Source organism: Dasypus novemcinctus, chromosome 5, assembly GCF_030445035.2.
Source record: "Dasypus novemcinctus isolate mDasNov1 chromosome 5, mDasNov1.1.hap2, whole genome shotgun sequence".
Classification (NCBI taxonomy): domain Eukaryota; kingdom Metazoa; phylum Chordata; class Mammalia; order Cingulata; family Dasypodidae; genus Dasypus; species Dasypus novemcinctus.
Window position 1 is genome coordinate 108,150,096 of NC_080677.1, and position 288,358 is coordinate 108,438,453.

The 288,358-nt window shown below is 42.5% G+C and overlaps 2 protein-coding genes and 2 pseudogenes across 8 annotated transcripts in view; 1 reads left to right on the forward strand and 3 right to left on the reverse strand.

Annotated features, from left to right (window-relative positions):
* The first annotated feature begins 11,189 nt into the window (after positions 1-11,189).
* NRF1 (nuclear respiratory factor 1) lies at positions 11,190-152,131 on the forward strand. Of its 4 annotated transcripts, none has more exons than XM_004463236.5 (13): positions 54,188-54,729; positions 55,786-55,915; positions 57,935-58,011; positions 69,465-69,696; positions 78,455-78,569; positions 79,478-79,604; positions 88,072-88,212; positions 106,565-106,723; positions 107,221-107,418; positions 108,456-108,557; positions 117,044-117,201; positions 124,543-124,667; positions 150,114-152,131. In XM_004463236.5, the coding sequence occupies exons 4-13, from the start codon at positions 69,474-69,476 to the stop codon at positions 150,275-150,277; spliced, it is 1,512 nt and encodes a 503-aa protein (XP_004463293.1). In that variant the 5' UTR covers positions 54,188-54,729; positions 55,786-55,915; positions 57,935-58,011; positions 69,465-69,473; the 3' UTR covers positions 150,278-152,131. The 4 variants fall into 4 exon arrangements, with proteins under 4 accessions (XP_004463291.1, XP_071071376.1, XP_004463293.1 ...); XM_058297348.2 differs by lacking the exon at positions 54,188-54,729 and adding an exon at positions 66,752-66,864 and having other exon boundaries at positions 55,359-55,915; XM_071215275.1 differs by lacking the exons at positions 54,188-54,729; positions 55,786-55,915; positions 57,935-58,011 and adding exons at positions 11,204-11,312; positions 75,308-75,432.
* Positions 44,773-45,236, reverse strand: LOC101440887 (small ribosomal subunit protein uS13-like; annotated as a pseudogene).
* Positions 108,677-109,717, reverse strand: LOC101438605 (protein N-terminal asparagine amidohydrolase pseudogene; annotated as a pseudogene).
* An 80,767-nt stretch (positions 152,132-232,898) lies between the features above and the next one.
* UBE2H (ubiquitin conjugating enzyme E2 H) overlaps positions 232,899-288,358 on the reverse strand; it is a 114,106-nt gene continuing 58,646 nt past the window's right edge. For 2 of the 4 annotated variants that reach the window (XM_004463241.4, XM_004463240.4), the window contains 6 exons: positions 281,681-281,757; positions 281,032-281,106; positions 260,604-260,643; positions 259,321-259,373; positions 242,164-242,292; positions 232,899-237,251 (listed from right to left, as the gene is read on the reverse strand). In XM_004463241.4, coding sequence (XP_004463298.1) covers positions 237,127-237,251; positions 242,164-242,292; positions 259,321-259,373; positions 260,604-260,643; positions 281,032-281,106; positions 281,681-281,757 — 499 coding nt within the window. In that variant the 3' untranslated portion in view covers positions 232,899-237,126. The remainder of the gene's footprint in view (positions 237,252-242,163; positions 242,293-259,320; positions 259,374-260,603; positions 260,644-281,031; positions 281,107-281,680; positions 281,758-288,358) is intronic. The other 2 variants (XM_023590159.3, XM_023590158.3) reach the window with 1 other exon arrangement.

Genomic DNA, 288,358 nt, shown 5'->3' on the forward strand with positions numbered 1-288,358 from the left:
TCTCTTCTCCACAGTGCTCTAAATGACTTGAGTGCAGAACCGTGCTTGATCCATATCCCTATTGGATCCCTCCTCACCTAACCTCGTGCATACACAGCAGATGTGTATTCATTAGAACTCTTTAGGTTCGTTAGTGGGTACCTATCAGAAACCCTATCCAAAAGTGTTTTAAGTTAAAAGGCAATTTATTAGAAAGGTACTCAGGAACTTACGAAATCTAAGGACAGGCAGCCTGTGGGTTTCAGGAAGAGAACCAAGGACTAGTGCCCTGTGGGCACCACAGGAAATCCTCTCTCTCGTAACTGCTTCTCTCCGTGGGTCTGCCTCACTCTTCTCCCCTACTGATACTTTCTGTTCCTAGTTCCTTTGGTGGAAAACAGCCCCTGCCTGCAGTTCCCAAGGTTACATAAGTTGTAGACCAAGTAAAGAGAATGAGAGAGAGTCAGATCTTCATTTCAATTCCATAATCTGTGTGAATGGGTCTGATTGGTCCCACTTGAGTCAGGTGCTGCCCTTGGACCAACTCTATGTAGCCACAAGGCCTTGTAGGAATATGGGGACCTCAGTGGTGCTCACGGACATTTTCTCTATGACTCCATCATGAATGTGACTCAGTTCCAGGATGATTCCAGCTTCCATGTCTCTTGACCAAACATTCTTAATTCCTGGGACAGAGAATACTCCTGGCACAGCATGGGGTGGGTGACCACTGAGGATTACTCAGCAGTGGGGTGGGAACAGGTAATGAAGTATAGACATGGCCTCTGGGGGCCATCCCTGTCGATGGGGGCAATTTCCCAGAGGAGGAGAAAATCTGTTGAGCTGGGAACACCCAGAGATGACCATCACAAGGTATTTGTTGAATAAATAAATTAAATGAGTGAATGATCTCATTAAAAACATACTGAAAGTTAACTCAAAATGGATCAAAGACATAAATGTAAGACAGAAAACTACAAATTCTTAGAAGAGAGCATAAGAATAAACTCTTATGACCTTCAATTTCACAACGACTTCTAAGATATGACACCAAAAGCAAAAGTAATTAAAGAAAATATTGATAAATTGGACTTTATCAAAATAAAAAGTTTTTTGCATCAAAGGACTCTATTTAAAAAGTGAAAAGACAACCCAAAGAATGAGAGACAATATTTGCAAATCTTATTTCTGATAGGGGTCTAGTATTCAGAATATATAAGGAACTCTTATCATTAACAAAAAGACTAATGACCCAATTTTTTAAAAATGGGCAAGGACTTGAATAGAAATTTCTTCAAAGAAGATATACTAATGGTCAAAAAGCAAATGAAAAGGAAGTGGATGTGGCTCAAGTGATTGAACTCCCACCTCCCTGGTTTGATTCCCGGTGCTTCCTAAAGAAGACAGAGAGCTGGTGCAATGGGCAGTTGTGGCAAGCTGACGCAACAAGAGACACAAGAAGAAAAATACAATGAGAGATACAACAAAGCAGGGAGCGGAGGTTCCTGGGGCCTCCTAAAGAAGATGAGCAAGACAGCAAGGTGATGCGATGGGCAGGTGTGGCAAGCTGATGCAACAAGGTGATGCAACAAGAGACAAAAGAAGAAAAACACAATGAAAGACACAACAAAGCAGGAAATGGAGATGGCTCAAGCGATTAGGTACCTCCCTCCCACACTGGAGGTCTCACATTCGGTTCCTGGTGCCTCCTAAAGAAACAAGGAAGATGAATAGACACAGCAAGTGCAAACAATGAGGGGGTAAGGAGAAATAAATAAATCTTTTTTTAAAAAGCATATGAAAAGATGCTCAACATCATTAGTTATTAGGGAACTGCAAATCAAAACCACAATTTGATACCACATCATACCTACTAGGATAGTTAGAATTAGAAAGACAGACAATAACAAGTGTTGGTGATGATGTGGCAAAAGTGGAACCCTCACACATCGATAGTAGGAATGTAAAATGAAGCAGCCACTGTGAAAAACAGTTTGGAGTTTCCTTAATAGGTTAAACCTAGAATTTTCGTGTGATCCAACAATTCCACTCCTAGCTATATATATTCAAAAGAATTGAAAACACATGTTAAACAAAAACTTGTACAAGGATGCTCATATCAGAGCTATTTACAATAGCCAAAGGGTGAAAACAACCAAAATATCCATCATCATGATGAATGAATAAACAGAATGTGGTTTATTCATATGACGAAATATTATTTGGCAAAAAAAAAAAGGGATGAAATACTGATACATGGATGAACTTTGACAACAGTAAGATAAGTGAATGAAGCCAGACTCAGAGAACCACATACTGTGTGATTCCATTCATATGAAATATCCAGAATAGGTAAATCCACAGAGACAGAAAGCAAATCAGAAAGTAGGCCAGGAATGGGGATTGACAGTTTAATGGGTATGGGGTTTCCTTTTTAAGTCATGAAAATGTTCTGGAACAGTGGACTTCACCCCTTGCATCTGGCAAGGCAGGCTCAGTCAGGCCCGTGGAGTTGCAGCCACCCTTGACATCCTTTCACCCTCACTGCCGACATACCACTCCAGCTCCCACTTGGGTTTACTTTTGGCAACATGGTTGGAATGTGTCTGGTTCAAAACTATGACACACCGGACCAAAAAAACTAGAAGATATTAAAAAGGACTTGGGTGTCAAGAAGAAACCCCGTAGTTGCTGAGGCCAACTCCAGTTGCCTCCACCATCCTGGAGGGTTTCTTTATCATCTGAAAGAGGCTTTTGTTTGAATCACCAGCCTCTGTGATTATCTTCTTCGCTTGACCCTGAGGTTTTACAACAAAAATGGGACCATAAAGTGAAGAACTACCCTTCCTTTTTCACTGTCTTCAACTCTGCCCATCCTTCTTCCAGCTGCTTTGCAGATTCTAAGAAGGGAAATATGGTGCTAGATGAGTAAACATCACTTTTAAAAAAATGCTCTGGAACTAGATAGTGGCGATGGCTGCCCAACATTGTGAATGTATTAAATACCCCTGAATTGTTCACTTTAAAATGGCTAAAATAGTGAATGTTATGTTATATTAATTCCATAATAAAAAAATCAATTTACCATAAAAGGAAACAAAACAAAACACAAGAGCAACTGTTTTGGACAACTCACTCACTAGGTCACTCAACCTAAGTAGTCTCCAAGCCCTGATTAAACTTTCTTCCCACAGGCTCTCAAAGCTTCCTGCTTCAGCCTTCCCTGCCTCCAATCCATGGTGCTGACTGTGCCCAGCCTTATCTTCCCCAAACACTTGGGTTCCCTGTTGCCAAACTACTGCATGGGAGATCCTGGGTTCCGTTCCCAGTGCCTCCCAAACATATCCTCTTTTTATCTAAACCACTGTCAGTGACACTACCACCTCTGGGGCATTTAGTTCTTAAAACCTTGAAATTAACTTTGACCTCCTCCCTCAGTATTTTATCACTTACTAAGCGGTGTTAAATTTTCCTTTGTTAATCCCGTTCACTGGTCTTTTTCTTGCCTTTCTTTTAGCCTAATGTGGGTCGGTTAGAGAGTTCAAGGTAGACTGATTTTAAATAGAGTAAGCTGACATTAAGATGGTATTTGTTTGGGGACCTGGGAATGCCTGAATTCTGCCATGGCCAGCCATCTCCTCCCTATGAGGACTTCTGGGGAAAATATGTGTACAGGGGAGAATGACACCACCAGGCAAAGGAGCACTTTATTAGTTGAGTATTTGGTTCCAACCCTCAATGCAGAAATCAGGAGAGGTAGACAGGATTCTGGTGATTTCTGTCTATTCACTCTTACTCTACCCCCAAGTCAATGTCCAAGCTAGAGTCTTAGAACTTTACTTCCTAGTGGGATAAAGAGCCACACCCTCTAGAGAAACTGAAGAGAAAGACAAACCCATATTCTGTTTGCCCCAAGACTGGGCTGCCCTAGGTCTTCATAGGTGGGTTGTAGCCCCAGACCTGGCTACCTGTGGTGGAGGGGAACAGGATGCTGCCTGGGGCTTCTCTGAGTATGGCAAGACAGCCAGGATATGTGGAAAGATGGGAGGGAGACTGCACTCACTTATGCTGGGATCGTCTACCTTTTAAACACTCTATCTTGGGAAGTGGATGTGGCTCAAGCAGTTGGGCACAGGCCTACCACATGGGAGGTCCCGGGTTCAGTTCCCAGTGCCTCCTAAAGAAGACAAATAAGACAGCGAGTGAGCTTATGGGACAGGTTGGCACGGTGAGCTGATGCAACAAGCTGATGCGATGAAGCGACACAATGAGGAAACATGATGAGAGATACAACAAAGGGGAGCAGAGGTGGCTCAAGTGATTAGGCACCTCCCTCCACGTGGGAGATCCAGGGTTCAGTCCTTGGTGCCTCCTAAAAAGAAGAGCACACAGTGAACGGACACAGAGAGCAGACAGCGAGCACAAAAAACGAGGGGAGAGGGAGAAATAAATTAAAATAAAGGCTCTAGCCTAGTAAATGTGACTTAATCCGTATTCTCCAATTTTTAACAAGATTTTTCTTCCCTTGCGCTGATATGTGCATAAATAGTGAACTTTCTTCCTCACCATCCCGTCTCCACCTTGGAAGGATTAAAGGGGATTGGAGGAGGGAGGGAACGTGAGTGCCCTCTAGGGGCCAGTGGGTCAACTTTCATCTGGACTCGTAGGTGAATCCACACTATCTTGTTAGGGGCTTGCTTAGAATTGTCAAAAGCTATCTGTTGCCTGCTGCATTAAGAACAATTCCTAAGGAGGTCATTAAGACCCTCTACAGGCTCAACCTACCTTTTTTGTCTTTAGAATGACCTTAAGATTGTGGCAGGAAAGATAAGTATAGGAAAAGAATGCCTGATTTAATCACCCAGTAAAGAGATCAGTCAGGTCTAATCAATCCGGGAAGGAACCTGGGTGGAGATGACCAGAATTTCATCAACCTCATAACCTCATCAGTGAGTCCAGCAAGAACTAGTTAAGGTGTCACTGGAATCTAATCTATAGGGTAGGGTCTGGGAGATCTGTATTAAAGGAGCCATGTGTGTTCACACGGATAGGAGCAGAATCCCTCTGGACACATTGTGGCCAAAAAGCTCTGTCCAAAAGGCAACCTCAGACTTCTGAGGTGGGAAACTCCATTCTCTCAGAAAGGTAAACCCAATCTGCTTCAGATAGTAAACTCAATTTGCTTGAGACATTGACTCCTTACTCGTAGTGGGTAAATGTCTTTTGATACTGAGAAGACTTGGAATTAAATATGAGAAAGATGAAATACATCGAAATCATAGTACTCATGCTCTTGTATTAAGCTTAGTAATTTTCTGTGTAATTTGGCATATAAAATGTTTGTAAGACAAAGAATTTATCATATTACAGAACCTGATGTTACCCTTGGATTTCCGATGTAAAATACATAATTGAGTAATCGAGTTTAGACTTGTGTCAGAGAATTTTACTAGTTTGCAAACAGTATTGAAAGAGAGCCTGACCTTCACTATATTTATATGTTTTGTGTATTCGATTAATAAGAACTATTAGATTAATAGCTATTTGCAGGGAAGCGGATTTGGCCCAATGGATAGGGTGTCCACCTACCACATGGGAGGTCCAAGATTCAAACTCCGGGCCTCCTGACCCGTTTGGCACTGGCCCACGCGCAGCGCTGATGCGCACAGGGAGTGCCGTGCCATGTGGGGGTGTCCCCTGTGTAGGGGAGCCCCATGTGCAAGGAGTGTGCCCTGTAAGGAGAGCCACCGAGCACGAAAGAAAGTGCAGTTTGCCCAGGAATGGCACGACACACACAGAGAGCTGACACAACAAGATGACGCAACAAAATGAGACACAGATTCTGGGTGCCGCTGACAAGAATACAAGCAGACACAGAAGAACACACAGCGAATGGACACAGAGAGCAGGCAACTAGGGGGTAGGGTGGGGAAAGGGAGAGAAATCAATCAATAAATATATAAATCTTTTTTAAAAAAATAAATAAACCAATGTATTAAAAAAATAGCTATTTGCTAGATGTATGACAAAAAGCAAGTAACAAACATCTTGTGCCTTGGTTTTCTCACCTGTAAAATGGGAAGAATAATAGTAACTATCTTACATGGTTGTTGTGAGGAATTAATGAGTTCTTATGAGAGCTTGCAATAGTGCCTGGCTTTTAGTGAGTGCTTGATAAGTTATTAGTTATTATTGTTATTACTAGTTAAATGAAGAGGTTATGTTTGTTAGATCAGAAATTTAAGTACAGGACTTAAAAAGTAAGATGAATAAATGAAATTTCTAAATACTATTTAAAATTTATCAACAAAGTTGTCAGTGAAGCCGTTTGATTAAGGGAGTTCAGGGTGCTCCAACTGAGTTGAAGGAGCATTAATCAGCCTCCTTTCCAAAAGAACAGGGCCCATGTTTCCCACTATATCTTCAGCAGCTAAGTTTTTAGTACGCAGCAGGTGCTCAATAAATATCTGTATTTGTTGAATTAAACTAAGAAGTCATATGCAAAAGATTCTGAGAATTTATAATCAATAACCACTGTTAATTGAAATAGGGACAACAGGAGGCATAGCAGCTTTAAGGGAAGATGATGAGGTCAGGTTTTAATCTAAAGAACTTGCAGGGTCTGTGGGACATGAGCTCCGGTTTATAGTGTGCAGTCTCACATTCAGGACAGACACTCAGAAACCGTTTGGAGCGGGAGCTATGTAAGAGACGATCAGCAGAGCCTGGACTTAAGGAGAGGTGGGTCTCTTGAAAAACTATTGTCAAAATTTCCCAGATTTATAAATAGATAAATTGAGTGGATTAAGCTTAAAGAAAATAAGTTTTAAAAGTTGTTGCTCTAATAAATCAAAAATATCTGTATTATTTTTAAGTGACAATAGTCTTTTCCATTCCTTCCAACACCCTTGGGCAAAAAAACCTCACCTTGACATTTCTGACCTTGCTACACACTGTTCCCTTACACAAATACCTTATCTTGGCAGCCCCTGTATGTTCTCCCCAACCTTTGGGATGAGTCTCCAGGGGGTGTTTATATGTGCTCAGGAACGTCATCATGATCACAGCAGTCACCGTCCATCAGACTTACATTTTGTACCACGCAATTCACATGATTAATGGTCATTATAAATAGCTATAATATCTAGCACTTACTGTGTCCTTCCTGGGTGCCAGTCATGGTTTGGAGCCCTTAAGGAGTATTATCTCTTTGTGGTGAAGAAACAGAGGGTTAAGCAACTTGCTGAGACACACAGTAGGAAGTGGCACAGTCAGACTCTGAAGAGGCAGTCTGACTTTAGAGGCTGTGTCACAGTGCACCACATCTCCTCAGGGGAGGCCTGTGGCCTCTGAAAGCAAGAGAGGGGTGGAGGGCAGCTGCGGCCAGTAGTCTTTGTGAACCCTGCCCCCGGCCAGTCCTTGATGTTCCCAAAGGTGTAAAACTCCCTTGAAATTGCCAAAATAGTGCCATGTTCCCATTAATCCTTAGTGGCTTGGGGCTGTGCGTATTCTAAGTAGAGATGGGGAGGCTGCTGCTCTGTGGGGCTCAACACGGTTTATCCTGGGTCCCAAAGAGTCCCTGGTGGAAAGAGTTTCCTTCCACCCTCAGCCCGTTTCTTTCATTCCTGTCTTCTTGAGGCAACTCAAGTAGGGATCATTACCTTCTACAGCTAAAACCCTCCTGCAAGTCAGTTCTCGCCAGTTGTCTCTGAGAGGGTCTGTCCCACTAGTGAGCAAACCACCTCAGACAGGCTTCAAAACTGGATGCACTGCTTTACTCACTAAATACACCTGGTGGCCTCCCATCTCTACCTTTTGCTTCCCAAACAGTCCACCTAGTTAGTGTCTTCACCTTTCTGTCCTGTACCCAAAAGAATCTTGCCCAACTTCCAAGGCCAAATCAAAGTACTTCTCTGTGAAACGTCCACATTACTTCAATTCTGATTACCTGGGGTTTTTGCTGTGTTACTACTTATTTGGTTCTTAGCACATATTGTATGTTTTTATATGTAGTCAGTCAGTTAAGCGACCATCAGCTTATTGAAAAGAAAGCCAAATTGAGGCGCTCCTTCATTGCCTGGGCTGTTCAGCCCCAGCCATTATTCCAGGGTCTAGGCTTCCTTTTCCCCTTGCTCTGGCACCAGGATGAAGTCATCCTTTTTTTTTTTTTTCTTATGGGAGTTTTCTTCCCACATTATACTGTCTACAGTTTCTAACTTCCTTGTGATGAAGATGATAGCTGCAACTTTGTCAGACTCCTAGTTCTTTTTTAATCTGTCCCTGTGGATTTTTCCAGTTTTTTGTTTTGTTTTGTTTTTCTTTGAGTAGGATTCTGGAATCTTAGCTCCTCCAGACTAAAGAGCCTATTGGACAGAACAACTGGGGTTCACAGGCTCATTGGTTATGAGAGTAATTTGCATGTCTGAGGAGGGTAGATGCAGGGGTCTTACTTCCATTACTTGTTTATTGAGTGTCCATTATGAGTCTGGCATTGCATTAGATGCCGAATTAAACAACCATGAACAAGACATAATCCCTGCCTTCCTGGAGCTTCACTGAGAAGTACTGTGGAGAAAGAGTGATGCAGCACTTTCAACCTTTTTGTGACTGTAATCCAATAGAAAACATATTTTACGTCAAGATGCAGTACAAACACACACACCTATGTATATACATTTATATACCTGAAATAAAAGTTTCATGAAACAATAGCCTTCTTAATTTTGATGCATTGATCTTTTCTATTTTTTTCTATGAAATGTGAGTCATGGCCCACAAAGATAATTTTGTGCTTCATCTGTGGTTATCAACCTGTAGTCTGAAAAACCCCGGTAATGGTTAAGAGCATGGCTCTGAGGTCAGGTTCATGGCTTTCAAGTCTGGCTCCATCTCTTACTATTTGGGTTTGGGTAAGTAACCTCAACATGTCCTCCTTTCTCCATCTGTGAAATGGAAAGAATAACAATAAAAGTAGTAGCAACTGGGAAGCAGATTTGGCCCAGCGGATAGGGTATCCGCCTACTACATGGGAGGTTCAGGGTTCAAACCCAGGGCCTCCTGACCTGTGTGGGGAGCTGGCCCACGCGCAGCGCTGATGCGTGCAGGGAGTGCCATGCCACGCTGGGGTGTCCCCTGCGTAGGGGAGCCCCACGCACAAGGAGTGCGCCCCATAAGGAGAGCCATCCAGCACAAAAAAAGTGCAGCCTGCCCAGGAGTGGCGCCGCACACACAGAGAACTGACGCAGCAAGACGACGCAACAAAAAGAGACAGTTTCCCGGTGCTGCTGACACAAGCGGACACAGAAGAACACACAGTGAATGGACACAGAGAGCAGACAACTGGGCAACTGCGGCGGGGGTGGGGGGGGAGGGGAGAGAAATAACTAAAAAATAAATCTTAAAAAAAGAAAGTAGTAGTAACTACTTCATGGACTCTGCTTGAGGATTAAATAAGAAAGGAGATAATGTGTGTAAAGGGTTTAGAACAGGGCCTGCCACATTGTGAAGTTTCCGTAAGTGTTAGCATTGAGTAATAGCTGGGATGACGGAAGGGTCAAAGCATTCAGTCTTGGAGTACCAGGGAAAGCTTCCCCGAGGAAGTGGGGTTAATGTTGAGACCTGAAGGAGGAGTAAGAATTATTCAGGTGAAGGCTTAAGCAGGTGAAGAGAGGAAGGAGAGAGGCAAAGAAAGTTCCAGACAAAGGGAGCAGCCTGCACAAAAGTTGTTAGGTGGGAGACCTTCCTAGATGATCAGTTTGGTTGTAGCCCCAGGGTTAGAGCCTTCATTGTAGTCTGTGACAGATGAGGTCAGAGAGGTAAGGTCACAAAAGGGCCCACAGCTTCCTTAAAGAATTTAGACTTTAACTTAAGTGTAATTGGGTTTTAATAAGCGTCTTAAGCAGGGGATATCACATGACTTCACTTTTCTGAAAGAGCATTCCAGCTGTAGTGTGGAAAATGAATTGGAGTGGGCAATTCCAGAGGCAGGGAGACCAGGAAGAGTTGATTGCAGTATCTTCATTAGAAATGAGAGTGTGGCCTGAATCAAGGTAAGAACTGACAGGGAACAACCATTTTCAAGAACTAATAGGACCTGGGAACTTACAGGGGAGAGGATGAGCTAATGAATCATTTCCAGGTTTCTGGCTTATTCACCTGGGTGGTTGGTGACACTTTCTTAGAAAACAGTGGAGAAAGAGAGATTCAGTTTGGATATGTAGAGTTTTGAGATAAATGGCATCTATCCTTGAGAATTAGTTTCCTGAATTTGTTAAACTGTGTTTTGACACCTTTTGGATATTTAGGAACTCCCTAATGCAATGGTTTTTGAATTATGGTGTAGATAAGAACCACCAGTGGGGGGAGGGAGTGGGAGGGAAGGCTTGTTAAAAATGCATGTTCCTAGGCTAACAGGCCAGGATTCTGGAAGAACCAACTGGGACCCAGGCTTTTAATCAGCCCAGGTGATTATGATGTAGGCGGTCCCCTGATCACACTTAAAAAACAAAAACATGTTTCTAACATTAGATTTTTTTTTTCCTTTCTGGCATCCGCTTCTCCCCACTTCTTAGGTACCTGCTTGGAGGTCCCTATTGCTTCAGACTCTCTCCACCAGTGTTTAAGCTCCAGGACTTTGTCTTGCTAAACAGCTCCATCTCCAGCGCGCCAGAACAATAATCGGCACAGAACATGCCTTCTATAAATGTACGTTGAACAAATAAATGAGTAAATACACTAATGTAGTGCTTTGTACAAAAACTTTTGCTTTTAAAGTTTTGGGCAGGGTTTGAAACTGGGAAGCAAAGGTCATCCCAAAAAGAGGTTGATTAGCAAGGTGGCCGCTGTGGCAAGTGCAGGAAAGCCCCTTTCCGATTGTCAAGGCACACTGTGGCGGTCCTAATTCTCCCGGCCGGGGGGCGAGAAATGTTATATTTTCCAGATTAGCAACCATTTTGGGCTGCCTGCACCACTTCTCCGGGGCGTCCACATCCTACTAATCCAGCTGCTTTTGTGGTTCTGGTCCCATCCAAACCTTTGAAGCGAAATGGGAAAAAGAGAAGGCCGCGCGAAGCGGCAAATACCGGGGTCCTAAACCTTCGCAGCCCGCCCGCCCAGGAGCAGGGCTGACCCCCGCATCATGGCGGCTGCCGGGCGGGGAAGCCGAGCCCGTGCGTCGCGTGCGTGCCTCCTCTCCCTCCCCTCCCCCCCTCGGCGGCGGCGGCGGCGGCAGAGGCGGCAGCGCTCGCCATTGCCGCTGGTGGCAGGAGGCTGCGAGGAGCCGGCGCGGTCGCAGTCTCCACGGCGCAGGCCCACGGTAGCGCAGCCGCTCTGAGGTGAGTGCCCTACCGCGCAATCTCCAGCTATTTCAGCCCCGGCGCAGCCGCAACACGCCGCCCGCCTGCCGGCCGGCCGGCCCGCCCCGCAGCCGGCACTCTGCCGCCCCCGGCTCCGGGCGTGGGCCCCCACCGGATTCGGCCCGCCTCGGGCGGGGGGCCCTGGCCCGGCCCCGTCAAACCGCCACCCCGAGGATGCGCAGGCCGCACTAGGCCCCAGGCGTCCTGGCGGGCTCTGGAGGGAGGCTCTGCCCTCCCGAGAGCCCCAAGGCTCCTGCCTCCCCCGCCGTCTGAGGCTCCCAGGGCCGCGGCCTCCTCCCTGCCGTGGAACCCGGGGCCCGGGCCCGGGCCGTGGCCGGCCTTCCCGCGGGCTCTGGAGCGGGAGGCCCGGGAGAGCGCGCCCGGCCCGGGAGCGGGAGGTGGGCGAGCTACGCGGGACCCGAGCGGCGGCTTCCCGCTCGCCCCTTCGGCCTTTCCTGGATCTTGTCCGCAGGCGGCGCGGCGGGGCTGGGGCGCAGATCCGCTGTCTCCTGCGGGAGAGGAGGCTGGCTCTTTGGGCGACCTCCGAAGCTTCCCTCCCGCCGGGGTGGCGTGGGCTTGTTACCCAGGTAGACTGGGGGACGATGGAATATGGCGCGATGCCCACCTTCTTGCAAGTTAGGAGGCGGCCCGGGCAGCAGCGGCGGCAGTTCGAGGAGGAGGGCGCAAAGTCCTTTTGTACGCAGAAATAAGGAGCGACATTGTGTTTTCTTCCCCAGCAGAGATGCTGCCCATGGAGAGCCCTTGGTTCTTCCTGTGCCTGGGGTGATAGTCCCCTGGGTGAGGAAGAGGGGGAGTGGCGCGTCCCTCCGAAGGAACCGAACCATTGCCACTGCAAAGAAGGGGGCTCTGGGATGGTCTTGTGCATGGTATTCTGTATCCCACAACTCAGCCTTTCAGGGAACTCAAGAGTTTGCCATTGCATGCTATCCGCTTCACTATGTGATGATGTCGACCGCCCCTCTCACCTGTTGTGTCGTTGCTGCTGGTCCCAAAGTTTCCACGGTGCCTTTGGCTGTGTCCACCAGAGCTTGAACTTTAAAATCTTAATATTTTTAGGGCTTGAAATGATGAATCTGCTCCACCCAGTTGAAGGTGCTGTTGTTTGTTCTCCAACCCTTCTCAAGCATTAGCTTAGAATATATTAGTTGCTTACATTAGAGCTGGTTTCAGTTGTCCTTAATTTTTTCCCCTATGGTCAGAGCAAAATTCACATTTTCTTAAGTGTTTTAGAGACAGTATTTTGGGAAACGCTTAAAGTGAAAGATAGAGTGTGTGAGCCTGCTGACTTTGACAGCGCTGGGCATGAGAATGGGTATGTATGAATCTCTCACAGCTTTTGACCCAGGACATCATCTTGTATTCATAGAGATCCTCTCCTCATTTCCTCCCTTGAAAAAATTCCTTTTTGTTTGGCCTTGAATATTGTGTTTTTGAGTTTTGGAAGAACTATGAATTGTCAGGGGAAGGGTAGGATCTTAGGATGGATTTTTTTTTTTTTGATTGGAGTAGTATCATGACCCTCTAGAATTATGTTTGAAAGTTCTTGATGGTTATCCCGTAAGGCAATGAAAATATGAACACCAAACAAAGGCCTTGACTAGTTCTATGTATGCATCTGAGTGTCATTTCCTTATTTTATGGTAGTGTGAAAGCAGGCATTTATCACAAGTAATGTAGTATTCTTATCCTTAACTTGGGTCCTAAATTGTGTGAAGAAATTTTTGAGTTTCAAGGTTGTTTTTTTCCCCCCTGCTAAGAGTTAGAGCTGGTTTTCAGTAGAGTCCATGATCAAAAAGCAAACAAAACCCCAAATTACTACTTTACTGTTTTTTGGCTCATCCTTATTTTGAAGTTCTTTGAATTCATCACATGTGCCCCCTCCCATTTCAGACTCATCATATCTTGCACATTACTTGAAGATAATGGAATAATGATTTTTTGTTTGTTTAGTAGTAAGTAGTCATATTTTCATTTAGCAAAACATTTTCTTATTCCTAACCCAGGAATTTCATGGGAATAATTTTCTTATCAGGTTTTAATGAAGTTTAGCTCCTGGATTTTGGGAAGGAACCATAGAAGTAGGAAAGGACGCTCCTGCCCAGATATAGAAGAGCTTAAAGGAGATAGGATTTCAGGTATTTCCTCCCAATTCACGTCTGTTCCAGTGGAATCCAAAATTGAAGTTCTTTTTTTCAAATCACAACTGTGCTTCCATCTCTAATATTGTTAGGGAGTTGAAGTCCAACTTCCCATGATTTAAATACCTGAATTTGCATTGCCTATGTACTGTGGGTTGTCTTCTAGAGCATTTCATGTAAAATAACCACAAATGGGTGGCTTTTAAGGAAAAATTTAAGCTCTTCGTGGGCTGGGATTAAATTTTGTACCTCTTTCCTTTTATGTAGTAAGGCATTCAGCAAGTGTTTGTTGAGGAATAACTATGTACAATAATTAGTGAAATTTAAATTTTTTTCACAAATATTGGAGAAGGCATGCTGATTTTTTTTGATTTGGGAAGCACTATGAGCTGTCAGCCTTTAGAAGTGTATTCACCAGTCCTACCTTTGGAGAACAAGAAGTTAATGCATAATTCTGTCTTTAGGCTAGCCCAGTGCTTCAAGCTGAATTGGATTTGTTCATCCTGTCAGAGCCACTGTGAAAAGCTGGAGGGGGCTGGGGAGAACTCCTTGGGTTTTTGTGTTTCACAAGTGTCTACTCTAATCTCTCAAGAATTTGAATACTCCATCTCTGGAACTGTAATTATAATTAGTCCAGGAAATGAGATACTTGAATTTAGATATTTGCTTATGGCTACATGTGGTGCAGTAAATATACATGTGAAAATAGTATTTGGAAAATCAGTCTTTCAAATAAATACAAAGCTTTGGCTTTGTAAAGAAAAAATTTCAGAAAATCTTCTATATTAAAGGACATTCTTTCTCTGTTCCTTTTGTTTTCCTTGAGAGCTAAAAGTGCTTTGAACCTGAGTTTACTTAAATATTATTTTTCATGAAAGCCTAGTAAAATAACAATTAAAAAGAAACCCACTTGTTAAGTTGATTTTAGAAACATTTTATTTAGATCAAGTCCAGTGTTTTTCAGGCTTCAGATACATGTTAATTTTTGTGCATTATGTATCATATAGTTCCTTCTTTAACTGGAAGGTAGATTACCTACTTTCTTGGCTTTTCGGTTAATGCTTTTATCTATTAGTTTTCTACTAAGTGAACAGGCTAGAAGAGAAATAGTAAAAGGAGGTGAAACAAATCAATTTCAGGTGTTCCCAGATTACAACCACATTGAGCTATTGGAAACTTTTAATCCTGGAGCAACAAGAATGCTTTGTCTGAAGTTATTTTAATGTAACATGAACAAAACTTGGAAAATGAAAAAGAATATTTGACTGCTCAAGGAAAATAAGTAGATTATCTATATGTTGGAATATATATTTTTTTCTAAAGTGCAGTTCAAAATTAGGCTAATGTGTTCTCAGCCCCACTCAATGGAATTCAGTTACTGAAGCATCAAAGACTTCATGTGGTCTTTCAAGTAAATGGTATATGAACTGAAGAAAAGTCAGAATTTTATAGAGATGTTCTACTATATTAAAAACAAAAAACAAGCTAGGGGGAGTTAGGGCAGGAGGCCTACCACATGTGTGCTTCCTTGAGGCAAATCTGTATTGTGTCACCAATACCAGTCACTTAGAAGGTAATCTGGCAATAAGGAATCATCTGACTTTAAAATTCCAACTATTAGAGAACCATCGGGTAATTTTCTGAGGAAGCCAGGTCTAGTAAGGGAGGAATATGTGTGTGTTTGGAGGGGAGAAGAGAGGATGAAAGAGAATATGATACTGGTAAAAAATCTAGTTTGATAGTTTGGGACGACCTCTGGAATTTTGTGAGGCGGATATTTTTAAAAGAAGCTACAAAAATTTTGTATGGGTCATCAGTTTTAGTAATTGTATTCTAGTATATATAATATTTAGGTTAATTCATGCATGCTGATTTCTGTTGCAAATGTGGAAAGTTTGGCTGGTAGTTGACATTTTCGTAAGAACTCAGTTTATGGTGCCTGTTGAATAAACTATGCTAAGCCTTTTTCATAATCATCATGCATATAAATTAAGACCATTTTTAAAAAGAACTTGTATTTTAGTGTCGGAAGTTTTATAGTCTTGTCTTTTCAGAACTTTGAGAGTGTGTTTTGTTGCTGCTACTGAATGCTAATGTGGTTACGCTGGCAGCTAGACCTACAATGAACAAGAGGAAGTGAGGAAATGTCCCTTGAAACATTGCTTAAAGCTATTTAAGCAGTGGAATAAAAATGGGGAGTCAGAGTTAGGAGACCTAATTTTTGTCTTAGGTCCAAAAGGGGGTTAGGCATACCTTCGGTTGAGAAATAACCTCCTGAAGTGCTCTTTACTTTGGATTTTTGCCACTTATTCACCAGACATTAATTAAAGACATACTATATTCCAGGCATGTGCTGGATACTGGAGTAACAAACCACGGCCCTTCTCTAGTAAAGGAGAAAGATATGGGCTCACTTAACTATGATACAAATTGTTGAGAACCAAAATAGAGGGAAGAAATAGTGGTGCAGGATTATAGAGAGAGGGAGAAATTCCTTTGGGAGGGAGGAGGGACTGGAGGGCTAATAAGTGAGGTTAGGGAAGATTTTCTGTAAGGGATGCTTGAGTAGGACTTTAAAGGATGAGTAAGAAGAGAAGAATAAAAGGAAGGGCATGGATAACCTGGTTTGAGAAATAGCAAGTAGATCTTCTTGGGAAGTAGTAGGAAGAAAATGAAGCTGATGAGATCTTTACTTGATTAGGAAGTGCTTAGAATCCCATGCTCGGAAGCGTTGACTTTATTCTGTGGACGTTTGGGGGCTGTGAGAGGTTATGAGTAGGTAGTTGATTCTGTTTTTTTGTTTTGTTTTGTTTTGTTTAAAGCCATGTGAAAATTGGATTGGAGGCCTGTGAGACTACTGAATTGGGATGTAAGAGGAGGTGAATTCTGGGGATTATTCTTACTTTTTACAATTGTGTGATTTAGTTGACAATTGCATATGGGGGGACTAATGACTAAGGATTATAGTTTGGTAATGGATGATGACGCCTTTGACTAGGATAGGGGATGTATAGGAAGAACAGAATTTGAGGAGAAAGGTAATAGGGTATGATTCACGTGGGTTGAGATGTTGTGGGAATCAAGATATGTCAAGTAGGTGCCTGAGATATTTTAACTGGAGCTTAAGGGGAAACAGGAATCACCTAAGAGATTTGTATTCAGCATAATATGATGAAACTATATGAAGGAGAATAGTATTAGGAGTGAGGAAAAGACTAAGGGCAACCTATAGAACCATCTACATTTGAGGGTCAAGTGGAAGAAGAGAGACTATGAAGGAGGTTGAAAAAGAATGGCTGGGAAGATAAGATAAATGGTGTAGGGGTAAATTGCTGAGAAGGAGAGGGTTTAAGGGACCCTTAAAAGGGAAGTTAGCAATGTGAAATGCTATGGAGAATTCATTGGGATAAAAATTGGATTGGGCAGTTAAGAGAAGAAGAATTTTTTGAAAGATGATAGATAAAATAGATTTCTAGAACATTGCTGAATACCGAGCTTGGGGCTGATAAAACCCAATTTAATGAATGACCCGTGCTTAGAAAGATTCTGTACCTGTTCTAATAGGAATTGCAGCATAAAAACTTGGAGAGATGAGAGACTCCTTCCCCCCTCAAAAGACAGGTCTGCCTAAAAATCTCTCCATACATAGGGTATTTTTCTTTTTTTGCATTTTTTACGCTGTCTTAAAGTCTTAAAATTCTAGCAGTTTGAGATTAATTTGGGTTGTCAGTCTCCTAAAATCAAATTCCTCTTTAAATTGTGATGTTTATGTGGAGCACAGGGGTTCTTAACCTGGGGTTTATATTTCTGGGGGTTTTGGATGTATTTTGGCTGTGTGACCCAGAATCTCTTGAATTGTATGAAAAATTTTGTGTGGGTACTTATGTGATTTTTCTGGAGCGAGGGCCCATGATTTTTTGAGTTTCTTAAAAGATCTTGATGTTCAGAAAAGTTGTCTTTTCAGTAAGATGCTGATTAAATCAAGTGTTATGTTAGTGGGCTTACATCATTATATCCTGATAGGGATAATCAATGGAGAGAGGTTTTGAATGAGTGTCTTAGGTAAAGAACTTACAGAAGTTAAGAGATACCCAATAGGAGATCGGGGATATGGGCACCAAAGTGTGGGAATGCCAAGGCAAAATTTAAGCAGTTTCGACTTTTGCCAAGTTTTTGGATTCCTTGACTTTTCATACTCCAGGACTCACACTAGTATGTGACTCTTCATGCACAATAGGTACTGTAGGCTTTTGGGAGGTGGGGAAATTTAATTGCTGTTGTTTAAAAGTGAAAGTGTATTTTTTTAAAAAGAGTGGTTATATCATAGTCAAATTATGTTCAAAAATTCATTTTTAAGTTGGGGAAATTGTACTGTGGAAAATTTTGAAATTATATAAATGTTTCAGTGTACTAATATGGGGCAAGTCATCTGTTCATTCCTTGCTTAATTGTTCTGATCAGGAAATGAAAATGCTACTAACCTATTTTAAAGGGTTATTCTGAAAAATGACAGTTATGGGATACTTTGAGATATGTAATGATTTAATGCTAACTAATTGCTAATGTTCACATTTGTAGAGTCATGAATACAACTGAGAAATTGAAACAAATTATTTTAAAGTGTTCCTTACTAGAACCTACTTGATTCCCAAAATATATTGCATTCGGAAATTGATATTTTTTATTTCTTCTAATCTTGGGGTCTTTGAAATTAGATTGTGAGATAGTTTTGTCAGCTAGGCCCTAAGTTCTGGGGCAATGACTCAAATTTTTTATTGTTACCCTAACAGTAAAATTTTGAGCGTATACTTTGAATATATGTACATTTATTAATAAATAATATTCTTGTGCTACTGTACTAATACCTATATGTGCATTGTAAATAAAACATAGAAGGAAGAAGTATTAAAAGAATGAGATAAAGATGAAGTAAACTATTTTTTGATGTTTTGGCAATTGAGTTAATGATAATTATAGTAACTTATTTTACACATTTGGTTAGCTTTTTTTAGAAATGTATATTTGCTCATAACTCATGATGTTTTTAATATAATTAGTGCCACTTGGCACTTCTTTATAGGCTATCTTGTAAAAGTATTGGTTAATTCTAGAATGAGAAGAATAAATATCTTGGGTAATCTTAAACATAGAAAACTTGTGTTATGTAACTTGTAATTAGCTTTGTGTTTGTGGATTATTTTTACATTTCATAAGTCTACACAGAGGGTCCCTAAGAATGAGGAATTCTCAGTTGAAAGAATTGTCTTTCCCTTTTGACCACTTTATTTTTTTGGCCTTTGACTTTTATTAAACAATTACGAAATAAAATTTTTAGTTATAGGTCTTTCATATGCAAATGTAACCCCCGAATCAAAGAACCAACTAAGGCTGGTTTTCCTAAATATTTGAGCATTGCTAATGTAATAAAAACACCTAGCATAGAACTTGTCTCTTGATCTAAACCTGGCTTTATGTACTAAGTATAAAGAAGAAATAATTCTGATACTAACAATTATGTAATGTGTTAAAATTTTTTGTCTTTCTTCCTTGATATTTGGCTTTATATTTTAAAAAGTTTTTCTACATTGAAAATGTTTTAACTTTTTTAGTGAAAACTTTTAGAAAGAAAAATATAAGAAAAAATTCAGTTATCTTTGGTTTATAAGGTTTTTCATTTTTTTTGAACCTTTCATTATTTTTCAGATTACCCTTAATAAAAACACATTAGCTTTTATAATCAAAAAATAAATGTAAATAAATATAGGTAATATAATTATGGCACTAATGACTCATTATCAAATTTTGGCAAGCTACTTATCTCACAGGGACTTTTTCCCTATTTGAAAAATTAGGACAGAAATGGATTTCTTCTAAATAAAAACTTTTTGAAATTATTGTGAGCTTATGTTATGACATGTTAAACAATAAATATGATGTTTTTTCTTAACCTAGAAAGGCATGTAATATGTGTTCATTGTAGAAAAGCAAAAAGAAAATGATAATCACAATTCTACCATATATAGTATTGTTTTATTTACAGTTTCCTATATTTTTCTAAGTATTCATGTATATACTTAAATATACACTTACACAAAATGGAGCATATGTACTGTTTTGAACCGAAAAATGTTAAGGAGATTTGGTGTTAACAATTTTATTTTCACTCTGAAACATTCTTATTGGGGCAGTTAAAAATCTATTTGTTTTAATGAAATTTTTAAGAGAGTAAAAATTTTCTTTCCTAATACATATTTGTCCAGAAAATGCTTACTGTCTGCTTCATGCTCTGTGTGTTTTGCTGAGGTAAGGGTAACTTGGAGTAAGGGCATAGGGGCTTGCCTGTGAAAGCTTACTTAGTGAAGAGTGAAGGCTAAATCCTGGGTTAACCTCAACTTCATTCACATATTAACTTACTTTCTCTCCACTCTGCCCTCTTACTTCCTGAGCTAAGATTCCTATATGTAAGAAAGTTTCTGGGGTGAATAATTTTTTCTCAATAAATAGTTGGTCTTTTATTTTATTGTAGCTTATTCTGAGTTGTGAAATTCCTATTGACAGCAAATTAGGCATTAATAGTAGTAATATAAAATAGTGTTAAGACTATCAGCTTTTTGGCATCATCTGTAGGGAGTTCAAATACATATAAAGACAAAATATAAATATATTTGCAAATACAAAATGTTAGGTAATCTAATTCATACTGTTACTCAGTGAAGTATGTGATCTATGTAATTCCAGTTTTACAGAAAGAATAACTGGGTCTTTTTCAGTGTTAACTTCCTTAAAGATTTTATACAGTGGAATCCTCTATAGAGTTTTTCTTGCCTACTCATTTAGTTCTGTCTTTATCCCCTCTTTTACAGGTAGATTTTTTTTTCTTACAAAATATAAAGCAAATCTAGGGTGAATAGTTCCGTAGTAACTGCAATTAGTATTTAAAATAATATAGTTATTCTATATCTGAGTATAGTATAACTTTTGAAGGTGTGTATGAAGGAAGAAAAAAGTTTGACTTTGAAGATTAAGATTTTTTCAAGGAGAAAAACTTTATCCTTTTTGCTTGACAATTAAAATACTTAAATCACCATCTTACAGACATAGCAGGAACTAGAGAAAACTAGGTCTAAACAGTACAAGCTTTTTGTCCCGAACTTTTGTTTTCAATTTTTATATCTGAAAGGTTGAGAGCAGTAGCTAATTCTAATTTATAAATCCACCTACATAGATTATCTTCATTCTGAAGAAATCCTTTTTGTAGCTAAATGAGTGGTATATAGCCAGTATCCTTTAAATGGGTAATCTTTGTTTAGTTTTAATCTAGGGCTTTTGGTATACTAATGGTTCTTGTCTTTTAGGCAAGCACTATTTTGAAATTTTCTTTCATGACAAACTATTTTCTCTTAAAGATAAAAGATTGTGCAGCTGTTCTATGTAATTATTCCTGCTCAGATCTGGCTTATCAACAGTTTCAGACTCTACATCCAACTGCCGGATCTACATTTTTTGGGATGCCTCAGATGCACTCAACACCCCAAAATGAATTTCCCCTCTCAAACCTGGTCCTATTCCACTCCTGCTTACCTCAGTGAATGAAACCACTGTTCCGTCCAATTGTTCAGACTGGAAACCGTGGTCTTTCCATACCGTCACATCCTCTTCTTTAACCTTCTAAATAAAGTCAAGCTATACTCTTCATTTCCACAACTACCACTTTTGTCCAAGTTGATATTGTTTCTTTCCTGGACTATGGTGGTAACCTCTAACAGATCCACCTGCTTCCATTCTCTTCAGCCAGTATAAATGGATCTTTTCTGAATACACGGGTATGAGCATGTTCTCCATTGAATTTCGGGTGAAGACACAGCTCCTTAATGTGGCCTTACCTACCTCTTGAACTCGTTTTGTACTGACCATCCGTCCCCCAATCATAAGGCCCTTGTTACTGCTGTTCCTTCTGCCAGGAGAGCTTTTTTCTCCCTTCTCTGTCTAGTAAAATATTATAAATTCTCCAGATACCTGCTCAAGTATCATTTCCTTGGGGAAGTTTTGCTTGTTCTCCCTCATTTTTTCATCTTTGCTTCACAATACATGTCCTAGCTATAATTTTACATTCATTTGTTTCCATATTACTTGGTTTATGTCTATAAGCTTCAGATTATGAATTTTATAAGTGTTGTGAGGGTAAATACCATGTCTCTTCATCCCTAAGCTCAGTCCCTGATGCAGAGGCAGTATTTATTTGAGTGAGTGAGTGTGGAAGCCTCACAAAACTCTTTTGTAATACTTTACCTTATGTTGCCCCCTAACATTTTATAATTTTAGATACTCAGGGTGGGAAGAGAGTCCTGAGTCATCTAGGCTAGCTCTCCTCCTTCCCCAAAGTTAAATGGTCATCAGTCTTTTCCTTGAATACATCCAATGATAGGGAACTTATTACCTAATCAAAGCCTGTTTAATCTTTAAGGTGCTCAGATTGTTAAAATTTTAATTTGAACTGAAATTTCCCCTGTAACTTTTATATACTGGTCTTCTGTTCTCGTGGGCTTCCAGAAACAAATATAATTTCTATTTTTTGTATAGTTCTTTATAAAGTCCTTTAAGTCATCTCTGTTTTAGTTTAAATATCCCTAAATCTTTCAGCCTTCTTGAGAAGGTAATTGTGTATGGAGGTAAGATCAGAGTTAAGGGATCATAATAGTTTCCTAGGGCTGCTGTAGCAAACCATCACAAACTTGGTGGTTAAAAACAATTGAAATTTATTCTTTTACAGTTCTGTTGACTGGAAGTCCGAAATCAAGGGGGCAGGGGTTGTCCTCCCCCTGGAGGCTGTAGGGGGATAATCTATTCTTTTCCTCTTCAGCTTCTGTTGGTTACCAGCATTCCTTGGCTCCTGGCTGCATCACTTCAGTCTCTGCCTCCCTGGTCATGTTGCTTCCTTGTCTTCTATGTAATCTCTCTGCAAGGTTAATTACATCATAGGTTCCTGAGGTTATAATATGAACATATCTTTTTGAGGGCCACTATTCAACCCACCAAAGGAGCTCAGAGTTTAAATCTGAATAATGTTACCTATTAAATGCTTTGTAACTTTGGGCAAGTTACCTGCTTAACTTTTGTGAATCTGAATGTCCTTACTTTTAAAGTGGGTAATAATGCCTTTATCATTGATTTGTGAAGATTTAAGGAAAATGTTTGTGAAGTACTTGACACATGGTAGTTAACTCATTAAATGTTGCCTTTCGCATACCAGACGACCCTGAACCTACTGTACTTTGTCAGGATCCCTGGATACCATGTGTGGCCTGCAGCCCAGCAGGAATTGTAGAATTGATTTGACCGGTGCAAACTAGAGTGGCTCTGATTTTTCCATATTCTGGACACTGTGTAGCCACTATGATTAATATAATCTAAGTTTGAACTAGGTTGATTTGTAGCTATATCATAGAGTTTACTCATTCAACTTAGAATTGCTTAAAACCTCCAAATATTTTTTCATGGATATAGTTATTAAGCTTGTATTGTGTAAGGTTTGTTGAGATCCAAATGCACACTGTCACTTGTTACATTGTGTTACAAGTATTACATTGTCAAGTCATAATGCCTAATCCATGGTAGGAGCTAAATAAATACTGAATTTAATGTTGCTGCATAGTTTAAAGGAATCCATATTTTAGTATTTTTCAGAGAATATTTCTTAAATACTGTGGTGAATAAGAAAGGCAAAGAAAGGAGCTGAGGTAGCTCAGTGGTTGAGTGCCTGCTTCCCATGAATGAGGTCCTGGGTTCAATCCCTGGTGCCTCCTTAGAAAGAAAAAAGAAAGGCAAAGAGTTAACACTGACAGAACAACTAAATCGGTTGTTTTGGGTAAATGAGTGGCATCACTGGATACTTTTGTAATCAGATACTCCTTCAGGTAATCAGTGGCTGATCTCTTCCAGTTGCAGCTCTGCTTTTGATGCTTCTGTCGGGTGTATGAGATGTGTCTGTTTCACAAATATGCATTTAATAATTTTTGCATCTGCTAGCATTACTTGGAATGTGCGTTTGAGATAAAAAATCAGAGAAAGAGATGATACAGAAATGAAGATGTTTTCAAAAACTTTATTTTTGAAAAAGTGTTACATATACATGATTGAAAGATCAAACAATATAAATAAAAGAATATAATGAAGTGAGTTTCTTTCCCACAGTTCTTTCCAGAAACAACCACCACTGCTTGTTTTTTGTTTATCCTTCCAGGTAGACTAAGCAAAAATGTGTGTGTGTGCCTCACCCTTTTTCAAAACACAAGTGATAGCATATATGCATATAGATTCATAGAAAGTGTATGAGTTGTAGTTTTTTGCTCTGTTGTTGAGAGGCAGGGAACCAAATTCCATAGCTTTTCATTATTAGATTGTGTGAGATTGATTTCCAAGAGAGTTGTATATTATATAGTCCTTTGTGAAAGAATTCTCTTTATCAGCTGACTCAGTTTATACCAGGGAAATCACGCTACTCTTAATTCACTAATTTATTTAGAAAACAAGTAAGGAAAATCCCATCAATTTAAAGTGGCTTAACACATTATCTTGGTATTGCTTGGGTTTTTTTCAAGCTTGCTAAATAAATTTCTTATTTTGATTATATTGGCAGCAGGGCTCAATAAATTATTTCAGGAGTGTGCTGGGTAGCATAGGTCTAGATTAGGAAGAGTTGGAATGTCCAGGAAGAGAAGGCCTATGGCAGTCTTGTATTCTATCTTGTATTATTTGTATTTTTCTCTCATTATGCTGTAAGGCAGCAGTTCTTAATCTTTGGTCTCAGACCCCCTTTACATTTACACTCTTAAAACCTGAGGACTCCAAAGAGTTTTTATGTGAGTTATAACTTTTTATATTAATCATATTAAGACATTAAAACTGAGAAATTTCAAAACTATTTAATTTTAAAATAGCAATAATAAACCCACTACCTGTTAAAATGTGATATGTCTTTATGAAAAGTAACAAAAAAAAAGTGGTTTTATTTTATATTTTTTTCAAATCCTTTTACTGTCTTGCTTAATAGAAGACAGCTGGATTTTCGTATCTGCTTTTGCAGAATGTTGCTTTGGTTAAAGTGTAAGAAGATCTGGTCTCATAACACATATATAGTTGGAAAGGGAAGATTATTTTAATGGCCTTTTCAAATAATTGTGGATATCCTTCTTTGAAAAGACATCAAAACTTGACTGTGGGTCCCGGGGATGAGCCTCCCTGGCACCGAGGGATCACTATCAAGTACCAACTGATGATGCAACTGGAAAATGACCTTGAATTGAAGGTTCAATGCAGATCTAGCAGAATATCCCTGTCTACATATAATAACATGACTTTAAAATGCTGTTTGACCTAATGTAAGGGGGAAATGGAAAGGAGAAATGCGTTTATATGGCTACGAGTCTCTAAAAAAGAGTCTGGAGGCTGTCAGAAGGATTGCCCTTATGCACAACTGAGCAGAATCTAAGAGACAGATAAAGTAGATACAACCCCAGGTATTGGTTCCTTTGAGGGCTAAAGAGACCCACGGGCTCTATGGTCATGGCAGATGGGGTTCACTGCCATGGCAGATGGCCCTTTGGAGCTGGTGTTTCTGCGTGATGAAACTGGATGGAATCTCTTTTCATAAGACTTTCACGCTACTTTACTGGAATTGTAGTTGGTGTTGGGGTTTAAGATATATTTAGGGGATTTGAATCTCTGGACTGACAATATGATAGCCAGGCCCTGAGCCTCAACAGACTTCAGCTCCTACAATCTGATTTATTGGACTCACCTCGCTCAGCTAAGATGGAGTTGAAGAAGGACAGCCACCACACCATGGAGCCTAGAGTGCCTACAACTGAAAGCAGGAGGATTGCATCCGGTATCCATGTGGAATCTGAGCCTCCTCTTGACATAGAGATGCCATGGACATAACCAATCCAAGGTCCACAGAGAAAAGGTGGCATTGGAGTGGAGTGGGAAAAGTGGACATGGTGGCTGATATGGGTATGGGGAATGGCAGAAAGAGAGGAGATGTGGAGGCGCCTTTGGGACTTAGAGTTGCCCTGGATGGTGCTTCAGGGGCAATCACCGGACATTGTAAATCCTCCCAGGGCCCACTGGATGGAATGTGGGAGAGTATGGGCCATGATGTGGACCATTGACCATGAGGTGCAGAGATGCCCAGAAATGTACTTACCAAATGCAATAGATGTATCATGATGATGGGAGTGAGTGTTGTGGGGGGTGGGGGTGGGGGGTGAATGGGACCTCATATTGTTTTTTTAATGTAATATTTTTACAAAATCAATAAAAAACAAACAAAAAAATTGACTGTGGTAGTTTCTTAAATGTCAGATGCAATGTGGAATCTGAAACCATAGTGTACTCTGTTATGTTAAAATCTGTTGGTTTATCTTGTACTTTGAATGGATCTTTTGACCCATGCATGATTTTGTAACATCATGCATTGGTCATTGGAAAATATTGGTTCATCAAATTATCAGATCTTTCAAATGTTAATTCAGAAATCACATTGATTAACATCACGACTTAGAAAGTGCTTTTAAATGGAAAACTATCAAGCTATCCTATTTTAATTATTTCTTGAAAGATCAGATTTTTATCACTGGCAACAAGTATTGTCTGTTGTTTTCTGTGAAGTAACAGGCTCACTTTGTTCATTTTTGAGAAAATGTCTGTCAAATGCCCAAGTCTGAATAACCATTGTTTGTCTATCAGTCACTTTTTCAAGTAAAAATCATGTTCCTTGTGGGAGAAAGCAGCTAATTCAGCTTGCAATTCAAATCCCGGTACAAGGGCTTTTCGAGACAGCCATTATGCATTCCCTATGCAACAGGAGTGTTTTATGCATGCTTTCTACTTGGTTACACAGAATAGTGAAAAAACATGCACTTGAGTGTAGATTTAATAAAATTTATAATTTTTACTCTTACCAAGCACGTTCTTAAATGGACATTTTTTTTTCTTACTATGAGCACTTAAAAGGTGAAGTACATTCCCAGACATTGACTTCTTTTTTTTTAGGAGGTACTGGGGATTGAACCCAAGAACTTGTACATAGGAAGCAGGCTCTCAACCACTAAGCTACATCCACTTCCCTGTGTGTATCTCAGTGGTTTGAGCACCTGCTTCCTATATATGAGATCTGTTCAATCTCCAGTACCTCCTAAAATAAACAAATAATATTTTAGAAATTAAAAAAAAAAAAAGGCAAAGTGTCATTTGTTATTTGATACCTTGAATTTTATTAGGGTGCCAGCAGTTTCACCCACTACTGCTTTTATATCCTAGTGCAAATATAAACACAGTGAAAAGGCTAATAACATCTTAGTTATTATGAAATTAGTTTGGGCCTCATTGTTCCCTTGGATGGTGTGAGAAAGATCCCCCTAGGGTTTCATGGTTCACTTTGAAAACCACTGCTGTAAGCTTTTGGAGGGTTGAACTTTTCATCATGATTTCCTCTTTTGGTGCCTGGTCCAGAATTTTACACAGAAAAGGTGCTCAAAGAGTATTTGTTCAATGAATGTCAGATGATGAAATTTAAACAGGACAGAATTTGGTCGTAAAATTATGTAGATAGTCTCATATCTCTCCTGATTAGATATTTGTGAGAGTAGGGTGAACAAATGAAATAAAGATGATATACATTTGGTAAATTCAGATTATGAAAGGAAGAATTAAATGAAAGGTGATGTTGATGTAAGAATTAACTGATTTCCGAAATGCACAGGAAAAGGATAAATAAAAGTACCGATAGAGCTAACAATTTGAGCCTTGTTGGGCTTTTATTAACCAGTCCTCTATTTTTTGTGTCCTTAAATTTGTACTGGTCTGAGATCCTCAATAAAGATGGATCTGATTTGACCTGTTTGAAAGGAAGGTGGCTGTTGGCCTAACCAATGATCTGGAAATCATGGTCTGGGGGGAAAAAAATCCAATTTAAATTTCAATAGGTGTTTGCTTGTGCTTGTGAAAAGTTTTTTCAAAAGAGGTTACAGAAGGCGAATGCTAAAAACAAATAATTTTAATTTTCCATAAATGTAACATATTTTTTTCCTCCTGATTTCTAAGCAACAGTATATTGTACTTTTCTCGTTTTTTTTCATTATATGTTTGTGGTGGTGAAGAGAGTTTGTCCAAGGAAACTTTTTATTTTCTATAAATCTTGATACTTTGCACTAAGTTCATGAAGAAGCTGTTTCCTGAATGAGGAAGAATCTGACTGCACATAGTAGACTGTCATATTATTGCTTCACAGAGATTAAAGTATAAAATTGGGTGATGACATCAATTTAAAATAGGGAGGATTTTTAAATAAATTCTTTGAAAGGAAGTAAATGAAGAAATTGATCATTTCAAATACTTGGAATACATTTAAGTCAGTTTTATGCTGATTTACAAAATAATTTAGTGGGAATTTTGAACTTTTACCTCATTTTTTTCCTAAATTGATTTTAAATCATTGTCAAAGACTAATGACCACAAATTAAACATTGAACACCCATATTTTGTTTTGAACAAATTTTTTTTATTATTGTAACTTGGTAGTTGGTACTTTTTAGTATTTGAACTTAAATTTCTGCCTTTATATTAAGCATTTTCATTATTACTAGATAAGGATAAACTAAAACTATACTGATAACCAGGAAAAGAATACTGGCATTAAATAAAATGAGCTCCTCTGAAACATCCCTGGTGTTGGTCATTTGTGTGGTCACTTTTGATGAAGAACAGTAAATAAAAGTCCTGTGGCCATATAAGCTGCAGATCCAGGTAGATAGTTCTGAGTAATTTTCTCCTTCCAGGAAGCCTGTCCTGTACACTAGTGTGGTTATGGGCTATTCTTTTTTAAATTTTAGATAAGGAATATGGTAATAAGATGGCATACTGTATTTTTTCTTCCCTTCTCCTTCCCCTCCAACTCCCCCTTTTAAAAATATTAATATTATTATTTTTAAGATTTCTCTCCACCGGCCCCTGTTGTGTGCTGTCTGTGTCCATTCACTGTGTGTTGTTCTGTGTGGGCTTACATTCTCAGCAGCACTAGGAATCAGTGTTTTTTTTGTTGTTGCGTCATCTTGCTGCGTCAGCGCCACTCCTTGGCGGGGTGTGGTTCTTTCGTGCTGGGCGGCTCTCCTTGCGGGGCGCATTCCTTGAGTGTGGGGCTCCCCTATGTGGGGGATACCCCTGCATGGCATGGCACTCCTTGCGTGTGGCAGCACTGCTTGTGGGCCAGCTCACCATACAGGTCAGGAGGCCCTGGGTTCGAACCCTGAACCTCCTATATGGCAGGCGAATGCTCTTATCAGTTGAGCCACATCCGCTCCCCCCCCCCCCTTTTTTTTTTTTTAAATCATGGGAGCCTTATTTCACCTACTTAGAATGTGATGTTCTCAAAGTTTGCTAAATAGTACCCCTTCTTCCTTCTGTTTTCAGGTCATTTGTGACAGTCTATTTCTGGTTTAGGGATAGGATGCAGAGATAGGCAGTAAAGTTGAAGTTGGAAATGGGAAAGAACAGCAGTAGTTCTAAAACCTCTAGGTCTTCATCCCATCACAGCCCCTACTGTTTTTTTGGTGTTTGTTTTGTTTTTTATGTTGTACTCCTATTTTAAGTAAAGGCTTAAGAGAGAAGACATTTGTGACAACTGAAACAGCAAACTTTTTTGTTTCATGTTGAAAGTCATTGGGTCTCCTTAAAGGAATTTCATCAAATGTCTTGTCAATTTACATTTAATCCTTGAATCTCTCAAATTTCAATGATTTTGGTATGATCAGGGGTAGGATAGGCTAAACTTACTTAAACTCGGGTCATTATCATATTTTGTAACTTAATCCATGAGAAGATGCCGGTGGTCAGAAATACAATATAGGGGATGTGCTTAGTATGTGAGCTACTTCTGTGTGCTCATTGTCATAGATTTCATGTCCTGGTTAGAAATCTTTTTAATTACCTACCTAGAAAATACCAGTCAGAAATTTTTTTTTTTGGGGGGGGGGGGGCTTCTTTAAATACTAAATCCTGTCTTAAAACTGACCAAAATAAAAAGTCTACCTTCAAACAGAGTGTTAAGTGGAAATGGAAAATAAAGCCATATTCAAAGGAATTTTTGTATTCAATTTACCGGACAGATTTAATATGTTTTTTTGTGCTGAAAGATGGGAATGAAGCAAGAGATTTAATTTGAGTTCACTATGCAAGGCACAGATTGGAATGTTTGCTGCAGATGTTTTGTGGAATACAGATTTCAGATTGCTATTTGCTTATATACACATGTAAAACCTAACTGTACTTTAAATTTTCTCATCATGAAAGATACATTTATTTAATTCTATTATCCCATCTGTACTATTTCCCATTTAAGTAATTTGAGATTGATTAGGGTTAAACCCTAATTTTAGTGTATGTCCTGAAGCTGCTGCTTTTTAAAATGTTGGAAATATTTCAGGTATTAAAAGTTATAGAAGAATATAATGAATACTATGTACCTAAAATCTAGCTAAAAAAAATAAAATAATAATCCCAGATATTATTGGAGCCTACTAGGCATCCCTTCATTTTTCCTAGTGCCCTCCCTTCTTAGCACTGAGCATTATTCTGAATTTGTTGTTTATCATTCCCCTGCATTTAAAAATACTTTCCTGTATGTGTATGTATCCATAAAAGATGTAATATTGTTTTGTATGTTTTTAAACTTTGTGTAAGATTAATCTTTATTGATATATGTGTACTCATTTTAGATGCTGTATAATATTTGATTCAATGGGGGTATGAAAGTAATATACGCTCTTTGAGGGAAAATTTGAAAATACAGAAAAGCACGATTATGATAAAAATTTGTAACGCTATATGTATTTTTTTTGGTACCTTTTCACCTAAAATAGATCCAGTTTTATGGATAACATAAAACTGCACAACAGCCACATAAAGGTCATTATTCCATTTTAGTTGATTGATTACTTAGTTGAAAAAAGAAGAAAAATAATCACCATTACGTATCAGATAGATATCAAATTCATTTATTGGTACCTAATAAATATTGATGACATATTTCCACACATCAAGTGTATGGAAACACTATAAATGGCATCTGGGAAGAGTAAGGTAATATTTAATGTGTTTTTAAACTTATATAAGGTTTTTGTAGTAAACACATTTATCAGATAGCTGATGCTTATTTAAATATAAGTACTATGTTTGGTTTTAACAATTTTTGATGGGAAAAAAGGAAGCCTAAAATGAATATTTCTGTTCAGTTTAAACCAGATTACTAAATAGTGTTTATAATTTCATCTTTTCTTGGCAACTCTGTGTCACGGTGGAGAGCATTGATTACTGACTGTATTAGAACTTCTTTGGACTACCTGTGTACTTTTTAAGTTAGCCCTTTCATTAACATACTGTGCTACCGGGGGTGGGGGAAGGATCAGGAAGATCTGCTCTACAGTTTGAGACAAGTGCCACCATAGGCCATTGGTGACAAATATGAGGTCTGTCAGACCATGGTGCAAAGTGAAAAGGAAAAGTCTAAAGCATTTTGCTTTAAGGCAGCAGCCTTGGGGAAGCTTTCCACCAGCAAGCAACGTTGTTTCTTCATTGGATGAAGCCAACTTACCCCCTGATTTCTTCAGTCCTTTTCCACCACTGTTCATTCTGTACATTCAAATGTATTCTCCATTTTTTAACTACAGGCTTTGGTGATTCGGATTGGAGGAGCTCCTGAGTGTGCCCCCAATCCCTGCCTACCACCTGTCCTGTGATTTCTTACAGGGAAAACTGGTTTTCAACATAGCTATTTTTAGGCTGCTCATGCTTTTTCAAGAGCACATCACTTGATGCCCTTACAATCAAGCTGATTATGTAAATAATACTGGCTGGTTGTATTTTGCTTGTTCTTATCTTTTTTTTTTTTTTTTTTCCTCCCTTATTACTCTTACTTTCTTTGCCCTGGTTTACTGCTTCTCCTGCTTTATTTAACCTGGGAAGTCAGAGAACTACACTTGTTAGGATTGTATACACGTTTAAAAGTAGGACAAAACTAAAGGCTTTTCCCAGGGTTTCTTGACTGTGTTATGGATGGTTGAGATTGCAGAGTTAAGTAAGGCATTATTGCATTATTAGTTTTACTCTAAATAGTCTTCAGAGATGAGTTTTGGGGAGCAGCACATTTAATGAAATCTGCTTTCCTTTGGGCTAATAATAGGGAAATTATGTAAAATGGCTTAAGACTAAAACACAGATGACTTTTTTCCCCCTCTACATTTGTCTAAGAAAGCCTTTCAGCTTTTCCTGTTACAGTTCTCAAAGAGGATGAAGCTTTTGGTTAAGGCTACTTTAATACTATTTGTATTTATATAGTTCTTTTTGTGTGTACATTTGTATATTCCCCCAAATGCAGCAGAATTATTTATAGGTAAAGGGCAAGGATTGAATCAAATCTTACCTGGGGTAACTATCCAGATCACCTGAGACAGTCTTCCTAATACATACCCCTGGACTGCAAGTCCAGAATCTCCTGGAGTGGAATCAGTGGATGTTTTACTACCTTAATCTCTGCATGTTAGTCTGGGTCAGGATGTGTGCAGAACCACTTCTCCAGTGCCCCCAAGAGGTTGCGGGTGCTTTGTTTGAAGACATTAATGGAAGAGCTTAGCTGCTTCCTGATAACCCTCTCTGTCTTCCCATTGTTATTAGAAAAATTGTCTATTGACCAGAATTCTGCCCTACTCTACCTTTTTGCCTCTTTTTTCTATTAGGGCCACATTATAGGTCCAATTCCTCTTCCTCAGAATAGCTTGGTAGTGTTTGATGAGGGAAATCATTTTCCTAAAGTTCTTTCTTTTCTAGCTTTAAACATCTCTACTTTTCCTAACTATTCCATATAACATTGAACCTTTTCACTATCTCAATAAAATATTAGAGTTTTTCTACATCTTTCTCCATCTCAGTGTTACATTTACTTCCACTACTAATTACATTAGTTCCAGAATAGAGAATCATATAGGTCCACTCTAATTCATACTCTATTCCTCCATTCTGTGGACCCTGGGATGGCTATGTCCACTCCACCCCTCTGTCGAGAGGGTACCTCAACTCCACTTGGATGATGGATGCAATTCTCCTGTTTGCAGTTGTAGGCACTCTTGGCTCCCTGGTGTGGTGGTTGGCCTTCTTCACCTCCCTGTTAGCTGACTGGGGTAAGTCCAATAAACCAGAGGAGTTGCAAGTCTGTTGAGGCTCAGGGCCTGGCTGTCACATGGACAGTCCAGAGATTCAGGTCCCCCAAGTATACACTAAACCCCAGCGCCAACCACAGGTCCGGTAAAAGTGACAGGAGAGACTTGTGAACAAAGATCACACCTGAGTCAAACTCCATCACACTCAGGACCACAAACTCCAAGGTAGGGCCAACTGACATGGCACTGAACTCCATCTGCTATGACCATAGAACCTGTGGGTCTCTGTAGCCCTCAGAAGAATCAATACCTGGGGTGTATCTACTTTAGCTGTCTCTGGGACTCTGCTGAGGTATGCGTAAGGGCGACCCCTCTGATGACCCCCTGGCTCTTTTTTGGGGACTCAGAGCCATATAAACTCATTTGTCCTTTCCATTTCCCCCTTTTATTCCGGGTCAAAAAGCATTTTTAACTCCTGATATTACTTGTAGGCTGAGATATTCTGCTGGTCTGAGTTGACCCTTTTATTCAAGGTCGTTCTCCAGCCACATCATCAGCTGGTACTTGGTAGTAATCCCTCGGTGCCAGGGAGGCTCATCCCCGGGAGTCATGTCCCACGCTGGGGGGAATTTACATGCTGAGTTTGGCTTCGAGACTGGCCACACTTGAGCAACATGGAGGCTCTCAGGAGGTAACTCTTAGGCACCCTGCAGCTCTAGGCCTAGTTCTTATTTCAGGCACACAGGCCCACAAGCATAGTCATTAGCATCAAGGGCTCATTGTTGGATCATCCTTCCTTATTGGCCTTAGCCATTACACTCAGAGGATTGTTGCTGTTCTCATTGGGGAATGCGACAGAGCTCCCCTGGCCATCGTTCCCAACTGTAACCATTATGAAAATATCCAAACATTTTTTTGCACCGCACACATATGCCCTGGAGAACTCCCTCCCAACCATGCATCCCCCCACCAATAACACCCCACACCAGTATTCCCCCCCTCCCACCATCAAACCTCTTTGTGGTCCAAAACCTTCCTGAAAATGAAGCCCAATATATTGCCAGGTTCCATTAGTAAAATGGGATATAGTGAGGGGTTTAGAGGTTAGCTATAGAATACATACTAATTTAGAAAAATTAAAGTAAAAATAAATTGGGGTATCAAAAAATTAAAAAATGAAAAAGCTTTGTTTTTGATGTTTTGCCTTCCATCACTGCAATAAGTGTTGCCCTATATGCACATTGGCAAGGCAACTTCTTCCATCTCTTCCTCAGGGTCTACACCCTTTCTTTTTCTTTTTTCTTTTTTTCTAATTATTAAGCTTGTCTTCACAAAAGTTTTAGACCACAGTAATTCGTATATCCAATGTACAGTACTCCCACATATTCAACATCAGACACTTTGTCCCTTGCCCAGCAATAATCTTTTTACATGTTCATACTATATTTACTGCAACTGATGTACAGATACTGAGACAATAGCTTTCAAACAAGGTTACACTTGGGTTTGCATTGTGGTCTATATTTTAAACTATACAATTTTCTAAATTTTTAGTTATCTTATGTTTTACATTGTGATTTACATTTTAGCCTATAGGCCCCTATACATTTTTGGGTGTAATTTAACATGTCCTATATCCATCCTTGCATAATCTTGTGGAACACTTCCATTGCCTCACAGTTACACTGATTCCACCTATTCAATACCTCTTTCCCCCTCCCCTCAGGGCCCACAGTGATAATCATTCTTCATTGCTTGAAGGGCCATGTTCAGAGATACTTGCAACAATGTTGAGGACTTGACATGCTCGACTGCCCTAATGCATTGGGAGCCACCATTTCTCTTGAGAGATAAAATTCCCTCTATTTGAGAACATCAGTCCTCCCCTGGATGTAGGTATACCTTCACTCTCATTGTATGGGTTTTATCCAATTATATAACCCACTATGACAAAATGAGCACTCGCACACTCCTTAGAAACCTGTCCTGTTATCAGATTCTCCCCTCTAAGCATCTCAAACAGGTAACTTTCCTTATTATATTTTTGAAAAAGTTTTCTCAACAGTATGCTCTCAACCACATACCTGACAATCTCCTATGTTCATATGTTCCCCCACTTTCCCGGGACATATTATCCATCCTCCTATCTCTAGCCCCGCTCAAGCTCACAAAGCCCCACCCAAAGGTATCCCTATGCCCCCATTTTATCCCTTCCTTGTACAAATACTTACTCCAGCTTATCATAGATTTCACCCAGGTAGGTGTCAGCTCATGACCTTTCTCTACCCCCCAAATTCCTTTAAGCCTATCATCCAGTCTCTAGCTTTCTGAGGCAGCATGGTTTACTTATTTCATATCATTGAGATCATGTAGTATTTGTCCTTCAATGCCTGGGTTGCATCACTCAACATAAGGTTCTCAAGGTTCATCCATGTTATCACATGTGTTTGTAGTGTATTCGTTCTTAAAGCTGAGTAGTATTCCATTGTATGTATATACCACATTTTATTTATCCATTCATCTGTTGATGGGCATTTGGGTTGATTCCAACTTTTGGCAATAGTGAACAATGCAGCTATGAACGTTGGTGTGCAATATCAGTTTGTGTCCTTGTTTTCAGTTCTACTGGGTATATACCCAGCAGTGGAATTGCTGGGTCATATGGCAAATCTATAGCTAGTTTTTTTGAGAAACCGCCAAACTGTCCTCCAGAATGGCTGGGTCCTTCTGCATTCCCACCAGCAGTGGATGAGTGTTCCCATTCCTCCACATCCTCTCCAGCACTTGTAGTCTGCTGTTTTTTTCATAGCTGCCAATCTTATGGGAGTCAGATGGTATCTCATTGTAGTTTTGATTTGCATTTGCCTAATAGCTAGAGATTTGGAGCATTTTTTCTTTTCTTTTTTTTTTTTTAAGATTTATTTATTTCTCTCCCTTACCCCCCCACCCCACCACCCCACCCCGGTTGTCCCTTCTCTGTGTCTATTTGCTGTGTCTTCTTTGTCTGCTTCTGTTGTCAACGGCACAGAAATCTGTGTCTCTTTTTGTTGCATCATCTTGTTGTGTCAGCTCTCCGTGTGTGTGGCACCATTCCTGGGCAGGCTGCACTCTCTTTTGCACTGGGCGGCTCACCTTACGGGGTGCACTCCTTGTGTGTGTGGCTCCCCTACGTGGGGGACACCCCTGCATGGCAGGGCACTCCTTGCGCGCATCAGCACTGCTCATGGGCCAGCTCCACATGGGTCAAGGAGGCCCAGGGTTTGAACCGCAGACCTCCCATGTGGTAGACAGACGCCCTAACCACTGGGCCAAGTCCGCTTCCCCTGGAGCATTTTTTCATGTGCTTTTTAGCCATTTGTATTTCTTCTTTGGAGAAGTATCTGTTTAAAACTTTTTCCCATTTTTTAAATGGGTTGTTTGTCTTTTTATTTTCAAAATATAGGAGTTCTTTATATATGCAGGATATAAGTCTCCTATCAGATATATGGTTACCAAATATTTTCTCCCATTGTGTAGGCTCTTTTCACTTTCTTGACAAACTCCTTTGAGGTGCAGACGGCTTTAATTTTGAGGAAGTCCCATTTATCTATTTGTTCTTTTGCTGCTCATGCTTTGGGTGTGAAGTTCATGAAGCCATTTCGTATTACAAGGTTCTGTAGATGGTTCCCAACATTGCTTTCCAAAGTCTTTATGGTCTTAGTTCTTATATTTAGATCTCTGATCCATCTTGAGTTGATTTTTGTATAAGGTGTGAGCTGGTAATCCTCTTTCATTCTTTTACATATGGATATCCAGTTCTCCAGGCACCATATGTTGAAGAGGCCATTCTCTCCCAGTTGAGAGGGTTTGGTGGCCTTACTGAATATTATATGACTGTATATATGAGGATCTATATCAGAACTCTCAATTCGGTTCCATTGGTCTGTGGGTCTATCCTTGTGCCAATACCATGCTATTTTCACTACTGTAGCTTTGTAGTATGTTTTGAAGTTAGGTAGTGTGATTCCTCCAATTTCATTTTTCTTTTTCAATACATCTTTGGCTATTCGGGGCCTCTTTCCTTTACAAATAAATTTCATAGCTAGTTTTTCTAGTTCCTTAAAGAATGCTGTGTTGATTTTTATTGGGATTGCATTGAATGTGTAGATCAGTTTTGATAGGATAGCCATCTTAATAATATTTAGTCTTCCTATCCATGAACAGGGAATGTTCTTTCATTTATTTAGGTCTTCTTTGATTTCCTTGAACAGTGTGTGTAGTTCTCTGTGTATAAGTTTTTTACATCTTTAGTGAAATTTATTCCTAGGTATTTGATTTTTTAATTTATTATTGTAAATGGTATTTGTTTCTTGATTTCCTCCTCAGATTGCTCATTATTGGTGTACAGAAATGCTACTGATTTTTGCGCATTGATCTTATAACCTGTGACTGTACTGAACTCATTTATGAGTTCTAGAAGCTTTCTTTTAGACTTCTCAGGGTTTTCTATGTATAGGATCATGTCATCTGCAAATAATGAAATTTTGACTTCTTCCTTTCCAATTTGGATGCCTTTTATATCTGGTTCTTGCCTTAGTGCTCAAGCAAGTACTTCTAAGACAATGTTAAAAAGAAGGGGTGATAGTGGGCATCCTTGGCTTGTTGCTGATCTTAGAGGGAAGGATTTTAGGATTTCATCATTGTAAATGATGTTGGCTGTGGGTTTTTCATATATACCCTTTATCATGTTCAGAAAATTTCCTTGTATTCCAAACTTTTGCTGTGTTTTTATCAAGAAAGGGTGCTGTATTTTGTCAAATGCTTTTTCTGCATCTATAGATATGATCATGTGATTTTTTCCCCTTCAATCTGTTTATATGGTGTATTACATTAATTGATTTTCTTATGTTGAACCATCCTTGCATACCCGGAATGAATCCCACTTGGTCATGGTATATAATTCATTTAATGTATTGTTGAATATGATTAGCAAGTATTTTGTTGAGGATTTTTGCATCTAGGTTCGTTAGAGAAATTGGTCTGTAATTTTCCTTTCTTAACGGTGTCTTTGTTTGGCTTTGGTACTAGGGTAATATTGGCATCCTAGAATGAGTTAGGCAATGTTCCTTCTGTTTCAATTTTTTGGAAGAGTTTAAGCAAGACTGGCATCAGTTCTTTCCAGACTGTTTTGTAGAATTCACCGTGTGAAGCCATCTGGTCCAGGGCTCTTCTTAGTTGGGAGGTTTTTAATAACTGATTCTATTTCTTTACTTGTGATTGGTTTGTTGTGATTGTCAATTTCTTCTTTCATCAGTAGAGGCTGCTTATGTGTTTCTAGGAATTTGTCCATTTCCTCTGAATTGTCATTTTTGTTGGAATATAGTTTTTCAAAGTGCCCTCTTATAATAGTCTTTATTTCTGTGGGATCAATGGTGATATCTCCTTTCTCATTTCTTATTTTCTATATTTGTATCTTCTCTCTTTTTTTCTTTGTTAGTCTAGCTAAGGGTTTGTCCATTTTATTGATCTTCTCAAAGAACCAGCTTTTGGTTTTGTTTTTCAAGTGCTTTCTTATTTTCTATTTCATTTAGTTCTGCTCTTATCTTTGTTCTTTCTTTCTTTCTTCTTCCTGTGGGGTTACTTTGTTGTTTTTTTTACTAATTCCTCCAAATGTGCAGTTAGTTCTTCAATTTTAGCTCTTCTTTTTTGATATATGAATTTATGGCTATAAATTTCCCTCTCAGTACTGCTTTTGCTGCATCCCATAAGTTTTGGTATGTTATCATTTTCATTAGTTTCAAGGTAGTTATTAATTTCTTTTGAGATTTCCTCCTTGACTCACTGTTTTTCTAAGAGTGTGCTGTTTAATTTCCATATCTTGTTGTGAAATCTGGGCCTCTGGCCCTTGCAGATTTCCAGCTTTATTCCACTTTGGTCAGAAATTATTTTGTATGATTTCGATCCTTCTGAATTCATTGAGACTTTCTTTGTGGCCTAGCATATGGTCTATCTTGGAGAATGATCCATGTGCATTTGAGAAAAATGTATATCCTGCTGTATTTGGATGTAATGTTCTGTATATGTCTATTAGGTTCAGCTCCTCTTATATACTGCTCAAAGTTTTTGTTTCTTTATTGATTCTCTTTTGAGATGTTCTGTCCAAAGTTGATAGTGGTGTAGTAAAGTCCCCTACTGTAATTGTAGAGGCATCTGTTCTTTCACTTAGTTTTTCCAGTGTTTGCCTCACGTATTTGGAGGCACCCTTGTTAGGAGCATAAATGTTTATGATTGTTCTTTCTTCTTGAAAGATTATCCCTTTCACTAATATGTAGTGTCCATCTTAGTCTCTCACAACTGTTTTGCATTTAAAGTCTATTTTGTCTGATATTAATATAGCTACTCCTCCCCTTTTTTGGTTATTGTTTGCTTGTAAGATTGTTTTCCAGCCATTCACTTTCAACCTCTTTGAATCACTGGGTCTAAGATGAGTTTCTTGTAGAAACATATAGATGGGTCATATTTCCTTATCCAATTTTCCAATCTGTGTCTCTTAATAAGTGAGTTTAATCCATTGACATTTAGTATTATTACTTTCAAGGAATTACTTATATTAGCCATACTTTCTTTGGATTTGTGTTTGTCTTATAGTGTTTGATTTTTTTTTCTCTCTTTTTGTAGTTTTAGTTTTTCTTACACTCTCCTCCAGTTCTGTCTCTCCTGTTCGTTTCTTTCTTCCTCCAAAACTCCCTTTAGTATTTCTTGAAAGGCAGGTTTCTTGTTGGCATACTCTCTTAGTTTCTGTTTATCTGTGAATATTTTGAACTCTCCATCATTTTTGAATCCTAGCTTTGCTGGATAGAGTATTCTTGGTTGGAAATTCTTTTCTTTTAGTACCTTGACTATGTCATACCACTGCCTTCTTACCTCCATGGTTTCAGATGAGAGATCAGCACTTAATTTTTTGGAGCCTCCCTTGTATGTGATGGTTCTCATTTCTCTTGCTGCTTTTAGTATTTTGTCTTTGTCTTGTGCATTGAATAATTTGACAAGTATATGTCTTGGGGTAGGCCTGTTGGGATTTATGCTGTTCAGGGTGCATTGTGCTTCCTGGACATGTACATCCATCTCCCTCAATAGGTTTGGGAAGTTTTCAGCCATTATTTCCTCCAACACCCCTTCGTCCCCTTTCCCTTCTCTTCTCCTTCTGGGATGCCTATAATGTGTATGCTTGTGCGTTTTGCATTGTCGTTTAGGTCCCTAAGTCCCTGCTGGGTTTTTTCTTTCTTTTTTTCAATTAATTCTGTCTGTTTGATTTCAGATGTACTGTCTTCGACGTCACTAATTCTTTCCTCTGCCTCTTCAATATGCTGTTATTCGCTGAGAGTGTATTTTTGATTTCTTGGATTGTGCTATTGATCCCCATCATCTCTGTGATCTCTTTGTGCATGATCACAGTTTCTTCTGTATGCTCTCCAAGTGTTTTCTTAATAAGCTTAATCTCTTCTTTCACTTCATTGAATTGGTCCATGATACAAGTTTTGAGAGCTTTAATTACTTGTTCGGTGTTCCACTTCTCTTCCTGGTTTTTAATTTGTTCATTGTATTGGGCCATGTTTTCCTGATTATTGGTATGGTCTGTAGTTTTTTGTTGCTGTCTGGTCATCATTTTATCTTGTTGGGTTTATTCTGTTGATTATCTTCTTATTCTAGCCTTGGGGTTTAATTAGTTGTTGTTTTTGTATGTGTATTAAGTCTTCTTTTTGTCACTTTTTTCTTCTTATTCTATTTCCTTGTTGTTGGCTAAGTTCCTTTGAAGGAAAATATTAGGTCCAGAGAAAGCAAAAGGGGTAAGAAAAGAAAAATATAACAATAGTATTGATAGTGAGTGTTAGCAGAAGAACCATATGAGATCTAGGAGAATGGATATAGAACTCATGGAAGTTGTGTATAGTTATAACTGTAAAAAAGTGGAGTACCTATAATGAGATATTAAACTGAATATGGGGAGGAATATACTATGAATTAAAAGGTCAGTGTGATCAGGAGAGAGGGAAAAGGAAAAGAGAGGACAATAACATAAAGAGTGAATAAATGATAGAAAACAGATTAGAGGTAGTAGAGATAAAAAGTCAGAAATATCGGGGGTTAAACAGAGAGAGGTGGAATATAAGAGAAACAATAAATGATGGGGGAGAGAATGATGTAAAGGAAAGGGGATAGCAAAAATCAGTACACCCAGAAAAGTGAAAATTGAGGATGAGGAAACACAGCAAATAAGAACTGTTGCCTGCAGCACTAATATGGAAAAAAGAAAAAAAGGGGGGGGGGGGAGAGGAGAAAGAGAGAAGAAAAAAAAGACAGAGAGGGGAGAAAAAAGAAAAAAAGGGGGGTGGGGGGAGGGGAATAAAGAAGAAGGAAAACAAGAAAACAGACCAACGAAAAAGAACAGACAAGGCCTCAGGCAAAGAATTCTCTTTGCAATTGAATAAACTGCTTAGGAGTCTGACCTTCCCTCTTTCTCCCTTCCTCACTTCTTTCCCAAGGCAGCAAGAAGGCTGCGTGAGGGCTCCTGTAGGAAATTCAAATGGGTCCCTGGTGAACCAACTCACCTGAGGAAATAATGATTCTTAATTTCTCAAGAGAGCACCCACCCCTTGCCAGAAACCCTAAATATGCTATTGGAAGCCTGTAAAGCACGTCTTACCATCCCTCTCCCTTAGATGTGCTACAAGGGGGCTGGTCAATTTTCTGACTCCACCTTTTCCCAGACCACGTTTCCTATCCCAGGGCATTTAGGTAAATTGGGCTCTCTCACCAGATTCGCCTCTTCTCTATTAGGCTCTCCCCAAGTCAGCTAATATCTCCTCCAAACTGAATAAAAAAGGGGGTACCAGAAAATTGAACCTACATTCCGTGGCCCCTCTGCACCTCCCACCTAAACTCGCCCACTTCCAGAGTTAGTCCATGTCTGGAGGGGTAGGGGAAGGCCAGATTTCCAGGAGTGCTGGGCTCGGGAAACAGAGACCTGGGAGAATGTGGACTCCGGGTATTTAGCGTGGGCCACGGGGGTTCAGGGGACACAGGCTTGGGGTTCACGCGTTTGGGCGCATGGGGCTTGGATACTCCGCCCCACGACCGGCATTTCTCAGAACGCTGGGGCTCTTAGCCCTGCGGGGGAGGGATTTACCTTCCCGCGGCTTACGCATTCAGTGTTAGAAACCCGCAGTTCTACCTTGAGCAAACACCAATTTTGCTGCAGTCTCTCCAGATCGATGTCCAGACACCTCCCGTCCTGCAGGTTCCCAAAACAGCCTGCTCCGGTAGGACTCCGTCACCACACAGCCAGTCTTTTGTAAGAGAGAATACAGCCAGTCTTTTGTAAGAGAGATGACAACAGTGTACTTATTCAGATGCCATCTTGCCCCACCTTCGAAAGTAGGAAGTTTGCTCATTGCTGTCTTCCCTGTGTCTATATCAATGGTTGACACACAGTATGTGATAATTATGTGTATTGAATGAATCAGTGTATTGGATCTCTTGGCAAGAATTTATCTCAGATCCTTTCTTCTTTCACTGCAATTGATATTGCTGACCTCTCCATTTGGCTTCCCTGATGCTACCATCTGATTATCATTTTTCCTCTGACCTCTTTTCAGTCTTCTTTACAAGTTTCCCCCTCTTTCTACCCCTGTGAATATTCCCCAAGTATATTAGTCCACCAAAGGGGTGCCGATGCAGAATACCAGACATCTGTTGGCTTTTATAAAGGGTACTTATTTGGGGTAAAGGCTTACAGTCCCAAGGCCTTGGAAAGTCCAACTCCAGGTACTTTCTCACCAAAGTTAGCTGTCACGAGTTAAAGCAAGATGGTGGGCAATCACTGCTGGGTTTCAGCCTTTCTTCTCTGGGCTTCCTCTTCCTCTTAATGCTCCCTGGGCCCAGCTTCTTCCCAGTCTCAGCTGCAGGCTGGCATGGGGCTGGTCTCAGGGCTTCCTATATCTCAACTCTCTTCCAAGGTCAGCTATAAGCTATCAGGCAAATGGTCTATCTCTCCCTGGACTTAAGCTGTTTGAGTCTTCTTTTTTTCAGATGGCAGGACCAAAAATGACAAAATTCTCTCCTCTCTGTGTCTTCTTGAGTGAGTGTCCATTTATTTTAGATCCAGCAAGGGCACAGGGACTCAACCAGAGTAATACCCTCTGACATAGTCAATTAATCTAAAAGCCCTAATTTTAACAGGGAATAACCAAAGACGTCTCAGCTGAATTTAATGCAATCAAAGGGTATCCCACCCAGAGGAATAGATTAGTTTACAAATAGCATCTTTCTTTTTGGAATTCATAGAATAATCTCAACTGCCACACCAAATTTCCTTGCTTCTTTATCCACTTTGTATATCCGCTGGTCAGTTTTATTCATGCTCTCTGCTTTCATTACCAACTACTTGTTGATGAGTCCCAAATTATACCTGCATCACAGACTTAACTTCCAAACTCCGAATCTGGATATGTTTGGACAGGTCATGTGAAAATCCTGTCTTCCTCTGCAAGTCTATTCTTTTCCTGTTCCAATACCTTGGTTAATGAACCACTCACTAATTCGAGCCAGACACTTGGGAGTCATCCTAGACCTACAAAGCTTTCCCTTATCTTCACATCCAGTTGGTCTCTAAGTCCCTTCCATTTTCACCTTCTAAATATTTCACATGTGCTTTCCATTCCCATTGTGTTCAGTTCCCCTCTTCTCCCTCACATGGACCATTAAATTAGTTATCTGACTAGTTTGCCTGCCTCTAGCCTCCATGCTTCCCAAGTGTTTCTTCTCACAGTTGCCAGAGGGATCTGAAAAATGCTGCCCATCACCTTTTAGCAATTTCCATCCTATAGCTTAGAACCCTAAGGATAGCCAGGTGTTATTACAGAGGGCTTTTGTGACCTACAGTTGTCTGTAGGCTGAATAAATAATACTGTCTCTCAAAAGTTTGCTTACCAGTAAATTTTCAAATAAGCTATATAATTTATAGTATCCTTGTTTCATTATCTGCTTTTCTGAATAAATACAACTACTTTGTAGTATAGGTTTCCTTTTCTTTTCTGGTTGTTATAAAGGGGTCTTAATAATAATGGGTGGCAGAGAGCTGTAAAATGAAATGCAGATTACTTTGCACAGCCTATTAGGCCTAGTATACCCCATGCTTGGTCATGCTCCATCTGCACTGTTTCCTCTACTCAGGATGCTTCCTCTCCATTCTACTCTTAATCCTCTACTGACACCTGTCAAATAGCAACTCCATGAAATCTTTCCTGACCAGGATAAAATCCAAACTCCTTTCGAAGGCCTAAAGAGGCCTTGCATGATTTTTCCAATTTCATCTCCCTCCACACTCCACCTTTGCACTGTTCTCCAGCCACACTCTTCTTGCAGTTCCTTCTGCCTAGAACACATTACTTCTGTGCTCTTCCCACAACTCCCTTATTCTCATCATTCAGGTCTGAAATCAAATGTATCTCCCCAGAGACCACACACCACCCCCACCTTTTTCTTATATTGCCTTATTTTATCTTCTGTACAGTACATGTCATGTCCTGACATGTATTTATTTATTCGTTTATGCCTTTGTTGTTATGACTTCCTCCAGCACAGTGTTAGCTCCTTGAGGTAAGGGTCTCTGCCTCCTTATTTATCACTGTCTCCAGGCATAGAACTTGGTCCTTGGGAAATATTTGTTGACTGATTTGATTACCTGCCCCTCCTTTGAGCCCCACTGTCCTTAAAATTTCTCTCTTAACATTTATGCATTGCATTTTAAAGTCTTTGTTGCTATAAGGATTTGCAGCCTCTAATGCTAGGCCAGGCTGGCATTGTAAATAAGTGAGACTGACCAAGAGCAAACTACCTGGAGAGAACATGTTAGCTGATAGGGGGCATGTGCTGCTTCCCATAGCTAATCAGCTATGACCAGGCTGAAATGTTAACAAGGCTAGAATTGGGGGGGCGGAGGGGGGAGTGGTTCCTCTACTGAGTGTTTATCTCATTTAATTAAAAAAATTTATATATATAGTTGTTGTTGTATAAACTATTAACAGACAAGACTTACTTCTTCTTGGACACACCCACGGGGTGACCACAGCGCCCAGTGGTCTTGGTGTGCTGGCCTCAGACATGAAGGCCCCAGAAGCGGTGCAACCCTTTGTGGGCCCAAATCATCTTCCGTTATGCCAGGTCTTCACGGAGCTTGTTGTCCAGACCATTGACCAGGACCTGGCTGTATTTTCTATCCTTGACGTCCTTCTGTCTGTTCAAGAACCAGTCAGGGATCTTGTACTGGCGCGGATTCTTCATAATGGTGATGACGTTCCACCTCATCTTCAGTGAGCTCTCCTGCCCTCTTGGTGAGGTCTGTATCTGCTTTCCTCAGTACCACATGAGCATACCTTTGCCCCACACCCTTAGCGGCAGTGATGGCAAAGGCTGTTTTCTGTTGCCCATCAGTGTTGGTGTTGAGTACTCACAAAATGTGCTGGAACTTCTCGGGGATCACTAGAGACATGGTGGTGGCAGCATTGGTGGTGTGTAGGCCTCCTGTGGAAGAGCAAAAAAAAATATTTTTATTAGAGAAGTTGTGAACTTAAAAAATCATGCACATGTATGGAATTCCTATACAAGACCCCTCCACCTACACTAGGGGTTCTTAACTCCTTGGGGGTGCATGAGCTTGAAATGACAAAAATCAATTTATTATCTTTATTTTCTCTGATCTCTAACTGAAATCTGACATTTCCTTCACTTATGAATTTATGCAATAAATTACAGTAGTATTCATTTCATATCACATTACAGTAGTTGCATAGCTCGAATAATCACACTCATCCATACTTCCAAATTACAATAGTTAGAGCCGACGCTAGTTGAGTGTCATGAAACTATCTTCCCCTACATTCTGAGGAGTCTGTGGTTTTTTTTTACCTTACTGGCAAAGGGGTCTGTGGAACAAAAAAGGTTAAGAACCCCACATTGTTGTGGAACATTTGTTACAGATTATGAGATAATATCATCAGACTACTACCACTAACTATGGTCTCTATAGCGTACATCTGTTGTATTTTTTCCATATCCCCCTATTACTAACAAAGTACATCTTTGGCATTGATGCAAGAATATTACCATATTGCTGTTAACTATAGTTCATAGGTTGCATTAATTGTATTTTCCCCATGCTTCTCCACATTTTTACCACCTTGCAATAATGATGTACAGTTTTTCTAGTTCATAAAAGGACATTCTTATATTTATTCTGTTAACCACAATTCTTATCCACCTCTGGGTTCACTATGTTATTTAGTCCCAAGATTATTCTCTAGTTTTCTTTCAGTTGACATTTACATCCCTAGACTACCCTTTTCAGCCGCAATCCCATTTGTAAACCAAAACTACATTAGTTCTACTTACTATAATGTGTTACCATCAACTCTACCCATTTCCACACTTTTACAATCAAGTTAATTAAAACTTCTACATACATTACACATCATTACCCTTCTCAGTCTATCTCTTATCTCCTAATAACCTATATTCTAGGTTTTAAACCTATGCGTTCATTCTTCATATTTAATTCATATTAGTGAGAACATGCAATATTTGTCCTTTTATGCCTGGCTTGCTTCACTCAGCATAATGTCCTCCAGGTTCATCCACATTGTCATGTGCTTCACGACTTCATTTTTTCTTACAGCAGCATAGTATTCTGTAGTATGAATATACCACATTTTGTTTATTTTTCCGTTGATGGATGCTTGGATTGTTTCCCTCTTTTGGCAGTTGTCAGTAACGCTCCTATGAACATTGGTGTGCAAATGTCTGTTCACATCAGTTTTCAGTTCTTCTGGATATATACCTAGTAGAGGAATTGCTGGATCATATGGCATTTCTGTATTTAGCTTCCTGAGGAACCGCCGAACTATCTTCCACAAAGGCTACACCATTTTATAATCCCACCAACAATGAAGGAGTGTTCCTGTTTCTCCACATCCTCTCCAGCACTTACTGTTTTCTGGGTTTTTTTTTTTTTTTTAATAATGGACATTCTATGCAGTGTAAGATGGTATCATTATCATTTTGATTTGCATTTCCCTAATAACTACTGATACTGTACATTTTTTCATGTACTTTTTGGCCATTTGTATTTCCTTTTTGGAGAAATCTCTAAGTCTTTGCCCATTTTTTAATTGGATTGCTTTTATTGTTGAGTTGTATGATCTCTTTAAATAGAATGGAAATCAAACCCTTATCAGATATGAGATTTCCAAATATTTTCTCCCATTGAATGGGCTGCCTTTTCACCTTCTTCACAAAGTCCTTTGAATCACAGAAGTGTTTAAGTTTGAGGGGTTCCCATTTATCCATGTTTTCTTTCATTGCTCGTGCTTTCCGTGTAAGGTTTAATAATCCACCACTGGAAAGCGAGTTTGGCTCAACTGATAGAGCGTCTGCCTACCATATGAGAGGTCCAGGGTTCAAACCCAGTGTCTCCTGACCCATGTAGTGAGCTAGCCCACACACAGTGCTGATGCGCGCAAGGAATGCTGTGCCACGCAGGGGTGTCCCCTGCTTAGGGGAACCCCATGTGCAAAGGGTGCGCCTGGCAAGGAGAGCCGCCCCATGCGGAGAAGGTACAGCTTACCCAGGAGTGGCACCACACACATGGAGAGCTGACGCAGCAAGATGACACAACAAAAAGAGATTCCCAGTGTTGCTGACAAGAATGCAAGTGGACACAGAACCACAGAGCACACAGCTAATGGACACAGAAAACAGACAATGGGGGAGGGCAGGGGAATAAAAAATAAATCTTTAAAAAAGATAATAATCCACCAGCTACCTCCAGGTCTTAAAGATGTTTCCCTACATTTTCTCCTAGGTGCTTTATGGTTCTGGCATTTATATTTAGGTCTTTGAACCTTTTGAGTTAATTTTTGTGTAAGGTGTGAAATAGGTGGTCGGTTTTCTTTCTTTTGGATATGGATATCCAGTTCTCCCAGCACCATTTGTTGAATAGACTGTTTTGCTCCAGCTGGATGGGTTTGACAGCCTTGTCAAAAATCGCTTGCCCACCATAGATATGAGGGTCTATTTCTGAACCATCATCAGTTAGGTTCCATTGGTCTATGTGTCCATCTTTATGCCAGTGCCATGGTGTTTTTACCACTGTAGCTAGGTAATATTATTTAAAGTATGGAAATGAGAATTCTCCAACTTTGCTCTTCCTTTTAAGATGTTTCTAGCTTTTTAGGGCCTTTTACCCTTCCAGATAAATTTGATAATTGTGTTTTCCATTTCTTTAAAAAATGCTGGTGGAATTTTTATCAGGATTGTTTGAATTTGCATATCAATTTGGTAGAATTGATATCTTAATAATATTTAGTCATCTAATCCATGAGCACGGAATGTTCTTCCATTTATTTATATTTTTAAAAAAATATTTTTTAGCAATGCATTATGGTTTTCTGAATACAAGTCCTTTACATCATTGGTTAAATTTATTCCTAAATATTTGATTCTATTAGTTGCTATTGTAAATGGAATTTTTTTCCTGATTTCCTCCTCATTGCGTGTTACTAGTGTATAAAAACACTTGTGATTTTTACATATTAATCTTGTATCCTGCAATTCTGCTGAAATAGTTTATTAGTTCTAGCAGCTTTGTTGTAGATTTTTTCAGGACTTTCTAGGCATTGGATCATATCACCAGTGAATAGTGAAAGTTTTACTACTTTTCCAATTTGGGTGCCTTTTTGTAGCAGTTTGATATTATCGATGAATTCCAAAGAGAAATATTGGATTATGTTTTTCTTTTGGGCATATTAGATTATATTGGACTATATTGTTTATTTAATCAGGTAAACCTCTTGTGTCAGTAGGGCATTGAGTCCCCACCCACGAAGGGGTGGGGACTCATAGATAAAAGGCATGGCGAAGGACAGAGTTGAGTTTTGTTTTTGTTTTTCTTAAAGATTTATTTCATTTATCCTGCTCCCTTGCCACTTGCTTGCTGCCTGCTCTCTGTGTCCATTCGTTACATGTTCTTCTATGTCTCCCTGTCTCCCTTTGTTGCGTCATCTTGCCGCACCAGCTCTCCGTGGGCGCGGGCCAGCTTTACTTCACAAGGAGGCCCTGGGAAGTGAACCCAGGGCCTCCCATATGGTAGGCGGGAACCCAATTGGTTGAACCGCATCCTCTTCCTGAGTTGAGGGTTTTTGATGTTGGAGTTTGATGCTGAAGCCTTAAGCCGGAACCCCTGGAAGTAAGCTCACACAGGAAACAGAAACAAGCCCCAGGAAGAGAGGAACCCTGAGCCCAGGAAGAAGCAAGCCCTGGGAAGAGGGGAACCCTGAGCCCAGAGAGAAGCAAGACCTGGAAGGGAGGAACCCAGGAAGCCTGAACCCTTGCAGACATCGGCAGCCGTCTTGCTCCAACACATGAAAATAGACTTTGGTGAGGGAATTAACTTATATTTTATGGCCTGGTGTCTCCAAGCTCCTACCCCAAATAAATACCCTTTATACAAACCAGCCAATTTCTGGTATTTTACATCAGCACCCCTTTGGCTGACTAATATACTTTTATTTCTTTTTCTTGCCTGATTGTTCTAGCTAGAATCTCTAGCACTATATTGAACAACAGTGGTGACAGTGGGCATCCTTGTCTTGTTCTTGATCTCAGCAGAAAAGCTTTCAGTCTTTCACCATTGAGTACAATGTTAGCTGTGGGTTTTTCATATATGGTCTTTATCATGTTGAGAAAGTTTCCTTTAATTCCTATCTTTTGGAGTATTTTTATCAAGAAAGGATGCTGTATTTTGTCAAATGCCTTTTCTGCATCAATCAGTAAGATCATATGATTTTTACTTCTTTGATTTATTAATGTGGTGTATTATACTGATTGGTTTTCTTGTGTTGAACCCCCCCTTGCATGCCTGATATAAAACCTACGATCAAGTGATGAATAATTCTTTTAATAAATTGTTGGATTCTATCAGTAAGTATTTTGCTGAGGATTTTTGTATCTGTTTTCATTAGGAAAATGGGTCTGTAATTTTCTTTTTTCATAATATCTTTATCTGGCTTTGGTATTAGGGTGATATCGGCTTTATAGAATAAGTTTGGTAGTGTTCCTTCTTGTTCATTTTTTGGGAAGAGTTTGAGTAAGATTGATATTAAATCTTTGAATGCTTGGTAGCACTTACCTGTGAAACCATCTGGTCCTGGGCTTTTCATTTTGGGGTATTGTTTGATTACTCTTTCAATCTCTTTACTTATGATGGTTTGTTAAGGTCTTCTAAGGTCAGTGTACATTGTTCATATGTCCTGTGAATTTTCCCATTTCATCTACATTGTCTGTTTTGTTGGGGTCAGTAGTAATGTCCCCGTTTTCATTTTTTATTTTATTTGCATCTTCTCTCTTTTTTCCTTTGTCAGTCTAGCTAAGGGTTTGTCGATTTTGTTCATCTTATTTCTGTTGTGATCTTTGTTATTTCATTCCTTCTGCTTGCTTTGGGAATAGTTTGCTGCTCTTTTTCTAGTTCCTCCAGCTGTATAGCTCGGTCATTGGTTTTAGCACTTTCTTCTTTTTTTCCTATCTGGTTGTGTCATCATCTTTTTTTGATGCATCACTTTGCCACCTGGGGGCCTGTACCTCTCCACGCAGGTCTGGGACACCTTTTTTCTTTTTTTACCAGGAGGTCCCAGGGATTCAACCCAGGTCCTCCATATGGTAAACAGGAGCTCAGTTGCTTGAGCCACAGCCGCTTCCCTCTTTCTTCTTTTTTAATGTAAGCATTGAGGGCTATAAATTTCCCACTCAGCACTGTGTTCACTGCAACCCATAGGTTCTGAAATGTTTTGTTCTCATTTTCATTTGTCTTGGGATATTTATTGATTTCTTTTACAATTTCTTCTTTGACCCACTGATTAAGAGTGTATTGTTTAATCTCCATATTTTCATGAATTTTCTGTTTTTCTGCTGGTTGTTGATTTCCAACTTTGTTATGATCAGAGAAAGTGCTTTGTATAATTTTGATCCTGTTGAATTTATTGAGATCTGCTTCATGATCCAACATATGGTCTATCGTGGAGAAAGATCCGTGAGCACTTGAGAAGAATGTATATCCTGCTGTTTTGGGGTGCAGTATTCTGTATGTATCTATTAGGTTTAGTCTATTTATCATGTTATTCAAGCTCTCTGTTTCTTTATTGATCCTCTGACCAAATGTTCTATCCAGTGCTCAGAGTGGTGTATTGAAGTATCCAACTATTATTGAAGAGACATCTTTTTTTCAATTCAGTTTTGCCAATGTTTGTGTCATATAATTTGGGGCTTCCTGGTGAATTGCCCCTTTCATTAATAAATAATGTCCTTCCTTGTCTCTAATAACACTTTTGCTATTAAAATCTATTTCATCTGATATAAGTATAGCTACTTAAGCTTTTATTTTTATTTTTGTTTTTGTTTTGTTTTTTTGGTTACTGCATGCATAGAATATCTTTTTCCTACCTTTCACTTTCAGTCTGTTGGTATCCTTGGGTTCAAGATGAGTCGCTTGTAGATAGCATATACATGGCTCATATTTTCCTATCCATTCTGCCAGTCTGTGTCTTTTGATTGGGGAGTTTAATTCATTAACATTCAATGTTATTACTGTAAAGGCAGTTCTTATTTCACCCATTTTGACCTTTGGGTTTTATCTGTCATTTTATTTTCACCACACTTTTGAGACTCTTAGTTACTTTTACTGATATGATCTTCATTTCTAGACTCTTTTCCAAGCCTCTCCCTCCTGTCTTTTCTTTTCAGACTGTAGCACACCTTTAGTATTTCCTGCAAGGCTGGTCTCTTTGTTAGAAGTTCTCTCAGTTTCTGTTTATCTGTGAATATTCTAAACTCATCCTCATTTTTAAAAGTCAATCTTGCCAGATATAAGATTCCTGGTTGGAAGTTTTTTTTCTCTTACAGTATCTTAAGTATATCATACTGCTGCTGCCTTCTTGCCTCCATGGTTTCTGATGAGAAATCAGTACTTTATCTTATTGGGTATCCCTTGTATGAGATGTTTCACTTTTCTTTTGCTGCTCTCAGAATTCTCCCTTGTTTTTGGCATTTGACAGTCTCATTAATGTGTCTTGGAGTAGCTCTGTTCAGATTCATTACGATGGGAGTGCATTGTGCTTCTTGGACACAGATATCTATGTCCTTCATTAGGGTTGGGAAATTTTCTGCCTTAATTTCTTTAAATATTCCTTCTGTCCCTTTTCCTTTCTCTTCTTCTGTGACAGTCATGACACATATATTTGCACATCTCTTGCCATCATTTAGTTTCCTGAACCCTGTTCAATTATTTTCCATTCTTTTCTTAATCTGTTCTTTTGTATGTTTGCTTTTGGAGGCCATGTCTTCAAGCTCACCATTTCTTTCTTCCGCATCCTCAAATCTGCTATTATCTGCCTCTGGTGTTTGTTTTTTTTAAGGAGGCAACAAGGATTGAAGCCAGGACCTCATACATGGGAAGCAGGCACTCAAGCACTGAGCCACACCTGCTTCCCACCCCACCTCCTTTTCTTTTGGGGTACCAGGGCTGGGGATTGAACCCAGAACCTTGTATGTGGGAAGCTAGCACTCAACCACTGAACCACATTGACTCTCAGCTCCCCTATTTTAAATTTCATTTATTGTGCCTACATTCCTATAAGATCTGCTATTTTTCTCTGTATGCTTTCAGATTCTCTTTGTGTTCATCCAGTGTCTTCTTCATGTCCTCAATCCCTTTAGCCATCTCATTGAATTTATTAAGGAGATTTGTTTGAACATCTATGATTAGTTGTCTCAACTCCTTCATGTCATCTGGAGGCTTATCTTGTTCTTTGACTGGGCCATATCTTCCTGTTTCTTGGTATGGACTGTAATCTTTGTTGGTGACTTGGCATCTGGCTTATTAAATATATTTATTCTGGGCCCAGTTTTTCTCTTTAGTTTAGGGCTTTCTTGCCCTTTCTCCCTTGCTGGTTGTGTAGTAGAAGCCAAGGATGTAGTTGATATTGTAAGCTGTGGAAGCCGAAGCTGCCCATGTTGCCCCAAAAACTGATAACTGTTCTCCCATCTTTATCTTCTGCCAGGGATAGGAATGGAACTGCAGCCATGTGTAGTAATCCACGCTGTACAGGCCAAAGCCATCTGTTATTGCCTGGACTATCCTTGCCTGGGGCAGGGATGGAGCTGCAGGTGAAGGCAGCAACTAAGCCATGTGGGTCAAAACAATTGCCCAGGTAGAATGATATAGCACCAGCCTGCCTCCTCGCCTGCCAGTGGTGGGGATGGACCCTCTGGAATGCCCAACAATCTAATCCATGTGGTTCGAAAGTGCCTGCAGTTGCCCTGAGAGTCTGAGTGAACACTGTCTCTTCTGCCCTTAAGGGGTGGGGATGGAACCACAAGCACCCAACAGTCCAATCCGCGCAAGCCAAAAGTGCCTGCTGTGTTCTGGAGATATGGCAGAAACATGGCTCCCCTTCTATCCTATTGGAGAATGGGATGGAACCACTTTTACAGTTGTCTGACTGTTCAGTCTGTGTGGGCTCTGTGGCATGGAGTGCTCTACTCATGAATCTTTACTGCAAATTGGCAGTCTCCTTCTTCCATTCTTTCAAGCACATTGCAGGATATTCTGGTCCTGGATCCTCCAAACAGGAAGCTCTAGATAGCTCTGGATGATTACCCTGTAGGACAAACTGACTCTTGCAACTCCTTATTCTGCTGCCATCTTCCTCTCTTTCTCATTTAATTTTTTTAAGGAGTTACCAGGGATTGAACCCAGGACCTCATACATGGAAAGCAGGTACTCGACCACTGAGCTACATCTGCTCTCCAAGCTGTCATTTGGTTTTTTGTTTTGTGGGGTTTTTTTTTGAGGGGGAGAGGGTTAGCTACTGGGGATTGAACCTGGGACCTCATATGTGGGAAGCAGGCACTCAAACACTGAGCTGAACCTGTTCCCCTTCTATCTCATTTAATTTTAACCCTCACATCAACACTATGAGGAAGGAATTAATGCATTATCATTATTTACAAATAAGGAAACTGAGGCACACAGAGAGGTTAAGCAACAACTAGCAAATGGCAGCACTGGGTTTCTAATCCAAGGAATCTGACTCTAGAACCCAAGTTTTTAACATGGTACTGCTTCCTGGTGTTCTCAGATCTTATAATGTTTAAAGAGAAGTCAGAAATCTGGATTTTTATGCTCACAATTTTAAAATGTTGGCAATTTGTTCATGTTTAAAAAACACAAAAACATTGTAGAGCAAACAAGAGTATGAGTTCTCCAAACAGCCTGAAGGCTATATACCACCTTATCATTAACGCCTTGCATTAGTGTGGTACATTTGTTACAATTGATGAAAGAATATTATTGCAATTTTTCTATTAGCTATAGTCTATAGTTTATGTTAGGGTTTACTTTTTGTATTGTGTAGTCCTCTAGGTATTTTGTTTTTTGTTTTTTGTTTTTTATGCTAGTAACATGTATTCAACCTAAAATTCTCCCTTTTAACCACACTCAAATTTATAATTCGGTGCTGTTAATTATGTTCACAATGTTGTGCTACCATCACTACCATCCATTACCAAAATTTTTCCATCATCCCCAACTGAAATTTTGTGCTAATTAAGAAATAACTCCCCTTTCTCTACCCCTACCCCAGCCCCCGATAACTTATATTCTAGTATCTGACTCTGAATTGGTTTATTCTAATTATTTCATATCAGGGAGATCATACAATATTAGTCCTTTTGTGTCTGGCTTATTTCATTTAACATACTGGTTTCAAGGTTCATCTGTGTTGACGCATGTATCGGAATGTGATTCCATCATTTGGCAATTGTGAATAATGCTGCTATGAACATCAGTGTACCAGGAGCTTCTCAAGGGGTATTCATCCTGTGTTCATCCTGTGTTCTTGGGCTAAGCCAAGGTCCTGGCATTCAGCACTGGACAGATAGTGGGTAAATAAATGCAACAATTGTTTCCTCTTCCACGTCACCTTCTTCTACATCACACACGCGCGCACACAAAAGCATGTTTCTTTAGCATGTTGCAGTTCTAAAATGCTTTCATATCCATTACCTGACTTCAAAGAGAAGCCTCAATTGGTACTGCCGCCATAAATTATACAGTTTTAGCCTCCAGTTTCACAGTGGGTTAGAGGGTAAAATGCAGGAGGTAGACCGAGAAAGGATGAGTTAGATTCACTGCTCAGCTTGCTTTTATCAGTTTATTTATCAGTATCACTGTTGCCCACAGACTCCTAAGAAAGCATGGTTTTAGACATTTACTATTATTTTACATTAATGAGACAATGAATACACTATGCATTTGCATAATTTATGGAAAATACAGTAGATACTGTGGTTTTTGTTATTAAATCTTGACTCTTCTGCATATACATGATTTCCAGTGATTGACCTGGCCCCCATATTTACATGTTTGGTTGTGGGTTTTTTTGTACAGTTTTTTGTTTTGCTTGTTTCCTAAACTTGTAAAAATAATCTCTAGGGACTTTCATTCTACTTAAAATTCAATTTTAAAACAATTTTATAAAATGGTATAAATACAAGTATCAAAATTATGTCTACCATTTACTCAGAAAGTCTCTACCTTGTCCATTTTTTCCCCCAAACAATTTTGTTGCCTTCCCATCTATTTAAAGTCTGAATAGGTAGAGTTAGCTAAACTATTCAATATGGGTAAATAAGTACGTGAAATCAGCTCACCACCCTGGTGCCCACAAAACACTATAGCTTCAAAAGTACATTGCTTCAAAAACTTCATGAACTGCATTTATTCCTGTGGCTGAGTTGGGCCTGTCAGTTTGTAGGAATGCAGTCCCAAAGTATCTATAGCTTCAAATGCAGTGAGGGTGTGATGAAGAGAGGGATATTAGAGGGGCAGGAATGGGTGGCTACAAGTGTAATTTGAAAAATTACTTCAATTTAATATGGGTATCATTTTACAATACAAATGCACTGGACCCCCAGTAAAACCCATATTTTGACTTGAAGGATATGAACTTGAAAGTGTGGGACAGCAATTAAGGAAGCCCCAAGCAAATAATGGTTAGAGACTATACTCCAGCACAAAGGATGGATCTCTGAAGGAGCAGATGGAGCACGTGGTTGCAAGTCAGGAGATGTAAGTTCATGTTTCAGTTTTACTACCGACTAGAGATAGGACTTTGGGTGACTCAACCTTTACGGGTTTCAATCTAAACTGCAACTTTCGAAAATCAGACTAGATGGTCTCCAAAGTCTTGAGATTTTGATTCATTTTGTTTTAGATTTGCCTCTGGTCAAAGGAAAGCTCTTGTGGGCAACTGGGTCTGACCAGTATCAAGATAAGAGGATATAGTATTGTGAGCCAAAGCAAATAGTTCCAGATTTTTCAGCCAAATTTTATTGGTGATAGCCGTATATCCTAACAAATCAAACAGTGGAGAGGGCTGTGAATAAAAACATGAGTCTCCTGTTGCTTCCTTTTCCTTCCTGTCACCGTCAACCCTACATCCATAAGCTACCTTTTAAAAATGATTTCACTAATTCTCTTTTTAGCTTTTCTTATGGTTACTTTCATAAAGATAAATATTATTAAACTTCTGTTCCTTGATTTATGAACTTTAGACTTTATCTGTGGATTTTTTATATGAAAAATAAGAATTAGCTTACTTTTTTACCCACCCCTTCATCTCTCATGATTTGATATTTGTTATTTTTGAAATTTGTTTATTGATTATCTTTGTAACTTTAAATGATAATCTTTTAATTTTGGATCTATCAACTTTTAAGAGGGTTTTTAACTTGCCATTTGGTTATCAGTGTTCCACTTCTGAGAGATGACATGTGCATTGTCAAGATTAATATTTTCATTCTTTCCTGCATACATTACCAAGTATTATGTGCTTCCTTTTATGTTTAGATTGCTGATTTTATTGCATTACCTTTATTTTCCTGCTCTAATAGCACTTCCAGAATCATAACTGTATAATTACTCCAAGTTTTTATGTCCTTTAAAGGCTAAGGAAATAATCAGGCATGTGCTTAAAGACTTACACTACCATTTGTTTACCCATTTTATTCAACAGAATTGTCATTGCAGTGCTGTTTATAATAGAGAAAAATTGGAAACAACCTAAATTTCTGACGTTAGGTGATTAGTAAAATAACTGTTGTACATTTTTGTAACTAAATGCTTTGTAGGCGTTAAAAATAATGTAGATAAATTTTGACAACAGGGAAAATTTCAACTATATTAAGTGAAATATATGAAACCGTATGGACAAATATGCCCACTTTTTGTTCTAAAACAACAGAACAAAACCAACAATGTAAGAAACTAGGGGAGGAGAAGTGATTAGTGTTTCTTCTTTTTTTTTTTTTTTCACTTATATTTTCTCACCCAAAAAGAACATGTCACTTCTGCAATAATAATTTTTCTTAAACTAAAGATACAAAATTATAATTGCCAGTCATAGTTATTCTTGGAATACTCATGCTAAAATAATCTAGGAGTACTTGATAAGAATTCAGTAAATTGAATGAATGGGAGTCTGCTTGAATTGCAGAGAGTCCTAGTTTAGTAGTATTGGCACTTATGCCTTCATAATTTTATCCAGAAACAAGTCCTTCGTTCACTTCCCTCAAAAGAAAAATCATGCATTGAACTGTCAGGCAGAATCTAGGAAACAGCATTCACTGATGTTGGTTGTAGAATGACAGATCTAGCAGAATTGGGGTCCTTCACAGAAACAGCCAGGCAACAATGCTATATTTCACAATAAGCAGGATCTGAATAAATCCTTTGTACTTGCCTGAGACTGAGGGGTGGGACTTGTGGGAATTGATGTTTTTTCTCCTTAATGGAAATTGAGGCAGCCTCTAATCCTGCTATCAAATGACAGCTATTTATTTGATTTTTGGTAATTTGGGGAACAGCTGTGGCCAAACAATTATTCTACAAAATGAGCCATGCCAGCTGCATTCTGACCCAGTTGCAAAGGCCTGGGCCTACCAGACATCCTCTGTTTCTAATCCAGGAATAGCTTCAGCAACTCACCTGCTTGTTATTGATATTTGAAGCTGCTAATAAGCATTTAAATATTTGAGAATGCATTTTTTAATCCTTTTTTTTTTTATCATTGTCATCAACATTCATTAGGTACCTACTCCATTCAGGGCACTGTGCCAGATGCTGTGTTGTACAATGTGGGATAGACTGCTTTTCCTCTTTGACAGGTGGGTCAGCATTAGCTTTATTTTTAGCAGGTTAAATTGCAGTGTAAAGAAAGAACCTGGTGTGGAGGCAACTGAGTGCTGTGTTCCTTTGGTCCCCAGAATCCCCCTGAGCCCAGTGTCTGGGTGTTCATTGATGCCCTTTACTATGCCATGTGCTTTCACAAGCTGTAGCCTCTGCCAGTAACACACTTCTTTCATCCCAGTGCTTGACAAACTCCTAGCTGAGACTGTCTTCTCCTTCAAAACTGCCTGAATATCATTATAGTCTTTTCTTCTCAGTGCCCTCTTAGCCCTTGGCAAATCTATTAACCGTTATCCCTAGAATATGAATTCGTTTTTTAATGGCAAAGGCCTTCTTATTTTATTAATTCAGTCTTTCCAATCTGCACTTATTTTTTTAAGATCTTACAATCCAGGGGCTTAAAAATATGTTTTAATAAAGGAATATAATCAGGGAATTAGATAGGTAGGGTGTTCTATAATAAGAGAAAATCTTACTTTTGATTGTGAACACTAGTAGGGTGGGGAAAGACAATCTTTCTATTCTGCAGTGTTGAATTATAAGTAGGGACACTTTGGCTTGAGTTAGTATATGAACCTACTCCATTAGAAATCCTTTTTAAACAATGATATGTATTGACCTGTGATTAGAAGAATCAGTCATTTCAAAATGTAAAAAACAGAATGTAGAGCTGCCCTGGTCACTGTGATAGCCGCAGACTGCATTTACATAATTGCAGAAAGTGCTATTGGACAGGGTTGATCTAGAACCTAGAGAGAGTTGCCTTGTTTTAAAGCATTTGGTGAAATAATTCTCCTAACTATTCATTTCTATGGAAGGATTTTTGTTCCAGTGGAAGAATTTTAAGCAACGCTGTACTTCCTTTAGTTTTTCTTTGGTTGTGGCACCCTCTAGTGTTTCAGCTTTGTTATAGCAATAACTTTATGAAATAGTCTGCAACTTCCATCCAAGAACATTATAATAACTATTTTGGAAAATCTGCATGCATGGGAGTATTTTTAAGGGGAAAGTCTGTAGCTCTCACCCATCTTTAAAAGGATTTTAATTCAAAAAAGATCAAGAACTTTTCTCTCTTTTCTCTAATAAAGGTCTTTGTATGATCAAAATTCTTGGTGTCTGATCTATGAATGTTATTTTTTCCCATGTAAATATAAATCATGTAACTTCCCGTTGGCATTTCTGTGATTTCACTGTCTTTGTATGTGGTATAATAATGATAATAGGTTACACTTCTATTGTGTCCCTATATCCTGTGTCCCATTTTAAGCCTGTTTACAAATATTAACTCTTCATAAGAATTCTGTGAGGCAGGTTCTGTTTTTCTCCATATTTGAAAAGTGGTAAAACTAAGGCAGTGGGAGTGGGGCAAAACTTGTTCTAAGGTGCCAGTGAGTGGCAGAGCAAGGATTTGAATCCAGCATGCTGCTTCCTAAGTCTGTACTCTTAACCACCCTCCTGTAGAAGTTAGGTTAAGCATTTAAGCAGGAATGAGGTGGAATGCAGAGTAGACTCTCCATACCCAGTTGTATAATAATTTTTTTTAAGATAGTTCTAAACCGCTGATAGGCACAGTGCAAACTAGTAGTCAGTACCTGCCATTGACTTTAAGTAGACATGCCTAGATCTATATAATCTGCCCAGAACTTAGAGAGATAGATGAAAGTCAAAACTGCCATTTCTATCACATTTTCTTTGGTCTGATAAACACCTAAACTAGTCTGTTCATTAAATGACAATTTTTTGTCTGTCCTATTATTATCATAAAAAGGAACTTATATTACCATTAAGTCAGTTTTGAGGCTTGCTGGCGGTCAAACTTTATTTATTTATTTATTTATTTATTTATTTATTTATTTATTGTTTACTTTTTTAATTTTAGAAGGTACCAGGGATTGAACCTGGGACCTCATACATGCGAAGCAGGTGCTCAACCACTGAACTACACCCATTCCCCTAGACTTATTCTTAAATACCTTACTTAATGAGGAGATAAGATAGACTCATAAAGAGATAAAATTCTGAAGTGGCTGAAATTTGTGTTCCTGTCACCCTACCTCCTTTCTCTACCCCTTCCCACTTCTAAGTGTCTAAGTGCCCCTTTCTTTTCATGGGGCATTTTATACTCTCATACTGATTGCTCACTGGCTGCCAAAGATATCCCTTTCTGGCCACCTCCTATTCTTTTCAATCCTATCTCCCCCAAGAGCGTGTCTCACATGTTAGAATTATTCCTTGTTCTGTTCTATTCCTCGTTCCACACTGGTGACTCTCATTGTTTGGGAGTTTTTGATCTAGCTGATCTTCCTACTCTAAAGTTTTATGTGCTTCTACTGTGGCACTTGTATCACTTCATTGCACTTTAGGACTCCCAACTAGACTTTAAACATCTTAGAAGGCAGAGGCCATCATCATCTTTACCTTTTCAATTTTATATGTAGGACCCAGCACACTGCCTGGCCTACAAGACACTTTCAGGGATTATTTTTTAATAAAATTATTGAATACTTTAAAAATCAGGCAGGGGGATTCACTTGTACTGGACTTAGGAATAGGGAACACAAAATAATGCCATTAGGAATGCATTGGTGTGTTATAGTTTTAATTTTATTTAAGGAAGGTGAGTCTTGGGTGATTTGGAAGAATGGAGATCACAGTGGAATTAGGGGAATTATACTACTGCAGATATGAAAAACAGTGGCAGTGTGAATGGAAATGTGTTTCAAAAGAAAAAGTAGCAAGGTGGACTCACTAGACAGATGACTAGACGGAGTGGGAGAAGAGAGAAAGGTCTCACAAAATACTACATGGTTGTGATCTTGAGAGAATGGCAGCTTTGCCTTCTTTTGTCTTCATATTCCCTTCTGGGCTCATACATATAGCATGGGGCTCAGGGATTGTTTCTCAAAATTGGGAAGGGTAGGTGTCTTGGGAGAAGAAAGTTAAGATCATTATGAGAAATGTTAAATTTAAAGTGAAGGTGTATATTGGTATATAGTGATAGGAAGGGAAGCCAAGCCTGAGCAAAGCTAGGAAATACAAGTAAAGTGTGGGTGAGAAGTACTCAGTGGCATTGAGAATGGTACCTGTGTTCTGAAGCTTCTTGTAAGAGGTGTTACAGAACAGAGAGATGACAGAGACCAATATGGGTGAAGCAGTCAGTGAGAACTGGGCTGGCTAACAGGGGCCTTCTTTTTATTGGATAGTTCTTATGAACATTTTTTTTTTTAAAGATTTATTTATTTATTTAATTCCCCCCCCCCTCCCCTGGTTGTCTGTTCTTGGTGTCTATTTGCTGCGTCTTGTTTCTTTGTCCGCTTCTGTTGTCATCAGCGGCACGGGAAGTGTGGGTGGCGCCATTCCTGGGCAGGCTGCTCTTTCTTTTCACGCTGGGCGGCTTTCCTCACGGGCGCGCTCCTTGCGCGTGGGGCTCCCCCACGCGGGGGACACCCTTGCGTGGCACGGCACTCCTTGCGCGCATCAGCACTGCGCATGGCCTGCTCCACACGGGTCAAGGAGGCCCGGGGTTTGAACCGCGGACCTCCCATATGGTAGACGGACGCCCTAACCACTGGGCCAAAGTCCGTTTCCCAACATTTTTTTTTTAAAGATTTATTTATTTATTTAATTACCCCCCTCCCCTGGTTGTCTGTTCTCTGTGTCTGTTTGCTGCGTCTTGTTTCTTTTTCCGCTTCTGTTGTCGTTGGCAGCACAGGAAGTGTGGGCGGCGCCATTCCTGGGCAGGCTGCATTTTCTTTCACGCTGGGCAGCTCTCCTTATGGGGCGCACTCCTTGCGCGTGGGGCTCCCCTACGTGGGGGACACCCCTGCGGGGCGTGATGCTCCTTGTGCACATCAGCACTGCGCACGGGCCAGCTCCACACGGGTCAAGGAGGCCCGGGGTTTGAACCGCGGACCTCCCATGTGGTAGACGGACGCCCTAACCACTGGGCCAAGTCCGTTTCCCCTCTTATGAACATTTTGATGAGGCAAGAGTCTATCTTATTTTGTACCATTCCAGAGATTGATATGACTGTTGTTAGTCATAGCAGTTAATGATAAGATTAAAACCCAACCCAGCAAAAAAGTCAAGTGTAGGGACTCATATGTGGCTCAATTGATAGAGCGTCCGCCTACCATGTAGGAGTTCCAGAGCTCGAACCCAGGGCCTCCTGGCCGGTGTGGTAAGCTGGCCCACACATAGAGGTGCCGCGCACAAGGAGTGCCATGCACTCGGGCGCCCCTGGCATAGGGGAGCCCCATGCAAAGGAAGTGCAGCCTGCCTAGGAGTGGCGCCGCACACATAGAGAGCTGATGCAACAAAAAGAGACACAGATTTTCACGGTGCCACTGAGAATGCAAGTGGACATGGAAGAACACACAGCTAATGGACACAAGAGAGCAGACAACAGGGGGAGGGGGAAAGGGGAGAGAAATAAATAAAAATAAATCTTTAAAAAAAAGTCAAGTGTAAATTACCTAGGAAGTAGTAGGAGTATGGTATGGGGGTGGGGAACAGGGCTTCATATTAGATTCTTTATGATGATCCAGTCTCTGCCTACTTCTGTGACCCATCTTCTATCTCTGTGCTACATGTGTCCTTCACTGTAGCCTCAATAAACTATTTAGAGGTCAGGTTCACCTGAAAAGACAAACTGAAATGTTAAGTGACTTGACTAAGACTGCTCACCTAGGTGGTGAGACAGGACCAGAAATTAATCTCCAGAGTCAGTCCAGGGCTAAGTTCGGTAAACAAAGTAGAAAGTAGACATCTGTAGCAATACAATTTAGGAAAGTATTCTGTGAGAGTTTTTAATTTGGTCAATGAAGAATCTCAGTATTTCAGGGTAAAACAAGGTAGATGAAAAACTAATTCAGTACATAGTTACATAGGTGAACTTTTTTTTATAATTAATCAAACTCATGATTTCTTATTCAACGTCCTTCAGTATATGGAAACAGAAACACTAGCAGCAAGCTTAAAAATAAAACCAAAAATCAAAAAATACCCTTAGAAGAACTTCTTTTTTGAGGGTATAAGAGTTGCAAACTAGCTGCTCTATGAATAACTTTTTTTTTTTTTTAAGATTTATTTATTCCGCCCCCCCCCCCCCCCCCCCGGTTGTCTGTTCTCTGTGTCTATTTGCTGCATCTTCTTCTTTGTCTGCTTCTGTTGTTGTCAGCGGCATGGGAGTCTGTGTTTCTTTTCGTTGCATCATCTTGTTGTGTCAGCTCTCTGTCTGGGCAGCGCCATTCCTGGGCAGGCTGCACTTTCTTTCGCGCAGGGTGGCTCTCCTTACGGGGCGCACTCCTTGCATGTGGGGCTCCCCTACGTGGGGACACCCCTGTGTGGCAGGGCACTCCTTGCGCGCATCAGCACTGCGCATGAACCAGCTCCACACGGGTCAAGGAGGCCCAGGGTTTGAACCGCAGACCTCCCATGTGGTAGATGGACGCCCTAACCACTGGGCCAAGTCCGCCGCCTCTATGAATAACTTTTGATGAGGGTTACATATTTTCTCCCTTTTGTATCAGTCAGGGTCTAGAAAACAATGCAAGGTCTTTCAGAGAATTTAATTCTGGGAATTCGTTACATGGGTGTTGGAAAACTGAGCAAAAAGTGGACACTGAAGTAATTCAGATATTAATAGCCACAGGAAGCAGTTACCACTCCTAGGGCTGTGGGAATAGAAGAGAAGAACCCTAGGAGCTTAATCTGACCTCTGAGTGGGATGCCAGCCACCAAAGGAGAAGGCACATAGCTGGTGTGGGGAGATGAAGCTGTTCTTTGTTGCCTCAGACTGCTGATAGGAATGAAAACAGCAAGAATATCCCTTCTCCCTCCCCCCATCCCTTCTATTCTCGCTCCTTTGCCTCCAATTGACAAAACCTAACAGGAAGCTGACAGGCAAGTCTGGAAAACATGGTTGGCTGATAGAGCAACTCAGAATAAGACTAGATGAGGGGGTTTGGAGGTGAGAGATAAGAGAGAAATAGCCAAAACAACTTCATAGAAAATTATAAAAACTGCAATTGCCTAAGTTAGCCTCAGTAATGAAAATGTTCAACCAATTATCCACAAGCATTTATGAAGGAGCAAATTATGGTAGGTACTATTCATAGAAACTTTATGGACCCAAGTCCTGCCTTCAAAGTGCTTACAATATTGTTTCCACAAAACCAAACGCTCATCCTTAAGTCATCATGAAGATACGTGGCAAAGCTTGTTTTTCTCATGTATCATATAAAAGCATCATCATCAATTGGATTCTTGGGCTATTATTGGTATTAACGTATATTTATAAACATTATCATATATTGGGAAGAAAATGTTATGTGATTATAGTCATAATTTTCTTTAAGTTTCAGATGCACCAGATAGGTAGTTCGTCTTACTCAAGACAAAGGCTATTTCTACACTTAAACTGTGCTGTTGTTCTCTTGGCTCTCACCTAAGAATGGGGAGATTGAGTTTTCTAGTGACCATTTGCCCTAGCACTTAATTTTAATTTGATTTTTCAAAATGATCAATTAGGAAGACTGTATTTCAGTTTGTTTTTAAAGTTCATTTTGTTAAATTTTGTCAAAGTAATACATTTTTATATGATTAAAAAAAAAAAGCTCAAATAGAAGAGAAAGACTTATAATGAAAGTCAATGGTCTTTTGCCACACCCTTCCTGTACCCCCCAACCCCACCTTAGCTGGTTTTGTTTATAGTATTATAAAACAAGAATACCCCATAACCTCCATAAAATAATATGTCTTATACTCTTATTTCTTGATTTATTGAACTTGGACATTATTGACTTCTGTGAAAGATAATGATTACCTTCTGACACTGCCTTCTTTTCCTCTCGATTTTTGATATTTACATTGCAATGTTAGGTTTTTCTAACCATTCTTGATAGTATCTCCCAACTCCCTTCCTCACCAGGTATGGATAGGTTGTTAGTGCTCCTAGCTTTTCCTCCTCTTCTCTCCTCTCCTACCTCCAACTTCTTTTGCCATATAGCTTTTACATTGTCATGGCTCATAACTTTTACGTGACTTTCATAACTTTTACATTCTGATCATATCATATTTAACTTCCTGATGTTTGTCTATAATAGGAGTGTTGTAAATATAAAATGGAAAACAACTGCATTTACACGACTCTGACTTTTCTTTTCACTGTAGTACTCAGTAATGTGGAAGGATATTTTTTTCTCTAGTAGTCCAATATCACTTTTGGGCTATTCAAAAGAGGATGTTCCTAGGTCAAATGGATTTTCTTGTCTTAATTTCTGTTAATTATTCAGGATTATGCCACATTTTACCTTGCTTCTTTTTTCGCCCTTTCTTGTGCTGTTGCTGCTTTGTTTGTTTTCCTGCTGTGGTAAGATTTTGATCCATTGCCCTAGTTGTTCCCCAAGAAGCAAATCCTCTTATTGACTTCATGGTTTTTTGAGAAAGGCTGTTCTGGTGAGTGAAATTTCTGTCCTAATTTTTGAAGTTTAGATTCTGGATATGTCCAAGAATGTAATTTAAACCTCTTAGTTTTCCTGTCCCTGGCTTGGACTGTGGACTGTAGATGGGCTCTTGCTCTGATACTTTCCCTTAAGCAATTCTAGCAGCCTTTCTTTTGATATGATAATGCTATTGATTAGACTAATGCTTTCTTATACATTTAGTTACACCTTGATTAGATTTCCTGGCTGCTCTTACTTCTACTTTGATTTTTAAAATAGTCTACTTTTAATCTTACCCATTATGTGTAGGTTAGACTAAATTTAACTCCCTTGGACATTTCTGCCAAATGCCCAAGGTATTGTTGATTACAACTGCCAGGGTGCTCTTGAACAAGAAAATCTGTTTTCTGCACTTTCTTTCACTTGCTTTTTCACTCTCACTCTTACTGATCCAGAAGGGTAAAAGTAAGGTTTCCTTTGTACCAAACTTCTCCTCCTACCCCAAACCCCTTGCAGTTTAAATAATAAGGAAGGACCTTTAGCTGAAGCACATTATTGTACCCCCAGGTGATGTTCTAAGCTAAGAGAGAGGTTTTCCTAAAATCTTTATCATGTCAAGTTATTGTTTGAGGGAATGACTATTTAAAAATCAAGTGTTAATCTGTTACACACCACTGACTAGGCGATAGGTATGCCCTTTTAATTGGTCGATGTTGCCAGTGGTTTCATCTTAACTTTTCAAAACTGTTCAGAGAAATCACTGTTGGGTCCATCAGTTGGTTCTCCATTTTGTGTGCCGTCATGAAATTTTGCTAGGGTAATTGGTTTCCTTCCTACAGTTTCCTTATTTTAATTCTGGGAGAACAGTATTTCAGTTGTCAGGAATAATAAAGTAGGGCTTTTTAGATGCCTAACTCCACATTTCTTACACACATTTAAGACAACCCTAACCTCAGAGATGGATGTCTAATTTAAAGATGAAGAAATTGTGACCTAGTGTTTGTGAGACTAGTCAGTTTTTGAGTCCAGAAAGACAGAATCGTAAAGACATGGAAATCCTGGCATCATCATAAAAATTAACTTTACTCACTTTCATGCCCTGCATTGTATACCTCACTTTATTTGAATGATCTCTTTTAATTCTCATATTATCCTAGTGAGGGTAGGTGCTGTCATTTTCTCCATTAAAATAAAAATGATGAAATTGAAACTTTAGAGGTTAAGTAACTTGTCTTTTAAAATTCAGATTATCTAATATCTTTTCATCTGTTAGCAGTTCCTGTCAGTTTTGCTATCCAGAGAATCTGACTCCTCATGGATGAAAGCTAAAATGCATCACTAAAATTGACTTGAGGGAGTGGAGCATGGTGAACTACAGTAATATGTGTATGTCAATCATATTTGGCTTCAAGACAACCTATCTTATTTTATGAAAACTTTGAATGCATCATTTACAGAGTGCTCTGTAAACTCTGCTTTTTTAAACTCTGATTCACGGAAGACTGTGATACATTGCCTTTGCTTTCTACAGAATGTACTGAATAAAAATGATTAGAGAAGCTAAAAGAAGGGATGGGGGAGGGAGGTAAGTGAAAAGGGATGAGGAACTGGGCCTAACTGACAAGCCTGTGAAGCAGACAGCCCTATTGATTTATGCTGTGAACCACATTCTGGAGAAAAGAATTGAAATCCATTATGCCAAGTGCACAGCGTACAAATCCCTTTGAAAAGCAGTTAGATGTCATCTAATCCCAAATCATTTGAAAACAATTTTGAAGCACCCAGTACTCTAAAATGCCCTGAAGCAGTTTGTCTCTCAGACTAAAAGAACAGAGAAATGGATGAAAAAATAGCATTTTAATAGTAATCTCTCATATACTGTGTTTAATTGTTTGGCTTAGTGTATTAAATTACATTTTTAGATAGTAACAGCTAGAGACTAGGATATATTCCCTTGATTATTTTGAAACTCACACCAAACATGGAATATGAAGAAACCTTAGGGCAGTTTACCAGGTACCTCTCTTTACCAAAGAAATATATTAATATATATATATATAAAATTTTGACATAATTTCAGACTTACAGAAAAGTCACAAGAATAGTACAAAGAATTCTTATATATACCCTTCACCCAGATTTCCCAAATGTTAGTGTTTTACCACATTTTCTTTATATATACATGTTCTTTTATTAGATACCTCTTAAAAATTAACTCCATTTGAAGGGCCAAAGTTGTGTGTTTGTGAAGGTAGTATGCCACACAGAAGTAGGGCTTGGGAAGATGACCTGAAGCACAAAAGAAAGTATGAAAAAGGGACTCAAATGATAGCTAAGTGAATCCTAATCTTGGATTTTTGGCACCCTGTAGTTTTATTTTGTAATAAAAGTGAATTTCATTTTGAAACACAGACTATTCCTTGGGATAATTGAATAGTCCTAAAGTTAAGAATCACTGGACTAGGATAATTTGTGATGTGTAGAGTGATATGAGAGTGAAGAGAGACAATTAAAAGTTAAAGCAAAAAGAAATGGAAAGAGCACAATATAAAACAGGAATCAGGAGACTTAGAAAAGAAACCTTTGTTTATCTACATGAAAATGTTTGACCAAAGAAGAAAGACATAGCAGGATGTGGCTAAAGAAAGTAGTCTCTCAGAGGAAAAAGGATTTTAGAAGTCCTCAAAAAAGAAAAGAGTTTTACAATAGAGTAAAATGAAAATGAGAGTTGTTTGCATGAATAGGTAATTCTTTTCACTTGTAGCCATAAAAGTTACATTTCTACACCTATGTGACTGCTGCTGCTGCTGTTTGAACTCTAAATATTCAGTGCTGCATAATATTACATGATAGTCAAATTTCAAATTCATGGGTAGATGTGGAAAGGTTTCTACAACTAGATAATCTTAGCGTACAAGTTAAATGAATAATAACCAAATAAGTATTAAAGTTTTATATAGAAGGATGTTCCCTGGAGAGATGTTTACACCAAAAAATTGAAAGCAGTCTTGCTATGTATCAGTAGGTGATTGGTTACATAAATTATGACATTTTCATGCAATGAAGTATTCTGCAATTATTTTAAAAGAATGTGGTCGATCTGTGTGTTTTGACATGGCAAAAATGTTCAGATATATTGTAATATGAAAAAGCCATAAAACAGTATATGTAATATGAGCTTGTTTTTGCTCAAAAAAATTTTTTTTTATGCATAGCAAATCTTCTTTGTGCTTAAGGGGACAGAGGAGGCAAATTTAAATTAAGTATGGGAGGAGAGCGAACCTTTAATTTTATAAATTCCTACGTTGTTTCAGGGTTTACAAGAAGCAGTTTTATAATCAGGAAAAAAACATTTCGAATAATTGGATTTTTGGAAAACAAAGTTTAACTCGCATTTAAATTTGTCTTTGAAATAAAAAGAAAATGTTGAGTATTTCACCTAATTTACTTACTAAGTGTCCTGCCCTATCCCGAGATGGCTCCCTCATCTGTTTGTTCATGGTTAGCGCTCTTCGTTTTTGTCTGTTGTCTGCTTGTTTTTTCTTTAGGTGGCACTGGGAACCGAACCCAGGACCTCCCATAGGGTGGCGGTCCCTCAACTGCTTGAGCCACATCCGCTCCTACTAAGTTTTTTAATATCACAGTATCAAATGCTCGTCACTGGGATATCTTAAACATCTTTTTATTGTTATATTTAAATATCTTTGTATTGTTATATGTAGTATCAGGGACATTTATTGTTTTATGATCTGAGATATAAAATTAGCACAATGAACTTCTACCAAAATGGAGTCACATAAGGAAAATTCTCCACTGTTTTTATGTCATATTTGAATAGTGCTTCCCATTTCCTATGGCTTGGTGTAATGAGATCTGTAGGAAAGTCAAAATTTTTCTGCTCTTAAGGAAACTATCAGTTTGAGCATTGTGTTATATTACACACTGAATCCTGTTTTCTTGATGTTCTTTGCCTTTTTTTCTGATAGTCAGTCTTCATGGAGGAACACGGAGTGACCCAGACTGAACACATGGCTACCATAGAAGCCCATGCAGTGGCCCAACAAGTACAGCAGGTCCATGTGGCCACCTATACTGAACACAGTATGCTGAGTGCTGATGAAGACTCTCCTTCTTCTCCTGAGGACACCTCTTATGATGATTCAGACATACTCAATTCCACAGCAGCTGATGAGGTAACAGCCCATCTGGCTGCTGCAGGTAATGTTGCTTGGATTAACAGCTCTTCGTTTTTTCCACTTAATTGTGGTATCATGCATATCTGAGCCTAGGATTCAGGCACTCTCATATTTATCTCTTTCATCTTGAACTTTCCTCTATAACTTGAGCCTATATTGAACTAAGACTTGAGTTCTAGAATCATTTACTGTTAGGGTTAAGACTTTGGTTTTTTGTTTTTTCTTTCATTTTGCCAATGTTTTGACTTTAATGGAGGCATTTAGTTCATTTGCATTAAATGTAATTACTGATATACTTAGGTTTCTATTTATTCCTTTATTTTTATTCAGCCTACCTATTCTGTGTTTCCTTTTCTTTTCCTTGGTATATTATTTTGGAATGATTGAGAAGTTTTTATTTCTTTTCATTTTTTTCTTGTTAGTTTGGAAATTATATATATATTTACTATTAGTGGTTCCCCTAGAAATTAATAATTAATATTTTCATTCCTGAACAATGCACTTGAATTTCATTTCCCCATTCCTGACCTATATGCTATTGTTGTTCTGTGTATTAATTAATTCTCTCATTTTTTAAACCCCTTATTTTTTGTTTTTTTAAAGATTTATTTATTTATTTCTCTCCCCCCCACCCCCCACCCCCCATTGTCTACTCTTTGTGTCCATTTGCTGTGTTTTCGTCTGTAACTGCTTCTATCCTTATCAGCAGCACTGGGAATCTGTTTCTTTTTGCTGCGTCATCTTGTTGTGTCAGCTCTCCGTGTGTGCGGCACCATTCTTGGGCAGGCTGCACTTTCTTTCGTGCTGGGTGGCTCTCCTTACGGGGCACACTCCTTGCACGTGGGGCTTCGCTACATGAGGACACCCCAGCGTGACACGGCACTCCTTACGCCCATCAGCACTGCGCGTGGGCCAGCTGCACACGGATCAAGGAGGCCCAGGGTTTGAACCTTGGACCTCCCGTGTGGTAGGTGGACGCCCTATCCATTGGGCCATGTCTGCTTCCCAACCCCTTGTTTTTAAAACAAGATATTAGTTTTTTGTTTTTTGGGTTTTTTTTTAAGATTTATTTATTTCTTCCCCCTGTCCCAGTTGTCTGTTCTCTGTGTCAATTTGCTGCATGTTCTGTTTTCATGTCAAACTTGCCTCTTGAGGTCATTTTTTATGACTGAAGATACTACTTAGTATTTCCTTCAGTGTGGATTTGCTGGTAGCAAATTCTCTTTTTTGTCTGAGATTATATTAACCTTCAATCTTGAAAATTGTTTTCTCTAGGTAATATAATTCCAGGTTGGCAGTTATTGTTTTCCTTTTATTGAAGATACTATTCCACTGTCGTCTGGTTTCCATTGTTGCTATTGAGAAGTTAGCTGTTTCATTCTAAGTTATTCCTTTAAACGTTATCTTCCCATAGTTTCCTTTAGAGGCTATCTTCCATGCAGTTTACTCTCCCCACCCCAACTGCTTTTAATATTTTCTCTATCTTTAGTTTTTATAATATCTGGCTATAGATTTCTTCTTATTTATTCTGTTTAGATTTTTTGAACACCTTGGATATGGATTGATGTCTGTCATCAACTTTAGGAAATTTTAACCATTAGCTCTTCAGATTTTGTGTCTTTTCCTTCTATAACTCCATTTAAATATGTTTCCTTTATGTCTCTTATCCTCTATTTTGTACTTAACCACCCTTTATCTCTTTATGCTTTATTCTTTGTAGTTTTTCCTGGCTCTCTTCCAGTTTATTAATTTTCTCTTCAGCTCTGTCTAAACTACTTTTAAATCTGTCCTTTGAGCTACTGAGTTTGGTAATAATCAATAGTTCGGGTTTGTTCCCCTACCCCCTGCCCCAAATTTACACTGTAACTTTTTCCAGTTGTACCTCTCCATGAGCAAAGTAAACATTATGATTTTATGTTTTATCTGGTAATTCTACTTCTGAAGTACCTGTGGGTCTGTTTCCTGTTATGTATTATCAGTGCTATTTCTTGTTTATGTTGGCTTTTCTCGTGCACTGGTTATATTTGAATAAATCCTTTAAAATATGTTGGAAAAATTATTTTTAGGAATAATTCAGGGTCTCAGATAATATTACCTTCCTCTAGAGAGAATTTTTTATTTGCTTCTCTCAAATGCTTAAGGGCACTAGTAATCCTGGATCATCTTAATCCAGTTTCAGCTTTTGAGATTTTTCAGTTCACCAAATGACTTAAAACTGAGCTTAAATCATGAGAGGATTGACTACTTCTGGTTTACCTCATTACAGTCCATTAAGGCCCCAATCCTCAAACAGGGTAGCTTACCATGGCCCCCATATTTGGCAAGACCTGAACTCTAACTTTTGTCTACCTTGTCATTCAAGGTAGTGCTTAGCCACACAACTGTCCTTTGTGGATGGCGAATACTATGGAAGAAAAGTGACTCAAATACCTAATTCATTTCTGGATCTTGGCCTGGTGATTCTTACTATCTTGCTTGCTCTTTGATCTTTTAAAGATTTCTTTTTGTTTTTGTCCAGCATTTATAGTTGTCATCAGTGGTAGAGTTGGTCTGAATTACCTGGTCTGTCATTAAAAGAAATAGAAACCAAGTCACTTAAACTCAGTTCCTCATCTATATAATAAAGGTATTGGGCTAGGTTAGTGTTTCTGAAACATTTTAAAAACTGTGACCTATAATAAGAAATATATTTTACATTGCAATCCAGTAAACACATGGAAACGTAAAAACTGAGCCTGAGTGCAAATTATGTATCTAAACAGAAGTTTCACAGGGCAGTATTTAGCCTTACACTGTGTGATACTTGGTAATATTTTCCATTCTATCTCATTAAAAAAAAAAAAGCTGGTCAAAATCCCTAAATTGATTTCATGACCCACAGTTTAGACAGAATTGATGAGATGATGTTTCAGATTTCTTTGGATTTTAAAATTCTGTGATTCCTTTGGGGAACATTTGTGGTCATAATTTACCTTAATTGACTGTAGCTTAATCTTTGCAACATCAGAAATATTCTTTATAATAACTGTCTTAGTTTGCTAGAGCTGCTGTGACAAATACCCCACAATGGATTGGCTTAAGCAACAGAAATTTATTGGCTCATGGTTTCAGAAGTAGAAGTCCAAGATCAAGATGTCGGCAAGGCCATGGTTTTTCTCCCAGTGTCAGTAGCATTCTGGTGATGGCACTCCTCTGCTGCATGGTAATATCCTTAGTCTCCTCCTGTGGCTTTCTCTAATTGACTGCATCTGAACCTCCTCCTTTTATAAGGCCTCCAGTCATACAAATTAAGACGCACCCTGCATCAGTTTGTCCATGCCTTAACTAATAATAGTATTTTCAAAATGTCTAATTTACAAATGGGTTCACATCCACAGGAATGTGGACTAAGATTTGAACATATTTTTTTGTGGTTTATGAGTTTCAATCCCCAACAGTACATTAACATTTTGGAATGTGCTTTTGTTCAGAGGCTCTTACATACTGACGAATCTTAATCTTAGTCTAAGAAAAATTTTCATCTTACTGGGCTGAGCCTATTCCTAAGCAGTCAGTTCATTTGTTTCTCCAAATCCAAAGTGGACACAAATCCTACTAGTCACAGAGGAAGACACGGTTTCTTTTCTTCTCTTCGAACTGAGGCATTGAAAGTCTGAAAGAGATTGCTAATAGGTGAAAGGACTTGGAACAAAGCAGGATTAAGTATTAGAATGATTTTAGTTAGTGGTATAGATTGGGAGTGAGCTTTTAATATTTATTTCAGAAAAGCTGATCTTCATGTAAAATGCTCTGGAGCAGAAATAAGGTCAATAGCTATACTGTGTTTATATCATAAGTCTGATCATCAGACATACTGGATTTTCCTGGAACAGTTCTGTTTTTAAATATTCTTCCATTTCTCATTTTTCATTACCTCCTCTACCTCCAGACAACATGTCTGATTTCCTGGTTTGGAACATCTGGCATCCATTATCATAAGGGATGAGTATAGTGCTATCACACATCTAATGGTTACTCAAAAAAATATTTATTAAAATGAGGGCCCATCTAAGTAGATACAGTAAATAAACTATGATGTCCTTTTCTGTTCCATAGTACCATGAATAAAAAGTAAAGTCTTTTAAGAAAAGCATTTCCTCTTTTCTTTAGAAAATGTTGTTTCATTCTCTTTGCTGTTTACATTGTATATTTAGTGCTGTAGTAAGAAGACTTCATGTAAATCATGCTTGTATGGGTCTAGTATTATAGAAGGAATTTTGATCTTTTGATATCTTTTTAGATGGTCAGGAAATCCAATTACCAGGAATGTACAGAAGACTACGTGTTATATATAAGAGGAGAAAGGCAGATACAGTGAAGGATAACCTTATTATTTTCAGTTAATTATTCACTGTATACTTGAGGAATGGTGAATTTAAAAATAAAACTTAGAATTAACCCACATAGAAAATGTGGGTTGGGTAAAATATATTTTGTATAATTCTTATACTTCCCAGAAGAGGGCATCCTAACATAATAAATCTGGTTCAACTTCTTTACTGGGAAAGAAGATGCTTTTGAGATATGGCTTGGCTTGTATATACTGTACTGCTTTGGCATAGTGTTAGATCAGGAGACAGGACTTTAGTCTAACCATTTCATATGGCAGATGTGAAAATTGAGGCCCAACTGGTAGAAATGATTTACCATTTAATTATTCAACAATTATTTACTGAGGGATTTCTATATACCAGCAACTACTCTAAGATACTAGGAAAAAGACAGGTAAGAGCTTGCCCCTGAAGGTTTACAGTCCAGTGGTAGGGGGAGCAGTACAGATAATATGATTATAGAAAGCAAGGAATGTTCTGAGAAAAATGAGAAGATGATGGAGAGGAAGGAGGAGGTGAGTCATGACTCACATTCAGTGCTGGGAGCGGTGAATATACAATAGGAGGATAATGAATTAATCTGCAATATGTACAGGCCAGAGGGTAACTCTCTGCCTGTTATATATCTGGTAGTTTCTTTTTTTTTTTAGGGGGGACTGGGGATCAAACCCAGGACCTCATACATGGCAAGCAGGCCTCAACTGCTGAGCTTCATCTGCTCTCCAGTAAAGGTTGTTTTTTCCATTTGTTTGTTTTTTTAGGAGGTACAGGGGATTGAACCTGGGACCTTGCATGTGGGAAGCAGGCACTCAACCACTCAAGTTACATCCAATCCCTTTGGTAGTTTCTTGATCCTTAGGTTTTACCCTACCCTTAATGAAATTGATCATCCTAGGAGGAAAATGATATTTGCTTTCCTTTATGTCATAATCTAAAAGTTCAGTTAAGAGTCAAGTCATATATATTCAAGAAAAAGGTTAGGATGTAATTCTTTGCTCCAAAAGGTTCATACATATTAATATTCATAAATTACTGAAGAAACACTCTAAAATATATAGCAACTCAATGTAGAGATACCCCTCTTTCCTGGAACATCTCTTAATTTGAACCCAGGGTTATTTTATGACCCTAAGGTTATAGAGAGATCTAAGGTAAATAGTCCTTCTTAAAAATTAAGCTAGTGAAATTCAGCATAATTTCATTGTCAGGGTTCAAAAATGTTTGTAGTGAATCTTAGGATGCTTGCTCTCTTTCCTCTCACAGCCCCACAGTCCCATGCAGGTTTCCTTTTGAAGCTACTTCGCTCCAATGAGTTGGAGACTGGTTGGCATATTCCTGGGGTGGTATTGCTGTAGAAGGAGATGCTACCACTTCTTCTAGGATCTGAAGTAGGTATTGATGACATGAAGCAAAAAGAGGTGTGAAGGCTTTGGAGTTATATGACCATAAACCCTTACTCTTTATACATATTTTGCTACTTTAAAATGGAGATAATATATAATGGTTAGATGAGGTAACATGTTAAATAGTAAGCTTCCATCATCTAATAATTGAGTAGTTGGCAGTCAGAACATTTTAGTCTCTAGCACCACATAAAAGTGCTTTCCTGTATAAAAAAAAGGGGGGGGGGGGGGGAGAATGGAATTTTTTTTAAAAGGATAGAAAATAATTATTTGAATCATACAGAAAAGCATCAGGATTGATATAAGGAACACACATGCATATACTATCCAGCTTTGTCAATTATTACTATTTTGACATATTTGCATCAGGTTTTTTAAAAAGAAATAAAAAATGACAGCTATAGTTGAACCTTCCTTTGTACTTTATGCTAAGCCTGTTCTCCCTCCCTGTCTTGCTAAGGCAAACCCTCTGAAGATATTTGGTTTGTTCCTTCCACTCATGCTAAGTTAATAACTATTCTTCCACATGTTTTCTGTCTTCATATATTATGGTTTGGCATTTCAGGTATTTCTTGGTTTTATTAAAGATTAAGATAGCGGTTCCTTTTCTTATTCTCCTTGTTTTTTGGGGGGTGGGAGTTGGATAGAATGGGATTCCTCAGAAGGGCAGAAAGACTTATTTTGTTATCATAAAATTGTACTTCTGCTATGCTTTTTTGTTCTAAACCATAATGTATTGTCTGAGTTAAGGAAAAGGTGTTAAAATAAAATGCTTCTACCTATCAAAATAGCTCTGAGACCAAATGTTGGTGAGGAGGTGGAGCATCTGGAATTTTTATACATTGCTGGGAGGTTTTTTCTTGCAGTAGAATATTCCTCAGCAATTAAAAAGGATAAACTACTGATGTATGTGGCAACATGGCTAAATCTCAGAAACATTATGCTAAGTGAAAGAAGCCTTACACAAAAGAGTATAGACTGTATTGTTCATTTATGTGAAGTTCTGGAATAGGCAAAACTAATGTAGGATAAAAAAAATCAGAATAGTAGATACCTTTGGGAGGTGGGGATGGTAGTTAACTGGGAAGGGCCATGAGGGAACATTACATTCTGAGATGATGGTATTGTTATATATCTTGTTAGGGGATTAGGTTTCAGAAATCATTGAACATGCACTTAAGATTTGGGCATTTCATTATATGTAGATTTTACTTCAAAAGAAAATAATTATAAACAAATATTGAACTCTAGTTAATAATATTCCTGCTGAAGTATTTGGAGAGATCATACTGATATCTGCAGTTGAATTTAAAATGCATTAAAAAATGAATTGATGGGAAACGGACTTGGCCCAGTGGTTAGGGCGTCCATCTACCACATGGAAGGTCCGCGGTTCAAACCCCGGGCCTCCTTGACCCGTGTGGAGCTGGCCCGTGAGCAGTGCTGATGCGGGCAAGGAGTGCCCTGCCACGCAGGGGTGTCCCCCGCGCAAGGGAGCCCCACGCGCAAGGAGTGCGCCCCGTAAGGAGAGCAGCCCAGCGTGAAAGAAAGTGCAGCCTGCCCAGGAATGGCGCCACCCACACTTCCCGTGCCGCTGATGACAACAGAAGCGGACAAAGAAACAAGACGCAGCAAATAGACACAGCGAACAGACAAGCGGGGGGGGGGCGGGATTAAATAAAAAAAATAAATTAAAAAAAAAAATTGAATTGATGAGTTGATAGAAAGATGGGTAAATACATGATAAATTAAGTATAGTAAAATGTTAATGGTTGAATCCAGGTTGTGGGTATATGGATGTTCACTGTAAAATTCTCTCAACTTTGCTGTTATGTTTGAAAGTTTTCATAAAAATATGGTAGAAAGAAGAAAATGAAACAATAAGATTTTTTTCTTCTACTGACTTTTATTGGAAAGGAAGGTAAAAAGCAGTCATTTATTTTTTGTCTAGCTTTGGGAATCTTTAGAGGGTTTTACTTAAGTCAGACTGATAATGCTACTAAATACACTAGAGAGATTCATCTAGATTTTCAGCGAGGCTTATTTTAATTGAGCCACTTAGAACTTGTATGCCACTATAAAGTAAACGTAATTTTCACCTAAGTCTTTTATGGGGTTGGCAAATAAGGATGAAGGTGGAATGTCTGGTTTTTTAAAAAAAGAAGAATACTTGTGAGATGTTGAAATCCTAGGAATCAGACATGCCAGTAGTTCCTTAGGGCCTTCCCTTCATTTCAGCATTAGTTTTAGGGGCAAGCCAGATAACTTTTATTATTTTTCTCCCTAGAGTGGGAAAGTTTTTATCTCTTTCCTGCCAGGATGTTTCCATCAACTTGACCTTGTGGTCAACATCTCTATTTTTGGCACAATTCCCAGATAGTCAAGAAAGTTTTCTAATTAAGATGGTTTTCTTCCAGATATTACTCTTGTAGTTGTCATTGTTGTTGGAATTCCTAGTGTGAGTGATTATCTCTTCCTTTCTTAACTTGGCATTGTCTTGGACTAATGGAAAGAGGAGCACAGGCATGGAAGTGAAATTGGAAATCTATAATTAAAATTTTAAGTTCAGCAAGCCTTTTCTCTCAGTGCTACAATTTCTGCATATACAGCCTTATAAACAAGATTTTATTTTTTGCAAAATAGGCATGCATAGGCATATTGGCAAAATAAAAACAAGAAGCAACATTATACCAAATTCAAGCTGTTGTGTCATGCAGAGGTGTATCGTTTGCTTTTTCAAATGATTCATTGTGGGGGAAAAAATGAAAAAGAAAAGGAAAACAAAAAAAAGAACAAAGGAAAAGGAAAAAAATAAGATTCATTGTTTTATTGATAAAGTATGAGTTATATTAAACAGTAGTGAAATATATTGATAATACCACGAACATTCTATATTTATTGATAACATATAGGAAGGAAATACTACCTTCTTGTACCTTTAATTATTTTCTGTCTTGTACAGTTAACAGGCTTCTGCCTAATCTCAGCACATATATTCTTATTTCAGGTCCTGTGGGAATGGCTGCTGCTGCTGCTGTGGCAACAGGAAAGAAACGGAAACGGCCTCATGTATTTGAGTCTAATCCATCTATCCGGAAGAGACAGCAAACACGTTTGCTTCGGTGAGGGCTTACTTACCCATATCATTGCTGTTCCTCGTATACTTTATTGTGAATGGCAGAATTAGAGCATACACTGTGAGGTTCATCAACGTCAAGCTGGATTCCTTTGTGACAAAATTATACTTTATAGTAATCTTACAAAATTAAATAAATGAAAACATAGAAATATGAATATCACATCAATTCATTCAGAGAAAATTTGTATGCCTGCTGTGTGCCCGGCATTGTTCAGAGCATTGGGGATATAACAGTGAACAAAACAAAGCCCCATAAAGAGCTTATATTCTAGTCAAGGGGAAAAAAAAATAAACAAATATGTAATAAGTTAGGTGGTGATAAGTGCTAGGGTGAAAAAAAGTGGAATACAGAAACTGGGAAGAACAGGGGAGTAAAGGAAAATCCTCTTGGATGAGGATATCTTTGAACAGAGAACTGAAGGAAGTGAAAGAGCAACCATGTGATGTCCAGAGAAAGAATATCCTGACAGAGAGAATAGCAAAAGGCTTGGAGGTGGTAACATGGTGGTCATATCTGAGAAGCAGTCAGGGAGAGAATGAGAGGAGATGTGGCCAAAGTAGTCGTGGAGAACCACATCATGGGGCCTTATAGTTCTATATAAGGGCTTGGGCTTTTACACTGAGTGAGGTGGGAAGTCATTGCAGGCTTTTGACCAGAGCAGTGTTATGATCTGCTTTAAAAGGATCACTTGTGTTTCTGTGTTGAGACTAGACTCTGGGGGTCCATGAGACATAAATAATCACTACCGTATCAATCAAAGAAATTAGAAGCAAGTCATTTGAGCCCCCTTCATATTAAGCATTGAGATAATTTAATAAATTCTAGTTTATTTATGTCTTTATCACTATAATTTCTGTTTTTAACTGTATTTATTCTCTTTTCTGATTCAGGAAGCTTAGAGCCACGTTAGATGAATATACTACTCGAGTGGGACAGCAAGCTATTGTCCTCTGTATCTCACCCTCCAAACCCAACCCTGTCTTTAAAGTGTTTGGTGCAGCACCTTTGGAGAATGTGGTAAGAGTCAGAAATGTGCTGTGCTCTCAAATAACTTTTGCTTTCTATGTATTCACATGCTGATCCTTTGTCTAGTACAATATTTCTCACCTTTACCCTCCCCTCGTCCGGAGTGGAAGTGGAGACTGATTTTCAAATTACTTAATGCAAATCAAAATGATTAAAGCTTATTTAATGGGAAAGAAAAATGGTATTATGTTTGTTAGGAAACCAACAAAGGATTTTGTCAGAAAATTACTGATTTAGGTCAGAAACAAAATGGTAGATAATTCTAAGATGTAAACTTCATGGAGCATTGTATTCATCACTGATATTTGAGTTGTGTATTTAAAGTCTCTCACATTTCTTCAAAGAATTTATTTAACACTCTTACTTCAATTTTTAAATATATTTGACTTTTTTTTTTTTTAAGATTTATTTTTTATTTATTTAATTCCCCCCCTCCCCCAGTTGTCTGTTTTCTGTGTCTTTTTGCTGCGTCTTTTTTCTTTGTCCGCTTCTGTTGTCATCAGCGGCACCATTCCTCGGCAGGCTGCTCCCTCCTTCGCGCTGGGTGGCTCTCCTTATGGGTGCACTCCTAGTGCGTGGGGCTCCCCTACGCGGGGGACACCCCTGCGTGGCACGGCACTCCTTGCGCGCATCAGCACTGCGCATGGGCCAGCTCCACACGGGTCAAGGAGGCCCGGGGCTTAAACCGCGGGCCTCCCATGTGGTAGACGGACGCCCTAACCACTGGGCCAAAGTCCGTTTCCTTATTTGACTATTTTGATTGCGTAACTATCTATAGCTAATTTTATAAAAACAGTATTTTCCCTTGTGTGCTTATGCAATGTGAACTACTCTTTCTTTGGCCAAAATAACTTTGAATAATTAATAGAATGGTGATCTGCTCAGATTTAAATTGCGTTTTGTTTTTATTAGGTTAAAATTTAATTGCCTAATGTGACATTTATCAGATTTCTCCCACATTAAATGTAGACATTTCAAGGGTTCAGGCTTAGTAATCAGTTGATGAAGATTTTATTTTTTGCATTGTTTTTTCACATGTCTTCCTAACCGTGAAATGTTACAGGTATTTCTTAACTTTTTCTGTTTGAGTTTTCCTCAAAATTCCTGAGGCCCCAATATTAAGTTGCTTATTAGGACCTTTCCTTAAAGGAATATGATTGGAAGCATCTAGTTCGAAATGATGCCTGATAGGTAGCCCTTAATGTCATGCTATTAACAAAATGAACTCTGAGCATGTCTTCTCTTCTTAAGTATTGAAAATTTAAAATAATTCTACTACTACTACAAATAATATGATTATGAAATAGACCCATCTAGAAAGACTCAGGAAAAAAAAAACTTTGAAAATTACTCTCAAAAAGTCCGAAAGAGGGAAGTGGACGTGGCTCAACTGAGAGCGTCCATCTACCATATGGAAGATACAGAGTTCGATCCCCAGGGCCTCCTGACCTGTGTGATTACCTAGCCCACACACAGTGCTGCTGTGCGCAAGGAGTGCCGTGTTATGCAGGGGTGCCCCCGCCTAGGGGTGCCCCACGTGCAAGGAGTGTGTCCCGCAAGGAGAACAACCCCGCATGAAGAAAGTGCAGCCCGCCCTGGAGTGGTGTTGCACACACGGAGAGCTGACACAGCAAGATGATGCAACAAAAAAGAAACACAATTTCCTAGTGGTGCTGGATAATGCAAGCGGACACAGAAGAACACATAGTGAATGGACACAGAGAGCAGAGAAGGCGGGAAAGGGAGAGAAATAAATAAAAGAAAAGAAGAAAAGTCCAAAAGAAAGTTTTAGGAAATTGGAATCCTCCATAGAATGCAAACAGATAGAGACTATGAAACAGGAACAAACTTTATCTTAAAAGTCTTAAAGATAGACTGGACAGGGGAGCGGACTTGGCCCAACGGACAGGGCGTCCATCTACCACATGGGAGGTTCACAGTTCAAACCCAGGGCCTCCTTGGCTCGTGTGGAGCTGGCCCACACGCAGTGCTGATGTGTACAAGGAGTGCCGTGCCACGCAGGGGCGTCCCCCACATAGGGAAGCCCCACGCACAAGGAGTGTGCCCCGTAAGGAGAACCACCCAGCACGAAAGAAAGTTCAGCCTGCACAGAAGTGGCAGCCGCACACACAGAGAGCTGACACAGCAAATTGATGCCACAAGAATAGACACAGATTCCTGGTGCGGGTGACAACAATACAACAATAGAAGTGGTCACAGAAGAACACACAGCAAATGGACACAGAGAACAGACAACTGGGGTGGGGAAGGAGAAGGAGACAGAAAGAAAGAAATAAAATCTTTGAAAAAAAAAAGAGAGACTGGACAGAGATAAAAAGCAGAAGATATTTTACCACATACAGCCTTGTAAACAAGATAGGAATGAACATGAATAATAATTGCAATTAAGAATAGATTGAAAATTACAAAAAAATGCTGTGTATTCTTATAAATTAAAAATGTCAATTAAATGGATAATTTAATAAAAAACCAAAATAACCAAAACTGATCTAAATCTCAGTAAAACAATAAGCACATAAACCAGAATCCTCAATAGAGCAGTGAACATAATACAGATTGAAAAAATGGTCAAAGACCAATTTCCCTCAAAGGAACACTTAAGTCCAGGTTATTTTGAGTAACTTCTGTTAAACCTTCATCTTATACCTTATCTTATACCAATGGCTCTCAATTTCAGAATTAGAACCCATTGCTTGTTATAATCAGTTATGAAGTATATTGCACATAGTCTAACATTAATAACAGGTGAAGATATTACTTAGAATTTGCTAGAATCACAACAGTTCTTTAGTAGAATACCAGTGAGTCCACTCTAATCCATATTTTATTCCTCCATTTGGTGGACCCTGGGATGGTGATTCCACTCCACCTCTAAATTGGGAGGGGGCTTAGATCCCACATGGCTAATGGATGCGATTCTCCTGATTGCAGTTGTAGGGACTCTCAGTTCCCTGGTGTGGTGGTTGACCATCTTCACCTCCCTGTTAGCTGACCTGGGTCAGTCCAGCATATTGGAGAGTAGGAGTTGCAACTCCGCTGAGGCTCAGGGCCCAGCTGGCACATGGCCAGTCCAGAGATTCAAGTCTCCTGAATATACACCAACCCCACCACCAACCACACGTTCAGTAAAAGCAGGTACAGATGGTGGACATTATATCTTCTGCCATAACCCACTGAATGGGCTGGGGGAGAGTATAAGCTACAGTGTAAACTATAATCCACACAGTGCAGCAGTGCTCCAAAATGTATTCACCAAATGCAATGAATGTGCCACAATGATGAAACAGGTTGTTGATGTGAGGAGAGTGGGGGAGTGGGGGATGGAGTATATAGGAACCTCTTATATTTTTTAATGTAATATTTTTTGCAATTTATGTATCTTTTAAAAAAAAGTACAATTAAAAAATAAAGATTAAAAAAGATAAAAAGAAATTACTTAGAGTCTATAATATTAATGTCTGACATTTAATGAGTGCTTACTATGTTCTAGGTGTAGTTATAAGCATTTTGTGTACATTATCTCAATAATGTTAAAACTGTGATATTTACATTTTGTCCTCCTGCCTTAGACCATCATTAATCTTCTTTTTTGCTCTTCTTAACCAGAGGCTTAGCAGCACTCTGGAAAAATTAAAATGCAACAGGACTGTTAATGTTTGGAATATGAATTCCAAATTCAAGATAGTCTGTTATTTTAGGAGTTTGTTGAAAAGGGGACTGAAAATTTTACTGAGCTTTATGATAGTTGTTGTTTAAACTTTTGTTTTCCAGATTCTTGCTTATTTCTCCACATTGTGTTTTGCCCATATTAACCTTTGTTTGTCTATTATTATTATTGAAATAATGAAAATGTTCTAATAATGATTGAAGTGGTGAATGCACAACTATGTGTGAAAACTGTTTTTAGGCCTTCATTTTTGGAATGGGTCCCCACATTGATTTGTCTAATCTGTGGCTCAGTTATCCTCATGTGAAAAATAAGAATGATAAAACCTGCCTCACTGGGGAGCAGTAGAAATTAATCAAAACTGATTATCATCTTCCTACATATAATGTTTAGGGAAAGCTGGCATGGAAAGTGTTGGCAAATAGTACATTTTAAAGTTGCCATTCCCTTAGTGGGTCACTGCCATAACATGTACTTTCATGGGCTTTGAAGCAGTAGTCCTGGAAATACTTTTTGAGGCACATAGAGAGAATTTCCATCTTTTTCAGAACCATCAGAGTTTCTGAAGGTGGAATTCTTTCCTAAGAGGCAGTAATCCATAGCATTTAGATGAAGATACACTGGATATGACTAACCTGTTCTACAGGTGCAGAAATTATTCACAGTCACAGAGGCAAGAGGGTTATCACCCAGCTTCATTGAAATTGTCCATCTGCCTCTGTTTGATTCCACCTTCCTAGTAAAATGGGGGGATGCTGGAGTTGGTCTTGAATTCTTGTTGTAAGTCATTCATTTATTTATATAGGCTTTTAAAAATGGCTTCAAGTTTAATGAAATGTGGAAGCCTATGTTAAGAGTAGTAAAACCCTATTGCCTATTCATTTATCAACAAATAACTATTTAACACTGTTAGATACTAAATATGAGATAAGGATTCCACCTATGCCCTCTTAGGTGTCAAGTTTCAAAACCAGGGATCTTGGAGAACTAAAACCAACTAGAGATCTGGACTGAGGCAGGAGAGGAAAGGGAAGCGACATGGGACTCAAGAGAGAATGGGATGAAGCCAACATAACTCCCTGGGCCACAGCCTTTGGCCAGGCTTGGAGCCACGTATGCTTCAGAATCACTGGCTGGAGTTTCAGCTCTATGCTGGGGCATCTCTTTGTTATATGACTTACGTGGTAATATATTTTTAGTCTCAGAGAAGCTTATGGATAAACTTATTTTTTATCCTGGAGTCCTGAAGACTCTTCTTTTATTCCAGAAAGTGTGGCATTGATACACTGGATGAAGTGAGAAGAGAGATTGATAGGCAGACCAGCTAATTTTGAATGTTTTTTGTTTGTGTTGTTTTTGTCCTTAAGTATTGGTGTGTTTATTTTGGGGGACAAATTCCCAGGAATAGGATTACTGGTTTAAAAGGTATGTTTAGTTTCCTTTTTTTTTTTTTTTTTTTTAATTATTAGAGAAATTGTAGGTTTACAGAAAAAAACATGCATTAAATATAGACTTCCCATATACCACCCTATTTTTAATACCTTGCATTTGTATGGTACATTTGTTACAATTCATGAAAGAACATTTTTTTAATTGTGCTGTTAACTATAGTCCTTCGTTAACAATAGAGTTCACTTCTTATACAGTCCTGTGTTTAATTTTTATTCTAGTAACATATATACAACCTAAAATTTCCCCCTTTTAACCACATTCAAATATATAAATACTATTAATTACATTCACCGTGGTGTACTACCATGACCACCATCTGTTACTAAAACTTTACAATCAACCCAAATAGAAAAACTATACAATTTAAGCATTAACTCCCCATTCCCTACCCCTACCTCAGCCCCTGATAAACTGTATTCTAGATCTGACCTTATGAGTTTGCCTATTCTAATTATTTCATTGTATACAATATTTGTCCTTTCGTGTCTGGCTTATTTCATACAACATGATGTCTTCAGCATTCATCCATGCTGTCATATGTACCAGAACTTCATTCCTTTTTTACAGCTGAGTAATGTTCCATTTTATGTTTAATACCATATTTTATTTATTTGTTCATCTATTGACAGATACTTGGATTGCTTCCATTGAGTGATTTTTAACTTTAGTTGTGAAGCCAGTTAGTTGACAGTGACATTATGTGAAGTAATAAAGGCTTGAACTGTGGTTTTTGGAATAGCTGGCATAAGATGGAAAACAAACAAACCTGTCTTTCATCATATCTATTACACCATCAATTATGAGGCACCATTATTTTATGTACCACAAAGAAAGAAAAAACTGACAAACTCTGACATAGTGCTTTTTTATCATTTAGAAATTTTATTTTATACTTATTGACAGACATCTTTCAGGCTTATTAGACATACATTTTTATCATATATTGCTTTGTGTATTCATAAAAAGGAAAATATAAGTGAAATAAATTAAGATATTCCTAAAACTTTTTCACATTCAGTCCACCTCATCATGGTTACTTCTTGTTTCAGAATCATAATCTGCATTTTTTCATATAATGTTGTTCTCTATGCCATCGAGTTGGTATTGCATTACTTAAAAGAGTGCTCTGTTAATAGTCTGAGATTTTTTTTACCAAGCTGCTACAAGTTTGATGCTGGTGCTTATTGATCTTACCAGAAAAGGTCATTGGAAAGGCTTTCAGGCAACAATCAAGGCTAATTCCTTTCTCAAATGGTACTAAATGGCTTGTTGAGTAAAAGACAAGGGTTTATAATTGTTTGGTCAGGCCTTCAGGGTTAACAACCCTGGTTGTATATGTACAGGTAGTGACAGTTATGCCCCAACTATTGCCTAATCCAGGACAATTTTAAGATATATCCTCCTTTCAAAGAATTGATAAATGTAAAAAAGGGGGGAGGGGGCCTCAGAATTGAGGATCACATAGAATTGAAATGCTATTTTTATAATTTTTGGAAAGTTACTTAATTTTACTAAGTAAACTTAGGTAGAAAGAAATGCTGTGGTCACACCCGAGGTTTTTTGTTGCCATGAGGGGGTGTTCTATTAGCTTTTTTTTTTTTTTTAAACTCAAGTTATTTTTAAGGAATTATAGCACTAAGTTTAGTAGCCTGAATAATAATTCTTAGAATTTTACTGGCCCATAAAAATGGCTGAAATAATTTGAAACTGGCTAATAATGTAAAAGTAATAACCTAATGTTTCCAGTCTTCAAATGCAAGATGTTTCCAGCACAATGAAATTTGTTTTTGTAATATTATTTAGTGTAACATTGTGCCATCATGCTACTATTATGACATAACCTGCTACATTAAAGTACAAAGACCAGAACCTAAACTTACAAGATTCATGTTTTCTGAAAATTAAAAACTCTGCATATAATACAGAAACCTAGAAAGCAGAAAATACAATCCTGTAAAGTTGCCATGGCAACACTAGCTGCTTATGTTATAAAAATATAATGGCAATAATTTTTGAAATTTTCTTTTTTTTTTATTAAAAACCATGACAAAACTAAATCTGTGGAGTAATAATGATCCTACATGTTTGTACCCTCTTTTTTTTTCCTATCCCCTTAATTTGTTGCCATTTTGGAGGTTTCTTTAAGTGTGAAATAGTAGTACTATGTAGCTAACTATAATTTTTACTCTTCCAGATATTTTGGGTGGAGCACTCTTAATGAGGCACTTATAAGGAACTGTTTTCTACTGAGAGTCCAGTCCACTTAGTAGAAAACTCAGGCCTCAAACATTATCGTAATTTCTGGGCAAACCTCATTTTCTCTTACCTTTTTTCCTAAGATAATGCCTTCAGCCTGAAAGCAAGTTAATTTCCTGTCCCATCTTACCATATTGCCATAACCGCATGGTTTTTTCATTGTCCCAAAAGGTGGCTGCATCCCCCTAGTGTATTCTTCTAAATTAATGAATCCGTTTTTGGTGGTTGTAGAATTCCCTATCTGTCTATCCTTTCTCATGGTAGAATATGAGCATGTACAAATGTGCTGCTGGTAGGTTCTCTCTTATGAGAAACGTTTCACAATGAAGACGAATGGAGTCAAAAAACAACAATGTATGGTTCCAACCTGTGGTTGTTAGAGATCCGAGGCACCATGAGTTTGAAGTTTACCTCTGTCACCAGGGAGTACCAGAAAGGAGGTAGAATTGACCTATGGGCTCTTTCTGGCCCCGGGCCTTACTGGTGGTGTCACCTTTGATACCCAGATACAAAATAACCTTTTGGTATTTTTTTCTGATTACTTTTAGTCCAACATGTTATGCACTTAAATCTCCCATTTGGTGGTTTGGCTTTGCAGGAAAGTAGCAGTAGTTCAAAATAGGAGTTTTAGAGACACAAGATCTTCAGGATCTTGAAAATGATCGTAACCTAAATGTTTATCAAATGGCCTGGGAAATGCAAAAGAAAAATGAATGCCATTGCTGTTAGTTCTGGAACAGGCAATGGAGCCGGAACAGGCAATGGAGCCCATACAGGCTGACAAAATATGATTTTAATTGAGAAGCAGTATTTCTATAGAATTTTTCCACTGGCTCCTTTCTACTGTTGTTACCTATAATTTCATCATCTTTTCATTTAATTCTCTCCAGTATGATGTCTTTGGGGCCACCGGGTATTTTTATCTGCTAGTTGTAAAAGTGTTTGTTCTTGGGACTCTGCACTGGCTCAGGGAGGCCAGCTCCACCCACTCTCTTGTTGCCTGGCACCAGCCCTCCCTGGTTGTTGGGCATCTTGTTTACTTCTGCCCTTAATTCCCTGCAGGTGCGTAAGTACAAGAGTATGATCCTGGAAGACCTGGAGTCTGCCCTGGCAGAACACGCCCCCGCGCCACAGGAGGTTAACTCAGAACTGCCGCCTCTCACCATCGATGGAATTCCAGTCTCTGTGGACAAAATGACCCAGGTAAGGGGCGGGAAATGAGGAGACAAAAAAGACAAATGGTACAGGTGTGGCAGGCCTCTGATCACTTTCCTAGCTTTGTCCTCAGTTACACCACCAACGAGTAAGGTATAAGCTAGAGTCTGGTAGTGAAGCAGTGGCAACCTTGAAAAAGAAAATTTATTGCCTGAAGAGTGCTCCCAACTATGGGAAGGGATGACGAATTCTTCTGTTGGCAGTTTTCTTCTTTCACTTTGGACCTTGAATTTTATAAAAAACTTTTAGCTTGGGGTAGGTTTGAACAGTAGAATGTTAGGAGTTTGATGGATTATAATCAAGTGGGCCAAGCTCCTTCTCTTTCCATGTAAATTCTATACCACTATATTATTGCCAAATAAGGCTTCTCTCCCCAGAGAATAAGAGTGTAAAGCTCAGAAGGACACCCTTCTGAGTTACTGATTGCCTCTCTCTTCCTTTGAAAAGGGGAAGTTTTAGCCTAAGTGAGCCTACCTTAATAATTTTGATGAGCCTATACCTTTTACTTTATTTAACTTTAAAAGAGATGGCTTGATCAAGATCAAACACCTTTATAAACCCATTTCCCCCTCACCTTATTTCTTTATTAATGTACTCCTATCTTGCTAAATCCACTGGTCAGTTTTCTTTCCTTATCTTGGTCTTCCAGCAGCATTTAACATAGCTTTTCTTCTCTTCTCATCTGATCAATGTGGGCATGTCACAGGTCTCAGTTCTCAGCTCTCTACTTTATCTGTAGTTTCTCCAAGTGATCTCGTCCTGCCCTGTGGGCTTTACATCCCCTATCTGTGCTGATTTATGCCCCAATTTATATCACTATAGATCTTTCTATTAGACACTCCCATTAGCTATATATTAGACATTTCACACTGAATGTGTCTAAGACACCCCTTGATTGTCCCTACTCTCCACTCCTAATGTCTTCCTCCCCTAGTCTTTTCCATATCAGTAAATGACACCACCATCCTTCTGGTTGCTCAAGCCCCCAAAATAAGTGTACTCCTTGATTTCCCTGTTTTGACCCCCACCCCAAATCATATCTAATTCATCAGCAGGTCATGTTGGTTTACCTCCAAAATGTTCACTGAATCTTTCTTTTCGATTTCTGTCACCACGCAAGGCCATGCCTGTAGCATCCCTCAAGTAGACCATCTCAGTAGCCCTTGATCCCTTTACTACCACTCTAACCCTGCTGCAATCTATTCTCCACACAGCCTTCAGGGAGATTTTTTTTGAAGACTTAGATCATATCATTCTCTTGTTTAAGCCCTTTAACGTCTCTCCATTATTCCTAGAATAGAATTCAGACTCTACCATGGGCTCTTCCACACAGTCACTGTACTTCTTTTTGTCAGAAAACCCAAGCTCATTCTTTTTGTCAAAAACCCAAGTGCATTCTTTTGCTTTTGCTAGTCCCTCTGTCTGGAATATTGTTCTTCCAGATCACTACATGACTGATTTGACTTCATTCAAGTCTAGCTCAAATGTCCTCTCTTGAGCCAAGCCTTTCTTGATGATCTCATCTAATAGAGCTTTCTCCTCCCCGCCAAATCACCACCTCATATATCCCCTGATTTATTATCTTTATAGCTCTTATCATACCTAAAATTATCTTATTTGTTAACTTTTATGCTTGTTTGTGGTCTTTATCTCTAGCTGGAATATGAGAGCAGAAACTTAGTTTATATTCTTCATTGCTGTCCAGTAAAGTTACTGCCCTCCTTAAATAACACTCCTCATCTAAATAATAGTACATATCTGTTAAAAAATTACCTAAGAATCAGCAAAAATGAATCAAGTAGAGTGGAAAATACCTCCTCAGTAGGTTGGTATTCCCTTGGTACAGACATTGATGATGCTGTTCAGGAGGAGTGGCACTTATCTTCCACTTTAATTCTGAGCTTGCAACTTGGTCTAAAGTAACACTACATGTTATCAATGTAAAGCTAAATTGTGATCTTTTGATGGTTAGAGTCTTAGACTTTTCTGTGGACACTTGGAAGACTCTAATGGCTCCAAAAGGAAAGTATTATCTAAGTTTTGTTTTGTTTTGTTTGTTTTAAACTGTCATATCATAGCTGCTATTATTCTGTCCCTAGGGCCATTCCATCTGGTTCAATTAAAGAAAGTATAAGGCGAATATTTTTACCTGATTCATGTAAAGAATCTACTCTGTAAGTCAGATATAAAGTATAACTAAAGCTTGACCAAGCTTCTGGCTTAGAATATTCTCCTGTATTACTCTCCTCTCTTCCGGTGGATATTTTTTCCCTCTGTCACATTCAGTGAGTTAGATTGTGACAGTCTGAGGTTTTATGATTATATTAGTTTGAAAATTGACTGATGGCAACAGAAGTCAGAGCAATTTAGTTATCATTTTGGAGGTAAAACATTCTGTTGGTTTTGTTTTTTGTTGTTGTTTTTCCATTCTTTTTTGAAATATGCACTCAGTAGAACTTGGCACAGGGGTAGATGCAAAGGAGCTGGTATCCAGTTTAGACTTGGAGGTACTTTGTTGGAGGCATGCGGTTTCCTTGTCATCATAGATTCCGTCCTTTGTCTTCTCACCACAGATGATGAGTAAAAAATAAAACAAATAAGATAAAAACAAACAAATGATGAGGAGGAGTTGGCAGGATGATGAAAATCTTAGGTCCCTACTGAATAGGAATTTTGTGTATCTGGACCCTAGGGGTTTGGGTTTTTCCTCTTCTATCTTAAACATGTGTGTGTATTTTCCTCAGATGTTGTCTTAACCTGAGTCAAATCCCTTCCTTTTCTAATTGATTCTAAAACCTTTCACTATTGATGGTAATAAAAGTAGGATTTTATTTCAAACAGACAAAAAAAAATCTGTATTAGTTAGGCTTCTTCAGAGAAATAGAACCAACAGGATATATGTGTGTGTGTATGTAAATATTACGGGATTTATTAAAGGAGTTGGCTTTCATGACCACAGGGATTGGCAATTCCGAATTTCACAGGGCAAGCTGTAAGTTGGGAACTCCAATGAAGATTTTAATAAATTCCCCAAGAGAAACTGGCTGGCTAAAGTAGAGAGAGAAATTCTTCTTGACTGCTGAAATATCCATTCTCCCTTAAAGGCCTTCAGCTGATTGGTTGAGACTCTCTCATTGCTGTAGGCAGTCTCCTTTGTTGATTATAGAAGTAATCAACCATAGATGCTATCAACTGACTAACAATTTAAATTCACAATAAGGCAAATGCTTGCTTGACCAAACAACTGAATACCATAACCAAGCCAAGTTGACATAGTCCACCCTTGTCAACTTGGCACCCATATACATCCTTTTAAATCACACTTAATCTCTAAACAAAACAGTAACAGTCATACTTTCACCTAAACTAATTTAACTGTCTTGCATACAACTGGAAACACACTAACCCTTTTCCCAGAAGAGGATGCAAGTCCTTGGATAATATTCACTCATTTTTTTTCTTTTTAAGATTTTATTTTATTTATTTATTTCCCCTTCCCCCCATTGTCTGTTCTCTGTGTCCATTTGCTGTGTATTCTATGTCCACTTGCATTATCTGACAGCACTGGGAAACTGCATCTCTTTTTTCTTGCATCTCCATGTATGCAGTGCCGCTCCTAGGCAGGCTACGCTTTTTTCTCACGGGGTGGCTCTTCTTGCGCGTGGAGCACCCCTATGTAGGGGCGCCCCTGTGTGACATGGCACTCCTTGCATGTGGCAGCACTGCGCATGGGCCAGCTCACCTAGGTCAGGAGGCCCTGGGGATTGAACCCTGGACCCTCCATATGGTAGACGAACATTCTATCAGTTGAGTCACATCCACTTCCCAATATTCACTCTTAAATTTGATATCCTATAACTTCAATACTATAGCATAAATATTATACTAGGCAAGGGTATATGAGTATAAGCACTTAAATATAAATGTATTTGGGAGCCAATGTGGCTCGGTGGTTGAGCACCAACTTCCCACATATGAGCTCCAGGGTTTAATCTCCAACCCCAGTACCTCAAAAAAAAATTTTTTTAAATAAAAATAAAAACAGAGCAGATATAGCTCAAGCAGTTGAGTTACTGCTTCCCACGTAGGAGGACCTGGGTTTGGTTTCCTATGCCTCCTGAAAAAAACCAAAAACGAAAAATAAGGAAAACAAATGGAAAAACCAACTCAGGGAAGCTGATGTGGTTGAACACCAGCTTCCCACATACGAGGTCCTGGGTTCAATCCCTAGTACTGGGTACCTAACATACCTATATATATGTATGTATGTATATGTATATATGTATGTATATGTATATATTAATTGGTTTGAAGATGCCAGTAAAAATGTAAAGTGGTTTTTAAAAAATTTCCAGAGCCCTGTTTGGCAGTGCATATTAAAATCTAAAATGTGTGTACCATGCCTTCCAAGTAAGTGATGATATATGTTCACTGTTTATCACAGTATTGTTTACAATAGGAAAATTTAGAAACAACAGAATTGGTTAAATTATGGTGACAATGTTTAGAATTTACATGGGAAGAGGAACTGCTTAGCCTAAAAGAGATTAGAAGTTTACTATTCCATGAAATATTATGCTCTAAAAATGATGATGTTGTTCTCAATTCCCATGATATCTTAAGTTTAAAAAGACTATAAGGGAAGCAGATTTGGCCCAACGGATAGGGTGTCTGCCTACCACATGGTAGTTCCAAGGTTCAAACCCAGGACCTCTTAACCCATGTGATGAGCTGGCCCATGCACAGTGGTGATGCACGCAAGGAGTGCCGTGACACGCAGGGGTGTCCCCTGCATAGGGGAGCCCCGCACACAAGGAGTGCGCCCTGTAAGGAGAGCCGCCCAGCGCAAAAAAAGTGCAGCCTGCCCAGGAATGGTGCCGCACACACGGAGCGCTGATGCAGCAAGATGATGCAACAGAAAGAGACATAGATTCCCAGTGCAGCTAACAAGAATACAAGCGGACACAGAAGAACACACAGCGAATGGACACAGAGAGCAGACAACTGGGCAGAGAAGGGGAGAGAAATAAAATAAAAAATAAATCTTTGAAAAAAAAAGAAAAGGACTGTAAAACAGCATTTCTTTCATACTATAAGGGATGTAGGGATTTCTTTTTTGTTTCTTTTGGGGAGCTAGATTTATTTCGGGGAGCACAGAATTGAGGTGCTTTATCACATTTGTCTAAACCCTGTATATAGATGTGCCAGTGCATGTGTGCAGGTGTAAAACTTTGGAGAATATTAACAGTGGTTACCTATGCATGGTGGCATTAGGGGGGGATTTCATTTTCTTTGTCTAATAAGCTTAAATTACTTTTATAACCAGAGAAACACAGTAAAATATGTTCATATTTTAAACTTGAATTTTTTAAGGGCAGGTTTGATGATGCGTCTGCTTTTCTTTTTCCAACTATTACTTGCAGAGCCCATTGCTTTCGTATAACTCTAAATAAGATCCTAAGATATGTTCTGAATCATTCAAGGAAAGTAATTTATGTTCACTGTTGTTCTAATGTTACATGTTCATTATTTTCATTCTTTACTAAATAGAAAAGCAACATGGTTTATTGGAAAGAATTCTAATTTGGAGTCAGAAGACCTAGTCCTAGGTCTGTTCTACTACTTATCAGCCCTGGTTTAGTTTCATCTTCTAAAAGTAGAAATAATACATGCCCTTCTACTTCATGGAGTTAGAAAAAGAAAAAAAGGAGGTATGTAGGAAAGTGTTTTGAAGACTAAGGTACCACACAAAGGTATTATTATTAATTATTAGTACTAACTGTGTGTTAACTATTTTAACTTTCAATTAACCTGAACACACCATCTCTCACCCATGATATATTACAGAAAATTAATGAACCTAGAATTTTTATTTTGCTCTGCAATAAAATGGAGCAATATAGGTTATATTTTTCAGATTGAAAAATTGAGGCATAAGTAGGGGAAACAATTTGGTTAAGTTTATGAAGAAAGCCAGTGACAAATAAGAATAGAATTTAGGGTCAAGTCCATATTGCCCATGCTTTCTGATCTTATTTTTTCTGTAAAACTGTATTGTGATCATCACTAAGATTGAGTCTTTCACCTTAATCTACACCAAATACTTACTGTATTAAAATAATTTATTGACTTGCTGTAAAGACTATCAAAATTATCTCCTACACAGATAGAAATTACACATAAAAGAGCAGCTTAAGTTTTGTATGAACTAAATAGCCTTTTATTTTAGGAAGCAGTTCTACTAAAGTAATATTTAATTTCTTGAAATCTTTAATTTCTTGTTTCCTTTAAGAATAGTGGCTAGAGCTTATCCTATACCTGTCTGCACACCTTGTGTGAGATGGTTGAGAAAAGATTTAACAGAAGAAATCATTAATTTAGGGTAGATTCTACAGCCCCAGAATTGGTTTACAGTGAAATAAGTCACCTTTTCCAGAGATTTTGACTAGGATACTGCACACCAGACACCAGAGGATGGATTAAATCAGTGCTTCTCTGACTTCCTTGTACATTCGAATTGCCTGGTGGTCTTGGTCAAATGCTGATTATGAGTCAGGAGGTCTGGAGTGGGAGCTGAGAGTCCTCTGCCTTTCTAGCAAGTCCCCTGTTGATGCCAGTGTTGCTGAGTCTCGCTTTGAATTCAAGGAATTGCATAATTTCTTGAAGAGCCTTTATTGTATTATGCAATAATTATGATTTTGCTAGTGAAGAGCTAGTACTCTTTTACCGTACTTGAGTTCTATAGAATTCCCTTGTTCATGGGAGGTTTTGAATCTTTTTGGAATCTCTTTTAGAAAAGATCCAGGCAAAAATTATAATTATAGAAAAGGCGTCTCTGGAAAGACCTGTCTGATATTATTGGTTAAGTTCACTCCTTTTTCCCTTGAACTTATTGTCTTCCTTTACTCTCATTGGGGCAGTCTTTGTTGCTTTAATATTCCCTTGGAGTGATGATGCAACAGGGTAGTAATTCTTTACCAGTTTTCAGGGAAACCTTCAGAAACATTCAGCACAGTGATTATTTCATTAGGCAGAAGTTATTCACAGGGCTTTACATGTTTTACTTTTAAAAGTCAGTTTTTAATTTAGTTTTTTTTTTAGTTTTTAGATATTGTTTTGGGTTTTTGCTTGTGTTTTTTTTTTTTAAAGAATATATCTGGCCTCTTTTACTCATATTGCAGCTAAAAATAGCTCTTTGTCCTCTAGATCTACATTCCCATTCCAATTCTATTACTATTGATTCATAGCATCTACCATGGTCCCTTCAGTTGCTTGGCTCAGTGCTGAACCTGAAGTCTTCAGTTGCAGAAAGACCAAATATAGTGTTAAGATACTGACCAAAGTTTTAACTCAGTAAAAATCTGTTTAATATATCTAATGAATTCTTTGAATCATAATTGACAAATAGAACAGGTCTATAAACAGTGACCCTAAGTGAAACAAGACACTTGAACAAAACAAAATGAAAACACATTTCTTCATTGTATATGAATTACTTTAAAATGTGTGGGTTTTTCCCCTCGTAAGGAAAGACTGTTTGACCATAAGTCTTGAGAATTTATTCTTTTGGTGAACCCTAAAAATGGAGATGTTTTGTTTGTTTTTTAATGGAGTCTGGTTTTAAATGTTAGTGAAATTTCCTGAATGTAGAGAAACAGAATCCTTATGTTCAGGTCTTGACATGGGAAAAGAAAAATGATGCTCTGGGAAAGGTAGACTCAGAATTGGTTACCTCATCTAGGCCCTTTATTGTATAGATAGGGAAACTAAGGGAGCTAGGGATCTCTTTCCCTTCCACAATGACAATTTTCAGTATTAAAATCAGTATTTTAAAACTTAAATATTGTATACAGTATAAAGGAGCCCTCCAACTAGAACCTTCTATAGGCTGGATTTTCTTTTTTTTTTTTTTTTCTGCATTGTAATTTTAGGAAAAATATATAAATCACAAGAAAACAAGTTGATACTAGGAATTTATTTTTAAAACCAACTTTGTATTTCTTACCTTCCTAGTATAAGGAGTGACTAAAATAATGAGAATGAAAACTAAGAAAAAAAAAGTCTATGTCTAGATGAGTATAATCTTATTTATATTTACTGATATTGCAATTACTTACATTTCTGAAATTTCTCCTTTGTACTTTCCTTTAGAGCCATTTTTTCTCTGATACAAGAGAAAGCTGCTTTATTGCTCTCTGGCCAGAATGTATTTTGAACCTCAAACTCTGTCACCTGTTTTGGTCATCTATCTTATTTACCATTACTGACTCCTCATTTTGTAAAATCAAGTCCAGCCTCAAAGGAAAAAGTGTTGCTGCACGTAAGAATATTCAAAAGAATTTGATATATGTACTGATGGTAATACCAAAAAAGGAATACCCTCCTAACGGTGACCCTGAGGGTAATTGCGACATGCTCAGTCACTGACTATGAATTAACTCCTGGCTATGAAACTTTTTTAGAAAAGTTGGAGTATGGAAAACAATTTTAGGTCATTTCTTTGATTGTATTTCTTGGGAATGAATAACCTATCTTTATCAAAATGTCTTGTTTTCATTCTTAGAATAAAGTGTATACAATCATTTTATTTATAATTTATTTTTTATTTATTGTCCATTATTTTAGTATTAAAAACTGAGATATAGTAAATTTTCAGGGTAAAACTAACTATCCTCAGTTTTAGATCTGTTTGTTTTCTGCTTTTATCTTTGATCTTTAATCCAGTTGAAGTAATAATTGGATCGTTTTAGAAAGTGCAAAGTTACAATAAAAAATTACTTTCTTCCAAGATCTTCAGGGATACTACCTGAAAGAGACTTGACAATGCAAATTGGATCAGAAAATTAATAGGCCTATCATCTAATCCTAAAGTATTATTTTGATCAGGTGCAAAAATCATCAGACCAATATCAAAAAGGTATGTGTTTACTAACTCCTGGAGAAAAGAATGTGAAAAGAACTGTCTTCCGTGTAGTTGTCCTGTTTCTTGTCAATGGGGTTCTTGATCAAAGGTGTTTGTGACTTTGCCGATGAAAAAAGAAATAGTGTGTGTTAAGTCCAGCATAAAGTCTTTCTATTAAAGGAAATAAAATTTAAAACCGATTGTGTTTAGTTTCATTGTGTAAATATGCAGACCCTTTGAAAAGTAATCATTTCGCATATGAGAACAAGTACTAATGGTTACCACCCTTGCCTGTGCCTGGCTTGCCTGGGGAACCTTTTGGTCATGGTGACTTCTAGTTGTTAATTCCCTAAAGAGCCAATTCTAAGTTACCAGTGATATATCTGGGATCCATATGTAGAAAGACTGCTTAGTAGCACACCTGTAGCTCTACCTTCCAAGGTTTTGGACATAAGACAAGGTCTTACCTTGTTCTTTTTTTTTTTTTTTTTAAAGATTTATTTTTCTTTATTTAATTCCCCTCCCCTCCCCCAGTTGTCTGTTTTCTGTGTCTTTTTTTGCTGCGTCTTGTTTCTCTGTCCGCTTCTGTTGTCGTCAGCGGCACGGGAAGTGTGGGCGGCGCCATTCCTTGGCAGGCTGCTCCGTTCTTCGCGCTGGGCGGCTCTCCTTATGGGTGCACTCCTTGCACGCGGGGGACACCCCTGTGTAGCACGGCACTCCTTGCGCGCATTAGCACTGCGCATGGGCCAGCTCCACACGGGTCAAGGAGGCCCGGGGTTTGAACCGCGGACCTCCCGTGTGGTAGATGGACGCCCTAACCACTGGGCCAAAGTCCGTTTCCCTTACCTTGTTCTTAATCTAAGTTAGGGCTCTGCCTTCACATTCAATATGTTGTGATGGAATGTGTTTCTGTGACCAAAGTTATCTCATATAGTGTTTACTGGTAATTTTTAAGTCATCTTATTTGTATCAAGAGGGAAATGTTTTTGTGTGTGTGTGTGTGTGTTTTTAAGATTATTTATTTATTTATTTATCTCCACTTCCCCACCTCCAGTTGTCTGCTCTCTCTGTCCATTCACTGTGTGTTTTCTGTGACCGCTTCTATCCTTATCATCGGCACCGGGAATCTGTGTTTCTTTTTGTTGCATCATCTTGCTGTGTCAGCTCTCCGTGTTTGCAGTGCCATTCTTGGGCAGGCTGCACTTTCTTTTGCGCTGGGCGGCTCTCCTTATAGGGAGCACTCCTTGCGCGTAGGGCTCCCTTACATGGGGGACACCCCTGCGTGGCACGGCTCTCCTTGAGCGCATCAGCACTGCGCATGGGCCAGCTCCATACGGGTCTAGTAGGCCTGGGGTTTGAACCACAGACCTCCCATGTGGTAGGTGGACGCCCTATCCATTGGACCAAGTCCACTTCCCTAACAACTGATTGTCGATGCTAGTTTTATTCCACCAAACCAAATATCAGCAGTACCGTATTAGAAAAAACAATATTCTATCCCCTTAAGAAGGGCTGGATAAAAAGCATTTTGAATTAGTAGTTCTTAAACCTGACTGTACATTAGCATCACTTGGGGAACTTAAAATCCTTTTTCCTAGGCCACATTCCAGACTAATTAAATTGGAACTTTGGGGATAGAATGCAGGCATTTGTAGTTTTTAAACCTCCCCTGAAAAAAGCTGCCAACTTTGAGAACCACTGCTATAGATTACAGTTCCAGACTGATTCTCCTTACTGTAACATTAGATGTATACAAAGTAGGCTTTTCTTATCATCTAAAATTATCAAAAAAGTGTTTTATATATATGATACCTTTTTTTTAAAATTAGGTGGGAGCAGATGTGGCTCAAGCAGTTGAGCACCTGCCTCCCATATGGGAGGCCCTGGGTTTGGTTGCCCGTGCCTCTGGAAAAAATGAAAAGCAAAACAAATGAAAAAACCAACTCAGGGAAGCCATTGTGGCTCAGTGGTTAAGTGCCGGCTTCCCACATACAGGGTTTCAGGTTCAACCCTCAGTCTCCAGTACCTCAAAAAAAAAAAGAGGGTGTAGGTAAAATAAAAACAGCAGTTGCGTTCTTAAGTAGAACATAGTGAGCACTTTTTGATTAAAGAAAAAGAATAAGGGTATATCCAGGAATACTAAGAGAAGGGAATCATTATACAAATTCCATATTTAGTATACAACTAGAGTAGAAAAAATATTTTCAATTTATATGACAAAGAATCAGTTCCTTCTAGAATAGATTGATTTCCCTAAAATAAATAATATAATTAGAAAAATAGGCAAAGCTTTATAAACAGTTCATGGAAAGGGGAAAAAAAAATCCAGTAAGCATATTTTAAAAACTCACCCTCATTAGTAATAGAAATTAAAGTAAGGTACTACCCCCACAAATGAGCCAAAATAACATCAGTAATATAAGAAAGTGAGGGAGAGTATGAAAAAATTGGATATTGTCATAGTTGTTGGTGAGGGTATAAATGGCAATATCTTTCTAGAGGAGAATTTGGGCAGTGTCTGTTAAATGTATATATTCTTCTTTTTCTTTTTTTAAAGATTTATTATTTTCCCCACCCTGCTGTTTTTGCTGTCTGTGTCCATTCGCTGTGTGATCTTCTGTATCTGTTTCTCTTTTTGTCTTCTCATCTTTCTCCTCTAGGATTCAGAGGGATTCAATCCTGGGGACCTGTGATGTGGAGAGGGGTCCCCTGTCAGTTACACCATCTCAGTTCCTGGTCTCTGCTGTGCTTCACCTTGATTATCCCTTTGTCTCTCTTTTGTTGCATTGTCATCTTGCTACATCACTCACTTGGGCAGACACTCACGTGGACACTGGCTCTCAATGCAAACACTCTTTCTCTTCTTTTTCACCAGGAGGTCCCAGGGATCGAACCTGGGTCCTCTCACATGGGTAGGCAGAGGCCTTATCACTTGAGCCACATCCACTTTCTGCATATAGTCTTTAGCAATTCCACTTCTCCGAATTTCTTGTAGAGAAATACTTTACACCTGTGCACAAAGAAGTACCTACACACTGTTTGTAAGAGGGAAAAAAAATGAAAACAACCTAAGGGGGAATGGTTAAATAAAATGGAAAATCTATACCATAGACACTGTGCAACTGTTAGAAAGAATGAGATTATCCTAGTTGTACCACTCTGAGAAGTTCTCTATGACAGAATGTTGAGTGGAAAATCACACTGTAGTAAATAATGTCCAATATAGTACCATTTGTGCTTTTTAATTACATAAAACTATCTTCCCAGCATATATTTATGTAATGTGTAGAGTGTATCTTGTAAGGAAGGATACTTATCAAATTATATCAGGGGTTACCTCTGGACAGGGGATTGGATATAGGGAACATGGACAACAAAGAAGACTTTGCTGTATTGTTTAAATTTTTTGTGCAAAAGAGTGCAACAAGGATAAGTTAATAAAAACGAACCAAATCTAACATTACTTCAAAGACAAGCTAGCTTTTTAAGGGCCTTTTGAGTAATCAAAGGGAGACAGTTTGGAAGGTTGATGGGATGTGGAAATAACGAAGCAGAAGTTTTGACTCGAAAGAGAAGTCTAAAGAAATCTAAGTGTCTTAATTAGCTATCCCTTGAACTCACTGATTTTGAAGTTAAACTTATCTTTCCTTGCAAACCTGCTTTTCCCATGTTTTCTAAAATTTGAGTGGATTTTTATGGGAAAATAAGTAAGAGAAGCCATTGTTTCTGCTGGCACTGGGTTATGGGCATAAGTGGAAGGATTGGTATTGCTAATAAAAATCACTTTCATTATCTCCGTGAACAGAAATCAATGCTATAAATCCAAATAATAAGCAAAAATATCATTTTGCTTTAGCTTTCTAATACCTTTTATTTTGTTTTTGTTTTTAAAGATTTATTTTTTTATTTTTATTTCTCTTCCCTTCCCCACCCCCCTGCCAGTGGTCTGCTCTCTGTGTCCATTCGCTGTGTGTTTTTCTGTGTCTGCTTGTATTCTTGTCAGTGGCACCCGGAATCTGTCTTGTTGCGTCATCTTGCTGTGTCAGCTCTCTGTGTGTGCGGTGCCACTCCTGGGCAGACTGCTTTTTCTTCACGCAGGGCAGCTCTCCTTACAGGGTGTGCTCTTTGTGTGTGGGGCTCCCCTATGCAGGGGACACCCCTGTGTAGCACAGCACTCCTTGCGCACATCAGCACTGCACGTGGGCCAGCTCACCACACAGGTCAGGAGGCCCTGGGTTTGAACCCTGCACCTCCTATGTGGTAGGTAGATGCTCTATCCATTGAGCCAAATCTGCTTTCCTCTCATACCTTTTAAATATTCATTTAATTATAATTAGCATTATCAACCTGGAAGTTCATAAGTTTAAATTAATGAAACCATAGACTGAAAATTACCTGATTTTTCTTCCCTACCTTCTTCCTGTTTTCCTATAGGCTATCAAAAACATCACTTTTCAGTATGGTATGATTTCAGCTGCCTTCTTTTTACGTATGTCTTCTCTGACCTCTTCGATAAAGGTGGAGTTAGCAAACATTTTGGTCTGAAAGACCTTTTCTTTGTAATTGAGCCTAAATGGACATGAGAAGCCTCAAAATCCCTATCTATGCTTAGGCTGTAGGCAGAGCAAAGTTAGAGAGAGTGAGAGGAAAAGAGTATTTGGGGATGTGTAAGAATAATAGGTTGTTGGGCAGCAAAGAAGTAACTGAATTTACAAGTGGCAGATTTCTAGCATTTCATTTTGACTAGATTAAACTTAGAGTTTTGGGAAATCTTTTATTTTAAAACCACCTGTGGTTTCTGCATAATCTACTTTTGACTGCTCTGGACTGGATTTGATCTGCTTTGCTGAAAGGGAGCAGTAGCATTTTCTACTTTTTGCTGGTTTAGGGTGGAGTTTACTGACCAAGCTGGGGCATTTCTGGCCCACATACATCCCTAAATCAGAATAAAAGAGGCCAGTAAAGCTTGTTCCAGCCCAATTAAAGAACAGCCTGAGAAAAGTTAGGCTTAACTTCTGCTGATCCTGTTGATTATCTCCCCCGTGGATTAAAGACAGGCCTTCCTTAACGAGCACATTGAGTAGCTTGGGTTTCTAAAACTCTCCAGGACCAGTAATTAATCCAACTGGTAATGAGACCACAGTGATGAATTCTGGAAAGGAATTATTTAACTCTTTCTATATTGGACAACTAATTTTCCTTTATAGTCACTTTAGCTTTAGCATTATTTATTTATTTGAGACAGGGTATAAATAGTCTGGTGTAATATTTATTTCCTTTTTCAGTCGTAGTCATACTATCTCTCTGCATTTAAGAGCAAATAATGTCCTTATCTCCAAAATGTACAGACTTGAAAAAATGAATTTTTACCTCTCCTTTTGAAGTGAAGGCAACTTTTGTACAGTGCTAATTAGCACTTTACTAAGCTAAGCTCTGCCTCTGAATTAGAAGTGTATACTTGCAGTTAATTTCACTCCAGTTCCATTTTTTAATGTGTGGGGTTCCTACCTATGGGAATACTCTTCCCTTTGTGTTGCTTCCCTTTCTCCTGCCTCTCATATCAACCTCTAGTGCCATCTTCCCAGGATTCATTTCACATCTAAAGATATATCTGGCCCATAAAACATCTTTGAGACGTTTCCTAGTTCTCTCCTTCCTCTAATTATGATTACCCTTAAGACACATTTTCTGATGATTTCCCTTAGTAATTTGCCTGTGAATTTTTTAAATGATCCAGCAGAACAAGTCAGTTCTACCTATATATTAGGGTTGGATTAATAACAGTGTCCTTTCTCAAGGAAAAGAATTGGCCCATATGATCATTATAGTTCCTTCTTAGTTCTTTATTTTTCATCCTCAACCATGTTTACACAGATACCTATAAATTCATTCTTTTGCCTCCTTTTACCTTTTTCTGCTATAGCCCATTTGGAAGAACCAGGGATGAATGTCTGTGTTTATCAGTAGAAAAACCAGGGATGAATATGTACATATATCAGTAGAAAAATGTTACAAAATGTTGGCTTTTTTTTTTTTTTTTTTTTTTGCATTTGGCAGAGTAGATACCTTAATTTCCCTCAATTTAAAAAATAAAATTGTATTTATCTTTGAAATCTTTCTTTTTGGCAAATGTTTACATTTGGCCTTTGGGAGAAACTCAATAGCAGATTTAGGATTAAAACTATATTGGGGGAAACGGACTTTGGCCCAGTGGTTAGGGCGTCCGTCTACCACATGGGAGGTCCGCGGTTCAAACCCCGGCCTCCTTGACCCGTGTGGAGCTGGCCATGCGCAGTGCTGATGCGCGCAAGGAGTGCCGTGCCACGCAAGGGTGTCCCCCGCGTGGGGGAGCCCCACGCGCAAGGAGTGCACCCGTGAGGAGAGCCGCCCAGCGTGAAAAAAAGAGCAGCCTGCCCAGGAATGGCGCCGCCCACACTTCCCGTGCCGCTGACGACAACAGAAGCGGACAAAGAAACAAGACGCAGCAAATAGACACCAAGAACAGACAACCAGGGGAGGGGGAGGAATTAAAATAAATAAATAAATCTTTAAAAAATAATAATAAAAAAATAAAACTGTATTGGATTAAAACCATGTTTTTTCTGAATCCTTATTTATTTTGCATTTGAGTAGTCATGGTTTATTTAATGGATTTGAAGGGTAGGTGGTTAGAGCACCTTTTTTGAGAAATAACTTCTTTTTTTCTCATTATAAAATCAGAATTATCCATCAGTGCCAAATAGCTCTCATGCACCCATTGGGATCTCTATACACAGTCCCCTATAAAACTTACATGAAATAATTAGAGAATTGGACAGTATATAATTTAAGCTCTAAATTTTATGGTAAGAGTTGCAAATGCTGTGGGAGTTGCTGTAAGAAGATGGGTGATAACTCAATAATAACAAAGCCAGTATTAATTCAATATTTATATATATATGCCTGTTATCACTAATCTTTTCAATTGACTTTATGTTTGACTTTATTATTACCAGTTTGCAAATAAGAAAAATTAAGATTCAGAGAAATTGGGGTTTAGCATCTGGAGCTCATGTGCTTCCATGTAATGAGCTAACTCAAGAAAAATAGTCAATATATTTCATGAACACTGTAGGGCTTGTTAGTCTTTAAGAAATGAGTGTTGGCATTTGAATAGTTGCCTGAGAAAGTGGTCCAGAAAAGAAGAGAACAAATCAAAAGACATGGAGGCAGGAATGATCTAAATACTTCACAAGACAGTGCAGAGACTTGCCTAATGAGACGCAAGGCTGCCTGGTGGGAATTAGTGGTAGCTTAATGTAGAGTGAAGCCAGATTGTGTTATGCCTGAAAAGCTGGACAGAGGAGTCTAGTTTAGTAGGTAAAGGCCAGTTGAAGATTTTTGGACTTTGGAGTCATGTAGTATTTAGAAAAACCTACCTGGCAAGGAGGTATGGAATGAGGAAGAGAAGGGGAGAGCTTGGAGTTCCACAAGAAAGCCAGCTTGAAGAATACAAGTTGGACTAGGAAGTAGGGGTGAAGGTGGGACAGGAGAAGAAGGGATGAGTATCACAGACACTTCAAAGAGAAAGGACTGAACTTGCATTGACTGGCTACATGGGTTTTGAAGGAAAGAGGTAAAGATATCTTTGAGGTTTTGATCTTGGGTGGCTGTGTTTCTACTGGCAAAGACAAAGAAGTTGACAAATACAAGTGATTGTCAACCTTTGTTCTCCCTGTAAGTTCTTTCTGGATGCTTTAGTTTTGGGTTATTTTAGAGATATTTAGCCTTCTTATTTCATTTTCTCCAGACTCTCCTAGGTATGGATATAAGGAACTCTCCTTTTGGAGACTCTTAATGAGATTAAAAGAAAGAGGAGTGTATAAAATTCTGTGGTTTTGGTTTATTTGATTTATGTATCTGAGAAATTTTTTTTATATGAACAAATGCAAATATGTATGAAGACTAGGACTTTCCTTCTCCAGAGAAGCAGGATAAATGGAAAAATGACTTTGAGATGTACTTTCTTAAAATAACTGTAGTGACCTCATGAGCCAGCTGATAGCCTGGGTTGCAAATGGATACATTTGCTTGATGCCGCAGAGCCAAATATATGTGGAGTGTATTATATCATATCCTGTAGGCAGGAGACTGTCTGGGAGAGGGGTTCTTGGAAAGGTGAAGCAGCAAGCTCAGCACAAGAATTAATAATGTGAACACTGTCAGCTAGACCCTTTCTTTATTAGGCAAACCTTACTGATTTGGAGTTCGTGATTCCCTATTATGCAACATTTTGTATTATCTTTTGGTAAAATATTTAACATTTATTATAAGACTATAAAAAAACACCTGCTATCTATATAGGAATTTCAGTATTAAAAATGTGCTGCCACACCTATTCTTTCATTAATACTTAAGTATCCCCATTTCTGTTTTCTTTTCCTATTTTAAAGCTCTACCCCCATGTCCTTGAGTCTGCTTAGGACTTGCTCTTTTTGGTCTTAAGCTGCAGAGGCAGTATGGCAGTGTCCTTAGTTGGCAGATGATGCTTATCTCTGGAGTATTGTAGACCATCAGGTTAAAAGGAAAGCAGTAGATGTGAGGAGGCGTTAAAAGAGTATAACTTGATAAACTGCTTCTCTTGCCAAAAATCATAACCTGCAATAAAGAATATTTCCATTGTGCCCACCCCCTTCCCACCTCCTCATACATAGAGCAGTTTTGCGAGGAGATTAAAAAAAAAAAAGTATTGACAGTTTGTCCTGTGGTTTAGAATCTACTTGGTCTGGATTTGATTTATAAAATAAATTTGAATAAAGTCCATAAAATGTTTAAGATCACACATGTTTCACTGTATCTTTATGTCAGGCCCATAGACATTGGCTTAGCCTACTAGAAACTTTCTGGAAGGGTTTTAGGATTATTTCCCCCCTTTATTAAATAGCCTATTTATTTTTATATATTTTGTAACCAATCACCATCCTGAATTCATTTATTGTTTGTAATAGTTTTTCTTTTGATTCTCTGGCTTTTTCCAGAAAGTGGTGTATCTATAAACTAGTGATTTTGCCTGCTCCTTTATTTCTTTCTCTTACCTAATTGCATTGGCTACTACCTCCAGAACAATATCAAAAACACTGACTTTGTTTGATATTTTAAATGCATGAAAGCTGCGGAAGGGAAATAAGCTATAGTACCAGTAGTATCTTAGGAGGCTGAAATTGAACTTATAAGAACAAGTCTAGGGATTGCAGCTTAAGGTACCTTTTACCACCATATATATAATTCTCAGTCACCCATGGAACTCTAGTTAACCTATGGAAGATGACGGGTCTCATCAGTCACATTTTTAAATTCTCTGGGACCCTCCAGGAAAGCTCTTTGTTTTAAATTTTGGAATTTGATGAGACAAATAAACACATCCCAGATGAATTTCATGACTACACTCTTCTCTTCCAGGCCCAGCTTCGGGCCTTTATCCCAGAGATGCTCAAGTACTCCACAGGTCGAGGAAAGCCAGGCTGGGGAAAAGAAAGCTGCAAACCTATCTGGTGGCCTGAAGATATCCCATGGGCAAATGTCCGGAGCGATGTCCGCACAGAAGAACAAAAACAGAGGGTGAGGATTCTCTAGGCCTGAATTGCCTGTTGCTTTTCTATTTTCAATCAACCACCCCAATTTTGGTCATTTCTACTTCTTATGCTAAAAAGTCTAAAAATACTTGTGTAATATCAGAACTGTCCCTCTAAAAGAAGTTTGACATTCTTGGATATATAGTCTTTCCCATTCATCACTTAATCACTGTAAAGAGAAAACTTGGGTGGGTCCACAGATTTACACTTCTCTCTTCAAAGTTACCTTTTGGCATAGTTTTAGTTTTATGAGGTGCCTGAGAAAACCAAAATGAACTTGAGTCAAACTATTAATCATTTTCAAGACTTAGAAATGTCCTTATTTCTGATTAGCAAGACTTGCAGTTGAAAAATGAAAAATTCTTGACTATAGAGTAACCTTCTTTCATGAGAAGTTTAGACTTGGGTCTCAGATTGGAATAGGGCATGAAGCCCAAATGTTCTTTGTAGCTTTAATGTGCTTTTCTGATGTTTTGGTGGCAGGTTTCGTGGACCCAGGCACTACGGACCATAGTTAAAAACTGTTACAAACAGCACGGGCGGGAGGACCTTTTATATGCTTTTGAAGACCAGCAAACACAAACACAAGCCACAACCACTCACAGCATAGCCCATCTTGTACCATCACAGACTGTAGTACAGACCTTTAGTAACCCTGATGGCACTGTCTCTCTTATCCAGGTGAGTAAACCTCATGGCTACCAGATTGTGGATTTTGAGATGGATTGGTGGGCACCTCAGATTGGAGAAAATGTTCTTTGCCCAAACTCTTGCATCAACTTTATTTAGATCACCATGACTCCTCCTACCTGAAATTGACTTCTGGAGAATATTTTAAACTCTTTGCATTTTGTCAAATACAGGATTATAGATAGCTTGCTTGGACATTTCCAAAACAAAAACAGCTAGCACTTGAAAATGTCTTCTCTTTTACTGTTTCACTCTGTCAGTGGCCAGGGAATATATCTTCTGAGGTAAAACAATTTGTTGGTAGATGGGGAACCTCTAAAGTTCAGCCTGGGTGAGAGTAGAAAGTTGGTCAACTGGGAAGCAGATTTGGCCCAACAGATAGAGCATCCACCTACCACATGGGAGGTCCGAGGTTCAAACTCCAGGCCTCCTTGACCTGTGTGGAGCTGGCCCATGCACAGTGCTGATGTGCACAAGGAGTGCCATGCCACCCAGCGGTGTCCCCCGCATAGGGAAGCCCCACATGCAAGGAGTGTGCCCCGTGGGGAGAGCCGCCCAGCGTGAAAGAAAGTGCGACCTGCCTAGGAATGGTGCCACACACACGTGACACAGCAAGGTGACACAACAAAACAAGTCACAGATTCTGCGTGCCGCTGACAAGAATATAAGCAGACACAGAAGAATACACAGTGAATGGACACAGAGAGCAGACAACTGGGGGGGGGGGGCAGGCGGGGAAGGGGAGAGAAATAAATAAAAATAAATCTTTTTTTAAAAAAAAAGTTGGTCAACTGACACTGGGAACTGATAATAAAACACGATGGCTCTTCTAAGATTCACTTATTTGGTTGAAGTAAAACTCAAAGTCATATTGAGATTAGTCTCTGAACTATGATTTTAATAACTCATTTAACAGGGCATGCTAGCTATCTGTGCTGAATTTAGGATTAAATGAATCTTAACTTCGTAGTAAAAGAGAGGCAGGACGACATCCACCAACACTTATTACTTTCTGTATTTTTCTTTAGGTTGGTACAGGGGCAACAGTAGCCACATTGGCTGATGCTTCAGAATTGCCAACCACAGTCACTGTTGCCCAAGTGAATTACTCTGCTGTGGCTGACGGAGAGGTAAGAAAAAAGGATTTCATCTGCATCTACATAAATGTTTGAGTGTACAGGTAAGGGAAAAGTGAAGGTCCAGAAGATGAAGAGACTTTTTGTAGCATTATTTTATTTAACACTTTTTTTTTTTTTTTTTGACAAAATAAGATTTTATTTTGAAAGACACTGAGTAAAGAGACCTAAGACTCAACTGGTGTAGATTACAAATTCATAGTCTTTCCAACCCCACCAATGGTCTTTGTCATGCCAAAAATTTGCTTTCTTTGGTAATTCCTAGTCTTAGCTTCCTGGAGAAGAGATCTTTTCCCATAAGCCGTCTTCTTTTTTTTTTGTAGAGTAGAGCTTTATTTCCAGGAAACAGCATGTTGGTTGGAGATGGGTAATTTTTTTAAAATATCAAGGTGGATCGGATGTGGTCCACAAAGTGGGAGGGCTTAGTCAGAGGTAACGTGGAAAGGTTCTCTAGTATTTCCTTATCATCTTGCTGCAACCAGAAATCCACATGGGGAAATGGCATCCAGTAATATGGTCCTATACGAAGTTGTTCTGTCTTTACATCATATATGCTAATCATCGGTCCTCCTGTTAGAGCACGCGCAGCATGCAGCTCCTCCTGTGGACCTCGATCTTGAAAGGAGGCTCTGTAAATCTCTGCAGTTTTAATGTTGACAGCAATGCCATAAATTATTGGAAAGTGTTTTTCATTTCCTTCTCGATCATTTAATTCTGTCACACATAATGTCACCAAGTGAATATCATCTTCTTGTCTGTCAAATTCACTAAGAAGTTGATGAGTAAGTTTTTGTGACAACTGCCTATCGTCACTGAAGCCTCCCACGAGGTGTACTTCTAGCCTTTCACATTGAGAGGGGTTGGAAAAGGATTTTATGGAGTTCATGATCAAGAGGACCTCAGCTTTGGTGACGGATCAATCACAATGTGTCAAACAGGTAGCCCCATTACCTGTGTGCCTCAGGACCACAATGTGACAAGTGGTGGCATCATCAGAACCCAGAATGGAGATTGAGCCATCCTTTGGGGAGGTCACTGCAAGCTCTCTTTGCTGAACATACAGAAAGGCCTGGGGTCCCACTTGTTGAACAGACTGACCTCTGAGAAGTCTGGCTCTTTCCTCCAAAAGCGGGTGGGCTCAGACGAGGTCCCAGGTGGTCTGCGGCAGCCGCACTCGCCACCCTTCAACAAGTAGTGGCATCTGCGGAGGCAGCCACCCGGGCAGGCCCAGGGAGGCGGTGGCCTCCCCAGCCCCGGGCCCTAACCCTTTTTTTTTTTTAACATCAGAATATGAGAGTTTTGTAGAGAATCTTACACTGCATATTAATGGTAACAGGAAATTCACAGATCATTATGACTCAAACCTGTCAGGAACTTAAAATTTTACATTGCAATTTGGGATTTTGTATAATAAACATAAAAGGGGGGTATTCATTTAATACTTTTACACTGTGAATCCCGAAGAATTTCATCTTTGGGCTTCATGGGGAAAAAAAGTTGAATCACTAAAACTGAGGGAAAGCATTCTTTGAAGGGATACTTGTATTTGTAAGTCAATATACATGTTTGATTACATTTTAAACATGGCTTTGAAAAGATTTCATAGGAGAATCCTTTCCTACCAAAATTGAGGACGCTATGGGACATTGGAAGGGAATGTCTTTAAATGGAAAGAGAATTTGTTCAAATAATAAGGGAAAGAATAGCTAACCTTCGTTGAGCACTTACTGAACTAAGCACTCAACCATTTGAAGTATAGGTTTTGTTATCATCTCCATTTTATAGATGAGAAAAATGAAACATATATAATTTAGGTGACTTGCCCTAAGTCATGTAGTAAGTGTTGAAGCAAGGTAGTGCATTTAGAAAAACATTATCTAGGCTTTGGGCTCTGAACCTTCAGTTACTCTTCAGGAAATAGGGGAGCAGATGTAGCTCAGTGGTTGAATACCATGCTTCCCATGTACGAGGTCCTAGGTTCAATCTCCAGTACCTAAAAAAGAAAAAGAAAAAAAAAAAACAGAAAAGATTCAGGAAAGAGCTCGTTAAGTCACCTAAAGATACAATGTGGTAGCAGAGTGGATGTAGCTCAAGCAGTTGATCATCTGCTTTCCATGTAGAGGTCCCATGTTCAATCTACTGTACCTTCTAAAAACAAACGAAAAAACCAATTCCCATTGGGGAGTGAATGTAGCTCGGTGGTTGAGCACCCTGTTTCCCATGTACAAAGGTCCTGAATTCATTCCCTGGTACCTCCTTAAAAAGAAAAAAAAAAACAGATACAATGTGATGTATGCCTTAAGTTTGAAAAGTAGCCAAAAAATGTCAAAGAACAATATCAGATAAAGTTAAAAGTGTTGTCCTACCCTTGTTCAGAACCCTGAATTTCCACTTAGAGAACACCATTAAGTAACTTTAATTTTCGCACCTCAGGAAAGAGGGGAGCAGCTAGTGAGATGAAAGGATACTGAGAATAATATACTTGAGCTCCTTTTTCAGCCAACATGTATTGAGTCCTTGTGCTGCAGGTGATATGTTAGATGTACAAAGTTGATTTATGCAGAACCATGCCTTGATGAACTCCAGCCTAGTAGAGGAGCAAGGTGTGTATATAAATGGACCTGGTGGGGAAACGGACTTGGCCCAGTCTACCACATGGGAGGTCTGCAGTTCAAACCCCGGGCCTCCTTGACCCGTGTGGAGCTGGCCCACGGGTAGTGCTGATGCGTGCAAGGAGTGCCCTGCCACGCAGGGGTGTCCCCTGCATAGGGGAGCCCCATGCGCAAGGAGTGCGCCCCATAAGGAGAGCCGCCCAGTGCGAAAGAAAGTGCAGCCTGCCCAGGAATGGCGCCACCCACACGGAGAGCTGACGCAACAAAAGGAGACACAGATTCCCGTGCTGCTGACAACAACAGAAGTGGACAAAGAAACAAGACGCAGCAAATAGACACAGAGAGCAGACAACTGGGGCTTGGGGTGGGGGTGGGGGGATAAGTAAATCTTTAAAAAATAAATTAAAATAAAATAAATGGACCTGGTGCACACCATAGAAGGTTAGAGATGCTGTGAACAGGTCTGTGCCTTCAAGAGAGACTATTTTTAGCAAGGGAGCCTGGGAAGGTTTGGGGCAGAAGATAGCATTTTGTTCTTTGTTGTAGAAAGGCAACAGTCAAGAAGTCATTAATTTCTAAAGGTTTATCAGCACCATAAAAGTATGGATTAGCTGAGGGAAAAATTCATCAGTCCCAGAACACTGAAATCAGAGGACACTCCTCGAAGTGTGAAAGAGGTAGAGAAGACAGTGGTGCATATACTTATAAGATTCGTCATTTTTAGGCTTAGTCCAAGTTACTGTCAACCATATATCCCTGGTGAATGTTTCCTGGTCCTATTTAAGGAAAGTAACTTTACATTTCTTAAACACTTCTCTGAAGAATCTTTGAAGCCCATTTTACTAAATAAATTCACATATGCAGAGAGAATTTATTTAAAAATTCATGAAAAGTATGAAGGATTTTTTTAAAAACTCAGCCATATATCTGTGGATTTTTTCAGCATACTAATATAATTTTTTTTCCTGTGCCCTTCCCCCCTCCCCCAGTTTTCTGTTCTCTGTGTCTTTTTGCTGCATCTTCTTCTTTTTGTCCCCTTCTGTTGTTGTCAGCAGCACAGGGAATCTGTGTTTCTTTTTTTTGTTGTGTCATCTTGTGTCAGCTCTCCGTGTGGGCGGCACCATTTCTGGGTGGGCTGCACTTTCTTTCATGCTGGGCAGCTCTCCTTACAGGGAGCACTCCTTGCGCTTGGGGCTCCCCTACACAGGGGACACCCTGCATGGCAGGGTACTCCTTGCGCACATCAGCACTGCACATGGGTCAGCTCCACACGGGTCAAGGAAGCCGGGGTTTTGAACCACGGACCTTCCATGTGGTAGATGGACACCCTAACCACTGGGCCAAGTCCGCTTCCCAAATATCATTTTTTAAGTCATCTGTTGTGGGGATAAGTAAATGTCTTGTCTTTTCATAAATACTCCAACTCAGTGAAAAAAATAAAATGAAACAAAAATGATATCATGAAGAAAGGAAGCCTCAATTGTCTCAGAATGTAATAACATGTTTTAAATTATATAATGTTCCTGTTTACCTTCTGATTTCTCTTAGATGTTGACATAGTTGTTAGCATTTTAGTTTTAACCCAACTGTGATAAGTCAGATACCTCTTTGTCCTGGGATAGATAAGACCACATCAGTGCCAGTGAAGAATTATATCAGGTGACTCAGTAGAAACATCTTACTTCTCCTACTTCACATGTTTTCCCCCCAAGGAATAGAAAGTACTCTATAAAAGTAAACAGTATCTTTACTTTTAGAAGTTGTTAGGTCTTCTTTTATCCCATCGTTACCAATGAGAGCTCTTTCCCATTGGATCACACTGCTTTTAATATATGGTTACAGTTGTTACATTTATGAGAATAACTGTATAAGGTACATGTCTCTTTTGGTAACATGATCTCCCCAGTCCATTTATTGAGTACTCTGTGTGCAGAGACAACCTAATAATCTGAATAGTTAAAAAGAAACAAAAAACTATTTAAGTTTAGACACGAGGGTAGATGGATGGATGGATGGACAGATGGATGGACAGACAGAAAGAATGATAGAGCAAATGTGGCAAAATGTTAAAAGTTGGTGGATCTGGGTATCTAGGTGGGGGTGGAGTATGTTGGAGTTCTCTGTATGGATTTTGTATTATTTTTTCAACTGTCCTGTAAGTTTGAAAGTATTTCAAAATGAAAGAAATAGAGAAAAAGAAAGAGTTCAACTCTCTAGCCTTAAGCAGTTTAAAATTAATTAGGGACAGAGAACAAGTTACATAGACATTTTCAAATAAATATGGAAAAATTAATATGGAATAAACTATGTAATTGATTTTTAAGTGTTTGTATGGTTTTAATTATGTGTCAGGAAAGTCAAAATTTGAAGTGAATGGTATCTGATAATGGTGGTATATAAGTGTAAAAAAATACCAAGGTACAGAGACATTAGAGACATGAATTTTAAACTGAAGGATCAACATGTAACAGTTTTGAAGTTGCACAGTTCATTTTAGGTGTGTTTTATATCAATATTAATTTATATGTAATACGAGTAGGGTGAAGAACAAATAAGAAAATGTGAGTATAGAAGAGTGTTCTTCATCTATTCATTCAGTAAACACTTTTTGAGCCCTGTGCCAGGCATTCCAGATAAAGGATAATGAAAATTGCCCTTATCCTTAAGGAGCACACAGGTAAGATAAGAGATCTAGGAGAAGCAAGCCCTGGGTGCTGTGGGACCCAGAGGAGAGGTCCTTAACCTTGGACAGTAGGGGAGTGACTTTTGTCTCAGGAGATGCTTCCCAGAGGAGTGAAACCTGAGCACAGACTAGAAGCTGGAGGGATGGATGAGAGTCGTATTCCTATTAAAGGGAGCAGCACATGGAGTACATTGTGTTCTGAAAAGCATGGAATGAAACAGCCACCAGTGGTTCACTATAGCTAGAGAGCTAAGAGTAGCCACAGTTGAAGTGGCTTATCTTAGTGGGCCTCTCAGAAAGCATAGAAGCTAATGGTGCATCCTCTGAATATCTTCCCCTTCTTGGGCTTGTGGCCCTTTCTTTGGAACATGGTGACTTTCAGTCATAGATAACCAGGAAGAGATACCCATACTCTGACTCCCAACAGATGGAAAGGAGAACTAGAGCTCAAACACAGTTAATGCACTGAGACTTATGAGGAAGAAATTCCAAAGAAATGTTATAACTAAATGTGTACATGTTGACTTGCTGTCATTGGGGTTTGAATATTGGGGGAGCTGCCCTGGGCCAAGCTCAGGAAAAAGCAGTAGCAGCAGACTGGGCCGACTAGGAAAGAGGAAGACTGTTTGAAGGCAAGAAGTGCCAGAGCTGCCCAGCTTCAGCTGATGTTTTGAGTGGAGTCGTCGGCCATCTAAGAATTGACAGCGTAGCTTGCCGTCTAAGTGTCATTGTTCACAGTGATACTGAATTGTTGAGATCAAAGCAATAAAACTTTGGGAAGTAAGAGTTTTGTGAGTTCCTGAGGGAACAACTTTGCAGCTCTAAGGAAAGTAAATGCACTCCCTCTGCCTCTGCAGCCGTGGGCCTTGAAGGCTTGCTGATATAATACACTACCCATGAGTACTCAGGGCAAATACTAAGGTGGCTCAAAGGAATATTTCAATATCTGGGATGCTTTTGATAACATTCTGGGAAGCACTTTTATAATCTTTTTTTTAAAAATGTTAATAGTGTTGTTCAAGTTCTCTTTTTCTTTTTTAAAGTTTATTTCTCTCCCCTTCCCCGTCTCCCCCATCTTCTCCCCACCTCCGCCAGTTGTCTGTTCTCTGTGTTCATTCGCTGTGTGTTCTTCTTTGTCCACTTGTATCCTTGTCAGCGGCACTGGGAAAGTGCCTCTCTTTTGTTGCATCATCTTGCTGCTTCAGCTCTCCGTGTGTGCAGCGCACTCCTTGAGCATGAGGCTCCCCTACGCAGGGGACACTCCTACGTGGGGGACACCTCTGTGTAGCACAGCACTCCTTGTGCGCATCAGCACTACGCGTGGGCCAGCTCACCACACAGGTCAGGAGGCCCTGGGTTTGAACCTTGGACCTCTCATGTGCTAGGAGGACACTCTATCAGTTGAGCCAAATCCACTTCCCACTGTTATAATCTAAGTATGGTAGTAGAACCTATTACCCAAAGCAGGAGGAAGTATTTTAAATATCTCCTCCTCCTCAAGCTTTTGGCACTTTCTTTGGGACACAGTGACATGGAGGCACAAGATAATCACTCACTGGGCCCTAGCAATGTGAAGTAGGAGCAGCAAGAACCCCAGTAAGCACAGCTAATGTGCTGAGCCCCAGGAGTCTAAAGAAATGTTAAACCTGAGCTAATTTATTAATTACCTACCATATTTCTGACTAGAAATTGCTTCTACTGCCCCTGTTTGTTTTTTGTTTGGTTTGGCTTTTGTTTTTTGTTTTTGAGGAGGGGGACACTTAACCAAATAGTATTGATTGAGCAAAATGGAATGAAGTAGTTACAGGTATCTAGAACTGAGAAATCGCTATTTGCAAGGCATTGTGTTAAAATCAGTGGTTCTCAACTGTGGGGCAATTTTGTACCCCCACCTCCATCCCTACCCCAGGAACATTTGGCAGTGGGTAGAGACATTCTGATTGTCATGTCTGGGGGAGGGTGCTATTGGATGGGTAGAGAGGTCAAGAATGCTGCTGAACATCTACAATGCATAGGACAGCTCCCCACAACAAAGATTTACCTAGTCCAAATTGTCTGGAGTGCCAAAGTTGAGATTTTTATGCCAGATCTGGCCAAGCAGGATTCTCATCTACTCTCTCAACAGTGATTATGTATCTGTGTGTTTTTGGGGTTGTGGTTTTGTTTTGTTCTGTTTTTTGGTATCTTCATAATTCCTTCCTACAAAAAAGGAAAGCAGTTTGTGCTGCATTAAAAAAAGAAAACTTATTTTTTGAGTTTGACAACATCCATCAAAAATTAAAATTCAAAATGCTTTTGATCTATAATTCTACCTGCAAGAATTTACCCTATTAAAAAGTCTCAAATACAGTATACAAAGTAGTATATAAGGAAATTCATCACAGCACTATTTGTAATAGCAAAAGACTGGAAACCACCTAAATGCCCATTGAAAGAAGGCTAGTTAAATAAATCATGGTCTATTCCATATAATACAATGCTGTCCATTATTATGAATCATGAAGACTGAAGCAACAGTTTTTTATGTTCCAAAATGGAATCATATGTGTAGAGATGTATTGTTTATGAAAAAAGCAAGGAACAAAAGAATGTAGAATATGCCATTATTTTCATTTTTAAAGAGGAGGGCAGGGGAAGTGGAGTGGTGTGGAGGATGTGCATGTAAATATGCTTGTGTATAGATAGAATATCATGGCAAAAATACACAAGAACTAGGTAGCACTAGTTCTCTTTGGGCAAAGGGTCTAGAGTACTAGCATTACTTTGATACAGTTTGAATTTTTTTTACAATTACACTTATTGTCTATTTTAAAAGTTTAATTTGCATTTTGAATAGGTAATATATTGATATGGCTTAAAATTTTTAAAAATAATGAAAATTACATGGGAAAATCTTGTTCCCCATCCAACCTATTCCCACAACCCCACCACACAAACACATAAGGAATTATCTTCAATGTTTTTTTTGTGTGTGTCCTTCCAGAATTTATTTATGTAACTATAAATAAATTCAAATATGTATTCTAAAACCCCCGTTGTATATATTGTAGGTCATGTTGATTTAAAAGTGTGTCTGTGTGTGTGTGTATTTGGCTAAGTACATAGTAATTTATTAGAAAAATTACTCTTAAATCATAACCCTTTTTTGGCTTTGATATTTTGCTATCTTGTCCTTTTTGACTCAGGTGGAACAAAATTGGGCCACATTGCAAGGAGGTGAGATGACCATCCAGACGACGCAAGCATCAGAGGCCACCCAGGCAGTGGCATCATTGGCAGAGGCCGCAGTGGCAGCTTCTCAGGAGATGCAACAGGGAGCTACAGTCACCATGGCACTTAACAGGTAGAGGCAGGCTGGGAGAGTCATTAAGGATCACAAACCTCTCTCTAGAAATACTTAAGACCCTTAAAAAGAAATGTTGCTTCTCAATTTGTTGCAACTGGTGGTTGGAGTTTGACACTACAGGCCCACAGGGTAGTATATGTTTGTTTATAATCATGCTCAACTACCCCACCCCACCACCCCTCAGCAAGCAGTCCAGCCTTTCTAACCTCCATTTCAAACCTGCTGTCAACCCTTTTGCTTTATGCTATTCTGTGCCCAGTAACTGACCAAAAGCAACAAGGTTTAAGTACTTTGTATTTTTCCCAGGTACTGAGCCCCTGTTTTAAAGGTACCAGAGAATATATAACAAATCAAGATATTTCAGGATTAATTGTACTTTTACTACTACTAAAGAAACTGCTTTTTCACACAGCTGTGGGAGTACTTGTCCATATTTAAGTAAGTCAAGAGCTGATTTTACTGGCTCTTCAGGAAATGTATTTCCATTGCTTTATCAACGACCTCAACATAAAGTAAGTTTGGGGTTACTGAAATTTTTTTCTTCAGATGTGTTTAGGAAGGGTGCTGCAAAATGGGATAGTCCAGTAAGAGGTCATTTCCAAAACTAAATTATATTATTCCCTACTTGGCTCATTCCACTGGTTGTTGACAGGAAAGATCATTCCATTATCATTCTTCTTTTTCATTCCTGTCACAATTTTATTTTCAATGAACCTAGGTATTTCAACAAATGGTTACAGGTGTGGACCTTGAAGCCAAACTACCTGGTTTTGAATCCCACCTCTGTCTCTTACTAGCTGTGTGACCTTGGGCAGTTTACTGGAACTCTCTATGCCCAGGCTTTCCTCTTCTGTAAAATGGGGGTAATAACAGTACCTACTTTGTAGGGATGCTATGAGAATGGAATAAGTTAATATATGTTTGACCCTTGGATCAGTGTCTGGCAAATGGTAAGGGCTGGCTGCTCTTATAATTACCTGCAAGAGCTGTTTAGTCTCAGATGATATATATGACATAATCTCTCCTCTCAAATCATACTGTTATTGAGAGACTGATTTAAGTAATGCACTTAACAAACTTTATTACTCAGAGTGTATTTCACTATTGAATTGCATAGTGCCAACTATGAACATTGTAGAAATTCAGATGAGGGGGATCACTTCCCCAGAATATAAAAACCAGCTGAAGAGTAGTTTGGCTGTGATAGACACTAGAGAGCCATGATAGGTGTATGTACAAAAGATTTACATGAGGCTGTATAGAAGGATGATTGAAAAGAGAGCTTGAGGGTCACATAGACCCAGGTTTGAAGCATAGGTCCACCATTTAAAGCCATTTTATCTTGAGACTGTCAACCCCTGAGCCTGTTTCCTTACTATTATAATGGGGATCATACCACATAAAAGTGACAGGATTTAATGAGATGCCATGTATAAAACCTTTATCAAAGTATCCAGCTCATAGTTGGCACCTCACAAAGTATATTATCATTTAAATTTTAAGATTAGTCTATTCAGAATTCTTTATAGCAAAAAGAGATAAGGCATATAGAAGACCAGCTATAAAGAGGCAGTCCAGGTGTGCTTTGTTAAAGGCTTGGAAACTAAAGTTGTCTTGGTGTTGGTTGATTTGGTAGAAAAAACTGAAATACACACATAACAGGTGTCTTCTCAGAGTTGCCACACAAGTCTTTGAGTGATCTGGGATTGGAATTTATTTATCAGGGAAACGGACTTGGCCCAGTGGTTAGGGCGTCCGTCTACCACATGGGAGGTCCGCGGTTCAAACCCCGGGCCTGGCCCATGTGCAGTGCTGATGTGCGCAAGGAGTGCCGCGCCACGCAGGGGTGTCCCCTGCATAGGAGAGCCCCACGCGCAAGGAGTGCGCCCCGTAAGGAGAGCCGCCCAGCGCGAAAGTGCAGCCTGCCCAGGAATGGCACCGCCCACACTTCCGTGCCGCTGACAACAGAAACGGACAAAGAAACAAGACGCAACAAATAGACACAGAGAACAGACAACCGGGGGAGGGGGGGAATTAAATAATAAATAAATCTTTTAAAAGAAATTTATTTATCAGGCCACTAAACCATGTCACTTTTCAATATAATGAATGCCTTATTAGGTTCCTTACACTTCGGCTCCATCCCACTCCTTCCATTGTGAGAGGATACCCAGATAAACTTCCTGAAAGGCATAGCCAGACTGAGAACCTCCCTCTCTTTAATTTGGTAACCCCTTGCTGTAGCTTGGGGCCTAAGGGGCCACTGTGAAAGACCAGCAAAACTTGATTTCCTTGAGGCTTGCAGCCAACACCTTGGCTATTCCAGTGAAGTATGAGTGTCCTGGAAACCCTGTACCTAGTGGAAAATACGAGACATATTCTGGCTCCGTTTGCTGTAAGGACCAGGGCTTATTTCCAAAGGCAATGTGGGTAATAGTTTCCCCTGAGGGCTTGTTAACAAACCTAGATGCAGCTGAGGTGGCTGTAGTGTTTACTCCAAAGGAAGGAGAACATGGTTCACTGTGGCATGTAGGAGGAGTAAAGAGATGTTGAAATCTGTTTGCAATCAGATAGTTGGAGGATGGTATGTTGCACCCTGTGCAGGGGTGAGGGGTGGAGTGAAGAAACCAAGCCTGGAGTGAGGGGTCTAGAGACTAGTATATAGCTGGCCTATTAGGGGAACATCAGGGGTTTTCTGAATCCATGAGATGGAACCAGCTCTCTAGTACGTTAGTTGGATTTAAGATAAAAAAGCATCTCTGTAGGATGAGATAATACTGGAACACTTTATCCCCCATGCTCCCTGCCTCTCCACAGAGTTTGTTGTTGGAAGTCATCTTAATAAAAACTACAGAGAAATCTTATGGTAACAAAGTGATTTCGTAGATCTGCCTGCTTGCAGCCTGTGACTATGGCAGGTACACATGGAACAAGCATGGTTCTCTAATAATAATCACCTTCAACTCTACTGCACTGTAAATAGCAGATGTGGGTATAGGCTGAGAAGGGAGTAGCAAGCTGCATGTAATGACAGGTGAGGGAATAAGAAGACAGAGGGGCTCCTTCAATTGTTGGAGGGGGAAAGGGGATCCCAGCAGGTGCTGGATAGACCTGTTTCTCACCATGTTGTTTGTATAGCAAGCCAGAATGAGGGCCCTGAGCCCCACAGCCTTTTAGGCCATCCTGGCTTTATAACAACCCAAAGAGAGTATGGAGAAGTTGTTATTTAAAAATCTGAAATCTATGTTAATTTTAATTTCCAAAAGAGATAATAAATCAGCATTTTTAGGAAGGAATTGAGGGTAGGGAATCAAAGTGAGCAAGTGAAAAAACAGGGCATCATAGTTCAGAAAAAGTTGAGCTATTCAGCCTGAAAAACCAAAGAGGAAAGGAAATTAAATAACCATTGATTTGCAATACAGTAATTAATTTGAAGTCTCAGTTTGTTGGTTAAACTGTCAAGCTTATATTCTCTCTTAAGCTAGTTTTTCTGCAAAGTCAGTAATTGGCTATGCCAGTACAGTCCTTGCATATAGAGATGTAGTATAAATACTTGTAGAATGAACCTACATTTATCCTAGTAGAAATTTCCTTTATATTGTGTTGTGGACACTGAGAATGTATTTATTGTGTGACTTGGTGCTATGGGGAAACAGATGTTTAAGTTGGTTCCTCTTTTCAAAGACTTTAGAATGTGTTGTTCTTTTGCTGTGAAGAGACACTGCTTTTTTAAAAAGAAAAGTGAATCATACTTTTTTAAAGAAAAATTCCTTTTAAAAATGGAAATATTACAGGCTTAAAATTAGAGAAATTATTAAAATATAATATGGCTTTAGTATATTGACCAGTATTTGACCAATAAAATGGAATGGAGAAACTAGATCCGAAATCCTGTCTGGAAATGGAGAGCAGGGATTGTGCAACTGCTTTTCTGTCCTATAGATAAAGTTGGACATATCCAGATAAAAAGTTGATGGAAACTTCGTATTTGTAGCCCAAGTTTGCAATGATTTTTGACTAAAAAAGTTGCTCAGGGACATTTCTAATCCCTATATGCTTTTGTAAGTAATGGAAATCTTTTCTAGCATAAATGGTTAGAATAGATTTAGCAATGATAGGCCTGCTGACCACCAGGAGTCATCACTGTCTTTATTTTTGCCCTATGTAAAAGAGAGGCCAGGGCTGCCGAGGAAGGAGTGAATAACCTACCCACCTGTTGACCCCCATAAGGACCCTTCATCTCTGGCATTCCAGATTATTTTAGGTTGTTGCTGATTCTCTGTATTTGGTCAGGCACACTCCAATCACAGAAACTTCATCATATTTTAGAAAGGCAGCAAGGAAAATAACTTGAAATATTTAGAGCTTTAGATATAATAAAGTGGGTATGATCAGGAACAGTTACATTTTCATATGGGGACTTGGGGGACCTGTCCTTTCCCATCAATGCCCATGAAGTGCCACACTACAAGCCTGTGTCCAGGGTGTACAAGAGGGGGAGGCATCACCTCAGATAGATAAGGCGATTGTATGTGATAAAAATTATGGGGAATGAGCAGTCACTGTGATAACCTATTAACAAAGATCCTATTTCCACATAAACAGTCCTCATATACCAGCTTCCTTCTTCAAACACAGTTGCAGTTGCCTTCAATGAGTATGTTTTTCAGCTTTTCATGAAGTTTCAGGTCAGAAAGTTATTTTTATTATAATCAGTGACTGCTGGATACTGTAAAATTGGCTAATGGTACTTTTTTTTTTTTTAATTTATTTCTCTCCTATTCTCCCCCCCCACCCCAGTTGTCTGTTCTCTGTATCTATTTGCTACGTGTTCTTTGTCCGCTTCTGTTGTTGTCAGCAGCATGGGAATCTGTGTTTCCTTTTGTTGCGTCATCTTGTTGTGTCAGCTCTCCGTGTGTGCGGCACCATTCCTGGGCAGGCTGAACTTTCTTTCGCACTGGGCGGCTCTCCTTATGGGGTGCACTCCTTGTGCATGGGGCTCCCCTACACGGGGGACACCCCTGCGTGGCACGGCACTCCTTGCACGCATCAGCACTGCGTGTGGGCCAGCTCCACACCGGTCAAGGAGGCCCGGGGTTTGAACTGCGGACCTCCCATGTGGTAGATGGACGCCCTAACCACTGGGCCAAGTCCGCTTCCCTGATGGTATTATTTACTGACACAAATTTCTTAGGAAAATTTAAAAAATAAGGACCTAGGCACTAAATAATCATTGAGTATCCCTAATAAATACTCTTGAAGCACTTAATTAAAATCTACCTTGTAAAATATAAAAAATAGCCTTAGTAATAATTCCAAATCAAGGGTCCTCTTTTGCTCTGAGTTCACATTATGGCTATGTGGAATGACTGCTATGGGTATCACATCACTGACAAGTATATTTCAGCATATAGGATGATTTTAGCTTTTTTATAGACTTCATGCAAACTCTATAATTCTGTTCAACTTTTGCTCAACCTGAATTATGTCCCAAAAATTTTTTATGAAGGAAGCAAATAAATTTAAAGTATATAATCATGACTTTGAATTAAATCAAAGGAAACCCAGAAATGAAGTTGTTTTTCTCTTCCATATGGAAGTGGTTGCCACTACTAAACAACCAGAAAAAAGGAACAACCAGTTTTACATTTGATTCATCATTTTAAATATGTCAAAGAATATTTACATTATATGATGTTAAATGGAAAGAGCAAACTATAGAACTGTTATGTAGAGTAGGCTCCTGATTATTTGTTTAAAGTTGTGTTTAAGAGTAGTAGGAAACAACGTCTCTGATATTTTTCATTGTCTTTCATACTTAATGAGATTTTCCAAGTTTTCTACTTGTATTATTTTTACTGTCAGAAAAAAATAGCTTTTCAAACACACAAACATAAAAATTAAAAAACAAGGCAAGTTAGTAAGAATGGGAAATTTTTATATTTAATGAGACTTCTGACCATGGGATTTCTTCTACTGCTACCAGAATCCTTATAGTGGCCAAGAAGTCTTTGCCAGTAGACCTGTTACGTCTTTTGCTTTACCCTTAGATGAAAGTGACACTATTGAATTTGATATACATATTGTTTTGCCCACAGTCATGAAACCAGTCCACATCCCCTTATCCATCCCTACTTACAGCTTGCCATTTCAGGATGATGGGCCATAGTTACGGTAAAGTCTGCAGCTTCAGAGCAAAGCTGAATCATTTGGCTTATTTAGTGATCAAACCCAGGACATTGTCTACCTCTGCTAAACCAGATAGTGCCTCTTCTATGCCATACCCACCTTTGATACTCTGTCTCAGTAACCACGCAAATTGGCATCTAATACTTTCTAATGAGAGATACTGAATTTATCTATTTTTTTCACATTGTAACAGCTCTGATATTTAAATTTCATCTTGCAAATATAATTGTCAAGGAATTTTTCTTTCTTACTGACACATAAAGTAATCGTGTGTTTTACACTTTGTCGCATCATAGAATCAAAATGGGTATTTATGCATATAGGAAGGAAAAGAAAGAAAAATATGACAAACCACTAGAATAGAGCTCACTCTAAACAGGTGGTTAATAACTTTCTCTTCTACAGAGTGTTTGCTCTATAGTGAAGGGATGTTTATTATTTCATTGTATTTATAGAGTCAAGGAGTGTGAGCTTATAATGATCATTTTTTAAATTTAATATTTAAGTCTTCAGTTTAGCACTGCCTGCATGTATAGTGAGGCAAAGGCAAGAATTAGACCTATCAGGATATTGATCAAGCAATACTTTATATTTGAAAAGCACAGATATAAACCAAATTGTTATTTAATATTAATTGACTAGCAAGTTCAGGTTGTTGGCTCCTGATATAGTTAACCATTCTTGGCTATAAAAGAGCAGTCTCAGATGGTCTGCCTTGTGTTACCCTAAAGAGAAAAAAGTAAAAGAAAACCTTGTGACTGACAACCAGAATGGCTTTTGCATTCTAAGTATGGATCAGAGCTACCACTAAGTCCTGAAAGCAACTCAACTGATGTTGATAAGAAGGAGGAGACTGATAATAAGTGACTTCTCTCCTCACCCACCCATTTTCCTAGGTTTCAATAAAATCTCACACTAGCTTTATAAATATGTAAGACGTGGGATTTCTCTAGATGCTTATTAATATCATTTTTAAATTAGTCCTTCCCTAATCATTAGCATTGGTATCATACATATATTGTCTGTAGACTTGCAACCATAGAGTCAGTAGAGATCCAAGGAAGGAGTTGAAAGGATGGTTTGCTTGCTGCAGCACTGTGCTTTTATTTATCTTACACACACCCCTCTCCCCTCTTCCTGTACCTGCAGTGAAGCCGCCGCCCATGCTGTGGCCACCCTGGCTGAGGCCACCTTACAAGGGGGGGGACAGATTGTCCTGTCTGGGGAAACCGCAGCAGCTGTCGGAGCACTTACTGGAGTCCAAGATGCTAATGGTAAGTGAGCATAAATATTTTATTGAATTTCTTCCCTGCTTTCCACTTAAACCTTCATGACATGACTGACAACAAACCCTCCAGAAAGACATTGAACCTTGATTTGAATTTTTTCTTTATTAGTAGACAATTGATGCATAGGAAAATTGTAGGAGCTTCTGGTTCCTTTCACTAGTAGGAGACTTGGGGTTTTCTGAAAGAAAATGCCATGATGATGGCTACCTATTGGGATTGTTTGTTTGAAAAATGACTCTTTTGCTATGATCACTTCGTGAGAGGTACTTGAAAATTTACTATGGGGCGTATTCTGTCCTTTTACTCTTCCATGGGGTATATCAGTGCCGTTTAGCATAGTAGAGACTCTCCCACGGGTGGGTATGTAGTGGTAGGGTGGAGTGTTATGACTACCTCAAGAAAGGTGCCACTATCTATCTCACTTGGGACCTCTGGATTTAGCCAAGAACATGCCACCATTCTGCCCTTCTTTCCCAGCTCTTTGATTTATTGGATATCGTTGAAGATCCCAAATAAATAAAAAGGATAAAATTCATAGAAATACAGTGGCAAACATTTACAACTCCCACCCAACTCTTTGGATCCCTTTTGGCAGGCTCTGGGAGTGATAACCAAAATTCGGCTGCCTAGGGAAATGCCTCAGAAGTATGGGTCAGAAAGGAGGTTCTTATGAGGTTCTATGTGGTTGTTTCTTAAATTTTAAAGAAATATATCATTAGATTAAGTAGAACAAATTAAGTATAAGTTCCTGGAACTTTTTTTAGGGTATGTCTGTGAGAATCTTTCCACCCCTCCCCCCCCCACACTTAAACTACAGCCTGCTTTTTCCATAGGGCAAGGGACCTCTGTGAACTAACAAATAGACAGGGTTGATCTTAGCCAGAATGCTGCAAGATAAAGTGCTTCTTCTCCACGTATGATGTATGTTCAGGATTAAATGAACTGTAGATTGAATAAAAACAAAAAACAAACCCTCTCTATAGCTAGAGCCCTACCCCTGTTTCCTTTTGTTTTTCTGTTTCTCATCTGAGTCCTAATCTCCCTGGAGCAACAGGTAGGATTTCTGGCTATGTGACATTCCTCTGAAGTGTGATTGCTATTATTCAGTATGGAACTGCTAAAAATACTTCCTTGTGTGGGTTTGGTAGGAGACTTAGTTATCCATTCTAATTGTCTTGACCTGTCTGAGAGAGAACAGACTGCTTTATAGCTTGGGCTTCTCCCCAGCCTCTCCTTTTCAGATAGATGAATTTATAGGCAAGTGTAAGGACCTTCTAGTCACTAGTCAACTAGACTTGTTCGGTCACATGATAATGTTAAATCATGCTCACAACAATTGATTCCTGGAAGCTGCCTCAGTAGCCATAGGCTGTGAAGCAGTTTGTATTGGTTTCTTGTTTTTGACTGCATTTATGTTAAGAGAAAATTCTGGTCTATATCCTAAAAGCCAGCAGGTCCCCCAGCCAGGCCTTCCCCCATTTGGGACTGCCAACACTTGGTGAATTCAGACCTTGAGAGTTAGAGTTATCACTTTCTCAGTGTACCCCTTTTATACCAAGTTAGGTCATTGAGTTTTGCCTTATCCTAGCAATTTTAGGCAAAGGCCAATCGTTCTATCTGTTCCTTGGAACTTTAGAGAGTGAATCTAAGGGTGGGTGTGAAACAATTCTGATATTCCTTACATCTTTTGACATTTTACCCAGTGTTCTAGGATTTACTCTGGGACTGAAACTAGATTTTTCCCATTTAACTACCTAATTTGGTATCTGGTTAGAATTTTAGGAGTTCCCTTTTCATCATTATTTCAGATTGTATCCTGTTGCCAGTTTGTCATGTCTGTGATGGGAGAATGCAGGTGCTGTTTGTAGGCATAGAACAAACTTGGACACAGACACTACTGGGGGTAATAAAGTACATCCCAAATTCCAGGGTATGGTTTAAATAAAAATCCTTCTAGAAGATAATTCTTCTAAGAGCAATTTGGATTTTGTTCAGGCCTGAAGCAGAAAGAGTTTGTCTTTTGGGATGGAACTCTAGAGAGGGTAGAAGAACACTGCATATGAGGCTTGATGGAGTATAATAACCAGTGGGAGATGGATGAGCAGAGTACAAGGATATGAAGCAGTGCCATGTAGGATAGTATTTTTCAAGTTAAAGATAATGACCCAGGCATGCCAGGAAATTTTAATTCTGCACACTAAGACCTCAAGACTGTGTACTTACACATCCTGATTTGAACCCCTACCCCATCCTCAACACAAAAGTGACTATTCAAGCACCAGCATTACCCAGGTTTATTTCATTTATGTTCTCCCTTTTTAAAAACAGACATATGAGGTTTTGTGTGTTTTTTCATCTCTGAAGATGGAGTTTCATGTTTTGGTTCAATTGAGAGATTTCCACAGGTAGTCTTTTCCATTGAGGTGCAGGTAGGACTTTCCGAAGGCTGAGAAAGGCCACTGTTCTTTAAACCTCTTTTTATCTTTTAACACAATTATTCCCATACTTTCTTCCCCCTAATACATCCTAATATAAGAGGCCCTACAATTTAGGTCCCTCAACTCTACCATCCTCTATGCTGGGCCCCAGGACCCCTGTGCTAATAAACTCCAGGACCAGTAGCTCTGGCCAAAGCAGAATAAAGTCCACCATAGGGGTTGAAGAGCTTTTTGATGAGTACCATTCACCTCTCACCCAGATCTTGCCCCCTGTTAGCAATTCTCAAGTGAACCAGATCTACGGATCCTTTTTCTTCCATCCTATTTCAGCAGAAATCACCAAAAATAATTATATTGACACTTGGCCACTTCAGAATGTTCTTATGCCTGAAAGTTTATTGCAGATTCATACAGCTCTCTTTCACTCCTGAAAACTTAGACGGGAAAACAAAACAGATAACTGATGAGGAGCTGATGTGGCTCAGTGGTTGAGTGCCGGCTTCCCACATAAGAGGTCCCGGTTTTAATCCCCAGCCCCAGTATTTCAAAAACAAGTAAACAAACAACAACAACAAAAAGAAACAGGTAACTGCTATTCACAGGTAATCAGAAAAGGTCATGGGAGTCACTTGCTTCAACTTGTGTCTCCTCAGGTCTCAAAACCAGAGCTGCTAAGATGGTTATCAACATTTTCTAAAATGGTTACCATGCTCCTTAATGATGCCACAATAAAAGAAGGGAACATAGCATTTGCTGGAGACTTTTTTTTTTTTTTGCCCTGGTTATAAAAATCATCCATAATCCCACAACCATGGAATGTTAATGTTTGTGTATGTGTTTTTTTAATCTGGCTTTTCTTTTCTATACATAAAATTTTTTAACCTGATTAGGATCATGTTGTCTTTACTATTTTAGAACTTGTTTCGAAGTACTTTGATCATTTTCGTGTAATTAAATATACTTTAAAATATCATTTTAATGCTTGTTAATAATTTATCCTATTATCCATAATAAACCAATCCCCTGTTGTTGATAATTTAGGTTAATATTTTATAGTAAAAATAATATTGTCTATTGTTGTATAAAATCTTACCCATTTCTTTGTTTATTTGCAGTCTACCTAACCTTTACCTGCTTATACTTCCAACAGCACTATTGAGAACCTAAAGTATATCTCATTTGTATTTGCATTTTTTATATTAGTGATACATTTTTATTTTGTGTGTGTGTGTATTTTAATATTTATGTTCTTTACCTGTTTTTCTGTCAGAGTCTTTCTCTTTTTGACTTGGAAAAGTTCTTCATGCATGAAGGGTGTAAACTCTTAATGGTGTGTATATTGCAAATAGTTTTTCCAAGTTTTTTTTAATTTTGCTTCCATTACTTTCATTTTTATGATATACTTTTCCTTTATTATTTCTCTTTTGTTTTTATACTTCCAAAAGTCTCTTCTACCTTCAAAATCAGATGAATCTCAAACTACATTTTCTTCCAGTTCCTTGATTATCTCTTTTTTTATTTTGAATACTTTAAAAATCTGGAATTTATTTTGGTACGTGGCTTTTGGTAGAGATACAACTTGACTTCTTTTACTACATAGTCTAATTATTCCATCATCATTTAATCCAAAGAAAGGTCGAAATCCATCCTTTGACACAATATGAAATGTCACCTTTATCATATGTAGAGTTTGTAGATAGACTCTGTGGGGTCTTATGTGTGGGCTCTTCTTTTTCCACATATCTCTTTGGTCTGTTCTTTGTCCTATAATGTTTTATCACTGAGATATTATTATTAGCAATTAGTAAAAGTCCCATCTCCAGATTGGGGGGGAATATTATTTAAAATTCCTAATTTTGGGAGGGGAGTGAACTTTACAATAATTTTAAAGTTCACCTGGAAGAATAAAGCCTTATATTAGCCATTTTTTTAATCTGACCAAACCTTTTAACAGAATTGCAAACCAGTTGTAAAATAGACCAATTTAAGTTTTCTCCTCTCCCCCACCCTGTTTCCCTGGGAGAGGGAGAGTGCTCATGACCCACAGAGATTAAGTAGGGGAAAGATTGATTCTTAAGACCACACAAGGTGTGTATTTCTAGCCTAAGGAATTTTGGCTATCCATTCTATTTGGGCAGAGTTCTTTAGAAGCTGGATTCTTACACTTGGCAAGTTTGCTTTCCAATTTGTGTGTGTATGTGTGTGATTTCTCAGATTCATTTTTTTTAATATCAAAGATGGTAAGTGGGGCATGAAGCTCTCCAAGATGGGACATCAACGTTCTTCTCAGCTATCGACCTCAGCTACCTGTCTCTCAGTCCCACTGTCCCATTAATGCTTACTATGTGCAGCCCTGTACTAAGTGCTTTACATGCATTAACTTACTAAAAACTCACAACAGCCCTGTGAGGGAGATACTATTAACCCTCTTAACATAGAGGGCAACTGAGACACAGAAAGATTCAATAATTTGACCAGATTCATGCAACCTGTAGCAGAGGTGAAATTTGAATTTAGGCAATTTGTTTCCAAAACACTCAGCTGTGCTGCCTCTCTTTGATGTGAGGTCTAGGTTCCTGCCTGGAGGATGTGATCACAATGCAGAGTGATCACTATCTCCTGATGTTGAACAAATAAGTTTGGAGAGGTCAAGCCTTTCCTCTACCTCTCTCAGAGGCTACTCTGTTGTCTAGTTTAGGCACGGTGCCTGTCTACCTCAGCTGTTCCAACGGCTGTAGGATGCTCTGGTGGTTTCTAATGCCTAGTGCTCCCCTGCCCAGCAGCCTCCCCTCCATACACACATGCACAGGCTTCCCTTTGCTAACCTGGAGGAGATCACAGGTCTATATGTTTTTCCGGTTGCAGAATTCACAGAACTAGCTGGCTGTCAGACTTATTCCATTGAACAGAACACTTAGCAACTGTGTCTTCTTTTCATTTGTTTGAGGAGGAGGTACTGTTTAGAATTAGGAGAAATTGTTTGGGGAGGGGGAAATAATGTTGTTTAGAAGGAAATAAACTCAGCTGAAAAATTTCCTCACCTCCTAGAAGCCCTTGGCCATGCCCTCCTATTACCCTTCGGTTTATTGGCAGGGCCCTTTCAAGCTTCTTTTTTCTCAAGACAGGCACTGGGGTAGTAGGGCTGGAGTAGAGAGAGTGAAAGGACTCGGCAGTGTCCTGGAATAATCTGTCTAGCTGATTTGTTTCCCCTGCTCCTCTCTGCAGCCCTTCTCTTGGCTCAGCCTCCAACCCTTGACCGGGTTTGGAGAGTTTGGAGAGTAACATCTCTCTCCCTTGTCAGACGCTAAAGACTCAGAAACCATCTACTACCTCTGCTGTCCTGGTTGAAGCATAGGGCCAGCTACCTTCCACATGCCCTGAATGAGGAGAAATGGACTGAAGGACTGGGTCTGGTTAAAAATTAAAACTGATTACAAAGCACTAACATTACACTTAAAGAAACGGGAGCCCTTCTTGTTTATCTTCAGTGCAATATGTCCCTCTTTGTTCTGGCCTGGCCCTAGCAACAGTCTTGCTGGTAAAGACTCAGGTTCTCTGTTTGAAGTTCTGTATTAAGACTCTTCAACATAGAATCTCCTCAAACTGAAAGACCCCACTCAGTCTTGCTGAGTGTAAAACAAGTGAATATTTTATTACCTGTTCCAATTGCCAAATCAAACTATATCAATTTGAAAATTCCTTTAGTGAAAAAAATTCTCCTGTCTTCTCAAACTGAACATGACTTTACTCTTTCACATGCCTATGTGATCTTTATAGCAAAAAGGATAAGTGAGAAGATGGTGAGAAGAGAAACATGAGGTTCAGATAAGGGAGCATGACTCTTGAGTGGGGTCTTTGCATGACCAATTGGAACATGCATTCCTATTCTGCAAGGCCTCCCAAGTGAGACAGGATAGCTGTGAGGGCTATTCTGTGCTGATTATAAAGAGGCAGGCCCAGCTGGACCCAAAGGAGGCAATTAATATGTGTGTTCATTTTCTATGAAAATCTACATGTCCTTCATCTGAGGTCGACCCTGAGAAATGTGCAAAAATATTTGTATTTTTCAGGGATTCATAGCTTTGATCAGATGAGCAGGTAGATCAAAGACCCCACACCTCAAAAAAAAAAAAAAATGCCTAAAAACCTACCAATGGAAACTGCTGGCAAGGGTCTAGGGCTTATCACAATATATGTGAAATTATCAGTTGTTAGTGTCAGTTTCTTCATCGTCATCCTTCATAAATGCATTAAGTTCTTCCAAGCACACAATATTATTGTTGACCCTGCTTTCCTGTCTTTAAGACAGATCTAAATACTTACCTGTGAAATGAAAGGATTTACGCTCCAAAGGAAAATATGGTAAAGATGGGAGGAGAGCAGAATCCTTTTCTAGAACCTTGATCGAAGACTCTTGCATTTGCTTATATTACTGTCCTTGGTCTAGGGCTACCCTACTCTTCTAGCACAGAGTTTTGCAGCTGTTGGTGTGGCCTCTGTTATACCTAAAATGGCACAATCTTCCGTCAAGTCTCAACAACTGCATTATATTGCAACATCCATCTTGAAGGGTGACTTTTTTCACTTTTTCCATGTCATTACCACCACCATCATCCATTATTACTCAACACATGTCCTTCTTAATAAACAATGAAATACCTCTCTCATTGTACCTTTTTCTTTGCTTCTTCTCGTTCTCTGGAAGCATTAGCACTTGGACTTGTTCTCAGATGAAGTCAATGTTGCTTTCCAAAAAGGGTGCCTGTGTACTATTCCAGTTTGTGCTAAATTTTCCCTTAATATTTTAATTAAAATAGTAAGTGTATTCAATAACGTTTCGTTGTAAGAGATAGTGCATCTTCAGTCCCTGTAGACCATGATAAAAATAGTTTTAAAAGAGCTGCTGCATTCTATGATACTTATTTGTACCTTTAATCCAAAGATGTCAGTTCAGTGCCTCCAGGACTTGACAAAAGAAACCCTTGAGTAACTGTTTTAGTGTGTAAGATGTGAGTCACAAGATACAAGTCTTCCCGTTTTAAAGGCCCTAGAGAGCAGTACGTATGGTAGCTTAGGTTTGTTAGGCCACCCTCCTGCAAGGCAAATGGACCCCTTTTGACAGGTAGATTTGAAGGGAAACCAAGGTACTCAGCATCAGTCGGAACAAGCTGAGGCATTGCTTGCTGTGTAAGAAAAAGCAAATGAAGATTTGTTTGAAATACAACTATTTCTCCTTGAGAATGATAAAACTTTTTGTTTGTTGTTTTTAATGTGGCAGCAGTGGGGGATGCATACTTATGGACTTAAAACTATCAGAAATAAAATGAAGGGAGCTCTGAGCTGCAATTCAGAAAGAGGCAGGGTGAGGTGAGGAGGAAGCTGGTCAGGCTGCGGGCTGCGGTGCCGCACCTTGGGAATGGGGGTGTTCTCGGGTACTCCATGGGCCCCTCTAGAAAAGAAGCTTTCTTTATATACAGGGTCTTTGCCATTTAAGTTGCCTAACTTTCTCTTGAAATAGTTTCATTTCAGAATATCATACCAGGAAAGTAACCCTTTCAACTTTGTTCTACTTTTGACTGTATACTTGAGGCATAATATTTTGGGACTTTCTTTTTCCATTCTTTTTCCATCCTTCCCTTTTCTTCATTAACAACTAGTCCGACTGCCGCTGCCACCACCCTCACCTTGCAGTTGACTGAGCTCTCTCTGAATTATTCTACCAGCACTCCATTAAGGTGGGTGCGAGCAGTCAAGCCCTATCATGGCAGAGGCAGTTAAAACTGGAGCTTTCCCAGGGCCATTCAGCTAATTATAAATGGTGAAACTGGAAATCAAACCCAGATCTCCAGTATTCCTGCTACACAACATGGGCTCCCATCTTTCCCCTCCATTCCCACTTGCCAACCTACCCAACCTAGGAAGTAAACAAATGAAAATTACAGTCTTTGTTATTCATCTGATTAATATAATCGGCAAAGTGACAAAATGGATGACCATTTTGCAGGGTTGTTTTAAGGAAAGGTAATAGCCATGTTTTAATTCACTTCTGAAGTGTCAGAGTCATGGTAACTCTTAACAGAGGCAAGTAAATACATGGTATCCAAAAAAAAAGATTCTAAAGCACACTGTCCAATATGGCAGCTACTAGCTACATGTGGCTATTTAAATTTAAATGCAAATTCATTCAAATTAAATAAAATTCAAAATTCAATTCTTCGGTCACACTAGCCAACTTTCAAGTACTGAAGAGCCAATGTGCAGATATAGAACCATCATGGCAGAAAGTTCTGTTGGACAGAGCTGAGCTAAAGGCTTAGCAGATAAACTCTGGTCTTCTGGGAAGTTGTACCCCCTCTGCACAGGGGAGGGCAGCACAAATGCTTTATGAGCCTTATCTCCCAGTGACCTTCTCAGTTCATAGAATGGCTTTGCTAAAACAACTACCCGTGTGACTGCTGTAATCCCCAGCCACTAAACAGCTGGGCAGAAGGATTGCAAGAAGAACAGGACTATTTTTATGCACTGCCGAGTCCCAAAACGGAAAACGCTAAGACAGGAGGCTGTAGAGATGGTAACACCTAGGCCCACTTCCTAGTGTCTTTGTCCATTAGCCAAGCCACTTAGATTCCCCACAAGTGCACGGTTCTGTTCTCTGCCCAAAGCATCCACAGACCACCAGGTGTTCTATTGGGCTCATAGTGACTCCTAAAAGGATCAAATATCCAGAGCCTGATGAGTCACAAGGCTGAAAGTAACCATTATTATTGGATGAATTCCAGATTTCACGGTGAAACATGGCTGCTGCTAAAAATGGGGAACACAGAGATGAGTAATGGGACTCTCGATTCTAGAACTCCCCAAAGAGTATACAGTTCTCTGCCTCCTTGAGTGTTACATACCAGCTCTTTTCATAGCATTGTGAGAACTGAAGGACAGCCAGGTGGTGATTCCTCATTCCTGCAGGTTTGTCCTCCTTCCCTACTCCCTTCATGATGACCTACTGAAGGCCAGAATAACTCTCAGAAGGAAGTGGCAGTTTTTCTGTTCTACAGTCTCCCCTTTCCTTAGAGATGTGTTGACAGCACTAATTTTAGGGTCATCAGATTAGATTTAGTCCTACTCTGTTTAGTGCCTAGAGCATTGTGATTGTGTAATACCTGTTAACTGCTTCTACTACTGCTACCATTATTTATTATTAAGCACTCTCACTGAATGGAAAGGGAGCTAGTCTCAGAGGTGCACTCTCAGCACTTGGGGCCAGTAGTCTTAGGATCTGGAGGCCAGTAAGTCTCCATTTGGGGAGAGGAGCTGGAGAATCCCACACTGAGAATACCTGCTTCAGGCAGCTTCTGTTACTGATAGAAGCATATTGTATCCCTCAGGCCTGCTGGAGCAAATAAAACTGAGATCCTCTTTAAGTTTTCTAGGCTTCTCGGAGTCCCAGAGGGATTTAACACGTGTTGTGAAGCTTTCATCTAGTCCCTGGTCTGAATGTGTCAGGTACCAGGGGAAACTGGATGAGCCAGTGGCACTCTTCTGTGAGCCGGACACCAATCCGAGTCAGGGACAGTCTGGCAGAGGGCTCAAGTCAGGACTGCAAGTCAGAGATTCCCAAGAAGGTTCATGCCATCTGACAGCCCTGGCCAGGCAGATGGACGCCTCTGTGCAGGGTCTTCTCCCTCTCCGCAGGGTTTCGAGGCATGTTACAGGTTTTTTTTTTTTTAACTCATTCTCCATCCCTTTAGGTCCCCAGATTTTTCTGAGTCTGTATTCAAAAGACAGATTTTGGTCTTAGATGATTCTAGCTCCTTGTACCTAAGAGAGAATCTTGGTGACTGTCATTGCAGGTAATATTCTGTAAATGAAATAGTTTTTTTTGCATACTAAATCCAAAGCCATGATTGGACTAGTTTAATTGGTATCATTTCTATTTAGTACATGGATGGAAAAATGGACTTGGAGCGCATGAAAAGGAGATTAATCACTGCTCACACAGGAACCAGAATATCATGGCAGGAAGAAATATTTCAGAATTAAGTTTTTAAGAGTCTAGAGTAAAGGGGACTTCTCCTTTTTATTTATGCTTCTATTAGGGTTTTGAAGGAATGTCAGTGCTCTATTATTAACTCTAATAGCTTGCACATCACAACCAGTAAGGTTTGGGGCCCCATGGCTCTCAAGTTACCTGTGTAAATACAGAGATTCACTTCCCAGTGCCTAGCTCTAACATTTGCTTAATAAAAAGCAAATGTGTAGAACCCGGCAGCAGCAGCCTGGCAGAAGCAGTCATCTGAACAAGATAAAAATGCTTCCTCTTTGTGTGATGCTCTCTCTCCATTCTCCTGCCAGAAGCAGGGTATCAAATGAAGGGGTGGTTGTGGTTGGAGTCAATAAAGTGAATGTCTAAGTGGCACCTGCTTCATTCAACAGATCTGCTTTCCTGGGGCCTCCCACCCTACATCTGCTCCTAACAAAGCCTCTTTTTTCCTCCTGTTGGTCAGCCCGAGAGCAGAAGCCCAGCATGCAGACACATACTGGTTTTGCTTTGTCAGCACAATTGCTTGTTGTGACATTGTAATTTTCCCAGATCTTCACTCTAGCAAGGCCCCAATTTAGAGATTTTTTTCAGAGCCTAAATGAGGTTTTCAAAGTGAAATTGATTATAAAAAACATCTTTTTTTATTGTAAATTTATCAATCTGGCTTTGAGAATCATTGACAGGGTCTAAATATGGAAACCGAGACACTACCCTGAGCAAGACTACAAAGACCATGTTATCAGATTGGCTCACTAAAGAGATGTCCAGTAATTCTGACTTTGCTGAGCCCAGCTTCTCCTGATTGCTTGTAGCTCTGTCATGTATAACTAAACTGCCTTGTTTTCAAATGCTGATAGAGTTTCTTATTTAAGGGCCTATGGGACTTGGGGATGTTAAAATAATTTGCTGGAGTCAGACAGTAAAGGAAAGAACCTATCATCTAAATAAGGGAAATGTCAGGAAAATGTTCTTTTAGATGAATGCAAAGCATCCAATTTCAGATTGAGTTTCCATCTCATCAAAGGCAACTCTGCTAGTGTTATACATGATGGGTGTCTGACTGATACACATTTCTGATATAGAATTGGCATACTGGAAGCTCCAGAAAAGTTTTAGAACTGTACTCTGGCTATTTAGTTCAATTCCTTACATACACTAAGCTACATTTCAAGTGTTCCCAGTAGCCACCATATAGGAAAGTTCACAATAAAAACCTGGCCTTCATCCCAGAAAGTTCTATTCAACAGTACTGTTTTAGAGATTTGAAATGTCTTGACTGCTTAAGGAAGGTTTGGAATTCCTGTTTCAGTCTTGTTAGGAGGGGGAAAGGAAATTTGTCTGCAAGTTTCTTGGAATGCTCCTTCCAGCAATATTAACAAACTATGTTCTCTATCTTTTTACCTTCTTTCATTTTTTTTTTTCCCCTTCAAGAATCTCATGAACTTCCTCTCCCCACTCCAAAATACCAAATTGTAACCAATGAGAAAAGCTATTTTAATGTTCAGGAATGTCTCCTTTCAGCTGACCTGCTTCCTGGCCTTCCCTTCCTTAAGCTTTCCTGGCCCTGCTGTTTATGACAGAGGGCTCCTTTCTTTTTATGCAGAGGAGAGAGTGTGGAACACTCAAGGGCCAAGAGTGTGTATATGAATTGTTCAGAGTCTGGACCACATAGAGAGCAGGCAGCATTCCTGGGGATGGAACACTGGGCTGGTAGCATCTTTAGCAATTCTTGGGACAAGGGCAGGATCTTTATTCTTGCCTCCTCTGTTTGCCTGCCTCTGGATTTGTAATAAATGTGTCACAACAATGTAAGGTTCTGGTGGTAGGGTGATGTATGGGAATCCTGTAAGGGTATGCATGATTAATTTGTAAACTCACAACTTCTCTAATTAAAAAAGAAAAAAGAAAAAAATTGCTTTGACTCCTAAGAGAAAACACGTGTATGGAAAAAGCAGTACTGCCTCAAATTCAGATAATGTCTTTTTTTCTCACACTTTAAATCATGTAAACATAATGTTACTTATCCTCCCAGCCCTATGAGACAGGAGAGGCCTGTCCATGTTATAAATGTAAATATAGCCAACTCATAGTCATCACATACAGATTATCCATCATGCAGATTACGCATGACACATTTTAAATCCTTGGACAATTACTCTAAGCAAGCCTGTTTAAGCCTGAACCATCTCCCCCACCCTCACCCAGCTGCTGGGTACTTAAATACAAATTAGTTTTCATATTAGCTTAAGGAGGACATCATTAGGAAGGTAGGTCTGCTATAAGAAAACCACATCATAAATTTCAGTTTAGAAGGGGAGGTGTGAGGTAATGACCTATGCTCCCTTCGGTTCATCTGAAAGCTGCCTCTAAGGGATACTGTTATACACATGTGACCATTTGCATTCAGTATGCTACTGGCTTGTTTACCAAAAGATTTGTACAAACCTCCATGGGTGGGTAGCAGACGTAGTTTTGCAACCTGTGGGCCAGGGCATGCATGTGAAACTGTCTTCCCTGCTGACTGCCCTCCACAGCAGGTTCTGGGCCTTCTTGCCCGTGTGTTGTGTGTGTGTGTCCCTTCTTGCCCAGTGTGTTTTGTGTGTGTGTGTGTGTCCCTTCTTGCCCAGTGTGTGTTTGTGTTTAGGGACCAGCAGGTTCTTGGCCCTTCTTGCCGTGTGTGTGTGTGTGTGTGTGTGTTTAGGTACCTGGGCCTTGTATATGGGCCTTGTATATGGGAAGTAGGCACTCAAACCCTGAGCTATAGATCTGCTTTCTCATGCTCGTGCTTTTAAAAAGTTCTGCATTATTGCCAGGCACCTTTGTAACATACTGCACAGTTGGCACATGGATACTGACTCAGAATACTGCAGGTGGTTCATCTCGGGGTAAAGAAAGCAGCTGGAGGGTAGCATAACCCTGAAAGGCTGTCATTCCAGTGCTGTGTGCTTTCTGGATGGTGTGTTGTACTATCTTATGTTGTGGTGGCCTCATCAGTGGACGTGAACATGGCTCTGCAGCCTAGACACGTTGTAACCCTTGAGAACCTTAAAAACTTGAGGGCCTAGAGGATTGTTTGCCTACTGGACTAGGGTTTTACCTCATTTCCTTTCATCCTTTTCCATTCCTGCACAAGTACACACCATGCCTTTGCCTTTGCCTTTGCCTTCCAGTATAGTAGTGCCTTCTTTAGACATTAGCCTCTGATGTAAAATTTTTTCTGAACCTACAAATGAAAACTTTTAAAGAACTTCCCTCCAGCCTATCAGCCCTAGAAACACTGTAGGTAATCCTTGATGGCTCTTGAAAAACTGCAGGAGTTACTCAAGTAATACAATATATGGTTTCACTTCTTACTCCTGTTCTTCACAGTCATAGCCTTCTGCTTCCTCATTTATTTATTTATTTATTTTTAAAGATTTTTTTTTTATTATTTAATTCCCTTCCCCTCCCCTGGTTGTCTGTCTGTTTTCTGTGTCTTTTTGCTGCGTCTTGTTTCTTTGTCCGCTTCTGTTGTCGTCAGCGGCACGGGAAGTGTGGGCGGCGCCATTCCTCGGCAGGCTGCTCCCTCCTTCGCGCTGGGCGGCTCTCCTTATGGGTACACTCCTTGTGGTGGGGCTCCCCTACGTGGGGGACACCCCTGTGTAGCATGGCACTCCTTGCGCGCATCAGCACTGCGCTTGGGCCAGCTCCACACGGGTCAAGGAGGCCCGGGGCTTGAACCGCGGACCTCCCATGTGGTAGACAGACGCCCTAACCACTGGGCCAAAGTCCGTTTCCCTGCTTCCTCATTTAAACCAGCATTTTCCTGATGCATATTGGTCAACTTCTGTCATATATACTACAGAAGGTAGTGTAGATGAATTATAATTTTTTCCTTTGAATTTTAAGAATTATTTCTCTTCCACTAATTGTTCTGTTTATTTGACCACTTATTTGTTTAGCTCTGTATTTTCTCTCTTAGAACCGTCAATATTTTTCTCCCAACTAAAGATCTTTCCATGACCAACTTGGAAGGCCTTAGGACTGAAAGATTCATTTACGACAAACAATTCCAAAGGTTTCCTAGACTATGAGGGCAAATGAAAGGCCCATTCTTCTTCAGGCTGTGTGTCCTGCTCTATCTTGTCATGGGGTATTGGGAGAAGTGGGGAGGGCATTCTGGGTAGCTCTGATCAAGCTTGTTTCAAGCCTATTTTATTAGTTTCTGGAGGGGGTTAGAAAATTATCAGAGTGAGGATAACATCAGAGCATAGTGTCCATGATCATTTCATATACTTAACATTCTTAATATTGGTTAATGGTTTAGCCTGGATTATTGCCATGTACCAGATCAGCAGCTATTTCATATACATCAGGGTGAGTGTCGGTTCCAGTGCCAGGTCTGACCATCACAGCATTTCAGAAGGGAAGCTGCCCGCCAGCCCATCTGCCCTGATTTCATGCCTTTTTATCTACAGTCTTTACATATTTGAAGGCCTTTGGCGTATGATGTACTTCCTGGCAGAAGCAAATAGCTCCTGAAAGGAGATCTTTGCTGTCTCTGCTTTCCTTTCTGTTTCCTGAGAACTTTAGTCTAACAATCTGTGACCCCAACCAGATTCATCAAACCTCTTATTCAGTCATCTTTGAAAAGCAGCTAACATTTATTATATTCCTATTGCATGCCAGGCACTATGCCAGACTTCACCTGCACTGGCACATCTAGTTCTCAACAATCCTATGAGGGTGATAATTACCATTTTACCTATAAAGAAACTGAGACCCACCTGCCATTAAGTGGCAAAACCAGCATTCACATGTAGGGCTTTCTGACTTGGAAACCTTGAATGGAAATAAAACAGCCTATTTTACCTCTGTGTAATACCTTAAAGATATTGTGGAAAAAATCAACTTCCTTCTGGAGCAGAGTAAAAAGCTTCAAGGCTCTTCAGTCTGCAGAGGTCAAGGCTAAAAGGAATATACCAAGTTTCTGAAAATCTTAAAGAATATGATCAGTGTTAATAAACAATTATTGAGCACCTACTATGTTCAAGTTGCTCTGTATTCAACGGCATGGTTCTGCCAGCAATCTAAGTAAGTACATTTTTACTGAGAAACAGTAGCACAGACTTGGTGCCAACTGAATGGTGGAAGTTGTCAAATCACAGGAAGGAAATAACCTAGTAGGCTGTTCCAACTGGGGTAACCCCATGGAAAATAGGGAAATTGTTGGAAGAACAGGACTTTGATTGGCAAGGGGTAATTCTAGGCAAAGGAATCTGCCTGAGCAAATACCTTTGGTGTTCTGGGAATGTTAAGGAGACAGACACGGTTGTAATGAAGGGATAACATTGGATATTTAATGTAGGAAAGGCTAGTTTAATCCCTAGGCTGTTAGCCGTTTAGACTTTATTTTTTCAGATAAAGGTATTGAAAGCAGGTTTTTTTTGGTGGGATGAGATGGCCATTGACAAATAGTATTTCAAGAAGAATTAGCTAACTTTGATGTGGAGGCTTATTCATCAAATCTCAGAATACTAAAAGAAGTTAGTCTTGGCAAAAATAAATTAATTCCCCAAGTAAATAAATAAGTTCCATAATTTAATATATATATTTGTGTGTATGTATACACACACCCACATACATATATACATACATATATATTCCATTATACAGCAGACAAGTGATGAAACTCATTACCCCAGGAGGGGTCTGAAATAGAGTAGGTAAACTCATGAATGATAGATCCAGAGCGTGCAAGGCTGTGGCCCTAACCTTTAAAGTTACTCTCATTGGCGCCCGTGTTCTACCACAAGCGTCCCCCAGGACCGCTGTCAGAGACAGACCACTGTTAACACCTCATGGACCCCTGTTTTTGCAGGGGAAAAAAGACCAAACCCCTTAACTTGAACAAATGATCACATATGTTAGAAAACAAATGTAATATGATTTGAGAGATTCACACCCCCTGTCCAAAAATATATTTCCATTACTTACAATTACTTAAATCTTAAACTCCACTACTAGAACTAGAGATAGATTATTTTGAGTCTTGAAAGGATTTAGGGAATGAAAGAAGTTAAGAACCTATTACTGTACATCAAAATTTTAAATATAAATATCCTTTGATATTTATATAGAAAGAAATCATACTCCTAGGTATAATCCTGCAAATAACAGTGTACTTGCATATGTGAGAAATTATCAGTACATTTGGGATAATAGCAAAAGGTTGGAAACACAAGGATAAATCGTCAGAGCCCTGCTTACTCAAATTCAAATATTTTCCATACAATAAGCTACTATGTAGCTATTTTAGAAAGTTCTAAGGCAGCTCTCTCTGTACTTGTAAGTAAAGATCACTGAAAAAGCAAAGTACAAAATAGTATAAATATGTGTTGGGTAGGGAAAATACAGACACATAAATATGTTTTCAAATGCGTAGACTGCCTTGTGTCGACCATAAGCCATCCAAGAAGCTGGCAACAGTCGTTACTCCAGGAAGGGGAACTGGGTGACTGAGAGGGAGGTGAGGGTGGTTTACTTTTTTTCCACTCTATGCCCTTGTATGGCATTTTAATTTTGTACCCTTCATATTACCTATTTTTAAAAATTAAGATAATAGGTCCCTGATGAAATATAGATTCTCTTGGAAAGGGTAAAACTTTAAGGAGACTGAGGAATGGTTCACCTAATGAGAGGAGCAGGACCCTCTAAAATGGATGCTGTGCTTTTAAAGCAGGGCAAAGCAAAAGCCAGTGTGTTTTGGTGATCAGTTTCCCTGTGATTCTTCCCAAGGAGGGCACTGGACCTGCAGGGATGAGAAATACTAGGCAGGGAGTGTTTGAGTTGTGTCCAGACCTGGCTCAGCCTGGGAATCTGAATTTTCAGAGCATTTCCCCCATATCCATCACCTTGGATGGAATTTTTTAAAGATCCCTCTGACTGCTCTGTGGAGAGTAGACTTAAGAAGAGCAAGGGCTAAAGCAGCGCAATCACATAGGAAGCTAAAATATAGTCTAGGCAGAAGATAATAGCAGTTTGTCCAGGGAGGTAGCAGTAGAAGAGGTTGAATTCTGGGCTTATGTTTGAAGGTAGAGTTGATAGGATTTGCTGATATATTGGATGTGAAGTAAAGGAAGACTTCAAAGTTTTTAACCTCAGCAACTAGATGTAATTGCCATGTATTGAGAAGCGAGCAGACTGGGAGGAGTATATTTAGCCATTTGGACTCAAGAATGATACCCAACTGGTAGAAAAATAGAGCAGGGTCAGTTCTCATTGTCTTTTACAGAGAAATGTCCTGGAGCCAGCATTTCCTCCAGGGATTTTCATCTGACTGCTGTTTAACAAGTAAATCCTTGTGCTGGGACCTGGAGTTTCTGAATCACCTTTGACCTCTTTTTCCATTTGGCCAATTCTGTAAACCCAACCAAGAAGCCTGAGAGGAGAGGTGGCAGTGGGCCCAAAAGAGAATAGTCTTTTCCCTTCTAGGTCCTTCCTGTCCGGGGTGGCTCCTGGCCATCATGTTCGGTGTAAAGGGCACCCCAGTTTGTGGAAGACTCCCAGAGCCTGCCTTTACCACAAACTCCATGATCTTGAGGGGGGGAAATGCATGTATTCCTCTCTTGATCTGTTTCCTTTTTCTTTTCTTTCCTTTTTTTTTTTAAGAAAACTTTTTATCTATTTATGTTTGAGTTTAAAGAAAAAGGGAATTGGATTTAGTCTAAGATTTCCCAGAGTTTTCAAATATTGAGGCACCAGAGATTTTTCTTCAGGATTTTATAAGGATGTGCTTTTATGATAAACTCATGGTTCTGCCAAAGGAATGTACTCTCATCCTGAAATACCTGCTAAGACCAGGGTCTTAGCAGAAATCAGATGATATGCAAGGGCATGAGAGGGCTTTGAAAAGTGCTCTATAAATGTCAAGGGAACCTGTTACTACAAGGTCTTTCTGAAAAACTAAAAGGAAAACTCCAAACCCTTACAAGCAGAGTGTAAAGGGCTTTCTGTTGCTTAATCAATTGAAATGACCCAAAATACAATCTTGGATTAGCATTCACCTTCTAGATTAGGGCTAATCAGGGGCAGGCTGAGCAGATGCTGGGATATCTCAGCATTTAATCATCTCTTCCAAGGGCAGCCAGGCCGACTTAGTGTCTACTCAGTTCCAAAGCCTCCAGTCCCCTCCCCCTTTCCTTTGCCATGGACATAAAGGCTGCTAGGTCAGAGACACTGAGACGATTTAATCTAATCCCACGTCAGATTGCCTCTGTGTATGTGTGTGTGTGTGTGTTCCTAAAATCCGCACAGTTGAATGCTAATGCATTTATTTAAGGTGGAGGTGAACTGAAACTACATGTGAAAATAATGGAATTGGGATTTTAAGGCTTTGAGGTTATGAAATGACCCCTATATTTAGAATGTCTTTCTCTGAAAAGCTTTTAAAATGTGTAGTCAGAGCCCCTAGTTTTTCACCCCCAATGCAGCTTTGCGTGAGAGTCATTTCATCACTCACTGGTAGAGGATGAATTTGTTCCCTCCCTACTTGGAAATGGAGTATAGAAGATGGAATCTCAAAAAAATGTGGGTTTTTTTTCCCCCAGATGAGTCCTGAATGTAGCATTTTTTTATACTTCTCTATTCTGAGCTGGAAACTCCCATTCTAAAACAGCCTAATCGCCAGACTTCAGTTTTAAGAGGGATACAGGTTAAATTCCAGAAGGCAGATTTCATTCATGGATACTGAAAACACTAATTGATCACCAGTTACTGACTGCTAAGGATTCAAAAACGATACAGGTTCAGTCCCTCCTTTAAGGTATTTGCAGTCTCCTTGGAGACAAGACGTGCAAACAGCTATGATAAATAAGATCATTGCCTCTGTGGAGGCTTGTATGAAGTGCTCCGGGGCCACAGGGGAAGAGCATCTAAGAAAGGGAGAGGTTTGAACTGACTATGGAAAAAGAATAGGAGCCCTTTCAAGGAACAAGTCAGAAGTAATGGTACATACAGACCAATGAAGTGAATGTTTGGAAAACCTCAGTCAGATAGTTACTGGAGTGTAAAACATGTGAGGCTTGGTGGGTCACAAGGCTTAACTGAACAAAAGGGGCCCACATGAAAAGTTTGAATTCCTGCAAAGATTGGAGCTTTATATTCCATGGGCCATTAGAAGCCACTGAATAATTGTAAAGGAGAGTAACAAAATCAGTTTGGATGCTCAAAAGGCCATTCTGGTTATAGCAGTGTCAGCCAATATATATTTTTGCATTCGAAACTTTCTCTATTTTATTCTTGGGCAAATCTTCCATGATATGAGAAACAGTGTTTTAACAACATTAGGCAGAAAACCCAAGCACATCATAAGTCGAAGTGAAAGAGATTTGATTCTGCCATTTCTCTATGTTTCTATCCTCCATCCCAACCCCCTTCCAGGCTAATTGATCACTATTAGGAAGATTCTCCTAATCACAGTAGTAACTGTATTTGTAAAGTATGTAACTTGTTCCCTGAGTTTGGAGCTTTGGGAATGGAATCAAGCCCAGAGTTAGAGCATAGCAATGAGGCTGATCTTTGCTTCTGGTTTGGGTTGCCATTTGCCAACATGTGGGTTTGGGGGAGAGTTACCCAGTGTCCTGTCTTTGCTCCTTGGCATTCTGGTTACTTTATTAGCTTTACTTGTTTTGGCCAGAGGAAAGTATGAAAGCAATGATGATCATAATACACCGGGGCTGCAGGGGGCTCTGAAGGGGCCAAATGGCCTTCTAGTATACTCAACGCCCATACTTGTAGTCTAAAGACTGGAGAGTGGGTCCCAGCTGCATATGGGTTAAGCCAACAGACTCCCTTGACCTGTTGCCCTTGGCACTGTGTTGATGCCAACTTGTGGCAGACTTTGTACCGCATACTGTGAAGAATATAAAATGAACCAGAGCCAGGCCTGGCCTTGAAGGAGTCCTCAAACAAGTGGGAAGGCCTATACTCAACATGTTACGCTCCTGTCCCGGTGCCTATTGAGAATCCCTGTGCTGAGTCCTGACTGGGGCCGGGATGGGGCAGGTCTCCAAGTGGAGGACAACTGTACTGGATTTTAAAGGGGGAGGAATGGAGGTAAGGGGATTCCAGTAGGTGAGCAACTTGAGCATAGGCCCATGAGAAAGGAATAAGACCAGTACATTGGAGGAGCATAGAGTAGTTCAGGGAGTGCCTAGAGCACAAGCTCTGCCTGGGGGTGGGGAGTGGGGCAAGTGAGACTAGGAAGACAGATCAGGGCAAACATGGAAATCCTCGAATATCATGCTAAAGCCTTTGAACTTTTTTTTAGGCTTTGGGACACTTTTTAATGTTAAGGAATTTGAGAGTTTAAGATTAGGGGAATGACCTGTTATGGAAAGATAATTCGGGTTGCAGGTTTGGGTGAACTGAAAGAGGAATAGATTTGGAAACATTTAAGAGCCATTTGCAAAGGTCTAGATAAAACAAAGTGTGCCCTACAACCTTCTGAAGCCAGTGCTTGCTTCCCAGCCCCATGTATGAGTGTGCAGCTGGCCTCTCTCTCCTCCTCATTCCACCATCTTAAGTGTGAGAAAGTGTGAGAAATGGCTAGATGAGCCTCCCACTTCTGTTAAGTCACAGGAGGGAGAGCTTGGATCTTCAAAAGTAACTATCATCAAGCTCTGTTTTATGTTGCATCATCAAATACTTATTCCTAAACTTGCAAAACTTATCCCTGGAAAACAGAAACAGTTTAACATTGTAAAATAACATTTTATTTTGTTTGATTTTTTTTTGCATAAGAAAATATTTTGACATAAATTTTTAAAATTAATTTTTAGTTTCATCAAAGTAATATATGGCTTTAAATGTTGAAGAGGACTAAAAGCCTTTTTTAAAAACTATATTCCAAAGGTTAACGCTTTATGCTTTTTTTTCTTGTATATATGTTCATTGCTCTAAATAATAGTCTTATTATTTTTTAACAAATTTTATTGATACATATTAATAAAGCATAAATCCATCCAAAGTGTACAGTCAGTAGTATTTGGTATAATCACATAGTTGTGCATTTGTCACTTCAGTCGTTATTAGAGCATTTTCGTTATTCCAATAATAATAATAATAAGCAAAAAACAGATAAACAAAAACACACCACCTATCAATCTATCTTTTTTTTTTTTTTAAAGGAGGTACTGGGAAGTGAACCCAGGACCTCGTACATGGGAAGTAGGCACTGAGCTACACCCACTCCCCAGTGAGAGAGTTGGGCTTTTTGTTTGTTTGTTTGTTTGTTTTTAGGAGGTACCAGGGTTTGAACACAGGATCCCATACATGGGAAGCAGACGTTCAACCACTTGGAGCTACATCCACTCTCCTATCATTATTTCTTGAGTTGAGACATTATCACAATTTTTGGTTAACTCAGTGTTTACATTGTGTTTATAACTATGTAAAATTGTTCACTGCCAAGACAAGTGTATCATAATTATGATTACATTTACCTTTTTGTACAACTTTTATATTCTCTTCAAGTTTATATGCTTTTCCCCCCTACTTTTTAAAGTAGTATCACCAGTTTTACCCAAATCCCAAATTTTCCAACAGCTCTGGAAGCCCCACTAGGTAGTCTTTTCCATGCAGTCAAACCCATTAGCTCCTCAGTGCTATTTTAGCCTAGAGCTGTCCTCCTCGAGCCTGCTGCCCTGCACTCACCTTGGGCCCCTCATCTTCATCCCAGAGTTCCCTTCACCATACTCTAAAGGGGAGTCTGTCTCCTGGATTGTACAACCATTCCTTTCTTAGTTTTCTCTTTCATTTTTGTGGAACACATCCTTCAGAGCTTCCTGGGAAAAGGTGCATGGGTGGCCAATTACTTGAGCCCTCACTGTCTGAAGATGTCTTTAATATGCCTGCATACTTTATTGATATGGGTATCATTTCATGGGTGGGGTTTAGGATTCTAGATGGAAAGCCTTTTCTCTTAGACATTTGAAGGCATTACTCCATTCTTCTAGCTTCTAGATTGCTGTTGAGAAACCTCACTCTGTTCTGAGTCCTAGATCTTTGTATATGACCTTTTTCTTTTCTTTCTGGGAGCTTTTTTTTTTTTTTTTTTTTTAAAGATTTATTTATTTATTTAATTCCCCCCCCCTCCCCTGGTTGTCTGTTCTTGGTGTCTATTTGCTGCGTCTTGTTTCTTTGTCCGCTTCTGTTGTCGTCAGCGGCACGGGAAGTGTGGGCGGCGCCATTCCTGGGCAGGCTGCTCCTTCTTTTCACGCTGGGTGGCTCTCCTCACGGGCGTACTCCTTGCGCGTGGGGCTTCCCCACGCGGGGGACACCCTCACGTGGCACGGCACTCCTTGCGCGCATCAGCACTGCGCATGGGCCAGCTCCACACGGGTCAAGGAGGCCCGGGGTTTGAACCGCGGACCTCCCATATGGTAGACGGACGCCCCAACCACTGGGCCAAAGTCCGTTTCTCTTTCTGGGAGCTTTTAGGGTCTTTTCTTTTTCCCTAGTATTCCAAAATTTGGCAAAAATATCTCTTTAAAAGAGTATCTAGATCTTTTCCATCTGTTGTACTGGATATCAAGTGGGCCTTTTAAATCTGAAACTCATGTCAGTTCTGGAAACTTACTTAAAATATCTCTGATAATTTCCTACCTTCAATTTTTTCTTTTCTCTATAGAATTTTCTTATCAGAGGTGGGACTGCCTGGATTCTTTATACATCTCATATTTTCTCTCCTACTGTCCTTTTTATCTTTTCTCTACTCTCTGGAAGATTTCCTTGACTTTATTTTCTGATCCTTCTGAATTTATTTCACCCACTGGATTTCTTATTTTAAAGGGCTCTTTTTAAAATTTTCTCATACTCCTTTTTTGATAGAATGCCATTCTTATGATACAAATCTTCTCTTATCTCTCTGAGGATATTAGAGTTTGGGGGTACATTTTGTTCTTGTTTTCTTCTGCTCCACACATTGTCTCTCCGACCTCTGTGTTCTTTAAGAGTGTGATGTTGAGACACTGATTGGAGACAGCATGTGCAAGGGCACAGCTTGTTGAGCCATGGGCTTCAATGTGAGTAGTAAGACAACAGATGAGATTTTTTCATTGTCTCTCCATCCACCAAATATCATTATCTATAGGTCTTTTCTTCGGACCTCTCCAGGTCAGTTTCTTAATACAGGGAATGAACTGCAGATGTCCTGAGGACAGAGGTCTTGTGTGTCTGAGTGGTGGGTTGAGGGATTGACTGGTCCAATCGGTTGAATACAAACCTTCAGCTAATTCCTGTTTTCAGCCTTACCCCTCTTTCTGCAGTAGCTAGGCCTCCAAGTCATGAGTCCTCCAAAGTCTGTGGGTAAGCCAACTTGCTTCTCTTAGTGTACCCCTCTCTGGACACAGGAGTTATAGCTTCCTTCTCTCTGCTATGTCAAAGCTACTGTACTTTTGCTTGCATCTTCTAAAAATATGTTTAGTTTCAAGACAAAGAGATAGATGTGTATATTTATTCTGTCTGATTTAACTGGAAATGTGTTGTTTTTATTTATTTTTTTATTTTTTTAAGATTTTTTTTTTAAATTTCTCTCCCCTTCCCCACCCCACCCCCAGTTGTCTGCTCTCTGTGTCCATTCGCTGTGTATTTTTCTGTGTCCACTTGTATTCTTTTCAATGGCACCCGGAATTTGTCTCGTTTCGTTGCGTCATCTTGCTGCGTCAGTTCTCCATGTGTGCGGTGCCATTCCTGGGCAGGCTGCACTTTTTTTGCATTGGGCAGCCCTCCTTATGGGGCGCACTCCTTGTGCGTGGGGCTCCCTTATGCAGGGGACACCCCTGCATGGCACGGCATTCCTTGCATGTATCAGTACTGCACATGGGCCAGCTCATCACACGGTCAGGAGGCCCTGGGTTTGAACCTTGGACCTACCATATGGTAGGCGGACGCCCTATCCATTGGGCCAAATCTATTTGGCCATAAAATCTATTTTAAAATTTTGTCTATGAAATCTAAAAATCAGGAAATGGACTTGGCCCAGTAGTTAGGGCATCCGTCTACCACATGGGAGGTCCGCGGTTCAAACCCCGGGCCTCCTTGACCCCTGTGGAGCTGGCCCATGCACAGTGCTGATGCGCACAAGGAGTGCCGCCCCACGCAGGGGTGTCCCCGCGTAGGGGAGCCCCAGGCGCAAGGAGTGCGCCCGTGAGGAGAGCCTCCCAGCACGAAAGAAAGAGCAGCCTGCCCAAGAATGGCGCCGCCCACACTTCCTGTGCCGCTAACGACAACAGAAGCGGACAAAGAAACAAGACGCAGCAAATAGACGCAGAGAACAGACAACCAGGGGAGGGGGGGGATTAAATAAATAAATAAATCTTTAAAAAAAAAAAGAAATCTAAAAATCAAGAAACCAATGACCTAGACTACTTTTTTTTTTCCCCCTACTGATAGGCTACTTTTTTAATAAGCTTGACTCTGAAAGGAAGGACATAGATGGAGCAGTGGCCAGAGGACAGGACAGAATGAAGGGAGGAATTTTCTCTTTTCAAGCTGAGAGTAACTTGAATGTGGGCAAAAAGAGAGTTGAAGAAGGCAATATAAAAGAATATCAAAAAGAATGAATTTGGGCCTGTTCACAGAGGAAGAAAGGCAGAAAGGATGGGCTTCAGGGACGAGGAGTTCACATCTGAAGGACCTGAAGGACCTGTGCAGGGTCATCTTCTGGCAAGTTGGGGTGCCCAGCCTTGAGGCATGTGTTCCACAACTTCTCAAGCCTTTCTTTCCTGGTAGCCTGTTTTAAAAAATTAAAATTGGGTGCGAAAAGCCATTTATATGTGACTGGGCAGTGGGTATGTGATTACCTAGGGCTGTCAAAACAGCAGTGCCCTGAAGGGCAGGCACTGGCGGGCCCTCTCCCAGCCCCTGGTTCCTGAGCATGGCCCCCACTAACGTGTCCTCCCTTTGTCTCCCCAGGCCTGGTCCAGATCCCTGTGAGCATGTACCAGACGGTGGTTACCAGCCTGGCCCAGGGCAATGGGCCAGTGCAGGTGGCCATGGCCCCCGTGACCACCAGGATATCAGACAGCGCAGTAACCATGGACGGCCAGGCTGTGGAGGTGGTGACATTGGAACAGTGACATGCAGCCATATCATGGCTTCGTTTTCTAATCTACTTCAAAATTTTTTACACGTTTGCAGAGGTGCAATCAAATGGAATTAAGTCTCTCGACTTTGGAAGAAAAGTTTTGTTAACCTTTTTTTTTTAAAAGGAAGAAAAGCAGCAGATTTTGGAATTGCATTTTTTTAAGCACCACTTGTGATTTTCTGGGATCAGTGGAGTAAGATACGGCGTTGTCAATTTCACTGTCCTGAAAAAGCCAAATTATGGCAGGACTTCTTTCTGCGGAAACATGTGTGTATACTTATGTGTGTGTATGTGAGAGTGTGAATATATGTATATGTGTACATATGGACACACACATTTACATATATATATAAAATATATATATATATATATATATATGAGAAACCCGCATGGAATTATCTGTATGAAATCAAGGTGAGCTGTGGGAAAATAATTCACCCAGTTTAGTGGGTGGTAGGGTACGTGGCCAGACACAGTCACCCGGTTTTTGTTCATACCAGGGTCATGCGTTGAGCTACTGACAAACTCAGGCGGAGGTGACCATGCTCTTAACCAAAGCTGCCTCCCAGTGACCGCCCAGAACTCTCCCTGCTCGATTCACCTATGGAAGGAGGTTCCAGGATGGGGTGGGGTCCAGAAAATGTGCGTGCAGTGTCCAGGGGCCGTGTGGTCTGGCAGCTTCGATGCTCCTTGGGCTGGCCCAGGTGCTGACCTTGCCGCAGGCAGGTGAATGTCCTTAAAGCTCCCAGGCAGGGACAAGAGGGTTTTCCTCGGCCTTCCATCTCTTCCCCCTTCCCAGAAAGCCTTCTTAATCTCATGACTCTTAAAATGTTGCTTTGGTTTTAAGGTCAGTCCTCAATTGGTCAAGTATATGAACTGAAGGTAACAGAAGTATTAAGGGTTTGAGGAGTGTGTGCGCATGAGTGTGCCTGTGGGTGCGTGGGGTGAGGAGGGGCGTAGGAGGGGCTGGAAGGGCAATGGAAGGAGGGAGAAAAAACCTTCATAGGCCAGGACCCCCCAGTAGGAGCCATTTTCTCCTTTCCCGTTACTTTCAGAGCTCTCCAGAGGAGGCTTTGGAACTGGAAGGTGCGTCTGGCTCACACAAGGCTGGCCGTCACATCACAGTGGTGTATTAGAAAAGGACTGGGGATGTTTCCTGCACCCCTAGTTCAGCCCTGCTTCAGAAGGAGCTCTTGTGTATTTGGAGGCACATTATCCCAGTGACTCCTGGTGGGCCCAGGCCCCACACAGCTTTCCTACTAACAGGCATTGATTGGTCTGAGTATTTTTTAACTACTAAATTCTGCAACTTCTCAGCTGCAAGCCCTGAATCTCCAGTGGCTAAATTCACCTGACTTCTTGACAGGCCAAATCTCTGCTCCTTGAGTACAGGGACAACTCTTCCCGCCCTCCTCCCAGGTCCCCCCACATGCGTGATAGTGTATTTAATGTGTTTTTTTAATGCGACATTAAAAGATTCTTCATGTCTTGCCCAGCCTTTGAGAAAGTTTCAAATTCTTGTATTTGCTTGTTTTATATAAAACTATCCAATGTTCTTTGTATGTTTTTTTTTTTTCTGTAATTAATGGGGGGAGGGAAGGGAAATTTACATATATACAGTCCTAGGTCTATAATTTGTTATTTTTTTTTAATTATTATTTTTTACCATCATTGTGAAACTGTCCAGGGACTTTAAAGTCCATGTTCCTTTGTGGTGAAATAACCTAATAGTCTGAGAAATTGCCAAGAAGAAGAAGAAAAAAGCAAAACCCCAGTAGCAGAGCATGGATTCTGTGTTGTTTTCCATTGTCTATTACTGCCTCATCAATAAATAGTTAAAAATGTGGCAACAGGAAGTGGAACTGTTCATCTCTCTAGGAGCACTTGGCCTCTTAAAGCAGAAGGAACTATCTTTTGGGGTGGCTTTTTTTGCTTTTTGAAAGTTGTTGGTACTCAAGATCAGCAGTTTTCCATCTGTGTTCCTTGGAACATAGCAAAGCTCCTTAAGGAGGGAAGCTGAGGACAGGAGAGGGGCCTCCTGCTCACTGGAGCAGCTCCACTGAATGGAGGCTTTGGAGTTTTTTGTTTGTTTCCAAACAAACACTACTCCTCCCCCCCCCAGTTTTATATGGGGGTTGGGATTTAGTTTGAAAAATTGTAAGGATAGTTTGAAAACCGCTACCCTGGAGTTCTCTTTTTAGGAGTTGATTTTCTATCAGGGTTGGTGATGGTGCCTCTACTTCATCTCCCAACATGAGCGTTTAATGTAGGAGTGGATTGTCCTCTTCTAAACATAGGCCCCAAGCCTTTTGTTTCCTTTCCTCCTCACTTATCGGTTTCTCACACAGCGCACTGCCTAAACATGACAACTCTTTCTGGCTTTAAGCCCTTCCTAAGCCCTCCAGTAGTTTGCTCCTCTGTGCTTATGCACACACCCGTCTGGAATGACCTGCCCTCCTTGCCACTTCCACCCCTTTCTTTTTGTTGTTGCATCTTTTGGTTGGTTTCCTGGTGATGATTAGAATAATTGACTTGGGAAGGCCACAGAGTGTTTTCTTCGATGCTTGATTGTGGTTCAGTAAAACCAATTATCTACATCTCGTTCTTGCACGAATGGCACACAATCAGCTGTTTTCACCAGAGAGGATGGATCAGAAAAAGAGGTTTCCGGCCAAGTCAACCAAATATCGCTGCTACTGGCCATTCATGGAACTCTGGATATCTAGAGTGCCTCTTTATCAGTCTTCACTGGTGTCTTACTAGATTCAAACCTGATGTATCTGCCTCTAGAATACCCTGCTTTTTGTGCCAGCCACTTGGGCAGGTGGCCGCAAACAAGCTGTCAGGATTCTGGGTTCTTTTTTGTTGTTTTTTTTTTTTTTTCATTTTAAAGTAACCTCCAGGTGTGTCATGAACTTGGCCCATATGCAGTCCCTCCCAGTGGTCGGTGTTTATGAGCCTTTCATAAAGATTGCCTAATGCTCCCTCCACAGGGTTCACCATACTGAGAGCAGCCTCCTAGTGGCAGGGCCTTCTCTTCATCATCATCATCATCATCATCATCATCACACACACACACAAGAATCTGCATATAGCAAGCACTCAGGACATCTCATCTGGTAAATGAACCTAGTTTTCTGATTGAGTAAAGAACCTAGTGGTTCTTAATCAGAAAATTCAGGGACTCAAAACATCCATTCCCACACATTATCCTTAACCAATTTTTTTTTTTTTTAATGAGAAAATAATCTTGATTTTAATCCTAAGGAAAATCTGACCTAGGTAAAGGGTAGTGAAGATGTTGGAGTCTGAATACATTTGTGGGCATGAGCAGTTAGCCTATGTTGTTTACTTCAAAAGCTCCAGGATCCAAAAACACAAGCGAGAGATCAGTTAATGATAAATATCAGGAACCACTGGGAAAGGCTTCAACAAGCCAAATCCTGGCAAAGTAGTTCAATTATTAAATCATCAGTTGGTCCTAGCCCCAAAGAACCTTTCAGCTCCCTTGTTCTCTTGTGTGGAAGACTGTTTGAAAGCTAGCTGGGACATCATCATCGCCGTTCATTTATAATAAAACCCAGTCATGGCATCCTGAACCTCCAGCTCAGACTTCTCGCTTTCAGTGGGGTTCGTTCCCCCGACTGCTCTCCTGCCGAGTTTCTCCTGCCTACATCATAAAACCTAAAAAATTTCACTTTTTCCCTCACCAGCTACTTTTATATAAAGAGCAATGCTTAAACCAAAGAAATTAATCAATTCTGGAATTCACCAAATTTGCCAAAAATCATTGCAGAAAACAGCTGTAAAAGTTAGACATTGATTTTGGAAAGTTTTTTATTTTAATTCACAGGAGAAAATTGAAGGTAGACTAATCCTATAACAGCATTCTTGACCCTGAACCCCAGGGTTCTCATCTATACAAAACAGCAAACTACTTGGACAGTAAGTTCATAGGGCTTTATCACCAACAGTGGTCACCCAGATTGGGATCCTTTGCTTCAGTGAAGTGGTTGATTCAAGTCGTAACTATTTTACAATTAAAAACCAGGTGCAGGAGCCACGCCGGCCTCCAGAGCCACGCCGGCCTAGGTGATCCTGGCCATGCACTCCCTAGAGCCCAGTCCCCTGTCCCCACTTCCTGCCGCAGAGCCCAGCCTGAGGGCCACCATGCCTCTGCCTCTGCCCTGCCCGCAACTGACTCCTACAGGTGTCTGGGTCAACGGCAGAGATCTGGGAGGTCACCTGGGCAGAGGGTCTCTGCCAGGACAAGGCTGTGAGCAGCACCTCCCAAGCAAATATACCCCCAACTTTCTGAGCTGCCATTTAAGGAAAATGTGACTGATTGGCCAATTGAACTCACATGTCCACCTCCAGTCCAGTCTGCTTGGGCTGGAGAATAGGGTTCAGTGATACAAAGTGGCTGCTCGGGTCTACCCCGTAGGCGGGGGCAGCTCTGGGAGAAGGTTGTGATATGTGTCCACTTTAGCCCCTGCCAGGTGGTAGCTGCCATCACTGCCTCCCAAGCTGTTACAAGTAAGAACAATGAAACTGGGATCCACCCAGCTGTGCTGCTTTCCCCACTTCTCCCTACCATGGCCAACACCCCTCCTGGATCGGCGAAGGTCTGAGTTGGCATATTAGGGGTCATTAGGTTAGCATGTTCCCTGTAGCTAACAGCATGCCCTATGCCCCCACTCCCACCATCCCCAGTGATCACAAGGTGATTTTTTAAAAACAGCTTTATTGAGATAACATCTAACATACCACTAAGTTCACAATTCAGGGGTCATTGGCATATTTACAGAGTTGTGCAACCATCTCCGTAATAAAACTTTAGAATGTTTTCGTCATCCCAAAAAGAGTTACTTTAACACATCTTCCAAAAAAAATTTTTTTTGAAGTAGCTTATGTAAAAGATACATGCTGTGAAATAAGAAAACAGAAATGAGAAAGCCAGACCAAATAAAGGGAGGCCATACATTTGCCAATTTGGGGTCAATGCTTCAAGTCTGGAATGTATGACTGGAGGTTGCATGATACTTCCCATTCCCTGGAACTGGGAATCAGGAGCCACAACTGAGGACAGAGTCCTTCTTCCCCTACATTTGAGCCCCCACATTCTCAAGGGAAGGGCCAACCACAGGAGCCAGTCACCTCCATCAGGGCTTACTAAAAGACTAAAACCGGCCCTGCTTCTCCAGCCTTCACCCCATCTGGCCCCTTCCAGTCCATAGGAGACCTGTGGGAACTGGGCAGAGTAGCTTTCAGGATCAGTGGCTATTAGGATTGCTGCCTCCCCTTTCCCATCCTCCCTGTCTGCCACCCTCTAGTCCTGGGGGATGTGGACTCAGAGGAGGAGAGAGACGATACTCCCAACCTGCACTCAGCAGATCCTTTCTTACCTCAGTGGGGGAAAGAAGATGAAAAAATTGAACTCAAGCTTGAGACTGAAGCTTCAAAGTGAACTGGCCTCAATGATGGGAAGTGGTTACAAAGGTATGCAATCCACCCAAAAGGTCAGTAAGGGAGAATGAGCACAACATGGTAAGGGCAATGACTGTAAAAACGAAAACCATTTTGTGTTTGAACCCACCGAGTTAAGATGCCTTTGGGGTTTCATAAAGGAGACCTCAGATTTGTGGGTGACAATGAAGGATTCCATTTCTACACAACTGTAAAAAGTACAGATTTGTTTACATAAAAGGCTGAGCCTACCCAATTCCTGAGAAAATAAGGAGATGGGCACCCCTGCCTGTATCTCACCTCCCCTGAGAACCTTCCCAGGACATCTATCATGAATGCAAAACTCCTAATTTGTAATGTTTTCATCACAACAGTACTTACATGTATCTTAAGAGCTATGTAAATACGTGAGCTGAAGCATGCCGAGCTCAAGGCTGGTGAGTTTAGGGAGTGGTGAAAGACCCCCACTTGGGCTAGGAGCTAACCTAAGCATAAACTGGGCATTGGTCCAGCCTCCCATCTACCACTGATGTTCCACGACAGCACCCCAACACCTCTGTTTAAACACCTCCAGAGATGGAGCGCTCATCCCTTCATTAATCACAGGCCCAATCTACCAGTTAGAAAGTTCTTCTGTCAGACAATACAGCATCTGCCTCTCTGTAAAGACCACCCATGGCTCCTGGCTCCACTGGCTTGAGTCACAGAGAATTGCAAACGTCTCCTTCCAACTGCAAATATTTGAAAATAGCCTTAAATTTCCACCCAAATCTTTTCATGGCTAAAATCTCAAGTTTCAAATTTTCCTGGAAATTGGTGAGTGGTTTCCAACAGTCGAATGGACTAGATTTCCTGACTGGCTCTCCCAATAAAAACCCAAACAAGCTAGATTTTAAAATATATTTTTAAATATCTCTCTAATATATCACCAAGCTAGCAATAAAGTAACCCACAGATGGGCACTGGGTACCCGAACTCTCCATATCCTAATCCAGCACCCACTGTACTAGTTCATTTCAGTACAGCAAGGTCTCCATTTTTGCCCTTGCACAATTGATTTTTCTTTACCTAAACAAAGGACTTAATACTTCCCCTCAGGCATCGACTTGCTGTTTCTAACACATCGTTCTATACCAGGGTTTCTCAGGCTTGGCTCTGTTGAGCCAAATCATTCTTTGTGGTGAGGGACGGTGCATTGTAGGATATTTAGCAGCATCCCTGGCCTCCACCCACAGTAGTGCCCTCTCCCCCTCCCCCAGTTGTGACAACCCCACTGTCTCCAGGCATTTCCAGATTTCCCCAGGGCACCAACTGCCTCCTGTTGAGACCCACTGTTCTGTACAGGCCTGACCACATCAGCTCCCACCTCTGGCTGTGTGGAGCACACGCCTGCTCTGCCGTTCTGCTGGTGGTAAATGGCACTGTCTCCTAGGGGTGAGGGTCCCGGGCTCCAGGGCCTGTATCACCCACTATTCTGTGACCTGAATCTCCTACCATCACTTCTTTCCAGGCTCCATACTTCATCCACCTGTTCCTCCTCCTGGAACCTGCTTCTTCCCACTTCCCTCCATCTCAGTCCTCTCCCATAAGGCTCAGTTTAGGTCCCTCCTTCACTCAACACAGGCTGGACCACCCCTGCCCTGTGGGCCACTCTCTTCTCTGGCCCCAGCACCACCTCCTGTCTGTTCCACACTCACAGGCCCTCTGTCCACAGTCCCATGGGTACATTACAGTGCCCCTGAGTGCTGGCTCCATCTCCCCCATGTACCTGGAGGTAGGAACCTTCTGTACCCAATGAGTCTCTAGCAGCAAGCCTGGCTGCTTGCTGTCAGCATGCAACAGCAGTTGACTCACTGCAGCTGGCTTCTTTCTGCATTTAGGGTTGACCTCTGCTAGGAACCTGTCACCGGTGGATTTGGTGGCACTTTGCCTGAAGATACTTACTCTATGCTGCCTGGGCTGAAAGGCACCTAGGAGAAATAGGTTCCCCAGCCTAGAGTCATCTAGGCGGCTCCCCGGGCAGTGTCTCCAGGCCTTCCTATGACCTTAGGGGTCCCTTCCATGTGAGGCTCAGGAGGCCACCAGGATCCTGGAGGTGTCCAAGGCCATGTACAATGCGGGAAGCTGGAACTCAACACCCAGGTCTGTGGGACCCCAGGGCCACCCCACACCATACTAGGTGCTGAGCATCCAGGTATGAGTGGGTCACAGTCTGGCCACAAACAAAGAGCTTTCAGTCACCTGGGGAAGCATGGTTCAGCCAAGGTGGTCACCACTGGCAGAAGAGTGCAGAGGGCACCAGAGAGAAGGGGCTGAGAGGACCGTCAAAGGATGCTCGAAAACTGTGGAGGGAGGGGACCGATGGCAGAGAGGCCAGGCCACGAGTGTAAGGTGGGGTGGCAAGAAACCAATGCATAGTTTCCTCTTAGCAAAGCACGAAGAGAAGGCAGGAGCCGTGAGGGGTGGGGAGGGTGACTGCATGGCATGGCCAGGAAACGCAGGTAAGGGGCTTGGGTTGATCCCGTGGTGGGGGCGACAGCGGGGTGCCGCGGTCAGTGGGGCAGGGCGGGCCAGGAACCCCCCTGGGAAGCGGCCGACCGTGCTGAAGGCTCCCAGCGCCCTCCTCCCACCAGTCCTCCTGCTTCTCCACTGTCCTGGTTCTCCCGCCCCAGCTCCCGAAGGCTCCCAGGGCAGGGCAGCAGCTCCTGCAGGGGTTACAAGGCCACCCTGGAGAAGACAATGTCCACACCGCGGGGATGGCGGTTCCCAGCCTCTGGGGGCAAGTGGCCTGGGCTTGGACTCCCTGCTCCACCGCCAGCCTCGAGCAAGGCGTTTTCTGGTCCTGCCCTGCTTGCTCACCTGTGCCCAGCCCCCGGTGGTAAGGGTTAACTGAAACCATGACAACGCAGCACACGGCAGGTGCTCAAAGATTGAGGGTTATTACCATGACTAAATGTGTCCAAAACCTCCCCCTACACTCCCAAATCCCCAGAATGATCTCAATCTCGTCTGCTCCTCCAAGCACCAACTTCAGACACTAGTGCCAATGGAAAGTGAGCCCCTCGGGGTCAGCTGCCACCCCAGGACACCTGCTCTGCTTTGGCTATGAAATCCCTCCTGATAGCCGTTTTCCTGCAGCTTACCATTTATCAGAAGTGGGCCAGCTGCCCGACTGAGCCTGAGGCAGCTTGTTACTACATCAAACCTTTCAGGGCAGCCTCCTCGTTGTGATGTTACTCACAGAGCCCTTCAAGGATCTAGACTCCCGTCTCTCCCTCACCCGTGCCTTCCTGGGGAGTCTGTCTCTAAATGCTTTTTAATCTCTTTCCAATCCAGCCCCAGCTGCCTCTGCCCCTTCCAGGCCAACTTCTCCCCTCTGGGATTAACTCACCCACACTATGGTCCTACCACCACTAGTCTGATCCCATCTTTCACTCTCCACTTAAATGCAAGAGTGATCTTGTCCAAACACACACCTGATCATATCACTCCTTTGCCTAAAGCCTTCCACAGCTTCCCATTGCCCTCAGGCTAAAGAAGGTAACTTACAAGACCCTCAAGACTGGCCTGCCTTTCAGCGTGGCATGGTTCCCGAGGAAATCTGTGCTTTCCTGAACAAGTTCCTTTTTGCAGGTCTCAGCTTAGAGGCCACTGCTTCCCGGGAGCCTCACCCCCACCCCCATGTCCCAGCAGGTACCCCGTACCTTTGGCTTATGGCGGCACTGTTCATGCTGTGGACCTGCCTGTTTGCACAATGTCTGAGTTTCTGGTGACATCCCCAGCACATACAGAGAGCCTGGTGTATAGTTAGTGCTTAATAAATTTTCAGCAACAAGAAACAAATCCACATCCTCCCTGTGCCTGGTAAATAATTTATCGTTTTGGGTTTTTTTGCATGTTTGTTTTAATGAAAATTGCAGGGTGTGGGTGAGGACAGCCCCCTTCTCTCTTGCAGGCTCAAATGCCCGCTCCCCTCAGCCTGCTTACTTCCCTCCCCCACGCGCTCCCTGCCTGAGCCCTCCCCTTCCTGAGGCTGCAGCTGTGCCTGGTGCTAGGGCAGCCTGGAGTGGGCTGAGGGCAGGTGAGCCGGAAGTAGAGGTGGTTGGGGGCAGAGAGCTGGAGCTGCAGCTGGAAGGGGGAGAAGGGTTGTCTCCCAGGAAGGGAGGGCTGGTCAGGGCTGGGCAGAGGACAGGCCTTTGTCTTCAGGTTTATACCACTCACCTGTCTCTAGTGAGTCAGGCCACACCCACTTGAGCACAAATTCCCAGCTTCGCTTGCTGCTCCTCGAGTAGCTGCCCCTGCAGGTACAGAAAAGAGACTCCAGGGTCTAGTGTCCCCCAGCAGGCATTGCCACCCATCCCAAGCCGAGCCAGGCCCTGGGGCCTGTGGTGTCTCACCCAGCACTCACTGCAACCTGGATCTTGGGGCTTGAGGCGCGGGCAGCCCACCCACAGAGCAGAGCCTAGGGCAGGTCCTGCATTTAGGTAAGTGGCTTTAACACCCCTCGCCCCTAGTCACATCTCAGGAGACTTCCTCCTACTCCTCCATTGCTCTGCAAGTGGCTACTGGAGGCCTGTGCACACACCATCTGCCCTCTCTCTGCCCTTATACTCCCAGCCAACAGCCCGAAGAAGGGACCCGCTCTCAGTGGGGTATTGGTGACTGGTGCCACGTGGGAGGAGGCAGATTACCCAGAAGAGCTGGGTGAAGGCACTTCAGCTCCGAGCATCCTTCTCCCCCAAGCTCAGTTCCTACCCCCAGCTCCCTCCACCACCCCTGGCCTTCAGATTCCAGGGCCATACCCTGGAGCAGGCTGGCCCCCAAGCCCTCTTGGTAGCACTCCCTGAGGACCAGAGGACGGCATCTCAGCTGACTCGGAGACCTGTGACCTCAGAGGGATGCAGGGAAACACCAAGTGTCACTTCCAGCTGCACCCACCCTCTGCCACTGCCTAGCAATCTGGAAACCAGAGGCCCCTTCCTCCTTCCTGGGCAGCAGACCACAGCAGCATGGACCCTCCCCGGGCAGCGGGGTGCAGAGGTGCCGGCTGAGCCCTCGCGCCATAGTTGGCAAGTCTAGAACCACCGGATCCCATTACCTCACCAGTGTGAGTTCTACCATTGCCAAAAACGGTGGGAGGCAAGCAGCAGCTGCACCCAGGAGCCAGGGTGTGTGGCGTGTCCTGAGAGAACAGAGCTGTGAGGACAGCCCAAGGCAGAGCCAGGGAGGGGGCGCCCATGCCCGCAGCTAGGACGAGCTCGTGCCTGTGGTCCTTCCTGCTCGGCCGCCCTGCTGTGGGAGCTCATCCTCACAGGCACCGCCCACCCCCGTCCCTTCCTTTCCTCCTTCTGGGCAGGATGGAGGGGACTCCCAGGGGGCCGCTATCAGGACTCTGCCCAGGTCCACCTGCTCCCAGATGGCTGTACCCACCTGTGCTCAGGGGAACCCAAGGGGACCCCTGCACTCCAGGTCACCTGACGGCAGGAGGCTCTGAGAGCAGGGCCCAGCCCCTGGACCAAGGCGTCCTGTCTGGGCTCTAGGGAAGAGACGGCTGAAGTGGGTCCCACTTTGCTGATTACGAAGTACCCAGATGTCATTGCCCTATTTTCCAGGGACACCCTTCCATGTCACTCCCCAGGGCCTAAAGCCCGTCAGTTCCCCTTGGGGAAGAAGGTTCTAGCCATATCATTACTCCTCCCTATCAAGCCAGAAACAGGCAAGCCACTCCCTGAAGGCGGAAGAAAACACCCAGGCAAGGTCCCAGCCCCGACAGGGGCCAGGTAGAGCCGCAGGGGCCCACCAGCATCGCTCATCCAAGCCCAGGGTGCCCGGAGACAGCGGGATCAGGCCCAAAGCCAGCCACAGGGAACACGCCCCCACGCCCACACCACCCCCACACGCACGCTCTCAGGGGGTTGGCTGAATTTGGTTCCCAAAACGGGACCCCTTTCCCCAATGCCCTCCACCTCAAGGTAACTTACTCCAGGGACAGCACGCTTCTGCGCCCCACACCCCAGGTTAAGGCCCGGCCCTCCCCTAAAGGGCGAGGAAGTCCCCCGAGGTCACCTCTAGTGTGCAGCCCCTTGCAGGTCCCAGCCTCCCAGGGCAAGGAGACTGAGTCCCAAGTGGGTTCCCTTCAAAAACGTAAGCCCCAGCTGTGGGTGCTGCGGGCCTGGAGCGGGAGCCTCAGCAGGGCCCTGAGACACCACCAAGCCTTCCTCCCCGGGGCCTTCCTGCCCTTTGGGAAGATGCAGTTGGGAAGAGCAGAGATGCGATCTGAGGCCATCGTCTAGGGTCACCCAGGCAGATTCCAGGATTCACTGCGGGGTGGAGGGCAGGCGGCTGTAACCCTTGGCGGGCGCAGGCCTGCACGTCGGGGAGAGGCCCCTGCAGCAGCAATCTGCTTGGCAGTGAAGGTGACAGGCTCTGAGCAAGGGCAGGCCGCCTGAAGCGGGGCCAGCACGGCTTGGGGGTGGGCCAGCCTGCCCTGGGACTCCAGCTGGAACTGAGCTGTCTTGCTCCCACGGCATCGCAAGAGCCTGGCGACTTGGGCAGGCTTACTCCCACACACAGCGCAGTGTGTATGTTTTTGGGGGGGCCGGGGGGCCGGGGACACGGGCAGGGGGAAGTGCCCCCCCCAACCACCCCGGCTTCATTCGCAGCGCTTGGAACCCCTGCCCCGCCGTCGGGGGTGGGGCCAGCACACCTCTCAATCAATGGGGCCGGATCGCGTTTCGCCGGCCCTGGCGCGGGCTGGGGCAGAGATTGGGATAAAGGCCTGGATTGAATAAGCAAATGGAGTGGTGGGGGAGGGCAGTCTGGAAAATGGCACATCACACAGCTCCCCGGGGAGCTGCCATCTCCAGAACCACCCAGCAAGGCCCTGGCAGGGGGGCGGAGGTGAGCAGGAAACAGACACCCCAAAGGCTGCTCTTGGAGGAAAAAAAAAAAAAACCCACCGCAGAACAGAGCAGAGTGCTACCTAGAGACCTTATCATTCTGGCAAGAAAATGCTTTCTTATGCAGCAAGAGAGACTTAAGTCAGACTGTCAAGAATTCCTGTGTGGTCACGGATACTGGATAGATTTAAAATCTCAAAACTGAGATGGTGCTTGTGGAGTGGGTGAAACACCCTCCCCATGCCACAGGCCCTCTGAGGAACACGCAAAGGAGGGTTCAGCCACCTTTTTCCAGGGTAGTGAGACACAAAGGCAGGGGAAGGGAGGCCTTCTCCTGCCCCAGCTGCCCCCGTCCTGGCTGGTGTCACCTGAGTGCGTGACTTGTCTCCCAGGCCAGGAGCCAGGGTCTGGCGTCAGACTAGCTAAATTACAAGGACTAGAAACTAGCTAGGGCCTGGGGTCTCCTCCGGGAGTGCGGGAGCTGGGCCCCAGAGGGAGCCGGGCACGGGGGCACGGGCTCCCCCACAGTCCCCGGCACCTGCCAGACAGGGCACAGGCGTCCACCCGGACAGGGGCGAGGCGCAGAAGCAAAGCCGTGGGAAGAACGGGAGCCCCGCTCATCAGTGATGACTCGCGCAGGGCCCGGCTGCAGACCACCCGCCGTGCCTGAAGGACGGCTCTTCCCCGCCAGGCAGCGCGTGGCCAGACATTTGAGGAGTTCCAGGGACGCTATGGAAACGGTCACTGGGGGCCTTCTAGCCCCCCAGGCCGGTCTCTTCCCCGCCACAGCCCCCGGCATCACCCTGGTTCAAGTCATGGATGCCCTCCCTCCCTGGCCCTCGGGCATGGAGCTGGGAGCCCTGGAGGTGCGTGCCCAGGTGGGCTAGCCAGAGCCTGGGGGTAGACGGCAGAAGCAGAGACAGGACGGGATGCAGGCCAGCCAGGCGCTGGGGCCGGGGGGCATCCAACTGCAGAGGCACCTAACCAGAGCAGGGGTCCCTGTCCCTTCTCGGGGCTTGGAGGGGCCTCTGCACAGACAGGATCCCCACAGGCAGGGGGATTTAAGGGGGCTCTTCCTTGTCTGGCACACAACAAACGTGTAGAAAGAGGGGCCTGGCCCCTCCAAGGCAGTCTCTAGGGCACCCAGGCAGGCAGGTGTGGTAGCCCACCCGTGTTCCTTAGCCACAGCCCCCTCCCCCTGCCCCGCTCAGAAACCTAAAAGGGCTCTGACTGGCTATAGACTAAGTCACCAGCCCCTGTCTGAGGTAGCCCAGGGAAGCAGCTCAAGCAGGACCTCAGCGGGTGGCTTCAAGCCGACAGCTCCTGGCCCATCAGTACCCCAGGCTGGCTGACTGCCCTCTGGCCGGCCGGTCCCCTGGCTTTGATGGGCGACGGCAGGGCCTCCCAGCCTCAATCACTGGAGTCTGGCCTTCCTGGAAGCCCAGGCCTGTAGGTTCAAGGCTGAGACACCTCCAAGCCCTGGGGGTGGGTGGGACACCCCCAGCACAAAACCCACCAAGGAGGCTGACCCCGCACCAGCTGTGGCTAGGGACTGCAGAGCGGCTTTGGCCCAGCTCTGCCACTCACCAGCTGACCTGTCAGCCAGACCTCTACAGAGCCTATTTCCTCATCCATAAAATGATTAAAAAATAAAAAAATTAAAAACTCCAATCCATAGGGCCGTTGGTGGGGTTTAATAAGATTACAGCTGTAACGGCACCTGATGCACTATGGAGAGGAAGCATCAAGCCCGAGTCCAGATGTGGTATGTGGTACGTAAACACTGGCCCCTGCCCCAGCACCTCCCAGGGGCAGGGCCTGAGTCACACGCTGGGGCCCAGAGGTGACCCACTCCACGGGCAGGCTCTTCAGTACCTGCAGCAGAAGGCCAGGCCCCCCAGCTGCTGGCCAAGGCGTCACCCCAGGCGTGTGCTGCCAGCGGAGCTTGACCCCAGGCACCATCCAGGCTGGTCCTACAGATGGTGACCCCACCCCCCACCCAGGGCGGGCCCCATCTGCCGGCCCAGCTCAGATTGCCAGGCTCCCAGCTCAGCTGGGGCCCCAGGCGGTGTAAAGCGATCTGGCTGCCCGTGAGGCTGCAGTCCTCACCCGGCAGCTGAGCCAGATGGGCCGGGGAGGCCGCGAGGAGCAGCAGGCTGGGCCCGGCAGGGCCGGCGGCGAGGATTCAGGGGGAGGTAGGCTCGGCTGGGTGTCCCGCTTCTCCCATATTGGCACTGCACATGATTGCTCAGAGCAGAGAGAGACAAGCAAAAATGTGCTAGTGCCAAAATCGGCCAAGCAGATGGTCCTGGTTCGGTCCTCTGGGGACACGCTGGTTGGGCTCCTTGCGTCCCTGCACCCTCTGGAAACCCGTTTCCGACGTCCAGGCCGTGCCGGGGCCAGAAGGGATGAGGTGCTCCCAAGGCCCTCGCGGATCTGTCTCTGCTCTGTTTATGGCCCTTCGGTAATTCACTGACCGAGACTGTTCACAGTGAATTCTACCAGTGCCATACACAGAACAGGAGTCACGCTCTCCAGCCCGCTGAGCCTGCGGAGAGACCCGCTGCCCACCTCCCGCCCCTGCCCTGGCAGCCCTAAGCAGCGGCCCAGCCTCCCACCAGCTGCCACCACCCACCGCTCAGCCACCCTCCCCCCAGTCTTCGCTGATCCCTCAGCCGGAGATGTCTTCTGATAAGACAAGGACGGTGGAGAAGGGCTGAAGGGGGGCCATAACCTGAAGACCCACACTCCCCTCAGAGCCACAAACAAGCTCCCCCCACCCGAGCTCAGACCCTGGGATGAAGGTGAGTCACGAGAGAGTACCTCCTGCTCAGAGCAGTCAGCGGCTAGCCAGACCCTCTCTCCACCCATCATGCCAGGTCCTACCTGGCCCCAAAAGGGCAGTGACCCCTGGGGCGTCCGGGGTGGCTCTCCCAGCAGCCCTCACTCCAAGACACCTTGGTCTCCAGCACACTCCGGCCCCGAGTACAAACAAACCTGCACCTTACACGCCCCCCCCCCCATGCCTCTCCCTCTGCAGCCTGCCTGGGGCCAGGACCGAGGCAGAAGGCCAGGACAGGAGGGAAGCAGGCAGGACGTCCCCTCAGCCAAGGAGGCGGCATTCGGGGACCTCGAGGCACGGCTGCCCTTCAGCAAGGGGAGCGGCTTCTGGCTGGCTCTGAGGGGACTGCAGAGCAAAGCAGAGGCACGGGAGCCAGGGGAGGGGCCGGGCAAGGTTGCATCAGAGGTTGCCAGAGCGGCTGCCTCGAGAGGAGAGAAGAAGTCGCTGTGGCGCTCCTGCCTCTGGTGTCGGTCGCCCAGGGGAAGAAGGGGGAGGAAAAAGGGGAAAGGGGGAGGGCAAAGGAAGGGGGAGGCAACAGAGTCGGTCTCTGGGGGGCTGGAGCCCAGGGCAGGAGGGCTCTCTGCAGAGCAGCAGCTGCAGTAATCAGCCTACTATAGGCCGGCCGAAAGGCCCTGGAAGGGTCAGAGAGTGAGCTCCCTGGCCCAGAAACTATGTCAAACCCTTGGCAATATTACCCCAGGAACACTCTCCCAGTGACCACAGGGTTGCTGGGAGCCTTCCTGCCTCCTGACACCTAGGCCAAGTTCTCACAGCTCAGCCCCCGGTCACCTGTTCCCAAGTCACTACTCCTCCCCCTCCCCTCCAAAGAGGGCATCCCCTAGGACTTCTCACCCAGCTTCAGCGCAGGCCCACTGCTAGTTCTGGTCCTCTGGCTAGTCCGTCTCCCAGAGGCCCATCCCGGTCAGTGGACTGGTCTTGCTATGTGGGTTTGGGAAATGACTCTCACCTTCTGCCTCAGTTTCCCCCACTACAACTCTAAACTCTGTTGAAGAAGGGACAGGATCTTCAGCCTGGGGGTGGGTGTGTGGGAATTTTAGCAGAAGCCGTGAGTGGGTCTAGTAGAGGTAGGTAGTTCTCACAAAAAGGCACCGAGTAGCCATCAGAACCCCAAGGGGCCGGTTGAAATGCAGATTTGTGGGGCCACCCGGGAATCTACATTTTAATAGCAATCCACGATTCTGCCGCAGAGGATGAGATCGCTCTGAGATAAGTGTGGGAACTCTTCCCTAAGGCATCCACTCTAAGCAATTAGAAGCCTTACTTACCTGAGGGTACTCAAGAAATTGGAATCCTGAATTCCTTTCTTTCTTTCCTTTCTTTTTTTGGTGGGGGGTGGGAAGAGGAGAAAGGGAAGGTGGGACACTTGCCTGACGCGAGGCAGCCTAGAAGCAGGTGAAGGCCTGAGAACCAAGAACTAAAATTAAGGATTTCCGTTCTCCCCTGCCCCGGAGGAAATAAAAGGGACCGTAGGCAAAGAAAAGAGCGCCGGGTAACAAAAGTGCAGGCCGGCCGATGGGGATTTGCTCGCTCCTTCGGCTGGCATCCCTGTCGAGATACTTGCCCTCCATTTTCATCTTTGCAAATGACAGAGAGGAGGGGTGCAGGGAGTAGCTTAAAGGCCAAATCCCTTTCCAGCCCGGAGTTCTGGTTGCTGAGAGGGGCCAAGCTCCTCCCCTGCGCCGCGCCGCGCCGCACCCCTCCTACCCCGCGTGCCGCAGGACGCGCCCTGCCGCAGTGCCCAGGCCGGCGCCATCCCTGCCCCCAGCCCCGCCGGGCGCCAAGAGCCGCGCAGTCTCGCAGAGCCTCGGTTAGGGAGGGCTCGGGCCTGGACCTTAGGAAAGCAGGTCTCCGGCTTTCATGAAATGGGGTTGAGGCTCAAGGGGAGCTGGGAGGACCTAAGCAGCAAATGTCTGACTCAAATTCTCAAAAGGGAAAATAGAGGCCTACTGGGGGAAGGGCGGAGTGAGTCCTCAGGGCAGCCTCCTCCCTGGGGCCACAGTCCCGACGAGGAGATCAAAAGGCACAGAAATCCTCGCCAAGGAAGAGGAAGATAAGGTGTCCGGTGCCCCGCCCTGGCAATAAAGAACAGCCGCGCTGATGTGACCCTGGAGGAGGCAGGACCTGCAGCCCACATGGGAGGCCGGGGTGGTACTGGTACCACCGCGAGGGTATCAGTGGACGTGTGTGGACACGCGTGTATCTATCCCACATAGCTACAAGGTCTCTGCCGCCCCCGGCCTCGGTTGGTCTCGGCCCCACCTTCCTGCATCCTCTAGGACCTTCATCCGATACCTCAGAGCCTAGCTTCCTCTAGGGGTTTCCTTCCTGGACTGTGTCACCCAAGGACAAGGGGCACACCTCAGGGGGGTCCTGTGCTCGGTTCAGTGCTCCAGAGAAATGAGCAGCGCAGGGATCCGGGGCACAGGGTTCTCCAAGATTAGAGGTCTTTTCACCAGCACTCACTCTCCTCCCGACCTCTATACAACGAATTCCAAGTTCCTGCTGCGAACCGCGCTGCCGGCGCCTGCAGCAGCCCTGGTCTCTTGGGTCTCCATCGAATGTCCCCGAGACCCAAGGGGTTTGGGGCGCAGGGACGGCTAGGGCCCTCGGTCATACCCCAGGGGCCTGCAGCCTGTTTCCCCAGGAAGTCCCAGGGGAAGGGTCCCAAGCGGCGTGCAGCTCCGCCCAAGCCAGGAGCAGGTAACCAGGGAGCCTGGAGCACTAACTGCTAGGCCCTGGTAACCCGCTTCCTTGGGCGAAAAAGAATAAACGAAGTTCTTTCAAGTGTGACTGGCACCGCCCAGTTTTTTCTTCTTTGCATTAAGGCTGAGTCTAGAAGTCCCTCTTCCCTCCACCCTGCCTCTGCCGAGGAGGGGCAGGGCCAGGGCATGGACAGGTGGCCGTAAGGAGTAAATAATCGTCTAGGAGCGGAGGCTGCAGCTCTGCGCCGGGGTCAGAACCGAGAGCCTCGCGGAGACTGCGCTGGCGCGTCGCGGCTGAGAGCTGGACGCCCGGCCACGTTCCTTTGGGCGTGCGCGGTCCACCGAGCATCCACCAGGGCGGCTTTCGTGGAAGGCTCGGGCTCGGGCTCGGGCTCGGAGACCTGCCGAGACAGGGTCTACTGGGCCCCTGCGGCAGAGGCGGCGGGTGGTGCGCATCCTGTGGGGCCGAGTGACCCCGCCCGAGGGCCAGGGGCTTAGCACAGGCAGCCGCCACCTGACCCCCAGGAAGGAAATCGGGCTTTCGGTTCTCAGCGGCTTTGCTAACTCGGGCGGACCCAGCGAAGCTCGGCGCTTAACCGATCTGCGATCTGCGTGGGGTGGGGGAGGTTAATTCGGGCACCGCCTGCTCTGAGCACCACATCGCTCTGGGCAAGTACGAGCGCCCCCAGCCCCCCGGCGGGTATTTCTACCCGCAGAGCTGGGGGAAGGGAGAGCGAATGGCTGGTTCTGCCGGGAGGGCTCCGCGGAATCTCACGGTCCTTCACTCCCAGTGGCACCCTCAAAGCCCACAGCCGTAGGATGCGCGGACCCCAGAGGCACCCGAGTTCCGCCGTCCAGCCGCCGCCCGCGGAGCAGGACTCAGTGGCCCCGGGGCTCGCTAGCGCTAACAGGGATGGGGCTAGGCAGCAGAGGGCGAGGGGTCTCAGGCGCGTGCTCCGAGGACCCCAGGATGGGTGGCCGCGAAGCCAGAGGAGCCGCTGGTCTGAGAGCAGCTTTCTCCAGGGACTGGGCGGGGCCGCCCGGGGGCCACGGAAGAGGTAACGAGCTTGCCGCCCTCCGGTCAGGACCGGTCCCCACACTCGGGTTGGGGTCCATCTCGCAGCCTTGCGCTTCCACCTCGGCCCACCAGGGCGGCGAAACGCCGGCGAGCCCCTAGCTGGATTCTTCGGGAAGGAGGCTCTGGGGCCCGCGCCGACACGCACCTCACTATCCGACACGCACCTCACTATCCGCACGTAAACAGCGCGGCCGCCCGGGACTCGGATAACCGCGCTCGGGGCCCCGGGGCCACTGGGCCGCGTGGGCGCCACCCGCGGGAATGCACCGGAGAGCGGTGAGTGTGCGCTGCCGAGTCACCCCCGTCATCCCCGAAGTTGCGGCCGCGCCAAGGGGCCCCCGCCCGCAATCCGGATTCTGGCCCCGCTCGCCCCCGGGCGCCCGCCTCCACCTTCCCTTCCTCGCCCGCGCTGACTGCGCCCGGCCCCGCCCCGGACACTCACCTGCGCCGGCCCCGGGCAGGGCGCGCCGCCGCCTCCCAGCTCCGCGCCGAGTCCACACCGGAGGAACCAGGCAAAAAAGGACCCTCGTTTTGAGCGGGCTGGATGGACGGAATTGGGGGCGCGCCCGGGCCGGGTCGAGGGCGACGCCCGAAGCTTCCTCAGCTCCGCGCGCGGGAGGAGGAGGCGCCCGAGCCCAGAGCCCGGCGGGGGAACAAAGAGGAGCCGGGATGGGGCCGCACGCTTCCTGGGTGTCGGGTGACGGGTCTGGTGAGAGGCCCGGGCCCCGCCACCCGAGGAGGAGCCGGCCCCGCGCCGCAGGCGGCACAGGGCAAGAGAGGCCCGGGGCCCGGAAGCCGGAGGAGAAGGTGCCGCGGGGTGTCCCGGACGGCGCGGCCAGAGGGAGGCTCGCGGACTCCGGCGCAGGGGCTCGACGGATTGCGGAGATAATGACTCCGCGAGGGCTTTACCGCCCCCTGCGCGGCGCCCGCCCCCCGCGCCGTGCCATTGGCTCAGGTGTCGTGAGGCGGGGGAGGGGCGGAGGGCGGGCCGGGGATGATTCACCTTGACTGTGGCTCGGGTTGGTGCGCAGCGCGGGACACGCCCGGTCCCGGCCGCGGGGACGCAGGGAGCCCCGCCTGCTCGCCCAACCCTGTGGGACTGGCCCCGAGGGGTCCCGCCGCCCGCCTCCCATTCCGCCTCCTGCCCTCGGGCGAGGGTGCCGCTGGCCCGGGTGCGCGCCGACGCCCCGCCATTCCACCGCGCTCGGAGCCGGCAGCTAGGCGAGGTGTGCGCAGCGTAGCGTGCCTGGAAACCCGACCCTAGACTGGGGGAGGGGAGGCGCATTTGCACCTGGGGCGCACCGTGGGGCCACTGGACGGACCCCCGCAGTCTCCCCGCAGAAAGGTGCCCATGTCTCAGTGGACGCTCCGGCAGGGCTGGAGTGGAACCAGGGCCTGCGTCCCTCTGGGTCTCCGCCACGTCCTCACCCACCCACTCTTGCCCAGCTCTGCGGCCTCACAGGTGTCTGGCCGCCGCCGCCACCGGGAACAAAGACTGCCTGTCCCGGAAGGTAGAGGGGGAGGGGGCTGCCCCCAGACCCGCTCCCAGGCCCGTTCCCTTCCCCCTACTTTCTCCCACTGCGGCAGTGGCTCCCCTGGGAGGGGGCGGGGCCCGCCGGGGCCCGCCGGGGCTCGGGTGCGGCCGCGGGTTGGGTCCTTCCCCGCCGCCCCGCGCTGGGATACCACCCCGAGCATTCCGAGGGGCGGGGCGGAGGCCTGGGGACTCCCGGGCTGTCAGCGCCGAGGCGGCCTCTTCCTCCTTCCCCAGCATCCAGAGCCCCGGTTCCTCCGGCCGCCGCCCGGTGGCCTCGGGGCGTCCTGCCCCAGCCCCGCCCGCCCGCTCGCCTCCGACGCCACCACAGTTCAAAGCCAGATGAAAATAAAACGTTAAGCCGCCCTCCTCCCTTGTAGCTTCTAGTCCTCCGCGTCGACCCCCGCCGGTCTGGCGGCCCAGAAGCCCCCCTTTTAAACGGAGGTGCCTAGCCGCTGTCCCCACCAAATCTAAACGCTCCATGCACTGAGACTGAAGTCCGTTAGCACCCCGTCCTGGGCTCCAGCGGCCTGGGGGCGCGGGCGGCCAGTGGCAGGGGTTTTATGGGGTACCCCCTCCCCCAGCCGAGCCTGGAGGGGCCGAGGGTGGCGGTGCGGATAAGAACCCTTCAATAGCCCCGACTCTGGAGCAGGGCCTGCTCGGGCCTTGGATATCAAAGCTAGACAGTGGGGGGCGGCAAGACCCTGGTGCCAGGAGGGCTGGCCGCGCAGGCGGGGGGCCTCGGTGTTGCTCTCCGGCCTAGCCAGGGTTGGGGCGCGGTGAGCCGGGACCCGGGCAGCGGAGAGGAGGCGTGCGGCCTGGGACGCGACAGGCCGGGGGGGGGCGGGCACCACGGTAACTCCTCCCTGGCCCGCTCGCTTTCCCCCGCGGAGTGAGGCCGCCCTGAGCCTCCCTGGCCGCGTCCCCGCTCGCCCGCATCCTACCTCATCCCCGAGGGTCGGGAGGATGCCGGCGGCCGGGACGCGACGGGTGGGGGACGACAAAGCGGGGGGCGCCAGCCGCGCGGGCTGCGAGTGGCCCCCGCGGCGTGTCGCGCCCCCTTTATAGCCCGCGCCCCGCCCCCCGCGGCGCGCGCGCCCCGCCCCGGCCCATTCACCTGCTGTCGAGAACCCGACACCGCGCGGCAGAAAGCGAGCCCCGGGCCGCGCGGCCCGGCCGTCGGGGCTGGCTGGGCGGGGGCGCCGCCGACCCGGATCCGGTTTCCGCCTTTTCTTAAATGCGCGGCTGAAAGTCGAGACGGTCCCCGGCCGGGGGAGCCAGCGTCGCTTTCTCCCGCCGCAGTTCCCTGCGCACCCGACGCCCCCAGTCTCATTCCGGGAGGGGTCGCGAAACTGCACCCGCGGGAGGCTCATGCATATTTTAGGGAGCAGGCCCGGCCAGTAACCCGAGCTGGACCCGGCGTTAGGGGGGCGGCCCCCGGGGACCCGATACGCCGGATCCCTTACCGCCCGGGGAGCGGGCGGGGTCGAGGTGATTCCGACCGACCTCGGGTCCTCACTTGGATGCCCTGTCCGTAGGCCATCCTACGTCCCCGCTAACCTGACCCTCTCCTAGCAGGTCGTGTGCCCTGCCGAGGGCATCGCTGCCAGCGCCCCACTCTGCCCGGAGCCGTGCGTGAGCCCCAGGGCACGTGCTTTCGGGTACCTCGACCCTCTCCCACCAGGTACTGGAAAGACCCGCTGTGTGTTCTGCCTACCCGCACCGGAAGATTCCTGACCTCTCTCGCCGGCCCATCCCTGGACACGGCCCTTCTTTCTGGCTCGTCGTCTCTCGGCGTGGTCCTCTGGTCATTAAAGTTTCTGCCCAGCCCCACTCCACCCGCTTAGCCCCAGTCCCTCGCCCTTCCCATGGTGGCCTCTGTTGGGCCGCAGACGCTGGGCAAGGAGTCCATCACCCTTGGGTCTCGGGCTCCCTTTCTGTTCTGCACGCTGCAGGGCTGTGGGCAGGGTGCCTGGGCTACACCCCCCCACACCCACCCTGACCGGCAGGTGCGGCGGCAGTGCCATCGGCTTCGCAGGGACTGAGGAGGCCCCCGCGCTAACCCGGGCTCTCAGCCCCTCGTCACGGGTGACTAGCATAGCCCCACTGAAATCCAGCCTCGGATTATAGTCCTCCCCGGCTCTAGTTACCAGCTGCAGCGATCTCGAGCGATTCATTTGACGTATCTGAGCCTCAATTTCCCCATTTGCAAAATGGGTAGAATGGCTCTCACCTGGGGGGGAGGGGGTTAAATAACGCGCGTGTGAGCACACACGTACTTTGTGACCCACAGATTTCTGCAAACTGTGCAGACCCAGCGTTATCACTGCCGCAGATCCTGCAGCCTCCCCCCCTTCCCCCGCCGGATCTGCCCCCTCAAGATCTCGTCCCCCCCTCTCCGCTGCCGGGGCCACGTGCGGAGGGCTTTGGTTTGCTGCAGGAGCCCAGGCTGCTGCTGTCGCTTCTTCACGCACGCCCCAGCCCCAGCACTCGCGGCTTGGCTCCGGAGTCTCGGCGCATTTCGGTCAACAACAGCAGGACTGTTCGCAACCCAGCTTCCCACCCCACCCCACACAAACAAACACACACGGTGTTTTTGTGAGCCTGTGCGGTTTTCTCGGAAGGGCGAAGGGCCTATGTGTGGTTCTCCAAGGGCCCGGAGCCTGAGAGTTCAGTCCTAGCTGCTGGGGATAGAGGTATGAGATCGCAGACCAGCGAGGGAGACAGACAAACGAAAGGCGACCCTGTCTTAGGAACCCACCTAGCTCTTTTAAAAAGCAAGGAAAAACTATAAACTATGTGTGCGTTATATATCCTGGAAAATATCCGGGACGGTATGTCAAAAAAATGCAAAGGAACATGCACTCCTGCTGGTGTAAAAATATAAATAGGAGAGGGGGCATCCTGGGTGCAAAAGGTCACTGTGGGAGACCCAAGACATCCTCTCTGTGGTATAACTGGGGACCAGAATGTGGGAAACCTTCTGAACTCTTCGAAACATATGTGTCTATTTACCATGTGCTTGTATTACAGTTTCAATGTTTTTAAAAAGCAGGAAATAAATTTTTAAAAACGAACAAACAAAACCCTCATTTGGAGGAACCAAATCAGAAATTTGGAGGAACCAAATCAGAGAGGGAGAAGCAGAGCCGGAGCCTAGAAGACCTCCTGGTGGAGCGGGGGGAGCTCTCCAAAACTGGAGGGGACGGGTCCAGGACGGCAAGGGCAAGGGGAGGGAGGCGCAAGAGTTCGCGAGCGCAGCGGTCTCGCAGCATCCCATCTCCCTTCTTCCCCAGCCAGGAGACACCCCAGCCGAGTTTGGGCCCCGGGAAGGCCGAAGCGAGAGTGTCCATACCATGGGTGACCCCGGCCCTGGTCAGCCGAGAAGACGGCTGGCGGGGAGAGGGGACGGAACCTCGGGACGTGGCGATGAGTGAGTCTGGCCTCGGTTTCCTCCTCTGCAGGATAAGCTAACAGCTGCCGCGAGAATGCGGGGAGAAAACTGACACATGGCCCCTGGCCCGCAGTGGAACTGAGCTCGGGCCCCGGTCCTTCGAGGGCTGGAAACTTAGCCCACTATCCCCACCCTCCTGCATCCACTGCACCCAGAACCCAGAGCCGGCCGCAGGCGCCCACGTGCGCAGGGGCTGGCTCCAGAGCTCCGGAACCCCGAGGTTCCACAGAGGTGGTGCCAGCGGTGGTTCGGAGGCTGGGGGAGAACCGCAGCTTGCGGCAGAATCTTCCACGCTCGGGTGGCCAAGAAATGTTTTCCGCCACGGGTTATGTCGGCAAAGCAGAATTTCACTGAACAATTCAGCTCAAAACCCAGGCAAACACTTTTATTTCCCTTTTGAGATGCTTCACAGAGTTAGGATTTAATTGTCTCAAACTGGAAAATCTGCATTATTAATCACTTAAAGGGTATTTGTTGAGCATCTGCCTGGCCTTTCTGAGCCTCAGTTTCTTCATCCGTAGATTGGAAGTTGGCCCGAGTCGGAGGACTGTTGGGGGATAGAATCACTTGCGATTTTTTTTGCAAGCGCTTTAGAAACGGCAAAGCGCTTCTCAAGCGACAGTTCTTTTTAGTCTTGCAGCCGTCACGCAGCTTCGAAGAGGTCAAGTTGTCCATCTCTCTCGGAGCAGGATGAGCAGCCCGGGCGCCGGGATGGGGCCGTCCTTCCTCTGCTCTGCGGCGTGCGGGGTGTTGGTTGGTGGGCGCCGCGGGGCTGCCCCAGCGCTCGCCCCGGGCGGCGATGCCCCGCGCAGGCTCCCCGCGGCGGCGGCCCGGGCGCTGCCCTCCGCGCGCGCCTCGCGGCGCTTTCCTCCCGCTGTCTGCAGTGGGCCCGTCTGGTTCGCGCCGCGCGCCCTAGTTCGTCCCAGACTTGACCCCCGCACTCCTGGCTCGGCCCCTGGCCGGGAGTCGTCTGATCCAAACCGTCATCTTTCAGACGAGATCGCCAAGGTCCAGCTAGGGACTGACCGCCCAAGAACCCGAGCGAATTCTGCCCCGAGCTGGTTTCACTAGGCCGGGTCGTGCCAGGTCCAGAGAGAACTCCAGGAGCAGGAAATGAAGACAGATTTGCCCAGACACCCCACGGGTGTGGCAGAACTGCCCATGTCCCTTGGGTCGGCTCTGGCCTCTGGCAAAGGGGAAGGAGGGGACCTCTGGACCGGCAGTGATTTTCCTAAGGACCAACCTTAGGGTGCCCAGCGGGACTTAGGGTGCTTAGAAGGGAGGTTATCATGGGGTCCCTGGATGCAGGCTGACAGCCCCTCCTGCCTGGGAAATGATGTGAGGGGACTCGGTGGAGAGTAGATGAGAACAAAGAGAGGAGGGAAGTGGAGGTGTTGGGGGCGGGGTGTTGGCCGTCAAGAATTATGGAAGCTCTTGGCTTTTCATGGAGCTCCACCACCAGAACAGGGCAGCAGCTCTTCGGCTGTGGGGCTCTGGCTAGCTGGCCCTCCTGAGACTGATGGCAGCTGAGGGAGAGATGAGCCAGGGTGGTGGCGGTGCAGCCCCATGGCAGCTGGGAGCTGACCCCAGGGCGGCAGCATCAAAGAGATGGAGCGGCTCTAAGCGCGGTGAGGACCTGGTCCCAGCCCCCCACCCTCCCAACCCGGTGGGCTGGTCCTGAGAGGATTATTCACCCAGCCTTTTATCACCAGTCCAGGGGGTGAGGGCCATGTCTGTTGTTCATTGCCGTGTCCCCTCGTCAGCCTCTCTGAAGGTTGATCTATAACTCTGGGCTTGAGCGAATAAGTGATGGAAGGGCTGTGTGTGTGCTGTGTACAGAGGATGGTCAGTTAGCGTCCCAAGATTCTCACTGCAGCCCAGTGGGAACCTCTGGAGCCATCCTGTAGATGAGAAACTGAGGCTCAGGCAGGCCAGCTGATGCAGGGCTGGATCCTATATCAGATCTATTTCTCTTTCCATCACAGCCTCCTCTGAGCTGGCGGTGACAAAGCCTGCGCTTTGTCTTGGTGGGTCATTTGAAGGGAGGCAGAAACTCCTCAGCACATCTGCGCAGGCCATCTCTCGTCCCATTTTCCATCTCTTGGACATGGGCTTCCGACAAGTCACCTCCTCCTCTGGGGTTCAGTTTCCTCACCTGTAAAGCGAGAGGGCTGAAAACCCTAGACTTGTGTCTGCTTTTCCAAAGCTGATCTGAAAATGTCTTTCCTTTCGTCCTTCATCCCTTGATTTTCCTTTTTTCCAAGACATGTTGAGGAAGTGGGTTGTGGGAAACCATTCTGTAGCCCTGGAAATGGAGGCAGATAAGCTGGGTTGAATTTGGACCAAACAGCTCTGACTGTGCTAGAGGTGAAGCTTCTGCTTGACGTGGGACAGCAGACATCCCGTGCTGCTTCTGGATGCCCCGTGCTCCTACCGGTTAAATGAGCACGTGCTAATCCCAGGAGCTGCACCACCAAGTCTTAGAATTCTGGTCCATAAAACAGAGACAGTTTGGACCTTTGTGGAACTCACATTCTTTGAGACTAGACGATGAATGATGGGTATGCTCCAGCTTCTACTTCAGAGAAACCAAACTGGCCTGACTCTCCCCTTCCATCAGAAACTAGGTGGGGTGGGGTGTGGTGGTCCGAGACTGACAAGCCAACAGGCTCATCCCAACCATGCCCCTCACTCTGTCTTGACCTGCAAAGTCCCCATGGGCATGGGCACAGAAACCCCATGGTGTGACAGGAGGAGCAGGTGAGCCAGGCCTGGATACCCATACCCGGGAACCCCATCCCTCTTCCCCTCCCCCTCCTCCCAGAGGGTTGGGAATCTGCTTATGATGGCCCTGAGGCATTCAGCTTCAGGCCCTGGGCCCCCTTCCATCCTGTGTTGTAGAGTTAGGGAGCTGCCCTTGCTCAGTCCCCACTTCCCTGGGTCCCCATCACATGCCCAAGCCCAAGCCCCAGCTTTAGGCCACCTGCCTGCTGATGGAGTCTCTTTAAGGAATTGATTTTAGCAAGTCCCCAAAGTGTTTCCTCGCAGTAAATCTCCTGCCACCCCAGGCTCTCTGCCCCATGAATGATTTAGCACCTCGGAGGGGCTGGAACAGTCTTCTTGTGCACTCTGAGGCCTGCAGCTGTGACATCACCGTCCCTACTGGTGATGGATGGTCTCTTCTCCCTAATGGGGAGGAGAGTGCACAGGGCCGTCTGGGAGGGGGGCGGGCCGTGGAAGTAAGTACCCATCTGGCTCCGCAGACTCCTGGTTTGGAGGTCTTACTGATGGACCTGTCAGCTAATTGCCCTCGGAGGTACCCAGAGAAAGGGACGGAGTCCATCTCTCAGTCCCCAGCCCAGAGGGACCCAGACTCATTTCTGAGCAAGATTTGCCTCTACAGTTCCTAAAGTGCTCAAGAGAAGGGAATTATACCAAGTGCCCTCTTCCCTTGCCCTGATTTTACAATACCAGACACACACACACACACACACACACACACAGAACAATTTTCTTCCTCAAGAACCCTCTCAGGAAGTTCATCATTATTTCCCACCTAAATCTTTCCTGCTACCAGTGAAGGTCATTTTTCTCTGGAACCATCTGGAACCGACAGAGAACAGCTGTTCATTACCGCCCATATGCTAACCCTCCAAGCACACATGGTGAGCAGTGGCGTGGCCTTGCTCCCTCCCGGCTCACACTGGGCCTCCCCAACCCCAGTCGTCATTCCTGCAAGCCTAGACGACCCCAGTTCTCTCAGCTCTATGAGAACGGCCAGGCTGTGGGGGAAGCGGACAGGGGCTTTGTCAACCAGCAGCCATGGGTTACCGACTTCTTCAAGGCGGAGGGTTTAGGCGGAAAGGGTGACCCTGACGGGGTGGTGGTAAGGGGGGGGTGGGAGTTGCCTCTGCCCAGTCTTGCCACCCCTGCCTCTGGCAAGCCTGGGTCTAATTGGAGAAGGCGTAATTTGCCTCCATTTCCTGCTTTAAGATATCTTCCTCCTTGGCCTATCCTATCAGAGACAACCTTCGGGTTAAAGAGTGTTCTCTAAAATTGGTACTTAGCTGTGTAGCATGCAACCCACCAGGATCACATGTATACTGGCAGAGAGCATGATCTAAAGGAGAGGTGCACGAAATGAGTACGTTTTGGTTTGTTTTGGATTGCTCTGTAGGGTATAATTTATATACAATAAAATCAATTTTAAGGATATAATTCAATGAATTAGACAAATATATTCACCCAATCAAGATGCAGAACATTTCCATCACACCCCAGATTTCCCTCCCCTGCCATCTCCTCCCAGCTACACCGCAAACCTATGCAACTACTTACCTGCTTTCTATTCCTGTAGTTTTGCCTTTCCTAGAATTTCATTAAATGCAATTGTAAAGTATGTACCTGCTGAGTCTGACTTATCTCCTTTAACATAGGTTTATTTATTTATTTTATTGTGGTGTATAATATAACATGCATAATGAAAATTTCCATTTTTTATATATTTAACAAAAATTTGTCATTTAAACCATTTTTAAGTATGTAATTCATTGGCATTAATTACATTTACAATTTGTGCTACCACCACCACCATCCATTACCAAAAAAAATTTTATTAGACAAGTTGTGAGTTTACCAAACAACCATGCATAAAATACAGTATTCCTGTACAACACCCTACCACTAACACCTTGCATTGGTGTGGAACATTTGTTACAACTGATGATAGCATGTAAAAAAAATTGTACTATTTTTTAAACTGTAGTTACCTTTGTTATAATGGATGAAAGATAATTAAAATATTCTATTTTACATAGGTGTATTTTTCCATATACCACCCTAACAGCACCTTGTATTATTATCATACATTTGTTATATTTCATGAAAGAATATTCTTTTACTTGTGCTATTAACTTTATATTTATTTATTTATTTGTTTGTTTATATTTCTCTCCCCTTCCCGCCCCCCAGTTGTCTGCTCTGTGTCCATTTGCTGAGTGTTCTTCTGTGACCGCTTCTATCCTTATCAGCCGCACCAGGAATCTGTGTTTCTTTTTGTTGTGTCATCTTGTTGTGTCAGCTCTCCGCGTGTGCAGTGCCATTCCTGGGCAGGCTGCACTTTCTTTTGCGCTGGGCGGCTCTCCTTACGGGGCGCACTCCTTGCAAGTGGGGCTCCCCTACGCGGGGACACCCCTGCGTGGCAGGGCACTCCTCGCGCGCATGAGCGCTGTGCATGGGCCAGCTCCACACGGGTCAAGGAGTCCCCGGGGTTTGAACCGCGGACCTCCCATGTGGTAGGCGGACGCCCTATCCATTGGGCCAAGTCCGCTTCCCTGCTATTAACTTTAATTCATTGTCTACAGTAAGGTTTCCTGTGTTGTACAGTCCCATGTTTCATCTTTTAATTTTTATTCTAGTCATATATACATCCTAAGTTTTCCTCTTTTGTCACATTTACCTATATATTTCAGTGCTGTTGATTACACTCAGAACTATGTGCTACCACCATCCATTTCCAAACCTTTACCATCAGCCTAAATAGAAATTCTGTACAAGTTAAGCTCAGCTCCCCATTCTCTATCCCACTCTATCCCCTGGTAATCTATATTTTAGATCTATCTTTGTGAGTTTGCTTATTATACTTAGTTTATATCAGTGAGGTCATACCATATTTGTCCTTTTGTGCCTGGCTTATTTCACTCAGCATAATGTCCTCAAGGTTCATCCATGTTGTTGCATGCATCAGGACTTTATTCTTTTTTACAGCTGCATAATATTCTATCATGTGTATATACCACATTCAGTTTATCCATTCATCAGTTAATGAACACTTGGGTTGCTTCCATCTTCGGCAATTGTGAATAATGCTGCTATGAACATCAGTGTGCAAATATCCTTTCAAGCCCCTGCTTTCTAAGTCTTCTGGCTATATACCTAGTAGCAAGATTGCCAGGTCATATGGTAATTCTATATTTAGCTTCCTGAGGAACTACCAAACTGCTTTCCACAGCGGCTGTCCCATTTTACATTCCCACCAACAATGAATGAGTGTTCCTATTTCTCCCCATCCTCTCCAACGCTTGTAATTTTCTGTGTTTTTTTTTAATAGTAGCCATTCTAGTGGGTGTGACATGACAGCTCATTGTGGTTTTGATTTACATTTCCCTAAAACTAGTGATGTTGAGAATCTGTTGTGCTTTTTAGCCATTTATATTTCCTCTTTGGAGAAATGTCTATTCAAGTCTTTTGCCCATCTTTTAATTGGGTTCTTTGTCTTTTTACTGTTGAGTTGTAGGATTTCTTTGTTTCTTCTGGATCTTAAATCCTTACTGGATATGTGGTTGTCAATATTTTCTCCCACTGAGTAGGTTGTCTTTTCACTGTCTTGACAAAGTCCTTCGATGCACAAAACATTTGAATTTTGAGGAGGTCCTACGTAGCTATTTTTTTATTTTGTTGCTTATGTTTTGGGTGTAAAATCTAAGAAACCATTGCCTACCACAAGATCTTGAAGATGCTTCCCTACATTTTCTTCTAGAAGTTTTGTAGTCCTGGTTCTTATATTTAGGTCTTTGATTCATTTTGAGTTAATATTTGTATATGGGTGAGATAGAGATCCTCCTTCATTCTTTTGCATATGGATATCCAGTTTTCCCAGCAACATTTGTTGAAGAGACTATTCTTTCCCAGTTGAGTGGACTCGGCAGCCTTCTCAAAAGTCAGTTGAGGGAATCGACTGCAGCTCAAGCTGTTGTGCGTGCCTACCACATGGGAAGTCCTGGGTTTGGTTCTCGGTGCTTCCTAAAAAAAAAAGACAAGCACACAATGAACGGACACAGAAAACAGACAGCGAGCTCAAACAATGAGGGAGGGGGGGGATATAAATAAAATAAATCTTTAGAAAGTCAATTGGATGGGGAGAGATGTGGCTTAGTGGTTGAGCACTGGCTTCTCACATGTAAGGTTCTGGGTTAAATCCCTGGTCCTCAAAAAAAAAAAAAAAGTCAATTGGCCATAGATGTGAGGGTCTGTTTCTGAACTAAAAATTCAATTCCATTGATCAATATATCTATCTTTATGCCAGTACCATATTGTTTTTGTTGTTTATTTTTTAAGATTTATTTTATTTATTTATTACCCCTCCCTTGGGGATCTTGTGCTCACTGTCTGCTCTGTGTCCATTCGCTGTGCATTCTTCTGCATCTGCTTGTCTTCTCTTCTTGTCTTCTCTTTATTTTATTTTTAAGATGTATTTATTTCTTTCTTTCTTCTCCCCTCCTCCCCCCATTGTCTGCTCTCTTGTGTCCATTCACTGTGTGTTCTTCTGTGTCCTCTTGCATTTTTATCAGGGGGCTCTGGGGGTCTGTGTCTCTTTTTGTTGCGTCATTTTGCTGTGTCAGCTCTCAGTGGTGTGTGTCGTACCACTCCTGCGTGGGCTGCATTTTTCACGCAGGGCAGCCCTCCTTGCGTGGGGCCACTCCTTGCACATGGGGCTCCCATATGTGGGGGACACCCCTGCGTGCATGGCACTCCTTGTGCGCGTCAGCACTGCACATGGGCCAGCTCACCACATGGGCCAGGAGGCCCTGGGTACCAAACCCTGGGCCTACTATATGGTAGGAAGATGCTTTATCAGTTGAGCCACATTCATTTCCTTTGTCTTCTCTTTAGGTGGCACCGGGAACCAATCCCGGGACCTTCTAATGTGGGACAAAGGCACTCAGTCGCTGAGCCTCCTCCACTCCATGGTTTGTTGTGTCTCTCATTGTCTTTTCCTTTGTGTCTCTTTTGTGTTGCATCATCTTATTGCATCAGCTTGCTGCACAGGCCAGCTGGCCTTCACCAGAAGGCCCTCAAAACAGAACACGGACCTCCCATATGGTAGACAGGTGCCCAATCGTTTGACTCTTTTTTTTTTTTTAAAGATTTATTTATTTATTTAATTCCCCCCCTCCCCCGGTTGTCTGTTCTCTGTGTCTATTTGCTGTGTCTTGTTTCTTTGTCCGCTTCTGTTGTCCTCAGCGGCACGGGAAGTGTGGAAGGCGCCATTCCTGGGCAGGCTGCACTTTCTTTCGCGCTGGGCGGCTCTCCTTACGAGTGCACTCCTTGCGCATGGGGCTCCCCTACGCAGGGGACACCCCTGCGTGGCAGGGCACTCCTTGTGCGCATCAGCACTGCACATGGCAATCGCTTGACTCTTATCCACTTCCCACCATGCTGGGGTTTTTTTGTTTTGTTTTGTTTTTTTAATTTTTAAAAAAAATTCTCTCCCTTCCCCCCCACCCCTGTTGTCTGCTCTCTTGTGTCCTTCGCTGTGTGTTCTTCTGTGTTTGCTTGCATGCTCAGCGGCACCGGGAATCTCTGTCTCTTTTTGTTGCATCATCTTGCTGCATCAGTTCTCCGTGTGTGCGGCACCACTCCTGGGTGGGCTGCGCTTTTTTCACGCGGCACAGCTCTCCTTGCAGGGCGCACTCCTTGAGCATGGGGCTTCCTTACACAGGGGTCACCCCTGCATGGCACGGCACTCCTTACGTGCAGCAGCACTGCACATGGGCCAGCTCACCACATGGGCCAGGTGGTCCGGGGTTTGAACCCTGGGCCTCCCATGTGGTAGGTGGATGCTCTATCAGTTGAGCCACATCCGCTTCCCCCCCCCACCATGCTGTTTTGACCACTGTAGCTTTGTAATATGCTTTAAAGTGAGGAAGTGCAAGGTAAGTCCTCCAACTTTGTTATTTTTCAGGATGGTTTTGGCTATTTGGAATGTTTTCCTGTTTTCCGTATAAATTTAATAATTGGCCGTTCCATTTCTATAAAGAAAGCTGGTTGAATTTATTTGGGATTACACTGATCTATAATTTGCTTTGGGTAGTATTGACATATTTTTTTCATATAATAAACTATTTTAAAAGAATTTTTAAATTATAGAAAAGTTACATAGAAAGTATAGGGGACTCCCATATACCCTAATCTCTACCTCTCTCACATTTTCCTCTATTAATAACATCTTGCACTAATGTGGTATATTTGTTACAATGGATGAACCAATATTGTAGCATTGCTACTAACCAAGGTCTATAGTTTACATCATGGTTTACACTTTGCACTGTACAATTATATAGGTTTTGAACAAAATGTATAGTGCCCCATATCTGTCATTGCAATATCACGCAGAACGATTCCAATGCCCCAAACGGCCCCATGTTCCACCTAGTCTTCCCTCCCCCTCTCCCCAGAACCTCTGGTGGCCACAATCTATATCAATGTTTCAAGTTCTTCTATTACTACAATAATAATGTCTACTTTGGTCCATGGTTGCATTTCCCCCTTATGTGTGTGTGTGTGTGTGTGTAGCCTGTCCCTCACATATTTTTGAGTAAGTAATATACTCACAAGACTAAAAAATAGAAAAGGAAACCAAAAAACATAAGCAGTTGGAATTCTTCCCCAGCCCACACCCATCACTCCCTAGTTTCCCATTCACTCAGTGTTGCTGTCCAAGAGATCAGTTTCTTTTATAATCTTCCTGAGTTTTTCTATGTATATGTAAAATGTAATAAAATAGAAATATTCTTATCCCCACCAGTTTTTCTACACAAACGTTTTGAAGGTTATATCGATATGCACCCACTTGTTTTACTTAACTGTATACTTTGGAGAAATTTCCATAATGGCACATAGAGAAATTGTCAATTTTTTTTTAATAGCATTTCCATGATGTGCATCTCCCTGAGTTTATGTAACCAGATCCCCTATGGATAAATATTTGGGTCGATTCCAATCTTTTGCTATTACAAATAGTGTTTTGATGAGTAAGCACGCTCATATGTCATTTTGTTTGTATGTAAACATGTCTGAAGGTTAAATTGCCAAAAGTAGAAATGTGGAATCATTGGATCAAAGGGTATATGCATCTATAACCTCGGTAGGGGCTGACAAATTATCCTTAAAAGGGGTACTCACTTATATTCCTACCAGCAATATTTTCCCCAGAGCTTCTCCAGCACACTGTGTTTTCAATCCTTATGTTTATTCAGTCTTGAGGATTTGGGGATGGTGATGCCCACTCTGCTTCAGATTGAAAGGGGGCATAGATCTTACAGGGCAGATAGTGGGAACTGTTTCATTTGCAGTTGTAGATACTCTTTGTTTTGTTTTGTTTTGTTTGTTTTGGATGGGTAGTATCAACATCTTAACAATATTAATGTCCCATCCCACGGTCATGGGATGTCTTTCCATTTACTTAGATCTTTAATTTTTTCAGAAATTTCTTGTAGTTTCCAGTGTACAAGTTTTCACATCCTTATTTAAACTTATTCCTATATATTTTATTCTTTTGGATGCTATTGTAAATGGATTTTTAAAAATATCCTTTTCACTTATTAGTTTTTTTGTTTATTATTATTAGTATTGAAATAATGAAAATGCTCTAATAATGATTGAAGTGATGAATGCAAAACTATATGATTATACCAAATACCACTGATTGTGCACTTTGGATGAATTGTATGCTAAATAATATGTATCAATAATATTGATTTGTTAAAAAAGAAAAGAAAAAAGGTTGTTCATTGCTGCTGAGCATAAAGTTTTTGAGATCCAAAGTACTGCATGTATCAATACCTCATTCCTTTTTATAGCTGAGTAGTATTCATTGCACGGATGTACCACTGTCTGTTCATTCATTCCCGTATTGGTTGACATTGGGTTTTTCCAATTTTTAGCTATTATGAATAAAGTTTCTATGATCATTCATATACAAATCTTTGTGAACATAGGTTTTCATCAGAAATCAGGCTGATAAATATTTAACAACAGGCTCTCTAGGATAGGCAGAAACCCTGATTTGTAACATTTGCTGATTTCTGAGGTACGAATACTTCCACCATGGCAATTTCAGGCTAGCAACATGCAGTCTCTGCAAGAGCTAGGAAGAGCTGCTCACAAGTGGCTGTCGTTGGCTGGTGTGAGCCAGCGCTATAGCACAGCGCTGATTGTAACGTCCCCTGGGTAATGAGAGGAATGAGAGTTCCAGTTGCTCCACATCCTGAGCAATCCTTAGCATGCCAGTTTTAAAATTTTAGCATTCTAGTGGGAGTGTAGAAATATCTCATTGTGGTTTTTCCCCCCAAAAGATTTTATTTATTTATTTATTTATTATTTATCTATTTATTTTTATTTATTTCTCTCCCCTTCCCACACCCCCAGTTGTCTGCTCTCTGTGTCCACTTGCTGTGTGCTCTTCTGTGACCACTTCTATTCTTATCAGTGGCACTGGGAATCTGTGTTTCTTTTTGTTGCGTCATCTTGTTGCGTCAGCTCTCCATGTGTGCGGTGCCATTCTTGGGCAGGCTGCAGTTTCTTTCGCGCTGGGCAGCTCTCCTTATAGGGCGCACTCCTTGTGCGCAGGGCTGCCCTGCATGGCAGCACACTCCTTGTGCGCATCAGCACTGCGCATGGGCCAGCTCCACACGGGTCAAGGAGGCCCGGGGTTTGAGCCGCGGACCTCCCATGTGGTAGACGGACGCCCTATCCATTGGATCAAGTCCACTTCCCTCATTGTGGCTTTAATTTGCATTTCCCTGATTTTCACATGCTTTTGCCTGCAGAGGTGAGCTTTGAGGGGGATGGGAAGCAGTGTTATAGGAAAAGTCTCCAAGTAGGGTGCCCCAGCAAAGGGCTCTGGACAACCTGGGGCCACCAGGGAAACCTGGGTCACCGGGGCCAAGGACGGGCCAGCAAGCAAGCAGCCCCGCCTGAGGCCCGATGGGTCACATTTCACAAAATTATTCTGAAAACAGGGAAACGGACTTGGCCCAGTGGTTAGGGCGTCCGTCTACCACATGGGAGGTCCGCGGTTCAAGCCCCGGGCCTCCTTGACCCGTGTGGAGCTGGCCATGCGCAGTGCTGATGCGCGCAAGGAGTGCCCTGCCATGCAGGGGTGTCCCCCGCGTAGGGGAGCCCCACGCGCAAGGAGTGCACCCATAAGGAGAGCCGCCCAGCATGAAAGAAAGTGCAGCCTGCCCAGGAATGGCGCCGCCCACACTTCCCGTGCCACTACCGACAACAGAAGCGGACAAAGAAACAAGACGCAGCAAATAGACACAGAGAACAGACAACCGGGGTGGGTGGACTTAAATAGATAAATAAATCTTTAAAAAAAAAATTATCCTGAAAACATATTTTCGTTTTCTCCTCAGATCTCAGTGGGGCCGAGCGATCTGAGGCTTGACGAGAATGTACATTTTCCAAGTTCACCCAGAGGGCACTGGCAGAGGAGGGCTCAGAACCAGGTAATTGGGCTCATTCTGGCCCAGGTAATTCCACTTTGCTCTTTACAAAGAACTTTTATACATGTCATCCCATTTGATTCCAAGGACAACCCCATATTACAAAATGAGGAAACTGAGACTCAAGGAGATTGATTCATCCATGCTAATCCAGCTGGTGAGAGACAGAGCTGAGACTTGAACCCAAGTTTCTTTTTTTAAAAAAAAAAAAAAAGAATTTTTTAGTTTTTATTTCTCCCCCTCCATCATTGTTTGCACTCATTGTCTCCTCTCTGTGTTTGTTTGTTGTGTGCTTGTCTTCTTGTTTGTTTGTTTTTTAGGAGGCACTGGGAACTGAACCCAGGAACTTCCATGTGGGAGGGAGGCACCGAATCACTTGAGCTGCCTCTGCTTCCTGCTTGTTGTGTCTCTCATCATGTTTCCTCATTGTATCTCCTCTTTGCATCATCTCGTTGAATCAGCTTGCCACACCAGCCGGCTGTTTTGCTTGTTTTGTTTAGGAGGCACCAGGAACCGAACCTGGGACCTCCCGTGTGGTAGATGGGCACCCAACTGCTTGAGCCACATCCGCTTCCTATGAACCCAAGTTTCTTGGCTGCCTGATTCTACCACTTGTCTCTGGGGGGGTCCATTGAGCTCCAAATCTCTCGGGCTTGAACAAGTCCACTCCGCCCCACCTTACTCTACTGGGCAGCGGATTATTCAGGCTACTAACCCTAGGCCTCTAACTAGTCCTAACTAGTTCTCGCTGGGCCACATTTAAAGAATCGTGCTTTTAATGTGGTGGCATGGACCTTGCCTCTAAGACTCTGGACATCTTGTGTCAAGTTGCTCTTGGTCTCGAGATTAGAAAACCAAGATATTCCTCCTGAAGCCCGTTCTCGCATTTGCTGCACCTTCCGTTTTCACATGAATGTGTGCGGCGCAGGCCACGCCCAGCTGCCCTCTGCAGCCTGGGGCTGTGGCTGGCGGTGGCCGCAGCATGTCCGCAGCATGGCTCCCCGCCGCACCCTGGGACGGGGAGGTGGCGGTGGTGGTGATGATAATGCTACTCCATTAATGCCCCACCTCGGGGACACGTTTCTTTGTTGGTTTATTTGAGGTCTGTTTCCACAAGGGCTTCGAGGAGCTGGCAGTGAAAGACTGGAAAAATCACCTTTGAACCACTAGCTAATGAAGCTGTCATGACTTGATCTAGGTTCTGCCTTCAGGGGTCCCCGGGACCCCTTTCGATTTGCATTGCAAGGCGTAGCCCACCCGGGCCTTGGCAGTAGCAGTGAATCTCCCCCGGATCAGGTCCCACTTTCCCTTCATCTGAATGTCCAGGAGCTGTAAGGGGGCCAGGCCTCGGCCAGAGGTTACACGGATCTCCCTGCATTCGGAGGCACAGCTTCCCCCAAAGGTCCCCGGCGTGAGCTGGCTCTGGGGGGCACGCTGCGCCAGGGGGTTTGTACCTGAACAAGGGCATGTGTTTGGCATGAACCCTGCCCCTTCTGGTCTGCAGCCCTGGAGTCTACTCCCACTATCAGGGCCCTTTTCAGCAGAGATCAGCTCCCGGCCTGGGGAGAAACGGGCCCAATGAGACGCCACTGCTCCACTGGGGCTTCCTGGGACCCCTCAGCAGAGCCATGGTGACAGAGGTACTCAGGGTGCCAGCAGGAGCCTATCATCTTTCTCTTTGCTTCACGGCCCATTGGGCGGGGGTTTGAGAGAAGGAGCAGGGAGGCAGATGAAATGCGACCTGAGGCTGCTTTTCAACGGAACTATCCATGCACAGGGTAGGATTACTTGTATCAAGTACACAAGACTTCTAATCCTCTTTGTAATCAACCAGGGCATCACTCTGGGCCCCTAGGAGCCTGAGATGACAGCAAATTTCCACCCACTTTGCAGGTGGGGAAACTGAGGCACAGGGGAGGAGCAGAAGGAATGTAGTCAAGCCTAGCAGGCAGCAGGGGGTCGAGGGCCCTGGGCTGCGAGGCGGCCCTACACCTTCGTGGAGGGCAGGGGCGGGGCTAGCTCGCCAGCTCCAGTGGAGGTGCGGCTGCAGGTACCTGCGTTGTCTCTCGAAAGTTTGCAGAGTTCCTCCCAGCATGAAGTGGGTTCCACCAGGACTGCGCAGTTTTTGTTTTGTTTTTCGTATGCAAATGCACACATCTGTCTCGCCATCCCTGCATGCTCGTGAATGTGAGATTAGGCTGGAGTTTCCCATCTGCAGAAACTAGGTATGTTCTCTGGAACCCCTTCAGACCAGGTGAACAAGCTGCCCCGGGGTTCCTCACTCTCCCTCCAGCTAAGAGTTCAGGTTCCGATGTGAACTTGGCCTCCATCTCCCTGTAGCACTCCGGGCCCTCCTGTGTAGGCCTAGCTTCTGCATTGTGAGAACAGGGACAATGTTGCTGGTTCCATCTGTTGTCAGGGGTGACTGCCCCTCGAATGGGACAAAGGAGGAGAGAGAACTTTGCTAAGTAGAAAGGGTCGTGGCCAAGGGCTAGGGCGTTGGTGTGGGAAGAGCACTGCCCTGGGGGCCGGAGGGCCTGGGCTCTGGACCCCTCACCTGTCCCTCTAGGCCTTGGGACACTCATGTATAAAACAAAGGGTCAGAACTTCCAACAAGGCATTCTGCCCGAGGCTGGGTCGGCAGTGTTTCCCTGGTCACACTCATACCTCCTCCCACGCCCGCCCGGGGCCCCGGGACACACTTAGCAGAGGCCACACCTCCTGGACACCCAGGCAGGACCACCTGCTGCCACCTACCCCTGCAGGAACCGGCCATTTCTGGGAGCGCGGGCCAGTGCAGCCCAGGTAGGGGGAGAGTGGCTTCTAGCTGAGAGGTGGCACTAGAGGAAAGGGCCCTGCGAGGTTTGTCGTTTGCCCACCCCGGGGCCTGGTGCAGGGTCCGGCCTCCGAAGGGCCTGAGATTTGGAAGGGTAACAGGATCGGGAAGACTTCCTGGTCGGATGGCGGTGCTCGTCAGGGGCCAGAGGCTACGCCCAGGTGCCCTCTGAGTGCCCTGCAGCCGAGGACAAGGTCGGTCCTGGGTCTAGGGCTGCCAGATAAAGCACAGGGCACCAGCTAAATTGGAATTTCAGATAAACGACAAATGATTTTTTAAGCTATGTCCAATTTGTGGTTTGTCAGGAATGTGAGTTAAAGTGGCATCTTGTATTTTTCTCATTCTGGCACCTCTCCTGGGTTCTCTCCCCCACAGCACCACGCCCCCAGTCCCTGCTGCTGACGGCAGCCGCTGGTGTCCGGGGTCCTCCAGTGTCCGCTGGCGGCTCTCTCTGGAGCGCTGTTGCCTGCTCTGGCTCCTCCGTTTCCACTCTCGTGCTGGTCTCTGACTGCTCAACCCCTGCCCTCCGGGCCTGGTCCTCGCCAGTGCATTTGAGACACGCCCTCCTCAGCTCCCCCTGCACCCTGCTGCCCTACAGGGTGACACGGCTCAGCCCCGCTAACACCACCTGAGGCGGAGCGCTCGCCCACCCCACGGGGCCAGGGCACCTGCTGGGCCCCTTCCCAGCCTGCACAGCCAGGAGAGCCCTGAGTGGGAGGGGAGGCGAGGGGGATGGGGAAAGCAACCCCAGGGTGCCAGGCCAGAGCCCTTTCCACTCAGCTTCCCGCAGACCCTTCTGCACCTGGGAACAGGTTGGGGCCCATCCAGAGGTCAGTTGGGCCCGTGCCCTAAGGGGGTAAACACTGTCCGTTCTGTTCTTGGTGAGGAGAAGGCAGAAGGCACGGGAACAGCTTGTCCAGGGCCCGGCTCCCAGGCCCCCCCTGCCCGTGACTGGGCTGGCTGGGGTGGGAGGAGAGGGCTTGGCCAGAATCGTCGAGGCAGCCCTCGTGCAGCAGAAGGGACCTCCCACTTCCTTTATGACTGAACAGACCCCAGAGCCTGGATCTCGGACCTGCCAGCTGCTAGAAGCTTCTTCTGGCTTAAACAAGTAACCTGTTCTCTAGCAGCCTCGGCTTCCTCATCTGTACAATGGGAGTGAAAACATAGCTATCGCAAGGGAATGTTCACTTAAATTCAATAATCTATAAAGCTTTTAGCACAGTGCACAGAAATCGGAGATCCTTGACACATGTGACTTTTTGCTTCAGCAGGCCTGGCGCCATCTCCAGTATCTTGTTACATGATAATTAACCCAAGGGGAGGGAGCTCTTGGCAGAGAAGACCACCCACTCAATCTCAGAGCGTCCTGCAGACCCACCCCCAACTCCTGGAGCACCCTATGGGGGGACCAGAGAGTCCCTTGCTCAGGGGAGGCCCAGGCTTGGGGTGCCCCTGAGGAGGCATCTTCCCTCTGCGGCTGGCCGGGAGGGAGAGGCGCCAGCGAGGGGGCGCCCCTCGCGGCGGGGATCACGTTACCGAGAGGAAGAGGAGCCTTGGAAGAGAGGCAGGGGAGGCAGCCGTGCGGGTGCCTGGCGCCTCGTACCCGTGCCACGTCGAGCCAGCCGGCAGTTTGGATGCTCTGGATTGTCAACTTTCCTTTTCTCTAATTTTCTTTTCAAACTAATGTTTCGTGTTCCTTTCCCTATAAGAGAAGTAATCCCCTGACTGCAGCCAAACAGCCGCACAGCAGACGATACAATTCCCGGGAAGGCCTCAGGCTCTTCCAGCCTGCTTTTTTTCTGTGCGTGTGCTAAAAAACCAGAGCGTTTTTTTTTTTTTGGACTGGGGGAGAGTGTAAACTACAACATAAACCGTTCTCCAGGCGGAGCAGCAGTGCTCCAAAATGTATTCACCAAATGCAATGAATGTCCCATGATGATGAAAGAGGAGTGCGGTGAGGGGTGTGGGGGGTGTGGTGACCTCTTATGTTTTTTGAATGTAACATTTTTAAAAAACAGAAAAAAATAAATAAAATGAAAAGAAAAAAAAAAGCATTTTGTATATAGTTTGTATCTTACTTTTCTCACAGAGTAACCTTTCCCTACTGGGACAGCAGACTACGACACAGTATGGCTATTCTTTAAATTACCAAGCCCATTTTAAGAACTTTTAGCAGTTTCCAATTTTCTGGTATTAGAGAGAGAAAGGGATTTCTTAAGGATTCATCCTGGTAAGTACGTTTTTAGGTCAAAGGGTGTGCGCATGTAAAACCTCATTGGTTCCTATCGCACACACGCAGTCGCCGCATGACTTCCAGCGAGCAGCTCGGGAGCGCGGCGGGCGCGGGGGCCCGCCCGGGGGGCTCGGCCGCGGCCCTCGGCCCGCTCGGCTGGGATCGGGACCCCGCAGCCCCGGCAGGGCCCGGCGGGCGCTCCCCAAGGCGTGCGCGGGCGACCCCGGCCTGCGGCGGGGGAGCCTGCAAGGCGGGGACGCGCCGGCGACGCGGGGCTGCTGCGGGCCGGTCCTGGGGCCCACGGCGCTGCCCTCCCGCGGGCGCAGGAGCCCCGGGCGCACAGAAACGCGGATAATCCAATATTGATGCCTGGGGACCCGCGGCGGCAGGGAGGCGCGTTAGGCTCCCGGGGGCCTGACCCCTCGCCCCGCCCGCCAGGCCCTTTCTCCTCGTGGGCGGGATTCGGGGCGTCCTCCCGGGGGCGTGAGCTGGGGCATGGGCGAGAGGGGGCTGGGGCCCTTGGTGGGGTGGGGGCAGGACCTTGGAGTCGCGGTCCTGGCGGCTGTAATCCCGGGTCTGGTGATTGGGTGGTAGTCCAACTTGGGCTCCCCTGCTCACCTCACCAGCCCCACCTTCGTTGCAGTTCTTTTTTTCGTGTGGTACCACGGTGGGGGGCCGGGGTCCCGAGACCTCCTGTGCAGGAAGCTGGCGCTCAAACCCTGAGCTACACCGGCTCCCCAGAGTTGGCTTTTTGTTCATTTGTTTCTTGTTTGTTTGGTTTTTAGGAGGTCCCGGAGATCGAACTCAGAACCCCGGATGTGGGAAGCAAGCACTAACCACTTGAGCTACACCTGCACCCCTTCTTTTTCATTGTGGTAAAAATGTGATGGACCATTGTAGCCATTTGTACATTAGGCATTAAGTACCTTCACAATGACATGTAACTGTCACCACTATTTCCAGAACTTTTTCATCACCCCAAACATATACTCTGTACCCATTAAGCAGTAACTCCCCACTTTCACCCTGACCTTAGCCTCTGGTAGCCTCTATTCTACTCTGTCTCTATACACTTACCTACTCTAGATATTTCATATAAGTGAAATCATACATCTATCCCTCTGTGTCTCACTCATTTTCTCAGCATGCTCAAAGTTCATCCATGTTGTCGCAGGTATCAGGACTTCATTACTTTTTAGGGCTGAGTAATATTTCATTGTATGGGTATACCACATTTCATCTATCCATTCTTCTGTTGACGGACTCTTGGGTGGTTTCCATCTTTTGGCCACTGTGAACAATGCTGCTATGACCTTTGCTGTGCAAGTGTGTGTCATTGTTTTCAATTCTTTTGAGCACATGCCTTAGAGTGGAATTGCTGAGTCGCATCTTAGTTCTTTGTTTTGCTCAGTGGCTGAACTGTGTTCTACAAAGATTGCACCATTTTACATTTCCACAGGCAAGTGCGGGTTCAAGTTTGCCTGTTGTTCTTTTTTTTTTAGGTTTTTTTTTTTGGTTTGTTTTTTTTTTATTGACTTTGTAATAATATTACATTAAAAATATATATATATGAGGTCCCATTGAACCCTACCACCCCCACCCCACCTCTCCCCCCCCCCCCCCAGCAACACTCCTTCCCATCATCATGACACATCCATTGCATTTGGCAAGTACATCTTTGGGCACCTCGGCACCTCATGGTCAATGGTCCACATCATGGCCCATACTCTCCCCCATTCCATCCAGTGGGCCCTGTGAGGATTTACAATGTCCGGTGATTGCCCCTGAAGCACCATCCAGGGCAGCTCCATGTCCCAAAGATGCCTCCACCTCTCATCTCTTCCTGCCTTTCCCCATACCCATCAGCCATCATGTCCACTTTTCTCAATCCAATGCCACCTTTTCTATGTGGACATTGGATTGATTGTGTCCATTGCACCTCTATGTCAAGAGGAGGCTCAGATTCCACATGGATGCTGGATGCAATCCTCCCACTTTCAGTTGTAATCACTCTAGGCTCCATGGTGTGGTGGTTGTCCTTCTTCAACTCCATCTTAGCTGAGTGTGGTGAGCCCAATAAGTCAGATTGTAGGTGCTGGAGTCTGTTGAGGCTCAGGACCTGGCTATCACATTGTCAGTCCAGAGATTCAAATCCCCTAAATATATCTTAAACCCCGACACTAACTGCACCTCCAGCACATTAGCATGAAAGTCTTATGAAGGGAGATCCCATCTGAGTCCAGATTCATCACACATAAACACCAGTTCCAAAGAGGGGCCATCTGACCTGGTAGTTAACCCCATCGGCCATGACCATAACTCCCATGGATCTCTTTAGCCCTCGAAGGAACTGATATCTGGGGGTTGTATCTGCTTTATCTGTCTCTCAGACTCTGCTCAGTTGTGCATAAGGGCAATCCTTCTGACAGCCTCCAGACTCTTTTTTAGAGACTCGTAGCCATATAAACTCATTTCTCCTTTCCATTTCCCCCTTACATTAGGTCAAACAGCATTTTAAAGTCATGTTATTTTATGTAGACAAGGATATTCCGCTGATCCACGTTGAACCTTCCGTATGAGGTCATTTTCCAGTTGCATCATCAGTTGGTAGTTGATAGTGGTCCCTCGGTGCCAGGGAGGCTCATCCCTAGGTGTCATGTCCCACGCTGGGGGGATTGCCTGTTGTTCTTAAGACTTCCAAGAAAGGTCTCCTTCAAGGGAAAGCTTCCAGGCTTTAATGCCAGAAAGATTTGATGTTAAAAATAAAATGGAAGGGAGCTGAGGTGGCGCAAGAGAACAATCGCCTCTCTCCCACTCTGGAAGGTACCAGGATTGGTTCCCAGAGCTGCCTAGTGAGAATACAAAAAGACACAGAAGAGCACACAGCAAATGAACACAGAGAGCAGACAATGGGGGGAATGTGTGTGTGTGTGTGTGGGGGGGGAAATAAATCTTAAAAAAAATAAATTAAATGCCTACTGATGAACTTTCTGCCCCCACTCCCCCATTTTACAGATGACAACACTGAGACAAGTGAAATGACTCAGCCAAGGTAACTGCAGGCTTGGAACACGGCAGGGATGGGACCAGACCCCAGGCCCTTGTGCCCATCTGGCGTTTTGAAAATGAGGTGGCCTCTACTGTACCTCCTCAATACACCCCACTTCTCATCTGCCATTCTGGAGCTTCCAGACCCTCCTGAAGGTTTTAGGGGTGGGCAGTGCCCTCTGCTCAGTGCTCTGAGGGGCTCTCTGGTTGACTGTCCTCCCTGAGCCAGGAAGGACCAGCGCTCCTGCCAGGCTATGTGCGTGTGGACTCTTGCCCCTGAATGCCTCTCCCCAACCCCCAGCCCACCCTTCCTTTAGGACCCACCTGAACAGCTGCTTCCCTGACCCCAGCCAGATGTGCTCTCCCCCCTGCGGCACTTGGGACACACCTGCTTTCCAGAGCAGGGGGCCCCTCCTTCCTGGGGTCTGGGCCTGAGGCCCTAGAGAAGGAAGTGCCTGGTTTGGTGGAAGCCTTGCTTGCCTGGGCAGGAAGCCTGGGCGAGAAAGCTGTGGCGGGTCTTGAAGTTCCACGGAGGACTTTCCATCTGATTCTGTTGGCGCTGGGGAGCCTTGATGTAAAGAAAGTGTCGCTGCGGCAGAAGGTGGGGAGGGAGCAGGAGGAGAGGACAAGGCTAAAACCTCTGAACAGTCATGACGGCCTGTGGAAGGGAGGTTTCCAGGCCTGACTGTTGGGCTGACTGTACGGCAGGGCTAAAAGAGGAGCTGAAGGTGGCAAGCCTGGGTGTCCCGAGCGGAACACATCAGGTTCAAGTCCGGCTCCTTCCGTGACTGGCCATGAGCTTGAGGGCTGGGCAGGGTGGCATGGTGATGACCAGGGCAAGGGTGGGCTCAGGACGCAGGCTGCTTGGGTTCCCACTGGCCCCTGCCCTGGCCTCATGTGATCTCAGCTTCCTTACCCAGAAATCAAGGAAGGTTGGAGCAGTGCTGCTCTTACAGGGCTGTTGTTAGGAAAGCATTTCGCAGGTCTGTAGCAGGTGTTCACAAGTGATTGTAACTAGCATTCTTATTTCCAGGCACCAGGCGGGGCTGCTCTTGGAGACAGAGGTAGCCCCCTGCACAGTCAGCCTGGGGAGCTCAGGGGTGTTGCAAGGGCACCCCATGAGGGCTCTGCCCTGTTGGCTCCTGAAAGGGCCTGCGGAATTATGACGGTGTCCTGCCCTCAGCCTCATGGGGTGGGGGGTGCTGGGAGAGGGATGGCCCCAGGAACACAGCCAGCAGGGAGAACCTGCAGGGCCGAGGAGCAGCCCCGGCCCGGGACGTGGCGGAGCCTCCATCCCTCTCTGCAGGCCTGGCCTCGAGGTTCTGGGTGTCTCAGGGTAAAGACAGTGATTGCAGTATCACGGGACTTCCTGTTTGTGGGGCAGTGAGGTGCTGGAGTAGTGAGGGGCTGGGAGAACGGCAGGAAGGAAGCCCCAACTCCGCAGAGGCAGGGAAGGGCTCTGGGATCTTTCAAAACAAACCAGCCCAGGGAGCTGAGGGTGGGGAGGGTGGTGTGGGCAGGCTGGAGCGGACTGTTTAGACTTCAGGTGATCTTTGTTTACCGCTGGGAGGACCTACAGCCGCATGCAGGAATTAACTGTGCCCACCTGCTTCGGGCATTAATTTGCTCATCCAGGGTTCCCATCAGGGGCACCAGCAGTAAAGGAAATTGTTTTTGAAGTTGACAGAGGCTGGGAATGGAGCCCCAAGACAGTCCCCGTCTCCTTCCCCACAGCCCCCATTCCTCCAAAGCTGAGGGGGAGTAGTTGTCACCTTGCTTGGGGTCTATAATCCTGATGTGCACTTTTTTCCAAAAGACCCTCTGCCCGTCTCCCCCAGCCCAACGCAGCGCCGTCTGCGAGGGCTGGCGCACAAGCGCATTCGAGAGCTACCGAGCCGACCCCTGGTGACGGGCATCTTGGACACCAGGAAGGGGGTGGGGTGCCCCCCCCAGCAGTTCTTTGGGAAATACTCTTGCCTGGGATCGGGACTGGACAAGGGAGCCCTCCTGCCTAGGGACCCGACTGATCTGCCTGACCCCCACCCCATGACCTGAGCAGTGAGACCCACTAACTGTTCCTCCACCAAGGAGCTCCTCTGCTTCCAGGACTCTCAACTCCCGTTTTATTGAGAGGGCCTCAGAGAGATGAATCACCAATCCCAGTCACCCTCCCCCAGACTCTTGCTCCTGTCACCCCAGGCCACAGGGCACTCTTTGCCCCTGCAGACCATTCTGCCTCTGTCTCCAAAAGCAGTGACCACTTACTAAGTACGTGCTAAATGCTTCACACCAATAGCCATTTTACTTCCAAACAACAGCCTCTAAGGCGGGCACTGTTCTCATCTTCATTTATTAGAGCACTGAGACTCTGGGGCCATTTTGGATGGTTGCCTGCCCCCAGGCTCTGTGCAGGCTCTCTAGCCCAGCTCCCCCCGGCCTGCCTGCCCTTTCCCCTCCTCGAATCTCCAGCCAAGAGAGAACCTATGCCAGGGCAGCCCTGGGCACACTCCCTCCCTCAGTGTCACCTTGGACCAGCTCATTCATGGCACTGAGGGGGATGTGGAGTGAGGGGGGCAAGCTCCCAGCCTTCAAAGGCCTCATGGTCTAGAAGGGACTTTTCCCTGGGCAAGAGGGCACCTGGAAGTTGCAGAGCCTGCACTCCATCTCTCTGTCGTGCCCATGCCTTTCTCTGCCTTTCTTTTTCTGTATCAGCACGACCACCTTCTGGAGATTTCCCAGGTCCTGCACCTTGTATAAAAGACACTGCCTTCCTTATGGACCAGAACCCAGACTCCGCAAGGCTTGGCTCTTAGAGGAGGTGTCCAGGAGGAAGGGATGAGCTGCACCCTGAGTGCCTCTCTCCCCCTGAGATCTCGCTTCGATTAGGTTGGCATTACCTTAGCCCCAGAGGCGAGCTGAGGTTCTTTGAGGCACAGCCAAGACTAATTAGAACCTTGCCTAGTTGCTCCACCTTGAAGGCTGCTGCTCTGGGATCTCCACTCCACCCACTTCCACTGACTAGAGGTACAGGGGCCTCATGGACATCTTCACGTGGCTGTCCACGGGAACCAACATGATCGGGGACTTCCAGGAAGATAGTGCACTAGAAAGACATGGGACTCTCTCCCCCCCCCCCCCCCCCCAGAAAAATAGTTAGAAGACAGGCAGAAACAGCTAGGAAAAACATCTTCTAGGGTTTAGGACATCAGGGGAAGTCTGGACACTGCCCAGAAGTGAGAGGGGCAAAGGGAAAGAATCACAATGACAAAACTGTGAATCAAAAGCTGCAGCTGCAACTGCTGATCTCCTCCCCCACCCCATAGATGCTTCTGAATTCTCAGGTCTTGGGGCCAGCAGCTATGGAAAAAGGACAAAGGGCACCAGAATCACCCTCCCTAGGAAAGAGGAGAGAGAAGGACACAGCCTGAGGCAGACTCAGCTTTCAACCCACAGATCTGATCTGCTGTGTCCCATGAGCCCTTCTAGGCCATCTGAGGCCATGGTATTGTCTGCCTTGGGAGCCAGCAAGAGACTAAAGAGATCCAACCATCTCAAGCTCCCTGTCTACTGACCGGGACTGGTTGTTGAGGACACAGAGGAGAGAGGAGTTATTTCCTACCTGGGAAAAGGGAGGGGGCTGCCAGCAAAGAATGGAGAACTGCCTCTGATAAAGTTTGAATTATGAGACTCTTAGGCTCCAAAAACGATCCTCTATCATATTGATCTGGTCTCTGTTGCAGCGAACACACTTCAGTCAGGCTTTGAACTGAGAGGGCTGTCAAAGATCACCATCTTCTGACAAACCAAGGAAGTGTATGTGAGGAAATTAAAAGTAAGTAAGTGGGAAGTAGACTTTGGCCCAGTGGTTAGGGCAACTGTCTACTACATGGGAGGTCTGTGGTTCAAACCCCGGGCCTCCTTGACCCGTGTGGAGCTGGCCCATGTGCAGTGCTGATGTGTGCAAGGAGTGCCCTGCCACTCAGGGGTGTCCCCCGTGTAGGGGAGCCCCACGCGCAAGGAGTGCACCCCTTCAGGAGAGCTGTCCAGTGTGACAGAAAGTTCAGCCTGCCCAGGAATGGTGCCGCACACACAGAGAGCTGACACAGCAAGATGACACAACAAAAAGAAACACAGATTCCTATGCTGCTAACAACAACAGAAGCAGACAAAGAAGAACATGCAGCAAATAGACACAGAGAACAGACAACTGGGGAGGGGGGAGGAGAGAAATAAATCTTTAAAAAAAAAAAAAAAAGTAAATAAGTAACAGAGGATTTTTCAGCCTTTACAGCCTCCCTCTCCAAGGTCTTTGGAATTGGGTCTGCAACCCATTATAGACCCAGATTTGAGCAACTAACAATGACAATCCTGAAGACTCAGAACAGGTTGAACTAAGAATCAAAGAACAGCAGTAACACACAGCCTCCTGACATTAACTCCCTGCAAAAGAGAGAGAAATTGAGCATCTGAGAAAACTCACCCTAATCAGATATCCAGATGCCTAGATATCACCAAAAAATTACAAGCCTTACTAAGAAAATGGAGTAAATGGCCCAAGCAAAGGAATAAATCAAAGCTCCAGAAGAAACACAGGATTTGTGACAACTAATCAATGAGTTGCACACAATTTTCCAGAATCAAATTAATGAGGTGACAGACAATATGGTCAAAGAGAAAAAGGACATCAAGAACACATGAGTGGGCACAAAGAAGGATTTGAAAACCTGAATAGAAAAGTAACAAAGCTCATGGAAATGAAAGACAAATAAGTGAGATAAAAACACATTAGAGGGAAGCAGATGTGGCTCAAGTGGTAAGGCCTCCATCTACCATATGGTAGGACCCAGGCTTGATTCCTAGACCTCCTGGTGAAAAAAAAGAGAAAGCATGCCTGCATGGTGAGCTAGTGCCCACGTGGTGAGGTGAGTGCCCACGTGAGTGCCTGCATGGTGAGCCAAGTGCCCACATGAGTGCCCACATGGTGAGCCAGAGCCTATGCCAGTGAGTCAAACAGCAAGATGATGATGCAGCAAAAGAGAGACGAAGGGGAGAGTCAAAGTGAAGTGCAGCAGAAACCAGGAACTGACATGGCACAATCGACAGGGTACCTCTCTCCACATCAGAGGTTCCCAGGATTGAATCCCTCTGAATCCTAGAGAAAAAAAAAGAGAAGAGAAGACAAAAAAAAAAAAAAAAAGAGAGAGAAATAGATACAGAAGATCACACAGTGAATGGACACAGACAGCAAAAACAGCAGGGTGGGGGCAGGAGAGGGAAAAATAAACAAACAAACAAACAAAAACACATTAGAGTTAAGCAGATGTGACTCAAACTCTTGGGCACAAGCTTACTACATAGGAGGTCCCAGGTTTGGTTCCCAGTGCCTCCTAAAGAAGATAAGCAAGACAATGAGTTGGTGCAGCAAGCTATTGCAACAAGATGATGATGCAACAAGGAAACACAATGAGAGACACAACAATCAGGGAGCAGAGGTGGCTCAAGTGATTGGGTGCCTCCTTCCCACATAAGAGGTCCTGGATTTGGTTCCCACTGTGTCCTAAAAAAAAAAGAAGAAGAAGACAAGCAGACAGCAAGCATGGATGCAAAACAACAGGTGTGTGTGTGTGTGTGGAATAAATAAAAATAAATCTTTAAAAAAGTTAGAGGCATACAACAGCAGACTTGAAATGATAGAAGAAAGAATAAGTGAAACAGAAGACAGATGAAATAGAAGAGAGAAAAGAATGGAAAAAATTGAGCAGGGGCTCAGGGAGTTGAATGATAACATGAAATACAGCAACATACATGTCTTGGGAGTTCCAGAAGGAGAATAGAAGGGAAAAGTGACAGAAAGACTATTTGAGGAAATAATGGTTGAAAATTTCCCAACTCTCATGAAAGAAATGAACTTACACGTCTAAGAAGCATACCATACCCCAATCAGAAAAATGTGACTAGACCTATTCCAAGACACATACTACTCAGAATGTCAAAAGCCAAAGATAAAGAGAAAATTCTGAGAGCAGCAAGGGAGAAACAAACCATCACATACAAGGGATGTCCAGTAAGACTTAATGTGTATTTCTCATCAGAAACCATGGAGGTGAGAAAGCAGTGGTATGATATAATTAGGATCCTGAAAACAGGAAAAAGCTGCCAGCTGAGAATTCTTTATCCAGAAAAATTGTCCTTCAAATATGAAGATGAGGGACACAAATGTGGCCCAAGTGATTGGGCTTCTGCCTACCACATGAGAAGTCCTGGGTTTGGTTCACGGTGCCTCCTGGAGAAGGTGAGCTGGCATGGCGGGCAGGCATGGTAAGCTGATGCAACAAGATGATGGAACAAAAAAGATACAAAGAGGAAAGACAATGAGAGACCAAACAAACCAGGGAGCTGAGGTGGCCCAGGTGATTGAGCAGCTCTCTTCCACATGAAAAGTCCCAGGTTCAGTTCCTGGTGCCTCCTAAAGAGAAGATGAGTAGACACAGAGAGCACACAGCAAATGGACATGGAGAGCAGATAGCGACTGCAAACAATGAGGGGCATAAATAAATAAAATAAAACTTTGAAAAAAATATGAAGGTGAATTTAAAATATTCACACGCAGAAACCAAGACAGTTCATAAAAAGAATCCACCTTTGCAGGAAATATTAAAAGGAACCTTACAATCTGAAAGTAAAAGACAGGAGAGACTGGCTTAGAGGAGAGTATAGAAGACAAAAATAGCAGAAGAGATAACTGAAAGAGTAAAAAGATGGACAAAAATAAGATACAATATATGAAAATCAAAAAATAAAATGGTGGAATTAAATAATGCATTTATAGTAATATTATTGAATGTGAATGGATTAAACTCCCCAATCAAAAAATATAGGCTGACAGAGTGGATTAAACAGAAATAAAATAAAACAAAACAAAATTAAATCATGAGTCATCCATATTTTGCCTATAAGGCACCCACCTTAGACCCAGGGATACAAGCTGGATGAAAGTGAAAAGTTGGAAAATGATATTCCACATAAGCAGTAACCAAAAAAGAGCAGGGATAACTATACTAATATCAGACAAAACAGATTTTAAATGCAAAAAAGTTACAAGAAGTGCAGAAGGCCATTATATATTAATAAAAGGGACACTGCACCAGGAAAAAAATAACAGTCATAAATATCTATGCACCTGTAGCAGTTTGATGTTGTTTATGAATTCCAAAAATAGATATTGGATTATGTTTGTAACTGGTCTGCTCCTTTGGGCATATTAGATTATATCAGATTCAGAGGTTTCACTTTTATCCAGAAAAATTGATTAAGACTTTGATTGGGCCATGTCAGTAGGACTTTGAGTCCCTGCTCCTTTGGTGGGTGGGGGCTCACAGAGAAACTGCACTGCAGAGAAGGGGGGTGAGAGTCTTGATTCTGGAGCACAGGAAGTAAACACACAGTGAAACAGATATGTGAAGAAGGAGAGAAGGCTCCATTAGACATGGCAGGGGTTCTGCAAAGAGAGACAAGCCATTCACCTGATAGTCTACAGCTGGCCTTGTGGAGAGAGCAGAGAAACTGATCCCACAGAGAAACTAGTCCTGGGAAGAAAGGAACCCAGGAAGCCTGAACACTTGCAGACATTGGCAGCCATCTTGTTCCAACATGTGGCAACAACTTTGGTGAGGGAAGTAACTTATGCTTTATGGCCTGATAAATGTAAGCTTCTACCCTAAATAAATACCCTTTATAAAAGCCCAACTGATTTCTGGTATTTTGCATCATCACCCCCTTGGCTGACTAATACAGCACCTAACCAAGGTGCCCCAAAATACATGAGGCAAACTCTGACAAAAGTGAAGGCAGAAATAGCCCTCTCTACAATAATAGCTGGAGACTTCAACACAACACTCATATCATTAGATAGAACAACTGCAGAGAAGATCAACAAGGAAACAGAAAATCTGAACAATAGGATAAATGAGCTAGACTTACAGACATATACAGATAATTGTACCCCAACTCAGCAGGTTATCCATTCTTCTCAAGTGCTCATGGATCCTTCTCCAGGATAGACCACATGTTAGATCACAATGCAGGTCTCAATAAATATAAAAAGATTGAAATTATACCAAGCACTTTCTCAGATCATAATGGAATGAAACTGGAAATCAATAATAGACGGGAAAGAGGTAAAATCACAAATGTGCTGAGGCTGAACAACACTCTCTTAAATAATCAGTGGGTCAAAGAAATTGTAAGTGAAATTAGTAAATGTATCAAGACAAATGAAAACAAGAACATACCTTTTCAAAATTTATGGAATACAGTTAAGGCAGTCTTGAGAGGGAAGCTTATAGCCCTAAATGCCTATATTAAAAAAGAAGAGCTAAAATCAAAGATCTAACTGAACAACTGAAGAAATTAGAAAAAGAACAGGAAACCATTCCCAAAGCAACCAGAGGAAAGAAATAATAAAGATTAGAGCAGAAATAAATTGAGAACAACAACAACAACAAAAACAATAGGAAAAAAACAAAACAAAACCAAAAGCTTGTTCTTTGAGAAGATCAATAAAATGGACAAACCCTTAGCTAGACTAAAGAAAAAAAAAGACAAGATGCAGATAATTAGAGTCAGAAATGAAAGGGGGAGGGGAGTTATGACTGACTCCACAGAAATAAAAAGGATCATAAGAGGATATTATGGGAATCTATATGCCAAAAAACTAGACAACCTAGATGAAATAATGGGCAAATTCCTAAAAATGCACAAACAACCTACACTGATGCTACAAGAAATATGAGCTTAACAAACCTATTGCATTTATAAAGATTGAACCAGTTGTCAAAAATCTCCCAGCACAGAAAAGTCCAGGATCAGATGGCTTTATAGGTGGATTCTACCAATCATTTCGAGAAGAATTAACACCAATCCTGTTTAAACTCTTCCAAAAAATTGAAGAGGAGAGAAAATTACCCAACACATCTTATTTTATTTTGTTTTATTTTATTTTAAGATTTATTATTATTTTTTATTTCTGCTTCCCCCAACACATTTTATGAAGCCAACATCATCCTAATACCAAAGCCAGATAAAGAAACTACAAGAAAAGAGAGTTACATGGGAAGCAGATTTGGCTCAATGGATAGAGCATCCGCCTACCACATGGGAGGTCCAATGTTCAAACCCAGGGCCTCCTGGCCTATGTGGTGAAGCTGGCCCACACGCAGTGCTGATGTGCGCAAGGAGTGCCCTGCCATACAGGGGTGTCCCCCATGTAGGGGAGCCCCATGCACAAGGAGTGCACCCTGTAAGGAGAACTGCCCCATGTGAAAAAAAAGTGCAGCCTGCCCAGGAGTGGGGCTGCACACATGAAGAGCTGAGGCAGCAAGATGACACAACAAAAAGAAACAAAGATTTCTGGTGCTGCTGACAAGAACACAAGCGGACACAGAAGAACACACAGCAAATGGACACAAAGCAGACAACTGGGGGGGGGGGAGGGGAGAGAAATAAATAAATCTTTAAAGAAAAAAGAAAATAAAGTTACAGACCAGTCTCTCTAATGAACATAGATGCAAAAATTCTAAACAAAATACTTGCAAATACAATCCAATGGCATATGAAAAGACTTATATACCACGACTAAGTGGGATTTATTTCTGGTATGCAAGGATGGTTCAACATAAGAAAACCAATTAATGTAATACACCACATTAACAAATAGAAGGAAAAAAACACATCATCATTCCAATCAATACAAAAAAGGTATTCCACAAAATTCAGCATCCTTTCTTGATAAAAACACTTCAAGTCACCTTAATAAAAGGAGCAAATTAGACAAAAAAAAAAAAAAAGATAGAAATAGAAAGAAAATTCCTCAAAATGATAAAGAGCATGTATGAAAAACCCACAGCCAACATCATACTCAATGGGGAAAGGTTGAAAGATTTCCATCTAAGATCTAGAACAATATTTTCACCATTGTTATTCAATATTGTACTGGAAGTTCTAGTTGGAGCAATGAGACATGGAAAGAAAAAAAAAAGGCATCCAAATAGGAAAAGAGGAAGTAAAACTCTCACTGTTTGCAGATGACATGATCCTATATTTAGAAAACTCTGAATGTCTATGACAAAGTTACTGGAGCTAATAAATGAGTTCAGCAAAGTGGCAGAATACAAGATCAACATGCAAAAATCGTAATGTTACTGTACACTAGTACTGAACAATCTGAAGAGGAAATCAGGGGAAAAATTCCATTTTCAACAGTAAGAAAAAGACTCAAATACCTAGGACTCAACAAAGAAGTACAGGACCAATATGCAGAAAACTACAAAACAATGCTAAAAGAAGTCAATGAAGACTTAAACAAATGGATAGGTATTCCATGTTCATGGATTAGAAGACTAAATATTGTGAAGATGCCAATCTTACCCAAACTGATTATAGATTCAATGCAATATCAATCAAAATTCCAACAGCCTACTTTACAGAAGTAGAAAAGGCAATTACCAAGTTCTTTTGGAAGGGAAAGTACACCCAAAAAGCCAAAAGTATTCTGAAAAAGATGAGCAATGTGGGAGGAATTTCACTACCTGACCTTGAAACACATTACAAAGCTACAGTGGTCAAAACAGCATGATATTGGTATAAAGACAGACACATCGACCAGTGGAATAGAATTGAGAGTCCAGGAATAACCCTCACCTCTACAGCCAACTGGCTTTTGATAAATCTACCAACTCCACACTAATGGGACAAAACAATCTCTTTAACAAATGGTGCTGGGAAAACTGGATATCCATAACCAAAAAAATAAAAAAGGATCTACCTCACTCCCTATACAAGAATCAGCTCAATTGGACCTAAGACCTAAATATAAAAGCCAAGACCATAAAATTACTAGAAGAAAATGTAGGGAAAGATCTTAAAGACCTCGGGGTAGGTGGTGGTTTCTTGGCCCTTACACCCAAAGCAGGAGCAACAAAAGAAAAAAATAGAAAAACGGGACCTCCTCACAATTAAACACTTTTGCACCTCACAGGATTTTATCAAAAGGGTGAAAAGGCAGCCAACTCAATGGGAGAAAATATTTGGAAATCACATATCCGATAAGGGTTTAATATCTATGATATATCTAAAGAGATACTACAACTCAGCAATAAAAAGACAAATGATCTGATTTTAAAATGAGCAAAAGACTTAAAGAAACATTTGTCCAAAGAAGAAATACCAATGGAAAAAAAAAAAACCCACATGAAAAAATGTTCAACATCACTAGCAAGTAAGAAAAGGAGCTATCATTTCACACCTATTAGAATGGCCGCTATTAAAAAGACAGAGAACACAGGTGTTGGGGAGGATGTGGAGAGAGAGAAATACTTACTCACTTTTAGTGGGAATGTAGGATGGCACAGCCACTGTGAAGGACTACCCCAATGATATCCGTCACCAACCTTGAAGGTTCGGGTTCCAGGCACCACCGGTGCCTCTCGCCGCGTCTCCACAGCCTCTATAACAACGGTCTGGCACTGTGCACAGTCCACAGTCCACTGCACACAGTGAGCAGGACCAGCTGTGGACCTGGCTGTCGTGGCCTCCAGCACCGCCAGCCTTCTGAGGGCTGGAGCACAGCGGGTTCGCGCGGCAGCCCCGCGCCAGCCCCTCTTAGCCATTTCCCACCATCCAGCCTGAGCACACTTCCTGAAACAAAGCTGGCCCTGTCTCTCCCTGGTTTGTGGTACACATACTTCATGATCTGATCCCTGCCTGCCCAACCCCATCCTCGCCACTCCCCAGCACCCTTCCCACACGTCTGTTCCTCTGAACCAGTAGCATTTCCTGAATGAGGATGGATTATGCTTCTGGAAATCTCCTCCTCCTCCTTGGCCTGAATAATTCCTACTTCTCTTTCAAAACTCAGCAGAAGCTTTTCTCTGCTAGCAAGCCTTTCCTGATTTGCCCAGTCCGAGGTAGGCCTCCCTCTTTATTTAAACTGGGATCCAGTTGTGGCCCATCCATTGCTCTGGTTGGTATGTCTCTTTAGCCTCTTTTAACCTCCTTCAAGACAGCTTCCCCACCATATCTTTTTGCTGCCGTTGCTTTCCAACTTTTAGTGGTAGAAACTGGGTCACTTATCCTCTAGAGTTTTCTACAGTCACGATTTTATCAATTGTTTCTTTGTTCTTGTATTTTCTGTAAATTAGTTTTTAGATCTAGATTATTGATCATATTCAGGATTTATTTATTTATTTAGGCAAGAACTTCTCTGGGTGGTGTTGGAGGCTTTCATCAGGTGTTATCAGTCATTGATGACATTTACTACACCAGTGGTCCTCAAACTTTTTCGTCTTGGGACCTCATTGCTCTGAAAAAATTGTTGAGGAACCCAAGGGATTTTTATGTGGGTTATATCTGTTGGTATTCAGAGGTGGATGAGAATTGTGGTTGATGGTACAAATACGAGAATGTCCTTCTGTGAACTAGAACATATATACATCACTATTGCAGGATCGTCAAGTATGAAGAAGCATGGGAAAAATACAATTAATGCAACCTATGGACTGTGGTTAACAGCAGTACTACAATATCCTTGCATTAATGCCAAAGCTGTAATGTGTTAATAAAAGGGGGGTAGGGAAGAGGACTTGGCCCAGTGGATAAGGCTTCCGTCTACCACATGGGAGGTCCACGGTTCAAACCCCGGGCCTCCTTGACTCGTGTGGAGCTGCCTCCCACATAGGTGGTCCTGGATTCAGTTCCCAGTGCCTCCTAAAAGAAGAAAATCAGACACAATGAGCAGAGACGATGAGCAGACACAGCAAGCAGACAATGAACAGACAGTTGAGGGAACCATCTCAGTGGGGGCGGGTAGGATAAATGATTACACACAGGAGGGGGAATAGGATGGACAGAACAGGATGGACAGTAGACATTTTTAGTGTATCTTGTCTTCTAGATTTGGCAATGGAACCATGTAAATATCTTAGAAAGTTATAAAACAAAATGAAATGTAAACTATTTGTAATAGCAAAAGATATGAAACAACCAAAATGTCTATCATTAATATACTGGCTTAATAATTTTTATTCTATCTGTGAAATTAATACTATACAACTATAAAAAAGAATGAGTAAATCCTCTAGGTCCTTTTATGAAATAACACTGTGTTGAATGGTGTATTGAATATAAACTGCATTTATGAAATGGGCAATATAATATATATTATTCATATTTGCTTACATTAAAAAAACTCTGGAAGGATACACAAGAAACTAGTAAAATTAGTTGGAAAGAGGGAAATGGAGCTGAGAGGTGCAGAGGTGAGAATAAGACTTTTAATTGTATATTTTTTTTTTAAGATTTTTATTTTTTCATTCCTCCCCACCCCTTCACTGTTTGCTGTGTGCTGGTCTTCTTTTTTTAGTATGCACCAGGAACTGAACCTGGGACCTTCCAGGTGGGAGAGAGATGCCTAATCGCTTGAGCTACCTCCACTCCTTGCTTTGTTGTGTCTCTCATTATGCTTTCCTCTATGTGTCTCATGTTGCATCAACTTGCCATGCCAGCCTGTTGTGTTAACTTGCTGTCTTGCTCGTCTTTTTTAGGAGAGACCGGGAACTGAACCTGGACCTCCTGTGTGGTAGGCAAGAGCTCAATCACTTGAGCCACATCCACGCCCCCACTGTATACCTTTTTTATTGTCCTGAGTTTTGAATCGCTTGAATGTATTTTCTTTTCAAAAATAAAAATTAATTTAAAATAATTTAAAGAAATGTAAACAGAAAGAAGTCCCTAAAACTTAAAATGAAATAAAACAAAGGAATCCATGTACCCAGTTGAAGTCATATTCACAAAGATAGGAGCTGTAGAAAGTGACTTTGAAACACAGTAATTTGAAGAGCTAGTCCTGGTGGAACATACCCTACAGACAAAAAACAAAAAAAATACCTGAAAAATTAAATTGCTTTCAGTAATCATGCTGTTGGTGGTAGGGCTGGAATTGTTATTCTGAGCCTGTTGTAAAATATGTCAGGCAAACAATTACAATGGTATCATGGAGAACTGAGATTTTTGGCATGGGTAAAAGGAAACATGGCTACAAGATCAATAAGGTTAAGAAAAAAACCTTTGGTCTTAAATTTGAATTTGAATTTCTTTAAAAAAAATGTTCTTTAAAATAAATCCTTTCATCAAATGCAATGAATGTACCACACTAATCAAATAAGTTGTTGATGTGGCAGGAGTAGGGGTGTGGGGAGTGGAGTATATGGGGACTTCTTATATTTTTTAATGTAACATTTTGAGTGATCCATGTATCTTTAAAAATAATAATAATAAAATGGTGAAAAGATTTTTTGAAAAATCCTATTTCCTAGCTCTGCTGCCTGAAAAGGACTAGAAAAACAATGACCAACCCAGTAGCAATGAGCACCCTGGTACCCAGATTATTGTCTCTAAATATTATCTTCTACTAAAAAACAGAAACAGGTATTCCTGGAGAAATCGTTGATTCCAGATATGGGACAGGAAATGTACAAGAAGAACCTGGAACAATTTGTCCTATCAGAAAGCAAAGAAGCTCTCGCGGGCTCATAGGGTCATTTAGAAAGCATTCAGGAGGCAGCCTGAACGAGAGTCTCCTGGCTATAGGTGAGGCCATTTGAGCATCAATAAGGATAATAACTGCAACAGATTGAAGCTCATCTGCTATCCCGTGCTGCCCTCCAAAAAATCCACATGATCTTTGGAAGATGTTAGGGAATCACCCATTCTGAAGAGGGAAAGAATCAGGTGTGCAGCTTTCCTATATGAACTGTACTTTCTAATGAACTTTCCAATATGAACTATACCAGCAAGAGAACCAGGCAGTAGATGAGGGGCGGCTCCCCTTACGGAAGTGGTGCTGCTCATGTAAGAAGAAGGAGCGACAGAATTGCAAAATCACTATTTTGAAACCATTTATGAAGCAATAGACCTAGCTCAGGAGTTCTCAAAATATGGTCCCAGATCCAGGGGCCCATGGGGTCCTAGGATTTCTTCACACATTTCAACCAAAACAACATACTCCAACAGATTAATGTAGAAGCAGATATGAGAATCCAGTCATTAAAGAGATTTTCAAAAATATAAGACAATGTCACTCATTAAATACTGGTTTTGAAAATAGTTGCCTTTTATAAAGTGTTATTTTTGTTATTTTTTACTTTTTAAAATCTATTTTTATTACAGAAATTATAACCTTACCAAACAATCTTGTACATGTGTGGAATTCCCATACAACACCCCTTCACCAACACACCACATCATGTGGAACATTTGTTATAGATTATGAGATAATATCATCAGACTATTACCACTAACTACGGTCCATAGCGTACATTTGGCTTTTTTTTCTTTACCGCCTCATCATCATCATCATTATTATTTTTATTTTTATTTCTCTCCCCTTTCCCCCACCCTGCCCCAGTTGTCTGTTCTCTGTGTCCATTTGCTGCGTGTTCTTCTTTGTCCACTTGTATTCTTGTCAGCAGCACGGGAATCTGTGTTTCTTTTTGTTGTGTCATCTTGTTGTGTCAGCACTCTGTGTGTGTGGCGCCATTCCTGGGCAGGCTGCACTTTCTTTCATGCTGGGCGGCTCTCCTTAAGGGGCGCACTCCTTACGCGTGGGGCTCCCCTACGCGGGGGACACCCCTGCGTGGCAGGGCACTCCTTGCGCGCATCAGCGCTGCGCATGGGCCAGCTCCACACGTGTCAAGGAGGCCTGGGGTTTGAACCTTGGACCTCCCATGTGGTAGATGGACGCCCTAACCACTGGGCCAAGTCCACTTCCCCCCCATTTGGTTTTATCACCTGTCCCTATGGTGTCCATTACAACAAAAGGATCCAGTCCAGAATGATGCATCAAATGTTCTTGTTAAGTCTCTTTAGTCTCATTCAACCTGAAACAATTCCTCAGTCTTTCCTTGACTTTAATGACCTTGCCACTTTTGAAAATTACAGGCTATTTTGTAGGCTGGCCCTCAGTTTTGGGTTTGTCTCTTTGGATTCCTCATTATTGGTTTCCTCAGGTCATACATTTTCTGCCTAACTATCATGGAAGTGATGCTGCACTGTCTTTACATCCTATCAGGAGGCGTGTGAGTTCTTTTTTCCCTGCTGATGACATTCACACTGATCACTTGAGTAAGAGGATGTCTTCCAGGCTTCTCCACTGTGAAATTACCCTTTTCCCTTTGTTGTGTTAATATTTTGTGGGAAAATGCTTTGAAACTATGTGAAGGCCAGTTACTCATTAAACTTTCCATTTATTTATTATATCAGTATAGACTCATGGATTCAGACTTTATTCAATGGGTTATTACATTTATTTTGATGCTAATTTATCTCAGATTTATTTGACCAGTGGGAGTCCATCCAAGCTGGCTCATGTGTCCTTTTGACATATCCCTATGTTTCTTGAAGTACTTCCTTATTCTCTGGAACAAGAGGATGCCCCAAGTTCATTTGTGCATTTCTTGTTCCTGGGCCTGTAGTCAGCAATTGCTTCAAGGACCCCTAGTTCCTTTTAGTGGAAAATGATATTTAGAAACCAAGATGTGGGGAAGTGGATGTGGCCCAGGCAATTGGGCTCCTGCCTACCACGTGGGAGGTCCATGGTTCGGTTCCTCATACCCCCTAAAGAAGACAGCGAGCTGGTGCAATGGGCAGGTGTGGCAAGCTGACACAAAAAGATGATGCAACACGAGACACAACAAGAAACACATGATGAGAGACACAACTAAAGCAGGGAGCAGAGGTTCTCAGTGCCTCCTAGAGGAGATGGGCAAGACAGCGAGCTGACATGACCAGCAGCTGTGGCAAGGTGATGCAACAAGATGATGCAACAAGAGTCACACAGGAGGAAGAACATACTGAGATTCACAACCAAGCAGGAAACAGAGTGGCTTAAGCGATTAGGCCCCTCCCTCCCACATCAGAGGTCCTGGGTTCAATTCCTGGTGCCTCCTAAAGAAACAATGATGATGAACAGGCACAGCAAGTGCAAAGAGAGTGGGAAGAGATAAATAAAACAGTAATAATAATGAAAGAAACCAAAATATGAAGATCTGGATATTGGTGGGTTCATTGCTATTGGGCTGTTGCTGCTCTCAAGTCCTATTAGTAGATAGAATTAGGGACTATGTTTTACAAGGGTGTTTATTTCTGTATCTATAAATTTAAATATATAATATATGATTCGAAAACCACAAGTGAGGGAAGTGGACTTGGCCCGGTGGTTAGGGCGTCCGTCTACCACATGGGAGGTCCACAGTTCAAACCCCGGGCCTCCTTGACCCGTGTGGAGCTGGCCATGCGCAGTGCTGATGCGCGCAAGGAGTGCCGTGCCACGCAGGGGTGTCCCCGCGTAGAGGAGCCCCACACGCAAGGAGTGCACCCATAAGGAGAGCCACCCAGCGCGAAAGAAAGTGCAGCCTGCCCAGGAATGGCGCCACACACATGGAGAGCTGACACAACAAGATGATGCAACAAAAAGAAACACAGATTCCCGGTGCCACTGATAAGGATAGAAGCGGTCACAGAAAAACACACAGAGAATGGACAGAGAGAGCAGACAACTGGGGGGGGGGGGGTTGGGAAGGGGAGAGAAATAAATAAAAAATAAATCTTAAAAAAAACAAAACCACAAGTGGGGAGTGGATGTGGCTCAAGCAGTTGGGCACCTGCCTCCCACATGGAAGGGCCCAGGTTCAGTTCCTGGTGTCTCCTAAAGAAGACAAACAAAAACTGAGCAGACAATGAGCAAACATTGAGCAAAAACACCGAGCAGACAATGAGCAAAAACAAACAAGCAGGGAGTGGATGTGGCTCAAGCAGTTGAGTGCCTGCCTCTCACACGGGATGTTCCATGTTCAGTTTCTGGTGTCTCCTAAAGAAAAAACAAACAGACAATGAGCAGAAACAAAACAAAACAATTAAACCAACAAAAACCAAGCAGAGAACAAGCACAAAAAATGAGCAAAAACAATGAGCAAACAGAAGAGTGAAAAAAACCATGAGTTTTCCAACTCCTCAGAGTTTATTCAAGTTTCCCCCCTTTCCATATTTGTACCTCCCTCTCTAACAGTGAGAAACCTCTTATTTTAAAAATCTTTCCTTATTTGATCAATCCCCATATGTCACCACTGCCACGCCTCCCCCTCCTCTCCTGCCGGGCTCTGCTTTTGGCTTCCTGCTGCCCTCCCCTGTGGATGCCCGCCTCACCACTTTTTGTCTTTGCCACTCCAGGCCTCCCATGGGAACGCCTTTCTTATCCCGCTTGGGCTCTGACACCCTGTTTGGGGTGGCAGGACCAGTTGTACAATTTGCATGGCCCAATGCAAAATGAAAATATGGGACTCTTTGTCCAAAATCTCCTAAGAATTTCAAGATGGTGACAGCAGAGCACTAAACCAAGCAGAGGGCGCCGGGCAGCTGCCCAGGGCATGTGCCCAGGAGGCCCACCCTGCTCTCACCGCAGACCCTCCTCTTCCGCCACTCGGCCCCTCCTTCCACAGGCCTCCCCTGGCTCGGGCTCGCACCTTCACCACCACATGGACGGATGGAATTATTTGGGAAGGGAAGTGAAAGAAGAAAAAGAAAAAAGAGGAAGAGAAATAGCTCTGTGTCATCGTCACTATGAATATGTTACTTAACGATATATCCTGCAGTCCACTCTATAGAAGTAGATACTGAGATTCCCTGTCCGCCCGCCCCCTTTAATGGCTGCACAGTTTGCAGTGTGTAAATACATCATCGTTTAGTCAGCTGCTCCCTTTAGGTGGCCCGTTGGGTTGTTTCCAGTCTTTTGCTGTTATAAAGAATTGTCAGGTATATTTCCGAAGCACCTGGAAAGAGTCATGCTGGCATCTTAGAAGTGCTGTGCTCACGGCCCTGCTCTGTGGGAGCCGCCCAGGAGCGTCTTTCAGAAGACGCCACCAGCCCGTCCTTGATCAGTCACCTGAGACCGATGCATGCGCCAGACAGGCCACCACAGGCTGGACGTCAGGAGGCCGGCGGCCTCTGAGGATCTGGAGTCAGACTGCCCAGCTGAGGCTCTCGCTACTGGAGAAGTCTGAATTTCGTTGGTAGGTGGAGAGCAAGGTCGAAAGTGCTCCGGCTGTATCCTAAATGGCCCTGAGATCTGTTCCTTAAGAGGAGACTCGGGAACCAGTCTTCTGAGGGGACAGCTTACTGTCCTCAGGTACCTTCTGCCACAAACTCCTGAAGGCAACCTTGAAGAGCCCAGCAAATATAATTCTTGTGGGGTGTTAAATAAGTCTTCCTTCTCAATCATACTACTCATTTACTCAACACTTATTTTTTTTGCATTAGAATGCAAAGGAGCATTTCCTTCTGCCCTTGTTATCACAAATGTCAGTTTTGATTAAAGGTGTTTTATTGTGGGTGCTCTTGCACTGTGAGTGAACGAGTGGGTGTGCGTGGGTGTCAATGTCTCCGATTTGCATTTGGGCCAGACCTAAGTCAACGATTTTAAGAATGAGACTTGGGTCAGGCTGACACAAGACAGTGGGAGGGGAGGAGACCTCCACTGAGGGGAGCGACGTTATTTAGCAGTCCTCCTTCCAAAAAATTAGGAATTGGCTAAGAATTTTGAGGCGCAAGTCCTCTGGCTCGCAGGGGTGGGAGAGCAGCCAGAGGCAGAGCAGAGAGGCTGGTGTTGATGTTCCAGAAAGGTGAGAAGAGGGATGTGGTCGATGCCTGCCCTGCCAGCCAGGCGCAAATTATTCATGGGGAGGTATACAAATCCGGTGGAAAGAACCCTGCGCCGGCGATAAGGAGAGACGCTGGTGACCTTGGATGATTTCTGTTTGGCCTTGAACAAGTTGCTTCAGCTCTGTGCCTAAGCACATGCTACCGCACGTGTAAAACGGGGTCCTGCCCTGGAGACCTCACAGGGCAGAGTGGTTTACTAGACAAAAAACCTCTGCCAGCGAGTTTCAAAGGCACGTTGGAGACGTTCAATGCCTGAAATCCGTTCTGCAATGAGGCAGGGTGTAAACAGAGAGACAGACAGACAGGCTATTCAAACTGAAGGCGTCAGGGGCCCAGGTGAAGAAGGACGCGAGGTGCCTGCCTGGGGGTCTGTCTGGGGGGCTGGGCGCCCTGGGAAGGGTGAGGAACTTGCCAGGTGGAGGCCCTGGCAGGAGGGCCGGCCATTTCCCTTGCAAATGGAGAGGCAGCTGGGCCCAGAAGGGTCCTGGAGGCGCCGAGCCGCAGGGCACCAGGTCAGAGCACTGGAGCAGGAGTCTGCCTGGCCCTCCCTTTTACACCTCTGTGGGGGCTGGTGTCCCTGTCAGGTGGGTCTTGGGGTTTCTCTGGGGCAGGGGTTTCCCTGGCAGGGCCAGGGCTGGGGCAAACGTGGCTGTGCCCAGCCCAGACCCCGAGCGCGATGGCTGCTCAGTGCAGTGGGCACGTGCGTTAGCAAGGGCCACCCACCCTGCTGGCCGCACAGCCCTGTTTCCAGCCAAGGGCGGTAACCGGAGCTGGCACCCCGGCTGCCAGACTCCAGCCCACAGTGGGGCCGTGGGACACCTGCCCTTCAGTCTCTGCATCAAAACGAAGAGAATGCAGACAAGTTGTCTCCAGGCCCTGGAGCGTCGGCGGCTCACGCTGTCATTTCTGTTCGCAGGCATGGAAGTGGCCGGCAGGCCCCTCAGGTTGCCTTTGTGCACGTGTGTGGCCTTCCTGGCCGGCCTCAGTGTCCTCGGCGGGGGGGACCACATGTATTCTGAGGCCACCCCTGCCCCGCAGTTCTGGGGCCCTGGGACTTGGCTCCTGCCCTAACGGGGGCCACAGCACGGGGGGTGATGATGAGGGGTCCACAGGGGCCACGGCCTGACCACGGCAGACTGGGCTGCACTTGCCACGAGCTCCTGGGGGGTCCTGGGTTGAGCGGGCCTGGAGGACTGAGAGGCTGAGAGCGGGCGGGAGCTGTGCAGGGGCATGGGGGGCGCGGGAGGGGCCCCGCCTGGGCCTGGAAGCCGCTCCTCCTCCCTTCCCAGGGACAGGGGCTGTGCCCTGCCTCTCTCCCGACAGGCCCGATGGCCCCTACTTTCCCACGGCAGCCCCTGGGCTGTCCCCTGCGGGACCCCGGCTCCGAGCTGGGGCCTGGGACCTGTCTCGGGCAGTTGCCTTTGGGTGCGGTGGGCGTCTGGCCCTGACCCCTGGGGTGCACCCAGGTTAGGCCTTGGACGTGGCGCTGGGCGGCCGGCTGAACCTCCGGGTGGGAAGGTCCCGGCTGCCTCAGAATGCTTCTCCTGAGAACCTGGAATGCTCCCCGTGAGATAGGGCCGTGTTACGTGAACACGGGCCCCGCTGGAGCCAGGCTGTCAGCAAAGAGGTGCGGCCTGTAGGAAGGGGCTGGGTAGGGGCACGTCCGGGTGAGCAAGGGGGTGCTTCGGCCGCTGGGGCACTGAGAGCAGGGGCACCAAAGGGTGTGCAGCCGCCGACTCCCGGGGGAGGGGCAGCCCAGCTCTGGGTGGTGAGCCGGGTGACCCCAGAGAAACCACTGGCCTCGGGAAGGAGGGGAGCTCAGCCCACGCCTGCTGCCCGCCTATGGCTCTGAGGGTGACCCGGGACTGCTCTGAACGAGCTGCCGGCCCCTGCGCAGGTCGCCTCCACTTGGCCCCTCTGTGGGTGTCAGAGGGAGGGGTGTCGGGGCAGGAGGGCAGAGCAGTTGTCCTTGGCTGAGGCTTTCATGAAGGCCCAGAGTTTCAACTGACTGCCCAGTGCCAGGTCCAAAGCCTCGCCCGGGCCCACCCAGGGGGTGGGGACCGTGCAGGTGCCTGCTGCCCCGGCTGGCCGCGCCCCTGGGGTCCCACCTTGCCCAGCCCCATTGACCCGTTCCACCAACCTGAGCCTTGGGCCCCTGGGGGTAGGACTGGGTTTTAGAGTGACAAGCAGGTGGGTGGTGGGAGCTCGGGGGAGGAAATCACATCAGCCCACCCGTGGAGCCAGGCCCCGCCGAGCAGGGCAAGTGGACCTGGCTGTGGGCCTCCTGAAGTGGGCGGAGGGGAGAGTGCCCAGGAGAGCGGCCCCAGCTCAGCCCAGCTCGGAGGTCCGGCAACAAGGACCCATGGGGTCAGCCAGCAGAGAGGCCCGAGTCTCCAGCCCCCATCCCAGCCCTGCCCGTACAGACAGAGCCGAGAGGCAGCGGCTGAAGAGTCAGTGGAGCTGAGGAGCTCTTGGCTCCGTACAGGAGGCCCACCTCTGGGCCCCGGCAGTGGAGGAGACCCCCAGCACTCCCCAGGGCTTCATAAGCAGCATCCAGGGAAGTGGATGTGGCTCGACTGATAGAGCATCTGCCTACCATGTGGAGGGTCCAGGGTTCAATCCCCAGAGCCTCCTTGACCCGTGTGGAGCTGGCCCACATGCAGTGCTGCTGCGTGCAAGGAGTGCCGTGCCATGCAGGGGTGTCCCCGCATAGGGGAGTCCCACATGCAAGGTGCGTGCCCGCTGTAAAAAGCGCAGCTCACCCAGGAGCGGTGCCGTGCACACGGAGAGCTGACACAGCAAGATGATGCAACGAAAAAGAGACGTAGATTCCCAGTGCCGCCTAATAATGCAAGCGGATACTGAAGAACACTCAGCAAATGGACACAGAGAGCATGGACACAGAGAGCAGACAATGGGGGGAAGGGGAGAGAAATAAATAAAATAAAATCTTAAAAAAAAAAAAAAAAAGGCAGCGTCCACTCACCTGGCCCAAACCTGCTCCGCCCGGAGCCTGCACTCCCAACGTCGTGACCCTGCCAGAGCTGCCCTCATCTTCTCCTCCCCACTCCTGCCCTCCACCCTCACTGTCTTTCCAGTTCCTCCCTGTAAACCCTTAGAATCCATCGGCCCCTCTCCACTGGCCTGACCTCCACCCTGGCCCAAGCCACCAGCACCCCAACACTGTCCCCTGGATTGTGCAACTGCCCCCATCTGGGCTCTCTGCCCTGTGGTACCGTCAAACCCAGCCTGGCCTCATGGGTCCCAACGGCCATGTCTCAGGATCAAGTCTCCACTTCCCACCCTGCCCCCGAGCCTTTCTCTGCCTGTCGCCACCCCCCACCCATGCTGTTCCAGCCTCTCTGCCTTCATCTAGTCCTCGGCCTCGATGGCCCCTGGACCCCCACCTGTCCAGACCCACTGAACAGCAGTGCCCCCGCCACGCCTGCTCCTGCTGCCTCAGCCGTCGCCGCCACATCCGCGAATATCCAGCCACACAAATATCCAGCCACACGTCTGTCTTTCCCACCAGGGGATGCGCACCCTGCAGGCAGGGTTTCGTCACCCTGTTTAGCACAGGGACCGGCCCACAGGGATGGAGAGACAAATGACGGCCGCAGAGGCCTGGGGCTGGGCTGGGGGGCAAGGAGACTGCAGGCCTCCCAGCCCCGGCTTTCTATTAGTGGTCCTTGCTCTGTATTTCTTTTTCTTCCTTCTTTTGTCTTCTTTGAATTGATTATTTTTCCTTTTTTTCCCTTACTAATTTGGAAGTTATACTCGCAATTTCTATTCTTTTAGTGGTTACCCTAGAAACGGCCACAACGTCTCAAAAATCTAAAGTTCATCAACACCTTTACCTTCTTGGATAACTCAGAGTTCTTAGAACACTGTACCCCCAATTACTTCTCCTCTTCCCCCGTATACTATTGTAGTTGTGCTTTTTTAATTCGCTGCCCTTACTATTGCTGTTATACTTGTCAATGTTCATTGAGACTTGCCCTGGTGATTACCACTTTCTTTGCTCTCTGCTCTCTCTTGCTTCTCAGACCTTGCATCTGGGATTATTTTTCACCAGAGCGTCATATTTAGCATTTCCTAGAGTGGAAAACTTAAAGTTTTTTCAATTTTTCTTGGCTTTTTTTAAAAGGAGGTACCAGGCATTGAACTCAGGATCTCATACATGGGAAGCAGGTGCTCAACTACTGGGCTATATCTGCTCCCCAGTATTTTTTCTTTTTTAAGGAAGATTTATTTTGTTATTTCTCCCAACCCCCTTGTTTGCATTTGTTGTGTGCTGGGCTTCTTCCCGAACCCAGGACCTCCTACGTGGAACCAGGTGCCCAACTGCCTGAGCCGCCTCCGCTGCCTTTTGGCTTGCTTTTTTTTTTTTTTTTTTAAGATTTGCTGTTTGTTCTTCTGTGTCTGCTTGCATTCTCATTAGGTGGCTCTAGGAACCAATCCTAGGGCCTTCCAGAGTGGAAGAGAGGCAATTACTCTCTTGTACCACCTCAGCTTCCTGTTCTGCTACATCTTATTTTCTCTCCTCTAAGTCTCTTGTGTCATCTTGCAGCACCAGCTCTCTGCGTCGGCTGACACTCCTGCGCAGGGCCGCATTCCCACGAGGGCCGGCACTCCGTGTGGGCCAGCTCGCCGTGTGGGCCAGCTTGTCTTCACCAGGGGGCCCTGGGCATCAAAACCTGGTCATCCCATATGGTAGAAGGGAGCCCAACTGGTTGAGCCATGTCCATTTCCTGGGCTTGCTTTTGAAGCTTTTCTTTTTGTTTTTGTTTTTCTGTGGTTTTATTATGAAGTATTTAAGTAAGAATTCCTTTTTATTTATTCTGCTTGGGATTTGCTGGGTTTTTTGGATCTAGGTTGTGGTATCTTTCAACATGTGAGAAAAATTCTCAGCCACCATCTCTTCAACTGTTACTTTTGCTTCATTTTCTCTCTACTCTTATGCTGGAATTCTGGTTCACCATCTTAGACTCTCCCATAGCCTTGTTGTCTTTTACTCTCCCTTCTGTATTTTCCATCATTTTGTTCCCCTGTGCTTCCTCTGGATAATTTCTACTGATTGATTCATTCTCTTTTCAGCTATGCCTAACCTGCTATTAAACCTATCCTTTGAGGGAAGCGGATTTGGCTCAACTGATAGAGCATCCATCTACCATATGGGAGGTCCAGGATTCAAACCCAAGGCCTCCTGACCCATGTGGTGAGCAGGCCCATGTGCAGTGCTGATGTGTGCAAGGAGTGCCATGCCACGCAGGGGTGTCCCTGCGTAGGGGAACCCCACGCGCAAGGAGTGCACCCCGTAAGGAGAGCTGCCCAGCGTGAAAGGAAGTTCAGCCTGCCCAAGAATGGTGCCACACACGCGGACAGCTGACACAACAAGATGATGCAACAAAAAGTAACACAGATTCCCATGCCGCTGACAACAACAGAAGCGGACAAAGAACACGCAGCAAATGGACACAGAGAACAGACAACTGGGGAGGGGAGAGAGAGAGAAAAAAAAGAAACAGATTCCCGGTGCTGCTGACAAGAATGCAAGCAGACATAGAAGAACACACAGCGAATGGACACAGAGAGCAGACAATGGGGGCAGGGGGGAAGAGGAGAGAAATAAATAAATAAATAAATAAATAAATCTTTTTAAAAAACACACCAAAAAACCTATCCTTTGTGACCTTCATTTTGGTTATTGTGTTTTTCAGTTCTAGAAGTTCAATTTGTTTTTATTTATTTTTTTATTAACTGTGTCACTTAAAAAATCATTTCCTGTCCTTTACAGATATTTTCAAGATTGTCTTTAATTTCTGTAAATAGAGTGGATATTGTTTTATAGATCGAATCTGATAGTTACAATATCTTAAGTTTTCATGGGACTGTTACTGTATCTGCTAAATTTTTTGCTGCTGGTCTCACTCATGTTTCCTTGTTTCTTCAGGTACCTTGCTATCATTGACACTGTTTTTAACTTTTTACTTTAAAATAATTTCAAACTCACAGGACAGTTGCAAAAAACATTACAAAACACAACATAGCTCCCCTCCCTCAGATGCCCCAGATTCACCAATTTTAAGATTTTGCTACATTTGCCATATCATTCTACCTACCTATCATCTATCATTCCATTTTCTGAACAGTTGACAGCAGCTTTTATATCTCAAGCTCCCTGAACACAATACTTGCATGTATATCTCCTAAAAACAAGAATAGTCACTTAGTATCATTGGCTTTTTCTTGTACATTTGAAATTATGTGTAGGAATTCTTTGAGGCTAGAATAAAGGTGGCTTGCTTTGCACTTGCTTCTTTCAGGTGCTGGGAGCTCCTAATTTGGGACTACCTTCGTCCAAGTCTGAGCCTTAGGGCTCTGTGGCCCACCCACGGGCCAGACTGCCAGGTCTGCCTTGCCCTTCCTTGAGGTGCAGCCCTGTGGAGTATCCTCTTCCTGGGCTCTGGCCTCTGATCTCCTTACCCTCTGCAGTCATTTAAACCAAGGCTTTAACTTACCAGGACTGGCAGATGTCCTCAGTGGAAAACGGCTTCTCTGCATACTTGTCTTTCTGGGTTCCTATTTTCTCTTCATTTCTGGTCTTATAAATGCTCATTATCTTGTCAGTTATTCATTTATTTTAAGAAAATGTGATGGTTGTTTTTATTTTGCTCTGCTGTTTTATTTTCAGCAAGAGGCTTAGTATGATTTACCTAATACACCATTACTAGAAACTAGAACTAGCCTTTATCTCCTGGCTGTCATCTTATTTTCCTCTTTCCTATATTTTATCTGTAATCACTCCTTACAGTGTGAACTCACAGTGCCTGACTGGAAATTTCAACATTTCAAAAATGTTGGTTCAGTTTGGAGTTAGTCATCCAAATTGCCAAGTGAGTGATAATTTTATATAGCAAGTTATCTTATTTTTAGAAACAAAATTATTTTAAAAAATAAAATTCTACCTAAATGATTTATACATTAAAAAATATAACCATAGCCTTCCTAGAAAAAAAAATGAGGGAGAAGTATCCTTACAATTTCAGAATGGAGAAGGCATTTCTAAATATGGCACAAAACCCAGAAGATATAGCATACAATTAATAAAAATTAAAAATCAAAAATTTCTGCAGGACAAAAGATATCATAAACAAAATCAGAGTTCAAGTGACTAGGAAAAGTATTTAAAGCTCATTACAGCAAAGGATTACGCTCCTTTATAGATCAAGAGTTTCTACAAATAAATGAGAAAATGAACAAAGGAAGAGACAGGTCACAGAAAAAGAACTTCAAATATCTTTTGGTGTTCTCTTGTAATAAGAGAACAGGTAAATTAAAACCACACTGAGATACCATTTTTTCACTTATTAGTTAGGCTAAGATCAAACAATTTGATAAAATCATCACCCAGGGGAAACAGAAACACACACACATATGTAACTGGTGAGACTGTAAATCTGAATAACTTCTATGGAGAACTATTTGGCAAAATATATTGAAATTTTAAATGCGCATATTCTCTGACTCAGTAATGCTACTTTCAGGAATTTATTGTACAAATATCCTGAAATGTGTGAAATGACATATATACAAGGATACATTCCTTTCATATTGTTTTTAACAGCAAAAGATTGCTCAGAATAAAGGATTGGTTAAATAATCTTAGTATGGGAATGGGAAGTTCCCAATGGGAAGTTACACAGCTATTAGAAAGAATGAACCAGTTCTATGTGTGTTGATATGGAATGATTACTATGTAAAACAAAGCAAGACAGTGTGTTTGTGTGATTTGCTTCCAATTATATAAAAGCATCTGTGCTTGTACATATATGGGCCATCTCTGGGAGGATACCCCTGAAGCTATACATAGTGACTGTTTCTAGGAAAGGAAACAGAAGGTGAAAGAGCAGGGAAGGCAAAGAAATTTACTTTTCACTGTATTTTTTTTTTTGGTAACTTTTTGAAAATTTGCACTTAGCTTATGTGTTACCCGTTTTTAAATATTTTATAAATAATGTTCCTTGTTCTTGAATGAAAAGACTAGGCATTGTGAAGATATCGATAGGCCTTAAACAAATTGATACAATTTTTTAATCCCCTGTTGCAATTCTCAACGAAGTTACTTGGGTCTTGACAGCATGCTTCTACAATTTATTTGGAAATATAAACAGGGAAATAATTTCAGATTTTATTATAACAAAATGGTGGTCTAGTTCTATACCATCTGAATGTATTATAAAATATCAGTAAGTATCAAGTAAAAATAGATGTGTCAATAAATAAAACAAGGGAAGCGGATTTGGCCCAACAGATAGGGTGTCCGCCTACCACATGGGACATCTAAGGTTCAAACCCCGGGCCTCCTGACCCATGTGGTGAGCTGGCCCACGTGCAGTGCTGATGTGCACAAGGAGTGCCGTGTCATGCAGGGGTGTCCCCCGTGTAGGGGAGCCCCACGTGCAAGGAGTGCGCCCCGTAAGGAGAGCTGCCCAGCGCGAAAGAAAGTGCAGCCTGCCCAGGAATGGTGCCGCACAAGGAGAGCTGACGCAGCAAGATGATGCAACACAACGAGACAGATTCCGGGTACTGCTGACAAGAATACAAGCAGACACAGAAGAACACACAGTGAATGGACACAGAGAGCAGACAATGCGGGGGGCGGGGGGGGTCAGAAGGGGAGAGAAATAAAAAAAGTAAATCTTTAAAAATAAATAAAACAAAACGAAAAGACTTGGGAAATAACTTTAATGAACATATTTGATATGTTAAAGCAACTTTTTAAAAGCAAGTAGGTAGGGAAGGTGAATCTCTTTTCCCCTAGGTAATCCCATCTAATTCTGTGGGCTTTGAATATTGTGTGTGTGTTAATGACTCCCAAACTGTATATATTCACCCAAGCCTTGCCCCTGAGGTCCAGCCTCATTTGTGTAACTTCCTACTTGACACTTCCTCTTGCTGAGTGGTCCTCTCAAACTCTCCAATTCCTTTCCTCCTCAAACTGCCTTTCCACCATCTTCCCCATCTCAATAAATGGAATCCTCATTATCCAGTTATTCAAGAAAACCCAGGCTACATCCTTAACTCCTCCCTTTCCCTCAACCCACTTCTAGTCCCTAATGTCTGTGTCCCCCCCTCTACACCCACTCTGGCCCAAGCCCTTACCATCTCCAGGCTCGGACTATGGCACGGGTCGTTCATGATATACCTAAAATATTTCTTACATCTACTTTCCACCATTGCCCAACCCCCCCCGCCCGCACACCCCTATCCATTTGGAATCTTTTTTTAAAAAAAGATTTATTTCTCCCCCCTCCCCATTTTCTGCTCTCTGTGTCCATTCACTGTGTTCTTCTGTGTCTGCTTTGTCTTCTCATCAGGTGGCTCCAGGAAACGATCCCAGGTCCTTCCAGAGGGGGAGAGGCAATCATTCTTTTGCACCACCTCAGCTCCCTGGCCTGCTGTATCTCTCATCGTCTCTCCTCCATGCCTCTTTTTTTTGGGTCATCTTGCTGCATCAGCTGTCTGCATGGGCCAGCACACCTGTGCGGGGCAGCACACCTACGCAGGGCAGTACATCTGCGCAGGGCAGCGCTCTGCGTGGGCTAGCTTGCCACATGGGCCAGCCTGCTTTCACCAGGAGGCCCTGGGTATTGAACCCTGGACCTCTTATATGGTAGATGGGAGCCCAATTGCTTGAGCCACATCCACTTCCCCATTTGGAATCTTAAGGTGCACTTCCTCTGTATATAAAAACCTTCAGGGACCCAAAGGCACAATTTGAAAATGTGCTTTGCGTAAAGCCTTCTGTAAGTTTAAACAAGGCCCACAAACCTGTTTTCAGGCTCTTGATCTTTCTATGTCATATACGTGTATCTTTTAAGAGTGAGGCAGGTGTTAAAAACTGTGTACTCTGGCCCTTTTTAGGGTTTCAAAATTCTGGTGTATTGTAAAATTGGGGGTGGGAGTGATACCATTTTGCCGCTTTGATATCCTACCTAGTGTTATTGCTCTTGAAGAAAAGTCCTGTGAGGGCAAAGTCAACATTGGCAACAAATACTGAAGACTAAAAATGGCTCCCCATAGTAAATTCAAGAAGTTATTTCCCAAGGTTCACTCAGTATTTACTATATATCATTGGCTGAGGAGAATATATACCTCATATACCTTAAAATAATTGATATAGTGTAAGTTAATGATACTGATTCTTCTAAATGTAATTGTGGTGTTTTGGAATGCCACATTTTTTCAAAACAGACTGACCAAAATCCATGAATAATTGTATGTGATTTTCTTTTTCAGATTAAGTATATTTTTAAAATAAGGTATTTAAAAGTCTCTTAACAAGTTCACATCATAAAATATTATTTTAAATAATGTTCTAATTATAATTAGTCTTCATCCTATTTAATAAAATGTTTAGTATTTTCTTCCTCCTTATTAGCAAAAAATAAAATTTTATGCCCACTGACTGATTAGTTTATATATTTTTCTTCTATTAAAATTATTGGAGGGAAACGGACTTTGGCCCAGTGGTTAGGGCGTCCGTCTACCACATGGGAGGTCTGCGGTTCAAGCCCCGGGACTCCTTGACCCGTGTGCAGCTGGCCCACGTGCAGTGCTGATGCACGCAAGGAGTGCCCTGCCACGCAGGGGTGTCCCCCGCGTAGGGGAGCCCCACACGCAAGGAGTGCACCCATAAGGAGAGCCGCCCAGCGTGAAGGAGGGAGCAGCCTGCCGAGGAATGGCGCCGCCCACACTTCCAGTGCCGCTGACGACAACAGAAGCGGACAAAGAAACAAGACGCAGCAAACAGACACAGAAAACAGACAACCAGGGGAGGGGAGGGGAATTAAATAAATAAAAATAAATCTTTAAAAAAAAATTATTGGAAAAGTTTAATCATGATGTCTAACAAAATTAACAGCATTATTTCTAATATTCTATTACAAGATTCTTGGTAATTATTCCCCCAAACCAACCACCAGAGTTCAAAGCACACACAAACATACATTTACTAAAGAAACATTATACCATTTTATCATATTCCTCAAGTAATAACTTATTTTAATAACACATTAAATTGCATTATTACGAATTAAATAATAAGTGTAAGGAAAAGTTATCAAAAACATTGAATTAAGGCATAAGGGTGGCAGTGTGTTCTTACAGTGTCACACTGCAACACTGTATAACAAGACCACTGGAGGATTATTTCTCTAGGAGAGTATGTGTGACTGACTTACTGATTAGGAACCAGACTCTGTGAAAGCACCTGTTACCTTGCAGATTTTTGTTTAGGAGCGATGCAAATGATTTCTGTCCCATAGAGACCACCACAAAGATTTAGCTTTGCTAAGTATTCTTATGGTTGCTGTTTTCATAATACATCTTTTCCATATTCTTACTTTCAACCTATTTTTATCTTTGAATCTAAAGTGTGTCGCCTGTAGACAGCATATAGGTGGACCTTGCTCCATTCATATTTAAAAGCGGATCCCTAAAATACAAACTGAAAGCTCCGTATGTACGGGTCAGCTCATCAAATGATAGCCTTCACCAGTTGTGATCTGGCTGGGCCGTTTCATGGGAGGCTCCCGAAGTTAGCACCTTTGGGTCCTTCATCTTGGGTTTGTCCGAGTGTCCGCAGAAGCAGCTTTCCATTCCCTGCCTGGAAGTGATAACCCTGGCTGCCAGGCTTCTGGCAGCTAATGGGTGGAGGGAGGTTGAGATCCAGCCTCAGAAACAAGAGCCAGGACGAGCCCACCCCAGCCAGTCTGTTAACTTTAACTTTAACCCCTGGTCTTTGGTATGGTAACCTCCCCCTCGCTATGCATTATCCCCCTGGTTTACTTTTTCCCTAAGTAAGTTGGCAGAAGAGTGTCAGTAGCCTGGCTGTGTAGAATTGGGGAGGAGATTCAGGTATTCCACTCTTCTTAAACCTTCAGACTCTCCTGGTTACAGTCCTTCCTTCCCTCTCATGATTAGAGAAACTGGAACCACCAACTGCTGGGGTTTTCACAGCAATCTGCGAATTGGGCTGCTTCATCATTCCCCATCCTTCTAGTTTAGGAACAGGGTTTTTATGAGAAAGATTTTTGCAGTTTCATTTTGAACCTGTCATGTTAATTACTGCATGTGTTTTCCAGTTTCCAACACAGTTGGAAACATTTCTTTTTATTCCTATGAGCTATACCCTTTGACCCTTTTTGTAACCCTTTACATTTTCATGTTAATGGAGTTTGTGGAGCAAGGGAGCTTAAACCTTTGTGTTCAATCAGTCATCTTTATTGGGGACCACCATTTCTCTTTCACCTGTTTCCTCACCTGAATAATGGAAAGTGTATATTAGTTCTTGTATTCTCCATTGCAGAAAGCGAGCCTAAATGGTGTAAACAAAGGAAAGAAAAAGTCCAAGGAAGTTCTCAGGCAGACTCTCCCTGGCCCTGGGCCAGGCTTACATCTCATATCCTACCAGTTTAGCAATCATAGAGGGAAAAGGACCTTCTCTTTCCTAGTGGCTCCAAAATTAGTCCTTGCTATGTGCTCCTTTCTTTTTTTTTTTTTTTTTTTTTTAAAGATTTATTTATTTAATTTCCCCCCCTCCCCTGGTTGTCTGTTCTCGGTGTCTATTTGCTGCGTCTTGTTTCTTTGTCCGCTTCTGTTGTCGTCAGCGGCACGGGAAGTGTGGGCGGCGCCATTCCTGGGCAGGCTGCTCTTTCTTTTCACGCTGGGCGGCTCTCCTCACGGGCACACTCCTTGCGCGTGGGGCTCCCCCACGCGGGGGACACCCTTGCGTGGCACGGCACTCCTTGCGCGCATCAGCGCTGCGCATGGCCAGCTCCACACGGGTCAAGGAGGCCCGGGGTTTGAACCGCGGACCTCCCATATGGTAGACCGACGCCCTAACCACTGGGCCAAAGTCCGTTTCCCAGTATGTGCTCCTTTCTGAACTCAGAGTCAAGTGTCTATCACTGGAAGCAGGGAGAAGAGGGTGTCTGCCTGTGAAATCCACATGGATAAGAGTAAATGTGGAGGGGTAGTGTACTGATACTAGATGAAGGGGCAACAGATGCTGGGCAGGCAAAAATAACAGGTGTCCACTGCAGAGTGGGCACACCAGCTCCACAGCCTCGATGTAAGTTAAACCCTTAGCTCAGTGCCTGGAACATTAGAACACTGGCTGTTGTTATTATTGTCATTATTAACAGGGGAACTTTCTGGTTCACATTTTTATCCCGAACAACTAAATCCCCTGCCAGGGCCAAATACGGGCGCAGAGCTGCAGCTCCCTTCAGCCTCCTGAGACATGCAGTTGCCAGAGAGGTTCAGTAAAGCCTCCTGAGCTCATGCCCCTTTTGCCTGATGGGCCTCCTCTCCTTGCCGAGTCAAGTCAAGGCTCAGTTCACCCCTGCCCCCTCCCCCATGCAGCCTTCCCAACACCTTGGTCTTACCCTTTTCCCTAAAGGAACATGAATGGAACAACTTGACACCTATTCATCTCCTATCTTGGAGTGATTACCTGGAATGTGAGTGTTACTGCATTGGCACTATTTGCTCAAATGAATTATAAAGTGCTTGGGTCCTGGGCCTTGATTTCATATGCCTTCAGTAATTCCCTAAACTGCAAATCTGGGCACACAGCAGGATCCGGTAAGTACCAGACAACCATGATATCTATATTGGTGGCATGGTCTGGAGGCCAGGATCCAGGCCTTTTGGCGGACACCAGATCATGAGACATCCAGGCCACCTCTGCCAGTTGGAAGGGAGCTCAGCTCACTGTGACAGAGACTGCTCCATGGGGCTGCAGTCATTCACGGCATGACCGCATCTGGAGGATCCACTTCCAAATTCACTCACACTAATGTGACTGTTGGCAGGCTGCAGTTTCTTGCTGGCTGCTGGTTTAGGGCTTCGATTCCTACTATGTGGGTTTCTCCATAGGGCCGCTCAAAGTGTGTCAGCTGGCTTCCCCCGGGGGGAGTGATCCAAGACAGAGAAAGCCAGAGAGTGAACTCAAGATGGAAGGTGCAGTCTTCCTAACTTCTCTAGGTCCCATTATCCTTCCTGCTTCTCCTCGTTCCCTGGTGCTCCAGCTTCCCATCCCCTCTTGCTCTGCCTCCCTTGCCCCTGCCCTGCCCTTGAGATTTGGCAGGTTGCCCACTTCTCCCTCCTTGCTAAGCAGTCTTTTTGCTTAGATAGGACCTTCGGGTTCTCTGCCCATTTCTCTTATCTTCTCTGTATCCTCAGTTTGCCCCTCTGATGCCTGATTTGGTCTCAAACCACCATTGAGTCTCACTTCCCACCATGACCTTCCCACCAGCCACAACCTTGCCATTACCCCTGCTGTCACCCCCACAGAAGCTTCAGTCCCCACCCAGCTTCCTGTTCACCTTGGCCATTCTCCCCCTGACCTGCCTTGCTCCCTTCTCCCTTTATCCAATTCCTCCCATCTAGCCAGACCCTGATCAAATCCTACCCAAAGCCCCCTCCTAGTAGTTTGCGACCTGTCGCTGACACTAGGCCTTGTCCAAAAGGTCGGTTGGGGAGGTGGGATGAGCTGTCTCCCTCCTCCCATTTGACCTGGTGTCTTCTCCCGGCTCCCGCTGGAGAGGTCTGGGAGACAAGGTTCGCACAGCGGGGTAAATAGGCGGTAAACAGGCCGGTTTGGGCGCTCTGCGCTTAACTCCCTTCGGGCTCGCTGGGCGGCTGCGGAGGGTGTTGTCTTCTCAGGATGGCGGCGCAGCCCAGGCTCTCTAGATGCCTCCTCTCCACGGCCCCACGCCTCCCCCAGGGCAGCGGATCTGGCTTTTGCTGCGGCTTCGATCTTTAGCTCGTGAGGCCGAGGAACGGATGGTTAGAAATCACGCCCGGCCACGGGGGGTCAAGGCCCGGGGAGCTGGGGGCGGGGGACGACCCGGCAACCCCCGGCCGCGTCGGGCACTGCGGGATCCGGGTGGGGCAGGCTTCCCCGCCCAGGGCTCGGTGTTTGGGTGCCCCGGTTTCTTTCCGGCAAAAGCCAGGCAAGGGGTCTCCTGAGGGCACAGTCGCCCCGGGGCCTCCCGGTCCCACCCCGCCCGGCTCGGCGTCTCCCCCCAGGAGCCCCAGGAGCCGAGGGCCGTGCGCGGGGCCCGGGCGCCCCCTGGTGCCCGAGGCGGGGCCGGTCCGCCCGGCAGCGCCAAGATGGCGGCGGGCGGGGAGGCCGCGCGCCCGCGCCGCTTTCCCGCCCGCCTTGCCCACACCTGCTCTGGAAGAGTCCGGTGGACGCTTGGATCGCGGCACTTCCGTTTCCGCGGAGAGTTAACTGTGACCGCTGAGCGGGCACACCCCGCCGAGGGCCCGTCGCGGGAGGCGGCGCCCCGAACTCCTCGAAACCCCCCCCGCGAGGGAGACAAGCCGCTGCCCCACCCGGGGCCCCGAGGCGGCGCGGCGGGGGGCAAGGCCGCCTTCCTGACCCCGCGGCGCCTTCCTGACCCCGCGGCGCCTTCCTGACCCCCGCGGCGCCTTCCTGACCCCCGCGGCCGCCCGGCCGGCGCACCCCAGGCCCGTCTTCCCGCGGTTTTCCCCGCCCGGCCGCCTCCCTCCTGCCGTTTCTAGAGTCTTCCAGGGCTGCCCGATAGGTAACGCTAAGCTCTGTGGCTAATGCCTTGGAAAGGTGGTGACTGAGGAACTGAATTTAAGATTTAAAACAAGCAACGCAGTGTTTTTTGTTTTCTGTTAAATAACTTTGTTTCGATAGGACTGTCACTTAAAGCGTTGAAAATTAACATAATTGAGATATGCACTAAATTTCAAACACCTGGGAGCCAGCCCCTAGGGAGCCCAGAAGGCAGGGATGAGGCTCACAGACGCCCACAGCGCTGGGAAGCACAATATGAGCTGGTGGAGAGAACACTCATCTATGGACAGATGACCTGGGTTCCTGCATTAGTTGTGCTACCCACTAGCTGTACTAGCTGTATGACTAAGTTGCTTGGTGCTTAACTAGCAGTTAAAATGCGATTAAAGCTTCACCAAATGGAGGGGGTGTGTGGGAAGTGTGAGGGTCACAAGTGGAGGCATTTGGTCAAGAGAAAAGCCCTCTACAGCCACTGTTGACGGTGGTTATCCCTGGAGAAAGATATGAAGAGTTCACATTTCTAGAATGCTAATTTGCTACTAGCACACAGTTCTTTTGAAATCTGTAGAAACAATTCTTTTAAAAATTCCACACTTTAAAATGCACTTAATTGAAGAGATCAGAACCGAGGCTGCCTGCAAGGACGCGGCTGAAGCTTCTCAAAGGGAGCTATTTGTTCTGCCTTGGCTGAATTAGGCTACAGTAAGGGAGGCTGAGACACACACATGAAGGTCCAAACCCCTTGCTGTCCAGCAACCCTTCTCCAGGTGAATCCACAATGATGGGGTAGCCAGAAGAGTAGAGCTTTTCCTTCAGAGAGCCAAAGTCTGTTCTGGTATATCCAACTACTAGACACCAGATTTCTGGGAGCAAAGTCTTGAGTTCTTAAAAAGCTCTAAGGCAGCTCAGGCTGACAGAAGATCCCAGCCTTTTTTCAAAAATAAACATCCTTCATTGCACGCCCAGACACACATGCATGCATATGCACACACATACACACACAGCCTCTTTACCTTCTAATATTAAATCCACAGTCAGGGTACTGCTTCAGTTCCAAGAAGTTGAGAGCACAAAACCTATGCAAGGCGCTAGAGCAGAATTTGGCATAATGTAATGTCCTGGGCTCATCTGAGTATCTGAGTCCCTGAGATGCCTGTGGTCTCCTTATAAATAAGGCTGTTAAGTCTGATAAAAGACTTCCGACTCTCCACAGGTCCAGGGAATTTAGAAGACATAAAAACTCTCTTTGCCTTGGTTGTAGGTGGGAGTAGTCTCAAGCCTCACTGAAACCCACCCCTCCCTGGGACAGAAAGCAGATCAATGCTCCTTGCTCACTGAGAAGGCAAGAGACTTTAGGTGAATAAAAGCCCTGAGGCTCAAATAACAACTCACCCCTCGCCCCAGGCAATGTGCCTTAAAAACCCTGGGTTCCCCTTCCCAGGAAGCAATGCCTCAGGCAAGCAGTGGAAAACCACCTGTCACTGGGAAGCAGCAGAGCCTGAGGGTGAGATTACTGGTGGGTAAAGGGGAACCCAAGCCCCGCTGTATGCAGTGAAGCTGCCATGGGCTGTTTTTAAAGTGGCTAGCAGGTGTAAGACCAATAGAAAGACCATTCACATGATCCTCATATCTTTGAATTCCCTTTTTAGCTCTAACTTCCAAACCTTGTTGGGTCTAGAAAGTTTCAGCCTCTGACCTTGAAACCTCGGTGCTTCAGGGTTAATAGAGTATTAATAACTCTATTAATAGAGTTAATAGAGTACACCCTCATAGGATACTATGTCCTGTATTGTTTCAGGGTCTAGAGAGAGTTCTGAGCCACAAAGGTCAGACAGACCCTACTAGAGATCTCAATCTACAGATGAGCAACAGCCTCAAAGATGGTCCTACAGCTAGTTAGTGCAAGAGGTGGGACTAGAACTCATAGCTCTCATCCTCAGTTTTTTGTTTCACTGCACGCTTGGCTGAAGGGCTAGTGAAGACCACCTGCAAATCTTCCTTCTGAGCACTGGAGGCAGTCAAGGTGGTTTGAGGATTTTCTTGCTTGGGAGATTCAGGGAGACTCCAGAACACCGTTCTTAAGAAGGCTTACCTCAGCCATTCTGTCTGGTAGGTAGATACAAAGCTGGGACTACTGGAGGAGAAAGCATCAGATGCAGTGAAGAAGAAAAGAGTCTGGGGAGAGTGAATAATGTGAAGACGACAGTGGAAGAATGTTGGGGGGAGAACATGCGACCAGAGGAAAATTATTATTCCTTTTGTCTTAGGGGTCTCTGAACCAAATCAGGCACAACTAGATTCTTCACTAATCAACATCGCCACCTGGTGGTCATTAAGGGCATATGCCCTAGAAAGAACCGAAAAGCTGTTCTATAAAGCTGCTGTCAGCTAGCGATCCATCAGCTTCCATGCAACAGCTCCATCCGCCCCACCTCCCAGTTGAGGGGCACCTGTTATGGAGATCCACCCTGACAGGAAGCTGCACAGCCTGTGAACTCCAGGAGTTATACCCACTGATCCACAAGGGAGTGGATGGGGCCGAAAAGATGGCTTTTAAGCTACTAGTGGAGAAGCCCCATGGCCCCGGGTTTACAGCCAGGAGTAACCTGAACAGGGACAGGACTCTGGGGGCAAGGCTTTTTTCTTGCTACTGCTTAGAAAAGACACTGTTTTCTTAAAGCCAGACATCTGCCTCCCAAGAGCTTCTCAAAGGGCCAAGGTTTGCTGCTCAGAGGAACCAGATAAACAGGGTGGAGTCTTAAAAAAAAAAAAACAGGGGTTAAGAGTAATCATGGGGACTATTATCTTATTGATCAAGTCCAGCCAAGGTATATACACATTTTATTTTAAAAAGTTTACAGTTTTCATTATACACAACTATTCAGAGGTTATGGTTAGAGGAGGCATTTGTCCTGTTGACAGATATGCCCAAAAGATCATCACAATGCAAAGAAAAAGGTAGAAGGGAGGAGATAGGGTGAGGAAAAAAAAAAGGGATAAAAAAGCTTAGATTTCGGTTAAGGGCTGGTGAGTCCCTTTTATCTCTTCAAGTATCACACAATATGTACCAAATACAATCAGTAAATAATGGCCATTTCTTCCCAAGCCCACAGACAAGATGAGTATTTGCTGAATGAAGATCCCTGGCCCTTCTCCAGTCGAGTAAGGGCTATTAGCTTCCCTTTCCCAAAGGGGCTTCCATTCCAGCCAATCCCTAGTGGAATCACCAAGGTGTTTGGTGGCCGGAGAAAAAACAAACATGGATTCAGAAGTCCAAAGAATGTAGTTCTTTGTGTCCCAATCAGAAATTTGATTTCAGTAAACAAGGTTGTGAACCCAGTAATGAAGCTGATGAAATCAGATGAAAGTAAATGAAATTGCTTGCTAACTTCTGTGAAAGTTTTCACTTTTCTAGTTGAGTCCCTGAAACAAAGACGTGTCACATGCCATTTAAAAAAATCAAACAGAAACTTGGTGTTTAGAAACTCTACCCATAGAGGTTAGAGGAGAAGCTATCCTTCATGATTCTCAGCCACCCCAGTAGGTGACCTAATAAAAAGCAAGAGCCAAAGCCTACTAGAGCTTCAGGGAGCCTTTTGGAGGAAAAATTCCTTTGTGGGGAGATACTCCTCAGAAGCTTATATCAGCCAGTTGGCAATGAGAACAGCTTTTAAAGTGGAAGAAAAATGTTAGGTACCCAAGAGCTATACGGCAACTTCTGATCATTATCTCACTAGTATAAAATGCTGGTTGAAACTACACAAGCAACTTCAAGGAGAATGAGGAGATTGAGGACAAAAGAGCTAAAATGCTGGTTTTTAGGTTGGCTATCAGTAAAAGTTACCCACTGCTGGGGCTGCCAGAGAGCAGCGGATCAAATGCTGCTGTGTGGAGGCCATCTTGCTTGTGGTGTCTGGCAAGAACTTGAGGTCATTTGAACAGTAGCAAAGAATGAGCTGCGATGGGAAACCACATGGTAGGATTTAAAAAGCGATGGTACTGAAAAGGGCAGGGAAACTGCCAGAAGCAGCTTTGACCTACCACCACCATCTTTACAACCAAGGATGCCCAGCCTTTTTCTGGGGCCCTGGAAGATTCTGTGACTGTAAGAGGAGGCAAAAATCCTGGAAGGCTTTTGGTACTGAAACACCCCCTGTCCCAGATTTACTCTACCATTTACTGTTGGCGGTCTAGAGTCTTACAAGTCAAAGCCAGGACTTCTTCCAGCTGTATCTTTAAGTATGGTCTCCTACTTCCACCACTATCAGATGCACAGAAGTCATAAAAAGATAGCATATGGGATTGTATCCAACCTCTCAAAAGTCAATTTCCTAGTGGGGAGAAAAAGCTCCATACAGAGCCAAAATCATGCATGCGGCCAAGGTTTGTGCCCAGAAAGGATAAACTTACACAGTATGAGTAAGTACAGTGTAATTTGGATGGCAACTGCAGAAGCTTCCAGTACTAATGGAAAAGGCTAATTACACCTTCATCACACAGAGTTAGACATACACACACACTCGCACTCACATGCAGCCACACTCAGATCTATATCTTAACCCTGCAATTCTCCTAAACAAGTCTTACTTTTGGGAATGTCGCACCATCAGGTATCTGGTGCTGGAGCTCTCACTCAGGGGGCAGCTTGATGTTTTCTCATTAGAGAAGTGTGGATTTGGTTGAGGAGCAGAGAGCTGTGCCACTGCTCACATACAATGCTTCCCTAAACTTGGTTCTAGATCAGCCAATTTTTTTTTTTACAAGATCAAATGCAATTATTATCTGGACATTATTTTTTGAAAGGTAATTAGAACACTATTATTTATACAATATTGAAAAAATACAATTTTTTTATTGTTTGAACTGAAATCACCACCCAGCACTTTAAGCCTACCCTAAGTAGCACCTACAATAGGTTATAGCACAAGCAAACTGCTAATTGAGCGGGTAAGCAAGTTAGACAGTGCCAGCAGAGACCCTCCCTCCCCCAAAGTAATGAGAAGACAATGTGCTAGATAAGAGTTAAAGTACACCATTACATGTTAAATAGTTAATACTACCCCCCTTCCAATAAGCCACAAATGCTAGATAGAAAACTCAGTACGGTTAACTAACCTCAGCCCTACATAACTGCACTTTTAAATTTTTTTTTAAAAGAAAACCTTTTGCTTCATGCCCGTAATTAACATAAAATAAGTAAATTCTTTGTCTTTTTATTTAGGAAAATAATCATGCGAAAAGCAAGTTGTTCTTTATATAGATTTTCAAAGAAAAGATTGATTGTGCTTTTTAAATAAAAAAAGATTATCTTCCAACCTCATTGACTCAAACCTTGTGGAATATAGCACTAAACTAATAACACACCAAAAAAAAAAAAAAAAAAAAAATCCCAATGGGACATTCAAAAATTGTCTTTAGAAGGTTTTAGGATTGGCTAATTCTGTTATCGTCCTATTGGTTGCAGCAAAAAGAATACAAAGTTGCTGTCTAAAAGTCTCCAAATTTCCCTCCAACACTTGGATTTGAAAGAAACTCTGCTGGCAACCTGGACATATGGTTGGCTGAGCAAACATTTGATTAGCAGCCATTTTACACTGTCTGATTTCCTCTTAACACATACAAGAGAGAAAATTCTTTCAAAACCTGTTCCTCCACCCCCCCCCCCCCCCAAAAAAAAACCCCAAACAAACAAAAACACACACACACAAAACAGCTGTTCCTCCACCTTATATTTCTGAGTCCCTTTTTCCTATTCAGGCACATTTTGAATAAAGCAGTTTGTGTCTCCCATGTAGTCATTTGGGGTCTAAGATCCTTTATTTGTTCTAATTATTATTCATTTGAAATTTAGGATGTATTTTTGGGTCTAAAATACCCATTTTCCACTACCACAAGCAGGTAGTGGCCAGGCTGTTGCCAAGAGTGGCAAAGAAGGGAAGACAAAAATAAAACATGAATGAGAGTGCCCGCGGACTCACAGCCACCAGGCAGGTCTTCTTCCCAGGGCTAATGGTCCACTGAGCAGCTTGTTCCGAGGAGGAGACCATCCCTTTGAAGGTGAAGGTTAAATTTCCAACCTAAGCACAAGTCACACATGCACACCACCACCACCACCACCACCACCACCACCACCACCACCACCACCACCAGCACCACCACCCCGCCCCCCCACAAAAAGAAAACAACCCTCAAATTTAAAGTTCCTAGTCCAGGGTAGCAGTCCCAAACTGGCCAAACAGAAGTAGGATGTGACTTTGCACGTGGTTTGGGTAAATGCAAGCATCTTCCCACTTTTCTCTTGTCCTGCCTGTCCTCTCAAAAAGGTCTAGATCATGAACTCTACCCCAAGAAAAAAGAATCAGGCTCAGAAAATACTTTCAAAAGGGTCTCCAAAGCAAAACACTTGTGGGTGGGCTGCACGGCCTGGTAGCTTGAAGGGCCAGAATCTACATATAAAAATGTACTGAAAATCTCAGTCAAAAAATTGTATTAAGTTTTCAATATTCCAATTAGCTCCTTGTTTTACACGTTTACTCCACAGAAATGGGGCCACTGGAAGTCATAGGAAGGCGCAGCTCCAAATGCAACCACAGCAGGCTTTTTTCCCTCCCCAATCTTTCCATTTTGAAAAAGCACTACTCTATCTTCGTGTCCAAGAGCTGGTTAGTTTGGTTTGTTTCTTTGGAACCATCAATAAAAGAAGCAACTTTTTTTCTGTTATTTTTACTCACGTCTACCTATCAGAGCGGCTATTTCTTTGACAGTTCAGTAGCACATAGGTTGACTTGGCCAAATGGACTTATGAATGCATGCATTCACACCGCATATTGCTACCAAAATGGAATGTGGGAATATGCTATGCACCTCAGGTTGAGAAATGACCAAGAAATCAAGATCTAAAGGGTGATATATAATATATATATATCAATGCTATTATTCATAAAAACCTTGCTTAGTAATAAAAAAAATTGCTTTGTTTAAATATGAATATTATAGTCTGCTTCTCATGGTTAGGAAATAATAGTCTTTCTGAAAAGCAGGTGCTTTTTCTACTACAACTCCATATCCTGGGCCTCATCTTCCGAAAAGTCAGACATAGAACTCTCCGACGAGCTGTCACCGGTGCCCTCTTCCTGCTCTTTCAGTGCCTCCTCCGTTGCATATTTCTGAATGTACTCTGCACGGGGGTGGATACAAAGAAAACACAAGGGCACGGTGAGCAGGTAGGCATGTGCTTCAGTGACCCAAAAGCCAGCAAGTCCCATAGAGGTTCAACCTTACCTTTGATGCCAGGATAGTAACAAAGATGACAGATTTTATGGTCACTAAAGCTGAAGGTAAGTCCCACAGGAAAAAACTTCTTTGGAAGAGTTTATACATTTTGTCCCAGAAGGGACAAAGCAGAACACTTGATCTGCAGAGGAATATATATACTATAGCCTAGCACTAGAACTCCCTTAGGCCATCACCTACCAGGGTGGATCGACAGTGCCTAAAACAAGGCACAGCTGCAAGGGCCTCAGCTCTAAGGTATGGGAAAGCCAGCAGAAGTCCAAGATGATGCCTGGTATTGAACAGCCTCTGGTTCTCCAGTCACAGTCTACCTCCAACTCTTTTCTCATTGGCTTAGCACTAGAGTTGCACTTCAAACGTGATGGAATTAGGAACTGTGAACCCCTCTTTTTAAACATTTTATTTTTATTGTGGCAACATATATATGACACAAAATTTCCCATTTTAACTACTGTTGTGTACAATTCAGTGATCACATTTTCTTGACTTTCTATATTAATAAAACTAGTCATCTTCCAAATAGAACTAGTTGATTCTGTAGTAATTTACAAGGAAATATCCATCATTTTTAGATTTGCAGTTATATAACTAAAGTCAGCCCCAACTAATATTTTAAGAGTAGATTTTAGTCTGAATAGATCCTTCATGTCAGGTTTCTGAAGTGGCTGGTAAAAGTCTCTTAATCTGCTCAGGAATGAGCTGCTAAATGGAGATACAAGTTGCCTCTGAGTGATTTTACCATGTATTATTTACTTTAGTGTTCTGCCATACCCTAGGCTGAATCTTCTGGCTGAAAAAAAATTTAGGAACTGCTGAATAAATCATTAAACTTGTTACTGAAAACTGTAAGTGCATACTGTTTTCCAAAAAATAGTCTATACATAACACAGAGAAACTATTAGAATCCTATTCAAAATTCAAGTGAAGGAAAAAAATGCCCTCACATCTTATGCTTTTTTTCTTCTGTGGAGTTGCAGGGACTAGCTGCCATAGGAAGATAAAGTAAATGGCCAAATGGGCCCACCAAATTTGAATTTTAAATTCTTAAAGGATTGTGAAGGAGGTGGAGGATGGACAAAATCCACATGTGGCCAAATGTGGCCCTTTAAAGACCAAGTGGACCTCTAATTAAGAGTCTTTCCAATTTATTTGTAATAACTTCACTCTGAAATCAGGTTAAACAAGGCCTTGACTAGGCAGGAACTTACCTTTCAAAGTGAATGAAATATTTACTAATGCCTTGGAAATTTTACTTTTACCACTTAATGGGTTGGTTATTTTGTTTCTTCCTTTTTAGAAGTGCTGCAATTTAACATTGTTCTTTGGCATGTACTTTGATACTATGAGCCTTTATTATATCCAAGGAAACAAATATTAAATAGTTACTAGGTCTTTCAGGATATGGCCAAAAAAAAAAAAAAAAAGAAAAATATTAAAAGGCAAGAGATAAGAGATGCCAAGTGCCATCAGAGAGCTCAGGAAGGCAGTCAGATCTGCATAGATCCTTAAAGGATTTCTGCCAGCTGCAACATAAGAGAGGCCGCTCCAGGGGAGGGGCAGAACATCGCCAAAAGCACAGGTAGAGAAGTGTCTGGACTGTTAAAATGCCAAGTAAGATACAACTACATTGGTTTTCTTTCTTAAAAAAAAATCTGAAGCAAATAAGCCAATTAAGTATAAGGATTTTACTACAGTTGGATGGTGAGTACACTGTTTCATTGTGTTTTTTTTCCTGTAGGTTTTAAAATTTTCACGACTAACAAAGGACAGGGAATATACTTGGATATCTGAAACCAGCTAATGATGTACTTAGAGGAGGAAAGGCAAAGATGTAGATTAAACAGTAGCAGAGAGTCCTGAATGAACTGAATGCCCCTTAATGAAGGATTTTGAGCAGGAAAATGACATCTTTAGGTGATTCCAATTGCTTCTCGGCCTTTTGGCTAAGATCAAGTGTAGATGGCTTCAATGGTGCCCAATATTTACACATGATTTTACATATGCAAGATTAAACAGCACCAACTAATTATGAATGCTGACTAATGTTCAAGGTACACACATTTACCCATGATGTTAGGCATGCTGAGTATGAGGTGACTGCTGCAGAAATGGAAATGTCCAACAGGCAGCTTGGGAGAGGTCAGGCCTAGTTACACACAAGTGGGAGGCATCTACCTGGAGGGGATTATCTAAAGCTGTGATTCTGAAGATTTTAGGAGTTTAAGGCAAGGAAGAGGAATGTTTGAAAGTGAAAGGAAAAATAAACAGCACTGTCCCTAAGGAAATACAAAGGAGGAGATAAAGGTTTTTGAAATGTGGTACTTCAGAGAATGGGGGGATAAAGAAGGAAGACTAAAAATGCTAGTGAGGAAGTAAGTTATTGGGGGAAGAGGATCACAGGTTGGTGGGGGGAGTGATTTTGAGAAATAAAGTAGGAAATGTTATATTTTCTATTGGAAAGTACACTGAAAAAAAAAAAAGGGTTTAAGAAGGGGAAAAACAAAACAAAACAAAACCCAAAACTTATATAAAGGTATAACGAGTTTGGGATGAGCTCAGGTCTGTTGGTTATGACTGTCTTGGATTACTGAGGAAGACAAAATTAACATCTCAGAAAGTTATAGTGAGCTAGAGCTAAGATAAAAATGCAGGTTAGATTCCTTTTGTAACTGGTATTACGGAGATATGTGCAAAATAATTGGGCTAGTATTAAATTTCTGAGGCATAATGAGTATGAGAACTACAGAAACATACTTCACTGAGAAATCACATCTATGGATTGCCAGACATGGTGATTCCTATATTAAAACTAATATATTCCCGTAACAGAATTTTATCTGGTTGAAACTTTTCTTGAAATACATGTTTATTTAGGTTTGTAAATATATGGCTACATAAATTAAGATATAATTTGTAAAGCACTTGACACCTAAGTAAATTAGACTAGATTTATTTCTACTTTATCTCAACAAAGGCACCAAACAATAACCTATAGAGTCCTGGGAAGAATGAGAAAATAAACAGAAAGGAAACTATTATTCAACAAATCGCCTCAAATGCTCCTGATTGTCTCATACCTGAACAGTGAAGACCTATAAAATCATGTTCTCATAAATTATTTCTACTGCCATCTCTTGCAAATGTATCTCACAGGATACATTATGAAACTGACATTATGGACTGCCATGCAGATGGACAAGTCATGTGAAAAACTGGGTAGTTGCCATTCATTAAGAGGAGGCGGTCTATTTTTATTGGACTTTGAATTCCTCTCTTTCCTGGTGGAACTTTATTTACCCAGACTCTTGTACTACGAAAGGTCTCTAACATACACTAAAGTAAAAAGGACAATATGATGAAAACTGGTAACCTCTGTAGAGCCTTGGGTTTCATTTGCAACTTTAATTTTAATGAAATTCATATCCCGTTGGCATTAACTGTTTAAAAGCCCTGAATCTCAGCAGAGTTGTAACAATTACTTTCCACCTACTCTCCAGCAGTTCACTGGACTCACCAGGACAACTTACAAGATGATGTTGGACAACACCCAGTCCAAGGAACAGAGAGTGTCACTAAATCCTCAAGATTGGGAATGAACAATGGACTAAAGTAGACATTGGTATTCTATCATAGACTTATTATTGTTCTGTCAGTGGAAGAACTTTTACCATTGATATAAAGGCAGTGGCCACCATAAGTGCTGTGTGGAGGGAAAGGGAAGAATAGGTGTAATATGGGGGTATTTTCGGTACAGTGGAATTGTCCTGCATTTCATTGCAATGATGGATACAGGCCGTTATACATTTTGTCATAACCTACAAAACTGTGTGGGACAGAGTGTAAGCCATGGTTGGTAGCAATGTTTCAATATGTGTTCATCAATTGTAACAATGTGCCATACTAACGAAGGACGTTGTTAATGTGGGAAAGTGTTGGAGGGGGAAGGAATGGGGCATATGGGAATCCCCTATATTTTTTATGTAACACTTAGGTAATCTAAAGCTTCTTTAAAAAGAAGGAAAAAAGAAAGGGAAAACAGGATTTCAAATCCTAAAGGATGAGCAAACCATTGCTACCACCATAAGCATATTTCTAATTTTAATAGTACATTTTAAATTTTAATAGAAAAATCACAAAGTACCAAGGCAATGGTGCCTGGTATTTGGAGCAGAAGAGAAACATGGCTAGGTGTGAAATTCCCAGAGAAAGAAGCAAGTTGGTAATGGTACCAAGAAAAGAAGCCAGTTGGGTATTTTAGTTCAACAGGTAAAAGGCTAATGATAAATTCAGCAATTGTTTCATAACTTCCAGAGTTAAGTGCTTTCCTGAAGGGTCATGAAGATCCTTACCTGTAAACAAAGCTGAGACTATGCCTTTCAACTAATACTTTATCATTCTCAAGTCCCATTTTTGAATGTTACAAGACAAGAGGAAGCAAATGAAGTCAAAGGTTCTTTTGTATGGGTGTCCTCAGGGATTTCTGGCAGGATTACATATATTACCATCTAACAGGTGAGCCTCCTCCCTTTGTCATCTTTCCTTTTTCTTATTCTCTCATTCCTTCCCTTATTCCCTGCCTGTACCTTCAGTCTTCCAAAACTGCCTGAGTCATTGCATGACCCTTGGCACTACAGGTCAGTGAGCTCTGCTCTAGACCACACACTGTCTCTTTCTATGCTCTACAGAAATGATTAGGAACTTAGTAATTTTAAGAAGGGCTTTTAAAGACCAAAGACCAGCAGACCTAAATTCTTCTGTTTCCAGGTTAAAGCATTTACAAGTGTTTGCCTTCTTACCTTTAATTTTCTGCTTGTATTCTTCTGGTCGGTGGAGGTACATGGCTGCCGCATCACCATTGAGAGGATCTATGGGGTTAGGATAGGCCAACAACTGGGGCAGGAAGGACTCAAATATATTGGTAAGGTCTGAAGAAAATAAAAAACAACAAACAAGCACAAATATGTCATGAACAGGAATAATAAGTTTACCTAAAATTTACCTGAGTCAGTAGTCAAAACTACTTCCTTCCTAGTTATTTAAATACATGGAGTTTTTTCCATTGAAAGTTTGCTCTATTACATTGATTTATATATATTCCTTTAGCACCAATTAAATTTTTAAAAATTTTAATTTGAAGAACCAGATAAAGCTATTCACTTTGAAAGACAACTGTCCCAATTCTAATTCACTCCATTTTTCCAAACCAAGAATTCAGAAATACTATATACATTAAAATTTGTGCCTCAATATTTTATAGCACTCTATATTCCTACAAAATGAGTTGCTTTCTTAATATGGTCATTTTTCTACAGCTTTCAAAATCCTCGCTCTGAAAAATATTCAAGCACCAGATCTTAAAAGAACTGAACACAATTTTGGAGAAATTGACATTTACATCAATTTTTAAAGTTTCTAATGGAGGCAAATATAATCAGTTTTCAACTATTCTGGGTAATAAGGGTAAAAGTTTATATGGACCACTTAAAATTGTAAATACGCATAAGATAAAAGTTGCCAATTTACCTCATTTACTTAAAAGCATTTTAATAAATATTAACTACTTTACCAAATTTGGCACAAGGTACTAGATATACACAGATCACATCTACATACATATTTAGCAAGAGCAACAAAACCCTGCAGTCACATAGTGTTTTATAAAGGAAGCATGACTTGAAAACATGGGTGTAATATAAGTCACAATTTTCCTTTAAGTTCAGAGATGCTATAACCTCTCTATTGCTTCTCAGCAGACAATGAACTGTGGAACCTTTGTGCTTCTATTTCTCTGTCCTACTCTACTCTCTGCACGGAACATTTCTGTTTCTGGAGGGAATGCTAAAGTATAGCAGTATAAAAAACTAATTTTTTCTGCTCTTTTAAATAATGTATTTCTTTTTCCCAGAGTGAGCACTCTTATACAGTATTATAAATGAGTGCTTTATCAAGCCATATCACTTTAGATCAGCGGTTCTCTGTCAGGGGTGATTTTGCTCCCCAGTAGACAACGTCTTGAGACATTTTTGATTGTCACAACTAGGGAAAGAAGGGAGTGCAGTGCTACTAGCATCTAGTAGGTAGAAGCCAGGGATGCAGTTAAACATCCTGCAATGCACAGGACAGCCCTCAACTTATCTGCTCAAAATGTCAATAGTGTTGAGGCTGAGAAACCCTGCTCTGGATAAAAAAGATGGGCTTCTGCCCCTTTTATCTGAACCTATAATTAGCACTATGCTTGTTAAATATGTGTTCCACAAACTTAAGTCTTCTGTCTGTTCATATGCTGGTTGAGCCCTGGCTCTCAACAGAGTTGCCAACACCTACTCTCCAGTTCACTGGACAATTAACAACAAAAGGATAGTAATGGACATCTAACAAAAAGGGATAATGGACAATGCCCATTTCAAAAAACTGTATCTACAACTGCAAGCAAGATAGTTCCATCTATCTGCCCCATGGGATCTAAGCTCCTTCTCAATCAGCAGGGTGGGCATCACCACCCCCAATTCCTCAGGATTAAGGAATGAACAAACATAAGGTGGGAATACAACTATGGATGAAAGAGAACTTATCATTATAGCAATGGAAGAACTTGTATGGTTGATATAAAGGGAGTGGCCGCCAGAGTTTCTGATGGATGGAAAGGAAGAATAAGTGTAACATGGGGCATTTTTGGGACATTGGAATTGTCCTGTATGACTTTGCAATGATGGATACAGGCCATTCTACATTTTGTCAAAACCAATAAAATTGTGCAATGCAAAGTGTAAACTACAATGTAAACTACAGACCATGGATAGTAGCAATACTTCAATGTGTTCATCAATTGTAGCTAATGTAGCACACTAATGAAAAATGTTAATGGGGGAAAGCATGGGAGGGGGAAGAGGTAGGGTATATAGGAATCCCATATATATATATGTATACATATAGGTATGTATATTTTTGGAGGTACCAGAGCAAGGGATTGAAAGAGGGGCCTCATATATGGGAAGTCAGCACTCAACCACTGAGCTATAACCATTCCCTACCCCTATATAGTTGTTTTGTTTTTGAGGTACTGGGGCTAGAACTTGAACTCAGGACCTCGTATGTGGGAAGCTGGGTCCCCTGAGTTGGCTTTCTCGTTTTGTTTGCCTTTGCTCATTTTATTTTGTTCTTAGGAGGCATTGGAAACCAAACCTGGGACCGCCCACGTGGGAAGGAGGTGCTCAACTGCTTGAGCCATAGCAGCTCCCCCTATATTTCTGATGTAACATCTATGTAAGCTAAAACTTCTTAAAAAAAAAAAAAAAAAGTATTCACAACACCTGGCCAGAGTCTAGTGCATAGGAAAGGTTCAATAAATACTGCTTCTTTTCCTCTAAAAAAAAAAATGATGGGCAAACTTTTTCATAAAGGACAAGATTAGGCTTTGTGTGCTACATGTGGTCTCTGTTGTAACTACTTAACACTCAACTTTGCCACTGTAGCACAAAAACAGCCATAAAGACAAATGGTAAGCAAATAAGTGTGGCTGTGTTAAAATAAAACTTCATATACAATAACAGGCACCCAAAGTTTTCAGACCTCTGCTCTAGAAAACCTTTCAAAGTAAGAGGCAACTCTTCCTTATCATTGTAAAGTTAAGAAACTGAGTGGTTAATGAATAATCTAAAGCAGCACTATTCAATAGTACTTTCTGCTGTGATGGAAGTGTTTCATATCTGTTATTCAATATGGTAGCCACATATAGCTACTGAGCCTGGGAAATGTGGTTAGTGTCACCAAGGAACTGAATTTTTCATTCTATTTCATTTTAATTTAAATAACTACAAGAGGCTAGTAGCTCCTGTATGGCACAGCACAACTCTACAGAACAATATAAGAGAAAGGACCATGGCAGTTAACATAGCACTGTTCTTATAAACCAGATATTGACAAAAGCAGGTTTATCTTCAACCTCTCACATTTTGGACTTGGTAGTATTACACGGATTTGGCTAGTTCGTATTCATAAAGGCCAATTTCAGAATAGTCCCAAAGGATCACATTATAGTAAGACCCTGATATATCAGGCAACAATTGCTGAAATTACTTGCTGAAAAAGGAAAACAAAAACAACCTTGCAAGATACCCCAAACTACCCGCTGGAAGATTTTCATTGCAGTTTTATTTATTTATAATATATTTTTAAAAAAGAAAGCAACATATTCAACGAAATTATTTACTATACAAAACTATTAAAACCTATTTGTAACAAACAGAAAAAAATGATTATGCTCTAATGATGGATGGAGAAAAGCCATAAAATAAAATTACTGCTATGTGCAGTATATATGCATAAGAACAATATTTTTAAGTTATGCTAAGGCAAGATGGGAATTGGCTGTGGCTCAATCAGTTAGACTCCCGTCTACGATACGGGAGGCTCTGGGTTTGCGTTCCAGGGCCTCCTTGTAAAGGCAAAGCTGGGTCACGTGCTGCGGAGAGCCGGCGGAGAGTCGGCGCAGAACGATGATGCAACAAAAGGGAGATAAGCAGATACAGGGAAAAAAAATGCACAGCAAATGGACACAAAGACAGCAAAGAAAGGAACAAGGCACAAGTGGGGGAATAAATAAATAAATAAATCGTTAAAAAAAAAAGTTGTGCCAAGGCAAGAGGCTAACTCTCCACTTTTCAGACTTTAAATGACATTTTACTTTTAAAAATAATGTTATCCTGTAAATATATTTTGTCTACTTTTTTATATGTATGAAAGGTTTAACAAAAAGCATCTGAAAAAATTTTTTCCTCTCTTTTAATCTTTGGTGGGGGGTGGTAGATTCATTAAGGCAGTGGTAGAAAATGCCACTTAGGAATACCACTGGGGATCTAAGCTCCTTCTCAATTTAGAGGCTGAGTGGACATTGCTATCTCAGGGTCCTCAGGATGGAAGAAAAAAATATGGATTAGAGTGGACTTACTGGTATTCTGTAGAATTATTGTAACTCTAGTAATGGAAGAAATTTTATCATTGATGTGGAGATAGTGGGCATGGGAGTTTGAGGAAGGCAGGGAGAGGGAAAAAAGAGGTATGATACTGGGGCATTTTTGGGACTTGGAGTTGTCCTCAATGATATTGCAGGGACAGATGTAGAACATTATATATCCTGCCATAACCCACTGAATGGACTGGGAGAGAGTGTAAACTACAACATAAACGCAGTGCTTCAAAATGTACTCATCAAATCCAATGAATGTACCACACTAATGAAAGAAGTTGTCGATGTGGGAGGAGTGAGGGTTGTGGGGAATGGGTATAAGGGCTTATATTTTTTAATGTAACATTTTGTGCGATCTATGTATCTTTAAAAGATTAAAAAAAAAAAAAAAGAATAGCACTTAAGTGGTAAGAAAATACCACAGAAGCAAATTAAGAACAAAAAAGAGGCATGGATATTTGACAAAATGAACATACTCCCAGAGCAAGGAAGGGTTAATACTAAATACATTAACAGTAATAATAGTAACAGCAATGGCAGCAGGAACAGTTAAGACTTACTGAAAACCACAGACTCTTAAGCACTCCACATACACATACACTACGCAGAGTGAGATAGGTACTATTATTTTCATTTTACATGAGGAAATTGAGACACAGAGGTTAAGTAACTTGTCCTAGGACTAGAAACTGGGTTTCAAACTTGCACTTTACCACTATGTTGCCTGTGTTAAAAGATACAATGAACACTGACTCAGCCTTTGTGATGGCACATGTTCTCCACATCTCTGCATGGAAATCTCACACCTTCATTGGTAGGACAGCCAAAACCATAGATTCAGAGAAGGTACATGGTTCCTCTCTCCCACCACCAGAGTTTCCTTTTCACAAGTGTAAGGTCAAACAGGGTGGTCTCAGCAGAGAGTGTTCAGGGGTTTCTGTGGCAGAATTGTGCTTTGTCAGAGGCAGTGTGCTTGTTTTCAAGTAGCTCAACCACAGGAAGTTAAACACTCTGACAGATACCTATACAGAGTCATGGAGGGAGGAGGGGAAGGTGCTTCTCATGCCACATTATCATTACAGGTGCTGCTCATAAGGATTAGAAGCTAAATGCTCTTTTCAAACAATAACAAAAACCTCAAAATAAAGGTTTTATTACTTATTTATTATAATATTCAGAAGTGCTTCAGGACTAGAGAAATATCACAAAGATGGCCTATTTCACAACTAAGTGTTTCATGTGTTCCAGGAAGAAATTTTAAGCCCTCCCCCACTTTTAAGTTTCTCAAGCTACTGATAAGGGCATCTGCCTAGGTATCTGTTACAAATAAATAAAAGAACCCTCAATTATTGTTTTTTTCTTCCTGGCATTAACATACTCTTGAGATACATTAAGGATGTGCTGTATAAAACAGAACTATAAAGCAGAAAAAGAAAAGTAAGTAGCCCAGTTTCCAGTGCAAACAGCTTTGGAAGGCCAGCATATTATGGCTATGGATATTTTAAAGCTGTAAAGCCTCCCTGAAAGTGGCTAGCAGAGTGGTTATTACTGAAAGAGTCTGCCCAAAAGCAATCTCTCTCAAATGTGCAGATGAGGAAAAAAAAATCTTCCTTTAAGACAAAATATGTTGACAGAAAAGACTAAACTATATAAGACAAGAATGAAATAAAGAAGCTCATCTTTGGGAAATCCATCATAATGAACTATTTTCCCCCCTAAAATTGATTATTAATAGTAAAAACATATTAGTTCAAAGATTTTTATTTTTAAAACCATTAACCTTTGGAAGTGAATGAGGCCCAAGTGACTGAGTGCCTGCCTAACACAGGGGAGGTCCCATGCATCCTAAAGAAGACAAGCAAGACAGAGAGTTGACACAATGGGCTGGCATAGTGAGCTGATGCAACAAGAGCCACAAGGAGGAAAACATAATGAGAGATACAAACAAAGCAAGGAATGGAGGTGGCTCAAGCGATTAGGCACCTCCCTTCCAATGAACAAACAGAGCAAGTGCAAACAATGAGGGGGTGGGGAGAAATAAATAAAATAAATCTTAAAAAACAAAAACCATTAACCTTCAACTTTTGGAAAAGGAGAGAGCCATACACCAGAGAAACAATGTAGAGAGTAGAGTCAGCTGGTTCTAATTCTAGCTTTCTTAAGGTTTTAAGGAAGTCCCAAGATCTCTGAGAAGTATGAAATATGATGTACAGACATCAAAAATCTGTTTTTGCTTTAGACTTGATCAGCAGTTTCTAAAATATGGTCCATTAGGGTTGATTCTTCAGGCGTCCCATTTCTGATCTTAGAGTTATTAATGTTTATGATATTACAATCCTCATTCCTCAGTTTTGGCACATAAAGATTTACAGTCATACTTAATTAAGAATTACCTATGGGGTTTTTCCAAAATATGCATGCTGAGGGCTCACACCTACCCCAAGGACTCTGAATTAGGATTGGCTGGCATCTGTGTGTGTGCGTGTGTGTGTTTGTATAATGCACAGCCAAGAAATACTATCTGCCATATACACTTCTTATCCTAAAAGACCGACTGGGAAAGAGACCATTTGCATGTACTCTGGCTAAAGAGAATGTTCAGGTCTTAGCAGCTATGCTGCTGAAGTTTTTCTAGTTGAGTACCTTCCACACTTTGCTACAAATCCAGAGTCCCCCCTGACTCTCACATCTTTCTTTTCTGCACACTGCTGTCACCATCATTTCCTCCAAGTTAAGGTATACCAAACTGCAGGCAAGAAAAAGTACATCAGCCTTACAGGGGCACATTAAAGGGCTGCTTTAGAATAGACTATGTGATCATGGATATCACCTAACACAATGTGGCCATCTGGGCAAGGCAAATTCCATTAGGCTGCACTGTCTCCAGCAAGGGGAAGCTGGCTCCTTGGTGGTGAACAACAAATGAAAAACTTCATAAAGACCATAAATCTAATCTCAGGCCTTCCACTGAGCTCTTTGACCTTAGGTCTCTTCCTCTCTGCATCTCAGTTTCTTCATCTGCAAAAAAGAGAAGTATAACACTGCTGTTCCTTACAAGGAGGAGTAACATATTACTAAAAATGACTATAAAATATGCTTCAAATTGTATCAAAGGACTAGACTAAAATATTAATACAAATATTATACCTTCAAAGAGCTGAAATTTCAACTACTCATATCCCTTAAGGAATATACCTCATTCCTAAAGTAAAGCCACTTCATTCTAGGTGACTCAGAGTAAGATGGTCCTGAAAATGGCTTAAAGGATGAAACACCGGAGGGGGATGAATCACAGATCTCAAATTTTTTTTTCTTGGCTTTTTATGAACCAGTGACCAGAAGTTATTTCCTCTTTTCCTATTTCCCTTGAAAATTAAAATGGAAAGTTTTTATATACAGCATTCTGCCATTTTCAGATTAAAAATCCGAAGCTTTAAATTGTCAGTCCCATCAGGAACCACAATTAGCAAACAGCAGTCACCTGGGGGACTTTTACTAGTATAATCATCATTTATTTTTCAGATTTAACTAAACACCATCATGATACAATACAGTGACAGTTGAGTGTTGAGAACCATTAAAGCCATTCCTTACTTCTCAAAAGCCAACCATCCCAGCCCCTTTTCTATTTCTACGCCCTGCCCCCCAGATGCCCAACACCCTGGGTTCCTTCTTTTAAAAGACAAACAAAAAAGTGTTTGTAGAGACATCAGCCACTTGTACAGCAGTGTCAATTCTGTGATATTTGGATTTTAAGAATTAGCTTCATACACTTGTTAGCTCATCATGTTATATAACTTTTAAAGAACGTCTAACCTGATAACTGCCAAATGTTTATAACTGATCATTTATATTTTCGGTGTTATCAAAATAAAATTATTTCCTGTAAAACCTACTCTTCTAATACCTAGAGGTTGACTCCAACATACTTATTCCTAGACTTCAAACCTCTGGAAGGAAGTTGGTTTGGCTTTTCTCCTTTATTCCATGGACTCAAGTTTCTCAGATTTATTGTTTGCCCTAATGATATGCCTCTAGTTCCTCCTCTTTTCCCTTGTCACAGAGCTATGCCAAGCCCCAACATATCCCAGTCCTGAATCAGGGCAGCCATCTCCTAGCTGGCTTTCCAGGTTCCAAACTCTTGCCTCTATAATCAGAGAAAGTTTCCTTTAAAAATCACTCAGGTTTATTTCCCATCAAGAGCAAGTTCTTCATGGTCTGGTTCAAAAGTCTTCATACTAGAAGCATTCTATCTGAACAACTTTATTATTTCATCGCCCCCATCAATATGTCCTTCCTCTGCTAGTAGAGAATCACTGGCTGCAGACTACTCTAGCCACTACTCTCTAAGGTCCTTACCTGTTCTGTCATCCAATAGGGCTAAAAAGATAGGGAAAAAAAGTCCTGCTGACAATTGGAGGGGTGAAAAGATGGACCAAAAAAATTTATTAAGTTAACTCTAGTGGACTAGAATTGATGTTGTCACTCTGGGACTTCAACAGATCTTTCTTTTCCTGAGCTTTTGACCATGCTAACTGACATTAATGGCTAAGTAAGTTTGGATTGCCTGGGAATTTTAACTATGCTATGCATATCCTTGACTACTAAAGAAAATCAGTAGCTGACCTTTCAAAAGGTCAACTTTTGCCCTGTGTTAATATAAGGAATTGTAATAAATTGATCAGGAATTGCTAAGTCATGAATTTATAATATGTTCTCAAAATAAGGCTAACCATTAATTTCACTTTATTCATTAAAAAGGTTTTATTTATCTACTATATGTAGGGGGGAAAGTAGTCAACTTTTAATTAAGACAGAAAAATTAAAATTTCCAGATTTCCTCTGTTTGTTTAATAATTTGGGGTTAATTAATAAAATCTTTCCATTTCCATCCTTTTACCAGCTTCTAAGAAGTTACAATATTAATGAATTTGAGTTTTTTTACTTCTTTAATTTTCTCTTGCTTACAGTCTATTAAAAATAAAAACATGAAAGTGGATGTGGCTCCAGCAATTGGGCTCCCGTCTACCATATAGGAGGTCCAGGGTTTGATACCCAGGGCCTTCTGGTGAAGGTACACTGGCCTGTGTGGAGAGCTGGCCCACACAGGAGTGCTAGCCCACGCGGAGAGCCAGCACAGCAAGATGACACAACAAAGAGAGATACAGAGTAGAGACAATAAGAGACGCAGCAGACCAGGGAGCTGAGGTGGTACAAGAGAATGATCACCTCTCTCCCACTTCAGAAGGTCCCAGGATCAGTTCCTGGAGTTGCCTAATGAGAACACAAGCAGACACAGAAGAACACACAGCAAATGGACAGAGAGAGCAGACAAGGGAGGGAGGGGGGAGAAATAAACAAACTTAAAAAAAAAAATTCTATACAGAAAACAAAGAGTAGTAAAAAACCTATATACCTCATCAGCTGAAGAATCAGCATTGCATACCATCAAGCAGTTGTTGTATATGAAAAAGATGTGGCAAGCAGAAGGCCTTAAAAGACAGATAACCCACTGAGGAAAACTTCAATAAAGCCAATTGAGTAGAATACCCTCAGACAGGCAGGCAGACTTGAAAGGAGATGTGGCCTTGAGATAAAAACAAGCAAAAACCAAAAAAATTCTCTAAAAATGGATTTGAACCCAATTTCAAAGAGGAAAAACTTATCTCTAAAGCTGCTTTGAGGGCGTACATGTGACAAGCTGAGACAGACCACCACACAAAGACTTTCAGCAGCACCATGGCGTAGAACCAGCTAGCCACACAGCTCGCCATGCTGTAATTTAGCAGAACATGCTGCTCCTGTAATAATGTAACCCACCACCAATGTGCTAAATGATAAATTCCAAATGTATACAATTACTTAACTGAGAGGGTCTTAAGTGTGGATAAAATATACAAAAGGATGTGAACTCATCTGACTGATATATATGTTCTCATGTGAATGAGTCCATGGGGATCTTTTAAAAATAAAATGAAGTCTCAATGAAGAGGGTTATGTAGGAAAGAGGTGGGAAGAAAACAAAACACCTTTCTCTCTAAAATACAACAGAGTAGGAATAAGAATTAGTAGTCAAATACTTGACAAATTTTTATAATGTACATGACATTTATACTTAATTGTGCTTAAGTGGTAGTATTATAGTTTTTAAGTATTCCATGCTAAAAAGTAGTTATTTCTCCTACATGTGGGAAAAGGCAATATCAAAATGTAGGGTACTGAAACCTGGAGGCATACCAAATACATTCTGCCAAGTGCCAGATCACCAGGTCACCAACCTCAGGTATGTAGTAATATAACATGGAATGTTTTAAAGTATGCCACCCATGTAGAAAATAATTTCCCATCTTTTGCCTAATTGCAGCCCCTTCCCTGCAATGCCTTAAACCATAATGATCTGAAGAAAAGATTGAATGCTATTTTACATAGATCCAAAAGAAGAAACAGGCTCTTGGGCATCAAAAACATTAACCTTATTGCCATGTCAATCTTGAAATATCCCCCATCTTACTTACATGTTTTTAAGAGGTCATTCATCCTAGTTCAAATCTGATTTGACCCTGCTTACCTTAAGAGATTGCAAGCTAAAACATAGCAAAAGGATTTGATATTAACCTTCCAGAAATGAGGGCAGTTAATATGTAATTAACTCATTTGGTATTCCTACAGCTTATACTAAAACTTAAATTTTACACCCCCCTTGTTGCTGTTTTGTGCTCGCTGTCTGCTCTCTGTGTCCATTTGTTGTGTGTTCTTTCTGTGCCCGCTTGTCTTTTCTTCTCCTCTTTCTTTTAGGAGGCACTGGGAACCGATCCTAGGACCTCCAGTGTGGGAGAGGCACTCAATTGCTTAAGCCACCTCATCTCCTTTGTCTACTGCGTCTCCTCACTGTCTCTTCTCTACGTCTCCTTTTGTTGCATCATCTTGCTGTGCCAACTCTCTGCAGTGCGGGCCAGCTTTTGCCTTCACCAGGAGGCCCTGGGAATCGAACCCAGGGCCTCCCATATGGTAGACGGGAGCCCAATCACTTGAGCCACATCCGCTTCCCTAAGTTTTAATTACTGGACAAGAATTTAAGTTTGCCCTTAATGTTAGAAAAAAGATATAACTTCCTGCAATTACACAGCTAAGTAGCCATGCATGGGGAAGACTTTACCTATACACAGTGATTACAAGAAAAGAAAACAAAACAAATCATGCATGCCTACATAATCAAGACTATCCCAGAAACTGTTGGCCAAAGAAAGTAGAATATAGCTATTGCTGTTCTCTAGGGCCACAGCCTGGCTGGCTCATGTTCCAAAATCTACAAAGCTTGGACCACTTCATGATTCTAATGTTGGCCACCAGTGAATGTGGTGGTGCTAATGAATTTCCACTAAGTAGTTCAACCCAAGAAGACCTCATTATTCTGTGTATGGCTTATAATTAAACTCTTGAGCCACATACCTTGCACCACTACATATGAAGATCTCCAAGCAGAAAGATAAAGGAGGTGGGTCATGGAGCTAAGTACTATTGAAGCCATCAAATCCAAAAGTCAGCATATTTCTTATCTACCTCAGCTGACATTTCTCGTATCACACTGGAAAAAAACTGCTCTACTTGCCCTGTCTAGGGGATTCATGATGGCATCTAGGTATTCCAAAGGCAAAATGTTTGTGATTCCAACATGGATGGATCAATACTGAGTTCTCAAAACCTGTTCAAACAGCTCCCGGTCAATCAATCATCCATGCAGATACAGACATTTCTTGTCTAACTACACTAAAATGTCTAGAAACATAGTTAGCACACATGAATGCAACATAAAGCACTATTTTAAGTTACAATTATCTTCAGCCAAAATTTGAATTGTGTGGGAAGATTCATGGGCCGCCTGACTGAAAGGGGGAGGGGGGACTACTTCCAACATGGGAGAGTTTCAATTCATTAGGCCACAGTGGCATAGTATTATATCAACAAATACTTACGTTTTGAAATTTTTCTAAATGCCTGGTAAAAGAAAATTTGTTTCTCTTGTCTAATCTCAAAGTGACCGCAGCATTCCTTCTATGTTGTCAACTCCTTTTTGTCTGTTATTGATTCCCTGGATGACTCCAGGCAAAGTGATATCCCAAATGATGATTTTTCTCACCAGCAAAATAAAAGGTAGAGTATCCAGCCCACTGGCTAGCAAGCCTAAGGGTGAGAAGTACAAGCTTTCCAATTTTATAAGAAAATTAAATCTTCCAACCTTACTTGTCCACAACTTAATCCAAAGAAAAAGTAATTTATCAAGTTAGTCAAGCAATGAGTAAAATGAAAGTTGGAGAGATGAACACATTTGCAGGGTCAAGCGTGCATGACCTACAAGGGTAGATGAGGGAGATTAAAGCTATATTATAGTGAAGGTACTTGAGCCTCAGGAATATGGGTTGATAAGACAACTAGGGTAAAGTATAATTTGGAATGAAAAGGAAAACTGGAAAATAGAGGGGCACTTAACACATGGCTTAATGAACTTAATTCTCCTTACACCAGTCCTTAAAATTATAGTTGCTTTTATTTATTTTTAAAAATTTATTTATTTCTCTCCCCTTCCTCACCCCAACCCCAGTTGTCTGTTCTCTGTGTCTATTTGCTGCGTCTTTTGTCTGCTTCTGTTGTTGTCAGCAGTACAGGAATTGGTGTTTCTTTTTGCTGCATCATCTTGTTGTGTCATTTCTCCATGTGGGCGGCGCCATTCTTAGGCAGGCTGCACTTTCTTTCGCACTGGACGGCTCTCCTTATGGGGCACACTCCTTGCGCGTGGGGTTCCCCTACGTGGGGGACACCCCTGCGTGGCAGGGCACTCCTTGCGCGCATCAGCACTGCGCATGCGCCAGCTCCTCACGGGTCAAGGAGGCCAAGGGTTTGAACCGCGGACCTCCCATGTGGTAGACGGACATCCTAACCACTGGGCCAAGTCCACCACTCTATAGTTGCTTTTAAAACTAGAATTCATATCCCTTTGTTTATACAAGTTGTGATTCCTGATGCAGCCCCCACTACTCTGGAAGAGCAGGAAGGGATAAAAAAAAAAAAAAGACTATCATGCAGGAAGCCAAAATGAATCAATTTTGTGAGGGTACCTGATACTTTCTTTTTAATGTCACAAGAGCAACAAAAGATACTCTTCGTACTCAATTTATACTTGATAACTTCATACTGATCACAAGCATCTCTACAAAATTAACCATAATACCCACTATAATTAGCTTTCTTGCAAGGTTATACAATGTATAATTTAAAATTACTGAGTGGGGGAAGTGGCTCAAGCAGTTAAGCGCCTGCTTCCTATATGGGAGGTCCCTGTTTTGGTCCCCAGTGCCTCCAAAAAACAAAACAGACAAACAACAAGCAGCCAAACAAGAAAGCCAACTCAGGAGAGCTGATGTGGCTCAATGACTGAGTGCCAGCTTCTTGCGTGCAAGGTCCTGGGTTCAATCCCTGGCCCTGGTACCATTAAAAAAAAAAAAAAAACAAAAAAAAAAAACTGGGTGATTAAAATACAAGCCTACCAATTACTAAAATTTTTGTGGGGGGTGGGGAGAATAGAGGACTAAATTTGCTACTAATATGAACATTGTTTACTTTCAGGTTAGGATGAGTATAAATCTGAGATTTAAACTGGGGATGGTTATCTTACAAATAGGTCTACCCACTGCACAGTACATGCAGTGAGCAAAGTATGCTCTTTACCATATTATACAGTAGAAATATTGGAACAAGTTTTGATCCCCAAGCTAAGCATTTTGCTTTTCAGCTGAATATTTACATTAACATACCAACTTTCTCATATTAGTAATTTAGTACTAAATTAGACTTTTTGTCCTATGAACTAAGAGTCTCAAGAATCACTGCAGGAAATTGAGTGATTCAGAATTCACTAATAATAAACTAACCTTCAATGTCAGAGGTTTTTAGCAACTTGCAATAAAAAGTCAACTTAGACCCAAAGATCAGATAAGTCTAACAGAAACTTCAAGGTCAGCTGAATCAACCCTTCCTAACAGTACACATATATAGTATTTACCTGCTCCTAAAATCTTCCATGAAAGAAATATTGAATTTTCTTGAGAAACAATTTGGGATTTGAGTAAAACATCAAAAACCATTCTCCCATACTCAGTACACTTTCTTTTAACTCTACCCTGAAAACTTGTCTTTGTAGTTTCCTATATGCACCTGTAATGTTAGTGTCCAGCTCTTGTACTACAGAATACTTATGATAGCTCATGTACATGTAATACTGAAATCTGTTTTCAAAGGTTTATTTTTACCCATGTGATTTAACTGTTATTAATTAAACACTTTGGAGGGCAATACAAGAACATACTTTAACAGTTTACAAACATGATAATATCTTAATCCTTATTGGCTTTCTGCTTTAAAATCTGTTCAAGATCTCAAACATTTGTGGTGGGAATGTAAAATGGTATAGCTACCTCCAAAACAATCTGCCAGTTCGCCAAATGGTTAAACACAGAGTTACCTTATGACCCAGCAATTAAACTCCAAGGGAAATGAAAACATATGTTCATCCAAACACTTGTATATGAATGTTCACAGCAGCATTATTCTTAATAGCCGAAAGGTGAAAAACAAGTCAAATGTCCATTAACAGATGAATGAACAAAATGAGGTTTACCTATACAGTAGAATATTATTCCGCAATAGAAAAAAATACTGATACATGAAATGATGATGGATGAACCTTGAAAACATTACGCTAAGTCACAAAAGCCCACATACTTTATGATTTTACTTATGTGAAATGTCCAGAATAGGCAAATCTATAGAGACAAAGTAGATTTAGTGATTGCCTAGGGCTGGGGAGAATGGTGAGGCAGGGAGGGTGGTAGCTAAAGGTTTCTTTCTCAAGTGAAGAAAATGTTCTAAAATTGACCGTGGTGGGAGTTGCACTTAACTATGACTATACTAAAAACCTTTTGAATTTTCCACATTAAATGGGTTAATTGTATGGTATTAGATTGTAACTCAATAAAGCTGATATTTATTTATTTTTAATCTGTTGTGAGACATGAAATATTTGAGAATTAGCAAACCTCTTCCACAAAGCTTTCCTGGTCAATGGTAAAAGAATTAGTGAAATTGAAGTCCAATTTACTTCACTGTAATTGAAACCAGCATGTAGTATTCTGATATGTATATTTCTGAAACTTGACTAATCTAAGAAAATACATCATTCCATCAGATATTTCAGGCAGCCTTCCAGACATTTTTACCAAAAAAAAAATCTTAAAAAGAATTCTTTTAATTAATATCAGAGTATACATTCTCTCTTATAGCTTCATCTCTTTATAATCTATTGCCTCCCTAAAACTCTCATGCTAAACAGTACTGGGCATGATAAATTCACTCATTAATTCAACAAATATTTGAATCCTTACTGTTTACTAGGCTCTGTTCTAGGTAATGGGTATATTTACCTAGATAAGATCAAGACAAAATCTCTGCTCTCATGGAGCTTACAATCTAATAGGGTAAGATTAAGAAACAAATACTGGTTTTAAAAACGTATTCAAAACAGGGTGCTGTGTGAGAAGGGTGTTATTCTAGATAGAGTGGTTAGGAAAGAAGGCTTCTCTGAGGAAGTGATGTTTGAGGTAAGACAAGAAGGTGCAAGCTATACAAAGACTGAGGTAGATAATTTCAGGAAGAGGAGATAATTCTTGAATGGTAAAATCAGGAAGGGAAAAAGAAAATCAAGGTTAACTGTCTGCTGCTGGTGACCAGTCTTCCTCTGTGATTCTTGATCACTATCATCTCAGCACAAGTATGTCTGGCAAAGGTGACAATAAGACAGCTTACCTACCTTAAAAAATTTAGAGGACTTATAACTCTTCAACAAGAGGAAGCCATCCCTAGTAGTACCAACCTAAAGTGATGTTTCCCTCCTTTCCTTGTACTTCTCACAATTGTTATCTGTATTACTCTTTTTTTTTTTTTTTCAAATGAGGCACTGGAGATTGAACCTGGGACCTCGTACTTGGGAAGTAGGTGCTCAACAACAGAGCTACACCTGCTTCCCTGTATTATCATTCTTTAAACCCATATTGGTGAGAAGTACCAATATGCCCTTAAGGCAGGAGATAATTGAGTAGCACAAATAAATATAGGCATAAACAACTAAATACAAGGTAGAATGTAAAAGTGGGCCACAAAAAAATGCTGTAAAATGTAAGAATGTCCAGAGATTACTTCCAGCTAGGGACCGAGTGGAAATTCACAGGGGTGGTAGCATGAGAGCAGGGAGAAGCTGTGAAGACCGAGGATTTCCAGAGGAATAAACAGGTTTATTTGTTATATCCTTAAATAACTTTAAATTTAAAAATATTTTTAGCTCCCAACCCCAAAAAGGTTACAACCTCAGAGAGAAGTGGCCTTGGCCTGACATTTCTTGGACCTCTCTGTAGCATTTAGCAGAGTATTTTGCAGAGTTCGGGCAATTTGTTTGCAGATTCACATCTCATCACATAAGAGACGAGATGTCAATTTTGGCACTGAAGATAAGCTAAATTACTCTTAGCTTCATGAAGAGGTTTTGGCTTTCGAAACAGATGATCCCTCAAACCTCAATACATCATTCATCTCATTTCAGAGGGACATTCCTAGAGTTTCTCCAAAACTGAAAGGCATTATATATAAACATGTATATGCTTTGTAATATACAAAGATATAAAATATTTGCATATATATTTGTGTGTACATACATATATTACTATATCTTAAGTTGAGACTCTTGCAAGATTATTTAACTTCCACTGATATACCAAAATTTGTACTAAGGGAAAATATTTTCTTCACTGAGCAAACTTTCCCATTCAGGCTCTCAAAATCCCTTCCCATTCTCAACAAAACGTCTTAAACCAGAGAAGAAAAGCCAAACTTTTTTAGGCAGTGTCTCAATAACTCCAAAAAATATTCCATGGGCCAAACTCACCATAGAGAGCTGTCCAAGTTTGATTAATTACATCTAGACACACAGTTCCTGACCTGAAACAGATGGAAAGAATGGTATTTTTTTTAAACAAATTATGAAGTTAGTTGCATGTATCTGGCAACTAATTTTATTTATCAAGGAAAAGTATTAAATCATCCTTCTTATAGATTTTTAAAAAAGAATCCCAATTGGGGAAAAGTACAATGAGGGACAGAATATTTACAAGGTCTTAAGTGTCTCCTAAAAGATCAAAAGGGAAAAATAGCAACTATGCAATAGAGAAACCAGACAACACCATAACAAGGAGATGAAATTAACATTGGCAAACAAGGGGCAGACAGACCTCATGTGCTACAGGGCACAACCCCTTAAGAAGGATGCAATCTCACTTTAGTGGGTTTTGGCCACCAATGTATATCCTGACTTTAATTATAAGGAAATATCAGACAAACCTAAATTTAGAGACATTCCATAAAATAAGTGCTCTCTATTCTTCAAAAATTTCAATTTAAAAAAAAGGTGAGGAGCTGTTCCAGACTAAAAGGAAAAAAAAGGCTAAAAAGTATTGCATTAATATTAAACCCCTGAATATGACTACTGTAGTGTGGTGATATAAAAGAACATCCTTTTTATTACCAAACATACATTGGCATTTGAGAGGACAAAGTCATGATTTACAGATACTACCTATACACACAGGGTTGAGAAAACCTCCCATGTACATGTGTGTGTACTTAATGTCATGATAAGGAAAAACTGCTGTCCATATAAACATGTATTCTCAACAGCACTGGAAGTACAAAATAGGATGCAATGATGCACACTTTCAAATATCATTAATAAAATATTGGAAGGAAAGAAAGGGATAATTAAGCTCATTAACTGAAATGAAATGAGTCATTCATATCTGCCTTATTCCCAAGAACTGAGATATACTAAGTGTTGAGAATATTAAATGTGTAGACTGAAAACAGATTTATGAACTGTGTTTATGCACAGAGAACAGAGATGTGGAACATTACAAAAGTTAGCTGGCAGTCCAGGCAAATGAAGGACTCAGTTATGGCAATGGAAAAAACTAAGCAGTGCAACAGAATTCAAACTAACTGGTTTAGAGTATTATATTCCTAGGATTCTATAGTTTAAGTAACCATTCACACAGTCCTACTTCCTGATAAAATCCAAAAAGATAACTTTGAGGTTTTTTTTTTCTTCTTTAAATAAGGGCGAGATTAATCGAGAGCAGTTGCTGCTGAGTTAAACATTTTAAAATAGTTACTTACGCTTCATCAATGTTGGGATGGAAAATTTTATTCATGAATCCTGTAAAAAGAAATGTTAATTAGCAATAAAATGTACCCAAAGAACAATTATTTTTAATGTCAGCCCCTGCAAACAATTTCAGTACTGGAAAAAGGTGATAATAAATCGTTCATTTCAACCCTAAATTTTTGTTACTGATAAGACTATGTTCTCCTGATGGCTCCAGCTACTTAAAATACACCAGAGTTTTGTAAACCAAACAAGCAACCTTTGCGAACAAGGCAGTCTCATATACAAAATGGTCATTAATAGGTAGCCAAAAGAGAATTTATAATACTAAATGGTTTATAACTCGTCATGATAAAACTTAAGAAACCTCACTCTGACTCCTCCTCCAAAGTTTTATTGTTCAATCTCTAAATTTGGAGGTTCTGCATTTGAACAACTTCTGGTACTCAGTTACTGGTATCATTCTGATATACCATGTGCGGAACATGAATGAAGCTGTTGAAACTCTGAGTACCACTTCCAAACCACAAAGGATTTCATAAGAACACGGACCAAAGTATTTCCTACTCATTCCAGGAAACCCAGTGCTGATTAAAATTGGGGCAACCGAGAAATGAGGCAATGAGTTTTTCTGTTGTTGTTGCTGTTGTTTTAAGTACGTACAGAGACAAGAAACTGGAAGTCAAGGATATTTAAAATTTATTTATTCTGAGAAAAAGCCATGACTTTATCGAATACTGACATTTAAATTTCAAAGATATTATTTTCTAACATAAAGCAGTGTTTAACCAATTCATATATATGCAATGATAGTACTCCAAGGCAGACAGATATCCACCATTAAAGCTCTCATTTTGTCATCCTTATGCCTTCCTTTTAGGACTTCCTTATTCCATTTTAAACTTTCAACGAATTGGAGTTCCTTATTAAGATGATTATCACCATCATGTTCCATCCCACCTCCCCTCACTCCCAACCCCTATGTTCTTTCTTTCATTCAAGCAAAACATTTGGGCAACAACTACATGTCAGGCATTGTGCTTGCTCAGTGTACAAAAATAAGCAAATAACCCACTATTCTTGAGGAGGTCACTACAGCAGTGGGACAAGAGACATGATGAAATAATGTGTACAAAGTGTTGAGCGAGTCAGGGGAGTGTACATATGGGAAGAGGAAGTGTCAAGAAAGATACAGAGGAAGTGGCATCGGAGGAGGATCTTCAAGGATGAATTGTCAGAGGTCATTTTCAAATATCTAAAAAATGTCCCTCAAATTAGAAAACAGGAATAATGATATGAAAACCTTATATTCCAGTCCTTGCTTGCTCTAAACAAGCTTCTAAGTTTTTACATCCTTTGTGTTTATAACTAGTTTAATGTTTCACTGTATCAAGAGAGTCCATAAATGTTTAAAATACCCTGATGCGAAAACAAAGTCTTGTGCCCAATTACTATTTGGTTTTAAGTTTTCCTTAAGGAATTTAACACAATGTTTCAAAGTTGAGATTTAAGAGGTATGTGGTGTATGAAGAGACTGCAATAAATTAATGGAAATGTTCATGTTTTAATGTTAAGAGGAGAAAATACAGGGTAAAAAAATTTTATGTAACCTTAGGAAAATGCTAATACATAACAATGCACAATGAGACTCATGAGGATTTTTATTACAGCATTGTTTATGAAAGCCAAGAACCAAAGTTAACCTTATCAACAGGGGATTGGATAAACAGATCTACAGCTGAGTTAAAAAAAATACATTCCAGGGAAGCAGACCTGGCTCAACTGATAAGAGCATCCATCTACCATATGGAGGGTCCAGGGTTCAATACCCTGGGCCTCCTGACCCATGTGGTGAGCTGGCCCACACGTCATGCCGCCCCACATGGAAAAAAGCACAGCCCACCCAGGAGTGACACCACACACACAGAGAGCTGACGCAGCAAGATGACGCAACAAAAAAGACACAGATTCCCAGTGCCGCCTGATAAACGCAAGCAGACACAGAAGAACACACAGTGAATGGACACAGAGAGAAGACAATGGGGGGAAGGGGAGAAATAAATAAATCTTAAAAAAAGAAAAATTACAGAATGATATATTTACAGCATGATACCACTTAGATAAATTAAAACAAAGCAACACTACATATTCTCTATGGTAACACATTTAGATAATTGTTCTGGACCAACATATACAAGCTTACAAAAGCAATTATTTCAGGGCAAGGTTAGGATGGGAATAGTGAACAAGAATGAGAAATGGTGGTTAAAGATGACTTTATCTGAAACACTACAGTCTTTTCAAGACAAGACAATGTGCCTGACACTGTTGCTCAGTTTTTGATTTTGTCTTTAAGTACATACACAAGAAACTAGAAGCAAATATGTACGAAAGTTGAGTGTGTTTAGTTTTCAGTGGTGTGAATTTTTTCTCCATTGTACTTTTCAAATCACAACACCTCCCACCCCTACCCCCTTAGAACTAGCAATGAAGAAAGGTTAGGAGAAAACAAATAAGTGTTAATGATAGTCATTTCTTGGGAGATTCCCCCACTATTTTTATTTCTACCCTTTGACTTTTGAAAAAGTCCTACAATGTGTAATTTTAGTTGAAAAAATAAAAAAATTATAAACAGTATCAAACATTCTAAAGTAGACCTAATTATATATAGATTAGTGCTGAACCTTTTTAAGGAAAAGAATCATTAAAATTGATTTTGGGTGAAGCAGCTGTAGTTCAATCAGCTGAGGTCCCATCTACCATATGGGAGGCCCTGGGTTCACTTCCCGGGGCCTCCTTGTGAAGGCAGGCTCACCTGCTGAGCTGCTGAGCACCACCTGGCCCGCAGACTCTGCCTGCAAGAGCTACGGAGTGCTGCCCAGCCTGCAGAGGCCATGGAGAGCCGACACAGCAAGACAGCACAACAAAAAAGGGAAACTAGCAAAAAATTAAAAAATTAAAAAATTAAAAACACAGAAGAGCGTGCAGCAAATGGACACAGAGAACAGACAGCAAGCAAGCCATAAGCCATAAGGGGGGAGGGGAAACAAAATAAACGCAACACAGAAGAATACACAGCGAATGGACAGAGAGCAGACAGCATGCAAAAGCCACGGCAGTGGGGGGGGGGGATATAAAAAAATTGATCTTGGGATCTTTTAAACACTCTTATTGAAATAATATAAACTCATTACAGAAAAATTAGAAAATTCTCAGGTTATAAAGAACGTGCTCTTCAAGAACCGTTACGTATAAAATACAGAATCACAACTGTCAAGAAAATTTTCAATTAGCAAAACACATTAATGTTTAGCCACTATGTGGTTTAATTCAAGAGACTGGATCCATTTGTGAGAAGCATTTTGCTTGAAGCTACAGGAATTTATTTTGTTCTTCTTGATGCTTAAAATCCCACCTCTGCTAGAATTCCCCAAACTAACACCTAATGAAGCAAGCAACATCTACAGCAAAGTTTCCAAAGGGGGTACTGAGGATAAGAATTCAGAGAAGGAAGAGACTACAGATGAGAATCATTGGAGAGCTCTTTAGAAAACAAAATAAATGAGCTGCTAGAAGGTGGCAAGCATTATGAAGAAAAAGACAACAAAAAGAAGTGGAATAGAGAATGCTCAGTTGGTACAAATTTAAACAAGATAGTCAGGAAGGGCCTTACCAAGAAGATGACTTGAAGATGTGAAGGAGGTGAGGGAGTGAGGCGTCTAGGGTATGTAGGGGAAGAATGTCTATGGTGCCTGAATGCACAAGTGCAAAGTGCACCAGCAGCTTGCTTGATGTGTCTGAAGAACAGGAAAGAGACTATAAAACTGAAGTGGAGTGAATAAGGGACAGAAGACTAGAAAATGAGGTGGAGAGTAAATAGCATTTCTGGGTCCCCCTCCCTTCTTAAAAAGATTATTTCTCTCCCCTCACTCCCGCCCCCCCCCCAGTTGTCTGCTGTGTCCATTCGCTGCATGTTCATCTGTGTCTGCCTGTATTCTTGTCAGCGGCACCCAGAATCCGTGTCTCTTTTTGTTGTGTCATCTTTCTGCATCAGCTCTCCGTGTGTGTGGTGCCATTCCTGGGCAGGCTGCACTTTTTCACATTGGGCAGCTCTCCTTGCTGGGTGCACTCCTTGTACATGGGGCTCCCCTACGCAGGGGATACCCCTGCATTGCACAGCACTCCCCGTGCACATCAGCACTGTACATGGCCCAGCTTATCACACTGGTCAGGAGGCCCTGGGTTTGAACCTTGGACCTCCCATGTGGTAGGTGGACGCCCTATCTGTTGGGTCAAATCTGCTCCCTCTGGGTCCCTTTAAGGACACTGGCTTTTATTCTCAGTGAGACAGGAAGCCACTGAGATATAGTACTAGCATATATATGCATCCTGCAACTTTTTTTTCTCCTTATCTTTTTCCTCCACCTTGAGATGGCTCTCTCATCTGTCTGGTAGTTGCATCCATTTGTCTTCCTTAGGAGCCACTGGGAACCAAACCTGGGACCTTCCATGAGAGAGGTGGGTGCCCAACCACTAGAGCCAAATCTGCTCCCTGCTCATTGCATCAACTTGTCTTCTTTAGGAGGCACCAGGAACTGAACCCAGGACCTCCCATGTGGGAGGCAGGCACTCAACTGCATGAGCTACAACCCCCTACCCTCCTTCAACATTTAACTTTTTTTTAGAGAGAGTTGTCTCCTAAAAAAGGCGAGGTACATAGGGAACAGCTCTATCAGGCCATAGCACCCCAGGGCTGGTTAAAGAATGGCAGGGAATGGCAGATTTTGAGCAAAATGGAATGGGATCTCTCTCCTACAGTAGAATTAAGCTTCAACAATTTGATGTCACAGGACACTTTAAAGATGTACGTCAAGAAAATACCTATGGTGGGAAACGGACTTTGGCCCAGTGGTTAGGGCGTCCGTCTACCATATGGGAGGTCCGTGGTTCAAACCCCGGGCCTCCTTGACCCGTGTGGAGCTGGCCATGCGCAGTGCTGATTCGCGCAAGGAGTGCCGTGCCACGCAAGGGTGTCCCCCGCGTAGGGGAGCCCCACGCACAAGGAGTGCGCCCATGAGGAGAGCCGCCCAGCGTGAAAAGAAAGAGCAGCCTGCCCAGGAATGGCGCCGCCCACACTTCCCGTGCCGCTGACGACAACAGAAGCGGACAAAGAAACAAGACGCAGCAAATAGACACCAAGAACAGACAACCAGGGGAGGGGGGGAAATTAAATAAATAAATAAATATTTAAAAAAAAAAAAAAAAAAGAAAATACCTATGGTGAAAAGAGCTTTAAATGTTTATCAAAACTGCCCCCTCATTGCACAAGGCCTGAAGATTACATTTGGAATCAATATATAGTTTCTACATGGTTCTCAAGCAAATCTAGATTTTGACTTGTGTCTAAGAGTAGCTAACAGAGGTTAAAAAAAAGAACTTAGGAAACATATCCTTCAGTAATAAATGGGGTGAAGCCCAGGCCCCAGTGCCCCTGCTAAGCATAAAACACCATCTGAGACACTGGTAGTTCAAAGAGTTTTCAATGTCAAATTGTATACTTGAAAGCTTACACTTGAAATGGGAAATTCTGTGTTGTATATATGTTGTCATAAGATCGAAGGCAGGTAAGCAGATGTAGCTCAAGCAAATGGGCTTCCACCTATCATATGGGAGGTCCTGGGTTTGGTTCCCAGTACCTCCTGGAGGAGATGAGCGAGACAGCGAGCTGGAGTGACAGGCAGGCGTGGTGAGCTGACATAACAAGATGATGCAACAAGGAGACACAAAGAGGAAATAAAACGAGAGACACAACAAAGCAGGGAGCTGAGGTGACTCAACCAATTGAGTGCCTCTCTCCCACATGGGAGGTCCCACGTTTGGTTCTCAGTGCCTCCCAAAGTCGAGCAGACAGAGAGCACACAGGGAATGGACAGAGAGCAGACAGCGAGCACAAACAAGGGGTAGGGGGGTAATACATAAAAAAAATAAATCTTAAAAAAAAAAAAAAGATCAAAGGCAGAATCAGACTGGAAAGAGCAAAGCACTAAACAACAGGGACATGGGTTCTAGTTCCAACTCTGCTATTAGCTGCAGCCTTCAGGCAAGTCATTTTTCTGGGTCTGTTTCTTTACCTATAAAGGAAAATAGTTGGAGTATATGATCTCTAAAATCTCAACTCTTAACATTCTATTTGTAAAGGTCCTCTCAGCTTGAAAAATCTAGGATTTAAAAACAAAGAACCATAAAATTCACTGACTATTCTTAAACAGGCAGAAACAGAATTATAACCTGTCTTTTGAGGAACAAGCACAGCCAGACCAACTTTACCAAAAAACCCCACATTTTTTGGACTAAAAAGATCCCTTCCTATGCAAGGCTTTTTAAACTGTTATAAAAATATCCAAAGTAAATAAATGGAAAGGGGCATATTGCCTTGAAGTTTGTTTGGGACAAGCTGTGGGAAGCATTTCTGGCAGGGCCTTTTACACTCTGGATAATGATGCCAACAATGGAACTTCTGGATGAGGCAGGGGCGGGGGTGCTGGAGCTAAGAATTCAGAGAAGGAACATTTACAGGACTGAGTGTGTTTGCCCTGGCATGTTCTCTTTCCTTTTGGCAATTCTATCACCACAGTAATGAATACGTCTGCAGCAAGAAAATTTTCCCAACATTTGTTTCCGTTCAACCAGGAACTATTTTGAAGACATTATAAAAGAACATATTTTGAAAGCTGTTTTTTTAAAAAATGGAAATAAGTGGAAACAGCAAGTCATTCTTAATCTTTGTGATTTAAGATTTTATTCACTATCAGACATTTTTTTTTTTTTACTTATTTCTTTCCCCTTCCCCCCTGTTGTCTGCTCTCTGTGTCCATCCACTATGTTTTCTTCTGCATCCGTATTATCAGGTGGCACTGGGAAACCAGAAATTTTCTAATGGCATATTTCCTCTTAGTTTAATTTTTTGGACATTTATTCTCTGGCATGGCTTTAGCACTTGCCTAGAAGTAGCTGGACAACAGGAATAAATGCCCAGATAAAAAGCCCACCACTTCTGTCATGCATCTTTTAGCAAAAGGGAGTCAGGTCAATTCTGGAAGAGGAATTGAAATCATGCTTAGTTAATGCAAAATTACACATCTTAAAAAATTTAAAGCATAGATTAAAATGGAAAAAAAACCCAAACAAACCCAAAAACAACAAAAAACAAACTGCCCCCGAATAACCAACCTCTTGACTCACAGGCTTATAGGCAGAGAGGGTAAATCACATTGTGCCGAGTTATGCTTAAAACTCATTTTTTATTTCAGCTTGTTTCTGTATCCTATCCAAGAAGGGGGTCTGTACAAAGTTGCACTCACTTTTGAGTAATTTCACTGTTACTTATGTGAATAAAAAAGGCAAAGATTCATTTTTATTTCCCACCTTTGTTTGCGAGTGTATTAATAAACTTGTGGGTAGATAAAATACCCTGGGCCAATCATGTTCCCAGAAATTTCACTCAGAAAAACCTTAAAGAAATGAGAGGTCAGACAAGTGACTCATGTAATAAAGTAAATCCACCCTAAGGTAGTAGGCAAAAAGCCAAATGCAAAAACAGTAGCTATATACTAAAGAGAAAAGGGGCCTGGACTGCAGATGGTTTAAGCAGCTGTAGCCGATACAATTTAATTATAAGCCTATGGATTTCTGTAAGTGAACGCCTTGTGATATTATATATTATTATTAATTTTTTTTTAAAGGAGGCACCGGGGATTGAGAACCCATGACCTTGTAATGCAAAGCAGGTGCTCAACCACTGAGCTACACCCGCTCTGCTGATATTACATATTCTATCATCAGGACAAATGCCCAGGTAAAGTAGACTATTTGGAATCAAACTGATAAACTCTAATTTTAAGTAGGCCTAATTGTTTACAAGACATTAAAGGGAAGCAGATATGGCTCAAGTGACTGGACTTCTGCCTACCACATGGGAGATCCCAGGCTTGGTTCCTGATGCCTCCTGGAGAAGGCAAGCTACTGCAGCAAGCAGATGTAGCAAGCTGACACAAGATGATGCAACAAAAGAGACACAAAGAGGAAAGTTAATGAGAGACACACATGAAGCTGAGGTGGCTCAGGTGATTAAGCACCTCTCTTCCACATGGGAGGCCCCTGGTTAGGTTCCCAGTGCCTCCTAAAGAGAAGACGAACAGACATAGAGAGAACACAGCAAATAGACACAGAGCACAGATAGCGACTGCAAACAATGAGGGGGGAGGGATAAATAAAATCTTTAAAAAAAAAAAAAGACATTTAAGATTGAGTCTTACCTTTCCTTGCAGACTGTAATTTTTTAAAAAAAGATTTATTTATTTATTTCTCTCCCCTCCCCCCCCCCCGGTTGTCTGTTCTGTGTCTATTTGCTGCATCTTCTTTGTCCGCTTCTGTTGTTGTCAGTGGCACAGGAATCCGTGTTTCTTCTTGTTGCACCATCTTGTTGTGTCAGCTCTCCGTGTGTGCGGCACCATTCCTGGGCAGGCTGCACTTTCTTTCACGCTGGGCGGCTCTCCTCACGGGCGTACTCCTTGTGTGTGGGGCTCCCCTACGCGGGGGATGCCCCTGCGTGGCAGGGCACTCCTTGCACACATCAGCACAACACATGGGCCAGCTGCACACGGGTCAAGAAGGCCCGGGGTTTGAACTGTGGACCTCCCATGTGGTAGATGGACGCCCTAACCACTGGGCCAAGTCCGCTTCCCTGGACTATAAATTTTTTAAGGGTAGTAACTTGGATCTTAGAGGAAAAATGGCTGAGAAGCTATCTAACCGTAGCAGGAAGAGGTGACCAGAGTTGGGATGTTTCAGTTAAAAAATGGGTAGAAGTGCTGCCAGACCTCAGCAACAGCTGTAATGCCAGCTTTGTGCATCAGTGCACAAACTGATAGATTTCCATCTATCTCAGCCAGCCAGACCTACCAATGGCAGCCTGCACCTGGGGTAGAAGTCTCTTCGGAGAGCTGAGCCATTCCCACTCAGAAGAGATGGATCTAGGCAGGTCCCTTCTTGAGTAAGAACCAAGGAAGGAGCTCAGTGTCAATGCCCTGTGTCATGGGAAATGCCAAGCTGTCCTGTGTTTATTCTTGAGATCTAAACTCAAGGGGTCCTCTTTTCTGTTTCTTTCTCTCTGCTTTATATGGAGGCTGAGGAAAGGACTGGATGGATAAGAAGAGTTCATTTTTAACTATGAAAAGGTGCAGCTGTTATCCTTTAATAGCATAACCTTTCTACCAACCTGGCAAATTGCCAAGACCTACAGCTATAAACCAACTCTCCTATAGATTCATTTTTGGAAAATTTTAACCACTCTCCTGTCTTTGTAATGAATCTGAGAATTACCTGTCAATTCATATAACCACATATATATTTTTTTCCCAGGAGGTATGGGGCTTTGAACCCAGGACCTTGTATATAGGAAGCAGACTCTCAAACCACTGAGCTACACATGCTTCCTAACCACACTGTTTCAATCAGTCAGCAATTATTTTCACGGTAAGAGGCAATACAGTATAGAACACATTCAACTTGAAATCATAAGACCCAATTTCAAGTCGCTTCTACTCTTAAAGCAGTGGTTAAAAGATCAGGCTCCAAACTGCAAATCCTCGCTACATTGCGTGAAGGTGTCTGGCACTGAGTTACTTAACCTTTCTGTCTTTCTGTTTCCTTATTCATAAAACTAGGTTAACTAATGATAACTACACATAGGATTATCATGAAAATGAAATGAGTCAGCACAGCAACTGACACTTGGTAAGCACTTAATCTATGAGCTCAGGTAAATAATTTCAATTCACTTTCTTCATCTTAAAAATGAGTTTTACATCTCTCTCTCTCTCAATTCCTTAGGAATTGTCAAGAACATTAGAGAATATTTTGGTTCACTTCCTGGTGCCTCCTTAGGACAACCGTGAGCTGGTGCAACAGGCAGCCATGGTGAGCTGACACAACAAGATGATGCAACAAGAGAAATAAGAAGAAAAACATAATGAGAGACACAACAAAGCAGGGAATGGAGGTGGCTCAAGTGATTAGGCACCTCCCTCCCACCCTGGTGCCTCCTAAAGAAATAAGGAAGATGAAGAGATACAGCAAATGCAAACAATGAGGGGGTGGGAGAAATAAATAAAATAAAGAAAAAAAAAAAAACCAAAACAAAACAAAAAGGAAACTAAGAACTCTTAATGTTTTTAAAAGAATTTCAGTTTAACTGTAAAGAAAAAAGAAGCCAAGAATACATGTTTTCATTATGATACCAAATCCTAAAGAGGAAGAAATGGGTTTAATGCTAAAAAGTAGGAGTAGATGTAGGTTAGGAGTTGAGCACCTTCTTCCCATAGAGGAGATCCTGGGTTCAATCCCCACTACCTTCTAAAAACAAACAAATGAAACAAATGAAAATACCAACTCTCACTGGGAAGCAGCTGTAGCTCAGCAGTTAAGTGCCTGCTTCCCATCTATGAGGTCCTGGGTTTAATTCCCAGCGCCTTTAAAAAAAATAATAATAACCAGCTCAAAAGCTAGAAGTCACCCATTACAAAGTAGGAACTAACCTAAACAGCAAGTTAGAGGCGGCAGACTTGGACCAGTGGTTAGGGCGTCCGTCTACCACATGGGAGGTCCGTGTGGAGCTGGTCCATGCGCAGTGCTGATGCGAGCAGGGAGTGCCGTGCCATGCAGGGGTGTCCCCGTGTGAGGACATAGGGAGTGCGCCCCGTAAGGAGAGCCGCCCTGCGCCAAAGAAAGTGCAGCCTGCCCAGGAATGGTGCTGCCCACACGGAGAGCTGACACAAGATGATGCAACAAAAAGAAACATAGATTCCTGTGCCGCTGACAACAACAGAAGCAAACAGACAACGCGGCGGGGGGGATAAATAAATAAATCTTAAAAAAAAAAAAAAAAAAAAAAAAAACCCAGCAAGTTAGATGGAATTTTTATATAGCAAATGGAAAGACTGTATAATAATCAATTGCCAAAGGCAGAATTAAAACTAGCATAAGCCAGCTTCAAGAAAGAAATGGAGGGAAACAGATGTGGCTCAACCAACTGGGCTCCCGCCTACCAGGGTTCAATGTCCAGGGCTTCCGGACCAGGGCAAGCTGGTCCATGCAGTGAGCTGGCCCACGTGGGAATAAAGCCCTGTGCGGGAGAGCCACCCCACGCAGGAGTGCTGGCTGATGCGGAGAGCTGGCACAGCAACATGACTCAACAAGAGACACAGGAGAGAAAATAAAAAGACGTAGCAGAGGTGGGGAGCTGAGGTGGCGCAAGAGTAATCATCTCTCTCCCACTCTGGAAGGTCCCAGGATTGGTTCCTGGAGCTGCCTAATGAGAATACAAGCTGCCTAATGAGAATACAAGCAGACACAGAAGAACACACAGCAAATGGACACAGAGAGCAGACAACAGGGGTGGGGATAAATAAATAAATAATTCTAAAAAGAAAGAAATGGAAAAAGTTTTCTTGTTGGAGACAAGCATATGCAAAGACAATATTATCCTCAAAGGTGGCCTTGGGGAGGCAGATGTGTTACCAAAACACAGCTAGGGACTGCCTTGATGGAGTTTATGTCTACTTAACTGGTAGGGAGGAGAGACAGTAAATAGACACATATATACCAACCTGTTAAAATATGCTCAATACCTTTCGTGGGCTCAACATCACCTGCAGCCTTTCCTCTCATTCTCTCTGGTAGCTTGCTCTCCTAATCTACAATGACTTCTGCCTTTTTACCATTATTCTGCAAACCTCCCTCATGCCTCTTTCCCAGTTCTCACTTTCAGTTAATAGCCTTAACCATCTTCTTTGAGAATGCTCTTTTCAAACACCAGTCTTCCACTTGCATTCTGATCTTCACCCTCCCTTCTCTCAAAGGCACCGCTTTTTCAGTCACCCTCCTTCCACTCCAGCATTACCAAGCTCTCCCATTTTTCTAGACCATTCCCTACAAATAAACATCCTTTAGAATCATCTACTTAAAAAAGAACAAAAACAAAACATGACCTTTCTGACCTATGTTCTTTCAGGACCAACCTCCATTTGTAGGCTTTCCTTAATACAGCCAAATTTCAGAGCAATGTATATCTACACCAGGGTGTCTCAACCTCAGCAGCCTGGTCCAAACTAACAAGTATCTCTTGCTTGCAATAGTTTTATAACCAGTCACACTGCTTCTACTCCTGCTGGCCTTCCTTCCCCCACCATTGTAAAATGATCATTAAAAAAAAAAGTTTCACTTCCCTGCTTAAAATCTTTCAGTTGATTTTTCCCCCATTACACTTACAATTCAACTCTTTAACCTGGCCTACAGAGCCCTACAGGACCCGAACCCTGCCTATCTCTTAGTCCCTGTCTCAATCTCTCTTCACCTAGACTCACCAGCTCTATTTCTCTTCTTTTAGCAGGCTAAGGTCTTTTCTCCTGGGGACCTTTGTACTCACAATTCCTTTGGCTCAGAATGCTTTTACCTCTAATCTTGGAAGATCAGGGCTGGCTTCTTTCATTTTAAGTCATTTAAGTCTCAGCTTAAATTTACTTTCTAAAGGAAAGAAGTAATCTAAAGTAGCTATCCTGCCAATCCTATCACGTCAATTCTCTGAATATAAAGCTTACTGAACTTTTCAAAATTCATGTTATCAACTCCCCTCAAAGAATATGAGTCAAGAGAGCACTCTGTCCACTTCTGTATCCCTGGCACCTAGAATAATGCCTGATACCCTAATATGTATCCAATAAAATGTGGAATTGAGAAAAACTTGTTATATATATTTTCTAAGAAAGTGGGTTCTGCCTTAGCTGCCAGGAGTTATTTTTTTAAATTTCCTTCAAAACACCAGTAAAAACAGATATTCTAGAGAGCAGATGTGGCTCAAGCAGTTGGGTGCCTGCTTCCTACATGGGAGGTCCTGAGTTCCATCCCTGGTGCCTTGTGAAAACAAAACAAAAAAACAAACGAAGTAAACAAGAAGGACCAACTCAGGGGGAGCCGATGTGGCTCAGTGGTTGAGTGCTGGCTCCCCACATACAAAATCCTGGGTTCAATCCCCGGCACTGGTACCTCAAAATAAAACCAAAACAGATACTCTAACAATGGCTTCCATTCTCAGAGTATTATCTCAAAAATTTTTTACAAAAATTCCCCACTAAAACCTTCTTTCTACTGGAATCCAAAAGATACAGATCATTACACAGAGCAATTATATAACTGTTTGAGACAACTAATTTCAAACCCAATATCTTGAAAGTAGAGAAGTACACAGGTGATATCAATGGAATTTATCTTCCTCAGTCTAAAGAATTCACTCTATTTGTGGAAATACAGTGGTACAAATAGATACTTGTTAAATGACTAACCCAAAACCTCCCTGAAGCTAATATTTTGTCTTTATTAGAAGACTTATGGAAATTAGAGAAAAGTATGTTTTTAGCCCCCTTTAACATAACTCCCATGGATAACTACAATTAATAATCTGGTGTTCAGTCACTTGAAAGTGGTAAAAATGAGAAATGTAATGTATATATATGCCACTATGATAAACTGAAGTAACACTACAATATAATATAGAATTAAATGTTTCCTGGTGTTTTCCTTCAAAAATGGCATTGAATGTAGTAGAAGATGGACTGGTTAACAGTACAAATATGAGTGTTCTTTCATGAACTTACAACAAATGTACAAACCAATACATAGTGTTAATAATAGGGGGTATATGAAAAAATATACCAAGTGCATAGTTAGTGGTACACTTACCATAGTTAGTGGTAAGTGTCTGATCATGTACTTTCATCATCTAACAAAATGTTCCACAACAATGTTAGGTGTTGGTGGAGCAGTGATGTATGGGAATTCTGCATACTGTTTTGTATGCATACACCTTCTCCAATTAACACATGATTGACTGTAAACCATTTTTTTTCCATTAAAATGTACCATAATTTAGCTACTTTACTATACACTGGGTCTTTTGGGTTGCTTCCAGTATTATTATAAATAAGACTGCAATTTACATATTCTCATACATTAACCTTAGTGATCATTTCTGAGTTATTTCCTTAGTATAATTTTAAAATTTTAACTGAATTATTCAAAATAATAAAATCTTTATTGATCAGTAGACTGATAAATTGTCTACATTTGTTAAGTCATACATTATCTCATTATTTTAATCTGCATTCCTTTGTTTAGACAAGAAACCATTTTGTTTATCACCTTTTTTAAAAATAGAATCTCACTCATTGTTATTTCACCTCCAAACTATTAAGTCTAGGTTTTCTTTAGTAAAAGCTTTCTCTTAATTAGCACACATATAATGGCTGAACTATGAACCTGGAAAGTATGGACTCTAGTAGTCTCTGCAGAAAGTTCTTTTCATACAACAAAATCTTTGGGGCTTAAGGATTACTTGAGAGTTTAGAGTATTTCTGAAGTCCTTTTGTGTACGTTCACATCCCTTAAGATTTGCAGATTATATTCTCAACAGAGGAAACACCATCTTTCTTACAAAGGCCTGTCACTTCTATACATTCCCCAAATTGAGGCGCTGAATCACACCTCTTCTAAAACAATGAAAAACTGCCACTAAAATAGTGTTACAGGGAAACGGACTTTGGCCCAGTGGTTAGGGCGTCCGTCTACCACATGGGAGGTCCGCGGTTCAAGCCCCGGGCCTCCTTGACCCGTGTGGAGCTGGCCCATGCGCAGTGCTGATGCGCGCAAGGAGTGCCGCGCCATGCAGGGTGTCCCCCGCGTAGGGGAGCCCCACGCGCAAGGAGTGCACCCATAAGGAGAGCCGCCCAGCGCGAAGGAGGGAGCAGCCTGCCGAGGAATGGTGCCGCCCACACTTCCAGTGCCGCTGACGACAACAGAAGCGGACAAAGAAACAAGAAACAAGACGCAGCAAAAAGACATAGAAAACAGACAACCGGGGGAGGGGAGGGGAATTAAATAAATAAAAATAAATAAATCTTTAAAAAAAAAATAAATAAAATAAAATAAAATAAAATAGTGTTACATTTGTTCTCTCCTAGCTAGCAAAGACCTTTTATAGCCTTCCTAATGTTCACCAGGGTACCGTGTACTCTAAGTAGTAAATACATTGGTTAATATAAAACATGTAGGATTCATTATAATTTCAAAATCTCATTTTCCAGAAGATGAAATTGTGGTGCAGATGAGTACTGTTCTCGTGATCAAGGAGAACCAGGGCCAGAATCTCTCTTTCCTAATACCCAGCTGACTGACCAATCACACTCTCCTAACTCTGCGTAATTAGTAACACTCAGCACTACCACTAAGCACTCTAGGAAAGTTTCTGAATGAAACAGATAAAAGTAGTAAATCTGAATTTTCAAATAAATCAGAACTTGGAGGTTCAAATATAATTTATTTCAAAACAGTCTCTCTGAAAAACTATGCAAATATTTCAATGATGTTACAAGTGATTAAAGTTTTATAATTTCTCTTTGAGAGGATAGGGCCAGTGTAGGAGAAAAGAATAATCCTTTAACTTAAAGTCCATAAACATATCATTTTACACTCCAGTTGGTTTTCCATTCATTTTATTCCCTGGGCTTAAATGACCTTTAGCCATTTCAAAAATTCATATCCAGCTTCAAAACATCAAGATTTGCCATCATGGCGGCAGACATGGCCCAGTGGTTAGGGTGTCCGTCTACCACATGGGAGGTCTGCAGTTCAAACCCCGGGCCTCCTTGACCAGTGTGGAGCTGGCCCATGCGCAGTGCTGATGCGCACAAGGAGTGCCGCCCAGCGCGAAAGAAAGTGCAGCCTGCCCAGGAATGGTGCTGCACACAAAGAGAGCTGACACAACAAGATGATGCAACAAAAGAGGAAACAGATTCCCGAGCAGCTGACAACAGAAATAGACAAAGACAACGACACAGCAAATAGACACAGAGAACAGAAAACTGGGGGGAGGCGGGGAAGGGGAGAGAAATAAATAAACAAATCTTTAGGGGAAAAAAAAGATCTGCCATCATTCATGTATTCAAAGAGAATATAAAATTCCTAAAGACGAGCTCAAAGTATTTGAAACAGTAATGGCATTTTGTTAGGGAACCAGTTGTGGTTCAACTCATAGAGCTTCTGCCTACCATATGGAGGGTCCAGGGTTTGATATAGAGGGCCTCCTGACCCATGTAGTGAACTGGCCCACGTGCAGTGCTGCCGTGAGCAAGGAGTGCCGTGCCATGCAGGGGTGTCCCCCGTGTAGGGGTGCCCCACACGCAAGGAGTGTGGCCCACAGGAGAGCTGCCCCACGCAAAAAAAGCACAGTCAGCCCAGGAGTGGCACCACACACACGGAGAGCTGATGCAGCAAAATGATGCAACAAAAAAATCAACACAGTTTCTTGGTGTTGCATGACAAGAATGCAAGCAGACACAGAAGAACACACAGCCAATGGACACAGAGAGCAGACAACAGGGGGGGAAGGGGAGAGAAACAAAAATAAATCTTAAAAAAATAATAATAAATAATGGCATTTTGTTAGAATAAATTTGTAACCTCTATATTTCTTCTCTTTCCAAAGAAAATTTGGGTTAGCTTTGTTAATATGTGAAAGAAAACACTCATTCAGAGACTCAAAGGCCTTTTAAAAAGGCATTTTCAAGTTAAATCTCGGTCAATCATATAACTACTGAAAATGTATGACTGTCTAAAACTATATTTGGACAGTATCTCAAAGATGAGTATGGAAAAAAAAATCAGAGTATGTCAAATTACACTGAATATATATTTACATATGCAAGGAAAAAGATTTTAAAGTAGATACACTAAAATATAAATAATGATATTCTCTGAGGAATAGGATGTGGGTAATTATAATTTTTCTCAATTTTTGCTCACGTGGACATTCCTACTCTGAATATACAATTAAAAATAAGAGCAAACCCAAATGAGTATATATATGTGCATTTAAAAATTCAAGATCTAAGCATCAAAGGGGTTTAATTTAAATGTGCAAATCTTAATATTTAAGAACTCAAGATGTGGCCCAGGAAGAAGAGTGCCTATCCAGATACTACAGGGACAGGATAAAAAAGAACACTGAGGTTGGGTTGGTTTTTATCTCCTTCCCTTGTGCATAATTTTACACGAATTATAAATATTTATCAATACGTAAATATTCTATATAAGACACCAAGGAAATCTTGGCTATTCTAAGGGAGCCACTACATCTGAAAATGTTTAAAGTATAATCTAACAGTAATTACATTGTTGACTATCTAAAAATGGATCATTCTACATAACTGATTAAAATTCTTTTATGCAATCTTGCTTTGGAGGAAACAAGGACACTTTGTACAAATAATTCAACTAGATCTACCTCCCTAAGAGCATACGATACACATTTGTTGGTATTACCAAGTTCTAAAATTACACAGAAAGGAAAAGGAATAATTATGAGACTAAATTAGCCTAAGTTGCTTGTACCAATTCTACATCACATCATTAATTTAAGAAAATGCACAGGCTGCTTTTGTCTCATCAGTTAATAAATAAGCAGTGTCTAAAGTTCAGATATTTTGACTTTGAAAGTTAAGGTGAAACAATCATAATACGTGGAAAAATATGTCAAGACAAGGTGTGAGAAATAACTACATTTCTTCAGGATGTGTAATTGCATTTCTATAAATTCATTGTTAGTTTCACCAAGCTATGTTGTTTCCTTTCTGACTAGGAATCTGTAGTTAACAAAACTAGACTCTGCATGCCAATTTGTAGTTTTTACATAAATAGACATTTATGAGATAGATTTGAATGAATGTATTTGGTCATTCAGTTTGTAAAGGTTTTAAGATCAGACTGCTCAACTACATGAAAATTTAAAAATGTTTGTATACCATAAAGTGAAGAGAGAAATAAACTGAGTAGGGGGAAATCACAACATGACAGAAAAGTCCTCCCAACTAGGTAAAACCTACATTCCATCATTGTAGACTAGGCGTAGAGAAAGAATGCTGCCCCCAGACTATACAGGTAATAAGTCTGATACATTTGGGGATCATCTCAAAGACCTAACATCTCACAGTTCCCTTTGTCTCACTATCTGATAACTGACTCTAAAACTGAGGCCCTGGCAGCAATGGAGAAATTTCTGATTCAATTATTTATGAAGTATGATCTCAATTACTGAGTTTAGAAAACTCAACTGAGGGACCTTTAAGAAGTAATTATTGGGAAATGGACTTGGCCCAGTGGTTAGGGCATCCGTCCACCACATGGGAGGTCTGTGGTTCAAGTCCCGGGCCTCCTCAACTTGTGTGGAGCTGGCCCACGCGGAGTGCTGATGTGCACAAGGAGTGTTGTGCCATGCAGGATTGTCCCTGTGCAGGGGAACCCTACGCACAAGAAGTGTACCCCATAAGGAGAGCTGCCCAGCACGAAAGAAAGTGCAGCCTGCCCAGGAATGACGCCGCACACACGGAGAGCTGACACAACAAGATGATGCAACAAAAAGAGACACAGATTCCCGTGCCACTGACAACAACAGAAGCGGACAAAGAACACGCAGCAAATAGACACAGAGAACAGACAACTGGGAGGGGGGAGAAAAAGAAATAAATCTTAAAAAAAAAAAAGTGTTGTTTATTCTTCAAATGAGTACCAACAGTTCAACCATCTAAAAAGGAATTATAGATGCTCTGTAGTATTTTTTTTTTTTTAAAGATTTATTTCTCTCCCCGTCACAGTTATCTGCTCTCTGTGTCCATTTGCTGTGTGTTCTTCTATGACCACTCCTATCCTTATCAGCGGCACCGGGAATCTGTGTTTCTTTTTGTTGCGTCATCTTGCTGTGTCAGCTCTCCGTGTGTGCGGCGCCATTCTTGGGCAGGCTGCACTTTTTTTCGCGCTGGGCGGCTCTCTTTACGGGGTGCACTCCTTGCGCGTAGGGCTCCCCTACGTGGGGGACACCCCTGCATGGCACGGCACTCCTTGTGCAACATCAGCACTGCTTGTAGGCCAGCTCCATACGGGTCAAGGAGATCTGGGGTTTGAACCGCGGACCTCCCATGTGATAAGCAGATGCCCTACCCATTGGGCCAAGCCTGCTTCCCCTCTATAGTACTTTTATGGCATAAAACTCTAAAGTGGCTAGAAGTCAGGGGAACTCTTCTGCATTATTTACCCTACACAGAAATGTTGGGGGCCTGAAATCAAAGCATAAGCTTAGAATACCTGTCTTGGGTTTACCTCTTAAAAAAAAAAAACACCAAAAAATCTTGTTTTGTGGGTGAGATCTAGCATGAGTCCCAAAGACATCCCATAGAAATAACAAGTTGTTTGAACTCTGGCAATTCTGAACATGAGGCTCAGTCTGACTGACCTTCAGAAAATGCTCAATGTATTCCAATTTTATTATTCTAACTTTAAATTGATAAATATTTTAAAATTATCTACAGAATGAAGTAGGTGGCTTCAGTTAGCCAAATTAACATTTTGTAATCCCAAAACATTTAAAGGTGCCTGGATGTGGCTCAAGCAACTGGGCTCCCATCTACCATATAGGATGTCCAGGGTTCGATTCCCTGGGCCTCCTGGTGAAGGCAAGCTGGCCTGAGTGGAGAGTTGGACCATGCAGCAAGACGGCGCAACAAAAAGAGACACAGAGGAGAGACAATAAGAGACCCAGGAGACCAAGGAGCTGAGGTGGCGCAAGAGATGGAGTGCCTCTCTCCCACTCCAGAAGATTCCAGGATCAGTTCCTGGTGCCACCTAAAGAGAAGACAAGTAGACATAGAAGAACACACAGCGAATAGACACAGAAAGCAGACAGTGAGCACAAAAATAATGAGGGGTAGGGAAAATAAATAAATAAATCTTGAAAAAAAAAAGAAAGACAAAAGGAAGACAACTGTGAGGACAAAGTACCTCTTTGTACAACTCCTCTGAAATTTCTACTTTACTTTCTTCTGCTGCTTATAGGGCTGAAAACATCGGGGGTGGTGATAATGGAAAAGGGTTATATCCAGAGTTGGAATGAAGATTTTTAAATGACAGAAATAGAAGAGATACTATATAACAAATTCTAACAATCTAGCACTTAAAAAGAGATTTAAAATGTTTATAATTTCACTGCTAACAGCCTGAATGGGCCCTAAAGTTATTTGCTGGGCCTTGAAATAGAAAAAATATATAGAATCATAGTCATTAAAATCATGCAAAGGGTACATTTAAGCATCTTCTACAATATTGTAGAAGTCCCCCAAAAAGTCACTGGTGGGTTAACTAGAGCCAAAAAGGGGGAAAATTTCATTAAATAACCATTTATGGAATTAATGACCTTCTATAAAAATAGGATTGTTTTATTTACTTTTTTTTTCCTTTTTGATTTCAAAAATTTCCAAGGAGAGAAACTGGGTCATTACATACCTATAGATGGAGATTTGAAAGGGTATTTATCAGGAAGATCCACTCTAACTTTCCATACTCCACCTTCATATGGTGCTGAAATAAAATAAAAAATGTTAAACATTAGAACTGTGAACAATCAGGATTGGGGGAAAAAATCAGAGTGTAAATTACAGGTTAAATACTAATCTCTTCTGAAAACCTTGCAAATTAACTCCTTTGAGTGTCAGGGACTTATTACAACCATTAGATACCCTACATTCAGATTAAGATACTTTCCATTAAAAGATTAGAATTAGAAAAAAAGCAAAGTACTAAACATAATTCAATTTTTTGGTAAGTAACAGCTATGTTCCTTTCCCTTCCATCTCAACCAACCCCATGCCCTATCCCTGCAAAAATAAATAAAACCACCTCTAAAAAATAGTTTCCACAAACCATCCATGTGGCCATCCAACAAAACCCAGAATTCATGATTCTGATACTGTCAAGAGGGATAAAAGAGAAAAGCATATAAAGTAATTACAATAAGACAAGATTTCCTTACTGATTCTGGAGTTTACAATTAAACTTACTTTTCAAAATTTCACATACCACCATTTTTGAGATTTTTATTGTCTATTAAGAAAATAAAGTAAAAAGACTATAATAGAAGAACACATGTACTTACTTCCTTGTGGTCCATAAAATTTCACTACAAATTCATTGAGTCCTCCCAGGATCGTAACCTCATGTTTACTCTCAATGCTAAGTCAAAATGTAAAGGAAATTACACAGACTTTTTATTACCTGGAAGAACTATGATGACATCCCCAAGATACACCATTTAAAGTGTTACCAAAATTTAATATGCAAATTACAGTGGTAAACTATAAAATATTCATAATTCTGGTAATTTATAAGGTTTTTATATATATATATGTATATTCTTGTCACAAAATATAAATATTATATATAATATTTATATTTTGTGACAAGAATATACAAATCACTGGAATGCCTATTATTTATTAGGTTTGTTGTTTAGGCAAATAATTTGAATGCTGAGACTTTGTTCAGTATTTAATTAAATGATAAAATATGTAAAATGCATAAGACTACATTTTTATATAGATAAATTAAAAACAGGCACTTAATTTCAGTTTTTCTCCCCTCTATACCCATTCCTCCCTTATTCAATCCATCCCATCCCCAGTGAGTGCTTAACATAAATTCAGTATTTTTTTTTTTAGGAGGTATCGGGGATTGAACCCAAGACCTCTTACATGGCAAGCAGGCACTCCTCACTGAGCTACAACCACTCCCCACTGAGTTTTGTTTTTTTGTTTGTTTTTGTTTTTAGGAAGTACCTGGGATCAAACCTGGGACCTTGTATATGGGAATCCAGTGCTCAACTAGTTGAGCTACATCTACTCCCCAGTATTCTTTTTAGTTGAATTTAAGTACTCAGCAAAACACCAATTCTCCTAAACAGGATAAGTTATGTTTCCAAAATTATGGATTTACAAAGAGAAGTCTCCCAAAATTTTCTCCTTATAGAAAAATCAAAATAGTTAATGATACAATCTTGCTACAAGCTGTGCTGCCAAATGCAAGAGACCAGCAATAAAATACATGGTCTGAGACATGTGTTTCCACCTACTCTTTCCTCCCTCCCAGAACTCCACCCCCGTCTAGGATCTCACCTCTCAGCCCTGGTGTGCTCTGGGGCTCTTATCACAAGAGTGGTAACACTTGGTGCTCCCTTCTTCAAAAATATTCCTGTACCTAAGATTCTCACCCCTTTAAGGTACTAAGATTCAATTACAGAAACCACATTAATCCATATTAGTAGAAGACAGGGCTACTAGTCTAATATCTGTTCTGTTTCTGCTTTGTGTTCTAACCCACTAAAGAAATGACTCTATTGACTGGAATTTTAGACGGTGGGGGCTCAGCATTCAATGGCTCAAACCTTACTGCACCATTAAAGAAAACAAAAAAAGAAAAAAGGATGACAGATGGGTCTCATCTTTTGCAATGAGCAGTGCAAATTACATTTTAATTACACTATTACACAAAAAAGTAAGCAGTCAAAGAAAATTTTAAATGATATCTTAAATAGGAAAAAATGATATTTTTAAATGGTCAGAAATTAAGTATTTGGTTTTCGGTCCTGTAGATCACAGAGTGGACTGTGAGAACGCAGGTGTATTTTTGGCAAAGTCCTTATTCAAGAGCCTTGCATAGTATACACAAGAGATATTTAAGTAAGACAATTTGGTCTAAGCTAATTTGATCTCATTCTTTTCTAAATGAAAACTTAACTGCTTTAATACCAAGCATGCTAAAAGGATTCAAATAGTATCCACCCAGGGAAACTAACTTCCATTCTCTTGGTCAGATGACACCTGCATGCATGCTCTGGTGTACTTAAGTCTTCCTCACCAACTGCCAAATGGCCAGCCTAGCAAAAGCTTCCAAAGTTAATACTAATAAAAGTACATGCTGAAAGTGTGTGAAAAATTCAAAAAGTACCCTTGTTCTAGTGAAAAATTTAAATCTAGTTATCACAAACCAAATATAATACAAACAATAAAGTCCTCAAAGAAAACTTTTAAAATCTTGTGTGTAGAAAGGGCTTTCCTAAGAATGACATTGAGGCCAGAAACCACCAAGTAATAGAGGAGCAGATGTGAGTACATACACATTTAAAACTTCTACAGTATAAAAGTTAAAATAAAGGACAAAATAGGAAGAAAACATTATAGTATATGACCAAAAAAAGTGGATATTTTAATAAGGAATTATTATATAGAAGAAAAAATAGAAACACCCCAACAAAGAATGACCAGAAAACAACCAATTCAAGAAAGAAAATTGAATTGGGCAAAACTAAGATATAAAAAGTTCAATTCATTCAAGAAATTTAAAAATAAGATATTTTTCATATAAATCAATAAAGAGGAATGAACTGGATAAAAACAGTGTTCAGTGGAGTATTAGTTATTACTTCTGAGGTGAAACCTAGCACTATATTCCAAAACCTAAAATGAATATACTTTTATTCAAATTTTACTTCTATGAAATTATTTTTAAAAAGCAGATGCTGCTGGCAGGAGTGTGATATGGTTTCAACCACTTTGAAAAACTGTTGACAATGTCTACTAAAGCTGCATATACGCATATCCTGTGTCTGTCATCACTACTCCTGGGTATACACCCAATAGCTATGTATAGCTATGCCCACCAAAACACATGTTCAAGAATGCTCCGAGCAGCACAATTATTTGTAACATCCAAAAACTAGAGACAACCCAAATGTTCATCAACTGTAAAAAGGATAAAAAAGTAAAAAATTGGGGAAGCAGATGTGGCTCAAGCAATTGGGCTCCTTTCTACCAATTAGGTTCAAGGTTCGATGCCCAGGGCCTCCTGGTGAAGGTAAGCTGGCCTGTGTGATAAGCTGGCCTGCAGAGGAGTGCTGGCCAATGCAGGAGAGCTAGCCCATGTAGGAGAGCCGGAGCAGCAAAATGACTAAACAAAAAGAGACACAGAGGAAAATGAGAAGCAGCAGATCAGGGAGCTGAAGTGGCACAAGAGAATGATTGCCTCTCTCCCGCTCCAGAAGGTCCCAGGATCAGTTCCCAGAGCTGCCCAATGAGAATATAAGCAGACACAGAAGAACACACAGCAAATGGACAGAGAGAGCAGGCAACGGGGGGAATGAGGGGCATGGGGGGTGGGGAGAGAGGGGAGAAGAAATAAATCTTTAAAAAAAAAAAAAAAGAAATTGTATAGTCACCCAACAGAATATTACACTGCAATAATAAAGAACAAATTGATAAATAGAAATGAATCTCACGACACAAGTAAAAGAAACCATAAGAGCCCATATGATATGATTCTTTACATATATTTCAAACACAAGCTAAATTTATCAATTGTGTTAGAAATGAGAATAATGGTTACTTTAATGGGGGCTGTGATCATTGTAAAGAGGTTAAGAGGGAACTTCTGGGGTGCTGATTACATGGGTATGGTCCCTTTATTACAGAGCTGTAAATATGATCTGCACATTTTTTTATATATGTTATTCCTTAAAAAGTTTACCAAAAACTACAGCTGACACATGAATATTTATGGAATATTTCAAATAAAAAAATTGGAAACAATCTATATACTTATTAATAGGAAACTGATTATATGGCTTATAAGCCATTTATACAATAGGCTAATACTACCACCAGTGTCTACAGGTTGTATTTTGTGCCCACAACCCCTGCCACCCTTGTGCTCCACCAATGTCCATTTCTGCTTGATTTGGGGTATCCATAAGTAGTCAACTAATATAGTCATACCGATAAAGATATCCCAGCCATTAAACAAAATTAAACAAACTCATAAAGATAATGAAAGAATAGAGTAAGGTAGAGGATTAAATGAGTTTAGCAACTGTCTTTAATTATAATATAAAAATCCTAAGACACAGCATTCCCCATCAATCAGAACTAATTTGTCATGAATGACACTGATCCATAAAAATTACTCGACTAATCATTTTAAATTAAGAGTTATCCACATGGATGACTATCACTTATGGAAAAATGAAGATATCTTTTCTATCCTTAACATAGACTCAATAAAATCACATATCCTCCATTTGGTGATTTGTTTGGAATTTAATCCATGCTTACACCTTCTTTCCAAAGATTCTCCTTCCCTAACAGCCATATTAAAATGAGATTAGAAATCAGTGTTCAAAACCCCCTATTTCCCTATGATCCATAATACAACTCACATGCCAGATACACTGGGTCTGTCTTTAAATTACACATCATACTGTAAATTATTCTCATAGTGCATTTCATACGAAGAGCTAAAAGCAAACTGAATGAAACCTTTAACAAACTTCTACTAAGCTGGCAAAATGAAAAGCTGTGCTATATTTATGCTGCCTTGGGATGGGCCAGACACTAATTCAGATGAGAATTTAGGTTTAGTTAAAAGAAAACCATTACATTAAAAATAAGCCATGGGAAACTGACTTTGGCCCAGTGGTTAGGGCGTCCGTCTACCATATGGGAGGTCCGCGGTTCAAACCCCGGGCCTCCTTGACCCGTGTGGAGCTGGCCATGTGCAGCGCTGATGCGCGCAAGGAGTGCCGTGCCATGCCAGGGTGTCCCCCGCGTGGGGGAGCCCCATGCGCAAGGAGTGCGCCCGTGAGGAAAAAGCCGCCCAGCGTGAAAAGAAAAGAGCAGCCTGCCCAGGAATGGCGCCGCCCACACTTCCCGTGCCGCTGACGACAACAGAAGCGGACAAAGAAACAAGACGCAGCAAATAGACACCAAGAACAGACAACCAGGGGAGGGGGGGAAATTAAATAAAATAAATAAATCTTTAAAAAAAAAAAAAAAAAAATAAGCCATACCACCACCACTGAATGACTGATTTGCAATAAAAATATGCAATTACTTGACTGCTGTTACCATGTGTATTTATGGTAGAGGCCATGAGTTTCTTTCTTCTCTCTGCTGCAAGTCAAGGGCAAGGAATGCAAAGAAAAGGCAGGTTAAAATGACAAAAATAATGATCTGTTTTTGAGATGTGCTGGTCAGAATATGAGGCCAGTAGATGGCAGGAACTGATTAGAAGTTTCCTTCATTATTTTCTCGGTTTTAAAACTTGAAAATATAAAACATTCTTCAGATACTGTTCTGGTAAAAAATCTGTTCAATAAACCCCAATCAAAACATGTAATATTACACCATAACATATAGGAGATGACAGACTGATAATGTAAACCATAATGTAAAACATAGGATAACTAAAAATGTAAAGAACTGTGTATCCTAAAGTATGCACCATAATGTAAGCACAGATGTTACCTTGTTAGAAAGCTAATGTCTCAGACTCTGTACATCACTTTAAGTAAATATGATATGAATAGGGAAAAAAATAAACAAATAAACCCCAATCACATTTCACTCACCCTTGATCTAAGTTGTCTACAAAATACTGCTTTTTACCTACTTAACATTTCACTATTAAGGAGTAGCAGCATTTTCAGTTGAATAATGACTAACATTTCCAGGAACCCAAGTCAGTTTCACTTGTTAAATGCTAGCCACCTACCACCTTATTTTCCCTGAATGGCATCATGATTGTACAATCTAATACGCAAAGGCTAATACCAAACTGTCAAAGGATAACTGACAAAATACAGAAAAGATAACACATTCTTGGCAAAATGTCGTCTACTATCTTAGAAGTGGTTTTTATGTAATTTGAGATTTTCCAAAAACATGGGTATACTAGAGCTGGTAGTGCTTCCTCCAGACTTTGTCCTTTTGTATATGAGCATCTTCTACTCTAGAAGGGACTGACATTAACAGGCCAAGGACCTAGGATTCAGACAGCATTGCTTCCTTAGGTTACTACTGACAAGTCTGCAAAATAAGAGGAGGCCTCCCTAAGCTACATCCATTGGAGTAGGGAATGGGGTGGAGAATGTGCTTCTGTGCAGAAGGTAGTGGAAGAAATTTGCATGGCTTTCTCTCTGTATGTTCAGACCAGTCTCTTTCCAGCTGTCCTAGAGATTAATCATACTGGGAAAACTGAAGAAACTAAGCAACCTTTACTACCTAGCTTTCTTGGTACAAATATGGTGTATCTGTTAATTACATAAAAATAATATTTTGGGGGTTATGCTTATAAAGAATTCTCTTTTAGAGATATTAATTGAAATCTTTAAAATAGAATGACTAGGATTTACTTCAAAATAATCTGGTGGGGAGTGGGTAGAGGGTGGGTGGTACAGAAGAAATGCTTTTGGTCCCAAGTTGACATAAGTGAGGTATACTGTTCTATATTTGCTTATGTTTTAAATTTTCCATAATATAATTCTACAAAATGAATAATATCATAAACTATCACCAGAAATTTAGCATTGTGATAGTAAATTTTATGTGTCAACTTGACTAGGCTATGCCCAGTAGGAGAGGGAGAGGGAAGAAGAGAGGGAAGGAGGGAGGGAAGGAGGAAAATAACAAAGAAAAGCAAAACAAAACAAAACAAAAATGCATTTACCTAGATGTTGCTGTGAAAGTATTCTGTAGGTATGATTAGGATCTACAATCAGTTTACTTTAAGTAACAGAGATCACCTTCATTTAATGTGGATGGGTCTCATCCAACCAGATTGGTACATTAAGGAGTAAGTGTGAAAAAGACTGCATAAAATGCTACTAATGTTTAGAGTAGGAAGAAATTTCTTCTGGATGGGGATGGGGATGGGGATAGGGATAATTTTTTGTGGACATGTAGAAATGGGGAGAAGGCTTTAAAGCAAAGACAGAAAAGCACAGGCT

Coding starts and splice junctions, on each gene's coding strand:
- NRF1 (XM_004463234.4), top strand. CDS start 69,474: ATGGAGGAACACGGAGTGACCCAGACTGAACACATGGCTACCATAGAA. Junction 107,419..108,455: donor GCACTGTCTCTCTTATCCAG/GTGAGTAAACCT, acceptor ATTTTTCTTTAG/GTTGGTACAGGGGCAACAGT. Junction 124,668..150,113: donor TGGAGTCCAAGATGCTAATG/GTAAGTGAGCAT, acceptor TTGTCTCCCCAG/GCCTGGTCCAGATCCCTGTG.